General features: G+C 43.9%; 13 protein-coding genes across 21 annotated transcripts; 5 read left to right on the top strand and 8 right to left on the bottom strand.

The window, feature by feature from the left end:
• Positions 1-120,397: 120,397 nt before the first annotated feature.
• On the bottom strand, positions 120,398-124,318 carry PTS (6-pyruvoyltetrahydropterin synthase). Its single transcript, XM_031044098.2, has 6 exons — positions 124,183-124,318; positions 123,499-123,578; positions 122,425-122,447; positions 121,697-121,753; positions 121,309-121,379; positions 120,398-120,819 (listed from the first exon to the last, which is right to left on the bottom strand). The coding sequence occupies exons 1-6, from the start codon at positions 124,302-124,304 to the stop codon at positions 120,678-120,680; spliced, it is 495 nt and encodes a 164-aa protein (XP_030899958.2). The 5' UTR covers positions 124,305-124,318; the 3' UTR covers positions 120,398-120,677.
• A 1,609-nt stretch (positions 124,319-125,927) lies between these two features.
• On the bottom strand, positions 125,928-161,860 carry LOC101869866 (succinate dehydrogenase [ubiquinone] cytochrome b small subunit, mitochondrial). Of its 5 annotated transcripts, none has more exons than XM_031044062.2 (13): positions 161,741-161,860; positions 161,566-161,670; positions 137,206-137,410; positions 135,937-136,148; positions 134,384-134,499; positions 132,576-132,678; positions 131,538-131,666; positions 131,254-131,414; positions 130,541-130,708; positions 128,520-128,657; positions 127,053-127,235; positions 126,522-126,632; positions 125,928-126,211 (listed from the first exon to the last, which is right to left on the bottom strand). In XM_031044062.2, exons 1-13 carry the CDS (start codon positions 161,796-161,798, stop codon positions 126,098-126,100), a joined length of 1,803 nt encoding a protein of 600 aa, XP_030899922.2. In that variant the 5' UTR covers positions 161,799-161,860; the 3' UTR covers positions 125,928-126,097. The 5 variants fall into 5 exon arrangements, with proteins under 5 accessions (XP_030899922.2, XP_030899920.2, XP_030899921.2 ...); XM_031044060.2 differs by lacking the exons at positions 161,566-161,670; positions 161,741-161,860 and adding exons at positions 141,483-141,575; positions 142,605-142,802; XM_031044061.2 differs by lacking the exons at positions 161,566-161,670; positions 161,741-161,860 and adding exons at positions 141,510-141,575; positions 142,605-142,800.
• Positions 147,077-148,455, bottom strand: TEX12 (testis expressed 12). The gene is made up of 4 exons (XM_005143487.3): positions 148,247-148,455; positions 147,654-147,765; positions 147,495-147,546; positions 147,077-147,221 (listed from the first exon to the last, which is right to left on the bottom strand). Exons 1-4 carry the CDS (start codon positions 148,304-148,306, stop codon positions 147,077-147,079), a joined length of 369 nt encoding a protein of 122 aa, XP_005143544.1. The 5' UTR covers positions 148,307-148,455.
• IL18 (interleukin 18) lies at positions 150,881-155,951 on the top strand. Of its 2 annotated transcripts, none has more exons than XM_034069458.1 (6): positions 150,881-151,134; positions 153,070-153,137; positions 153,987-153,995; positions 154,524-154,661; positions 155,362-155,507; positions 155,635-155,951. In XM_034069458.1, the coding sequence occupies exons 2-6, from the start codon at positions 153,077-153,079 to the stop codon at positions 155,848-155,850; spliced, it is 570 nt and encodes a 189-aa protein (XP_033925349.1). In that variant the 5' UTR covers positions 150,881-151,134; positions 153,070-153,076; the 3' UTR covers positions 155,851-155,951. The 2 variants fall into 2 exon arrangements, with proteins under 2 accessions (XP_033925349.1, XP_033925348.1); XM_034069457.1 differs by lacking the exon at positions 150,881-151,134 and adding an exon at positions 151,148-151,601.
• Positions 161,861-162,453: 593 nt separating the features above from the next.
• On the bottom strand, positions 162,454-168,183 carry NKAPD1 (NKAP domain containing 1). Of its 3 annotated transcripts, none has more exons than XM_034069473.1 (5): positions 167,966-168,183; positions 166,322-166,422; positions 165,203-165,358; positions 164,619-164,672; positions 162,454-163,814 (listed from the first exon to the last, which is right to left on the bottom strand). In XM_034069473.1, exons 2-5 carry the CDS (start codon positions 166,402-166,404, stop codon positions 163,292-163,294), a joined length of 816 nt encoding a protein of 271 aa, XP_033925364.1. In that variant the 5' UTR covers positions 166,405-166,422; positions 167,966-168,183; the 3' UTR covers positions 162,454-163,291. The 3 variants fall into 3 exon arrangements, with proteins under 3 accessions (XP_033925364.1, XP_033925363.1, XP_033925362.1); XM_034069472.1 differs by lacking the exon at positions 167,966-168,183 and adding an exon at positions 167,635-167,741; XM_034069471.1 differs by lacking the exon at positions 167,966-168,183 and adding an exon at positions 167,506-167,726.
• Positions 167,822-170,140, top strand: PIH1D2 (PIH1 domain containing 2). Its single transcript, XM_034069470.1, has 4 exons — positions 167,822-168,179; positions 168,455-168,700; positions 169,227-169,492; positions 169,608-170,140. The coding sequence occupies exons 1-4, from the start codon at positions 167,822-167,824 to the stop codon at positions 169,752-169,754; spliced, it is 1,017 nt and encodes a 338-aa protein (XP_033925361.1). The 3' UTR covers positions 169,755-170,140.
• On the bottom strand, positions 169,570-180,413 carry DLAT (dihydrolipoamide S-acetyltransferase). The gene is made up of 14 exons (XM_034069469.1): positions 180,116-180,413; positions 179,495-179,596; positions 179,031-179,155; positions 178,756-178,912; positions 177,489-177,615; positions 176,925-177,115; positions 176,241-176,406; positions 175,934-176,001; positions 175,073-175,165; positions 174,874-174,981; positions 174,203-174,318; positions 173,770-173,932; positions 173,470-173,606; positions 169,570-172,755 (listed from the first exon to the last, which is right to left on the bottom strand). Exons 1-14 carry the CDS (start codon positions 180,338-180,340, stop codon positions 172,626-172,628), a joined length of 1,908 nt encoding a protein of 635 aa, XP_033925360.1. The 5' UTR covers positions 180,341-180,413; the 3' UTR covers positions 169,570-172,625.
• Positions 180,414-182,924: 2,511 nt separating this feature from the next.
• Positions 182,925-210,189, bottom strand: DIXDC1 (DIX domain containing 1). 2 transcript variants are annotated; one of them, XM_034069587.1, is made up of 20 exons: positions 210,006-210,189; positions 202,585-202,714; positions 201,835-201,960; positions 200,809-201,058; positions 199,502-199,609; positions 195,519-195,631; positions 194,149-194,297; positions 191,212-191,301; positions 191,053-191,106; positions 190,513-190,563; positions 189,408-189,512; positions 188,830-188,883; positions 188,258-188,350; positions 188,099-188,170; positions 187,314-187,400; positions 187,012-187,173; positions 186,822-186,888; positions 186,072-186,180; positions 185,431-185,539; positions 182,925-184,510 (listed from the first exon to the last, which is right to left on the bottom strand). In XM_034069587.1, the coding sequence occupies exons 1-20, from the start codon at positions 210,063-210,065 to the stop codon at positions 184,430-184,432; spliced, it is 2,070 nt and encodes a 689-aa protein (XP_033925478.1). In that variant the 5' UTR covers positions 210,066-210,189; the 3' UTR covers positions 182,925-184,429. The 2 variants fall into 2 exon arrangements, with proteins under 2 accessions (XP_033925478.1, XP_033925479.1); XM_034069588.1 differs by lacking the exons at positions 199,502-199,609; positions 200,809-201,058; positions 201,835-201,960; positions 202,585-202,714; positions 210,006-210,189 and adding an exon at positions 197,317-197,906.
• Positions 210,190-213,309: 3,120 nt separating this feature from the next.
• On the bottom strand, positions 213,310-220,829 carry C15H11orf52 (chromosome 15 C11orf52 homolog). The gene is made up of 4 exons (XM_005143480.3): positions 220,681-220,829; positions 217,214-217,254; positions 216,591-216,637; positions 213,310-216,228 (listed from the first exon to the last, which is right to left on the bottom strand). Exons 1-4 carry the CDS (start codon positions 220,710-220,712, stop codon positions 215,992-215,994), a joined length of 357 nt encoding a protein of 118 aa, XP_005143537.2. The 5' UTR covers positions 220,713-220,829; the 3' UTR covers positions 213,310-215,991.
• Positions 220,830-223,851: 3,022 nt separating this feature from the next.
• Positions 223,852-225,968, bottom strand: HSPB2 (heat shock protein family B (small) member 2). Its single transcript, XM_005143481.3, has 2 exons — positions 225,638-225,968; positions 223,852-224,789 (listed from the first exon to the last, which is right to left on the bottom strand). The coding sequence occupies exons 1-2, from the start codon at positions 225,942-225,944 to the stop codon at positions 224,338-224,340; spliced, it is 759 nt and encodes a 252-aa protein (XP_005143538.2). The 5' UTR covers positions 225,945-225,968; the 3' UTR covers positions 223,852-224,337.
• Positions 225,969-227,828: 1,860 nt separating this feature from the next.
• CRYAB (crystallin alpha B) lies at positions 227,829-230,998 on the top strand. Its single transcript, XM_034069528.1, has 3 exons — positions 227,829-228,262; positions 229,748-229,870; positions 230,663-230,998. The coding sequence occupies exons 1-3, from the start codon at positions 227,864-227,866 to the stop codon at positions 230,864-230,866; spliced, it is 726 nt and encodes a 241-aa protein (XP_033925419.1). The 5' UTR covers positions 227,829-227,863; the 3' UTR covers positions 230,867-230,998.
• A 1,928-nt stretch (positions 230,999-232,926) lies between these two features.
• On the top strand, positions 232,927-237,213 carry FDXACB1 (ferredoxin-fold anticodon binding domain containing 1). The gene is made up of 5 exons (XM_005143477.3): positions 232,927-233,113; positions 233,636-233,792; positions 233,929-234,132; positions 234,770-234,928; positions 235,664-237,213. The coding sequence occupies exons 1-5, from the start codon at positions 232,945-232,947 to the stop codon at positions 236,844-236,846; spliced, it is 1,872 nt and encodes a 623-aa protein (XP_005143534.2). The 5' UTR covers positions 232,927-232,944; the 3' UTR covers positions 236,847-237,213.
• Positions 237,214-237,430: 217 nt separating this feature from the next.
• ALG9 (ALG9 alpha-1,2-mannosyltransferase) lies at positions 237,431-266,760 on the top strand. Its single transcript, XM_034069575.1, has 15 exons — positions 237,431-237,622; positions 238,133-238,271; positions 238,458-238,592; positions 239,382-239,452; positions 240,322-240,410; positions 241,356-241,491; positions 241,855-241,942; positions 242,085-242,190; positions 247,020-247,142; positions 248,985-249,139; positions 251,255-251,384; positions 252,119-252,266; positions 252,578-252,707; positions 256,297-256,427; positions 264,942-266,760. The coding sequence occupies exons 1-15, from the start codon at positions 237,522-237,524 to the stop codon at positions 265,063-265,065; spliced, it is 1,806 nt and encodes a 601-aa protein (XP_033925466.1). The 5' UTR covers positions 237,431-237,521; the 3' UTR covers positions 265,066-266,760.
• The last annotated feature ends 17,469 nt before the right edge of the window (positions 266,761-284,229 follow it).

Here is a 284,229-nt window from a genome sequence, read left to right as displayed (position 1 = left end):
ATTATTCACCATCTGCAGACAGCAGTGGCCAGATGGCCAGGAAGCTGAGTGTGTACCACTTCCAATGGGGCCCTGTATGGAGTGATACTTCATAGAGAATTAGAACTCCCTGTGGTGACATGAAGTGTGTTACATTTAATTCTGGGTGTAGTTGCTGACCTGACTTGAACTCCATTAGGGAGCATAAACCAAATTAAGTATATAGTACAGAACTTGGAGAGCAAAGCTCTCTGAATCATGGGGAGATTCAGACAGCAGACAGACAAGCCTGAAGCCTGATGTTATTTATTTCAGAGAACACTGGGAGGGGAGGGAAGGGGACAGGAAGAAGAGCAATAAAGCCAGGACTAAAAACAAGCAAGGAACTTAAGAACTGGAGAAAAGCGTAATGAGAAGACGGTAGATCTTTCTTGACCACCATGTACAACACCCATCTTCTCTGCTTGCCTCTACCCCCAGAGAAGTGGATCCCAGCTCAGCATCCTAGTTCAGTCCAGATCACCATGGAACAAAAAAAAGAGGAGAGACCCCTTGGCTCTTCCTTAAGAGCTGCCTCTGCATGACATCTACAAAACACTGTCACAGCCTTTCCTTTCCTTGGGTCTTTTGCACTCACAGTTTTGCTCATGTCTCATACACTTACAAATTCAGATTACTTCAAAGCACCTTTCTTCTGTCAATAATGTTTGAGGTCCCTATCAACACACCTAAATAAACGACCAAGAAGTTTGCAAAGCAGTTTCTATGGAAGTATCTTTGGATATACCTATCATGTCTGTAGCTTGTTACATTTTAGTCCCTTTCCATCCTATGCTTATAGAGCTCCTCAGATTTTGCACTCTCAGGTCAGAGTTGCTGATGTGAGGTCCCACATAATATAATTATATATAAATTATATCCCCCATAAATAATTAAATTAGCAAGTAAATGCTCTGCTCAACTTTGCTGTCTACCATTCTTTCTGAACACAGGAAGATCTGAAGATTACAGAGTCTGTTATCAGACTCTTAGTAGTACGGACTTCTTTAGTCAAAGTAGAAATCCCTAAGAAAAAGTCTAATAAAAAACATTATTAAATACCTTCAATCACCTTTTCTTTTTTTTAATAATACATTTCCCTGATAGCAAATGGAATAAAGCACAATGATATTGAGGATAGAGCAGAGTTATTTCCATTTAGAAAGTGACATCAAACAACCTTAACAATGCAGCTCCAGACACATAATTAAAATTAAAATTAAAGACAAGGAGCATGCAGATCTAATTACATTTTTAAATAGAAAGGCTTTGAGAGAAAGGCAGAGAACAAATTATTTGCATTTTTTCCTGGTGATGACTCTGCAGTTAAAGCAGAGATATCCCCTGAGGAATTCCAAATCACTTAATATTCTGCCTTTTTTTTCTAGGCTGATTTCTATTATGTTTTTTTCTGTTGAGAGGTAGCATAAGAGTGAAGAGGAGAGCAGCTCCTAAACAAAACATCAAGCAAAAGAACATTAAACGATCTGTGTAATTCCCAAATCACTTCCTACAAGAAAGCATGTTATCTTCAGAAAACCAGGATAGGTATTGCCTGTATGTCTTCACACAGCCATATTTAAATGGCTGTAAAGACAAGATACACTTGTTTATCTCTGGTCTTTAGGAAGAGGACATCACCATTCTCAAATGGTCATATATTAGAGCATGAGATTTTGATACAGTAGAAATAGGAACTAGTGTTTTCCTGACAGGTCCAAAACCAGCTGATAAGAGTAATACTGAATAGAAATTGGGTTAAAACAAGAAATATTCTTATCAGGATCTGGATCTGGCTAGGTGGGATGAAATGTAATATCTGTTCCTGTTGATAATCTCTGAACCATCTGAAAGATAGACTCATTGGGGCATTGACAGTGGCAGGTTGGCAGACAGCATATCTGTGGTGGACGTGCTCGTGCATAATGAACACTGTCTTTATGTACTGCCTCTGCTGTGTAATCATCTATTAGTGCTAATTGCTAGAGCCTAGGCCTTTTGACATTAACTAATATGATAATAAATAATATAGATAAAAGATCTAAAAGGGCAGCTGTAAGAGAAAGCTTCTCCCTGGCTTAAAACATTGCTCTTCCTCCCGAGAGTACACAGACATTTGGTGTGAAGAGAAAGAGGTGGAGGTCAGGAAGGCCACCTTAAAGGCAGTGTAGCCTGACACTTCAGCATTTACTTGTCTTCCTCTCTCTGATGTCAGCTGTCTAGTCCCTCAGCTCACCAAGCCTTGCCAGTTGTACTGGTTTTGTCATTGTAGTAAGAGTGCAGAAAACACCAACATAAATTGGTGCTGCACCACTTACAAGCAGTCAGTTTTCAGTCAAATTCACGTTTCCTACCATCAGAACAGAGGTCCCATTTTGTAAGGGCCTCACAATTTTCAACCTCTTACATATATGCATTCATTTTGTTTCTGAAGATCCAGTCACTCTTTACCAGTCCTTCAATGGCACTGTTTTTAATTTCCTCCATTCAAATGCTCTGAAGCCCTTTCTCTCATGGGCTCACACTTCTGATCACCACCTTTCAGCAGAGGGATCTGTTTGCAGAGTTCTTTGGAGTGGTTTTTGATGACAGCTTCAAAAAAACCTGACCCTCCTCTCCCTTACTGGAAGTATTTGGCCTTCAGCTGCTGACTGCGTGACACCCTGCCACATGGTAAGAGGGACACACAAAAAGCAGCTCATCTGTTGCTGAGTCCAGTTCCTCTCACAAAAGTCCTTTCATGAACAGGGCAAAAGAGGATGAGCCTTGTAAGCTGGTGTTCTATGAAAGCCTTGGGGGTAGAAATGAAAGCTATGCTGAATTCTTGCCAGGCTAGGTGAAGTAAGATGCTGCTCTCAGGTTTGACCTCATACATTTCTCCTGAATACACTTAATACTTCCCTTTTTTGGGATTGGGGGGGGGGGGAGTTAGGGTTAGGGGAAGGGGAAGAAGAGGGGGTTGTGGTTTTTTTAGGGTTTGTTGGTTTGTTTTCCCCATCCCCTCAGCTTTTTGGCAAGATGAGCAGAGAAAAGGTTGCGTGGCTGACAGAGGATTACATTGCTCACGTCCAATTAAAAGCTCCAGAGCTAAAGATCTAGGAAGATGGGAAGAGAGCAGCTTTTGCAACCAAGACAGTGCAAGCCTGGCACAAACCACAGATTACTGACACCATCCTTGGACTTATTCCTGATATGGAAACAAGTGGTGATTCTAACTTAAGATACTCACAAAAGCCAACAGGAGAAGGAAAGGGAAATGCCCTGTGTATATTTATCTGGGGTGTCAGAATTAATCTCAATTCCTTCAGCAAAAATCTTCTGCCATTGCAGAGACATCTGCTCTTGTAAAGGATATTGTAGCTCTGCCAGCCCTCATGATTAAACCATGAGGTACCTGATTTATGCTTTTAATTTGACTTTTTCATTATCTCAATACTTTGTATGCAGATTGCTGGGTTTCTGCCTACCCTTCACCACCTTGTTAAAATAACTTGTCAATTGTATGGTTTTTCTGTGTGCCTGGTGGGAGCAGAGCAGGATGTTAATGGCAGCTGGTTCCCCACATCTGTTTACAGCTCTCTCTGACTCACTCACAAAACAGACTGGATGCTGCCTTGCTTCTCAGTTTTCCCTAAGACACTTCAGATAGACAGGACAACTGCAGTCATTTTATTCTGATCTCTTGACCTGCAGTAGCTCAAGCCACAGAATTTTACCCAATGAATTTTCCAGATGGAATTCAGCAACATGCGGTTAAATGGAGATATGAAGTTACTCCTCAGCAGGGACTCTTTCTAACACAGAAGTGTGCAATATCTCCCTTGCCTTCTGCTGACTTTCTCTTGCAAAGATTTGTGTTGTCAGATTCCACACACACACCCCTTCCCAAGTGCAACAGCTCAAGAAGGTATCAAGGGCATCCTGCATCATAGAATAGCCTCAAGTAGTGACAGCAAGGCTATACACAGGGCACTCTCCCTCTCTGGGTGTTCTTTAACCATTTACTACCAGAGTTTTGCCAACTCAACCCACTTTGACCAGCACAGCTTTGGGAGCACCCACACTGTTGATAGCTAGACAGAGGGACACGAGTTAAGCAACAGGTCAGTGCTTTGGAATACATTTAATTGCAGCATTTTTTTTGCAGATTACCTAGTTACCTATGTCCTGACTACAGTCATGTAAAGCATGAATGTATCCTTCCAGTTTGCATCAATTTAGCTGTGTTGCTACAAAGCCCACACACAGACTCTAGCCAGGACTTGGAGACTGAGACAGAAAAGATCCTGATTCAGTGGCAGAGCTCTAAGGCACAGCTACTATTGTAATAATTAAGAGCTACACTAATAGACATGACAAAAGTACTAGAGATATAAAAAATTACTCTGTTCTCTTTTGCTCTTGGCTGTTGTGTTTAAGAGCTACTCCTCTGCCTGTTCCTAGCTTCATATGTCATTAGAGATTAGAATAAGTCTTTAGAGCCATGTTTGTGTCTTGTCCTTCCCTGTTAAGGACTAGATGGAGAAAGGGAATTTTATTTACTAGGCTGATTTTCCTTTTTCACCATTGCATGTACATGTTTTCAGAGAAGTGGAAACCCTGTAAGTCGACCCAGAGTAAAAAGGTGTACACTGGAACTAAGAGGTCTCTTGTCCCCTGGGTCATCCAGTCTATCCACTGACAGAGGAAATTAAATGGCTTTGAAAGGGCTTTTCATTGAGACTCTGGGAAAGGCCAGTGTCTTGCTGCCCCACACTAATTCCTCTCCACATTGTTTTCTTAACCCACTGAAGCCTCTGCGTAGCTTAGCCTTAGTGTTGTCCCATATATGAGCCAGCTCCCATTCATATTATCCCCCTGTAGTATCCCAGGAACAGAAGGGGAGGTGGCACTGTAACTAATAAGAGGTGACCTAAAAAAAGGGGGAGGAAAAAGCAGGAGTGGACCAAGTAGCGGAAGTTAAGGGGATAAGAGAATTGTCCAAAAGGCAGTGGGAGAGAGATGCTGGCCATAGAGTGTGCTTTGGGCAGCTGTGACTAGATCAAGCTATATGCTAATTGTATTTTAATAAAGCCCTGTCACCAAAGGAAGCAACTCTTGTGTTTAACAACAAAGTGTAAGGACATGGGGTTAAGACAGTCTCTATTTGTCCTTGCAGAGAAACAAACCAAGTTGTTGAGCCACATAAAAATGAGGTGTTACCAATGTTTTTGTTTAATTCTAGGGAGAAGTTGAGGGAGAGAGGAGCTGGACATCTACTGAAAGTGCCTAGAAGCAAGAACAGAGATGAGGGAGGACTGGAAATGGGAAAATGAGGATGCATATTCACATCAGAGCACAAGCAACCCTTATACTCAGTATCATGTGTAACCAAAAGTGTTAAAATTCAGTTTTACTCTTCACATGACAGTGCTTCATACCTCTGCTGTCAGACTCCTGGTTTTATGGGTTCTGGCTTATAGATGTTTATCACATTTATATATATAACTTTTCCTCTAAATTTAAAGACAAGGGTATTTTTCACAGCAGCCAGACTCCCATTTCTTGAATTTTTGCAGGAATAGCAAGGAAGGAGAACCTCTAAATCACTAGGAAGCTCTGACAATTCGGACCCTACTGTGCAAAATTGCTTTTAAAAAGCACTTACTTTTTATGGTCTAATTTAGGGCGACATTGAATGTTCTCAATAATGCCTTCCAGTTCCTTCAAGTGTTCTGCCCTGTTTAAATGTCTGAAAGTCCTTTCCTGCATTAATTCCAAGCCAAATGTACTGTGTGCCTCTTGGAACTATACCAAATGGCCAAACTTTAAGTCATCATTTCTCGGATAAATTACCTATCCATCAGTCTGGGTATGAAATGGATTCTGTTGGGACATGGGGACCAGAACTGCTTTTATTTCACATACATTAATACAGCACTTATTGTTTGACCTGTAACTGCTACAGGAAGAGTTGTTGGGGTGGGGCAATGATGAGGAACTAAATGCTTAAAGATCCATAGTTCAGCCACAACAGACAGTGTCACTGGCTGACAATGTTTTCAGCAGCACATTTACACAGAAGATGCTTACACAAACAGATTATCATAGAATCATTTAGGTTGGAAAAGACCCTGAACTCCAACCATAACCCTAACACTGCCAAGTCTCCCATCATTTTCAAGCACAGATCAGCTTGTTTGTCATAGGGACATGCAGATTTGCAAGGCCCTGGAAGCAGAACTACTCCTCTGTGCTTGGGTTCTCTCCTGGAAATGTACTGATATTACTGGTACCTGCAGTGGCTTCAGTGCAGCAGCTGGGAAGTCAACTTCTATGGAATTGAAGCCAAAATCTGCCCTCCACTCAATACTATTGGTGCTCAGGGCATTGTCCTGTAAGCCTCTCAGTGGCCTTAGCAGGGGTCTGCAAAGTATATAGACTTTCTTGTAGGAAGTCTTTGGAGCAGGTTTCCTCTCTTTCCTCCCTCTCTCCCCTGTAACATATATACTCACTCTTAAAGTCTCAGCTTAGGTTGATACCTCATTCTTGTTTGTATAAGCAAGATTTCTCACCCACTAGCCTGGCAGAGCAACCTATATCTGTATCACCTATGAAGCACTGCAGCAATTGACAACGTTTAAAGAGGAGACTGTAACTAGACTTTCAGCACTGCTTGTGCACTATTCTCCTGCAATAGTTCAAGTACATTAAATCCTCCTTTTTCTTTGTCAAATAAACTCCCTTCCTCCAATTTATTTCTCTGGCAATCCACTTAGCAGTGGAGACCAATAGGGGATTTGGGAACTGACAGCCTCTATTTACCCACTGGCCAAAGTACCACATCTTTGGCATCTCTTCAGCAACACTGCAGCTCCTGCCAGCAGAGCTGCCCTTGCAGACCAGCAGCTGGGAGATCCCAAGTCCATTTGAAGGCAAGAAGCCTTACAGTCATATAACAGAATTCCTTTCCTTTTAGCAAGTCCTTTTTTGTTTTCCAGGTTCTGTCCCATTCCTCAGCAATAATCATACACCAAATAAGAAACAGAGTCCTCCTCCCTTCTTGATAGTGTGCATACATACATTTGATACTTAGAAGAAAAACATTTCCTGACAATAAGAAGTTTCCAGACTGTCATCAGTTTTAACAGGAATCAATGGAGGTTTTCAAACAAGACTTCATGTTTTAGGTGCAAAGGTATTTCTGAGTCTGTTAATTTTTATTTTTCTATATTTTTGATGATAAAATAAGGACAATGAGTATTTGAGGGTGAAAGGTCTCTTTGTTCCTAGCTTGCTCCAGCCATCATAGATGGAGCTTGAACTGGAAAGCTGAAGACCTAGATTCATTACAAAGTACAGAGGGAAGGGAAATGAGGAGTTAATCACCTTGCTACTTCTGTGCTTAATTTCACCGTTGGGAAAGAACTACTCAACCCTTTCATAGAGTGCTTTGAAATGTGTGACACATAGAACAGACAACATCATCCTTCACCAGCTTTGCAAAAAGAAGAAAAGTTGCATCTGGGGGAAAGTGAAATTGAGATGTTTTGCAGTACAGAAACACATTGGCTGAGAAAGCAAACTCCCAAATTCTTTTGTGGAAAACTCTCCTGATTTCCCTAGAACATAAAAACCAACACAGAGCAGAGCTGATAAATCAGTCTCCTTGACATCTCAGAGACAAAGTATGGTTTAACTCCATGGTCCTCATCAGAACAAGAGAAAACAGGTATTGCACAGCAACACAGCCCTTCCCAGCAGCAGCTTGCAGAGAATTCTCAGCTAACCAGAGCAAGCACTTACATGGCAAGAAGATGGCAAGCTTGTCAGTCACAGAAGATTAAATACATCAAATCTTCACCAGCAAAAAGCAGGTCCTAAAACTATTGGAGTTTGAAAATTGAGGGCAAAATGTGCTATGCTTCCCTATCCATGCTACCAAATGTCAAATCCAAGTAACAACGCACATTTCCAAGTGATCTCAAGCACCTAAGAGCAAACATTCCTTTTCCGAGGCCAAACCACTGCCACATCTGAACATCCCTAGTGATTTCCAGTCCCTTAAAAATAAAGGAAATTTCAAATATACGACAGATTTTCTCCTTACCTGATGCCTCTTGCGTTCCAGGGTCAAACTACTGCCATATCTGAGCATCAGTGGTGATTTACAGTACCTACAAAACAAAGAAGATTTCAAATGTAAGACAGATTTGTGCACCCACAAGCTGCTTATAATGATTCCAAGAACATGAGGAAACAAAAAGGAGAGCTAGCTACTGTTTCACACCTGGACTGTGATGACACCAGCATTACAGATCACTGTCTTGACTGCTGTATGAATGCAGAACAGGAAGTTTCAGAGGGAAAAGATAACAAAACAGCAGAAAGGATTACAGCAAACAACTTCTGAAACAGAGCCACTGAGGCCCCTAAGGCCTCCTCTGTGGTCATTATCTGTGGTCAGCTGGAAGGAAAACCTTCATTAGTGAAATACCTGATAATAAAACCAACTGGAGAAAGCTGGGTGGGGATATGGTTGGGAGTACTGGTAACATTGACCTTGGCTTACTCATGTGGGAACTGTAATGACAAGTAATGAAAGCAGCAACAGGCCTCAATAGTATTTCTAATCAGTAGGATTGCTGCAAGGAAATTTTGGCATAGTGGACAAAATCAGACATGGCAACAGGTAGTTTTCTGTAGGGCCTGTTCCCTCTGACTTACGTTCCTGGCAGGTAGCCGGTATCTTATATGGTTTACTTGTAGGGAGTATAGCAAAGTACTAAGATGTGTATGAACTAAATGTGAGTTGAGCTGTATGTGTGAGGTTTAAAAATGGTCTGTATTGATAACCAAGGATGCTGTTTCCATTCAAAAAGCCCCAAAGACTTTTACCCTGCTAAAGGAACAGCACAAGTGACTGCCCACAGCAGGATCTGCACTCTGACAACAGAAGGAGGGCAGCCTGCATCCCAACCTCTGTGCTGAATGCAAGGGATCCTGTTCAGACCACTTGGACATATGTATTTTGCTTTACAAGTGTAGGGTTGTGAAGATGAGTGAATCAACATGTTCAGAGATTTTGTATAAAAATTAAATCACCTTCCCCTTCCACAACATCTTGAACTGAGTTTTCTTACACTATTTTCCAACATACAGAGGCACACTGTCTGCAATGCTCACCCTCTTAGCTCTGCTTTGGGAGCAGAGACAAAGGACTCAATACTTGAACGCAACCATGAATTGAAGGCAATATATAAGGCAGGCAGGGGCACCTTCAGAGGCTCACAAACATGGTTGTGAGCCAATGCCCTCGATGAAGCCACTGACTGCTCATTTGGATGCCAGAGTTTCTAGCAGCAACTGGCAGAGGCTCTTAGTGCTCTGTGAGCTGTATCTAGCTATTTTTAGGCACCAGGCAAAGAGAAAGGGAGGTTCTTGGCATCTAAAAGACAGAGATGCATGAGGAAAAAAATCCCCTCTAGGGAAGCAGGTCAGCCTGCTGTTATCAGAGCATGTTTGTTAAACTCTCTCCAAGGGGATAAAGGTGGGAATTTAATATAAATGGAAAACTAAAGTTATTATAGAAACACACCAAAGTGGAAAGAAATGTGTTAATTATACAATCTCCCAGTGAGTTGAAGGGAAGCAAGAGGTCTTTATCCATGCTACTTATGGGGAGGTTCTCCAGCTTCAGAGAGGTGCAATTTGTTGTTATTATTCATACTCCTTTTCTACCACTAACAAAGTTTCTCAGTGCTTAGCTCTTGAGCACCATTTCTCCATCAAGAGACCTAAGTCCATGCTGGTTTCTCAGGATGGCCAGTACAGTACATGTTCATACTAAGAAGGTATCTCCACCTGAATTACCAGAAAAAGCTGTAACTATAACAAGACAAGCTGGGGTGAATCAGGAGGCTGCACCATACAATGAGGCTGACAAACGAGCTGCCTCTACTCCTTGGTTGCAGCCCTGGATGAGTACTTGGGTGGCTTGGTCTGCCTGATCCTAGTTGCGATTTCTGACCCTTACATGACATGCAAGTTATTAGACTCTATCCTGGGAGCTTCCTTACCTTGTAACAAGAATAAGAAGGTATTACCATTCCAATTTTCCTTCTCCCACAGAAATGCAATCAATCCCAGTACCTCAGACTTTGTGTGCAACCCTAAAATAGCAAACTAGCAATACCAGGACAAGCACTTGCATAGTGAAGAGCAAGAAGAAGTAAGGATAAACTAGATTTAATTCTTTTAGTTTTATAAACTATAGTTAGGAATAAATCATTTGAAGAGGCATTAAGATTCCCTAGCCTAGTGCCCCAGCAAACCTGTAGTAATGTTTTGCCTCCAAAGCACTTAGAAATGCATGAAAAGTATTTGTTATTCAAATGAATAAATAATAGCTCTCAGACTGTTTTGCTAGAAGAACTGCATGCACTTTGCATAAGCCCTTGAATTCACAGCCCAGTGTTCCAAGGCCCTCCTCGGCAAGCAAGAGACAGATGAACAGGAGGGAAAGGACTCATTAGCAATGTTTCTAGCCAGAATTCCAGATGGGATCTGAAGCTGAGCAATGTGGGAGACATAGCTTAAGGTTCAGTCTGCACGAAGGGTGCATCTGTTTTTGTCTTGAAAGTGTACCTTGACTTCACCTGCTGACTATATGCATCTCAAATTAAATGAGCATCCCCTTATTAAAGTGCAATGTATCCTAGTTTTCACAGTCCAAGTAAGGCTTCACACAGGGAAGGAAACATCTGCTGAGCATTTTCACATGTGTTAAAAAGGGAAAACAACACTTCTCTGTCCCCCAAATGGAAATTCAGTACTGTTGAAGGGTAAAGCACACACTGAAACAGGAAGGAAACAGCAACACTGGGCCATGATAAGCAGAGATATGCATGTTTGTCATTAATACTCTTGCAGCTAAGAAAGAAGCTGCATCTTTCTACCACTAATAGCAACAAAACAGCTTAAGAAGGGAGGCAGCAGAAGCTTTGTCCATTTCTGCCCTGTAAAAAAGCCTGCTTTGGGTCAACCTGATGCAGAGCTCTCCAAGGCACAAAATCCTTTTGTATTTACCCTAGGCCAGGTTGCCCTGAGACAAGGAAATCTCACTGGGATATACTATGGGGGGGAGAAAGAGCTGAGTAGTCATGTGCATCAATGTAGCACGATTCACTACAATTAGTCTAAGGAGGAACCAGGAATACCAAATGCAGACCCTAATATACAATACTTTGATGCCTTTCATCACACTTGGAAAAGTGTCTGGGATACTATGGTGGACACTAGAATTGCTGTTTTCATTTTTCCATAATTAGCTATGAAATTATGTTTGCAACCTGCTAAAATGTCCACTTAGACTGGTGGGTAGCAAACATTTGCCCATCTGCCAAGAGGTTTTCCAGCTGACATTTATCTAAATAGAGAAATCAGACTGCTATTCACATCTGATTAACAAACACAGACTCTAATTAGCCAATGTGATTAAGACCCGTTTGAGAAGTCACTTCAACACACACATCAAACCATCACTCATTTACTCAGTGATGATGATGGTGAGAAAGAAGCAAAGTGCTGTCTTATTTCAGCTCTGCAAAAGAAAAGCATAAATGTTTGAGGGCATATTCAGAGCAAAGGGTCAAGCCACTGCTAGGGCAATTCCATTGATAAGCTGTGTCCTTTTCCCATGAAGGAATCTGTTGCAGAATGGCCACAGTACAGACAGCCAGGGTTGAGTGAGAAAAGTCACCATTTCCTACCAGCCCACCAGAACTGTCTGGCTGTGAAATTCTCCATGATGTAGTAAAGAGTTTCACACTCAAAGCTGCTTGAATTTCACTTACAGCAGTACACTATGGACCACTGCAATTCTCCCAAGAGACTTGAGTGCTGGGGAAAGTTGTTGCTTCAGTGTTGCTAAACAACACATTGCCCATTGTTCATAGAGTTCAATGCAACAATCGTCAAGATCAATTTGATTTGTAATGTGTCCCTTTTCATGAATTACAGAGTTATTAACTTTGACAAAGTCAATGAGCTGCTAGTGTAATGGAGTCTTAGCAAATTAAGGTTTGTACAAATTATTATGACCTGCTTTGTACACAGGAATATATTAATACATTATTGATGGCAAGTGATAATACCTTTTCAATGTGAGAAGAATTCAGAGTGACTATAGCAAAACTTACAAACCCAGTCTGAGCAGCCTCAAATGACAGTAAGTATATGCTGGCATATTGATTACCATTTCCTTCTATTTCCCTTGTCATATTTATATAGCACTGTACAATTTTCCATGGTGATGTAGAACTCCCATTTACTGGTCTGTTTTCCTCCCAGATAACAGGCTTTGACACCCAAAATTTCTCTGTGAGGATAACATTCAGTCCCAATCTATCCCAAGGGTGTGAATGCCAGGTGCCAGGCAGGACTGAAGAGATAAAATGGGAAAACACCACATACAGCATATTATAAAGGTACAACTGCAACCTGATGCACTTTCTTTCTTTAGATAAACCACCAGGGTAGATATCGCTATTGTTTGTATGAATACTGGTACTCCATTAACATTTTTACTTTAATTAAAACCACACTGAAACTCAAAACAAAAAGTTTGAAATGGCTAAAACCCCATCAAATAAAACCCCAAAACATCTGAAAGAAGAACTGATGCCCCAAAATTATGTAACATGAGTGACTAATTTCTTAACAGTTCCTTCAAGAAACACAATTATCCAGAAGGATTTCTGAACTATTCCAGTATCAACAGGACAATCTGCTCTTGAGTTGCACATAAAATAAAAGTACTAAAAACACTATAACTTCTTTTGTCTGCAAAGAATCACCTGCAATCATCTAAGTTGTTTTCAATGGATTCAAACTGAGTTAATGGGAAAGAAAGACAGGCAAAATGTTCTGGGGAAAATGACATTATTAGAGTTTGTTATATTAGTTACTTCTGCTTAGTATTAATCTGAATTTACCATGCTGTATTGCCCTCCTCTTACATACGAGCTACCTGTCCTTCTAGGCCTGATATTTAAGGCACTGTCATACTTTTCTGATGAGAGAGATTATTTCTCTGTACAAACCTACTCCCCCTGTTTAAGGATTGTGATAGTGAAACTGGCTGTAGGAAAGTGAGAGGCTGTTTTTCACCTGCCGAATATGATCTTGCTATCTCCATTTAGAGCAGAAAATCTCCCATTACCTTGGTTGTGCATAGCATGCAAAAAGGCTCTTTTCATTTCCCAGGCAGGGCTGGATTTAGGGAGATGTGATACCAGGCAGAAGTAAAATGTTTATGCAAATATTTCTTCCCAGGGCAATCTGTATTTTTAAAGCTCTCTCTTCACCAGCTATATAATATCTGACTGTCAGCACTTAATGTACTGCCAGTCATCCTAGAGGAACCATCCTTTGCTAATGGTAAAGATTGTTAGTGTCATTTTCAGGTACTAAAGATTCTTTTATATCTGTTTGGTCTGTTGATGGTGATTATTTCTTTCCACAGGCTGGGTCCATAGGAACAATAAAAATGGCTGTATTGTCCTGGGGGTCTATGGCACAAGCAGAAAGAAAAGAGACATAAAGGGAAGGGAAAGCAAACCAGGTATCTCAGTGACAGCTGTCTTCTGATAGCATAAACATTTTCCAGCTGCTTGTTTGCTCAGGTTCTCAGCAGCCTTTACTGATCCTGATTATCATTATTGTCTCTGTGGTCTAACTGAGCAGCTAAGAACAGAGAGGAGCAAGATGCTTGCAAGGACTCCTGCACATTCATGCCTTATGGCAATCATCCCAGCTCTCCACTTTTCTCCCTTGTCCTCAAACTACTGTCCTATTGCCCTTAGCAGAACTGATTCTTTTCAAGTTAAAATTGCAGTTAAAATTCCCTGTTAAAGTTGATGGGATAATGGTGGCAAAGAAAATCCTATCACAAGGCTGCCAAACAAGCACCTTGTCCCTGGTACTGAGAAAGACCTTCCCTAGACAGGTAGAGATAGCACTTTCTCCCTTTCCAGGCTCCCTCTCATCCCACTACAACCCTTGCACAAATCCCTTCCTTCAAGCACACCTAAGGGTGACCAGCATGTCCAGTGTGCAAGTGTGGCCACAGCCAGCCCCACCATGCACACTTTGCACAGGGGATTAGGATGAGCTCTCAATTAGATTATTATATCTTCATCTGTCATGGAAACTGAGTCCTGATTTCTGGCAGAAACATTTGCAAGTGAAGTAAGTGGGCCATGTGAACCATGAGAACTGGGATAAACAGAAAATACTGAAAATGCCCCTTTCCCTCTCTTTTGACCACAGTGACATTCTTCATTGGCTCTATTAAATGCCATTGTTAAGATGCTCTGTAAGAGTATTAAAGTGATCTTGAAGATCAGTGGGCATTTGCAATGAAATTCAGCAGCAGGCACATTACCTCCCTATACAACAGGAGCTATGGAAGAGTTACCTGGATGTTCAAGCACACAGCTAAGACTGTTCACAGTCAGTTTGGATGATAGATGCTTTCTCTTTCAGAAATTATTACACATATTAACCTTCCTACAGGATCCCAAACTGCCAAAATAGACTTCTGTTCTGTGAGTAATCAGTGTTCCAACTGGCTGTGGTACTAGTCAGGTAGAATGTTAATATATTGTTATGGGAATGCTTCCTAGGCCTAACTGAGATGCGGACTTCAATGTGCTATTTGTCTCCTTCTACCCCCTCACCAAAGTTCTTCTTGTCTAGTAAAGAGATAGTTTGTGGCATCATTAGAAGTATGAGATAATGGAAGGGGGTAGTGATGTGTGCACTGGACCTGATCAACAGACAGATGGTGCACTCACAGTCACTCAAAGAGAGGAGCAGAGGCTGCAACTGAAGCTAGCTTACTGCCGCTGTGTCTCTAAAAGCAGGACTTTGGTAAAGGGCTTTGCAAGAGCCAGCAAGTATTTTTAACAGACCTAGAGAGATGTCTAGTTGAGCTTAGAGATGGTGATACTTTCTAATTAGGAAGAAAACGAATTGTTTTCTATGAGTTCCCTCTGTGATCTCATCCCTAGTGAAGCAGCCAAAAATATCAAGGCATCCTCACTTATGAAAGGAGCACATTGTTGCTTGTCTCTTGGCAAAGAAAGAGGTGAAGAACAGGTCAAGCATAAAACATACTGTAATAGCCTACATGCCCCAGCAGACTCCCCTAGGTGCAGAACGTATCTGTCCAAACATCCACCACCCAGCCGAGGGCCACCAGCTCCAGGTGAATCCCAGCCTCTCTGGTTGTTGGTTGGGACCTTCTCAGGCTCAGTCCTCTGGAGCAGTTGAGGAAACATGCTGTCCCTAATACGTGGTGACATGGCAATTTTCTCCATCATGTCAGTTGTCAAGGGGGCCAACAGATTCCCCTCACAGCCAGGGCTTCACTATGAGCCTCCATAGGACATGCTGAGGAGAAATAAATCAATTATGGAGCCCAGCATCTGTGGTCTGCTTCACAGCAGCTGCCCAAAATGGATGATGGGCTCTTATCTGTACACTGTGCTCCACGTCAGGGCTGGGAGAGCTGCAAAGGGCAAGGGAAAGGTCTTGTGGAGCAATGCTGGTGATTATAAGGCCTTACTAACACTTCTGGCTCAGTGTTGACAGCCTCCCTCGGAATAAAAAGCTCAAGTGATGCATGGCTAAGCAATGTGGTGGTGTCATTCTGCTACAAATGGCATTCAGTCCCCCCACTGCACTTCTCCCTGCTGAGGCTGGCAGCTGATGGAGGCTTTTTGGGCTGGATTGCTGAACACAGTCTGCAGTTTAGGGGTGTTTCACTGTCAAAGTTCCTAGATTTTACCCAGGCCAAGTACCTGGTTTCTAGCATAACAGCATGGACATACAGCATATGTTCCTGTTTAACTAAGGAAGAAAAGACAAAGCTGATAGGAAGTGTAAAAGAAAGAGTCTTCTGGGATGTATAATCAACTCAGGCATTGAGTGATGCTCTGTTCTGAGCACATGGACCAAGTGATCCCATTCAGAATTAATTCTCTGAGGCCTACCCATCAAAACATCTGCTCACCCCCCAAGTATTCTTCACTTCATCTGTCATTTTCAGAAGGAAAAATACTTGTACAAACATTTCACAGTTTAGAAATCCCTCCTGAAATTAACCTTCTAAAGGATCCGAATCTCTTGTTTCTGGGGACGTGTGTTTTGGCCACATGCAGGGGTGTCTGGTGCTAATGTCATGAGAATTAGTGGCTGTCACTGGAATTATGGGCTTGAATTTTCTCTGTCCCTCTTAACATTCCTTTACCGACACCACCAGCTGCTTGCTACCTTTATTAGTGCAGTTAGTGGGCAAATCTCCAAATCAATTAGTGTTATTGTTTCATTTCTTAGGGTTGTAAAAGCTCAAATTTTAAAAGAAATATGTAAGGTTATAATTGATGCCATAGAAGATGGTGAAGAGATGGAGAGTAATTAGATCAACTACAGCCACTGAAACTCTATCTGCTGAGCATGTTCTATGAAAATACCTTTCTCTTCACTTCAAGAAGTATTATTATTAGCTTAAATATCATGGGAAGAGGGGAGGAAAACACAACAGATTTTCATATTGATTCTTCTCAGATACATCTGAAGGAGAAATTTCAAACAGCTTTTCTATATAAGGATAGCTTTTCCGTGTTAGATCCTGTATCCTAAGTAGGGTTTGGTATTGAGTTGGGGAAAGCAGACCTGTGGCATGAAGTGCTCTTGACACTGGTTTGATGCTCTACTCCTTTAAAGAACAGCTAGAAGCACACTTCAGAGGGCACCAGCAAAGCAGCGTCACATGAGGTTTGACTGGGTCCATGGAAGTTGGATCTCTTACGACCTGACTGCAAAGAGAAATCTGCAGATACCTGGAGGACCTCCTGCTTGTGGAAGGATGGAGGAGTTGAGCTTGTATCTGAGACCACAAGAATGGCCTTATGCAGATATTAAAGGGAAGGCTTTCTCTGGCCTGGAGTTTTCCTAGGCTAGTGATCCCTAGGATCATAGAACAATTTTGGCTGGATGGGATCTCTGGAGGTCTTGAGTCCAAGCCCCTGCTCAAAGCAGAACCAACTATAGCTTTAGATAAGTTTTTTAAGCTAACATGATGGATAAAGAGCAGGTAAAATAAAAGGGCAGCAGCAAAATGGATTGTGCCCATTTTCACATCAGTTGGACTACCTTACACCCTGTCTTGGTACAGTCTCAAAAGCTAGAGCAGCCTTTACCTTTGTTATACAGCAGCAAGACAGTAGGGAGTGTTCGCGAGCTGTTACAGCTCCAGCACACGTTGCTGCCATTCATCTTTTATCCTCAAAGAATAAATAGCCTGAAGGGCCTATAATAATGGTTAAATTTTGCAATATAAATTAAAAGCAGAAAGAAAGAGCAAAAGCCACTGAGACAATAGAAAACATCTCTCTGTTGGGAGGACTGAAATCAGTTATCCCAGAATCCTCCAACTGAGCCTGTCACTGCATTGGCTTCTATATATTCTTTTGCATCAGAACACCTTATTTTCTCATTGGTAAATTGAGGGAATGAGGAATTCTTTCTCTGACATTTAGTCTTGCCTATCAAGATTATATCTTACAGTAAATGTCCGATAAATCACATTCCAAGTCTCATTTTGTGTGATCATTTACACATGGTACCACTCCGTCAATCCAGGTACACACTCTATGTTCATGCAGCTCTTGTATGTGTTAATTGAAGAGCCAATATGCTTTTCCTTACCAATGAATCTGATTTGCCCAGCATTTCTGTTAGATTACAGGTTGTGAAAATCTGTTCTGCTCTTCTGAAATTCTTTTTAATGGTTCCATTTGAAAAATACATTTCTGTACATGCCATGTACTTCACATCTGATATAGCTGCATGTCCTTGTACAGCATCAACACCTTGTTTCTGGTGGTTGCTTGTGCTGATGTCCTCCCTTTGCAAGTTGTATACCTGACTACTATTTTCTCAGTCCTGGATCTTTTTCCCCATGACCACAAAAAAAGTGAACCACTTGGGATTCTTTCACTTGTCATCTTTTAAAAACTAACTTTGAGCTCAGAGGCAAATAACATTCAAGGATTATCAGAAGAAACAAAAAGGAGGTGTGGTGGATTTAGTGGTTTATCTTTTGTCTTCCTTCAGTAACATTTGCTTTCCATTTCTTTCCTACATCAATTCCAACAGTGGATAATTGGACCAAACACTAAAAACTCCAGTTGCGGAGTTCATGGCATCATTAAGCTTCAGGACAGGGGGATTATTACTAGGAAGCAATTCTGATTTTCTGCAGCAGTCAGCAAAGGTAAAAATGATATCAATATATTTGCAATCTTGTGTTGCTGTCTCAGTTATTTAACGTGTGGAAAGAATAAACTGTGGAACAGACTCTTACAGTGTTAAAGGAGGAAGATTAAGCAAAAGAAATAGCTGAGACTTTTAAGTATATTTGTATCTAGATTAACATTTATATTTAACAACAAAATGATGCTTGAAGGAGTTAACGTGCCAATTTGTGACAGGAACATTAGGTTTATCTGAGCTGAAGTGTTGGAACTTAGCAGTGATTCAAAGACATCTTTGTGCTGTATTGCTAAGCAACCCCATCCTCAGCTTTGTGGCTTGTTAATATCACTTAGCCCCATCGCAGAAGTAAGCTGCAAAAATGAACCTCCTGCTTTAGGGAAGAAGAACAAGGATGCATAAATTTCACTTTCGTAGCCTGCTGCCTGCTTTTAAAGGATGGTTACAAGTGGCAGCTGGTGGGATGGATCAGAAGTAACAGCCTTTTGCAGTCAGAAAGTTTTCTTCCTCATGTTCAATGCTTGAAGCTTTTGAGATTATCAGATTCCAATGAGAAAAATAAGGATTGATTTTACTAAGCCTGCTCTTTCTGCTGGTGTTGGAACCAGAGAGGAATCTTCTCTGCAACAGCTCTGCTCAGGAGCTTCAGTTTGTGTGGGCCTCTATCCCTGCATTGCTTCTCCTATGCTTTTTTCCATACCACTTGTGAGGTCTGATGAGGAGACTGAATTTCAGACTAACTCGGAGTCAGATGGTACCTTTGGGCTTTGCACCAGAAACAGAGTTAAGGGGAAGCTTATCACAGGAGGTGAGGTTCTGGCTTTTGGAAAATTTCAGTCCACAAAGACATAAGCAAGGGGGTGAGATAGCGCAGAAGAGGGAAACCAGGGCACACAATGCAAGAGAAAGGCAAAACACAGCAAGGAAGGAGATAAGTGGAATCTGAGGGTGAAGAACACACACATGGTGTCACTGGCTACGCACAAACAGCAGTATATTGAATTTCCTTTTAAGATATCCAAGCCTACCAGTTGTCTGTTGCTGGCAGCCACCACCCACCTCAGCTACTTAGTGCTATCAGGATGAAGCAATCAGCCTATCAGGCTCCAAAGACAGTAGTACCAATGCCTCGCATACCTGAAGAGGCTTGTACCAGTTTAACTCAAATCACTTTTCAGGCTAATTCAAATAACATCAGTGACAAAGGCCAGGTGGACCCACAGGATGGAAGAGTGACTGAAAAGATAGGATACTCTTTGTTTGGTCCATAAGAGGCATGACTAAGTGTTACATTATCCAGGTCAGAAAGGGTAAGCTCCATTTACTGTGGTTATGCTTGTCTTCACAACAGAGCAACTCAGCTTAACACTTTCCTTAAACTGATTCCCAGCTGACTTGGTTTGGATTGGAGGAATTAAATCAGAGCACCTACACTCCTTTGAGCATCAATGAGGCAACACTGCTTCAAAACTTTACCTTTCAACAAATCATGTTGACTTTCCAGTATACAAAAACCAAAAACATCAATCACTTGGGTAACCTTTCTTCCCCTACACCTCCCATGATTCTTACGGAATACACAGCAGCCAAAGCATTAAGGAGAGAGGAGCAGCTCTAAATAGGGAATCTGAGGTAAATCTTTGGACTGGGTAAGTCCAAAGACATACAACACATCAGCATGTATGTGCATACCAGAAACCAAACTGCAGTTATACCAGGGGTTAATTTAGTTCTCAGGTATGTTATTTCAGAAGGAAAACAATGGGGGGGGTAGGAAGTGATGTGAACATTTTCCTCACAATATTGTCAGACAACTACAGTAACCATGGCAACAGGAGGAGCAAAATGTCAGAGATTGTATGTCTGATTAACAGGTTCTCTAAACTTCCATTTATTATGGTATTAAATAGCATGTTTGTGCTGAGTCCTAGCACAGTATATTATTACATTGTTATTATCACTGAGGGCCAAATTTAATGGTGGAGCACTCAGCAGTTAGTGGTCCTAAATGCAGAAATAATAGCTAGTGGTCCAAAAACTCCTTGTGGGAAAACAAACAGAGATTCCATGAATATTCCTGTCTCCCTGGGAGGTTGGTTTGGTGAGGTCTGTTCTCCCTCTAGTGTCCCGATGACTGGTTTAAGAGTCTACCACTGCTGTCAGCTGCCATTGCTGCTTCTCTAAGTCCAGCTAGAAAAGCCAAGGTCCCTTCAAAGGCAAGATTTAGGTTCAGTCTTTGTCCACATACAGCTGTGGTGGGTTTTGTTTAAGCTTTTCTCCAGAGGACTGAGCTATACCTGACTGCTAAGGTAAAAGACCATTTTGATCCCTGCTATTCATCTGCACACAGTCAGAAAGTTCTTGTCTGCTCCCTGCTTGCTACCCAGATGTGCTGCAAACCATTAGCAGAAAAAACCAAGAGAGTTCACACTTCTGTGAAGTATTGGCTCCAGCTGTTATAACATACTGCTTTGCATATTTTCTCAGTATAGATTCTGAAAACCACTCTCCAGCTCTCCTCACCCTGGTTTTATTGCCAAAGATAAAACCAGAACTGTGGTAAAACTGATGCCTTGTGTAGAGTGAAAAAACACTGAGCAGCTCAGGAGCAGGAGGTTGAATCCTTGTAACTGTTGTTCAGTGCTGAAAGCACTTGATTAGACGAAATCTCTTTAGTACAGCCCCACTGTGTGTGCTTTCCTAAGGAACATGTAAGTCCACCAGACTCCATCCTACCAGACTTCATGTGAATGGACAGTCTCACCAGACAGCAGAGTCAGAAAGTCTGTCAGGTTTCATGGTGGGGTCAAGGGGGGAATGAAGAAGAAATTCAAGAAGCATCTAGTCTGCCTGGAAATCCAAACTGAGCATCAAAGGTTCACATAGCAGGGAGATCTGACAGTAATTTTTGTATCCTCCTCTTCTCCCTCTTTCATTCTCCTCCCTCCCTAGAAACAAGTTTTTTTCTCCTTCCTTGGATTTTCCCCAAGTCTTTCCCATTCCCATCTGATTCTAAATTGGGACCACACCAAGATGCTTTACACGGTGAGCATTGACTCAGCATTCAATAGCAAACATGTTCTGATTTTCTCCCCTTGATTAATTTTGTTAGGGAGGTGATGAACTCCACCTCTGACCTTCCCTCCCTGCCTGTCAGTTGGCTTTCACTGATGCAGGCAGCTTTTAAGCAACTCTAGTAGCTTAATCATCCCTGCAGAGCCTTTTTGTGGCTGGGAATTGCACATCTTTTATCCACAATGGGGAAGTGAGATTAATGACTCCAAGTGGCCCCAGTGATTTCAATATTCATGTTGTGGGTAGATGTGCTAATACTGATAGAAAAGCCCACAGTATCACACTGCAACACTGCTAATTAACTTCACCTATGGTCCTTGAAGCCTATGCTGGGTAAGCTTGATCATGTGAGAAGGGTAAAATCCTTCTTTTTTTGTGCCATCCATTTCTCATAAATATTATCACTCTACTGTTCCAGCATCTGCAGCAATGCTTTGCAATACTGCTGCATTTTTGCTATCTAGACCCTGGAAGCATCACACAGAGCACAGAGCATTGCAGCTCCAAGGGTTACCACTGTAACACACTGTAATGTAATACATTGCTGAAATACTTAGCAGCAAGTTCAAGAGCAAGTGTGTATGGGGGATGCTCTGGGGTAGATGAGAGGTGGGGACAGGCAAAATGTAAATGCCCTATCAGACAAATAATGAGGGCATTGCTATCAGTGAGGAGTGTCACTCTTGCAAGAAACTGATTCAGCTGAATCCACGTTGTTGAGAGGAGGAGGGACAACAACAACAATAATAATAATAACAATAATAATAATAAGCTGTACCAGCTTTATAGACCTGTGTTCTTGTGTACTTGCACGTATGCAAATCAAGCAAGGGGTTTACTCAGGATACAAACTCCAAAGGGAGCACAGCATATCTGACCTGGACAGTGAAGAAGACAGAAGCTGAGGGCTATGTGTGGGAAATGGAGAAAGATCTGAGTCTGTGAAGAGATGCATCAAAGTAAAACTGGAGAAACTGAGAAAGAAAGATAGTTGAGTGGAAAGTAGGTTAAATTACCAAGCACAGAGAAGGATCCAGCAATCAGCAGATCTCACAGGGCAAAATCAAAGGCCCCTTGACATGACAGTCTTTTTCTGTAGAACAATCTTCCAACAATCACCTATCAAAACCCACCCAAAATCTTCACTGCTTTTCTCAATAATTAACACTCCCCCAGCTCATTTGCTGCATTAAAATTAAAACAGCAAGATTTAAATGGACAATCTCTGTCAGGAGAGGTAAAAAAGAAGTTAAAGAAAAAATAAGGGCATTACCTCCAGAACAACCTGGAGAGATGGCAGGACGATCAATAGGCAATCAGTTAACAGATGAAAGTGGCAGTTCACTACAGCAAGTAGGTGAACTGAGCTAGAGTCCACTAACTGCAGCGTATATCAGTGGTGTGCCCCTTTGGTATGGTACACAAGGGGCTACAGACATGGTCATGTAACTGGGTTGAACTACACAAATGAAAGCAGAAAACCTTCATCTTTGACTCCAAGGATTACTGCTTGGAACACAGATATAACAGGGAAGACAAATCTGATGTTTACAGTACCAAAAACCTCAGTGGGATCAGATTTTCCTCCTCTGCAGATGCAGTGGTTATTAATAGGAACAGTCAGGGTACTCTGGGAGCAGCTCTTGCAGAGATTATGCCTCTGACTTTAGCTGATTTTTAGTACATCCTTAAGGCCTCAGACTCTCTCCTGACAAGTGCTTCCCAGTTGTTTGCCTCCCTGAGCAGCACAATTGCACTTAGCACTGTGTCCTCACTGAAGCACATGGGGGGACTTGGCAAAGGACTATCCAAAAGACACCATGTAATTTCTGCAGAGAAAATTCCCCAAATATTGCAAAGTCCAATCCTTCATATGCCTGTGCCTCAGCTGTTCACTGCAGTTGTCTCATACTTACATTAAATGGATCTGGGAACAAATGCCATTCTCCTAGGAAGGTCAAGGGGCACTAGATGTCTCTGTCAGGAATCCCAGGCCTTGCATTTCCCTGCAGAGCTCTCCACTACAGCAGTGTTTCACTCTGAAATAATGGACTCAGAAAAGGATATTGGTAAGGACAATGAACTGGGAATTCCTTCCTAGTTTTACAAACTCTTGTAGTACCTGTCCCTAAAGACAATGTCCTCTATGTTAATATTTGATAATGAAGCAGTAAACCACCTTTTCCTCATTCTTTGGATGTTTCTCTCTCCCCTCCTTTAACACCTGAAGAAGTCTTGCAAATCAGACACAAGCCCTTTCAATTTATCCTCATTCTGATTTAATCAGGACAGCACTAGAGAAGCTACTGCCTGATCAAAGCAAAGGAAAGGCAGAGTGTACTGCCCTAATTTACTTGGGGTTTTTATACATATATATATGAGCAAAGAAAAACAACTTTGCAATAACAGCAGGAAAGCAAAGAAACAAGAAAAATAGCAGAGTGCCCAATGCTGACAACCTGCTAAAACACACAGTGTCTCTGTGTGTGTACACTCCTCTTTTGTACTGGAAAGGGATAACCAGAGCTGGTGTGCTACTGGAGAACACCTGCCTTCCAGGAAGCAGCAGATGCCAGCATTATGAGTTTTGCTCACCTCTGGCTCCACAGCCTATTCCTCACTCAGCTGAAATGCTTTCAATCATCACAAGGGTTTGAATATTTCCTCAAATCTATTGAGGAGGCAGAAGAAAACTGGCTTTGCATGGCTGTGGGACTTAGATGCAAATCCTTTCCAGGCAGAAATCAGGGCTTGATTCTATTTTCACAGTAGTCTCAGGTTTTAGATCTTTAGATCCATCAACAGCAATACTCTCTTCTTTACAAACCAGATCAAGCTGTTTCACAGCTGCATTAGCAGTCACTGCCTGTCTGGCACATGAGAACCAACAAAAGCAGCTAACCTCACTTTTTGGAATCCGAATTTCAGAAGGCAAAGAATAAGCATCAAGGGTTTTGCAGTAAGATTTTATGCAATAGGAGCAGCCAACAGCAATAAAGGATTTCACCCAATCTAATTACGAGACTTTTCAAAGGAAAATAATCAGTCCAGATACACCTCCTGGCTCTATGGCACCTGAATTTGCTGTCACCACAGAAATCAGGCACTTCAGAATTTAAAATAGAAGTATTCCAACCAATGAAAATAACTGAGACTTACTAAAGTCAAATATATATAATCAGGAGATAGGTGTTCCTGAGCTATAGTGCTTATACAGTGCAGGGGAAGTTTTAAACATTAACTTATTAACCTAAGAATATCTTCAAAGTTCATGTTAATTTTACATATATCATCCAAAGAACTGGCTTCATCTCCATCTGTCTTGGGGACTGATCAGGGCCACCTTTTCTCTACAAACTATTCTATCTGCTGAGACATTCCCAAAATCTTTCTCTTCTTATTCACACTCCTAGGAGTTGTAACTGAATATGGAAAGACATTTAGAGAGGCTAAAAGGGGGAAGGTATTGTTTCCATCAAGTTAATATGAAGCATTCAAAAAAATCAGTGTTTCACTTGATTTTAACTGATTATAGAATGTGACTATATTTTGTCACTATCTAGACAGTTTAGCTTAAATTTGGCTTAGATAGGAAGGCACAGAATCAGAAAAAGAATATTGGATGTAGAAATAAAGGATGGATGAGACTAGGTTTGTGAGTAAGGAACCCCCTGACTGAATAAGCATTCCCACTGCCTGGCTGCACAAACAGCTGGCACTAAATTTATCTCTGCCTGTACAAAACTCTGGCTGAAGATACCCATTGGAGATCAAACACAAGATGAGCAGTTATTTGCAAAGCAGAGGAAGACAGCTGAAGCTGAGGTTTGAGGAGGCTTGCACTGAGCACACTGTGTGTAGGAATTACATCTACTGTACCTGGGAAAAAATTACCTGCTCTCCAGCAGCTTGAATCCTAAAGTATGCATAAAACACACACATGGATGATCTCTGACTCCAGAAGCCAGTGGTGGATTTGTTCCCCTACAGCTCCTGCTGGTTATTCTGGTGGCTTCGCAATAGATGTGCACATGTTCACAGGGATGCATGGATCACCCTTGCCTCATCTAACCTGACAGATCCACTTCAGTTAAAATCTGGCTAACAACAGACAGAGAGACAATAATCTTTGGGTAGAAATAGTGGCTTTGGGCATGATCATCATCTGATATTTAAAAAAAGGTAATTCCTAGTCTCAGTATAGAAGATGTCAATACAACTGCTTTAATGTGGTCATAAAACACAAACAAGATTTGAAGGCTCATAATTCTTTCATAGAGATATTGTTTAAATATTTAATGCCCACATTAATGATATTCTAATCCTTTTGGAATATGCGAATTTGCACTCATTTGCATTAATTCTGACGTGCTGGCAGCTTTGTTAAATCTCATTATAAAGATGCCATAGACAATAGCTTGTTGTCAGTGGGAGCGTTTGCTAATTCTCACTGCAATGCCTATGCCAACAACACTACCACTTGAAAAGCAGCCTTCAGTGCAGTGAGATAGAGATAGAGTGCTCCTTCTATTTCAAGAGCAGGGGTTGAACATTTGAACTCTGTGAGCCATGCTCCAGGATGCTCGAGAGTGAGCAGAGAGGGGAGGCAGTACCAGAGGTGAACATTGTTGTTACTGTGGCAGATCAGTGGTTTTCACACAGTGGAATAATCCAGAACGAAATGACACTGAAGTCAGGATGTAGCTGAATCACTAATCTGCAGTATGAGACATCTAACACTGAACAAAGTTGGCCATAAAATATAGCTGTTCAGTGAATCTCTTACAAAGAAAAGCTGTTAGAGAATCTCTTAGTGATTCACTAATAGACTCCCAAGCACTGCATACAAGCAAAGAAATCAAGTCCAGCTTTGATACCCGACTGGCACAAGGCAGCCAAGACAAAGACTTTCCCACAGCAACGATCAAACATTTCTTGTTTCCAAACACAACAGAGTCTGTGCTACATTAGAGAGCTTTAAGTGCTTTTCTTTTAATAAATGCAATACACATAAAGGCCCCAAACTTTCTGCAAGTTCAGGAAAAAAGAATATGCACCTAAAGATGTTTCTGGTTATTAGATATCTTTTTTTCTGTGACTTTTAGCTTAAATATTAATATTTCTTTTTACACAAAGTGCTTTACATTTCCTGCTCTACTGGAAGGCACAAAACCTTTGATAGAATGTACTGGCTTCAGCACAACTATTGTCTAATCAATGTCAGACAGTGTGTCTGGGAGACAGCTTGTTTCACTACTGTAAAAATAAACCCCTTTCAGCTAAGGTCCTTTAGCTATGCACCAAAAGCTCAGTCCTAGGTTTCTGTAGCACACTTCAGCTGATAGAAGTTAATAGGCCCTGTCCCAGCTTTGCATCAAACTACTAAGTTCTATACTCACTTGGCTCTTATTTGAAAGGGTGGGACATTTTCCACTTCTGTTCAGTATCTGGAATGAGGCCATATCTGGAAGCCATAGACTTAGTTCGGGAGAACACAAAGCAATCTTTTCTCATGGGGAAAAAAAGAAGAGAGCTTTTAACTCTTTCTTGTGGGAGAGGATTTTGTTGGTTTTGGGGTTTTTTTACTACTGGTTTTCCAGAGATGGCTGTTTATATACAAGTAATATGCCAAAGTCCTAACTAAAGAGTAGGCTTGTTCAGAGATAAAATGACCTTCCTGTGACAGTGTTTCTGATACCATCAAGAATTAGAACTTTCACTGCAATTCCAGCATCAATGCCATGATTACAGATGGAAAGAAAACAAGTTTCTCAGGCAGTAGGTTTCCATGTAATAGTTTCACATAACTAAAAATCATTCTCATACTGGATGAGTTTAGAGTTTGTCAAGGATACATGACAGCCTATTCACTCCATTTTCCTTTTGCAAACATTAAAGACCTCTCTAATAACAAAAATCGCATTCCATGAATATTTATGGACCACTTCTTCACATGCCCATTACTCCCAAAAACAATCTGACCTTCAGCCATAGTCACAGTGTGTTAAGGCCTGTCCAGATGTGCAGCTGGGCTGTAAAGGTTATCTCCTTCAAAAGATCTGCTTCAGAAATCATCTCTTAAAGGAGAGGCAAATGCAGCAGAAAACAGATAATCAGTTACTGGTACAGGATCGGGATTAGTGCAATGAATGCTGAAATACGTGCAAGTTCAGAACATCACACTGGCAATGGGACACATGACAGAGAAAAAGCAGAAGCCTGAAACAGTGCAGGTAGTAATGATTGTGGAGATCCAGCTCAAACTCCAGCTTGGCAAAAGCCACACAAATGTACTTCATGTACCAGAGATTGAACAGATGCCTGGTATCAAGGTCAAAACCAAAGATGGAGAGAGGAATGACATGACAGATGTAGGCCTAGAAGGACTGCAGAGGGTGGACAAATAAAGCTCACAAAGCCAAGGGAATAACAATTTTTTATATTTTTGAGCTATCTGTGCCTTCTAATTGTTCAATCCATCATGTGCATTTGAAGGGCAAGAGAACAACTTAAAAAACAAAACAAAAACCACACACACAAAAAAAACCCAAACCAAAAAAAAGGCCAAAAAATCCCCAACCAAAACATATATAAAACTATCTAGAATCCTTCCTTTCTCCCAGTTTTTATCCTTCTTGGACTTCTACTACCACATTTTAGCTTGGTCACCTATTTATTGTGACAGTAGCTAATCCATAGAGTAACATAAGTTTTGGTCCTTTTGTCAAGACTGCAATTATACAAACAGACAACATTTATGTCATCCAGAACAGGGTCTTCAATCCAAGCATCTCATATTTCAGCGGAGAGCCCTACATATACACCACTGGATATCCCAGAGTCTCTCCTATTTCTTCCACCTCATCACCTTTTCCCTTACACCTGGGACTTTTCATATGAAAAGATTGAAAGTGCTGAAAAATTGATGGCTACACCAAATCTTAGTGATTTGTGTCTTGTCTGGTAAATATATTATGGAATAAAGCATCACCTAGAGCTACCCTTATGTTTAGCACATCTACTTGAGTTTCAAAGCCGAGTGTTACTTAGTGTCAGCAATCAGTGAGTTAATGCAAATAGGAAGAGTTCTCTGCAGACTCACTCACAAGGGCATTGGAGAAAAGCACTCCAGGAACTACAGACTGAGCTGCATGAATTATGTCTGATTACCAAAATAACTCAAGTATTCTTGGCAGGCAGAGCTGGGGTAAGGGTTCAAAATGATGCTCTAATACCATTAACTAGAAGCCAGCAGACTTCCCTTGAGGATCTTTGACTGCTGGATCTTTCTGCTTTTATCCTTTCTTTCCTGGCAATATTAACAATCCAGGCTGTGGTGGATGTCAATCAGGAAGTAAGGAGTTACACAGCCCAGGAAAACCTCTGAATTTATGCTGCAGGTCAAATGCATTTCCTCAGGACAACGAGAGAGCTGAACACATTTACACGGTTGGGTTTGTTTAATGCTTTTTAGAGGACTCATAACCAGTTAAATACCCAGAGTATTAATGCTTTAAAACTGATTGAATATAAATATAACAGAAGATAAAATCCAGTTGGTTTCCAGGACTATGAAGTTGGAGGCTATAGAAAGTCATTTGAACAGAACAGCTCTATACAGATGCTCACTTTGACAGCACATTTGGGGGAGATTAAAAAGTGTCATATAATGGAATTTCATGGACCAGATCCCTGAAGAGCTGTACAGTGACCCAGATATACTAAAGGCTGTAGTATTATATTCATTCACAGTCATTCAGACATTTGAATGTCTGATTAATTTTAAGTTCCTGGTTAGCTTCAGATCTGGTACCCTTTTTATTAGGTCTCTTCAAGAGGTTTCTTCTTTTGCTCTGAATTATTGTATCATTTAAGGACACATGATGGCAATTCACACAGCCCTCAGGTCCTCCGATTGCAAAGGCAGCATTATTCAGCTATACCCTCACAGTAGAAACACACTTGTTTAATCCACTGCTAGACCTACTTGAGGGATCAAAGGGGTTTTCTCACTTTCTAGCTACTTTGTTGAACTGTAGCATTGCATGACTCCAGCTTCAGCAAGTGCTTCAGGTCTCACTGCGACAGCAATGGGGTAAAATCCCACTCAGATTTCAATTTATTCACTTGATGTGATTCTAATTGTCTAAAAAGAAACATTCACTAGAGCTCCACTCTGCTGCTGCTCTGTGATGTACACCAAGTTTAATTCATTTTCATTGTGACGGGTACATTCTGAACATACTTATGCTTAACCAATAGATGCAGTGATTACATGACTATGATGTAAGCCTTGAAAGAGAAGTGGCCTGTTCCCATGGCATATAGTGCTTCTGAATGGAGGCTGATCCTCTGCTTACATGTCATATTTCACCACACCTTTACACATAATGGGATCTCCTTGATCCTTTGCTTACAATCACTAGATGTCCATTGTCTGCCTTCTCACTGGAAAGTAGCAGCACCAAATATCTGTGTGGGCTGTGATGGGGACCATGTGACTGACAGTTTCCAAGATAGTTAACTGAAAGATACCTGTCTGCTTAACAGTGCACATTATTGTGTTTTGTTAAAACTGAAACAAGTCACTATGACAATAGAAAATGCATCCAGTTACCATGGGAACTACAGGACATTACTAAGCCAGATTCAGATAGTGTTTTCTGTTATGACAAGTAGTATTTCAAAAGAACTGTAGATTAAAGCCTTAGTAACATGAGCCAAGGCTAGCAGAAGCCTCAAACAAATGTACATGCACATTCCAGTATGTCATGTTGCCGTGCTAGCACATCCTTTGAGGATCTCTTCCAGACATTTCCAAGTGTTTTGTCCATTTTGCCTTTGAATAAGTCCAACACACCATCACAGTGTTCAGTGGATGCAGGGAGAGCCTGCTTGTATCCAGATATGTTTATATAACTGGATGATGAGAGTGCACTGCAGACCTCACTGGAGCCAGACTAGACTTAAAACGTTAGGAACAACAACGTATAGCAAGCTAGCACATTTGCAGGTGGCCTAACATTTTCCTGAGGGGTGAGAGCACATTCTGAAAACAGAATGGAGCTGATGAGAAAAGCACCACCCTGCAGAAGCGACTCTGTGCCCTTTATAACAACATACCACTGCTTCCCACGGGGCTTTAAAATATGCATCAAAGCTAGCAGATGCTTAAATAGCAATAGGCAACTCAGCAAAACACGACAGCTCGGGCTTTGAAAGGGAGCGCAGGCATAATTTCTCCTTTTGCAAATACCTACTGATGAAGCAACACATGTTTAGGAACGTACATAAGCTTGGTTTTAGTGTATCTATGTGACCTCATTTGAACTAGCTCGGGTCTAGTATTTAGACAAAAAAGTCTGGTTTCATTTGCAGGCAAAGGATCCTACCTGCTTTTGAAATGCAGTGTCTGACTGTGATCTCCACAGAGGGCTCTCCTTGCTGTATAGGAAGGAAGCCAAGCCTTGGCATAATCACAAGTCCCACTTACACCACAGCTATCAGCATACAAAGCCTTATTTAGTGCTGCAAATCCACCTAACATGCTGAAGAAATGGTGGCATTTGGACTAATTAAATGGATTCTTAGCCCTGCTTCATTGTGGATATTAAACATTTATGTTCAGGGACTGCAGTAGAAGAAGCCACATGCTTAAATGCTGTGTATGGAGATCAGGTGACATCAGAGTTCAAATACATGTTTGTGCCCTCTGCTATAGCAATATGGTGGAATCCAGCACTGCTTAGATAAGAGAAATGCTGCTGCAGCATGTAGAGAAGTGTACAGGTAGTACAGTGCTGCAGTAGCTCTATAGTAGCTGCAGTATCTTAACTGGAGACCAAAAGGAACAGCCAACAGAAAAGGGATTTTCTTCCTTGTCCCTAATTCACCCCGGAAAAAAATTACTGAGTCAGATAAAAGACTCCCATATAGGAATATCCACACCATCTGCTCAGTCTGGGGACAGAATTCATCCCACCTGCTGCTCACAAGCAGCACAGCAAGATAGACTGCGAGAGTATGTGGGAGGGTGCTTTTGCCTAATTACCTCGGCCCCTGTACACTGCTGAAGAGGGATGACCAAATATGCTGAATAGCTGTGAACAAATCTCATCTGATCAATTTTACATCCTGTTAACTGTCACTGGAAAAGTGACAACGCATCATTTACATAGGTGGTGACTACTTGATTGAGCTTAGAGCTAAATCCTCAGCTGATCTCTCCAAATACCTTACATAGGAAAAGAAATCCCATGCCCCCCCCCCCCCCCCCCCCCCCCATTTGAGTATGGGAGGTGTTCCCATCAATCTGCTTTTGTGCCTACAAAAAGACATCCCACCATTCAGCCACGTGGCAGTCTATTTCAGAAATGCCCCAGCTCTGGAGGAGCAGCTGGTACCTGGGGTGAGGAATCAGGCCATCCACAGTGCTTAGCTCAGCAACTGCACAGCCCAGGGAGCCTGTAGCAGAACCAGCACAGACAGAGGCACAAGCAGGAGGACTGGCTCACTGATGAAATGCACTGACAAAAAGTTAAGGGCACTGCACACACAGTGTCACACGGTGTTTAGATCTAGCCAATCAGTCCTGCATGTATTCGTATCATGTTAACTCCTCTAATTTAAACATCCTGAGTATTCAAAAGTTATAAACAATATCCACCTCTCTTCTCCTCATCTCCTGCACCACACTTATATTAGAAGGAATCTGCAAAACCAGAGCACAACAATAGTAGGGTTAGGGTTAGGGTTAACAGGGTTAACAGAAAACATTGGGATTTATATTGTTTCTGGGTTAACGCACCGTTCCAAAACTCAGCTGGAAAACTGAAAGAACAGCCTGGATTGGCATGCCTAGAGCAAAGCTGAATTTAACATGCTAGGGTAAAGAATAGATATAATATGAAAAATATAATTTAGCTCCCTTTTATTTTCCTAGAAATGTCACACTAAGTGCTTGGCTGGCCCCCTGCCAAAGCTTGATGCATCAGGGGACATGGTGGCTTCAGAGTGGGCATAATTTCTTATGCTGAGCTTGCATAGTTTGATTGTTAAAGTTTGCAGAAATACATCGTGTCAGAACAAGGAATTCTAAGCTAATGACTGTCAATTTATAGGACACAATGTTTCTATATGCAGAGAGGGACTTTGAAATGCAGCCTTGGAAATACCAAAGGATTGCTTTTCCTTCTGAACCAACAGATCTTATGGATAGTGAGATACGGAGCAAAGGAATAAAGACACCTGTGTGAGATGTGACGTGTTGGGAGGGGACAGAATGAAGGACTGAGAGGTTAAGCCTCCGGGGGCTGTGCAAAGCCCCCATGTCCAGTAGCTACAGTGCAAACACAGTGTTTGCCTCAAAAAGGGAAAAAACAGTTCATCTCTGACCACCCTACTAGACTCACACCTGTCACAGCTTGTCTCTTTCCTCTGAAACAGCAGGGAGTCTCCTTCTCAGAGCCACTCTTTCATAGTCTTTGTCACACACGCTTAAAATAGCGTGTCTGCACAACCAAGCATAGGTAGCCAGAGCAGCAGAGAGCCAGAGGCACACCAGTTTCACAGGTGAAAGGTGCTGCATCATCTGTCTGTTACAAACACCACTGATGAGGTTTACAGGAGGGTGCTAGGCTCTGCTGCCCTTCTGCCCCCATTTTCCTATATGCAGACTGTTCATGCCACAAAACTAATCCTTTTCTGGTCTGAAATAGTGCAGAATTCGGAGGCCTTCAGCAGGCTGCAAGACACAGGGACTTTAAAGGACCTGAATAAGGAGCCAGAAATGTCAGCAGGAGGCCACCTGAGTACTTTCGTGTTCAAATGGGTCTTCTATAGAATCTGAATCTTTCTGATGTTCCCAGTGAGAAACAATGCTCCCATCTTGATATGGGTGTTATTTTTTTCCTATCATTTAGATCAGAAATGAGTCTTATTTACTTTCTTACGAATCCTCTTGGTAACTTTAACAAGCTGACCAAATAGGGATGTTTGTGAGTGTGCATATGGGACAGTGTGCCAGGTTATGAATGAGACCTGAGCAGGTCTGCACATACCCTAACAGACAGTCATCATTATGGCCTCTTTTCCTCCCTCCCATGTGCTGTCCCTCTTTGCTCTCCTGGTTCTGAATCTGCAAATGACCACTGCTGCTAACAACTCACATTCTGCATTCTGCTCTATCCTTATTGTGATTTAATTTCCTCAATTATTGCTCCTAACAGGTAGCTAGAAAAGTTTGTGACTTACATGACTCTTTGGTTAAAATGGAAATGATACCATTGCATGTGATAATTGACATTTGGGCACCCTTCATGAGGGCTCCACATGAATTCCGAGTTCAGATCTTCAGCATCATTAGTAAGAACATCAGCAACTCAGTGCTAGCTGCTTCCATGCTGGTTTTGTCATTTGGATGCAGGATATTTTCCTGTAGCATGTTGTGTTTAGCTATATAAATTTCTCCTTTCCACCCCCCTTTATTTAAGAGTTCCACAGTCTTAGAAGCAATTGGCATTTGCGCATATGGACTTATGAAGGGTACATGTGATTCTGACTGAATATACTTAAAATCAGATTTAGAAGCACCAGGGAGGTTGGGAAAGAGCTTGGGAAGTCAGCTAATTCCTTGCTTCTCTTTTTAACCAAATGGGCACAAAACTCTTGGGGGTAAGGGGAAGGGTCAACTCATCTCAAATGCATCTCATATGCGAGATGTACCTGTGACAAGAAGGTACAATCAAAAAGCACTCACTTTCCACTAGGCTAGGCAATGGGAATCACAGAATCCCAAGGGTTGGAAGGGACCTCAAAAAGTTATAGCAGAGTGGCAAGAGAAGAATTTATGACTATAGAAATGCCGAAGAACTGTAATAGAAAGAAACATTTAAGCTTTCCTAGTAAAGTTTCTCATATTAAAAAGTAATAGAAGTTCTAAGTTCTTTCTGGGCTTTACTTATTTCATCAGAGCAATACCAACAAGTACCAATTTGTCACAACTGGAGTGCTGAAATAATCATCCTTCATCTTCAATGAGCAACCCTCTGAAACAGTATGGAAATAAAGGTAGGGAGATCTGCATCTGCTTTATTCAGAAGGACACTGCTACCTTTTGGTAGTCTTTCTTTCTGTGATTTCCCTCTGTCTCTCAACTGGCACAAAAAGGTTGGGCTGAACTCTTCTGAGACTGCCTGAATGGGATGAATCCAGGTGGAAGTCTGTGTGCTGGCATACTATGTCCACAAATACGCTATGAGCTTTCTAGTTATTCTATACAAGTCACATTTATGCTTACAGAAGCACTTCAGAAAGGCTTCTGCAGATGTCAAATTAGGAATTACACAGCCTGGACCTGGCTATGTCAGTGGGGTTGAAACTACATGATCTTTAAAGTCCCTGTCAGCCAAAGTCATTCTATGATTGCATGACTTGGAAGGATTTCATAAATCTGGTTAAGGCAACACAAGATCTGCTTTACACAAACCCTTCCTACAGGATGTCTGTTGAACTTCTGTTAAATCTAATGCAAACCCATTTGTAAAAAGGCCAATTCATGCAAGAATTGCAGAGCTCATCAGTTAGAGACTGTGCTTCCAGACTGATGAGCTCTGGTGAAAGACTTTGTGGACTCAGTCCCTATAATATTCACCATACTCACTGAAAAATAGCTTAGAAAATTCTGCTTTTAGTGTCTGTGCAAGTAGGACAGCTCTCCAGAGAAAAAGATGCTCTTAGACAACCCCTGCAAACACCCATCAATGCCATAAAAACTGCATAACCATTCTGTCTTGTCAAATGTTAATTACTTTTGTAAAGCATTATTTTTTTTACCACACACTTATACACTAAAAGCTCTTTCACATAAAAATAAAATCTGGTTTTGCTTTTGGGTGGATTTTAATTGGGGGATGTGGACTTAATATTCTATGGTCAGCTCACCTTTCCCCACTCAGGTAAGGATAGGATGGAGTCTCCTGTGATCACACAGGAAGTACTACACAAGTACTGATGAGAACAGGCCCAGTAGTCTTAAGATTACAATCTGCAGGATAGCAAAGGGAATGACACACATACACAGAGGTCTGAAAATGTACCTCCTCTCAAACATCAACCTCTCCCATCATGTAAATATATCTCAGTCCTATTTCCTTTTGCAAATACTCAGCTTTTCCTCATGTAACCCTACCACTACATTCTAACTTGCAGCCTTCTCTTCCATCACATTGCTGTTCATAGCACTGTTGATCAGTTTATACTAGCTGAAATGGAGCTTACACCATTGTGGTAGTTGGCTCTTTGGAAGAGAGTTGTTGATAAGCTTTGCTTTACAAATACCCTGGTTAAAAGTGATAACATTCAATTTGAAAACATCTTTCTTGACTCATAGCTCTTAAACCTTAGAATATTTATGATTATTCTGGGCTGAGGGAATAATGCATTGTCGGTTTTTACAGTGAGTCAGCAACACTTTGTTAAGGCAACATACTTTAATCTTTCCTAATCAGACATATTAGATACTGCATTTATATCTGCCTTTGTTGCATTCAGGAAATTTGTTCCTTCCCATTTTACTTTGAATAAAGCCCTCTGTCTGGAACTGTTTGTTTGAAAAACCAGGGCTCAGTAATGATGCAGTAGCAGTTTGCATTCCTTTCATCAGTGCAGTTAATGACAAAGACTGTAAGAACAGTCAGAACTGGGCCCTTTTGTTTTCAAACAGATTTTTTCCCTTGTGTGCACGAGAAGATCTAAATTAATCTTTCCTCTTTAAGAACTGAAAATAGCTGTGATAGCCTTTCTCAGTTCTTGCCTCCTCCAAGTCTTCCAGTTACCCTTTTCTTACATGACCTGATTACAGCCTGCCTCCATCTGTTTCTTTGGCAGGGGACAGAAGGTGTTGGTTGCTCTGGTAGGGTAATCTTTACTCATTAGCTCTTCCCAGAGGCCAAAGAGGGTAGTTTACTTTGGGAAAACTACCCATGCAACAGTGGTCCTAACTGAAACAAGTGATGTTTGAAAAAGAGAAGAAACCAAAACAAAGTTCCTCATCAGATCTAGATTTGAAAAATAAAACTGGATTTGCTTTTGGTAGCTTACTTGAGGCAGAAGAAAATAGCTTCACAGCTTTCAAACTGCCTCTCCCTGCATCAGCCTTTTTACCAGCTCACCTTATCTCTTGGGCTCTTTGCTTTCTAGTCAGCTTATTGCCTGTGGATCCCACTACACCTGTATTAGCACAAGACAGCAAAACACTGTTAGTAGGCACAAAAAGGAAGAATAGTCCTTGTTCAGGGAAATTACTATTATCTGTTGTCTCCTAATTGTTGGTGGGCAAGGCTGGAAAGTCCAAAAAATAATGATTTCTGTTGCTATCTGAGTCAGCCCATTTCTGAACAGAAAGTTACTCTCAGCAAGAGAAGTGGGTTCATATCTTTTTGCTGCTAACCATCAGTTCCCCTCTCTTCTGAGCACAAGAGCAAGAACAGGGCCCCTCTAAGCATATCAGCTACTGATTTCTCTTACCAAGAAGTGAGAGACAGATCCTCAACATTCTGCCTCAGAGTTCAGCCAAAGCAGGAGGCTGAGAGAGGAATATACTCTTCTACATTCTCAGGGTGGTCACACTCTGTGTCTAAGTCACACCTTTCATGAGACTGAAGAGAAATGAGCACACACTCAAGCCAGTATGATACCACAGTCTTACATGCTACTGATGGTGTCAGTCCCTCTTCCTTTGCATTACAAATGTTTATATTGAACTTGAAGATTCAACTGAATTTTGAGCCTGGAAAGTTACAACATTAATAAGGCTGCAAAAATCAACAAGCAAAACGGAGAAGCAGGATGCCAAAAATGGAAAAGAGTTCCAGGGATCAGGAGAAACAAACCCCACATTTAACGTTTCACTCTAACAGCTGAGGAAGCTAATCTCTCTGCCTTTGAGGAATGTTTATATCCCTAAGTTACAGAACTGTTTGTTCTGGAAGCAGCACCACAATGTTTCGAAGTGAGGAAATGAAAAGACAATAAATAAGTCCATTTGGTTACAAAGCAAGACAAGGCTGAGATGCTACAGAAACCAAAAAGAAACTTTAAAGGCATGTGGATGGTTGCCTGTCAAGGGCTGAAGCCACCACTTAGTTAAGAGCACTGTAAGGAACAGTATTTAAACCACACAAACATGCTTTGACACATGACCACAGTGCATGGGAACATGTGAGCATGCAGTATATCCTGCCCACCTGACAAACTGCTCTCCCCAGCAAAATTGGGGGCAAAGATGGACAACTGGATCCATCTCAAATCTGCTCACATCATCCTTATCACTGGGGCAGAGGTAGCACAGGAAGCATTTGCCTCAATTACAGTGTCATCACTTGCAGAGCAAGGGAGGAAGTCTAGAGCAGACGGTGATGCTTGGAACAGCCATCCCCATGAACTGCTCCTACACTGCATGACACGCACCATCCATGAGCTTTTGATGAGGCACTACATGTCTCTAACTTCATTCAGGCTCATGAGGAAAGACAGGTCCCAGCTCAGCTTCTCTTTGGCAGCTTCTGTGCTATGTCAGAGATACACAAAAATGAAAATCATGCTTTTGGTATTGCCAAAAATATTTGTCTCTTCTAGACATGCTGCCTTTGTAATGGTAATTGCTTCCCTCTCTATGCTTTATTTTAAAGGTGAGCATTAAGTGATTTCTAACTGTAGTCACAATTATAGTGTGCTTTCCTGATTAATGGAGGGCTTGATTAACACATAAAAAGGTGTTACTGTTTACATTTTGGGAAGAAGAGATGAAATATGTTTTTATGCCATGGCTCAAGTGATAATCTCACTGGAGAATGCAGTGCTAATGCAAGGCAATTAATCAGTTATTTTGGTAATTTACAGTAATAAATTAATACTCATAGCACAAAATGCACTTCTCTAGATTAAATTTAAGGCTGTAGGACATGCTTTGCTTGGATATAGTTTAGCTTTAGTGTACTTTACACCTCACTTTGAATTTCTCGGTTGCAAAACATCTTCATGCTCCAGCAAAACAGAGCAGCAAGAAGTATTACTCATCCAAGGCAACAAGCTGGGTGAGGAATACAGAAACAGACACCTCTGTTCCCTTTCTGAAGGCCCAGATACTGTGCTAACAAAGGAGATAATTCTTAATAGAACCATATTACTTGGAGATTCCCCATTATTTTTATTTATCTGTACTGCTGCCCTTAACCAAAGCCAAGGCAGGGCCTTTGGAAGAGCTTCAGGACCACAGTCATTTTAAACCCAGCATTTTCTAAGGATACAAGTTTAGAGACAATCTTGGGAGAGTTATTTGTTTTCCTCATGGTAAATAGGACCTCAGAGAGAGAAGGCAAAGAAAAGACATCTTAAAGCCTTAATTAGAAGGCAGCTGAATATCAGAAGGCTAAAATTAGCACAGCTCTACACACCATAAAGCCACAAAACAATGCCTGCTTTCATCTGACACGTGGTTATTTTGTCACCTAAAGTAGGGGTGAGAGAGGAAATAAAGATCAGGCTTAGAGCCTGGTGTCCACTGACATTAACTAGTAAACAAGCTCCATCAATCTGCTCTAATAGTTGGCAGAGTCATGAAAGAGAGATATAGCTTTGTCTTTTAGGCTAAATGTTACAAGATAAGCATAAAACTCCCAACCTGCAGTTCCTATGGATCCTGCTGTGCTTCAGCCATAGTGGTTACCACTGGAGTGGTCCAACTTACCATGATGAGTAGATGGCAGCATTACTGAAAGCATGTTGCTTGTTCAGTACAGCTACCTGGGAGCCTGCTCTCAGCCCTGGGCACAGTTCAGGCTTTGTCCCAGCAGGCCTGAAAAGCTACCCTTACTGTCAGCAGCCACATTCCTAAGCCAACGTCAGAAAAGCCCCTTTGACAAACTGCCAGATGCAGAACAGAGCAATAATGAGGATAAATTGTATTCTCCCTGCTGCTATCATTTCATAGACAGCTTCATTAGCTCAGCTCCCCAGTGCTGCCTTAACAGAGGAACTTAATATAAACTAGTGATTTTTAGGTTTTCCACTACAATAGTATTTTGCAGTCCCATTTGTTGTCCAAGCCTGCATGGTATGTATTGCTAGGTAACTCCTTTCCCTGTAACAAGTGGTACTTCTGCCAAGTAATAGAGTTTTAGGAGGATCAAAAGTATTTGTGAATTTATCTCTATTTCATAAATAAATGAGGAAAAGAGTGACATCATTGGTTATCATGTCTGTCTTATAAATGGCAAAACTGCTTTATTGTCCCTTATTTCGCTTAGAGATTTAAACCACAGAGAGACCAGAGTAAAAACAGGTAGTGTAAATCACCACAGCATGTGAAATAAGTGAAACCATATCGGTTTTTACTACAGGAAAATACAGCCCTTAGTGTTTGAACTGGCTTTCTTATTTATACCTATCTGTGCAAAACTGTACAGAGGCCAAGAAAAGGAATGCCTTCCACACAGGATTTTAGTGATAACTAAATCATGACATTCTAAGCTAGACCAACAATTGCTGGAAAAGAGCCGATAAGGATGTGCACAATTGCCATATATAATCAGAGACTTTTTATTACTAATGCTCCACGCAGAGGAATCATATTTACGTGGAGAAGAATGGCAGCTAAGCACAACACTGGGCAGCCACAGAACACCAGAAGAGAAGATAGAATTGTTCTGGCTCCATTCTCTACCATAAGAAATGTCTAATCAATTCTTCCTAGGTGTTTGTAGCACGTCTGCTGTGCCATGCGCATGTTTGCATTGTGTGATGGGCAGTGGATATGCTTGAAAGAAAATGACAAGCACTGAATAAACAAGGGAGATCTAATTTTACAATGTGCACATCTGCTGAATAGCAGCTTTGAAGCCAGACTTCCTAATCATGCTCTTATGGATTGGTACTAGAGCAAAATAAAACCTCAGTTCTGCCTCAACAGAGGAGGTATGGATGGGGCCAAAGTAGTTTCTTTTCAGCTGTAATGCCTATTATTACATGTAATCCTGTCTTTTTTGGGCTAACATCTTTTCTCAACCACACTCTTTCCAAAAACAAAATAGGGGGTTGTTGAAATAGAAACATTTGGTCCATTGCAAATTTCGACAGAAAGATCTGGAAATCATTCAAATAAAAAGCAGGATTTGGCTTTGATACAGACCCAGTTTACAATTTACTTTCCCCCATTCCCACTTTGTTTAAAGATTTTTGGTTTTAAAAGACTTTAAAGTATATTAATATCTACTAAATAATACCTCCATGTTTGCTCCTTAAGACATAAAGCTTCCGCATTTCCATTAAGTTTGTCGGATGGGAAACAAGCTCAGTACTGCAGAACAATTTGAACCTTTTTCTTTCTCTGTGGGCTTGGAATGCATTTGTTTCTATTCTATTTCTGTTTCCCATGGGAAACATTCTTCAGTTTTGTGCATCAGTAGTACCTCAGTACCCTCGGAGAAGCTGGGAAGTCAGTGCTGCAGGGAAACGTGCAATCAGAATGCTAGAGATATTGCTTATTATCACATCAAGCTGGACACAGCAGAGAGCCTGCAGCACAGCAGCAGGGTCATGAGATTTATAAAGTGTTGCTGAAGGTCCATAATAGGGGTGGGTTTTTTACCCCTCTTTCTGAAGAGGTGAATTTGAGGATAGAGGAAAATCCCTGCACAGAAAAATACAGAAGGGCAGTGCTAAAACAGGGGGGCTGCAAAAGGAGCAATTAGGGCAGCTGAAGGTTATTATTTGTGTTTTGGAGCTACCTAGACAGACAGCTGCAGAGCACAACCACATCCTTGTACATGCTGCACAAACACCAGACTTTCCCCGAGGCTTTTACAGTCTCATCTTTGATTTCTTCACCTGTAGCTATCCAGCTCCTGAAGGCCTCGACTATGAAAACATCAAGCACCAAAACATTAGAAGAAATCCCTTGAAAATAAAGGAGATTTGACTCTATCAAGGACTTTTTAAAACACAGTGAATGGGTCTGGGTTTCTGTAGTTTCCAAATTACACTTTTGAGTCTTGCTCTTCAGCATCATAGTCTTTTTAATGAAAACTAACAATTTCAGTTATTCACAGGAGTCTGGAAGCCTGAGCTCAGGTACTGGTCACATCCCCCAGAACTAAATCAAAATTGAAACCCATCTGAAACAGAAGGCATTTTTAGTGCCCCCTTGAAATCTTCAATGGGTTGGGTAGAAACATCTGTTTGTGCCCAGTCACATTTACAGCCATTAAAAGTACATTGGGTTTTTATCTCCTCCTCCCCAGGAAATAATAATTGTTCAGCCTTTGTATCATGGCCAGCTGGGACTCTGTGGCTAGCAGACACAGCCTCCAACTTGTATTAGTATCTTGGCACTGCTTGTTTGCTTAAACTTGTGCAAACACTGAAGAACTGGCCTATATAGCACGGTAGATTTTAATCAGAGTTTGGAAAGCATTTGGAACACTGCCCAAAATTAGTAATACTGATAATGAGAGATAGCTGTTATAAGGAACAGGCATGTCACTTACTCAAGCAAGCAAAAGATACCACAACATTGACCAGTAGAACATAAGAAGTTACAGCTTTAGACTTCCAGGTTCATGGAACAATATGACTATGAATACCTCATCCTTTATCCTTTCTTATGGTTCCAAGTGAAATGGCATTTACTATGTTACTCAAAACACATCAAGAAAGCTGTGCAGATACATAAGCTGTCCAGATGAAACTCTTCCATCAGGGCTATAAATATGCCATTGGACTTTTTCTATTTGATTATTGGAACCAAAGTGATCAACAGCTCTCAGGTCCCTCATTTCTGTGCTTTCTTCTTTAGTTGCATATATTTTCCCCTGCGTTCCAATGTGAGTTATTTCTGAAAACCTACCAGGATATCCAAGAGAAGGACAAACAATTTGCCCTCTGCGTCCCCAGTTCTCTGTTGTTTTCCTCATGATAATCAAATCGGCAAGTTAGAGAAGTCAGTGGTAGTGAAAGACATCTCTCTAGTGCATTGGAAGCTGCACTGTCAATGCCTGTGTCTGATGGGCACTGGTGGCTGGAATCGTAGGAAATTATTATCAGTCAGTCTAGGGTCTACTAATTCTAGCACCCTAGAATACACAGTATTATGAATTCATTAGCAATATCACAGCATGAGCATGCTTAACTGAATCCTGATTATGCAATTGTACAGAGGAAGAGCAATTGCTCCAAAAAGTAAAGCTTCCAAGGCAATGCAAGAAGTTAACACCACACAGAAGCGCTTTCCCGTTCATTTCTTCCTTTTAAATTAGTTTGCTTTCTCTGTATCAACATGCAGCAGCTTCCCATTTCTGGCCTCTTCTCAAAGACAACTGAGATGGAGAAAGAACAATACTACAGAGCTTGCTATTCTAATTCCTCAGTCTTCCAGGAAAATGTCACTGGTTGGGTCTGCTTTTTCATTGCCAGTTTTTACACCTATGCTCGTCAGCCAGCATGAAAGCAGGCTAGCTCATGGCATGCCATCAGGCTGGGAGACAGATGTCAGTTCAGACTAATTCAGAGTGGAATCTCAGCTCTCTTTCATTGTCCTCCCAGCACTACGCAAAGCAAGAGTACACAAGAAAGTGCTATGCTGCTGAGAGTACCATCACAGCAAGAAGTGTTCTATTGGTCATCCTGGTGCCCTGAATCTATAGAGAAAAGCACCTCACCTGCCAAGTATACATCAGCTGACTTCTTGTCTCTTGATAGGTTTTGAAGTAGAAACACACCTTGTATGTTACTAGCAATTTTCTGTTTGTGAGGCTGTGGAATTGAATTTACCCTTCAACTCTGCACTTGCACAGCTAGAAATTGCAACTGCATTAAGCAGCAAACAGACTTGTGTGTCACTGTTTTAAACGTCAGTCCAATTGGTGGACCAGCATACATAGCTTGTAGCTGTACTTGTAAGCACATGCACTGGGAAGCCTGAGTTAAAATTTCACCACCTAGGAAGTGCCTTGATCAGTTTCTCTGTTATCTTGCCTTGCAATATAAATCATGAAAGTAGATCCTCAAACTGAGTTTTCTGCCACAAGACTAGTACTCCCTTCAGTGCACAGCTCTCCTCTCTCTCATGTCTGCTAAGTTACAGTAGATATGGTCACAGGCCACATAAGTTGGAAAGAAATGTGTCTTGGGAATTGCCTCTATTGTAAAGATAGCATCTTGCAGAACAGAAAGTTCTATTCAACATGCTGAATCTTTTCTTTCTCAAGGATACAAAGCTTCCATTCCCTCAGCTGGTTTTCAGAACTCAGAATCACAGAATAGTTGAGGCTGGAGGTACCTCTGGAAATCATCTTGTCCAACCCCTCATATGTACAGTGCAAATTAGAAAACCTTCAAAGATTTCTCATAGCAAAAATAATTACTGCCTGGTAGCCTTGAAGGTAACAAAGTCGTCTGTGCTACTTGAAACTAAAATATCTGCTTCTCGGAATCAGCTTGTTTAATACCTTGAATGAAACACACAGCCCCTTAAATTCAGCTCCTGTGCTCTGGATTATAAATTCTCCTTTTCTGTCTTTCATAGCACTTGAAAACGGAAAGCACTGGTGTTAATTATTTTAAGGTTATTCTTTCTTGACTGTCATTTCCTCTAATAAAATTATATTCCCTTTGGGAATTAAGTATCAATCAATTCAACTTTTCTTGTGTCTTCCATGAAATATACATTTCAGCCTGTACTCAAGCCTCCATTTCCTTCTCTTCTTTTGAAGGTCACATAACAAGCAACAATCTTTCTCCCAGACTCACTCATACAAACCTCTATGAACAATGTTCCAGAAGAAGCCCCTTGCAAATATCTCACAGAGACACTGAGAGGATGTAGTCTCACTTGTACATTATTCACAGAACTCCCACAAAGATTATTATAATTATAACCCAATATAATGTAATTCACTGGGAAAAAAAATCAGCTTCTGGGGCTGACAGTGGCACCATGGATCACATTCTTGAGCATTGTGCCAAAAGGGGTTTTCTTCTCTATTTGCTGAGGAGACTCAAGCTGCTTACCTAAACGCTTACCTCTCACTTTCTAATATGACAGAGCTGAGCTGCAACCTGGAAAATACATAACTGCTTTAAAGTGAAAGCAAGCAAATGGTGCTTGCTTGAAGAAAGTTTGGTAAACAACTTTCCAGTAATCACAAGAGCCAATACATCTCAAGTACTTCAAGAGAAGTAGGAAGCACGGCCTGGATATGTTCAAACAAAATAGCATATCCAGGGGGTCCAGGCAAATAGAGACTATCTGGTTTTCAGAAACTGAGGGCCAGAACTTTCTTGTTGTGATGAAACTCATGTAGAGCCAGAAGGAAAAAGTAACACAGCTGTTGCTAGAACATGGGATTCATACTCATGAACTAGAAACTCCCTCTTGCCACCTCCCTTCCCTTAAGGCTTCAGGCAACTTACTCCTTCCTCTCACTACAGTACAAGGTGCTAATGGCTTTGGGAATAGCCTGCTCCCAACTCTGTTCCTGCAGTGTTTTACATGACAGGTTGTAGCAGCTACTGTAATCCAGCTTCTCAGTACATTTAAAAGCAGTGCCCTGAGCTTGAACTTTTGGAGTCATCTCCCAGGCATCCTCAGAGGGTTATGGAATTTGCCAGGACTGATGCCTAGAACCACATGAGCAACCACTTTGGCAGCTGGGTCTTCGTTTGTGAATGTTAGGAGAGCTATACCAACCCTGAGCATATGCTGCAGGAAAGTCTCTCAATTGCCAGTTTGAACTAAAACACAAAATACTTGTTGCTGCACCAGTCTCATAGAAAGGCAGCAAAGGAGTTCTCATCCCAAATATTTACTTTCTTATAAATATATCCTTAATTACAGTATCAACTTCAAAGTCCAAAGGCCTCTATCTCCTCAGAATGCTCTGAAACCATCTAGCTTTAAAAACAGACACATTCCATCAGAAAAGCCAAAGCCATAAAGCATCATTCACATCTCTGGGTGGCTTTTGTTTAAAAACAAACTGTATGGAGATGCTTACATTGTTCTTCTGGAGATGGCAGAGCACAGTTTATTTACAGCATAAGGCTCTCCAGCTTTTACACAAACACTGTTCTTTTCATGGGATTGAAAGTATTTCCGGCTTCACAAAACTGTTTATATTTGGCTCAGTCTTTCCTTTACACTGTTTAAAAGGAGGTACATAAATGACCAAGCAGTCACTTGTTTGTTCTCAGTCCCAGCCACACAACTAATTTCACTTTTCACACATTCCTCAACTCTGCATCATAAGATGATATCTTACATGTAGAGTTCCACATCTTTGCATACAAAAGGCTTAGTCTAGAATCAGTGATGTTGGTGGTCTCCCTAAGCTCTGACAAGGTAATCAGTAAAGCACAAGTTGGGAAAGCAGACTCAGTTTTCATAGGTCCCGAGTTTAAATTAATAGGAACTGGATTCTCAATAGCTCAGGTTTCAGAAGGATTGGTATGCCTTAATACGGAATTAATTAGGCATTAAAATAGTCCCATCAGAATAGGAAAATATCATCCATAAATCTCTCTATTGCCTCATTAGCCTTTAGGGCAGCAGCTCCAAATAAATCAGAGGAAGATTCCAGATCATTCAGAAATATGTATTCATAGCTTTGATCACTAGAGAATGTTAGTTTATTTTTCTCTTTCTCAAAATCCCCATTCCAAAGAAACATATGTAACTAAGGGGCCAAGCATCTGTTTTGTCTTGTTCTATGAAGTCCAAGGCCTGGGCTCTGTTCTCTAAATCTGATGAGTTTCCAATATTCTTCCAGTCTGCTCACAGATAACTCACACTTTACTTTGAAAGACTTCAAGCTTCTGTCTAAACGGCTCACTATGAAGAGTGAACCATTAGAATCAGAGGAGAAAACAGAAGTGTGATGACTGAAGGCTCCTGCAGCTAAGAAAAGGTATCAAATCATAGCTTAATGGATAAAAGATGATACTCTATATAGAGGCACATAGGAAAAACTAAAGCTGCAATGTATAATTATGAAGAGCAGAAGAGAAAAACTGCTAAAGAAAAGAATCCAAGTCATAGTTTTTGAACTAACTTCTAACCAGGTTGCATCAAGCATATTGTACACCCACAGAACCTGCTTCAGCTTCCCCATACTGTCTTAGGGCAAGTCAGTGAAACTGTGCTAATCTTAATCAACTGTGAATCTTCTTCACATGCAGTGAACCTATTGGTCTTATTTACCTGGGTGTGCTGTTTTTCCTACCTTGTCTGAGTAGCCTGCTGTGTTGACATATGGCTTTCATTTGAGCATCAATAAAGTAGTGACTGGGTCAACACAGCTGCCTGAGTGCACTGACAGACAGGGAATCATACACTCCAGCTTTCTCTTAAATGTATCTCTTCTGAAAGGAAGCACAACAAACACCTCTTAGCCTTATTCACGGTGTTTCTTTCAAAGTTATGCTTGCACTTCTATTTCTGATTTCCCATTAGCTGGTCCACAAGGCCATTACAGCCATGAATATGGAAATAGAATTCTTTGACGTTAAGCCAGTGCAAAGTGATCCTCAATTAAAGTGCAGTTAAATACATTAGCAATGTCTCCTCCCTGCATTAACAACTTTTGCATGAAAAACATGGTGCTTTAAGCAAGCCCAGTGACTGTCACAGTACAAGAGCCCTTATTTACACCCTAATTACCAAGTAGGAAGTACTGCATTGCTCACATGCATATTTTGCCACTTTCAGTATTTAAAAGCAAGCTGGTAATGCTTTAAATAGTTTGAATGCTCATTCAGTCTCTCTTCAGGGGCTACTGCTGAGTCCACTGGAGACCCAGATGCTCAGTGTTTGCAAATGAGATGCAGAGAACTTGTGTACTTCAGTTTCCTGAGACACGTTATTGCCCTGGCACAGCTGACCACTATACCAGCAATAAGGGGTACTGCTTCACTTTGGAAGAATTCTACTGATGTTGATGTGAAAGGATTTTTATTCCAGAATGAAGCACCATTTCCCTAACATTTAGTTCTGGAAGTCTTGAGACTCCAGGGAATAATGATACAAGTGTGATGACTGTTAACGTGTCTGCATTGTTGAAAAGTGTGTTTCTCTCCCTCTCATGCAAACATATATCTAAGTGTCTGGTTTTCTCCTTGTTTCCTTTGAACTCTCCAACTAAAAAAGACCCAAATTAGGGACCACCTTTATTTTTTTTCCATATTTTAGACTGTCCTTTGTGCACTAGGTCAGTGAAGTAAGAATCCTGGTAAGTCTGTATACATACAGCAAGTCTTCCCTTAAACTTTAAGCTTTGGCTTAACTAGTTTGGTCCTCCAATTTATGAATGCTTATTGGCATCAGCATCCCAGACAGGACCAAGACGTCCTTGGTTCACTAAAGAACAAAGGACACTAGTTTCACTATCATAAAAGTGTTTACAGATGTAAATGGGAATTTTCCAATTCATTCCAATAAGCTCAAGTAGGGCCACAAAATTTACTCATTCTCACTTATTTCAAAGCAGAAACAGCTCTTAAAGATATCTTACATTATTCGTGTTCTGTGCTACCCTTCATCAAAATGGACCTACACCATGCATCTGGGAAGCATTTGAGGCATGGTGATATTAGAGGCTTGTTTCCTTTCCCCCTCTCCCCTCTCAAGGGTCACAGTAACATGGGGCTGTTTGGCCCAGTCATCACACAGGAGCCTGTGCAAACTCACAGCCTGATTCTCTCCCTTATCTCTGACTTGCACAAACAACTCCTGAGATGACCTTTCAGAAAGAATAAACCTATGACAAGCAAGAATGACATAACTAATGTAATCCTCTGGAAAGAGTATTTGCTTGGCTTCAGCTTCCCAGGCAGTTTTGATATGATGCAGGAGGAAGGGTGGAGATGTGGAGGGGAGGGAAGAATGCTGTCAAGCAAAGAACAGTACAATCTCCTCCTAGGGGCAGCCTTTTCATCAAGGCAGCAGAACAATGAACCCCAAGAAGAAAAACTCTTCAGCCCATTTCTGTTTCTTTTACTTCCTTTCTTAAAACCAAAATAAATAAATGGGAAGCCAAAAGCTACATTTCTGCAAAACTAAGACACACGCAGGCAGAGAGGGTGTTGCATGCTCTCATAGGATAATTCTTGACACACTTTAAGCTTAATAGCTAGGAACAACTTCGAATTAGAAGCTCCTCTAGACAGAAATACAGAGCAGGAACCTAACACTGATGCTCTCCACGTGACTCCTTAAAGAGAACCTCTTTCCCTACATCTCTTGCTTTATTTTCTCTACTAGTTATGTGCAAGAATTTGGAGAGGTGCAAAACCTACTCCAGAAAATATTTGTACTATTGAAGTCACTGAGAAATCTGGGAACTGTGGAATCAGGATATCATCCGAGGAGCAATATGGACTCTGTGCCTTGGCTTGAACAGCAATTTCTCAATCTAGTCCATAGAGAATAAACAGGCCTAGTTCTCTGAAGGAAAAGGGCAGTCACAGCTATTTCTACTTCAAGTAAAAAGCTGCAAAGGCAAGAGAGAAGAAAGAAGGGGGAAGAGGAGAGAAGAGAGCAGACAAAACAATAAAACAATCCCCGAGCCATAGAAAGAGGGACTCCAACTTCTACCCGCAGCAAATACAGGTAGATAAAAGTTGCAGCCAGACTGAATTTGTCAGCCCAGAGGCACTGCAGAAGGGCAAATTGGCTGCCAAGAATTTAACTGCAGAGAACCAGCTCCCACAAATGCTGGTTTTCCCCTGTGCTGGGCAGATGTCTTGTGTAAAATGTACGTCTTTCTGCTGTAGCTGCCGTGTTGGGAGCCATAAACTCCAGTAGGTTGAGCCTTACATGGGTTCTGAGGAGTGGCCTGCAAGCTTCTCTTGAAAAAGGGAAGAGACTATGTGCTTGAAAAGGAAAGGACTCGGCTTCTCCTCTGATGAGAACTGCCCCCTTCCCTTACCAGACTTCATTATTTCAGCAATGAGACTGTGAAAGGCAACTTACTCTGCTAAGGCACAAAGCAGGAATACTTAATACCCAAAGAAACACAACAGTTTTATCTGCAGAGATTGCCCCTAGAGGCTGACAGAGCCAGAGATGGCATCAAGCCAATCACAATAACATTTTCTAATCAAATTTAACATTTGAAAAGTCCTAAGCTGGAGCCACAGTCACTTTCCTAGCAACAAAATCTTTGTTTGGGTTTCTTGCCTGGTTAATTGCATAAATAGTGTTGAAAAGCTGCATTTTCTTCAGTAAATACTGCAGCTCAGGCTCTGATTTGTATGGCCAGCACCATATGTGTTCCATCCTTCCTTCCAGGCCCATTGGCACAAACCCATCAGCTATGCAAATGGCCTGACATACCCTAAAGCCCATGTCCACAGCAGACCACCACGCACTCTTGCAGGCAAAGCTTGCCAGGACCCCTTGCTATTTGCATACTTTATCCCCTCAATGAGCTTTGTAAGAGTCACAGGGAAAACAAGATTTACTTCCCCCCCTCTCCCATGCAGAATCTCATTTAACATCGATAAATATTTAATCAATACTAAATTCAAAGGCAAACTAAACAAAAATCCCTGGCCACTGTGTAGTGCCAGAATTAGGAAGAGTAAAGCCAAGGAGTAGCACAGAGTCAGAGACAAGGAGGACAGATGGCATTCACAGAAAAACTACTTCTTGCTTTTTATCACTCAATATAGGAAAGTTAAATACAAAAAACTTTTAAAGGACAAATAATGTTTAGGATGACTTGACCTGAGTATCTCAAAATAGCACTTAAATCATCATTTCCAGCTTCTGGCCAGAGTATAATGAGATAGGAAGATGAAATGGGAAGGGAAGATAGAGCCTCTGGTTCAGATTGCTCTTAGCTCTTCCTGCACAACCTACAGTCTTTTTGTACAAAATCATGTTCACTGACTTCTTTGCTATTCCTTTGCAGGTACATGTTGAATATGTAGCAAATGTTCTTTGTATGCGTTATCATTTTAAGTTACTAAGTACAAAGGGAATAGATTTCATAGATAAGGAAGCTTTTTAGACTGAAATAGAACCTTTCTGAAGGGTTCCATTACCATGAACTGGGACAACTTTTTATGGGACTACTGCTTACTAGCTGTTGAGCTACCTAGAAAACATCCATATAGCATATGCCTTGAAAATCCAGTATATAAATCCTTTCTCCCTTTCTGGGACCAACTCCCACATGTCCCTTTCATGTCACAGCCAGGACAATGGGAAACATTGTACAGAGTTGTCGGTTTTTTAACATGCTGGACTGGGGTGAGAATTTCTTCTTTTCTTCTTTCTTGTGAGGAATAATTAAAACTGAGTGACCTAGTTCATGAATCATTCCATTACTCCAGCTGTATGAACTCTGTCCAGCTGGCTGACCTTGATTGGTACATGATTTTTGAGGCTAAGCAAAGAAACCCTACTCTTTAATGTGCTTATGATAACAAGCATGTTAACAGTGATATGCAGACACATAAAACTTCATTCCTGGAGTTGGCTGGAGCCAACTAAAAGCACAATAGTCGACACCAACATTGTTTGGAAGGCATCTTATTTTTCCCCATCATAATGCTTAAGTCAGGGGTGTAAAGTCTGAACCTGATTGCCTCATATAGGCTGCAAAAGAGATGCAAGCTTATCAAAAGAAGCTAGCTTAAAAGTGGTTTCTTCTCTCTCTTGATTATATGCAGAGCCTAAATACTACCTCAGAAATAACCCCTGCATTATATAAAAACCCACGACATTCAAACATGCATCCAGCTAAACAAATTAGCATACCTTAAGAAAACCTCAGTACTGTGTATGTGAAGCTTGCTAGTCCATGGCAAAGGAAAGATAATTGAGCATAATGAACCTTTCTTCTTACAAGCCTAATCCAGTCAGACTTGCATATATTTATCCAGGGTTACAACCCATAAAATCACTGCATCTTGTCTGACACAGATACTCATGTAAGTGGCAATAGCCTGATCATGCACCCACAGCCTTAACTCTTACACCTTTGTTACTGTCCAACCCAGCATAAGCAACAAAACCTAACAAAGGAAAATACCTTTTGTTGATAGTAGGTATGAGAAGAGAGAATCAAGAGTTGGCAGTTTGCTAAACTGGAGAATTAAAGAGCAGGATTCCATGAACAGCTGCCTTTTTTCATCCCTCCCCTCCTTCCCCCAAGGAAAAAATCATTAATTCTGCAAGAGTCATGACTTAATTGCAGATAAATTGATAAAGTTTGCATAGGAATTGGAGTTCAAGATTAACTCAATTTGAATCATCTGGCTGAATAAACTAAAGCTGGTTTTGCATTTCTGTAGATGTAAGAGTGCAGAGCATTCCACATCCCCCTTCTACAGGAGCCCCTGAAAAGTGCCATGCTATGCACAGCAGCTGATGAATATGTGATCTGCTGAAGAGAAGCTGCCACAGTACTGTTAGTAGCCAACACCTTTTTAGAGAGAAATCTCCTGGCCCTGTGTCTTGCCTGGCCACACAGCAATCCCATCCTGAGGCATCTTCATCACCTGATCTGACTCCTCATCTCAATGGCTGTTCCATTGGAATTCAGAAGGTGCAGGGTAGGCCTGCTGTTTGGCCAAGAAAAACCTTCATTTGGGGCTATCCCAGGTTCTGTTGGTGGTTTTGTTTCACCAGCGGAGGGCAGAGGATGTTATGAGCAAGGATTATATACAAACAAACCAGTGTTTTGAGTGGATGTGTGAAATCATGCTGAGTGTTTGCTCACAGCTCCAGCCAGCTGCAGAACAGATTAGAAAGTGGTCCTGACAGGTAGACTTTATTGAAAGGAGCTGAGTGATGAGGAAAGACAACTAATGGAGAGATGGAAAAAACACCTGTGTTGGGAGATAATGGCAACAGATCAGGACATGGAGAGCCATGCCGAGCAGTCAGGGCTTCGGGCCCAAGGGAAAAGAGAAAATAAATAGATAAAAATAGGATGTGAAAATCAGGTATAGAAAAAAAAGGGAAGTTTTCCTCTCTTCAACATCAGACTCCAGCCAGCAGACAAAAGGGTTGGAAAAGGGACAGTCAGACATGCCTATCTCATTGATACATTTGTAAATATGGAATCACATTCCAGCTCAGTCTTCATTTTGCAACGATAAGCAAACCACACATTTTAGTCCCTGATTTTAAGACACAGCCTGTTCCCTCAGTCAAACTCACTTGCTTTCACTGTGCCTGCCAGGGAGTCAGAGCTGACTGGAGGGACATGCTGCTAGGGAGGCACAGCTTTTAGCCTGGTGCAATGGCTAGCAAACTGAAGCACTATGAATGCTTCCCCTCAAATTTAAAGCTTTCACATAATTTATGTAAGAGCTAAGTGCCTCTGTCAGCAATGCAGAACTGAAGTGGCTCCTTACAAACTGTATTTCTTTATTTAATTATGGAGAGAACAAACATCTTATTATAACATAATAAGTTTATAACCTTTATTTAAAAAGCCTCTTTTCCCTGGGGATAATGTAAAAGCCTGTCTGGAAGGAGGCAAGTTTCCAAGATGTTTGTGATCTCATTTGTGTATGTGTGTTTCTGCCTGTATGAAGAGTTAGTTAACATCTCTGCCAAACACACATCACCAAGCAGTGTCAACAGGCAAACATCTAGCAAGTCCACTCTGCAGTTACCCTCTCTGATCTCATCTTCCTTTCCTTCCACCTCCCTTCTGAGCAGCATACTCCAAGTAAGAGTAAATGTACACATAAATAAGGTATCACAAGACAGAGACATTATATAGGTTCAATATGGAACAACAATTTGTAAAAATGCAATACTAGAGCTGCCAAACATACTTAATATTTCCAAATGATGTTCTGAATAAAAGCTTTTAATCCTGAAAGGTTATGTTGAAAAGTAACATTCCCTACACCCCTTCACATTCCTTCTTCATCCCACCTCACACCTGCTGGAGATGTTTGCCATGCCACAGTTAAGCTGGATATAGGTGTGGAACAGGGGAGGTGGCTTGTTTTGATTTGTCTTTAAATATTTGGACAACATTTATGCATATTTTTATACATATGATAATTTGCATCTAATTAACATGCTCATTAGTTTGTTACAAAAACACGCACTCAGAGCCTATAGTAGCTTTGTTAAAATATCATATCCAAGACAATGCTGGTGTGCTGTGACAGCTTACCTCCTCTCACCTTAAAATTAGCAACGGTTCTGCTAAAAGGAGAATGTTTTTACCCAATATGCTAATAATCATCCCTGTGTTTCAGGAAGAAAGAAAAGATCCTCATAAAACCCTCAAAGGGACAAAAATGCTGCAATGAAAAGTCAAACATCTGAAGTCCACACCAAAAAAGTGCTGGATGGCATAAGCACACTGATAAGCATTGTTAACAGATACATGGATTTGAAACATTTTGCCAGTGTTGCCTATAACATTTCCATGTGTGAAACGGTCCATAACACTTTTACCCTATTATAACACTAATGTCATTGCCAGATGGAAGTCTCCAAACAGAAGAGTTCACTGATCAATGCTTCTTGTCTAGGTACCCCAGCATATGAGCACAGTTGGACAGCTAGAAGTTCTACACGGTAACAATTGTAGAACATCATGGCAAATCTGGCTTGAAAAATCCAGTTATCTTCATCCTCTTGGGACCACTGTACCTGGACAAGAATATAATCTTCCAACACATACAGAAGTAAAGGAATTCAGCATCTCTGGATTATCATTTTATGACTTACTCTTTTTTTTCCTCACTTCTGCCCCAAACACCCCTCAAACCACAGAGATGCAAATGAAGAAGGAATATATTTCAGGTGAATTTAGCATCAAATCCAGAATGGGGTGGGGAGAAGGGGGGGATTGTCAATAAGAAGTATAAATAGCATCGAAAGTGCCTTCCTGTGTTGGTAATACACTTTCTATGCCTCTGATTGCACTGTGTGAAGCCAGCACCAGTCTTTAAAGCTCCACAGAATTACTTGCTCATACTACAAGGATGGAAGAGCTGCAACTAAATTTCCTGGAACTTTCATGTGTTTTCTAGCTCATCTTTCTCTTTGGAGATCCATCATTCTCTGTCTATAGCCATAGTCACCTGTCCAGTTGACTTGAGTTGCAAACTGGGCTGGCTAGCAAAATCAGACAATCTCAATACATACATTTCAAAAAGCAAGAGACAAATGAACTTATCTTCAAAGCTATCCTTAAGGGTTAAAAAGGAATAAAACCAACATGTACAAAAGGCCTATGGACAGGAAAAAAGAACCCAAAACCAAAAATAGGTTCAAAAAGTGCCCGTTGAAGTGTGTGCAAATCGGAGAACAATCTCTTAAGCATCAGGAAGAGAGTAGAGGCCATGGTTCATCCCAGATACAAAACATTCCTTCTTCCTGACTCTCACAAAGGGCCTGAGAAGTAATAAGGCATTTTCTCAGTTTGCAGAACAGTTTCCAACACAATACACTTCTATAATAGATCGAAAACGTAAAGCTAATCAGATGGGACATATTCATAGAAATCAAACCTGCGGAAGTTGCCACCTTGACAGATATTTCTATTGATAAGTTCTTGACCTCTGTTCTTGCAGAGGATTCTGCTCACTCACATCAACTTTCAACAGACCATGCTCTTATTTCTAAGCATTTCACTTAGCTCCTGTATGGTTTCAGGGAAGTAAAAAAACCAAAAAGGAGAGGGGGATGTTTGCAGCCCAGGGAGAAGCTTTGTTATGAAGCTGAAATCATGAGTCTGGGGAACAGGAGAGGGTAAAACATCTTTTGCAAGGTTTATGTAGTGAGCTATTTTTCTGAGTTTCTGTAGAAAGCCTATTCCAATATAGTTACTCTAGCTGCTCAAACTAGAAAAGATCAGCTCCAGAGCAGTGACCGATCAAATATGGTCTCACTTTGACTTTTAGTGAGCTCTCCAGAAATCCCTCTCTGATTTGATAAGTGGCTGGAGAGGAAGTCACATCCCCTTGATGGAGGAGGAAGCAGAGGGAGCAAGTCCAGGAAGTATAGACAGAGTCACATCCCCTAAGCACAAGGACCTGCTAGGCACACAGACAATGGACGCATCAGGAGGAGGCAGAGCAGGCTGAACAACATGCTTTGTGCCATTATCTTATCACAACTCCATGTACAGCAAAACAAATCTAGGTTACTGGTGTCACACTAATGAAGACTGGATGAATTTTTCCCCTAACCACAGAGCAAAACTTCAAGGAATTAAGGTTGATGTTGAAAGCTGCTCAAACACACGTTATCCAGCATCTGGATATCTAAAAGTTGGGGGGGTTTGTGTCCTTTGAATCAGGGATGCTTTATACCAAGTGTTTGCCACAGTGCGAAGTGCAAGAAAACAGCAGATGTCTCAGCAGCTAAAGCTGCAGTGGTGTCAGTGCTGATACTGTTCCAAGAAGTTCGGAGAGAGCCAGCTCTTTGTCACATCACAAGTACCAGAGTGATAGACACTAGGAATGTGAAGTCCATACTTTGCCTTGGGCTGCCTGTCTGCAATGCCTAATTTCACTTTTTTTTGGTGCTCTTCAGTTTGGTTCAATGAGCTTAACTCACTTTTAATGGCACAGCTAATTGTCTAATTGTGAACATGACTGCATCTATCTATTAAGCAACATCCTTTATGGAAAAAAATCTGTCAGAATTGATGCCCCTGCACTTCACACAGCAGGTGTTAATTTGGTTTGTGTGAATAGGTACATACCTCCTTAAGTATCTGGGTATGCAGTAGTATCTCACACTTTAATATTACTGTTAGCTCTGGGTGTTGAAGATGACAGATGTTCATTAGTCAAGGCATATAGAGCCCTCTCCTCCCTTGGAATATTAGTTTGCCTCATGTATATTAATTTGATTCTCCTTGCAACACTTCCACAGAGTAAGGCAGAGTTTTACCCTTCTGCAGGCACTAGAAGTTGAATAATTCACATGCAATCCTAAAAGAGGCCTGTGGCAGAACACAAGACCTTTATGAACTCTGGGCACTGGTCTGACTGGCATGCCCTTCCTCTGAGAAGGAAATCAGAAGGATGCCATACTGAGAGTAGCAAATCCTGATCTCTGCAATGGTAGGAAACAATCCCCTACACCAACATCTCCATCTCTAGCTACATCCCTTGATTGCTTCTGACCCTCTGCAGTGAAGCCCCTCTTGTCTCAGCCTTGCAAACTGTAGTCCAGTGTACCATGCATGCTCAGTGTCATTGTCTCAGAGGGACTGATGCTTTGGTGTTTACTAAAGGAACTGGAGTACCACCTCATCTTCTTTCTGAAGTCTTAAGCAGGCTATTTGCCTGCAGACATATTTAAGTACTTAGCAGTGCAGCAAAAAATCAGTACAGTCTCTCCCCCTGCTCCAGCAAGCAGCCCATTCCCTCCTTCCTTAAAGAGTTTCTGCCAGAACTGCAGTAATGCCTCCCTAATTGGAAAGGAGAGAAAAGGGCTTGTCAATCCTTGCTCTAAAGCTGCTAATCCTGGAACCCATCCTAGCAGCCAAAGCTAATGTAAAGTAAATGCCCTATAAATAATCAAAGGGGAAGAATCATTAGCCAGCCATCTTGTAATAATAATTCTAAATGAATGTGTAATTTATGGAGATTATAATTATGAAACAAGGCCCTTTAACTATAATGAATGAGCTCAGATAATAACTCCTGCAGGTTCAGTCCAGCCTTGGGGAAGCCTGTGTTTTTTCTCTTGCTATGACAAGCTTCCTGGTAAAGAACACAAATGCAGTGGGACTGACTGCAAAGCCTTCAGGGCTGCATAGGTAGGAAATAGCTGCCTGTTCAGACCATGGGCTTACTATGAATAGCTAGTTCTTGCCCTCATGTACTCTGGTGTCAGTCATGACTGTCAAATGGGGAGCTGCAAGGACAAGGCCAGCCTTCTACAGAGGGAAGCTTCTGAGCTCTGAACACTGAAGCAAGGTGAGGGCCTCCATCTAACAGAGTTAACTGAGCAGAATTTGGCATTTATCCAAAACCCCAGAGGCCAACCTCCAAGATAAGTGGGAATTTCACCTTGCAGGCCACTAAGCTGAGAACTGTATATCAATCCCAGCCCCCACACTGCTGCTGCAATGCCACATGGCCCACATAGGCAATGCTGTGGAGCATATCCAGGATAAGAGAGAAGTCAAACCCCAACCACAGATGATGGTGTTTGGAGAAGAGAAAGCAGCAAGGGTCCAGAAGCCTATAGCTCACTTCAGCAGCTTTTACTAATGTACTTCAGAGGCAGAAGATTAAAAATTCCCCATGTGTAATTCCTTTACCTGTCTATGCTGTACTCCCAATAGCTTCTAGCTACAACCAGACTGATTTACCCAGGTACAGTAGCAGCTTTTCTATCAAACTCTATCCAATAGGCAGAATACCTAATGCAATCTAATTGAGCAGGTGAAATAGAAGCAGGCAACTTCTTCTTTCCATGCAGCAGCTGTTATGCTGCTGTTCATTGTGACAACCAGTCTGTAACGTTTGCCCTAATACTAGCAAGAAGGAAGTGCTAGTCTTGACTTATTCTTTCATCTTTTAAGTGAATTCTGTAAAACCAGGCTAATAACAACCTAATTCCCAGCTTTGCCAGGTTGGAGAAGGAGGCTGCTACTCTGTACCACAGCAAACCCAGGAGCAAGTGCCAGCCAGAACCAGAAAACTTGGGCAGATCTTCAGCATCTAATCTGCCAGGAAGTTGTCCCTTCCCACCCCACATCCCATCTTCAGTTGCACATTTCTTCCCTTTTTCTCCCAGTGGAGAACTAAAGACAGCAAGGCTGAGGCCAAACATAACACCAGGCTTTCCCAGATAATAAACAGGTCTGCTAAGCCTCAAAGCAGCAGGGATCAGCTCATCCCACAGATCTTTGGGAAATGAATGTGTCGGATAGAATTCAGCAGAGTTGTAATAACAACACAGAGTGCTTTCAGATCTCATACAACAGGGATGCTATGAAATAAGAACTGATTCCTGCTCGTCTTACAGCTATGGGCAACATGGAAACAAAACTTCTCCTGTCATCACTGTCCCAGCAGCCATAAGATAGGGGCTGGGAAGTTAGCTTGCCTGGAAAGAGACAGACTTTTTGAGGAAATGTAACTGTTCTTGTATTTAGGGCCACTGTGACCTGGCATTAAGTCATAGGATAGGCTCCAGCTCAATTAAGATGAACAGCCCATTGTAATGGAAATGGTTATGTGACCAACAGGACCAACCTGAGTTATAGCCTCAATTTTCTCCATGCCAATGGATTTGAAATAAGTTCAAAGAAGGTCAAGTGGTTGGCTTTCCATTTGCTGAACTCACACGAAGTTTTGCCATCCATTTCTCTCTCCTGAACTCTCCCTGGACTTGTCATCATTGTTCTGTCTTCCAGGGGCAAAGTGTCCCCCAGCTGTATATATGTTATGAAGGAAGTCTAAAACTGAATCTAAAGGAGGGTGACCTGCAAACTTCTCAAATACAGTCCAAGCAAGTGTCATTTCCCATTCTCTCTGCAGTTATCTTCTGCCTAGTGCTTCTCAGACTTTCCTCTTTCACATTAATCAGCTCAGACTTGGAAAAGGGAACAAAAAACAAAGTCCAGGCCTTGCTGATAGTCTCTGCAACTGTCTTCTGTCTACCCAGCAAAATGGACCACAAGCAGGGTCTGAAGCTATCTCAATGCATCTGAGAATGCCAAGGAGGTTTGGGAATCACCTGCCTTCTGCTCTTAAGCTTTCCTCTGTAACCTTGAGGGCTGTCTGATCACACCATTATCGGACAAAGGTGCAGAAGGCTTCGTGTGCTAATCCTTGCTGGACAATAGTTACGATTAAATGCAACCCCTTTTCTCATCAATGACAAGAACCATAACCAGAGGAACCCAGCACCAACATCACTTCCAAACCTGCCTCCGGAATCATTCATTCCCTTTTTACCTCCCCGACCAGTGCCGAGCCTCTGGTATCTGTGCAGGACAACAGCGCCACCCAGCGGCTGCCCTCCCCAGCCCGCCCCTCACCGCCGGGTCAGGTCAGTTCTACGCTCCACCTGCATAGGAATTCGGCATCACATTGGCTGTCCATTCCTGCAGGCTGTGTACGAGGTACTGGGTATTAGCACAGACAGCTCATAGTGCACTAACACTGCTTTCTCCATCAGTGCTTAATGTTGGTGCCTGAAATTGAATCTGGGGAAGCATTACAAGGCAGCAATGCAAGGGGATTTCTTGCCATACACAGTAGCATGGCAAGGGATGATTTTGCAAATGCATGTTTCAGCCATCCAGACTGCACTCACTAAGTGTCACAAGCAATTAATTTCAACTATCCAATTACAGCTTGTGACGTTTTGCTCTTTTACCTTAGGATGATGCACATGTTCCTGGTTTGTGAAACCCCGAAGCTCAAGGAAAGATTTACCTCTTATTTTGCCCTCACTACCTCCAGTCCACTCTTCTTACTTTAGTCTCTCCCCAAGCATCTTGCAATAAAGAACTAGGAGAGTCAGAGAAGCTGGCTTTCCCAGAGCTTGCAATAATCTAGCCAACTCCAAGTGCCCAGCAAACAGCAAGAAAAGGAAAGGTTTTCCAACAACTGTAATGCCTGTTCTGGTGTATAACGGTAGCAGCTAGAAGCAGAGGCAGGTGTTCTTGTCACCTCCACAGCTTCAGTTCGTAGTGATTTCAAAACACCTCCCTCCTTTCCTCTCCTCTATTTGGTCACCTCATGCAACTATCACAAATCCTTGTCTTACATCCAGCAGCAGAATCATAGGGTCTCCAGTTCTATAGTATCTCCACAGCTGATGAGGCCGGATCAGGCAGAGACTACCACAGACACAGGTGAGACCTTCCCTCACACTTACTGCTCTGCAGGGAGGCATTAAAGGAACACAGGGAAACACGTGTGGGCTTTGCCAAACACAGCATAGATGTGCTGCTGTGGGCATTTAGCTAAAAGGCAGCTGTCAACTGCTATCTCTGGCCTGGACTCACTTGTTATCCCCTAGTATGAATGCTGCATTTATTGGGGCAGAGCTGTCTCTTTGTCCTTAGCACAACAGGGTCTTTGTACACAAGTGGCAGGCTCTTGGGTGCTGCTGCTCTAAAATAGCAATAGAGCATACTGAAAACCAGTCCAGATTACCACTGAAACTCTTGATGTCTCCCTTCATCAAGGGACCCTGCTCCTCACAGGTGCTGATACTCTCCTATGGAGGTTCCTCCCTTCCCTTTGTGCAGGGAGGATGTGCACTCAATGGACTGCATGCTGCTCCTCCCACATACTCCATGCAAAGCATCAGACAACCATTTTACCTACCCTGGTTTCTTTAGTTGCAAAGCATGTTGTCCCATAAGGCTTCAAAAATAAATAGTTCAGTGTCCTACGCCTGAGAGCTCTCTGCTGAATCTGAGCAGCAGCAGCCTCCCAAAGCAGGTAAGAAGTGATTCACTCTTACTGACACACAGAGCATCTTCACTTACAGCTAGGGAGGGTTTGTGGATTGTTTTGATTTTCCTGATGCTGTTGAATCACATTATAAAATCAGGCACATTAGGCCAAAAGCCTCAGAAGTCATTAATTCTGATGAAAAGGATAACAAATATAATACAATTAATTTTTCCTGTTCCCACAAGGCCACTGTGAGTTATATACAAAGGATAGACTGCCATGGTCCTATTTCATTGTATCATGTAGTCCTGGGGATCACACAGTGAGTAGTTTGTCTCAGGGGTTACATGTGGAAAATGTTTGACCTGCTCATACAACATTTAACTAGCCTCCGAGCAAGCACTTGTAATGCTGAGGCATTCACAAAAAGCACTTCACCTCAGAGTCCCTCAGACTAAGACTCACCTTGAAATCAGAGTGAACTCAACCATTGCAGACTCTGCTTCAACCCATCTGTCTGCTCTCAAGGCATTTGGAAACTACATGGGCATGCCTGGTGCTGACAAGCAAGACTCCAGTGCTGCAACCCTGCTCAGAGATACAAGCAGTAACACTAGCACTGAGGAGCAGGCAGTAGGCAGAGATAGACTTCAGCTCTCTCCAGAGCTGTGGGGAGCTGAACCAGCATCATGTGCTTCTTGACTGCTTATTGTCTTGCCTGTCTTAGAGAAGAAAACTGAGCCAAGAGCCAAGAAGAAGGAACCTCCTGAGCCTTTTCCAGTTCCTCTCACTCTTGGCCTCAGAACAAAGTGAATTTCATTTGTCCCCACTTTCAGGGACTGCAAAGGCTTGAAAGCCTGAAAAGTGCACTGAATTCAGCAGCTGGGAGAGATGGGAGCACTGTCCAGATGTTTAATTCTTCACACATTCCTGTTTGTTTTGTCCTCAGCTCAGGCATCAAAGCTCCCTTTTGCTCTGGGGAGGAGGAGGAGGAAGAGGAGGAAAAACCCTGCCTGAGAATTTCAGTTCAAGAACTGAACTTTTAAGAGTTTCTTGCCAAAAGCCTTCTACCTGATGGGTTTGGGAATGTCACAAGCAGTGCTGCTTACTGAGCTCCCAAGGCTTTATCTGTGAACCATTAATATTTGTTTAAAAACGAAAACATTGAAGTGTCCCACTTATAAAAATCAATTCAGTGGATGTCAGCATAGGATGCTGGCTTATCTCTCCTGAAGGAGATTCCCTCCTCTGTTGGGCTTCCTCCAGTCTTTGCAGCCCTAAAGGTCCTTTCCTATTAGGGCACTTTCTTGATGGAGAGGGAGGCTTCTATCAGCTATCTGCTCATTCACTGAGATTGGTAGGGCTGGATAGGAATGACTGTGGATGACAGGAGGCAGGAAGAAGCTATTTCTGACCCCTGAGAAACAACATAAAATGAGTCATTCTAATCTTTCTGCCAGGGGAATGGCTGCTGCCAAGGTGGAATCCTATAGACTTTTACAGCCCAGACTGTGTGTTGAGCCTATGCAGACAAGGGGACAAAATGTTTCCACTTTTAAAAGCTGTGGAAATCTGAGACTTAGTTGTAATTAGTCTCCAAGACTGAGGTTCTGCTGATAATAATTTTATTAAAAAAAAAAGAAAGAAATCCTTTTTCATCCAGAAGACAGTTTTGAAAACACCTTCATAAAATGCCTTTTACCATCCCAGGGGGAGAAAGCTTCTGCATCTTCCCCACTTTGCAACGTGGCTCTTTAAACACAATCTAGTCTTAGACATTGCTCCCTATATGCTACAAACGTTCTCCTGAAGGCTCAAGAATCACAGAATCCCAAGGGTTGGAAGAGACCTCGAGAGATCATCCAGTCCAACCCCCCTGCAAGAGCAGGGTAACCTTGAGTACATCACACAGGAACTTGTCCAGGTGGGCCTTGAATATCTCCAACATAGGAGACTCCACAACCCCCCAGAGCAACCTGTTCCAGTGCTCTGTCACTCTTACAGCAATGAAGTTCTTCCTGATGTTAACGTGGAACCTCCTATGTTCCAGTTTACACCCATTGTCCCTTGTCCTATCACTGGATATCACTGAAAAAATCCTAGCTAGAAGTCGTTCTGCGGACAAATCTTACTTCAAGTAAGAGGACTGAGGTACTGGTTCCACTCCTATTTACCTCCTTACACTACATAAAGCACACACAGCAGTGCCATGTGAATGTGCAGTCTGCAAGGTGTGCCCTCATGCTCTCCAGGCTCACCCATTGCTGATATCTGCAAAGTGGCTGCCAAGGGTGCTGTTAACCCATCTGCTAAGCTGATTCACACTGCTGTCAGAGGAAAGCTGAGTCAACAAGGACTGGTGCCAGGAGATTTTCCTCTTGGTAACAATATGAGTGACTAATTAACAATCAATAATACTAATAAAAATTGACATTAAAGTCCACGTGGGCACTGTGCCAATAGCTGATCACTTGTGCTAATGAAGCAAGAAAGTCTTGCCACATGCCAACAGAAGCGTGAGCCGCTTCAGACTGAGATGATACATCTTGAACAGTGATTCAAGGCCCAGATGGAAACTAACCTCGGGCTTCCTTTACTAATGTTTCTAAATATTTGGGGTTTCACACATAGATTTGACTCTTTGCAGCCTTCACAAGTCAAAATACAGGTTGCAACCTACAACTTCAGTTCACACTTAGCATTTAGCCCAAGCTCACAGTCCCTTCTGGAGTTGAAAATAGAAGAGCAATAAGCCATATGTCCAACCATAAGAGGCTCAGATGCCCCAGAAACAATCATGCCCTGGGTTACCTCCACCATCACTGATAACACAAGCAGCTCACAGAACTGTTCCAAGCCTCAGCATGTTCACACACAGCCCACAGTGTACCACCCAAGTCCCCAGAAAGGCCCGGGTACAAAACTGAACAGATAGTGACAAAGAACTACACCATTCCCTGCTACATCTCAAAACTGATTAAGCTGTCTGTCCACTGCTAAATGAAGCTCCTAAAGCAGTTCCTTGCTCTCTATCCTGGGACAGGAACATGCAAGAGCCATGATGCAGCAAGCAGAGGGACCTGATAGAATATTGACCATAAGTTCCTGGGGACTGTTGCTGTCTCTTGGCTCAGTGTAAAGGTTTTGTGCATCAGACCCTCAGAATGCTCCTGCACTATAAATAGGAGCCATTAGGTAAGCAGATCACTGTGTCTTACCGATCCCAGAAATGCAGCAGTTGCAGCAATTACAACAATGGCTCCCTTGGCTCCATTTTAGCCTACCCACTAATCTCTTTTCATCAAAGTGATGGACAGCTCAGCTCCTCACAGCCAGAATAACCTGTTATTTCTCATAGCCTTTTTACAGAGGCCGACATCAGATATTACACAAACTCAATAGGCACCTTTCAGCACTGCCTTCTCTGCAGCTAACTCAGAGCCACACTCCTTTAGCTGAATCAGGAAAGAGTGCATTTTTTCCTGCCTGCCAACACAACACTGTGAAGTTCATCTTGAGATACCATCCATTACGGACAACCCACAGCCAGGTATAAAGCAGGTCAGTTGGGGCTCTGGGTCAGGCTATTCAAATAGGAGCAAGGCATTCATTTGAAACCCTGAACTCTTGAGTATGGTCAGCTGTGTAAAATAGACTGCTACATGTCTAGTGGAAGAAAACAGCAAAGGGAAAAACAATACTCAAGCCTCTGTAACCAAAACCTCAAATACACCCAAGATAACTTTTCCAGTTTGAAGCAACAATCAAGTTTGAAGTCTTTTTTTCTCCCCTGAGAGGTCTGTTAATACCGTACATGGCATCTATGTCAGGGAAGCCAGTAGTTATGGGATGGGAACTTGTGCCAGAACAAAACAAAGTTGATCAGAATGAGAAAACCAATGGATATGGTGAACAGCTGGCTCCAGTTAGGGCCTTATTTTTAGAACACATCTGACAAGGGATTCAAAGTGGAATGGCAAGGTCCCTTGAGCACAGATGAGCCCAACTGCACACCATAGTTTGTATTATTTAGAGATGTGAGATTTGCCATTAGGGAACTGTGAACACATGCAGGGTACAGCTTGCCCTTGCAGATGCTGCAGGCACAGAGAGCCTGTGGAACCTCTTCCTCATAGGGGAGAGGTACTGTGCTGGCAGAATCTCACATCACCAGGAGACAGGACTGGGAGGGCTTATAGAGGTCCATTAGACCACCATCATACCCCCAGACTAGAGAAAGAGCATCTGTGAATATTTTCACATCTGGTTTACCCATTTGCCCCTTTTCTCCTGCTTGAGGTGGAGGAGAAGGGCAAGAAGGACAAAAGCATCACAAAGGAAAGTGACTCAGTATGTATCAGGACTTATTTACCTCCATCAGTGTAAAAGCAGCACAGCACTAAGGACTGTATTTAACTTCACACCCCAGCTGGCCTCTATGGGACTCCTGAGGTTAATGCCTCCATTTAAATGGAAATTGAATACAAAATTATTAGCACCTGTTTGAAAAAAACACCTTCCCCCAACAAGTTATAAAGAATCTTTGCCAGTACAGTTCCCAGCAAGTGTTCCAGTTACTGTATCTCCATAGGCTAGACATGACAAGGTCACTACCAGCCAGCAGAAGGACTGCTGTCCAAGAAGCTGAACATCTCTGCATGAGGAGCATCCCCAGAAGATTTCTGCTGGGCCTAGAGGATAAACTCTGGAGAGATGAGGTCAGCCCCCAGGCCAGGTAGACAGTAAGTTAAGAGAAATGGGTTATATGCAAGTAGGGACAAGCCTAACTGAAAAGACTCAAACTGTCTCAGAGCCACTGACTATAGCCAGGCTGGATCCAACCAACACTGCTCATATTAATCCAGCTGGCAAGGTCTGACTGCAGCCTGTCAAACTCAGTGTGACTCCGGTACTTTTCCACATTGCAGCAAACAGAATAACCAGAGATAATATTGACCTAAAGCTTTTCCTCAAATTCCTTTCAAATAAGTCTGGTCAGGAAGTGGGAAGAATCATAACCCCACATAACACAAAGCTTGTACCAAAATAATGCAGAAGAAATAGGTGGGTTTGCTGGTTTAACCCAGAATTCAGTAGCTGAATATGATGAAAATTCAGAAGTCAACAATAGGATGCAAGTAATTCTCTCACAACACAGCCAATGGCAAATCCTTCATTAAAAACTCCAACAAGAAATTCATTTTGGCAATCATTCTATTTATAAAGGATTTATTTTTACAGAGAGGAAACAAATAACTCAGTATGTATATGATCATGTTTCATCTCTCATTTAAAAACTCCCCACAATCTTCAATAGGTAAACCTAGCGGGATTGTTATCCTATCTTAACCCGTAATGAAGCAAGGAAAATTTTTTAGGGAATCGTGTAGAGGGTTGTAAGAACCATGTCTATAACACTAACTCACAGGCTTTTTATAATGAATGGTATAAGAACTTGAAAGGTTGCTCTTAACATTCATCTAAAAATGAGGCTTTTAAAGCCTTCTTTAAAAGAACACCCTAAGGACACATAATTAATAGCTAATAAGTTCAAAGAAAACATTTTTCTCAAGTACAAGCCAGAAATATTAACAAAGGAGTGAGTCTAGTGTTCTTTCTTTTTGTTAGGCCCTGCTAAACACCACACTTCATCTGTTCCATCAGGCAAGAGCTTTGGCCACCAATAATCAAGTTAGTCATTGGAAGCAAATGTCATCCCAGAATTAGTCATTTCTCTTTTTAAAACTCACTCCTAACACCTGTGAGATCCTGCAAATGTGGTTCCTAATTAATTTTGTTCCTCATAATAAGACCATCTTTGCATATTGCTTTGGACTTCTGTTGTTTCTCACTGTTTTGAAGGAGCATCTGCTACTCAGAGCCACAGTGGGCACTTAAGCCTTGTGGTAGGGTTACTCTTTAGACAACCTAAACTCTTACTGACTAGAGCTGACACATGAGGCAATTACTGGCATGTTGGACCTTTCAGCAGGAGGGACAAAGCACTAAAGCAATTTTTTCTCAGCCATCTCATGTTCATTCTTGTACATCATATTTAACCACATACACAGACCCCAAATGTGCAATCAGCTGTCAGCCCTTCCTGACTTGGAGTAGAAATACAAACCAAACTTCTAAGCCCCTTAACTGGCTTACATCCATCTTGCCTTACATTAACCTTCACAGCAAATCACTAGTTTGTGGTACAAATTTATTCTCCGAGTTTAGAGTTAGAGCAGTCTGAAATAGGGACAAAAGGAAAGCTTTAAACCAGTTTATTGACAAGAAACTGAGGCACAGATCAAGTAATTTGCCTAGGCTTGATTAGGCATCCCTGGTTGTGATACTACAACAAGGTCAGGACTGGTACTCAGCCTCCTGCCATAGCATCTTCATCACCTCCTGTCCTGAGCACACCAGGGTAAGCCTGGAACCCAGGCAGCCTGAAGATATGCCACCTTCAAGGAACTGTGGCCTTGGGGCAGAACATCAGGGAACTCGATCCTCCATAACCTTAAATCCTGACTGCAGCCCAGCCAGCAGAGAACAACAGGAAAGAATGCAATAAACAGCAACACTGCTCCTTGTCCAGAATATGCTTGCAGTGACTTTTGATGTACGAGAGAATTTCAGGCTGGAATCAAACAACATGTCTCTAAAGCCATCATGCAACTCCTTTCTCAACTCTGGCCTCAAGCTTCCATCTTAACCTGTTTCTGTCCAAGTTCTGAGTGCAGGGGAAACACCCTGAATTTTGCCAACAGAGAAAACCAAAAACACGTCAATGATTGCACGGAAGAGGAATTTGGGTGGAGAAAGAGCCTTAAAAGGGAAACACTTGGAAGTGCTACTGCCCGGAAGAAAGCATAAAAGAATTAGATCATATTTGAAATATTTACACCTTCCCTGCATTGCTGCAGGAAAAGCTCATGCTGCCATGTTTAATTTATTTCAGACTTGGAAGAGTCAATCTCATTAAGGTCTAGTGCTTTCTTTTCACAAGGAGAAAGCATGTGTTCACACTTAAGATAATTGCAAACATCCGTCACTTTAAAAATAAACCCTTGCACATCAGCATGAGCTCTGAAGCCATGCCTGCAAGTGGCTCCAGTTCAAGCAACCCTACAAGGATGCTGTTAAAGGCAGCAAGAGGGGCCCAAACTGAGCACTGAGTTGGCCTGGGGGAAAGCAATCCTCTTAAAGGAAGAAATTGCTCCCTCTAAGCATGGACACTACCCTGAAATGTAATCTACAGAGGATATTGGCCCCCAGTTTGACACCAACTGATAAAAGCATTATTCATTGCCTGGTTGTCACCCTCTCACATTCAGCTCTCATTGCATTGAGCCCTTAGAGAGTATTAAAACCCCTGTATATATATATCCCCCACATCCTAGAAACACAAGCACTGCATAATCTTTTTAATGATACTGCTTTCCTGAAACTAGTGTTAATCCTCTATGGCTGGTATAAATAGAGCAGTAGATTGGGCCTGAAATTATTAGACTGTCAGCTCTAAAGAGAAAGAAATCAATACATATTCAACACCAGGGTGTCGCACACTGTGTCAGTAGCGCAAGAATAACCCGTACAGGAATCCCACTTGCAGTTTTACTGCTTACTCAAGCCTAGCCCTGTGCTATTGCATCTGCACTGCCAGTATTACCTGTGCTGGCTTTATTAAACCATATTGTTCTACAACTGTTTCTTCTGCACTAACAAATCCATAGCGATCCCATCTCTGCCCTAAATTATACTGGTAAAGTGGAGGACGATATTAAGCACAAAGCATTCTTAAATATGCTGACAACTTCAGAAGGAGAGAAAACACATTTAAATGACCACAGACTGTTGTTTTTTTGGGTTTTTTACTGCACATTCACCTCTAAGTTATATATTTTACTTTTAAAATGTGCACTTCAAGCCATAAAAATATTTTTCTGCGGCTGGAGCCAAGAAACAGTACCCATTTCATGGCTTTGTTCATGATTTTTACTGCAGAGAAAGTCCCTGTCTACTCATATAAAGGGTTCAGACCAATAGTCTAAGGCACAGATGTTGTCTTTACCAACAGAACTGAGGCGAGAGAGAATGAATGGGAAGTTTATATGCATGCACAGAAGATACCATCTGAGGAAACCTAACTCAGAAGTTGGTATCTGCCTTCCTTTCAGGAGGGCTAACACATAATATTCACTGTGGCTTACAATGCCTACAAAATTACTGTGGAAACCACATCATAATGGAGAGCCTTGCTAGGAGGAGAAATCACTCATGCAGTAATGGACTCTCTGCAACACAGTTCTGGCAGCAGGAAAGTTCATTAGGAATGCAAATCTGATGTGCTAGGAGCAGGAGGGGCATAGGTTGCTTTTAAATACCTTCACTGCAAACCATTTAAAATGGAAAACAGTAACAGGAACCAGAATGCATCCAGACACATCTGTCTTGGGCTATCTTAGCAAAATTACAAGTGTAGAAATGCTTTTTTTCCTGGTTTTATTTTGATTTTTGTGGTTGTTTCCATTTGAGAAGAGCTGAAGGGACAAGAATTTCCTGCCTTGGCAAGAGTCTGAAGAACCACTGCTTGAAACATCCTATCCCAATGTAGCATAAGAGGACACTGCACCAAGACAACACAACCCCAGACCCTTAAATGTGGTTCATTACTGCTATCACTGACAGATAAACCGAGTCACTCATGTAAATTGCTCCATGCACAGGGCTTGTAAATGTTAGATGGGACAGAAGGCAAAGAAGAAACATTTCTGTTACATGACTTGGAGCAGCCTCGTCCCCCTCTCCAAACACCCCTGACAAACTTGTGACTGGTAATACTTCTGGCCATTTCTGTTTGTTGCTGCTTTAACTGTGTTTGTATTTGAACACCAAAGACAAACCTACATTCTCTTTAATCTGACCTTGAGAGTTAAGCTGTTTTTCAGTTGCTATTCTAAACTTGATAGACACCAAGAAACACAGAAGCTTTGCTCATCCTGATTTGAAGTCTATTCCCGACTTCATGAAGACAGTTGCAAGCCAGTTTTGTCTCCTTCCTACCTGGCAGCTAGGCCATCTCTGATGAAAACACCAAAAGAGTGACTGAAAGCTATTCTCTTTCTGTGTCAAGTGCTTCTCCAGCAATTCAAGTGCTTGCAAAAGAGAGACAATTACAAGCAAAGAGTATTACAGGGAGTAAAAAGTGAAGTGTTCAGGGTTTTGCTTTGTATCCTTACCAGATCATCAAAACCAAGTAATTGCTAAGAAGTCTCCACATGAAGCCACCTCTCTGCTTCAGTGAGAGCTACTTGTATTTTGCTCCATTAAAGCAACTGAATGTATTTGGTTTTTAATGCTGCAGAACTCAGATCTCCTGGAATCACAGCTAGCCATCCTACAGACTCAATCTCCTGATCACTCCTGGTGCGTCGGTGTAGATTGGACATATTATTGCAACATCATTGGAGAGGGGAGAGCCATGAAGCCTCAGTTTAAGGGGAGCAGCAAGAAGCTCAGCTGCACACATTGGGTTAGAATTAAGCCATATACCCTGCAGTGGCAAGCTGATGCCTCATTGACCACCAAGCCAAAGGAAGGTTTTTACTTCAAGGCCACTGTTTTATCTACCTCTTGATTTCTGCATCCATGCATAAGCCATGAATAATTTCACAATAAGCAACACATTCTCACCAGTGGGAAAGCCACTTGAACCATCATTATTTTGTTCCTTGGAAGTGACAGCAGTGACTAAGTTATCTGCATTTCTCAAGGTGCAGAACAAGTTTGATGCATAGTCTGTACCACTGATCTCTGAAAAGTGCTTGTATTCAGCTATTTCCTCATTCCAACAGCTAGAAGCTCGGCTGCTTTGGCAAAGGAAGGTACCTCTACAGGCACAAATTTAAATACAAATGGAAAGCATGAGTAATTCCACATCATGGAAAAACTCTGTGTGCTCAAACAGATGGAATTTACATCTTGAATTATTGCATTTCATTGTCTTGTGCTGGCAAAGTCCAAGCTTCATTATGATACAAAAACAACCATTGGCTGCTGACAGGTTGTTATTTTGCAAGAGAAAAGCAAGTGGGCAACCACAGTGTGGGCATTTTGTTCAACCCAGAAGACAAGGTCAGCCTGGGGCCCAGACTAGTCAAAATACTACATTTTGCCCATGAAATGCTTTCAGTGGGAAAACTTAACGTTTCCCACTGGAAAAAGAAAAAAAGAGCCAGAAAAAAACAGTCAAAATTCAAATAGAAAGTGTTGGGTCACTTGCATTTCAACTTCAGGTACTAGCTCTGTCACATTTTAACACCTTGCTTCCTTTTCAGTCCTTCCATGCATGGTTTTGGAGGACTTGGAACCCATCTTTTGTATTTGACTCCCTCTCCCCATGTTAAAGCGGAAAACCAAATTCCAAACAGTTCAGAATATGCCTCCAGCCTTGTTCTTGTTTATTTACCCTTTGTCCTTCAGGGAAGAGGGTGCCTCATCTTTCTGCCACCTGCCCTGCACAGGAGAACCAAAGCGTGTGAGCCTGGATCAGTGCAATAACCATTTTCTCTGCTGGACTACCCAAGAAACAGAGAACACTTGTCAAAGTGACCTGGGGAAAGGCTGTCCAGACCAGCAGGAGGGTCTCAAAGCTCTATCAGACCCATTCTTATTGTACCATCAGGCAAAAATCAACAAAAGATCCTCGAAACAGAAAAGGGCTGAGAGGGATATAAAAGCAATTAGCTTGTAATAGCTTTGGTACAAACTCTGGATGGCCTATGTCCTGATTCTAGTTGATTTTCCCTATCATGAAACACCAAAGTATTGACAGCCAGGGTAGAGGCAACCTGCAAGCTGCTTTTTCTGCCCTCTCTTCTCTCTCCCTCACGCCTGCTCCCAAACAGACATATGAAATCACCAGTATACAACCAAGTGCCAGTACCTGGGAGCTGCTGTTTGCCCCTTCTCCTTGTCTGTTTGACCATGAGTAGGCTCCCTCCAGCAGATGCTCCCAGTCCATGAACTAACAGACATGAATATTGCTGCTCTGTGCTGAGCAGCAGAGGTACACTTTGGGACAGTGCCAGCATTTGACATACTTTTATTTATAGCTTCTGCAACAATTTGGCTTCCTAAAAACTGCCACTATATTATATCTATTATTTACTGTTTTGTCTCAATGATACTCTGTAATTCATACCAGGCCTTAATAATACATTAAAGCCTTATGCTGTTATTTTCTTTGCCATTGTGCTTTTCAAGAGCACAGGCAGAAAATTTAGCTGCAGCTTCAGAGCATCTCTGGTAAACCTAGCCTGGAGTACTCACTGTGACAGTTAAAAGCACTGGTGCTCTGCAGTGGAGGAATCCCTACTCTGTCATGACTGGAGGAAGAGAAATAGATCCATTTCTTCTCCTTATAAATGAACTTAATAACGCAAGCAGTAGGCAGGCCCTCCATGACAGTGGGGCTGGGGAAGTGAAGCTATACAGGGAACATGAACATTGCAGTCTCAGTAGCAACAGAACCTATTACTATCCTTAAGTGTAAAGTCTTTCTACATCTTCAACACTGGATACACCACCGAGTTTAGGATTTAGAAGCAGAGTTTAGAGGCATTTGAAACTTGGAATTGTTATTATTTTTCCATATTAAGAAAACATTGAGAAATAGCAGCTTTCTTCATGAATGATGCCTCTTAGAAACATTTGTTACTATTAACATAAAATAAAATGCCAGTGCTCCTCTAAAACCTGAGAGCTTGAAAGCTTTCTAACCATGCATCAAGATTACATACATACACATAACACTTTGGATATACAATACTTCACGCTTAACCCCCACACTATCACATTTTCAAGCATATCTGTGCTTCAAACAACATGCTTAAACAGCACAGGTACAAAAGACACTACAATAACAAAAACAAAAGAAGCACTTGAACTCTACCTTGTGCAGATCTTCTGTTCACGTAGCAAAGAGATCAAGGCCCCACCAAATAGCCTATTTATACACCTTGGGAGTGGCTCTTTATAAAGGTCTCAGGAGGGCTAAAGTGAATTACTATATCTCTCCCACCTGCAGCTCCACCAACCTTCAGTTCTTTTCTGAACCGGTTAAAGTGCTTGGCATAATTAGCACTTAATTGTTAGCAGCTGTACCCATTATCAGTTTAATTCCTAATTAATTGTTACAATTAATGCTACCCTGTCTTAAGAAGTGTTTGTTAGGGAAGGAATGTTATGTGTTAATTAAATTGCTACCAAATTTTAGCGTTTAATTGTTTATTCTAAATGTGCTGCTATTTCCCCCTGTAAAAAATTAATGAGCCAAGGGTCAATTAAACCTGTGTTAACCTGCATCCTACTCTGCTCACATAACAAAGCAGAGACCTTCATTGTATGAGAAGGAAATCTGGAGTCACTTCTCATCCTCAACAAGCCTATAAATATATTATCAACTAGTAGTAGCTGACCATCCTTCCCCTATAGCATGGGACTATAAAGAGGCTAGGGCAGATCTGCTGCTGAGGGCTCTCATTGTGCCAATAGAAATATAACTCACTACAGCCATGAGGGTGGCATGTAGGGCAGCATTAGAGCAACAAGAGAGAAAAGGTGGATCAGGTGGCCTGTTGGTTTTGTTTGGTTTATTAACATTCTCATGCCCCAATTTTTTCATGGAATTCTGACTATAAAACATACTATTGTTTGCTCTAAACTTTTGTAGGAAAGTAAAATGCATTTCTTAGGATATCTATCTCCCTACAGAGCTGCCTGTGCATCTCAGAGCAGGGTAAGAAATGAGCTTTCACTGCAGCAGGCAAGAATTAACACATTGTCTCACAGAATCACCTAATTACACCCACTGTAACAGGTATGTTCAAAGAAGAGAATTGCCCGAGCACATGTAAAATGTTGGGGACACTGCACCATGCACTCACAGCCCTTCCTTCTCTGGCATTCATGCTCATGTCACATGCCAGCCTTGGTGACCCACTTGTCTTCCCTCTGCTAACTCCTGCTGCTTGCTGCTGTTGCAATCAGTTCATCCCTGGAAAGGATACCTGTTCACCATACAGATGACTTGACTTTATTTCTCTGAATGTTACTGTCTTCATCAAGAAGTTGTTTCTCTGCTGCCTCTCCATCCTCCCACCAGCTCAGCCCCCAGAAGCAATGAGCTGCTGCTGTGTTTTTTCATTGTTGCCTCCAGCCAAAGCACTCTGTTCCTCCCATCTGCCCCTGGTTGGTAGTTCCCAAAAGACCATTTGCTGTGGGACAACTCAAATGCCAGAGCGGGTCACCAGCTATGTGTGGGATCTTAAGAAAGCTTAAGAAATCTGTCCTCAGATCTTGGTTTAAACTGCAAAATTAAACCAGCGGGTGCTGTGCTTGGCAGAGTCACACGGAAGCACAAGGTTTAACCCTCAAATGTGGCTGTCTTCTCATGCACAGCAGCACCTCTCACCCGCTTGCTGTGCAAAAGAAAGCCCTTCTTTTCAGGGATGCAGCCTCCACATGTGCATGCCGGCAAGTGTGTGAATGCTCTCATGTTCACACATGCCTCTTTATGGAGGCATGTGCACCCTTGTTTTCAGAACACAATGATTTCATCTCTTCAAGCCTGCCCCTATACTAGGGATGCTTTTTCTGGGCAGGGGGCTTCTCTTCCAATGCAGGAAGACATTGGTGATGAATATTAATTGCTTTAACATCTTGTTGTGATAAGGCCAAGCACATTTTGGTGCTTTGGCTCGTTGCTAGGGAACTGAGAATGGCAAGTCATGGATTTCATTTGCTTCAGGGCTCACTTGGGTTGCAAAACAACATTAAGCCACAGAGCAGGATTTGCCTGTTAATTATTTAGAGTCTAATAAAAGAAAGGGGAGAGAAAATTCAGTGTTCTTTCACTCTCCTCCCAATTTGGCTCTCATACTACATAGGGTCATTAATCCCCAGGGCCAGACAGCTTTTTTGTCACACATGCTACCTTCCCTTGGAGCAAGACAAGAACGCCCCTGCTTGTTTAACGGAGCTCTGCTGAACTGCACCTTGCAGAACACCACAGCAAATGACTATATTTAAATTTAATTGTCCGGAAATTGTAAGCATAATATTCTCTCATTTCACTTCTAATTTTAGATGTAAACAAGCTGGCAAAGTCAAGCTCTTCCTGTCGCCTCCACCTGCAAGCAGCACCAGAGCTGCTTCCCTGAGCAGGGATTGTGCCTGCTGCCATGTGCCTCCTACTGCCACCAGCCTTGCTGGAGGTCACTTCAAAGGGATCCTGCTGTGTCTGTGTTTAGTGCTTTGCCTCTGCCACTGCAAATGGGCTACCATAGCCCTGAAGCTTCAGGACTGCTGTTCCGGCAGTAGGGATGTGTCATGTGGGAATCTGAGCATATTCACAGTGAGTGCAATGCTAGGAGGAATTGCCAGGTTTAGTCTCTGTAAGAAAAGTGGTCTGCATGTGAGGAGGAACTGAAGAGGAATCAAGGTACGGGTATTTCTAGGTGTGTGTGCATGCTCCACTTTTGCAATGACACTGGAAAAGCAGAGCTTTGCACAGGACTGCTGTGTGTGCAGCATGAAGATGCTCATTCTCAGTCAAGCTGTTCCTTTCTCCTCTATCTTTGCACCAAGGGAAGATGTTTAGCAGACCACTGGTAGTTGCACTATGTCTAGCTGGGCACACACTAGTGACTAACTGACTGCCCCTCAAGGAGTGCACAAAGTAGAAACTGCCCCAGATGGCTGCCCTGCCTGGGGAGCACCAGCAAGAAGTCACAGGCAAGCAATTAAAAGAAACATCAGAGACAGGAATGATCCATTTATGAGCAGGAACCCAGGCAGCATAACTACCCATAGGGTGTGTTCCAAGGAATCGTCCTGATGTATCTGTATACCTCCCAAACATAAAAGCTCTCCCAGCATCACACCATGTTGAAATGTCTCCTTCCTGCCTTCTATTTGTCCTGCAGCATTCACAGATTTTATGTGTTTGCTTCTTACTGGAGCTGAGTGAAGTTAATTTATTCATTAAATTGTTTCTTTTAAACCTCTTGTGGAATCTATCTGATTAACTGCTCCCCAAATGCCATCCCATTGGAATCCTCATCTTCTGGGGACATCAGAGTGATCCATTTGCACCACAGCCACTCTCCTTCTTCAGACTACAAAACTCTGTTTTACATGACTGCAAATCTACAGCAACTCCCATTGTTACAACATTCTTGAAAAGCAAGATATCAGAGGTTCAACGTCCTTGCAATTGATTCTCACCTATTTGATCTTTCTTTGGCTAAGGCTAGGCAGGGTCTGAAGATCTGAAACACACCTCACCTTCAGCCAGGTTCATAGCTCGCATTAAGGTCTCTCATTTTATCAGAGAGCATTTCTGCTTATGCATTTGCATACTCCTTTTTTCTTACATCCAGACTGAAAACCTCCAACCTCTCTAGCTATGTGAGAAGTATAGTTTGAATAGGGACAATTATTTCTCAGAAGAAATGGTAACACATGGGAATGGGAGTCAAGGGAAGTGAATTCAGTTTCCTGCCTCCACTAAGGGGTTAGGGTATGGGGCTGTTTGTCTCAGCCCCTCTGTCTAGGTACTGATAAAATGGCCCCACCTCTGCAAAACATGATGATCTCTGCAGCTGGAAATGTCTATGCAAATGCTAATTACTAATATGGTTTTTGTACTATTGGGTATTCCTTTTACAGCTAAAAGCTGGTTTATGGCTATGAAGCTGTTTTAAATGTGCTTTCCAAGCTTCCACAGGTGAGGGAGAATAATAATCACAGTAATGTATGTAGTGCTCTATGAGCTGTTGCACAATGTGGGTCTAGTCTGACGAATCACAGCATATGATGGTCATCTTTATATAAGTAGCAGCTTCTTGAGATGCAGTTACATACTCAGGCATTAAGTGTTGCTGCCTTTGTGGGAGAAAAGCATGGAGAAACAGCAGACCTGATCTCTTGGGGTTTTTTGCCATATAGACATCTATGGTAACGATATCTGATTGTCACAACAAAGCCCAGACAGGTAAAGAAGAAGAGTGAACATAAATGAATTTGAAACCTACAAAGGCACTTACATAAAGCCTTTAAGGTTAACTGTCTTCCACAGTGTGCCATAAATATCAGCCAGATATCAGCAAGGGAAAACAGAGGAACCCAGGACTGCTCTACATATTTCCACAGCTTCACCAACTGGTACTTCCTCCACCACCTTTCCATTTGCATGCCAGTCATCAATCACTGTCTTAGCTGGAGCAGGAGGTAAGAGCGCTTGCCTTTGGGAAAGCCTGCTGCAACCAGCTGTGCAACAGAGGGGGAGCACAGGGCTGCCCTTGGGAACAGATGGCTGCAAGAACAGTTTAATACTCAGTTTCATCTCTGGATCCTTGAAACAGAAGATCCATCCCAACCAAAATGGCAATGCATCTAAGTACTTCTCAATGATAAAGGCATGGGGATGTTGGGCCTCACTTAAGCTTGCATCTTGGTCTGCTTCTCAGCCCTGGAAAATCCAGGTTACATCTGGGTTCCGCTCTAGGCTACACCACACCAAATCCGTTCCCAGGCTACAGCAGCACTCCAGCAATGTCTGTTGATGCCATGGTCCACACCTCAGGCTTTAAAGGAGGGCAAATGGGCAAGTGTGGGGTTCTTTCTCTCCCTCCCTCGCTCCCTCCCTCATCATGCTGAAAGGGCAAAGGAATGAGAGCAGGAATTCCTGCTAACAGCCGGTTGAATGTTGTGTCAGCAGGCACACCTGGTTAAGCACCCAGTGTCACCAATGACAGCATTTTGTCAGTGAGGAGGCTGGCTACTGCCAGCAGGAGACTCAGAAATGCCAATTGTAATTACAGCTTTCATTTTGAAATACAGTCCAGACCTCATTCCCAATGAGATGCCTCGTGCCACTAACCATGTGAGACTCCCCTGAGCCAAGCACAAACACACTCGACTTGGAGAAACACAGAGTAGCCTACACCTTCATCTCCAAGTGACCACTTGCATCCACCACCACAGTACAGATCATGCACGTGCTATGCTGCAGACTCTGAATCAAGATTGGGAAGGGCTCAGAAATCTCACTAATATTCAAAGAGCACATGAAGAAATAGGCTGTTTCCAAAGAATCGATTGCCTCTCTTCTGCTTCTATTAGTTCAGACAGGGAATGAGTCTCAGCAGAAAATCACAGCCCTAGCAAGAGTCCCAGCTGAGTGAAGAAAATGAAGTACCAGCTCACTCCCACCAATAAGTAAACTCTGAGTTTATGTATGCAGTGGATAGATGCATCTGTTCACCTATATCTTTTGTTTTTAGCTTCTGCAGGCACAAGTGCACCTGACATGAATGGTAAGTCCACACCAGTCAAGCTCACCCAGCTAGGGGAATCCAGAAATCAAAGCAAAACCAGCACAAATGGAGCCTAAGAGTGATACTTTCAGAGCCATTTAGCCCCTATTCTGGGGCTCAGGATGGAGTTTCATGAGACAGAGCCTAAGCCAGCATCACTTACCACTGGCTCACCAAGAAGCTGCTCTGCTGTTGTCAATCAGGACACTGTGGTGACTCCAAAAGAGGTGAGCTGATTTGCTCCAGCACAGACCTGTCTTCAAGTGACTTTCACGACATGCATTGTGTGAGCTATGTCCAGTCAGCATATACAAATTCATCTATGGACCTACCTAAATATTCCAAGCTTAGGGAATAGGCAAGATAAGTTGCGAACCCTAAGAAACCATTACTGACAAAAGAGAGAATCTCTTGTGTTGTTTGTCTCAGTTTATTACACACTGGAGCTGAACTCTGCTTGCAGAATATGTTGTGGTGCCAGTTCAATGCGCTGCAAGAAGCAAGTGCCGAGGCATGCCAAGAAGCTGCCTGCCACCCAGCACCAAATGGAGAATCTGTGCAAAACAGCCTGGAGGGGAAAGTTTGCTTTGAACTTTTATAGGTTTGGGGAAATTGTTTTTACAACTGAAAACCTTGTAAGAAGTATTCTCAGCCCAGAAAAGCTGTTCTCATTTCGCTTGGCTCTTGGCACCCATGCATTATCCTGTGTAGTAAGAAACACAAAGTAATAAGCAAAGAGGAGCAGCAGACAGAAATAATGACTTACATGACCCCAACCTCCTGTGCTACCTATTGCAAAACACACCACCAAACATTATTAACACAGCCAAATCTCATTGCAAGGTGATCTCATCACCCTGAAATCAAATTCTCTTGAAAATGGAATGGCTGACCCAAAATTGCCAGAACATTGGACAAGCCTGCATGATAAACAACTTTCAATGGCTCTGTTGGCACCACTAGGTCTGTTAAATATCACTGATTTTCTAAATACCTTTTGGCAGAATGACTGTATTATCTGTATACTGCATTTTCCCCTTGCTATCAGTGTCTGCAAAGCTGCCATCCTAGAAGCATTGTGTAGGGACTGCAGATTGCTTTACATTCATTTTCCTCTCTATTCACATCAGCTATTCCTCAGTATCCAAATAGAATTTTTGCTTGGGAAAATTTTAAAGCAAGCTGCCTGTTGCACTGCAGGCTGAGCTGGCACAGGCACCGCATTCCTCCTCTGGAAGGACAAGGCACATCCTCATGGAGATGCATCTGCTGATCACTGCTGAAAAGCCTGATTAACATCAACCCTAATCCAGATTTTTCTATAGTAAAATACAAGTCATCAGCACCAACAGCTTCTCTTTGCTTCCCTTTTAGGACTACCTCTCACTTTAAGTCAACAGGATATTTGCACTACCCTCATGTCTTTATCACACAGGTCTGTATTTGAGGTGGTGAAAATAACTTTCATTGTTAGTAAAAGCAACAAGAAAAATGCCAATCCCATTGCTTTGATAAACCACATGAGCAGCACTGAGCAGATAACCCAGCACAGCAGTATATTCACCATGACATAGCAAACCCTCCATGAATGTCACTAAAGTATGTAGAAACAGGTCTAAATACTATTAGAGAGCATTGAAAGTGAAATGATTGGGACACTTGAATCCAGCTATTAACCCAGGATTTGGGGATGCATGGAATGCTGGTTCGCCAGGGTCCAGAGGCTTCCTATTACTCTCATGAACCCCCACTACTCCTCATGAACACGCAGTACTCCTTGCAAGTCTTTCATGGAGCTGATCAAACACTTGCCAGTGTTAAATCCCTTCCAGCACCTGCCTTTGCAGGGATGGACCATGTGCTGAGCGGGTTTCCTGCAGCCCCATTACACATGCACTGTTCTCTCTTATCGGTAGGTATTGCAGCTTAAATTCCCTCTGCGAATCCTCTGTTGTCACTTTGATGTTACAAGTTTACATTGTGTCTTTGTCACAGATAATACGTTTTCTTCTGTTTCTTTCTCTGTCACCATCTTCCCCTGTGGCTCTTTGTTTTTTTCTTCACAGTTTTCCTTCTGCTCTCTATTGTGTGCATACAATGGCCCCTCTCAGTTCTCCACAGACTACATCATCCTGTAATTGCTCTCCTATCTCTAAGGAAGGGAAAATTCATTCTGATTTGATCACCTTATTTTTCTCTGTATAAATGATAAATACTTCCATTAATCCCCCTGTTTTCAGTGGTGTATCCTGGGGAAGCACGAATAAAACTTCTTACATAGCAACATGTCAAATTATAAAATTCCCTGTAACCCAATCTCTTGGACATTGCTGGTCACTGTTAACACACCTACTGCCTTTAGCTACTTAAAAGAATTCTGATACTAAGCCTTTAGAATGGCTTCCAAAGCGGGTCCATCAGCTGGAAATAGGAGCAGAAAACGCAGAAGCAGATGCCTAGCAGGCTGTTCTTTTCTCAGAGAAAAACTCCTTTGAAGTCAGGGGGAAAAGTGTCCTAAAGCTTTCTGGGAATGTGAGTTTTCAGTCCAAGTGAAGACAATGTGACAGCAGCAAAAGAACCCTATTCCTGAGTCCCATAGAAGCATCTGTCAGGTATTCCTGTAGCTGAACACCTGCCTCTGCAGAAAGGGTCTCAAACTAGGGCTGAAACAGAGTGAGGCTTAGCCCATGGACCAGGAGCTGACCTCCTTTAGTCCCTCCCTTTCAGGCAGTATCTTTGTGTTGGGCAGGTGAAGGGATGTTTAACGAGTCCGAAAATGATTAGACCTTGATGGGTTTTCCTCCCATTAGTTTGTCTAAGCACTCTTTACACTCACAGAAGCAGCCTTCAAGGAAGACAACAATGATGGTTTACATATCAGGAAAGCACATGCCAAGGGATGGTTTGGGATCCTGGAGAGAGACTGAACAGCAAGCAATGCAGACCTACTAGGTCATGCTGGCCCTTCAGGCTGGTGCCTGCCTCCACCAGTCCCCATATAAAGCTAAAAGGGAAGGACAATTTCAGTATCACAGATAAAACACTCTCAAGTTTTACAAGCAGAGAAAGTATTTTATTGGCACAGACTCTTTTCTTAATAACCTGGCATAAAAGCTATCAAACTGTATAAATAAACCTGGGGAATTATCTCTTCCCTCAGCCAAGACCCTCACTGTGCCCTGAATTGATTCATTTAAAATGGGTTATAAATTTCTGATAAAGGATATTTCAACTCCAAATTGTGTCTTGAATAATGCTTTCACTGCAGTGCTCCTTCACCTCGACAGAGCAAGGCTCAGCAGTTAAATCAGTTGGGCTCTGGCCTGGGCCATGCCACGTTAACCACCCTGCACCTCTGCTGTCCCTTCCTGCACTACAGTAAGGTGCTGGGGAGCCTCAGCACTCTGCTAGAGCTGGACAGGCCTTGCACCTACCCGGCACAGATGCTTGTGTCTTGGCTCTGCTGTGGAGCTGCTCTGTCAGCTTCCAGGGACCTTTTCCTTGCCCTCCTCAGCTTTTTGCATTGCTCACCTGTCTCCATCAGATGCAGAACTGATCTGCAAGGACATACACAAGCCACGGGATGGGTTCTGCTATTTTCCTCTCCCATCCTTGAGATTGCCCCAGCCTTTGTTGGAACTTGCACTTGGCCTCATTAAACTTCATAAATATGGGAATCGGAGCTTGTAGTCAAGCTTCTAATACCAATACATAAAATAACCCTAAGCAATCACTACCTATATGCTCAGATATTGCAACAGTGAGGAACAAAGACAAGTCTATAAACAAATCAATTCAGCGGCTTTCATCTCCAGAGTTCCCCAAGTGACTTGATACAAATGCTTTTACCTTCAGGATTAGCAGCATGTGGTTTTGATTCAGATCCATGCTTCTTGTACTTTATACTGATTTTTAATTAGTCCATGCACAGCAGCCTCCCTGTGAAAACCAAGTTGCCACATTTCCCTGTCATCCTCATTCAGGTTTTTGTTTGCATATAAACAGCCATGGTCCAGGATGAAGCCTGGAGTGAGTTTAGTAAATGTTGCCTTGCTGTTGACTGTGTCTTGAATAGTAAATTTCTCAGAGCTGTACCAGAGAGACTTCAAGACCCCCTAACAAAAACCATAGGGAAAGAAAAACAAAAGAAACAAACAAAAAACCCCAACCAAACCAAGCACACATGTAAACTGCTTTACCTTCAAGTTCCAGGTGAAGTCTATTGCTCAATATATCCCCCAGTTCAGACATGAAATGCCTGGGAATGTGAAGTGTTTTAATGGGCAGCATTCATTATCACACCAGTTCATTAATTCCTCAGTTGCTGGGAGCACCCACCACTTATAAAAGGGTCTTCAAATGCTGCCTTGCTCCCATTCAACAGTCCTTCCCCCAGAGGCCACAGCTAAAACCCCCCTGGGCCTCCCTAACCACCAAAGCAGCTCTGCCCTGCCTGAGAAATCAAAACCACAAGAGCTGTTGGTTTGACAGAGAACTTGCTTGAAACCAAAGCAGGTTTTGCAGCTAGGAATTAATGTTTTGGAACACAATATTATTGGACTGATTTTAAATAGATGTTTCCCTTCTCATTGGTAATAAAGTGAATGCTGCTAAGGAAGCCAGAGAAAATGATATAAACCCAGCCTGCCTATTGCTTTGAAAATGTCTTCAAATATTTCCCTCCCACTGTCACTGCTAGAGTGTGAGTAGCAAATGACAGACAGAAGAGAGCAGATTAATACCTGTTTATGCAGGAAAATGAAATGTATGCATAGTTATTTTGAGGACAAATGTATTTTGACAGGTACCTAATTTCCTGTTGATAAAATACACTTTCATTCTGGAGATGAAGGCTGGTTTGTTGGGTTTCTGGTTGGTTGGTTGGTTTGGTTTTACTTTGTAATCCTTGTGGGTAAAAAGAAAAAAGAAGAAAATTATGTGTCAAACATCACAATTTAATATTGAAACTTTTGTCATCACAGATGTTTTTAAAACAAAAACCACATCGAATTCCCAGGCACTGTTTATTCAGCACAAACCCCCACATTAACAGGGTGTTATGCTAAGGCGCAAACATATAGGGAAGAACCCAACTGTAACCTGGTAATGAACAAAAGGCCACAAATCTCTTCACAGCTTTGCATTCAAAACAAGAGAGAGAAAAAATAACCTCCAGAAAGAGCAGCTTCTGACCTCACTGACAACGAATAACAGTGGAGCAAACATGCTGCAGTCTTCTCCCCTGTGAGAACACCAGATAGGAGGACAGGAAAACTCTTCTGTTGTTCAATGCACTGCTGGTGGGCACTTGGATAAGCTGCTAACAGGTCTCAAGTAGAGCCCTAGATGTGGCAGACCCTGCTGGTCTGTATGTCACTTTGCAGCATTCACCAGACTAGGCCATAAGCACAGTCTCTGGATGCTGCTATCCTCCCCAGCTAAGTCTGGAGCACTGGTGAATAGCAGATTATTTCCTGCCACTCTCCCTGGGCTTTGAAGACACTTAGGAATGTTACGGTTAGTGCCAAACACCAAAGGAAACAAAATCCCTTCTTCTTTACTATCTTTTTCTCTGTAAGATTTAAGCTAGCAACTGTTCACCAAGTGTTGCAAATTTCTTACTCCTCCGGTATCAATAACTATCTCCATCTAAGCAGCACAAATAGCTCAGACTGAATTTCTGTCTCTGTTCAATACATCTCTTTATTGTGGTCATTTCACTGACAATGCATGGGAATTCCATAGCTTTTGAAGAGCAGGACAAGTAGCACAGATAAATTTACTGTCAGAGAACTACTGGCATTAGGAAGTTTTATTTACTGAGTGAGGCTGTGGACTGCTGGTCTGGAGCTTTGTGGAACAATGATCGCTTGGGAAACGGTTTTCCCTCAAAAGGAAAGAATAGTAAGACAGAATTTGCTTGCAGGCAGGTAAGCAGAACCACCAGGAGCAGCAATCCTCTGGCTCGGTCCTCCCACATAAGCTCACATCTGTCCTAAACTGGCTTTTGTCTTGAGAACTCTATTCTTGTGACATAAAAAGAGTTGGATATTTTGCTGAAGTCCTTCACAACTCTGGGGCATCATGGGCAGAGGATAATGCCTTTGATCATAAAATCATAGAGTAGTTACGGCTGCTTAGTGGGAACTGCATGAGTGTCCACAACAGCAACCAACTTCCTGCCCAGGAGTTGGGAAGCTTCATTCCCACAGCTGCCAATACCATGGATTTCACTGAACAGAGAAAGCAACAAAAGGAAAGTAATATGCTGCTAGCTCAGCCCTGTCAGGTGACAAAGTGAAGGATGCCATAGGAAGACAATACCTGGGTGATGCTGCAGAGCAATGCATTTGGGCATACACCGTATTCCCACCCCCCCAGTACCCAGAAGCCCCTAGAGAGAGACAGCTTCTCAGCTGGACCTGCCCTCTAATGCTTGGTGATGAACTGCAAGTGTCCTACTAACAGGTTTTATGGATTAGAAGGTATTTAAAGAACTATGAGTGCAGATCATTGAGGAAGACAAAGGGGAGTGTTTCTCAGATGCTGTCTGAATTCATTCTAGCCTTCATACAAGAAAATCAATGCATGTATTTCAGAGGCTCACCTCCACCCAGCATCTTGCACCCAAGCTCATGTTTATTGTGACTCCCCCCTGCTCCTCAGCAGCTTTTGCTTACCTCCCAGCACCACACTGGGCTTGCCTGTTTAGTTCTTTAGCACCTACAAGCTACCCAAGCCTCAGAGCAGTTTTCCTGCTTGAGGTTTCTCAGGGAGACAGAAGCTACGAGGGCTCAGCCCCCCTTACAGCAGCAACAGCTCCTGCTTCAAACCTGACCCTGCACATTTAAGCAGGTGACAACCAAGTGGATGGGGGGAACTTTGGCCAGGGAGAGAGGGAAGACAGCTCCAGCAGGTGAGAGCATGGGATGGCTGCTGCATGATAATGGCGTTGCTTAGCAACCTCTGCACCTGCAGTTCATGTAATTAGGATGTTTCTGAGCCTCTGACTTTGCTGCTGGCAGCAGGGTGTGACCATACAGTAGTCCCGCACAGGCACCAGCTCTACCCCATCAGCTTCAGGCTCCACAGTCAGAGGTGAAACAGCGCAGGAGCCAGTACAGAGCTCCACTGCCCAAATCTGAGCTCACACAGGAGCAAGGTACCATGCCCCTGCAGCCAGACAGCAGTCAAAGCTGTTCATCACTGTCTCTCATTCAGCTCCACATCTGGAGAACTGCTCCACTCTTTTTCTTTTCCCTGGAGGGCAATTACTGCTCTCACCTAGAGAGCTAACTTCCCACAATGACTTTCAAAGCAAAGCAGACTAAAATCTATGAGCTACAATAAACCTAGCCAGCAAATCTGTGTTGTTAAACAAGCCTTATCAACCACTGCTCCTAACTTTCAACAGGTTTTGGGATGTCCTTAGAGGCTAACAGCTAACAGATGCACATCCTTACTTCAGCATGCTATGAGCACATCTTCACTACTGACAGAAACATGATCACTTCACCCACATACCCATGAAACACTCCAGATGGATATTCAGTAACTCCTACTCTGCAGGAATGATCCAGATTACTATTCCCTTCTGGGTTTAATGCTTAATCCCAAACATTTATCATGTTCTACCGCAAGCCTCCTACTTCTGTGCATGATCATTCTTCCTGAAAGCTGCTTTTTCTTTAAAATCTCTTTAATTATCTCTTCTGCAGTAGCATCTCCAGCTGGTACCTTCTGCTATGTTATCCTGTGGATTGTGCGCTCCTCAAGCAAAAACATTAGGCCTCTGGAGCAAGAACTCTCCTCTTCTTGGTACAGTGATAAAGGATAATTATGACATCCTCTAAAATACAATGTGCCTCGAGCTACATTCTGGCAGGTACCACATTTCAAAAAGATGCAAAAGAGACTTCTGTATTCTGAATGTGTAAGGGATTTATCATGTGAAGAGCTGCCTTAGCAACCCACTTTCCCCCCCAGCCAAGCTTACAGACTGGAGAGAAAGAATGACCTGCTGGAACAGCCACCCCTGGCTTCACGTTTTGTGCTGGTTCAGTAAGAACTCATTTTAACTTAATTCCAATTTCTGATTTTCCACTATTTTCCTTGGGGTTTTTTTGGGGTTTTTTTGGATTTTTTCTTTGGGGCCACTTCCCCAGGAGAAGCAATAAGAATCTGACACTGATAAAGGTATTTATTTCTGACAGTTTCAATTGCTCTGGCCCTGCAGGATCAGCTACAATCTCAGGCAAGGACATGATTCTCTCTCCCTTTACAGAGAATAGAAACATGGAACAGAATTGCCTTTTTGCCTACAGGACAACATAGCTCCATGTAGCTACTGTGTGTTTGGGTTTCCAGCAGTTTTATTACTGCTCTGTCCAGGGACCCTTAATGCAGAGACTTTTGGTATCAAAAGCAGTGAAACCTCACCCTTTCATGAAGCAGCAACTGCAGAATATTACCAATCTCAGGAACACAAGCAGCAAAAGTGAGCGTGCAGGATACTGGAACAGATTTGGGCTACTGAGCCCGTTCTTGCCCTAGTGTACAGAAGCACCCAGAATTTCTATTGCATTTTCTTTCCAGCCCATATCAGAAGAAAAGGTCTGTACAAGGTGCTTCTCTGGCAGTTGCTATGGTTACAGCAGGATGTTGCATAGCAACAAGCTAAGCTGAATATCACCAAGGCACTTTTCCTTTCTAAATTCCTTCCCCTTGTGTATTCATCCAAGTGAGTTAGATTTATCTCCAGCCCCAGCATAAACACACAACAGGGAACATCTACGTATTGATTTTGTAGCAAGACTATCTCTGAGTAGCATGACAGAATGAGGTACGTGCTCCAGGCACCAGGAAAAGCATCAGCACTGCCTGGCTGCCTCTGCTTAGGTATAGCCCATGAGGATGTGTGGGAGAAGCTGGCACAGCCATGAGTGATTCCATGGGTATGGCCATGCTTACGCAAATACAGATTGGAGATCCTGCATGAAATGCCAGGCTGTAACAGAGCCAGGTCCCAGCTCAAGAGAGACCTCACATTTACACCTCCAAGCAAATATTTAGGTGTCAGTTTTTGCTGCACTTCAAGGCAAGGCTCAGGGGGTTTCTCAGCTTCAGCAGCAGGAGCCATGGAGGAGCACCCTGTGCAAAGCCAAGGAGGGAGTGCTAATAGCCCTAGCACAAAAAGGCATCTAATACCTCCAAAGCAATTTCCTTCAAACCCAGAAATGTTTTCCATATGCCTTTTAGGTTGCAGAGCTTTTCAAAATTCATTTCTGGCAAAGAAAACATCCGTTCTTTTTCTGGTCCAGGAGGTAACTGGCAAGTGTGGCTGATATTCAGGAATGCAATCCAGACTTCATTGTGCCAGGGGAGAAACCTCTTTTCTCACCAGGGCTTGTGCCCACTGTTGCTTGTTCTGACATCTGTACACATTCACACAGCCAGCAACACATGTTCAAGCCCCCGCCATCGTGTACACATCACCCAGTCCCATGTATTCTTGCTGCTTCCTATATCCTCAAACACTCCCAGTACATCCATCAGTGTAACTGTACGCACCATTGCACTTCTGCAATTGCATGCACAAGCACATACGCATTCCTGACTGTATTTATTCATCTGTGTACACACCTCCTATAGCTTTTCACTGCAAGGCTGCTGTCAACCACAGACTCCTGCCATTCCCAGGATGACATAAACACTTTGGAAGCAAGCTACAGAGATGTATCCCAGCTCTGTCACTTATTATCTTAGTTGAGAAAGTACCGTGGGAGGGCTTTTTATTCCATTCTGTTATTTCAGCTTCTATGAGGGGCTGTCTAACCAGATAGAACTCAAGACTAATGACGAGCCTAGCATTTATAGAGATTATTTCCTTTCCCATCCAAGAGTTCACCTCTGTTGACCTCCAGCCCTCTACCCTCACCCAGCATTATGCTCCAGTTTCCCTGTATTGTCTGTTTACTATATTGACTCCTTCCATCTGCATTACTTCTCCGAGGAAAAATAAAATCAAATAAAATAAAATAATTATATTTCTTCTGAAAAACTTTCTTCTGAAAGCCTGATATAGAAAATCAGTTGTTTTTCTCATGTGCTGTTGGCATGAGGGGACCATGTACAGGCTGTGGTTCCATGCCCTTGTCTTTTACATGTTTCATGCCCAGATAGAAACCAAACCCTTCCCCAAGAAGGCACATGTGGTTGCTGCAGGTGTCCTGGTTGTGCATGGTACTGAAAGACTGTCAGCACAAATCTACCTGACCTTACAAGGCTTCTGAATAAGTCAGGCATGAGGGGTGATGGGGGAACCCACAACAAAAGAACCCCACAAAGTCATACAGGAAAGTCCCCTTGCAGATTTACCTTCAGCTGTGGAGCAGAAGCTTTTTTCCTCTTTCTTTTTCTAACAAATACAGAGTTAAGGCACAAAACCACTTAGCTAGAAGTTCCTAAAGGAGCTTGTGAACTTTGGATAGCTCACACTCTGTATCTCCAAGGGAACTTCATATATTAAGACTTGAGATCCTGGGGCTTTCAGCACAGTGAGCCAAGACTCCCGGTCTTCACTAACACCATAAAGGTTGCTGCATAAGACCTTGGGTTCAGCTGACCAAAAGTGACAAAAAAAGGTTTTGAAAGAGTGAAAGCATCAAAGAGAAGTGAGATAAAATAGGCTGGAGCCGGAGGGCTGAGGGATCCCACCCAGGTGGGTGAAAGTTAGATGTTAGTTTTTCATAAGCATTCACGGAATTAGAAGTGGAAGATCTGAGGTCAGGTCTTCCACCCTGAAACAGGACACCCAGACTTCACAGCCAAAGGTAGGATAACACACCGAGAACCAACAAAGGGTCAATTGCTTTTCAGCAATGGTGAGCATTCACACAGACACCTTTCTCCATCCACTATGCAAACCCAGGCAGGCTGCTCAGAAGCCCACATACAACACTGGCAGCTGCTAGCAACAGTTCCTCTCTGTCCAGAATTATTCAAATACCCAGACAAGCTGGGTTATTTCTCAATATTACTCCACTGCTGTGCCTACAGCGTGCCTCAGAGATCAGAATCTCTGTACAAGATACTATACGCAGAGCCAAACAACAATCCCTGTGGAAGAGATAAGCAGAGTAAGGGCATCCTGGGTGACACTATAGCAATTACAAACAGCAGAATAAACTGACACTACATACCTATATATGTATTTCACCAGCATTTCTGCAACAGGGAACATGCAATTTGGAAAATCCAGACTGATTTTCTTCACAAAGCCCAAGGGGATCCATGATACAATTATTACAGTATGAGCTGTGTTAATGCAGCAGGCATGGCTGCACTGGACTCAACATTTATTGCTTCTGGTGTTATTTTTAATATATATTCACTATGCTTGCCTTTGTTGTGTGACAACTCCTGACACATCTGGTTTCTCTTGCACTGATCTAGCAGACAGGAAAGGAATCGCATCTCACTATAGGCTGGCTGGTGAAACAGCCTAATGAATACAGTTACCAGGCTTTGACCCAGTTAGGTGGTGAGCCAGCACCAGTAGCAGCATCTGCTCCCAGTCTGTTTCAGTGCACTGTCACTAGCATGTTTGAATGCTTCCCATAGAGAGAAAGAATTTGTCGGGAGGGTTTAATAACACAGGGCTGCATCAGTGTCAGCTAAATCTGTGCAGTGCACTTTCCATGTCTGCAGCTGCCACTCAAAGTGTTCCACCATCAGAGGACTGGAGATCACTTTGTCACCATCTGGGAGCTGTTTTAAGGCCAGATACTTACTAGCTCCTAGGGCTGTAGGAGTCCAATACCTTTTTCATTTGTCCCTGATGCCTGGCACAGGATTAGGCTGTTTGCCATGAGATGAGCAGAGAAGAGAGGTCGTCGCCTCCTGTGCCATACCACCCTCTTGCCTTGATTCCTGCTTCCTTTGACTTTCCCATTGCTGAAACTGAATGAAGACTCCAGGAAATCCCACTATACTAGCTTAGAAGGTGTGACCACTGAGACTAGAAGCCAGTATATTTCTAATTACTGGAGGTGAGTAATTTGCAAGAGCCTCTATTTTGTTATCACAAATCCATTCGAGCAAGGAGTGGGCTATGTGACTCCCATGTCCCCATCCCAAGCCCAGAGCTCATTTCAGAGAGCAGGCCACCTAGTACCTCAAGTATATCCCACTGCATTTTGGTACAGAAGCTGAGAACAGGCATGTCACAGAAGAGCACCTGTTCTTACCCCAAGGTAGGATGCCCCATTACAAGTGATCACAAAATCTCAGACTAACCCATCTCTGCCAGGAGTAGACAGGGTCCTCCTCGGGGATAACTAGGACATATACCCAGACAAAGCATGCTCATCTGCATCATCTCCAAGAGCTGATCTCAACTCTACTCCTGGTGATGCACAAACCAGAGAAACAAGGCTCAGAAGTTCACAAAGAAGGCCTTGTTTTGGCAGTGAGCCCTCAGCTGTCATGTCTCCTCTCCTGGCAGTGGAGATGTTATCTGGTTTTGATTGATGCTGTTCATTTTAAAGCAGTGAAAGGACATAGGGACTATCCAAGGGTGGAAGGAAAATACCTGAACTTTAGTGAGTTTTTATCTTGCTTGGAGTTTCAATTAAATGATAGCAAAGACCAGTGATAACAATTCTGATATGTTCAAAACAATATGAAGCTGACCCTCCCCTTAGCAGGTGAGTCTTTGATACCCTAAATTCCCTTCTCAGTGACGGAATTCAGTTGCTTCTGGCAGCCCTGGTGCTCTGTGCAAGGATCACCCAAAGCACCAGCCTCTTAGCTATGCCAATGGCACCTCCATTGCTGGACAAATAGAACCATCCTGAACCTCAGGCCACAATTTAGCACCCGAGACAAGAGTGTTTGCATTGTGCTTTCTCTGACAGATCATTTTCCACATTTAAAAAAACCCAAAAAGGACAAATTGTCACAATCCAACAAACAGGTGGCAAGGGAACAGCTTTCATTAAATACTTCTTTGTAAGAAAGTAAATGCCTTGGGATTAGGGCTATCCTTACCAGTAAGAGAAATTTGTCTGTAATTTTCCATTCTTACATGGAATGAGCTGCATTAAGATGAAACTACAGCTATTCTTTAGACCTTCCAGTCACCCATCTTCACATTAAATCCCAGCCTACAGAAATCAATAGTGCCTGTATCTCATGATGACACAGATTAGTTGAGATTTTGAGTAAACACAAAGATCTGTGATTATATTAGAGCCCTTGGATGGCTTAGATTCAGTGGGCTATCACAAAGCTCCAGCCAAGCAGAGCAACTTGAGCAAAGCAAACAAACCACCCTGCAATTCAGTTATAGTAGATTGCACAAACAGCAGCAAAGGGCAAGCAAAAGAAGAGCAAAACCTAAGATGCCTTTTTCTGAAGGCTGTGGTAAAACTCCAGTCTGATTAGCCCAGTATAATCATTGCTTAAGTCACAATTAGGGGAACTTTGGGGAAATGCTCAGAGAGTTCATTTTTAAGGGACTGCCTTGGATGCTTACAGCAGGGGAGCAGCAGCTCAAAGAGTAAGATACTGCCACCAGCAGAGTAAGCCTTCCCTAGGGAAGTGGTGGAAATGAGTCTTGGTTTGGAAGCTGTCACATCACCCTCCTGAAAACAAAGGGCTAGGGAAGAAGGGAAAGAGAGGAGGAAGCAAGAATTATCCTTATCTGCTGACCTATTCCCAGTGAGTCCTGTTCAGAGTCAACCACTTTTCCTCCAGTGCTGGCTACCTTCTCTTTTGATAAGATCTGTGGTCCAAACCAAAGGTGATCTCTTCACATCAGGTCTGCCAAACACATTCCCTCCCTGAGCCCCACATAGTGGTGTGGACGTTTCAAATGACAATGTAATGGCAGAGGCATCCAGAAGCTCATTTCCTTGAGCAGAGCAGCTCTCTACATGGATCTCTAACAATAAGCTTGCGTCCTTCAGTGTTTTTCTCCAAAAAGGACTAATTTGGGAAAAGTAAATATGTCAACTGAGTTGCTAAACATGTTAAATATCCATTGTCTTTTTAAGTTCAGGTTCCACAACTGGAGATAAAACACAATGCATAATCCCCAGAGCCGAGGGGGATTTGTGAGACTACAGAATGCCTCATTAAACTCAAAGCTCCTGGGCCAGTGATTGCAAGTCCATTTTGCGATAATGAATTGTTTGTTATAGAACACGTCATACAGCAGATGTCTCATCAGTCACTGCACCAGAGACTACAGCACTCCGAGAGGCTCAAAAATCATTCCTGGATTATGGTACAAGATTGTGAGATGAGAGATATGCAAGTGTTCAATCTCAACAAGATCAACGTTTCTGTTCTGTTCCACGTTAACAGATAATGCTTATCCAGAAAGAACTCATCCCAGTTTCACAGCCTTGTGTATTACAGTATAAACACCTCAGACAAAAGCTTGGCTAAGTTAGACCTCTGAGAACCACCCCCAAGGCTCAGAAAGAGAAGAGAGGTGTTTGTCTGCAGCAAACAGGGTGTTTGCTGGAGACCGTGCCCCCAATTACAAGCTGTCACAGAATGCTGCCTAACATTGCCAAAAACATGTTAGTTCTTACAGCTTTTTACTTTATCACATTAATAGGATATTATGCAAGTATCCAGTCGGTCAGTTTTCATTGTTGATTACTGACGGTGAACAGCAAAGCAATGAAGTATATCCAGTGACACGTTCCAATACCAGGCAACATTACAGTTCAAGAAAACCAGGTTGTTTTAAGTATCTAAAGTCAGGTCTGTGGCAGAATCACTGACATCATGGTAGATTTCTTATTTCTTTTTGCTACTACCAGTTCCTGCTGTAGACGCTTGCCTGCATCCTCTTCTTCCAGAGTACTTGAATGAGAGCTCAGTACCTTTGCTATTCTTCTGTCACCTGTTAGAAAAGATCTCACCTCTTCAACGCTTCCAAGCAGATGGAACAAAGTCTGACTCAGATATCTGGCACAACTCATAACAATACCCCAGGAAATGTTACTGTAAAACAGAAGGACCAAGGTGCAAAATGCTATTGAAAATGTTTTGTAAGAGAAAAAACCTATCCTGCTGTCCCAAACCTGGACAGATGAGCCTTTAAAGGGTTCTTGTCAGAAGGGGTTAACCAAGACATTTGCAATTATACAATATCTGCTTGCTTTTTAATTAGAAATGGTTGATCTACAGCCCAGACATTCTCTGGAAAACATTTTTAATGTAATGAGACAATAAATGTTTCAATATGTTAGTGTAAAATTCATGAGGTTTTCTGAGGCAAAAATAAAATATTCTGAATGGCTTTTAAATAGGTTTGAAAATATATTGCTTTCTATAGCAAAAGGGAGCTCTTGGCATGGAAGCTGCAGTGAAGCCTCACTCTTTGTGATGGAGGCCATTTTAAACAGGATCATAGAAACCCAGATAAGCCAGAACTGAAAATATTAATATTCTAATTCATCTCTCTGCTGAAGCTAAGGAAACACAAACCATTGGACCCAATTAGCTTTTTATGCCTTGTTCCCATCTGTAAAAATGCTGCTTAAAAAACAAACTGCAGTTAGTGCTGTTTCCCTTGCACCTGAAGGGGACCCTCCAGCGGTCCCAAACTCCTGCTGAGCACATGGGCACACACAGGATGTACATAGCTGGGCTCCTGAGCTCAGCTGTGTATCAGCAGATTTGGAGTGGCTGCCACTGCTTCAGGTAAGATCTTCAGAGATGCAATAATTGCAAGGCTTAGGACTTTGTACCTCTGGCAGCAAATGTCATCATGGGAAAATGCATGTGCATGATGGTCACTGGGAAAATTCATGCTCAGCTGCAGAGTTCATCAAAAGCCACTGAAGCAACTGCTCCTTGATTTGTTGTCCTATGTTTTCCTTTAGCTTTCCCAACAATGGCAGCACTGAATATCAAAGTCACTGGCCCGTGAAGAAATACCAAATAGTAAGGAAGAGAAGCAGAATATATTGCCCCAGCTAGTGGAGCTACTGAACTGAGAAACCCATGCTGTGGGAGGTAAATGAGGGACAGTGTTTGTATGGTCTAATCATTACAGTCACTGTGCAGCTCCATCCTTGCATTTTCGTGTCCTACCTAAAATGCCACTTCAAAAGCATTTCTGCTTTTGGCCACGTTGCTGTTCGTACGGAAACCACAGCAGGAGCCCACGCAACACCCCTTAACCTCGAAGCGGGCAGGGGCTGTGCCTCTGCCCTGCAGTCAGGAAACAGATGCAGGTAAAGGCACTGCTTGATCAAGGATTGCCATCTGCTGGCACTGAGGGGAAAGCCCATGGCTCTGCCACCGCCCTCTGCTTGAGCCGCAGGAGGTACCCTGCTCTGGAAGCAGAGCTGTGGAACAGATCATAGAGTCACCAAATGGTTTGTGTTGGAAGTGACCTGCACACATCATCTAGTCTAACCTCCAGAGATGAAGGCCTCAGCAAAGTACTGGGATGGCAGTGACCTCTGTCGCTAGGCACCCGTCGGGTGCCTGTGCCCAAGCCCATGGCCAGCCTCCTGTTATAACACAGCACCTGGCTTGTTACTACTATTTTATTTACTCATTGCTAGTCTTGGCCCGACGATTGGTACAGGCAGTCACTAATAGTGCACACTCCAAAGAAGAAAGATCAAAGTACTGACCAAGTACAGTTGTAACTGAAGTGGAAACACAGAAAATTACAAGTAGGGAGAAAACGGGCACTCCAAAGCCTTTCAGCCACAGTCCAGGTTTAGGTTTTTAGCCATTTCTTTGCCTAAGAATTATAAATGCTGCAGCTGTTCTTCCCTTTCCCCCAGGCCAGGTGGGATGCTTTCTCTTCAGCTGAAGTCTGTGCTGCTCCTTCCCTTCCAGCAGGTCTGTCCCCAGCCTGCACATAGCAGCTCATCACAGAGCTAGGTTCATCTCTATCTTACAAAAGGGGAAACTGGGGTCCCAAGTGAGGCATTGCTCAGCTGGCCAGTCAGGGTGGACCTTGGTGTTGGTCCCTGCTTGTATTGTAACACCAAGAATCCCTCATACCCTCCTGCTCTGAGCTCCTTACCCTGCAAACTATCAGCCAGGGAACAGCCTGTGCTGTCTCCAGGCCCAGAGCTGTTTGTGAACCGTCAGGCCCAAGGAAACACTGAATGTGCATGTTCACCCTGGTGAGCAAGTTGCCATGGTGATCCCTTGGCAATGCAGCATCAGTACAGGGGGCAGTGAAAATGACTGTAATTAATTTAAGGCATTAAGAACAATTAGCATTTATTAGATGAAGTTTATTGAAAGAAGCATAAAGCAAACAAATCAGATTCTTAGCCCATGAAATAATGAAATCTGTTCTTTCTAATGCAGATAACGCTCAGTGGAGAAAATAGTCCAAAGGAAAGATAAACTGTATTCCCAACCATATACAAGCAGCAAATCTCATTCCTCAGCATAACATTTTATCACCTGTTCATCTGAGATGAAAACTGTGGCCTGTTAATCCATTTCATACAGAACAAGTTTTTCTGAAGATTAAGAGGTTGAGAGGAGTAAGTTAGTTGCAGATAAAATATCTTGGTTCCTGGCCATAAGCAAAGATCACTGCGGTCAGGATTGATAAAGCATTACCAAAGAGCAGGAAATCCATCTCTATCAGTCATCTATAACTATTAAAGGCAATGGTCTCGATGTGCCCTCCAGCATAGGAAGTCCTTAAGACACTTAACAGTCTGACAGCAGCACTACACATACTCTGTGCTTTTGCACTGATCTCTAAATATGTGCTACTGCTATTGTCCAAAACAGGGTGTCAGACCCAGCACAATAACTCCAAGCATTGCCTATCCATCCTCCTGTCTTTATGCAGGGTTTACCAGCATCAATTCTTTGCAGAAGTTGTGACAATGATGTGTGTGTCATGCTCACTTTTAGCAGGTCACCTCGAAGAGATTAACAACCTCCTCATGCTCCCATCACTTGGAATGGCTCCTGCTTAAACACGCTATTGATCTGTGCAAAGAAGGTCCAGCAATGAGCCCTCCTCTGCAGATATTGCATGACCATCAAATCTAACAGTTATTCAAACCAAAACCAGAGATGGAATGGCTTATCTTCATTGGACTACATTAATGTGATGGCTATAAAATCCACAGCCCCTGATGAGCAGAGGGGTAGACATTTTGCAGGAATGTCTACAGTATAAGGATATGCTCAGCTCTTCACTGGAGCAGTTTCTAGTGGACATGTTTTTGCAGCAGTTTAGAAAGCAAAGGGCCTTGAATGTACAGAGCACAGCAAACCACCTCTGCAACACTTATTTGTCCTGCTTTATTCCCCACATCCTCTTCTTGGAGCCTCCCTGTGCTTCACAAAGGTCACTGACGAACATGGGGATATTTCCCCACTGTAATGCTGCAAAAGCAGAACTCCAAGTGTCCATTCCCATCATAGGATGGCATAAACTGAAATTTAATTAGGTCACTCCCTGGATACATTAAACACAGATGTCCAGGTTCAGGAGATTACAGATTTATTGGGCATTGATTAAATGAAAAATCAGATAAGAGCTAGGAGAGTCACAGATGACTGCTGCAGCCACTGCCAGCTCTCCCTGAGGGCATGTGATGCAGGCCATAATTAATATTACACAGTTCTGGCCAGGCCAGGATGTAATTTAGCATCTTTTGTTCTCCAGCATAATTTATTAACCTGAACAAACACAGTGCAGGCAGATCTGTAGCTAACATGTTATGAATTCACTGTAAAGCATGTCAAGCACACTACACACACTGTCATTCTCTCTGCCCAGACATGGCAGAAGCTTCACTGCAAACAAACAGAGCCTCCAGCTGAAAACCCAGATCCAAAGAGAACTTCACCAATAGTACTGCCAATTGCCCTTCTGTGGACAGGGAACACTGTCTCATGCCACTGTCATCCCATTAATCCCTGGGAAGTTACACCAGCACCAAGTGCCCTCCTGCAGCAGCAAAGCTAGGCCATGCAGCTAAAATGAAAGCTTTAGCAAACCTCTGCATTCATGCCCTTGGACTAGTGCCTGCTTTTAACACTGTTAGTGACAGGAAATCCTGGCTCAAATTAAATCAATGGCAAAAGTCCCATTGGCTGTAGCAAGCTAGGATTTCAGCCTGGTTCCCATAACCTTGTGCTGCAGCATATATAGCTCTGTCCAAAACCAGTTCTGTTGATCCCAGTACAGCCTTTGTGAAGCACTGTCTATAATGAGTATGGGCTTCAGAGACTGGCCTTTCAGGGAGCTGATATAAATAACTAGAAATACCTAGGCATAGCTGTGCAGGAAGAAGGCAGCAATTTCCAGTGAGCTTTCAGGCTCCAGCATTCAGTTTTCCTGCATGTGTTGGACAGATACTATTTTTGCTGTGATACTTGATCAGCCTGTAAATTTACAGAAGAATGAACTAGGCTGGATCCTGCACCGACTGTCAAGTGCTTTTAAAGAAATGGGAAGTTAGTAAAGCACATGCCTTGGGATTCATAGCTGCATGCTTCCATTTAGACAGTATTTTCTCCTCAAGGAAGACAGGTGTACCTTTACCCAACAGGATGGAGCTTTTGGCATTTAAAGCAGGAGTAACATCTTTTCCTCACTCTGAAGACTTTACCAAAAATGGAGATAGCTGCGGAGGAGATTAATTTAATGAAAAACATGAAAAAATGAAGCCTGGCATTGTCCATGCCCATGGTGATCCCATGCTCCATCTCCAACAGCCAAAAATATGTCAGTAGCAGTATCCACTGTAAAGCAGGGCTGTACTAATGTGGTTAATGGAGATGAAACACCTTGAGACTAGCTAGAGGCCAAAGAGCTTTGTTTCTGATGGATTGGTGTCATATGAGTAAGACATAAGTCACAGGGCACTGAAAGCCTGTGTTGGCAGCAGCTGTCTTGTCCCATATGAAGCAGATTGAAGCATCGTAAATTAATTCCAGCAAAAAAAGGGAGGGCAGTTTCTTGGGGGAAAATCATCCACTATGAAACAGAAAACAGCAACCTGAGAGTCAGGTGTCATTTCTGAAAGAAAGACTCTCTTTACTACAAAAGGTAAGGCACAAAAACCAGATCCTTCTGGCAAGGGACATGGGGAGGGGGGAAGGACACACAATCAAAAATAGATAAATAAACACCCATACCACAACCCCCCCAAAAAGCCAAAGTCTGCTTTGCTTTTGTTCCTCCACCTCTGCAAAAAGACCCCTTCCTTTCCTGTCGTGAGTCTTGACTGAATCCCAGATTGCAGGTACCCCCTGCCCTAGGTTTATCAGGTGGCTTGTTCCCATTGCCATTGACAAGACTGTTTATAATCCTATTAATCAGGCTGCAGGCCATGCCAGGAGACACAGCAATTCTATTTGTTACTGCATCTGTGAAAAGGTACCAGCTACACACAGAATACTGATTCTGAGCAGCTTCTAATCTCAGTGTTGAAATGATTGCTCAAAGTTAAGCCTGTCTATTGGGTATAGTGAAGCCAGACTTCAGAGCACGGGGCACAGCTAAAGCAATAGTCTGACAATTTAGCTTCCAAAATGTCTGGATCGGTTATTAAACCTAGAGCCTGAAACTTAATGTGTTTTGTGTGAGAGATAAACAGCAAGAGAAGGAGAAAATACATGTGGCCATGTCCGTCCCTCACCTATCTCTGAAATCAGATACTCTGAAGAGCTGGGAGTCAGGACATGGAAGGTTTTGTCACATTGGGTTTATGCAAGGCTATCTGTCTCTTTCAGGTTGCAGGCAGGAACAGACACAGAGTTAGAAACCATCTTTCTTTTCCAAGATGAAACCTTGACTCCTGTAGTTCAGGGCTGTCTTCAAAATGTACATGAGACTGGAGCTGGAAACCCAGGTCCTGTCTCCAGGAATGAATACCAATATAACCATCAGGTGTTTACCACACAGCTCTGGCAAAGCTTTTTGTCAGAAGCAAAAGCTCTCTCTGCGTTGCATAATTTCCCTCAGAAAACAGCTTGAACCAAGAAGAAGGAGCATTAGCACCAGTGCTGTCAGGAAAAGGAACTGATCATCAAAAATAATTGCCTGCCACCAAGCCACAAACAGGACAGTTCCAGCTGTCTCTTGCACAGATAAGGCTTGAAAGGCAAGTTCATGTGGTGCTCCCCCATCAGTCATTTCTGAAGGACATGCTTTTCTGTACTGAAGGTACATGGAAGCCAGTGCAGATACATCTTCCTTTATGTAGTCTTCTCTTTATCTTTCCCTTTCCCTGTCTCTGGACCAAACACACTTTCCATGAGGTGGACATGAATTTGCCCTTAAAGAAACACTGTCCGGTATCTTAAAATCTAATTTCATCACAGCTGGTACAGGCCAAGACCTATGTCTCAGTTTCAGTCTCTCAGGTCAGTCAGCTTCAGGTGAAGACCCCTCCAGCATCTTGGGCCCTACAGCACAATACAACCTCATAAAAGGCTTTGGGTTTACTATTAGATGCAGAGCTGTATATCACAGTTTGACAATTACTGGCTTTGCACTTTCTGCTGTTGCTGCTGTTTATCCAGTTTATTAACCATTTCCCTGAAAATACAATCCCCTGTCAGTAAAGAACAGCATCTCATGAGATGTAATCACTCACACAACTATTGGTCCAGGGTAGAAGACACTGCAATGCATTTAACTCCAAAGTATGTCACTGGTCCAATATGAATGCAGCAAGACGCAGCCCGCCCTCGGCCCTTCTAGAACATCAAATTGATAGTTATCAACAGAAAAGCCAATTAGAGCTGAAAAATCCCCACGTTTCTGGCTTGTCTCTGGTCTTTTTAAGTATAGGTCTTCCTGTCTCCCTTATCTCATGATGAATAGTTACCATATACAGTTACCACAGAGAAAACTTGGTTGAAGTTTTGTCTTTGGAACAAAAATGGTATGTTTGACAGGTGTGATGAAAACATTTATCATCAACCTACTTACCTGAGAGCACAGTAAATTTGTCTTCACATCACAGTAATATGTGAACATGCAGGCCGTGCTTTAGGTTTGGCAGCATTACAAGGCACACAATTAGTCAGCCCAGCCAAAGATTGTCCCCTGTGCCATTAAGTCCTTTGTGAGCTGATAAGAAATGCATGCCAAGGAGCAACACAAAAGCTTGTTGAGACAGGACTAAATTTGAGGTCTCTAATGAAATGGGCTTTTGCCAACATCCACTCCCTCGAGTTCTCAGTCAGACATACACTGCATATAGCTGCATCTGGGCAGATGAATGAGGCTGCATGGCTTGATAGGAACAGTGGTTACCAGCAATGTGCTCATTTTTAAATGATGGAGTTTATTTCAATGACAAATGCCTGATAATTTGCAGCAGCTGAAGCTCATTCTACCATCCCCTACAACAGAAGCAGCCAAGCATCTCTGCACTGAGGCACTGGCAGTCAACTGGCATGAAGGGAAACTCATCACAGCAGCCCAGAAAGAAAGGCAGATAGGCTCACTGATAAACACATGGGCATCTGACTCAAGATGAGGCTTTTTGATAGTCCAAAAGTGTCCACTGGACTCACAGAGGATGTTTGCTCCTCAGTTTGTCTCTAGGAGGCCATGTTCAGGCTGCTCTTCATTACTGCATCTGAGTCCTCATCTACTCATCTTTTCCACTGCTACGTCCACAGGGCATAATATCCCTCCTATGAAGAGTTTATGCAAGAATTAAACCAAAACAAACCCAACTTGATGCCTTTCTTGACCTGGTAGATAAAAAGAGGTATCTTAACTAATAACAGGAAAGCTCATGTTCTTTAATAAAGATGATGCCACTCAAGAGCATGAGGACTGGCCCAACATACCAAAGGGACCTAACAGAGCATCAATGGTTTGACATCCCCATGTTTCAACCTTTCCACTGTTCCAACAATCTGAGCTGCACTGATCCCGATTATAGAACTTAATGGTAGCAGCAGTGTTGTGCCTTTGGATTAGTCTGTGTCTAGGGAGCTTAACCACCAATTATATGTGCTTCACTGCTGTAGATGTGATAATAACAATAATAATTATCATTTACTGGGGTCTTTGCATTTTCAGAGTTCTTTGCAACCATTAACTAATTAACACCATTAAAACCTTTGTTTAATTTAGAGCATCTTTAGATGGAAGTCATTCCTCCCACACACAACTGCTAACATGAGATGTCTCAAAGCAGCTCTTTCATTTGATTTATGTGCATGTGTTCTCAGCTCATTTTGGAAGAGAAAGAAGAAAGGTGACAAACAGATTCAAACACAGCTGAGATGAGACATTAAACTGTCTTTTAATGATTTTCCGTGGGCTCCTCTAGTGCTCCATGCTCACTGACTAATTATTGAGGTTCTTTTAGAGGAAATCAATGCCTTGCAATTCATTTAGCTGAAAAACCTCCCAAACAATTCCTCTTGAAGCTGCTCCAAGAAACAGGAGCTAAGTCAGGCTGTTTTATGGGAATGTGGGTTGATTCTCATTGCAGTACAAGTGGAGGAACGTGCCAATTTCAGCCCTTTCCTTCACTAGGATTGATTTGAGCCAGTCAATAAATTATCTACATTCAAGCAACATCTTCCTCTGAGCACAGGCACTCCATGCACAAGCTCTTCTCATACTCCTCTTGTATACTTACCACAAAGAGGCTATCAACAGTATCATGCTGTCTTCATAGCCTTCTGCACACAAGAAAAACCCCACTTCTCTGGTAGCTCCTGAGAATCCTCAGGCTGCCATTGAATCTGCAGTGGCATCTCATAGCCAGAGCATGTGGCAGGAGCCCACCTCTGCTTTCAGCCTATCTGGATGTGCAAGAAGCATGAAGGAAAGAATCACTGGATTTTCAAAGGACTTGAGAGGATGAAGCTTGCCTTAGTCATCTTGGACATAATACAAGTAAATTTAGCATCTGTTCTTGCCAAACACCATTAGGACAGTCTTCCAACCATCGCAAATAACAGGAGCTGTGTGACAGTTAGTCCAGGACAGTACGTAGCTATACGAAATCACCGGCAGAGTAGAGAAAGCTATATGGACACACACTGAGGGAGCATGGCAGAGAAATGGGATGGATGAGCAGATTGAATGGCTTGAAAATTACAAAATTTGTTCAAGAAAGAGAAAGATCCACAAATACAACACACAGACTATACTGAAAACCCCTACAAAAGGAGGAGCAAGAGGCCTGGAGTTGGGTTACATATAATGTATCATCTCCATTTCGGCCCAGATGGCCAATTGACAAGCATTTGAGAGGGAAGGAAGGATGGAGGAGAAGGGGAAGCTAAGATTGAATAGTGATCTTTTAAGTGGGCTTTTGATGTATATTCTCATGTGAAGCATCACGGTAAGCCTGGGAGCCCAGGAACCCTGGCATGCTGCAGAGATCTGTGTGCTTTTACTCCATTCATTGTATAAAACATTTGATTTGTGATGCCAGCTTGCTTTCATGGCTGTGCTGCCTTCTCTGGGCCTGAGGTCCTTGTCACTTTGAAGATCCCAGCTATTTGACTGCTTTGAATTAATTTGTTTAATGAACCTCAGGGGGCCACTGCACTAAAGCATTCCCAAGCGTGTTCAGAGCTTTGCAGTTTCTTCACTAATTAGGGACTCCTCTGAGGCTAAACACAAGAGGTTCTGCTGCTGTGTTTGAAGATGGCAGGAAGCCAACACTGCTGAATCTCCAGCTTAGGTGAAGCATCTCTAATATTTTTCCTCCTCTATGTTTGATTCCCCCCAGTCAGGGCAAGGTTGCCAACCACAAACACCAATTACTCAAGGTGCTAAGAGAGGGAAGCATTTATCAAAGCACAAATAAAACAGCACAGTTCTGCAGGGTGCTTTGTTTGCACATGTGCACACTACACAGCTCTCTTCCACAAGCCCTTTCCTCAGTGCCTGTTAACCTACTTACTATTAAAGGCTCCTAGTAGCTAAAACTGCAGCTCAGGTTGCTCCTTAGTCACTATCCAGGAGCACACCCACCTCAGTACCTGCATAGCCCAGCTGGTCAGCCTCATGGAGCCCGGCACAGGCCAAACAGTGCATTGCTTACAGGGGCTTAGGGTAGGAAAACAGGGGGACTATCTCCTTAAGTGCCTCAAGGACATGGGAGCATCATGGCTGAGAGATGAGAGGCAAAATCCATTCATAGCAACTTTTCTTAATGCAAGAGCTTTCTCTTTGCCTTCCCTTGCAGCACTTGGCCCTTTATAGCTTCCCTACCAAAAAGTGAAACACCCATGTCACCTTCCTGTTGACAAGTTCAGAAGGACAAATGTATGATAGGAGGCAAGCAGCAGTAAATAAACATAGCATCACCATAAAGCCAGAAACTACCTTCCTGGAATGAAGCTGCAGATACGGTGCTAGAAATAGTGAATTTCCACAGGCTGAAACCCGTTGTCCAGCCTGGCAAAGCCTGTGGTGCTAGCAGTCAAGGAGCACCAGCCACTGGAAGAAGGATCTCCATCCAGCCACCATCTCCTTGGCTGGAGACAGCAGCCCAAGCTACCAGGACTGGTTGCAATCCTCACAGCTCCCACACGGGGGCACTGCTGTCTTGTTAACACCACCAGTGAGCCCGCACTGCTAAATCCGAGGCTCAAAGCACCCTCCTGGCAGACGCTGCATGCCCTTGGGCCAATCTTCAGTCCTGCCAGCTCCTGAGACCTAGAACATCTCCACTGCTGGCCACTGTAGCCTGAGCCATGTCCAGCACATGATGACACTTCCTTACCACCTCCACAAATAGCCCCTTTCAACATAAAAAGTGCCAGGTGAAGACAGCTTCTCCCCCATCCCGTTTCCCTGTGCATACCTTCTTTGCTCCCTCCACATGAAGTACAAACATCAGAGAAGTTAATAAATTTGTGGATACACCCCTGGGAGTTATAGAGACCACAGGGACTAGCAAAGACACTCTCCTGCCCAGCCTTGAAGGCAAAGCTGGTTATGGCAGTAGTGGGGGAACTAAGCCAAGCAGACTGTAGCCCATTACAACATTCCCCAGACCACCATAATCACATCCTCCCATTTAAAGCCCCTCTTGCTTCTTCCCACTTCCTTCAGACCAGATTTCATCCATACCTTTACCATGATAACATAAGAAAGAGTATCTCCAGCACTCCCACTGTCACAGCCGTAGGAACAGGATAGGTCTGCTCCAGCCTCACTTATACTCTCAGCAGCACTCACACCTATGAAGCTCAGCCTCAGCCCTCTTAACCCTTTCAGCCCCCCCATCCCAACACAGCACCCTTCAGAGTCTGCAGTGAATATGAAATAGAAATCCCCTTTCCCAACTAAACCCTGTGACCCACTCAGCACCCAAGGCATTTGACCTGCATTGCTGGAAATGTGGATATGGATGGTGTGAGCACTGTGGATGCCCACATTAGGGGCACAGAAGCAGTAACTCTGGCTGAAGAGACATCGTCTCTTTCTCCTTTGCTCCTTCCTGAGGGTTGTTTGTGTGCAGTCATGGCTCAGCTCATCAGAGTCCCTGCCTCCTCCCACCTGATGCTGCCTGCTCCTGCCTCTGCAGGACAGGGTGTATGTATAATGTGAATCAGGTGGAAATGACTTTCAAGGAGGCTGGAGGCAGTGAGCCTGGATCTGAGCCATGGTGCAACCTGGCACCAGGTTCCCTGCACCTTGCCCTGCTCCCTGCCAGCGAACAGAGAGGAAGCAGACAACATGTGTGGGGAAACGTGGGGGCTAATAGGGTTTCCCACACCTCCTCTCACTGAGCTGCACTGAAGACTCACTGTTGGGGTTAGCATTTAACTGAACAAATGGTGTGGGTTCCACACAGACACCAAGGAGAGGAAGATACTTTCTAGGGACAGCTGTTACCTGATTCCCCACAGACAGTGGCACACATTCCCAGGCACACTAGACCTGTGTGGGGCGGGTGCTGAGCCCCTCTACAGTGGGACAGCAGAGAGAGATTTTTACCTTCTTGTCCCCGTGCTGGCACACACCAGAACCAGGACAGCAAGCCCAGGTACAGCCGGTGGAAAGCTGTCTCTATCCAACACCTATCCCATCAGCTGCTCTCACTCAGGGCTATTGCTCTCTCCTGCCTGAAACCCTGACTCCCGGAGCTGCCTGCCTTGCCCTGCAGCACCTGCCTGTCCCTGTGGCACCAGGGCAGGAGCCATCATCCATGCAAACAGGGGTGTACCCCCTGCATTGCATGATAATGCTTCTGTACAAACAGGCCCCCTTACAAGGTCAAATACACTGTGTGACACAGTGACAGGATGCCCGCTGAGTTCCTGCTGTGCTGTTTGGGTCTGCAGCGCTTGGATCCTATCAAGGCGAACTCCATTCCTCAAGAAGATGCCACAAGTACTTGCAGCCCAGTGCTGATGTCTGCCCTCACAGCCAGACTTGCTTAGAGATGGCACCAAAACACCTGCACTGCTCTGGACAGATTCTTTTCCCATGGATGGGTTTAGAAACAGAAGGGACTGTAATGGAAATAAAATGGAACCTAGGAAAGAGGGCAGCAGCAGCACAGCCAACAGGGCTTTCTTGCCAGAAAGGCTCGGCAGACATAGAAAGAGGACAATAATAATTATGGTCCAAGGAGGATGATTGTAGGTCATAGCAGAGACCTCATCTCCACTTTGGGAAAGAGGAAGTAGGGAAAGCAAGTAAACCCAGACCCTATCCTGTACACCTCCAAGTTGCAGAGAGAGCAAGCTCCTGGCTGCTGTTTCTCCTACCTCTTGTAATGAAGGATCATTTGGGGACCAAACTTACCGGGTTTTTCACAGTGCAAAATGAGATTTGCAGTGACCTGTGTGTATCTGGCAGGACAGCTCCTGCACCTGGGCTGTCACCTTTCTGGCTTTGGCAGGTTTGCATGAGCAAACAGCACTCATTTGCATAAGGATATGTCAAGCCTACTGCTCAGGATGACCAGCTCCATTTACCCAGGTGCTACACATACCCTTCAACAACAGGTCCTGCCTTCCAGCATGATGTGGTGTAACTTTATGTGTGTTCTGTCCCATAGGTCAAGATGTAGTTAAGGTTTGCCTGCCTTTCCCTGCCTCCCCAGGTAATCCCACCCTGCATCACACCCCAAGGAAGCACCCTGTGGGTTCAGGGCACAAGCAAGGGGAAGTGGCCAGGCTGGCAGAAGGTCAACATGATGGGAAACTGTACCTGTAAAACCCACTGGAAGAAGAGGAAAATTACTAGGATTTTCACAATAAAGTACAAAGTAGCAATGGAGGCAAACAGGAAAATTCCCTTGTTAAACTGCTCACTTTAGGGAAGTACCCTTTAGCAAAATATTTGTCTTTCAAGCCAGATTCCTCCCCTTGCAAACTGCAGAGCAAGCCTGTCCTCATTCTCCCTGCAGCCAACAGTCCTTCTGATGTACATAACAAGGAGACTTTTTGTCACTCAGAGGCAAATGCAGAGTATAATACACCTTTTCTTATCCCAGTCTGGATGAAGCCCTTTCAGGCCTAACAGACCAGGATAAACAGCCTGAAAACTGAAGATTCCTTCTGCTGGTGCCTGTGGGAAATCCCATGGCAGGGACATGCTGAGAGCTGAGCTGGCAGAGGACCAGGACCGAGGTGTTTCCCTGCAGCAAACCAGTGACACGTGGGGGATTGGCAGCATCCCAGATCCCTCCAGGTACAAATGAATTCCTCCTCCAATCTGCAGCTCCAGCGAGCCACAGCATCCTGCCTGCCCTACTCCACCCTCTCTGCTTCTTGTCTCCTCTCCTGAATGGAGGCAGGAGATGGTGTGTGGCAGGGTTCTCCATCTGCCTTCTAGAAGCTGCAGTGAACAGCTGTGACACTGGTAGCTCCAAAGCCCCTGGACAAGAGGTGCAAAGTCCATCCCAGCAGTAGTAATGCACCCCATACCAATACCAAGAGAAGGCATCTTTTAAAGCCAGCTCAGCAGTGCAAGCAGTGAAAAACATCCTACGTTTACAAAACACACTGTTTGCAAAACAGGACAGTAAATCTCAACTGCCACAAGTTCTTTACCCAGAGCAAATATCCAATAAATCCATGTAGAGAGCAAATATACTTCTTGCCTGAGCTGGGCATAGTCCCCTTCTGCCATGTAGGACCAGCAGCCTGGTGAAGAGGATGCCTGGAGTCATGGCCCAGAGTATTGTGCTGGGCCCAAGGTTGTACTGTCCTTGTACAGTGTAATTGCAGCACAGACCAGGCTCTCCCATCCAGCACTAGAACAGGGAATATATAGAATTCCCTTCCTGTGTTTTTAGGTGCTGTCCCTTTCTTTCTCCATCACCCTGCCCTGGCCCTGGCTTGGCCTCTGCTTGACCCAAATGGTTTTGCTTGTTGCAACCACAGTGACAGAGAAACAGCCTGATCCAGTTTAGCTGTGACTCACATTTCCATGCTGTGAAGCAGGTGGTTACATGCAATTGTTGCCAAATTGCTGCATTTTTTTGCCAAAAGACTCCCCCTTACTTGCCATCTCCTCCTACTGGGTTGTAGGAGGTTTCACTTTGCTGGCTTCTGATTGACTCTCAGCTAATATGCTCCATTCCTGATGCAGAGCTCTGAACTCAAAGCGCTGCTTTATGCCTGGGGATTCCAGTCCTCTACCCACAAAAAGGAAGATTCATTTAACTTTGGGGAAGACAAAAAGGAGAGGATTTACTGGAGGAAAAAGAAGCAGGGACCAGACAGCCTCTGCATCAGTGAGTACAGAAGGCTCTTTGATGACCTACACTGCAATGCCTTCATTGCCATGCCCAGTGATGCTCAGTGAGGCCCCACTGGGAGCTCCTGATCTGCAGACGTGGAGCCTGTTGAGAAGCACAGAGAGCTGTGCAGATATCCCCCACTGACCAGCAGTCCCAGGAGCTGGTTGTACACAGCAAGGGAACTGCTGAGACATCCCCATTCAAACTCCTACAAGCAGAGAGCCTTCAGGAAGCTCCTGGAAAATGTGAGCCATGGGGACTGCAGCTTCCCAGTTAGTCCCAAGGTCACTTCCTTGGGGAACAGAGAGCAAAGCAGCATCTGAGTCATCTGTGCTCATACTTGCTCCCTCAGCACAGGGGTGATGGTGCAGAGGACTGTAGCCTGAGGTCTCCTTGCTGCTCCTGTCCACTTCCCTGTGTGGTATCAAGCACACACAGGGCAGAGTGGAACCTCCCCACAAAAACAAGGCTCTAAATTAGCTGTCCCTGCCAGTTCTGGGTGGCAGAAACCACCTATTGCAAGGAAGCAGAGAATGACCTAAGTTTTCTCGGAAATGGCTGTGACTTGACCTTGAAAGTTGTTTGTGGAAATCAGCTTTAAGTTTTCCCAAAAGTACATGAAAAGACAGGATAAGAAAGGAACCAAACCACTTGTGCTAGCAAGGAGAAATACAGCCAAGAGGCTAACTTCTGTCTGCTTGCCAAGGAGGAATAAACCCCAAGTCATTCCAAATTGTGTTAGACCTCTCGTATGGGTGGGAAATAGGGAAATATGCCTAAATAATTTCCAAACCATCCCTGAATTTACTGAGGAACTTCCTGCTCTTCCTCCACTGGACTTCACACCCATTTGATTTGCTTTAGTCCATGGGCTTATTCCTGGCTAAATTAATGTCTATGAAGTCACCTTTGGGGCTAAGAATATATATTTTATTGCTTCCTGGAGCTCTCTTCTTGACAGAGCTTTCTGGCTATATCCCCTCCTACAGACAAGCCTCAGCTCCCACTGTCCCCACCAAATTCAACCTTTTCAAGAGCCAATGAGGAACAAAACCGAAGAGCCCCACTGAGTGTGCATTATGTAATAAACATTGTCACTTCCATCATCAGTTACAAAGATCTCGTTTGCCCTGGATAAGCTTCTGTAGCAGCACGTTCCTGGTTATGTATGTGACATGATCCCATCCTGCCTTTGCTTTCAACACTAATTATCTCAGAGAGGCAAACATATCTATTATTATCAACTGTTTGCTCCAGTGACATGATACTGAGTCATCCTCACAGACTGAAAGATGGCACAGAGATTTTGCAAGGAGACATCAGATGAAACTGCCGAGGGCAAAGAGCGTCACAAGTGAAGTTGTGCTTGCAAAATCCCCTACTTCCATTTATATTTGCTTTTTCCCCCATTTGATTTTGCTGGCTTACTTACCATGGTCCTTAAGGTACTTGCAGAAAGGTTGGACAAGTGGGAGAGAACAGTTCCTATTTCCAGAGGACTTGCAGCCACTTGGTGCACTTGTGCTTCTCTGCATTGAGGGGAACATTCAGAGCCTTTCCGAACTCAGCACTGCCCTGCCCACTGATGCTGGGTATCAATGGAGCTGCAGACACTGCTCAGAGAAGCTCCAGGTATGGCAGAATGCAAGGAGAAAACCACAAGGAAATGGGGCCCTGTGGGGGAATTTGATTCTGGGAACTTAAGCCAGAAAAGCTCAGTTTATGGTTTCCTCCACACTCTGCATTAAGGCCAAGTTTACCTCTGACCAATGCTAGCACCACTGAGCATGGACCAACTCTCCCAACACACCCTCTCTTTCTAGGGCCTCTTTCTTGCTGCTCTCCTTTTGCTCCACTTCTTGTGGACTCACCTATTGTTTTTTGTACTTCCCATTTTTCTTCCACTTCTGCCCAACTTTTATGTGAAACCTTTAACCCAACAGGCTCCTTCTCAAGCTGCTGCCACTGGCAGGGTGGTGACATCTGCCTGGGTGAGGCAATTTGGGGCTGGGAAAAGGGAAGATGAGCACAGGGAGGGAAATGCAGACTTCCCACTCTCCCAGCCTCTTGGGTGATTCAGCAGAGGCTGGGACGAAGTGGAGGAGGTAGATCTGCCAAAACTACAGCATAAACACTCTCCAGGAGCTTCCTGTGGGCTGCCCATTATATGTCTGCAAGTGTAAGGCAGAGAAGGGGAAAGAAAGAGCATAGCCTTTTCCTTTTTGAGGATCCAGCCCATCTGGACTACATATGCATCCAGTATATTGCTTATTTTGACAGGTGGAAATAAGTGCCCTCAGTGGAATTAGCATTGGAAACAGGTTCTGGAGTGATCTCTGTTTCAGTGGAACCAATTCAGGATCATCACCAGCTCTAATTACTGGGTGTCACACACTCTGGTTTCAGTTGGGACTGTACCTGCTGCTCCTCCCGCTCACAGAAATGAGGATGTGCTCCTGTTCTCACCAACACTTTCTTACTGCACATCAACACCACCCCAGTAGCTCAAAGAGCACTTACAAAATCAGCTTCTGAAACCCCAGGGAATGGTCTGCAGGGGACAATGGAGAAATCCAGGCAAGAGGAAAGAAAAGAGAAACTTACCCAGTATTATTTGAAGGGTACAGCCAAAATGATTTGTCAAGGTAACCACACAAGTGATCAGCCCCCTAACAAGAACATGGTGTGTTCACCAGTGAAGTGCTGTGAAAGGGGGTGATGGTCCAAAGTCAGAGAGACCATCCCTTCAATAGGATCTTGGCCCTTTACTACGCAGGTTTCTCCAAGGAGAAGTAGAGGCTGTATTAGACCATCCCTACAAGGATGTACCCCGATGCGTTTCCTACAGTTTCTGGAACAGCTTGGCCTTTATGAAAAGCCTGGACCCAAGCTAAAACAGGACTGCAGATATTCCTCCACATTTCCAGAATCTGGGTTTCTGCAAGAGGTTACAAGGACTGTGAGCATGTAAGCACAAAACACAATGTACACCATGCAAAGGCAGCTCAAGGGATATACACATACAGAGACTTAATTTTCAGCCCATGGGTTCCTCAGTGATGTGCACACTGTCCATTTTGATCACTCTCAGCTGGTCACCCCTTTATTTTAATCAGTTCACTCAGAGGCTAAGCAGGTAGAATGAAGTCATCTCACAAAGCAAGAGTGAAACCTCCCATTGGGGGTGTGTACATGTGAGCTGCATAGGAAGGAGGAAATATTTGCATTTACCTCATCAAAACCAGAGTGTATATAAGCTGGACAGTGTGAGGCTTTCTCAGTTCCTAGGTGCGGGTGCGTGAAGCAGAGATAACAAAGTGGATCATGGCAACTTTCCTCTTCTTGGTGCAACTCCTCTGCATTGGGACACTAATTGTCCCAGCATATACACAAAGATGTGATGTGCTCCAGAATGCAACTGCAATCAATTTCACCCTCACCGTGATACCTGAGGCATTCCACGCAAACACAAGCTACTTAGGTAAGCTACCTCTGTCTGGATCTCAGAGATCCCACATTGTCTTTCCTTCCTTAGGGTGCTTTAATTCTCCCTTAATCTTTTTGCCTAAACTTGCATAGAAGGACGTGAAGGATCTTGAAAATGCAGAACTGGTGGGGAAGGTGTTCTGTGGTTTTGTTCCCTTTCCTTCTTCCTAAGAATTTGCCCTTCTCTATGGCAATGGCTGTAAAGACAGAGGTGAAGGGGATACTTTGATGCTGACAGACACAGTCAATCCTAGAAAATGGCTTTTAATACTACAGAGAATGTATCTGCAGAGTAAATAGCAGCCTGACCTCTGATTCTGGCTACTGTCCCACATCAGCTCCTGAAGCTTCTGACAATATGGGCAGATTTACTTTGACCAGAAGGGTGCTAAAGGCCAAGAGGGCCACAGAAGTACAGCACATACAACAACCTGGGCTGAAAGGCACAGCTATGGAGTCACTCGTTCCTGGCAAGCAGGTCCCCTTTGCTTCATTTGCTTATTGTCCAACTTGTGCTTGCAACAAAAGCATGATCCACAGCAATCAGAGCCGTGAAACAGCAACCCAGAGCAGAGATGTGGCAAAGAAAGGGTGAGGTCTGGCACACTCATACCTGTGTGCTGAAGGGAGGAACTGACAGCCCAACATCTTGTCCTCTTTAGCTTTTCCATCCCTGCCATTTGTATGGGATCCAGAAGAGATTTACTCACAAGGAGCACTGGTTTCATTTACAGATACAGTACCCACAATAGCGGGCTGAATCTGGTGACTGAGGAGTTCCATCTAGTCTATTCCCTAACTGGGGAGGGAGCAGATAAGTGGCTCCTGTCATTCAGAGAGCACTATAGTACATCACCTATATCAGTGTTACATAGTGAGCACTGTGCAAGCAAATACTTCCTTGGCTGAAAACCCTGAAGCCATGAAGTCTGGAGATGGCTGTCTTTAAGAGCAGACAACTTACTCTGCCTAACTTGCTTTGTTTCCAGTTACAATTAGTGACAACACAAACCTCACTGACAGCAAGAATGTGACCAAGTATTTACTGCAAGCCTTCTCCCCACAAAATCACTCTGTGGGAGTATGGAATGTGGCAGAGACGGTCAACTGCAGTTCCATTGACACGGTGGTATTAAATGCCACTCAGAAAACAGCAAACTGGACATCTCCAGACAGTAACATTTCTTCTGTGGACATAAGGTAAGACTATACTCCACCTTTAAGTATTCGGTTAGGACAGTATTTGTCTGTATAAGCTCTTGAACCTTCTCCAGATTTTCCCTTGAAAATACCAAGGAAACACTTCCTGAAAAGCCATATCTATAGAGGTCACCCCACAGATGGTCTCACAGTTTAAGACTTGCTCATATTAGTAGGGATGTAAATTAGTCCTATGGATACGAGTTGATTGAACACCCCTCTTGCTTCCATTAACACTAATGGAGTTGCATCAGTGGGAAATATTTGTCAAAGGAAACCATAGCCATTAGTGTGATTGGCCTTATCTGCAGGAAGGAAGAATGCAACAGTTCACAACAGTGGTTCTAATTAGGAGCAGATGGTCACAGTAAATTGCCCCCCTTTTACAAGGCATTCCTATCCCATCCACAGAAGGGCAGTAAAGCAGCCGAAGTGTAATGAGGAAACTGTTTCAGATGTTAAATAAAATGTGCAGTACAGGTGGAGGGAAACATAAATGACTCAGGATGACTTCATAGTTCCTGTCTCTTCATCTGCTTTTAATGTCTACATTAATGAGGCTACACAAGACAGTCAGCTGCTCTTCTTTGAATGTATTTTCTTCTCCCTTCCTTTCTTCCACAGGGCATATATCATCTTCGCTGATAACTCTGTCAAATTCAACACTGTGACACTGAACAGAGGTAAATAAACTTCAGCTGGACAATTCAAACAGCAGGGTGAATGACACACCCAGCAAGGGCTTCACTTGTACTCTGGTGTTTTGGGAAAGGGGAAAGTTGGACTCCCCCAGCTGAAGAATAGCTCATGTTTCCAATAGTCAGGAGAAGGCAAAGATACTAGAGTGCTAGAGCTACCTACAGGTTTTCAGGCTATAATGTTGGACTGAAAACCTTTTAAAGTTTCTTTTTTGCTTTAAGGGACATTAAACAGCTATAAATGACAGGACAAGCATATTATTTCTGCAGGTATTGGCAGAGGCTTCATCCCCCTATTCACTCTGTCATATAAAGTGGAAATTGGGACTTTGCCATCACAGATAATGTTTCTGATAATCCAGAGAATCCTTACCACACAGGAGCACTGAGCTTATGCTGATGATGGTCACTTGACGTCAGTGCATATAGTCTGACACCCCACTCCCCACCATTGACTCCTCATTTCTAAGAAATCAGTTGATGTCAAATCAGTTAGGTGCAGCCTCTTGGAGCAGATCTGTAGCTCAGCTGGTTCTCTGTACTTCTAATCAGCCCTGGGGCTTTCCTTCCCTTTCAGAATCAGAAACAACCACAGCACAGCCAATCACCAACTCCACCATCAACTCTGTCTCCATGACTCAGAGCAGCTCCTTCTTCATAACTGTCATCCAGTTGCCACTGCTCCTTGTCACAAGCAAACTGCTGTCCTAGGAGTCAGGAAGAGAAGATGACCCAACTGTGGTACACCTTTCCTCCTTGCTTGTGGTATGCATGGGAGGGCAGGCAGCTTATCTACTCAGGAAAATATTCACTTCTGTGTATTAGGATGATAACTGCACTTCTACATTCAATTATAAAGGTCTATTTGATCACAGAGCTGATAGTCCCCTTAATCCCCTCACCCAGGGCCAGCAATCTCAACAACATGAAATGTTTCATACCAAGTCAGACATCACTCTGTTCTCAGCTAGAGAAACATAGCATGGTCAAGAGCAGACCCTGTCTAACAATGGAACTGTATCGGAATGAATTCCTTCCTCATCACCTGGGGTTCTGTGAAGCATACAAAAGGTGCAAAAATGCCTGAAGAGGGTAAAGGCCCTATCAAGGTACCAGAGTCTGCTGAGAAGCTCAAGGAGAGGTCTTCTTTTGGCTGTGCAGTGTGGGACCTGCTCTCACAGCATGTGTGTGTGTATGGGCCTCAGTGACACAGTCCCCCCCCCCAATATATTCACCAAAACTGCTGGAAGCAGAATTGATCCTGGGAAGGGAAATTAAGGAATTAGGATTCACAACTCAGCCAGTTCAAAACCTCCAGTGCAAGCACAGAGAAAAGAAGTGTGCCCTCCACCTGGACAAGCTTGGCAGCAACAAACTGGAGATCCTGCTGGCAGGGTATCCTTCACAAAGGATTGATTCAGCATCCCCTAGATTTTGTTGTTTCAGTGGATGCCTTATAAGGTTTCTTTGGTTATCCTCTGGCTTTTCAGAATGGCAGAGTGGGTATTTTTTATCCTCATTTTTTAATCAACAACTGATTTTGCTATAGGGCAAGATTGTACCGGCCACTGAATGTCTTGCTTTTACTGTTATTACTATTGTTTGTACTTTTATATGGATGGTGTTTACTTAGAAAATGTCAAACTTCTGGAAAGTAATTTTTTCTTAAATTCATCTAAATAAATTAAGGAATGAAAGTTGGCTCTTGTATGTAACATTACATCCTGGCTTCATTGTGATGTGGTGGTGGGGATGAAATGATCCTGAATAGTGTGAAATATTTGGCTTTGACCCACAGATGAGCACATAAAGACACAAATAGAGGTGAGCCCTGTAACTGCAAGCCTTTATGGGGTGAGCCAGAAGGATTTTTTGGAAGGCAAGCCCTGCCCCGCTAATCCTCTTGCTGTTTCCTCTTCAGAAGACTGAGCCCCAGACCATAACAGTCCTTCAATGGTCATGGATCAGAGAACTGGCTTTAATCTGGCCTTACTAGTCCAGCATTTGTGGTGTCCTTACAATTAGCCCTTATGGGTGGTGGCTCTGTCAAGACCTCTCCTGGTTTCAGTTCCAGGCCAATAAATCGTCTGTCTTTTAAAGCTTATGGGAATAACAAGAAGCTTTAAAATGAAAGCTCCTGCTTTATGACCACGTGCTGATGCTCTGGGCACAGATTAAGCATATGTACCCAGCAGGGATGACAAAGACCAACTCAGCATACAAACAAGCCTATGGGGTTTGCATTCAGAATCCTCCCCCAAAGACAATTTGTCCATGCACTTCTTCATACTAGGAGACACATCCCCTTCCCACACACACAGTTCAAAGGAAGAAGGAGAAAGGACTCAAAGCTGTGTTATCTTTCATGCTTATCAGAAATTACTTGGAAATACTAAATACAACCACTGCAAGACCTACTTTGTCCTACCTTGGCTGGGAATCTGATCCTTTCTTCAGCACTGCCCCAAATTCTCGGCACTTCACAGATGCCAGGGCAGCTGCCAGGACAAGGACTGTACTCAGACCTGCATGGAGGCAACGGGTGCCTGGTCTGATGCCTGTATCTGAAATGATGTGCTAATGGAATGCTTCTGCAGAATTTAGTAGGAATACACTTTTAGGGTCCAGCTATTCTAATTGACATCTGTTCCACAGGCAGGGTAATGAGCAGAGATCTGAATGTGTTTTATCTTCTGCTACTGCAGGGCACAACACACAACAAAATTCTAACTAGTGCTAGAAACTACTGTTCAATTTTAATCTCACTGTTGATATCCCCATCTCATAAGATTACAGCTCTAGCCTACGATAACAGATACGAAATTCCTTTTAAATATCCTTGTGGCAACTCCCATTTACTGTGTTATCTGCAGGTACAGGGCATTCAGAGCAATGCAGTTTACCTCCAGAGGTGAACTCCTGATGGCTTTGTTTCACTGATACGCCTCATCAGTGCCATTCCCATTAACTTTTACACTATTCTGTAGCAAATACTAGCACTTCCTTTTATATACTTGTCTAATTTCCGTGGTACAAAAGTCATGACATGGCATCTGACAGGGATGTCACTGTCTATAGAGCCAGAGAAGTAGCTCTGAGGGTGTATCAGATGAGCCCTGAAGCCCAATCTGCTACAGGAAGTACTAAGCTTTAAAACATTGATTAATAATTAACAGAGTGATTACAGCAAATGGATTACCGCAAATGGATAAAGCTCCATTAAATTTTTTCCCACATTTCCACTGACTTCCTGTAGTTCCTGAACTTTTAACAGCTTTAAAAGACATTAAACCTGGGTGCTAACCTATGTGATGCACCCTGCCTCAAAACAATCAGTAGAACAAACTCAACTTTGTGGATCGCAGATTTCACTTTTCATTAATATATGTTACCCTACACATCAAAGGAGGAAGGGCATCACTCATTCTGGAGTAACACAACAATCAGGATCAAACATGACTTTGTTCATTTACATCATTCCAAAATCCCACTGCTGCAGAACAAGGTGTAGGTTTAACCCTGGATCTCTTGTGGGCTGCACCCATTCCTTTCTGGTGGAAATATGGCAATGTTCACTCTCTCAGCAGCCCACTGGGGAAGGATAGGGATAACAGGAGATAGTCAGGCAACACCTACCACCTGAAGCAGAAACGTTTGGCTCAGAGGTGCCTTGTCTTGCTTAGTCCTTTGCCACATTCACAGATATTTCTACATAACTTTTAGAGCAACCATTGATTTTCCCAAACCAGTACTTCCACAATGTCTGAATTAACAAATCCTACCCCTGGTACAGCAAAAGCTTGCTTTCCCTCCCATCTTAATGACTCTATCGTACTTTTACTTATGGACACCCACACCCACACCAATAAAAAAACACTGGTGTGGGCCAAGCACACAAGGATCTGAGAATGCCCAAACCATGGCTTTGCCATAAAACAGCTCCCCTTGTATCTATGCAGTTATGATGACACCTGCTTTTCCTCAGGCTCTGGCCTCATTGAGTTGACTCTGGGGCAGAGACAGGGATGGGCTGTGTCTCTTGGCAAGTCAGCTCTGTTCACAGTGACCTTCCCAACGTTTTTGCAGAGCTGAGATGTTGCTTCTTTGAACCTCTCCCTCTCTGCCAAGGCACTGCCAGTCTTGGGCACCAACGCAGGCAGAAGTCCTATGTATGCACCTGTTGCCTTCATTGCCTTCCAGGCACTGCGCACATACAAAGAAACCATATTACAGGGGAAACTTCAATTCAGGAAGTGTACAATACTCCCAAGTTGTCTGAACTAGGAGGACCAGCTCCTGGTACAGACTCCGTGTCCCACACGTAATCCCTTCTCAGAAGTGATGCCTGGATTAATTATTAACTTGTCATTGTTGGGATGACAATGAACTATAAATAACAGCCCAAGGAGTGGCACTTCAAACTGAGTGACAGGACTCAACTCAGTCCTAGCTGCTATTTGTTGCTTTGCTGATGCTTTCATAACGGTGCCCCTTTTGCTCTGTGCTGTTTCATCATTCCAGACATCACGGGAGAATGATCAATTTCCTCTCCCTGCACTGCACAGGCCTTGGCTGAAGCCACAGTCCTCCTGTGGTCACTGTCTCTCAATTACAGAAAAGAGAGTAAGACTTTTCACCCTTGCAGTAAGGCAGAACAAATAACTGTTCCCTGGAAGCAATGAATGAAAAAGAGCTGTGGCTGAACAGCTTTCCTTTAACACTAGGCAGCCTCAAACTTTCCCTCTAGTGGGCAATTCCCCATTCACTCAGTTTCTGCCATGGCACTATTCCTCTTCTATGTAACCTGCTGATTCATCTTTCCTTGTGGCATGAAGGCAGAGGGTCTTCCTCTTCTGTCCCTACCTCAGCTCAGCATATTTCTGATCATGCTGTTGTTATACTGCTATTTACATTTACATGCATGAAAGCTGGGAGTCTTGGTCCTACAGTAGCTCTCCTGGGATCAGCTTTGACATTTGAATTGCTGTCTCAGACGCTACCATCACCCAAACAGTTCTCTTTCAAACAATTTAATCACTCAGTAACTAAGTTATAGCAGAGAGTGCTTAATGTTTGATTATGTTAATTCTCCCCTTATATAAACCTCCTTCCCTAACCTGTGAATGTGGAGGCTGATTCCTACAGAGACATGGAGCTCACACAGAGCTGCAAAGATCAAGGCCCTCTAAGCAGGATAAAAGACAGAATTCACTGTAATGTCTTGTGACCTAGGCAATTACAATTCCAGCTCTGATACTGCTGACCCCCCCCCCCCCCTTCACACAAGGCACTAACAAATCAACCAGTTTATTTCCACCTCTCCAGATCTGCTGCCATTTAAATTGGAAAGAACAGAATAAATGTGAGTAGATCTCTGTCATGCAATACTGCAATAAATATAAAAACTCGAACTATTGCAGGACTTTATCAAGGCTATGTTGCACTGCAGTAAAAGAACAGGAATTGGGCTAGTTTTTCTTGGCCTAGCACCTGACTTCTAGCCAACAACAGTAATGGTCTGTGCTATATACATATAACCATTTGTTTGCTTGTGGGTTTACTTTTGTTAACAATGTCAACAGCTAAATTACTCTTCTGATAAATAGATCAAATGATACATCTTAGTCTCCATGACTCACTGAGGACACCAAATGCTTTGTGAACCATTATCAGAGGCAGCTATCATCAAGCATGACTTAAATGGTTTTAGCAAACCACAATGATAATAGCACACTGGTGAACTACAGACCAGCAGGGGCGTTCAGGAAAGCTGCAAAACCTTCCTGGCTGGAGCCCACACTGAAAACACCTGACTGGTTCCTGTATGTGGAAAAGGAACAAGGTCCAACAGTCTGCCAAGTGTTCCCTTCTTCCGATGCACGGAGCACTCTCTACTTGAGAGACACCGAATGAACCTTCAGCCAACAATTCACCCAAGCAATGCCGCTAAGAGAAGAGAATAAAACCAACCCAAAACCACCAAAACCACAACAATGCTGGGGCTCCCAGGACAAAGATACTGCTCTGCAAAGCAGGGAGGATGGAATATCCCTCTTCTTCTCCCTTTTCTTACCGTTGCACTTTAGAAGCTCATCCAGGAAGTTTAAGCAAAGATGGATTAAGGAAGGAGACAGCACAGAACTGTCCTCACATAAACTGTCACAGCTTAGAAGCAAGCAGTTGAATGTATTTTTTTGGAACTGTAAAAACTACTTTCTGGCACAACTGGTAACTACAGAAAGCTACTTTACCCTCATCCTCCAGAAGAGTGCAGCCAAGGTTTACTGCCAGGCAAGCTTCATTAAGCCTTTCTAAGTGGTGCTGTTTGCTATCATTATTAGGATGAGTAATTTCCTTGTAAAGCAAGGGAATTATTGTAAAGCAAGAGAATTAATACTCTGGAAATCACTTTTTAAGCTATATGCATGAAGTTAATCTTCAAGGCTGTACCTAATTACTCTTCAGGATGCTGCTCATGTGATAAACAGAGCCACACACTCCACTATTACTACTCCACAGAGTGGGAGCACTATTATTTCCACCTCTAGAGAGACACATTGATCCTATGGCTTTTATCCATAGGAATTCTACAATAACTGTTCCCTAACTGGTCTTAACATGCACTCCCCTTCCAGCACTCAAAGTATATCTACAAATTCAGTAATCTTCAGAATAATCTGGCTAATGTTCATTTAAACTCATTGCACAGCCTTGTCCTTCTGTAACAACCTCTGCTGAACAGTGTTGTATCTTCTTATTAGAAATGACAGCAGAAACCTGCAGCCCTGATGACCAAGTGCTCCTTCTGTTCAGAAGACCTTCCCAACATGGGATTCTGATAATGAAAATACCAAGTAACTGTAGATCACTGCAGGAGGAATATGAGATTAGTGCTTTCTTCAGAAAGATAAAAGGAGAATGTTTGATCCTGCTCCTACAGAACTTATAAAAACCTCCCTAAGAAATACATGCTTGATCTGGCTGCTTGTGCCAACAAGCTTTCAGGGGTCTTCAGTGGATATGGCCTCAAGGTATCCCATACTATTTCAGCTGTCCATGATCAGATGCAGAATGAAAAGTGTCCTGTAGCACGGATGACTTACCAGCTTTATTTAACATGGCACAACTGCAAATTTTCTACTAGCTTGGTCATTTGGATTTGCAAAACAGTAATGTCTTGAGATAAAACAGACATATCAATACTGAGAACCCAAATTGTTAGGGTTGCTGCAAGAATTCTTGTGAAACATCTGTATTTGTCCTTAGGTAATATGCAATCTTTGTCTAGGTGTAGGAAATACAGTGAGCAGGGATGAAGTAATCCATTGTGCAGCAGAGTTTATGATCAGTTGAACTTCAGATCACTTCTCAGACATTTTTTCTTCTCCTTTATAAACAACAATGTTCTGGTCTGTTTCATATACTTTGACTTTATAGAGAGTTCCCATGGGCAGGAGCTTCTTGAGGTTTTCCCAGATGAATACAGCAAGGTTCTCTGTGGTGCTAAGAATGAAATATGAGCAGACTCAGAACTGACAGCAAAGGTATTTGAGGAGGCTGTACCCAGAATGGAACAGGGAGGATGCTAATGGCCACAGGGAGCCACATAGGCACCTTTCACATGATGACACCTTGAACTTAAGTGGGGCTAGAACTATTGACAGCAAACATGGATGAAAGGAGGTCTAATTAACAGGTCATATCTGTTTTCCAAGCTGTCCACAGACAGTCTCATGTGACTAGTGATAGGTTGTAAAAGGCTCCCTAGATATAAGCAAGTGGTGCCTATCTTGGTATGTATGCAGGCCTCCACCCAGCCCAGCACAGTAAGGGCATAGCAGCAGGGCTTGAAGGCAGGCAGGGCACCCAGCACCTGAGATGCACAGGCCTATGTAACAAGTGTGCAACACACACAGGTATCAAGGCTGCTCTTTCAGATGTAGGACTAAGCCTTGAAGACTGTTCCTTGTAAGCAAAGTCCCCATCACCCACCTCACAACCTCAGCAAAGTATGGCACATCCTTATCCAGGTTTTTGTGGTCAAGGGGTTCCATGATCGCTTCCTACAGAAAGAAAACAGTGACAATCTTGTCCCAGTTTATCAGTGGACTTGCGGTTTAAATTACCTTGCACATGGAACTACAGCAAGGCAACAGTATGCAAAACAAGGGTAAGAGCCCCACACCTACCTGTTAACTTCCTTGCTGGAGACATTGTACCATCTCATATCACAGACATAAAGTACTTTAGTCTTAAAACATTCCTTGATTTCTTCTTTATTTCCCATCATCATCAACTCACCATGTCTCCATCCTGGTACACAAATTTCTAAGCTCTAACCAATTCTCCCAAGGGCTGTGTAGGAAAACAGTGCCATTACCTGCATATATCTTTTCAGGTCTGTGAGGTTTATAACCATTCCTGAGACTGGGTCAATCTGCAGGGAAAACAAAAGGAAGATTAACAGCCTAGCTACACTAGTGTCCTTATTACCAAGGCTGCCATGAGTCTGTACAAATCAGAGTATCTCTGTGTACCTCTTTCCACCTTCAAACACTGAGTGCCAATTCTACTCCTGTGATATTCCCAAAGTACATACAGCCTGCAAAAAACCTCCAGTGGTTCCACTCTCTTAAAAGCTGACACCAGGGAGGAAAAACTCACTGAAATAATCTTCAAGCAATGCTCCAGCATGAGCATAAGCAGAAAATCTGGCATTAAACTTCTGTGTTGAACATCCAGGGACAAAAGAGCTTGAGTTCAAGACATCCTCCCATCTGGAGACAGCACAGCTCCAGGGCCAAAATCAGCTGTGCAGTTTACAGCATATGTGGGGAATGTAGAAGGAAGAGGTTTTAAAACTTTAGTTTAGGTTCAGTTTAGTTTCCATTCCTAGGAACTGGAAATCCTCATAAAGTTGTTTGGAAAACATACACCAAAGTAATATCTAAACAACACTGCAGAATACATAGAACAATTTGGGATGAGGGGTGAGAAACTACCTAGGAACTCTACTAATTGAGCTAGAACTTCAGTACTGTGGAAGACGGGGACCCATCTGTCCTGCCACCCTAAGGACTGGGAAAAAGAAACACTCATCACACTTACCTCTCCATGCACAGTAACTATAACTGGAAAAGAAGGAAAAAGAAAGTATCGGGTCATGGTGACACCATGAGACCATGGAATTAACAATAAATACACTACTGATAGGGACAGAAAACCCATTCATCACTTATTCACAAGGACTGGTGCATTGCTTCCCAGCATTTAAAAGTGGGACTGTTTTTATAACATTCCATAAAGAATAATGACCCAGAGTCACCCAGCTCACCAAAAAAGTCATTCACCAGGTCTAATGCCCAGAGACACATCACTATCCCCAGTGTGCTCATTGCAGGAAGTCTATAAGAGTATGTGACTTCCAAAGTACCTACTACCTGTGACAGCCTGTGCTCGGCACACTCCAGATCAGAGCCTTCTGATCAGCAAAGTCTTCTGGACAATGCAGATATAGAACCCATACAATCACCAGCTTTAAGAGGGACAAATCTGCAGTCCAGCCATTTGTCAACTTGTCCCCCCTGGCAAAGCTAGAATGTGTAGCAGAGGTTTCAGGGTACTTACACTACATAGTGCTAACAGGGACCCAGCCTAATAACTGGAGAGATGTGGTTCTATGTGCACAGGCTGCACATAGATCATAAAAGAACTTGTGAAAACAACGTTCAAATAAAGTTCATGGGCTGTGTAAATTGCATGTCTTTTGCTTAGAAAAATCTTCATTTAAAACTCGGCGACTTTACAAATTATAAATAAGCAGATTTCACTAATGAAGTGAGTTTCAAGGCCAGGTTGGGTAGGGCTTTGAGTAACCTGGTCTAGAGGAAGGTGTGGTGGAACTAAGTGATCTTTAAGGTCCCTTCCAACCCAAACTATTCTGTGATTCTATGATTTCGAGATATTTGTTATCTATTTAACAGCTTACAAATCCATGCCATGGTTCAACCTCCTGCTGCTGAAGATTCCTTCTAATCATAAAAAAATAACCCCCAAATCAGCTACTAAAAGCCATACCAGACTGTTGAGACACATCACTGGCCCAGTTCTTCCATGGGTTATTCCGCATTCAACCGAGCCTGCCTGAAAGCTGCCTCTGTCCATGGCTACGCGTGTAATTACCTTTATAGTTGTGTCCATGGCCATTTGGATTGTTGCATTTCCCAAACAGCTTCTGGTTTTCTTCATTACTCAGTGATTTACTGTGAGAAATACAGACATGGCTTTTCAAGATGCATCACAAATGATCCTGACCTCACTTCAGCTTTGACTGCTTTCTAGCTCTTCTATCTATTCATTCCCTCAAATTTAACACACCACCTTTTTCTACTTAGGAGGCACAAACAGAACCTGAGAAGCATTTGGCTGGCAAAAACATGATGCTGAGAATGGAGCTTCTTTTGATGTAGTTTTGTATTTATATATGCAATTTTCATAACACTTCACACTGCTGCTGTACGGCAAAATCACTTGGGCTCCTGGGAGGAAGCACCTGGAGCAAACAACTCTTACTATTAATTTACAAACATGAGGAAGTTCTCCAAGATGCCCTGAAGATGACTTCCCCCTCCAAGTCCTTCCTTTGCAGCAATTCAAGTACCGAGTGTATCAGTACCGATGTTCGCAGCCCGGACTGACCGCCGGAGGCTGCAGGAGGCGGCCTGCACGGAGGAGCACGGGGCAGAACGGGGCCGCAGGCGCGCACACACACGCGCTGCCCCCGAGAAGCCGCGCAGTGCGCGCACGCAAACTCCGCGCAGCTCTGCGAGGCCTTTGCCCCGGGGGCTCCGCGGGGGCTCCGCTCACCTGTGCAGCCGGTGGCAAGCGCTGAAGGTGACGGTGCGGGAGATGCGCGCCAGGCGCGCTGCGGACGGTGCCATGGCTGCACCGCGGGTGCGCTCCGGCCGCGCTGGCGCAGGCGGCTCCATCCGGCCGCGGCAGCACCGCCCCCGGCAGGCGGCCGCCGGCAGCGCTGGAGCCTCGGCACAGAGAGCGGTCTGTGCGCTTGCCCATCCCCGCCTGCTGTGGTCATGGCAGCCGCTCGGCTGCTGTGCCTGTCCCCAGCTGATGGCTCCCGGACACATCCTGCGGTTGTGTGTGAGCCGGTGGTACCAAAGAACCCCTGTGTCAACCTTACCAACAGCGCCAACGGAAGGACCATCGGCATGATTTGCTGCAGCAAACGCTTTCCTGCACCAGCTGTTTACTAGCTCACTTTTTCACTAGATCACTGAGTGATGCAGAAAACTGGAAGCTCTCTGCGAACAGCAGTCGAAATTATGGGAATCACTAAGACGACAAGAAGGGGCTGTTAAAAACATTTCTAAGTGGGCTTCCAGGGGAGGGAATGATCAGCTCTGCAGGCAGGAACGTGAAACTGAAGAACATGTATTGCATCTTCCAGTCCGTGTTTCAGAGTAGTAAAACTTCAGGCCTCAGGGCAGGATTTGTGTATAACAAGAACAGGAGGAAAATCAGTTCTTAAGGTAGCGGAGTACAACCTATGCACCGCGTAGGCAGAGGCCAGGATTACATGCTGTTGCAGGAAGCAGTCGGCTGGCAGGGCTGGAGAACCAGCAACGGGAGGCGTTTGCCATCTAGCGGCTTTGACGGGAGTCCGCCGCCTCCCAGTGCCGCAGCCTGGTGTACTTGTTTCTCTCCCTTATTTTTTTCCCAAAGCCTGTAAAGAAGGTGGAGAAAGGCCAGAGGGGAGATAAAGCTGTGTTGTTTGGATGATTCTGTTGTCTGGGGTGGCCTCCAGAATATCAGGAGTGAGCTGCTATAGAGGGCTTCCTTCAACAGACCTTTCCACCCACACCTCAGAGTTCAACAACTATAGGAGCCTGGATGAGGAGGCAAGCTTATGAGAGGGTGTTTGAGCTTGATCTGCTCAACTTAAGAGCAAAGGGATATCAAAGCCACAATGGAGTTCTACATGTTGCATACTGGTTGAATTGGGAGGAGGGCAGGTAATCTTAGCCATCAGACCTCTATCCAGGTATATGCTATTTAAGCAGGAGCATTGTGAAGATGTGTTGTGCATGTCTACAAGACCATATACCATAATAAGATCTGTGTCACGGTTGCAGCTGTTGCCTCTTGTGGCACAGCACAAAGTTGGCCATAGGTCTGTTGAGGGCAGGGAAAGAAAGGAAGAAACCTCACAAGGTTTTATTCAAGGGCACCATCAGTGTACAGAGAAAAGCACTACAAGTACAGCTTCTGTGAGGGTTTGCACCTGCCTTCCAGAGTTCATGAAAGGCAATCTTTATGCAACAGGGTGAAATTACATGCCTTCATTGGGCCTACCTGTTACTAGTTGGTTTTACTCCTCTCTTCTGCTTTAACTGGCTTTTGGCCAAAGTCACAGCCCTAAGCACCAATATTCTCTTCCCTTCAGAGCACATCACTGCTAAGGGAAGGTATGGTCATCTTAGTGTCCATTTTCTCCATTGCAAGCCTTAGGCATGGCAACTTTTGCAAACTGCTGCTAACTGGTCTATCAAGAAAAAGCAGTGGGCTGTTTGAATGAAGAGGCTTCTGCCTTCCTCTGACCCTTTGATGTTTATTGTTAGGAACGCAGCAGTAAACAGAGGTTATGATAAAGAAAAAGCAGTTACTTCAACCAGTGTATAATGCAAAGGTGGGAGATAAAAGCAAGCAGAGGTTTCTTTCTGAGCCTGATGTGGTCCTGAGTCACAGGAGATGACAAGATCTTCAGTCAGTGAGAAGTAAAGACACCATGGAATCCATAAGGCATTGGCACTGCAACTTCTGCTCGCCCCAATTCTCTGAAGGTTTCTGCATCCAAGACAAGCAGGAAAGCACTACGGTTCTGCAGGGTGAAAAGAAAGCCAGAATGAATACCCAGGTCCAACCCACTACATCTGTCGCACACAAAGGAGCCCAAATGACCAACCAGGCCATACAGATACTTGGCCAGGAGTACTGATAGTCACAGATGCCACTCAAGAAACACTGACATTCCAAGGTACACTCCTACTTGAAGTTTATTGGGCAGTTGCAGAGGCACACACCTTGGGCAGCATGGAACTAACTGCCAGAGAGATTCAAATTCAGTTTTGTGGTATAGAAAGAAAACCTAATACTATGTGACTTTGACAAACTAGTAGCAGTAGAATTACCTCAGCTGGGGAGACCACAACAGACAAGATGACTCCACTGTCTTCTCCCGTGGCATTAGGCACTGGCACAAACACAGGCTCTGATGGGTAGGATCCATCCTCCTGCCAAATCTAGCAAGCACAGTAACATATGGATTTGTTTCATATCATTAATACTTGTCTACTCCAGTTAGCAGAGTTGCAAGTCAGAGTGCTCCCCACAAAGATGCCCAGGCACACTCTGTGCTCCAAGAAACCTGCAGTTTGACCTTCTAATTAATTCTTTTGATTCTCCAGTGTGATGATGCCATTGTTGTGACAGCATGCCTGTTGTGCCAGGCATCATGCAAACAGGCAGTGCAAAGGGTTTCTATAACTTGTTTCATCCAACAGCCTGCACTGGCACAGATACAAGCTACAAGCTCAGAAAGTACCACCATCCTAGCTGGCACAGCCACCTTCACACCATTCTAGTGCAGATCATGTTGTTCCCAGGTCAGTTCAGTGGAATGAATCCCATTGCTGAAAAAAGATAATATCACTTCACCTCACCTTGAAATCCTTGGTCTCCACATCAACCTTGATCAAGGAATCTCCAACCAAATGCCCAAAACCACATCCGTAGAAGTAACGGTATTTCCTACCATTGTACTTAGAGTAGTTGATCTGGGGGAACTCCAAGCCCCCAACCTTTTCAAAGCCCTCAGGGTGGAGATTTTCATGTGTGCACCAGACCTAGAAGTATGAATTACACAACTGTCAGTTTAGCTTTGACTGGGCAGAAGACCTGACTGATCCCACCTACCCACTGCACAACCACTGTGGAGAAGAAGAGTTTAAAGATGAGCCTGACACTGAACTTGGGCAGGTAGATGCACCAATTCCATCTCTCTTATCTGTTTCACCCAGAGAACCAACTCATCATCACAGATGTTGGAAACTTCAAGAATCAGTCTGATGTGAAAAACAGAAGCAAGTCCACATACTCCTGCACAGCTAGCTGTACTTGTTTTGGCTAGGGTAGAGTTAGTTTTCTTCATCATAGCTAGCATGGGGCTATGTTTTGAATTTGTGCTGAAAACACTGTTGATAATTCATGGATGTTTTCATTACTGCTAAGCAGTGCTTATACAGTGACAACACCTTTTCTGCTTCTCACACCATCCCAGCATTGAGTAGGCTGGAGGTGCACCAGAAACTGGGAGGGAACACAGCTGGGACAAGTAATCCCAACTGGCCAAAATACCGTATGACATCATGCTCAGTGTATAAAGCTGGAGAAAGAAGACAGAAGAAGGACTATTCCGAGAGATGTAATTTTGCCTTCCCAAGTAACTATTACACGAGCCCTGCTTTTCTGGAGATGGCTCAACAACTGCCTAACTATAGGAAGTAATTAGTTAATTCCTTGGTTTGCCTTGCTTGCATGCATGGCTTTTGCTTTATCTATTAAACTGTATTTATCTTAACACACAAGTTTTTTCTGGTTCTCTTTCCCATCCCACTGGGGCAGGAGCGATCAAGCAGCTGACTAGTGCTTAGTTGCTAGCTGAGGTTAAACCACAGCACTTAACTCAAAAAATCTCACATCCAGCATTCAACAGTCTGATGTAAAAGTACACACAGAGATTACTCCGCTCATAGGGGACATGTGTTCTACACTACCGAATGCTACTCTGTAGGGCTGTTCAGAGCTGGAAGCAAAGAGTAGTTCTGTACCTAGGGGAAAGCAGAGACTATTTCATCAATGAAGTTTGGCTAATTATCATAAAGGCTCATGATACCCTTGGGCATTTTTGGAAAGTCACAATCTGTCTTTGCTCTCTTATTTAAAGCAATTTGGTAGTCTTGGTACTAAAACACTAAGTCTGGTACTAAACACTAAGTCCCATCTTAGTAATGACCAAACCTTGCTTGCTTGGTGGACAAGATCTGGGAAGATAACAGTACACATTGGTAACTGTTGCATCCAACCTCACCACTGCCATAAATGCAGTTATGTAAGTCTTTAATACATACCTTGCCATCTGCATCTTTCACAGCTCTTGCTAATGTGTAAGACAGTGGGTTCAGATTCTTCCCCACAGGTGTGTCTGAATTCACATTCAGTGGCAGAACAAAACGACGAGGGAAAGCTCGGGATATTGAATCATAAATCTATTACAGAGACAGAAACAGTGATGGAAACAGGAGTGTGGCATTGCAGGCTAAGTGCCTTCTTTTGAGAACATTTCTGAAGTTTTAGACATTCCTCCCACCCTGAAAACTTCTTCTTTCTATTATGTGTTTTACCAAGTTCTGATTAGGGCTTTTTTATTTTGTTCTGGTACTTTACAGTAGAAAACAAAAAGAAAACTCAATTAAATGGTTCAGCGTTGCTTTCACAGTAATTAATGCTGAGTTGTGTATGCAAATCACTCAGCCTCCAAATCCAGCATAGGAACATGTGCTGCACTGTATTTTATTCAGTTGGAGCAGACTTGCATTGATCCTTTTTACAGCTTGTCCACATATGCCCCACTGACTGCGTGACTTTAATCCTTCTTGACCAACCAACATCATGAGCTAATCCTGGGAGCAAACTAGCAGCCCTGGTGTGGGAGACATCCTGTGGGTTGCATGAGAGGAATAATTCCACTCTTCAAGCCAAGTTTAGAATCCATAATACTTTCAAATATTAAGCCTTCCAAATAAACAGGTGGCAAGGAGCCTGTTCTGGTGGTTTTAAGTTACTTCAATCTTTAACTTCAGTTCAGCTTCATTTTAATCATATGTGTTAATCCTGAAACCCTATTTTCAACCCTTTTAGGTTTTGTGTAACCACAGTATACTGGTTGAGGAACTCTGCCAAACAACATATGGTTAGTCAGCAAGCAAAAGTACTGAGCATGAGTCAGGGAAACCACACAAATCATGTTCAGGCATGCCCTGAGTCTGTCAGTGCAGTGTCAGTTTAAGATCCCATTCTGAAATGACTTGCACTGATATGTATGTGTCCTGGGTGCAGTTTAATGGCCATGCTGTTTGTCAGTTAAAGAATATGGGTGTTGGAAACACATGCCTCATAAGGACATAAGGACACTTTCAGACAGATCAAATTATAGCTTTTGTGCTCAGAGAAGGCTGAAGAAGAGCTGGAATCAGTTTGTAAAACAAATATTAAACTATACTTGAATTAATGTTCACCCCAGCAAAGGAAAGCAGAACAAAATGACCCTATGGGGACACAACTGTACTTTTCAGATGAGAACTGACTTGCTTTTAAACAGGTCAGAACATAGACAAAGGAAGTTCAGATTTGTCTGAACATGTTGCACAAATGCCTGCCCTTCACTCACAATATGATGTGCTTCCAATAAACACACCTGCAGTACAAGAAACTGAAAGCACCCCCAGTTTTCCATTGTCTGACCTATGCAGAATAATGCCTCTTACATGGCATTAAATGGTGCTTTTGACAGAGTTGGACAAAACAAGGAATTTATGATTACATGCTCTTGTGAGGTGAATGTGACAAATGGAGTTAGGGTTCCTGTGATGACTGCGTTTCTGTGAGCAACATAATAAAGGCAGGTTTTCTGAAGCAATGCCTTTAAACAGGGTTTGTCTTTCTTTTGCGTGAAAGGTCATACAAAAGCTTACTTAAAAGTCATTCATAAACTTATTTTGAATACTTTCTTGGGGGAAACATTTTACTACACATGGGTATGGAAAATGAGTATGATTAAAAATGAGATTTTAAAACAGAAGTGCATTCTGCCAGGCTGATAGAGTTCTGTCATACACCAGTTTTAAACATGTCAAGAAAATGCTCCATGGAGATTATCTCCTAGGAGACTTAAAAGGAAAGAAAAATACCAACAGATCAATATATTTTAGTTTTTCCTTGTAGTTTCCTTTCCCAGTTCACATCCTTTATCCTGTGGTCTCCCAGACATAGTGTTCTCCATTCTACTAACTTGTCCCTTGCTTCAGAAAAGTAACTCAACCAGGATGTGGCACCATCAGATCTCATACAACACAAATGCAGATTATCTTACCTGATCTAGACCTTCCCCACTCCTCCGCAGATTCTGAAGTTTGTAAGTACTCAGAGTTGTCCCATCATCCTGGCAGCACAGATCAAGGACCACACAGCCATGATCTTCAAAGGCATTGATTTGATGAAAAGAAGCAAAGGGCTTACTGTACCACTGCCCTGGCAGCACCTACAATGACCATAAGTGAGGTAAAATTTCCTCTTGAAAGATCCTAGCACCTCAAACAGTTTCCTTTCTTCTCTCCCACTTCATTCCCCACTCATTCCTTGGTATTGGGTCTGTGTTATTACAGAATAGCTACTTTAAGCCAGTAAATAAGCAAAACCAGATGAAGAAAAGCAAAAATGTAAAGTAGCCCAGGTTAGGCCCCTTGCTTTCATGACTCCATCCCTATAGCACCATTCCCACAACTGGCTTTTTCATACTCCGTGTAATACTTGTGAACTGCATTTCAGTCCCAGAGCTGGAATCCTCAAATTGCTTATTTCTGCCTGTTCTTTTAGGGCTGGCAAAGAAGTGAATCAATAGAGGAAAATGCATCAGGTAATCCCACTTCTAATAAAACTACATATACTCATATAAAGCCTGTATTACAGTCATTTCTGGATTGATTCATGCAACTATCTGTGATTGCTACCCAGCACTACTCTGTTGGGGTCTAACAATCCAGCTACAGCTGCATAGCCTGCTAGAGAGGACAAAGATCCATGTACCTCCCCAGTGTACTTATTCACCACATGGAAGCAAGTATTGTACTGAGGCTCCCAGCTTATCCCTTCAGAAATGGCTTTCCCATGGAGCTTGGAAGTGATAATCTTCAACAGATTCAGCTTGATGGGTTGCTCAATGAAAATGATGTAGTTTTCACTCATTCCTGAAAAGAGAAGGAAGGAGGTATCATCTGAGCATTAGGCAATGTAGAGGCAGAGGGCAGAACAGCCCTATCTGCCTCACTGTAGGCTAAATCTGGAAAGTTTGAGATAGAAAGTATTCTTACCAAAGCTGTGATAGTAGGAGGGTTTCATCCTATCCATTGGAGCAATGGAGCACAGTACTTTTGCTCCTTCTAACGTGTCACTGCAGTTTGACTTCTGTGGAGGGACCTGAATGATGTTATACCTAGACCCTGGAGAGGAAAAAGGGTCTTCAATACCATGAGATGAGAGACTGCCCACATTCATGAAACCAAAGTCAGACTCTGTTCCTTTCTTTTCCTAGGATACTAGGAACCACGGTCATAGTTAAACTGAGCAGAAAACAAAAAGCCAGTTGTTAAGTCAATAAAACAATCTATGGAGGATTACCTAGCAAATAAAAAAAGCAACATGAAAGGAAGTAGCAGGATCTTCTCAGTTTGATAGACTGCCACTTAACTTTATTGTCTGCAATGCATTCCTTATGTTAATTTAGATGATCCTGTAAGAACAGGATCAGAAGAAAACCAAGTTCATAGCTTGTGCATCAAAGGAAATGAATACTTGAGCCTTGGTAATTGCTTATACTCATTTAATAAATCTGACCACATGGGCAGGAAAGAATGGCATGTTTGGAATATTAATCTATAGTCTGGTCTCTCCAGCTGAAAGCAGCATGTGCTGCAAAGATGGATATGGCTAAAGCCAAAAGGAAATGAAAACGGCACAAACTGGGCAACTCTTCAGTGACCTGGAACCAGCCTGAGGTGCCACAACAAAGAGCAGTGGCTGCTTGCACTGGCCTCAGGCATGTGAAAAAAGAAAAGGCTTTCATGTAACTAATAGGGAATGCTAGCTCTGGGCAGTTGGAAATCTGTTGAATATACACAGGCCAAAGTTAGAAGCAAACTAGTTGCTGACAGAAGCCATTTTTATGGGACTACCTGACATTCTGAAATAAGAGCTAATATGGTTTGCCATCATTTTGGCACAAAGAGAAACAGCATCTTCAAGGTCTCTTTAGACACTGGAGTTTCTTTAAGAACTGCTTTTTGAAGCAGCAGCAAGAAGCAGCCTGTACACCCTGTCCATAAGCCAGGCCTGTTCATGCCCAGTCTTACCATGTTTCCCATACGAATTTCCCATGTTGTATGTTGTGCCATCAGACTCATAATGAGGATGAGCAGTGGCCCCATTCACTGCAACAAATTTGCTCCAGTCTACCTGCAAGTGCCAAAGAAGGTCAGTCAGTATTGAAGCATTCTGTTGCTGTGTAGCAAGCCACAGCCTTTCTAAATGTCTGTTTCATTAACATCTGAGGAAAAACAGCTTAATGATTATGGCTGTAGTGTGGGATCTGGACTTAAGCCTTCATTTTACCTGGAATCTTCCTAAAATCCTTGAAAATTAACAATGCTTCTTTCTGTGTTAGTCCTACCAGTAAAACGTGACTAATAGCACTAGCTATTTCTCTGGGAGACATGAAGGTTGCTAGTGGCAGGAAGAGTTGACACAGTGGGAGTGTTGCCCTTATGAGCATTGCAGCTAGGACCCCGTGGGATAACCACAGAGATATGCATGAAAAGACAGTCACTGCCCCAAAAAATCACCAAGTTTTTGAAAGTACCTATAGCTAATTGAGAGAGTTTACTCTCCTCACAGAAAAATCAGTTTAGCTCCAATGTGTACAGCTAGAAGGGAAAGTTAGGACAAAGGTACAGGTGTGAGTATGATTAACATGTATTCCTAGTTCCTGGGTTAGGGTATCGTTTTGGCTCAGACAATGCAGGGGCTGTGTTGGGAAGAAAGACTGAAGGAAAAGGTTGGAGGAAGATCAATCAATGCATCTAAGAAGCAGCTTAAAATGCATTTTATGTTAATGAGAAGATGGCTCTGAGCTGAACATTCAAACTAAAAGTACCTACACATCTTTTCATCACTGCATTATGGTTTACAAAACAGATAAAATGGCAAATTGTCAAACTCGAGTATAGAGCATGCTATACTTTTTATAGAGTTTCTTCATGACTCATAACTGATCCTGTATGAACGGAAAGACTCTTGGAATGCCTCCCTCGATATCTGAAGGTGTGCCAAGCCTATATTTTGTGGTATGAAACAGCCTGTTGTAACACACAGGCACAGTAGTTAAAATTGATTTAGGAATGACAGAATCCTTCCTCAGATCTTCTCACATTCCTCTAGCCCACCTAATACCCAAATTCACTCTAAGGGTGCAGGCAGGGGGACATATAGCTTATGACTGCATTTCACAAGTCATTCTTCCCTCAAATACAGCCACCCTCTTGTGAGATGATGCACAGAACCTATGAGAAGACTTCTGCTCTGACTTTTCAATTCACTTGCTAACATGGGAGAAAATAAAGTGGTAAAAATGAACTCTGACTTGACTTTACATTGACTTCACCACCTGTTCACAACAGAGGGTTTAGTCGAGACTCTGAAGGGCAGTTTTGGAGTATTTAAAACTGGGAGTGTAGGAAGGAGATTAAAGGGAATAGATAGGAAGAATGAAGAGAAAGGGCAAGAATACCAATCTGAGATCAGTGATGTGAACTTCTTCCTGTATGCACTTTTATCCTTCACACATTGGTAGATACAGGCAAGTCCAGACAAGTAACGATTGCACTGTAAGAATGCCAGCTGTATTCAAACGGAAATTAGTCTATATCTGTCTCCCCCTTGCTTGCTACAGTGGGCAGTGACTGAATCTTCACTCATGAAAGCTGCCTTATTGCTAAGAGATTTTTCAGGGGCTCAATCACATCATGAAGAGGTGCTTATTGCTATGGCCCAGAGCTGTACTGGTTATTTCTTTCTGAACCTGGCTTCCACCTTGCTTCTCCTAGAAACAGCAAAGAATACCTCCTGTATCATAAGATAATCCCCTTATCCCACCTGCCCACACCTTTTCCTTTGTTTCAAGTGTTTCTGGATCCACTTTGTACATGAAGATGTTCTCACTGGTGGCATAATAGTCTCCTTTATACACAACGTAGTTCACACTGGCATTGTCACTTGGCTCTGAAACAAAATCCTGTATCTGTACACAGCTCTGTTTAAGCATAGATCATATTATAGCAAGTTAGACATATTTAAACAAATAAACCCATTCGCAATGAACTAATCCCTGTGACTGATACCTCACTAATCTACAAAAGCACTCAGGAAACTCTCTGCACAACTGAGTTCAGAAGAAAAGGACAAGGACTGGTTCTGGAGGAAGTCACTGCAGAAAAGCCAAGATAATCTTCATACTGCCACATACTCTTTGTTTCTGACCTCTCCCTTTCCTCCTTAGCCAAAGCCCTCTCTTCTGACAGCCATATGAAGAGTGCCTTGTTTGATTTACAGCATTGGAAACAAAAGAGGCAAGACTTCGAGCTACAACCTGGGGTGAGGAGAAGGCAGGGACGCTATTTCTGTGACACGGCTTGGACAGGGAATGCTTCTTCTTCCCTCTTCTCTTTCTCTATAATACTGAGTCAGGTAGGTGCCTGTTGAGAGCTATACACACACAACAACCAGAGGTGTTCTTGCTACACCTAGGGGAGCTGAGACTCACTAGAGAGGCAGCTGAGAAGAGCTGAGGAAAAAGCAAATCCCGCAGTTGAACACAGGGGAGGAACACAGAACCTGGAGCTGCTACACAGAAAGCCTAGAGGACAGACAGAGCCTACAAGTGTGTAAAGGGACAAATAGGCACAGGTGTGCAGTAACAGCCTGTTGGAATTTGGAAAAGAAGATGGGAGATGTAGATAGCTTGGAGAGATGTATTACTGGGGTGGGGAGCTGGGAAACTAGGCAGACTAGTGAGTGAAGGTATGAGTACCTCTGAAGAGAACAGAAGCATGACAGGACAGGATTCACCTCCTCAGGGAAAAAAGAAGCAAAAGATAGGCACACGTGTGAGCAACAAGTTGGAAACTTCAGGTCTGTTCTGCTTTAGTGGGAAGTACTTAGCTTGCATTTAAGCCTATTTCTTTCCTGACATACATAGAATCCTATAGGTAATTCTTCCATTCCTGTGCAATATTGTCTCTTACCCTACTAATATAATCTCCCTCACCTTAGTACAGGAAGGGATTAGCCCACTTACCCTACAAGCTTAGCAAGGCAAGGTGTTTAAAGGGCAAAGCTGTATCTCAGGTAGAACAGCACATTGTAATGCTCATAATCAGGACTGCACAGGGTGTCCTTTGTGGAATGATTTCTGTTGGAAATTTGCAACAAATTCTGGAATCGTGGTGAGCCAAAGTGGTACTAAAACATAAACTGAATGTGCCTCTTGCAGCTAAGCCTGGCACCAACTTGCAGTTTTGCTGGTTTTGTTCTAAGGGGTAATCTTCAAAGAACATGGGCTCAGAATAGGTCTACTAGACTTCCTTACATCTCCCTTTAAGCCTAACTACAAGTTCCCCAAATCTCAGAATAGCTTTTATTTCTTAGAATCCCTCTTACGTGGCATCTCAAAGCGTGACATGAAGCGCCCAAAGACACTCTTGCATGGGTCTGGCATTGCCAGCGTCCCAAATTCTGAGACCATGATGCGGTTATGCTGGCTGTTAGTCAGGTAGGAACTGCTCTGCAGAAACTTGCTCCGATATGTCACTGTGCCATTTTCCAACTGGAATTGATGCAACAGGGCCATGCCATCAAACCAATGGTTAAATCTTCAAGAAGAGATAAATAAGAGAACAAGAGTTGGGCACAATATGTTGTTCTGCCATACTGTTCCCTCCTGCATTTAGGTTTAGTATTGTTTGTAACAAGCTAATGCCCAGATCCCATGAACACATGAACATGCATAGCCTCATCTGGGAGAACACTTGAATTGAGTGAAACAATGTGTAATTGCAGCTGTGGGACCTGAAGTTAGATTCTGACTTTCAGTGATATTTAGACTCCCTATATTACTTTTGAAAGTGGACCTCAGGTACTTCTGAAAATGCTATGTATAAGCTTTTGGGGAAAATAATCTCTACTGGTAAACTCTGAATAGAAATTGTACTTTACAACAGGAATAGAAATTATTAGTGGAAGTCCAAGTGCACAAGAAGGAGCCTGTAGCTCTCAGCTGGTTTCAGGATTGTATTCCCTCTGAAATGAGATATCTCTGAGACTGAGAAAACCTTATGGTTTATCTCTACAACTATGATAAGATCACCTTTTGGCCAGTTGCTGCCATCAGATGTCTTCAGTGGAGGAAGAGCTATGTTTGTCAGTTAGCTAGAATGGCAGATTCCAAGTCAAAGACAGTAGTTGCCTTCTTGGAATATTTCAAGACATTATTTTCACAATGAGAGGCATTTATTTCTAAAGCAAGTCACACAACTTAGCACAATCAATTTTACAAATTCTGTCCCGGATTTCAGAGTGTTCATAGGATGGACTTTGTTAATGGCAAAGGATTTAGAGTCTGAATGTTTAATCCCCAGATCTGTTCCCTCATTATACCAGTATGAGCAGGTCACAGCCTCTCTGTGACTCAGCTTCTCTAACCTTAGTAGGTTAACCATGCTCCTATTTTCAGAGAGCTCACTGGGACATTCCAGATGAGGGAGCAACTGTTCTTAAAAACATGGTAACACAAGCGTTTCTTCCTTGTCTTACTCAAAAAGAAACTACAATGTGCTCCTAGCAGTGGTGAGACATTTGAGCGGGTCCCCTTTAGTTTTAGGCAGAGCTGAGGCCAGAATCATTTGACAAATTCACCAAACCTGGACTTACTTTTCCTTGCCAAACTCAAACTTTCCAGGACCATTCCTCAGAAGATTGCCATTTATCCATTTGGGAATATGTCCTTTAATCTTTGCTGGGATGGGCTGAGGGGTCTCCTCTACCGTCTGCATTAAGGGTGAGATGCATTGCAAACCCTTGGGGCTGTGGAAGGTGATTTCCTCTTTTGATGGGTTGGAAAGGAAATTCTTTAAACCTGCAAAGCAAGGAGTGAGAACAAACCACAGGTGACTTAAGATTTTCACTTGAATAAATAGTCAACTGCTAGAGCTTAAGTTTGGATGTCTAGAAGAATAGCATTCAGCTATTCTTGGCTGCAAGTAGCCAAGCTGTAGCTGATATTCAAACTAAAGCTGTGTTACCATAATACCCCACAAGGAGCTGAAAATCCAGTGGATTTATCTTTACTGTAATTAATCCATTAGAAACACCTGTTCTGTAGTCCAGAGGAGGTAATAAAACACAGGACAACAATAGGAAAGAGAACTTTTAATTAAAGAAGTTTCTATTCTGAGATTATTTCAATAAGTAACTGAGAGGAAGTAACAAATGGAAGATTTATTATAAGAATCTGTGAGGTTTCAAAAAGAAATCTGTTCCAAGGTAGGATAATACATAGAGTAACATTGAGGGGGAGCCCTAAAAATAACATCCCAATGATCTGTGACAAGCAGTCTGCTCAAAGAAGTGACAGAAAGGAGCTAGTCTTACCCTTTCAGACCAAAGCCACAAGAGGACTGGTGTAATGGGCCATGTTGATAATGCTGCCAAAAGCATTCTAAAACACCTTCTAACTTCACCTTGGTATTACAAAGGAAGTCAGGAAGAACACAAATGAAACTGAGCTGTAACACATTTATAGGACAGGAGAAACAGATTAAGCAGTTTTCCTTGGTAAGTGAAAGCTAGCATGAGAAAAGGGTAACTTCTGATGGAGCCTTTTGTTTGAATGCAATATCCCCCTTATTAGGCATAGTTACAGGACAAAAGCATCAAGAAAGCATGAACTGATTGGAATGCTGTGTGCTAACAGCACACAGTTAGTTATTGGCTCCAGTAGCCTGGCTTGCAAAAGCCTCATCAACACAAGGATTGTTTTAGCAATCCATTTAGCTGCAGAGGTGGATTTACCTAGAAAATACGCAGGTTGTTGACTTCCCTCCCAGTGCTACCACCTCCTCACCTAACACAGGCTTCATGTCCACAGGTTGGTGGTGTGGCTTTGCTACACTCCTCCATCCTCACTGTAAGATTGCTCAGCCCTGAACTAACCTAGAACTTAGGAAGATGTGGGTGTATGTGAAACACTGATAAAGAACAGACAGCATGGCATAAAGAAATCATTCCTGAACCAGGTCTAGTACAGACAACACCACACACTAAACAGAGTCCAGACTGATACTAAACTTCATTCTGACTTTTTGATGTAGCAATTTCTTCTGGTTACTCTAGTCACTTTCACCACTACTTCTTCTAGCCTACATTCTTTAATCCACGTGATTAAGTGAAGCTGCTGTACAATTTACCTGCAAGCCTCTGAAATTATACTTGCACATGTACAGAAGGAAATGGTTATTTCAGACAGGAGAATATCTGCAAAAGAACTGAGCTGGCAGACAGCATTTTTCTAAGTGTGCTTCTTTAGAACAGCCACAGAATAGGTGTTAGCATGCAGGAGGGTAAATTGCAAGATCCCTTCAATGTAGTTCTCTGGCTTGCCAATCCTCAAATCCTTCTTTAGGTCTCTAATATTGTAAGTCAGCTAGATAAGGAATTCAGGCTGCAGAGCTTAACGCAATTAACCTCAAACCACCAACATCCTCTCCCTCTTAAAATTCAATTAAGTTCTGATTCAATCCTGTATGAAGCACTCAATCTGATCCCACCATTAGTACTTCAGAGTTTTCCCTTAGGCATAAGGAAGCTTTTCACAGCAACAAACACCTGGCAGGTTTAGTAACCACCATCAGTATTTGCAGAAACGCAGCTTTACCATTGCAAGCTCCAGTTTGTAAGGATGTACAATATTCAGGGGGAAAAAAGAGAACAATGTGTCCCTAAGGAGGTATTTATGCATCCAAGCAGAAACAAAGGTGGCATGAGCAAGGACAACACTACACTGAAACTTCTGGAGAGCAGTGTGATTATACGTGAGAATTTAGAAAGATACACTTCAGAGAAGAGCTTGAAGAGGAACAGATCATCTCATCCCAGTTGCTGTCCCAGAAAGCCATATACATGAATTCTATCTTAAAAGTTACTGTTTCCTCACACTTAACCCCTCTTGGGAAGGCTGTTTATTGCCCAGATTACTAGAAAAATCCTTTGACTTTACACATGGACTTCATTTGTAAGACAATTTGTCCCCCTTGTTCTTCTGTCAGCGCTGCTATGTGGCTGTGGTAGTAGTTCTCCCTCTCGGGGTGTTTACCACATGTACTTAGAGTAAGGTATCATATCACTTCCTAAGCTAAGCAAGCTAAGTTCTTTTCATTTTCTTCTCCTGTGATCACCTTGCCATTCACATGATCAACTTAGTAATCCTTCCTGAAATCTGATCTAGTTAGAATTTATCTACTTAGAATTCCTTTCAAGACATAGTCAAGAAAATGTCTGAGAACAGGGTATATACAACAAGAATGTGTAAGTTAATACACTGTCCTATCGGGCCAGAGAGAGAGAAACAAGCGTATCTTGCTAGCTTTCCTTCTGGGAACCACTCAAATGAGCTGAAGATCCTGACAGTAACACGTACAAAATGTAATCAAATGAGTCAAACCAAGTTTTCTAAGACAATGTTGAAAAGCCAGGAGGTGAGGGATGCACGGGGAACAAAACCCCATGTTTGCTCTGGTGAGTTTGTTCTGAAGAGATTCAGGACAAGAAACAGAAGGCAAAAATAAGCAATGACCTCCTCTAAACCTGACATGACATACAAAATGTGTCTTTTACTTGCATTACATAAAATATGCCTCAGTATTGTAAATAACTTTATCTGATCTGGAAACAACGTGTTGTCAGGAAGCTCCTTAGTGACCATCACCTACAGATAGTGACTACAAGGGCGGTTGGGCAGATGTGGTCAGATAAGTCCTTTGCAGGGACTTTATGCAACCTGGCCTTTTTTTCATTGAGGAATCATCTCTGCAACATACTGAGACTTGATCAGTAGCAGCAGCAAACAACTCGGGCTAATTGGCACATGGAGTCACGAGCAGAAGGGCTGGGCAATACATACTCCCCTGACAGCACAGGAGAGTCTTACATTCATTTCAAAAAATCAAGCTGCTGCAATATATATGCAGGATTATACAATACAGAATAGGCACATCAAAGGAAAGAATTTTGGTTCTAGTCTGTGACTCATCATAGCTGTGTTTACAATAAAAGGAAAGAAACCCACCCAAACATCACAGCTGCACATCCTACACTTCTTCCCTATCAAAAAAACCCCCAAACATGAACAAAGTCTACACTCGAAATTCAATCGTATTTTAATACTAAAACCTGCTACATTTAACTGCGTCTACTTCAAAATGCACTGAGCAGATGGAATACAAACACTTCCTACTGGAATGCACTGTTCACGAGCAATTGTAATAAATGTGTATCACCTTCAGATAAGAGCTCGGCCATAAAACTTAGCTTATTTTAACATCTAGCTATCAAAAATCATAGGATCGTGCAACGGTTTATGTTGGAAGGGACCTTAAAGTTCTTCCAGTTCCAACCCACCTGCCATGGGCAGGGACACCTTCCACTAGAGCAGCTTGCTCCAAGCCCCCTCCAACCTGGCCTTGAACACTGCCAGGAATGGGGCAGCCACAGCTTCTCGGGGCACCCTGTGCCAGCGCCTCAGCACCCTCATAGGGAAGAGTTTCTTCCTAATGTCTAATCTAAACCTACCCTCTTCAAAGCCATTACCCCTTGTCTGATCAGTAGAAGAAACAAGTCTCTGCAAAAGACAGAGGACAGGCTGTTTTTTTCATCCCGAGATGCATTTAAATTAACATTTAATTAGACAAAATAAAATACTGACTCTGTTCTGGCTGCACTTCAAAAGAGAAGTAAGCAAGCAATAAATCAAAGGTACTACCGTCCCAATGGGGCTTACTGTATCTGCTTGAACATAATACCTGAAAATCGGCACGATATTACAACCTGCCATCTCAGACTCTAGCCTTCACCCTTTGCCTTCACCAGACTTGAACCCCTCAACTTATCCGAGTGTCCCACACTGATTTCTGAGCTGAAGTTATTGCACTTGCCTTGCGTCTGCTGGGAAGTCTCCATACCTGAATTCTTGCTCCACGTAGCTTGTTGATTTCCCATTGTCAGGGACTCAGCCACCCAGTTTCTTGCTAACAGGCAAAGCAGCACATGAAAGAAGTGACAAAAAACACAGGGAAAAGAAATGGAGACAAGGAATGGAGAAAGACTTGTCAAAGGGAGCGAAGGGAGAAAAGCAACTGTGAACTGTGCATACTCTTGCATATGAAATATCTGCTGATTTCACAGAGACATCTGTAGAAATAGGTTCCACACTTCCAGCGTGGGGTTTTGGTTTGTTTTTTTCTGACATGAAAAAGTGGAGTTTCTTTGTTAAATATTGATTTACACCATTAAGTCATTGGGACAATTGCCCTAGAAAGGTACTGTGAACCTTTTTTTGGGGTTGTTTGGTTTTGGGTTTTTTTTGTATCTATGGATGTATTCTAATGGCAGAACAAGGCAGATTTGAGACCCTTTCAGCTCTCTGGATATCCCACAGCAATCCTTTTGATTCTCTAGGGGTGGAAAACAATATAACTACCATCAAAACGCAGAGATCCTGGTGAATTAAGTCACGATCTTTATTGATTTCTATTTTATGATAGTAGGTCTCACTATTAGACAAACAAAAAGAGACAGAAAAAGGAAAAATGACTGCTCGATTTGTGCAATGATACAATGATGGCGGAAATTGCAGAGTATAAAGACGACACAAAATCCCTTGTAGAAGTTTCCCACTTGTATGTTCAGATCAAAGCTTCAGTAATGCTGCTGCTCTAAACAATCCTCTCCCTTTCACAGTCCGCCTACATGTCTCACAGCAGGTTCCCTTGCAGAGAGAATCTGCTGCTTACTGGTTTTCCAGCTCTAAACCATCAATATCTGCTAGTAATCCGAGAAAATCTGCGCAATAGACGTGTTCGTCCTCTCCTGCTTATCTTCTCAACAGATAACAGAGAAATCCTAGTTCCTACATAACACTTCAAATTGCTTCCATTTCTGATCAATAGAAATTAAATTGCTCTAAACAACCTGTGTCAGCAGCAGCCCTCAACAGCATCAGAAACCCCCTTCCCAAGATGATGGAATAGAACGATTTGTTTGTTAATGCATTTTACCTGGGATGAATTGCATCAAAGAGCAGAGGAAATGCCGCAATATAGCAAGCAGGAGGCTGGTGGCAGATAAAAGGATTTTGGAAAACATATTCCGCTCAGAAGAAAGCATCAATCGGAGATGGTCATGCAAAGGTACCGTGCCAGGATGATGGTGCGCAGCCAGCACTGATGAAGCGGTTGAAGAGCTTCCTGCATCATCATTTCAGAATAAAAGCCAGGAATAGCTTCCCTAGCAGAGCAGGATGAACAAGCCTGATCACACTGCGCTCCTACAGCTGGGTGAGGCAGCCGCAGGGCATGGGGGGAGCGGCCGCCAGTCGAAGCAGCTCAGTAACGTTAGACGCACTCAGCAGCTGGGCCAGGTGTGTTGATTAAGTGCAAAGGCATCGCTAGAAAAATAATGCTATTTGTCTAAGTGTAACTTGGAAAATAGGAAGAAAGGTAAGATGAGGCACTGGAATGGGTTGCCCAGGGAGGCAGTGAATGCTCCATCCCTGGCAGTGTTCAAGACCAGGTTGGATGAAGCCTTGGGTGATATGGTTTAGTGTGAGGTGTCCCTGCCCATGGCAGGGGGGTTGGAACTAGATGATTTTGACGTCCTTTCTAATCCTAACTATTCTATGATTCTATGATGTATTCTTGTACTGAGGTAACAAGGCTTCAAAGGCAGGTGAACATAAAGTCGTCGTTAAGAAATTTACTCCATGTGAGACAGGCTGATTGACCCATGAATCTTTGCCCTCCTTTTTTCCTGGTTATTCACCATCATGGTGTAAAACACCCACTCTGCCCTTTTCAAATGCTCCCTTCACCATCAGGTTTTCAAATGCCATTGAAAGAGAAAACAAAGATGCTATAAGTAGCAAAATTGAACTTAGTTCTGAGTTCTAGACAGAAGGTCATGAGCCTTAAACACATCTATTACCTACTCAATTTGGTCTTTTTCTACTATGACCCACATTCCTACATCTATGCTAAAAGGCAGTTTCAGCTTAAATTAAAAAGTCATGATTATCATTTTCTCATGGAAGAATTCTCTTTGCTGCATACCTAAGCAGTCTCTGCATTATCTGTTATTTTCAATTTCTAGCTTTTAAATAATAGAGGAGCAATGAGAGGAACTGAATATTGGGTTTGCATCATTTACACTTTCCACACTGGAAGTGTTGACAGCAAGGTCAGACATGCAGAAGACTCACTGCCAAAAATTCCCTTGACTTCAAGAGGGTCAGAACTTTGTTTAAGATGTTTCCACATTTTTAATAAAAATCCGTTTATATTCTGCTACTGATCTGTCATCTTAGACGTTCTTGTTAACTTCCTAAGGCACTGCAGCTTAAAGACCAGGAGGAAAGGCTTAAAGAAAACATAGTGACCAGCTGAGCTTTGCTGATCAGATTTGGCAGCTTTAAAGCCAATTAATTTTCGGTCCAAACCTCCTTCAGTAAAACTGGAAAGCGGATCCTGATGGCATTGGTGATAGTTTGATCTCATGTGTACTCATTCCTCAAACAAACTTCTGGTTTCACATCAGGAGAGAGTACAAAATTTGGTTTGTTTCTCCCAAGACATATCAAAATACGCAAGAGAAACAACCAGTGCAGAAACATCATTAGCAGGGTAGACAAATTGTCAACAAATAGGAAAACAGTAACATTTTATTTCCTAATTGTTTAGAAGAAAAACACTGTATAAAGGCTATTCCCATATATATTGATGTTAAGCAGAACACTGAAAGGCTGTCAACAGAAAAGAAACCATAAACCAACCCCACACTGCATTTTTTACAGCAAAGTAATCATGGAAGGTTCCCTTTTAAAAAGGAAGGGGCTTATGTATGAAAGCAGCTGGTAAGGGGATATTTCCATATCTGAAGTATTTTTTAACTTCAAAAGAGAAGAGACTGGTTTGTTTTAAATTGATGTTTTAAACTTTCTGAACTTACATGTCAAGCTGGTTCTTTATAAAACTACATATTTTATTCATTTTAGTTGGTCAGTGTTTATTTATATAAATATATATCCTCACATAGCTTTGTGCAGCAAAAGCAGGAGCTTTGGTGTTCTTAGCAATTTAAAAGCAATTTCTTAATACACCTATTTCAGAATCTTGCAAAGCTCTTAATTACTTCCCTTTAATAAGCATAACCACACTGTTCATAAACTCAGCCAGGTTACTGTGGCCATGCTTACTGACTTGACTTTCAGTGCCTCTTCAAAATCTAAAATCTTGCTACCACAGAGATCCTGTTCTAAATTATAACATCTCATGACAACCAACTGAATAAGAAATCCCTGTAAAAAAACAAGAGTCATCATTTAGAGAGGTATGTCTTGAATTTAACTGCACTTGAATGCCAGACTAAGCAGTTCTTCATTCTTCTAGGAAGAATAGTTTTATTAAGTTTTATTGGATTTTATGAAGGTTTTAAAGGGAGCAAACTGCTGCAAGAGTAAGCCTGTATGTCTGTACCCTCTTGATGCCCTAAGGGAAGAAACTTAGCTTATGTAATCCACCAGTTTTCTAAGTTCTGCTTCTTAATAATATTTCATACTAGAACCAAAGGTTTTCAACTGGGATATATTAGCTAATAAACTAAATCTAAGCTATCTAAATACCAGTGATACAAAAAGATTGCATAATTTTCACAAGCACAAGCAGATAAAATGTAGCCAGCTTCTGTTCACCAGTTCACCAGCAGCCAGCCAGTTCACCAGACTCTGACAACAGGCAGACATTTAACATGAAATTTATGTATTTTTTCTTTAAAGACTTACATAAATAATTGTCGGTAAATTTCTAAATTGAGACACTTCATAGATGACAATTTAAAATGGCTTTTTGTCAATCATTATAGATGATCACAGATTTTAGAAAAACCTAGCAAAATATTCCAGAAAATTTAACTTCCAAAATAGTTTTCTCCCACTTTCTTCTTTTAAACAGCATTACCAAGACTGATTGATTACAAGATGAGATGTGATTACTAGGAAAAAGGAAGAGACTGGAAAATATGGTGTAGATTAGTGAGGTGATTTTTCTGAAAGTCTTTAGATGCTAAAGATGCAGATAGGCACCTTACAGGATTTTCAAAAATTCCTAAGCATCTAAGGCGCTTACATGCTTAGGCACTTTGAAAATCCTACTAAGTACATATCTGCATCTTTAGGCATCTAAATACCTAGGAAAATCTCACCCTAGATGTCAGTTTCTCCCGTTAATTGCTTTAAATACTATCAGTTTGTCAGGTAGCACATTTGTTTGTGGCTTTTATCTAATAAAAGGGGGAAAGAAGGATTAAGTCTGAAAGAAATAAATACACACTACTGGGGTAAAGATATAAATATATCTTATGCTAGTAACAGGACTATCTAGCACTTTTCTTTATTACATTAGCCTCACAATTTGTACTAATTATGCTTTGTACATTTTATGTTTCATCTTTATTAACAGAGTCAAATGACAAGAAAGAAAAAGTGCTCACAAAAACTCCAGGAGCTTCCTTAAATAAACTGGATATACTGCAAACACTACTGATGTATCTAAATAACAAAAGGGCAGTGTAATTCAAGATTATTTTAAGATTATCTAGTTATTTATTGACATTACCAGCAAAGTTTTGATGATGTGCTTTGATGTTTCTATCAAAAAGGCTTTGGTTTAACTTGAAATCTCTAGAAGTATTAAAGTATATTTTCAAGTTAAGACTTTATACTTCCTTATACATTTCCCAGAGTAGTATTCTTAATAGTTTCCCTATTTCTAAGATGATTTTTTGAATTTATTTATATATTGAGACAAAATGGATATAAGGTTGCAAGTATACTCTACTAAGATTTTAGCACCAAAACAGTTTCTAAAGTAGAAAGGAAAAGAAACCATCAAAAAAGCAAACAAAGAAACCCACTGAAAATTGCTAATATAAAATAATCTGAAGTCCTGTTCTGCTTACATCACAAAATTCTATGTTTCATAGAAGTGTTTCTACACTATATTCTAGAGCAAAAGAGTGGTTGTGACAATCAAAGGAAAAACCATTCTTAGTAGTGACATCAGAAATACCATGGCTGCTCCCAAATTCAAGTGTATTGAAATTCCACAGCCTTAAAGCCAGGCCATGCAAAAATTAATTCTGCTTTTTCAAATGCTTCCACTATTGTCTAGTAACAGAATCAGAGGGACAGCCTATGCAAAGGATCAACAAGTAAGGAAGGATGGTTTAATGTGTAGAATCCCTTGGAGCCATAGGATTTAAACTGGATATTTAGTATTGTCTTATTACCATTACCCTATGTGTTGAATTTACTTATTTAAATTGCTGCTCAAATTGTTGAGAGTTTCCTGAACTGCTGGAAATATTTACATAGGACATTTATGAAACACACATCATAGCACTCATCATAGTTTATATTTTAATACATAAAATATACTACAAATTTTGCTCTGCATTTCTGCAGTCTGACAAACTCCATTTAGCTTTGCAGAGTATTTGCGATCACAGTGAATCTCTGTTTCAGACTCTCCCTTTTCTGTTTTAAGTGGTTTTCTATGGTCCTCGCTTCTTTTAAGATTCCATCAAGTTCTTGGACATAAGACGCATCCATCGCTGCTCTCTCACTTAATTGAAAAAATCTGTAGTTAAAATCAGTTAATGCCATTAACATTCTCAATTCCTAGAACTGCTTTTATGCTTTTCTTAAGAATGCGTTACCTATCAATACTCCGTTTCTGACCAAATTAGTTCTCTGTTGTAACAGAAACCAGCATTTTTCTGTCAAAATCTGTGTTTGATGGTTTTCAGAGCTAATTTCCCTAAACTGCAGCCACAGGAATCAATCTCATCTAGAGAAGTTAGAAAAGTGCTGTACAAATATGACAAAGTCAACTTGCCTTAAAATGTGAGCATATTTTGATAACAAGTTTGTAATCTCCTTGTTCATCTCTGTTAAAAGAAAAAAAAGTAATTTTATTTAAACCTTTGCATGAATCTTCATCTCAACATTAAATAAGGTAACCACACGGTTACTTTCAGTATATTTTATACGTCACCATTTAAAACTTTCTCCAGTTGTTCAGGCTTGCAAAGGGACTGTGAGCTCTCCAAAAGAGCCAAATCTGTTTTGTCAAGGGAGGACAAGTCAGGATTTTCTGAAGCTTCATTCTAATAATAGAGGACAAAAAAAACCACCAAAAAATACAAGTTCTAGGATTTAAAACAAGACCAGCACAGGTAGAGTTTAACTGAGGGGGGAAAAAAAGGATCTTGAAAGGCTGTTTTCAGACACCATCCATGGTGAAGAGGAACAGTGTCTATGGGAGTGGGTGGGAAGTGCCAGCTTGGTCAGTAAAAGCTGGTGTACTTCAGCAGCTTGTTCTCCAGAAGTCCTGTATAACAGTGTTGCAGTGCATACCCAGTTTCATTGCTCTTCAAACACTAAGAGAAACTGCACAGCTTCCATACACAATAAAGTCGTATGTGTTTCTGCTAACCTACATAAACCGACATGGAGCTCTTTGCCTTCTCTCAGGGTGAGAGGAACCCATTGTAATGCCACTGAAGGACATGGGACTGGGGGTGTTGTACTGCTGCCCGGGGCCAGAAGGTGGTCCAGGTCCTCCCTCCCTCACACAGCACAGCTCACCTCCATCTCTTTTTTACGTTTACTTCTATTCTCATCAGGCTTTTGAGTGTTGCTTGTCATCGTTGCCTGGTCAGAAGTACAACGTTGTATTTGGTAAGTGGTTATCTTGTGCGTCTGGAAATCATATCTACATAAAAACGCATAAAACCTGTAACCAGCACCTCTTTAAGCTTCTCTGCAAGCTCTCCTCCTCACTGGAGGCAGGCAGAGCATCCAAGCATGGCGAGAGAACCGATCAGAGCTGAAGATAAATGGGTCCGAGTGCCAGGCTGGCCCGGGCCGAGGCGCTCCCAAGGGTGCCTAAGATCGGCCTCACGCTGCTGAGGCCGATCCTGCCCGTCCCAAAGCAGGTATCCCTGCCTGCCTGTCCTCCCTGTGCTGCCCCAGTCCCACCACGGGGACACCCCCTCCGCCCCGGAAGCCTCCCTGCCCTCCGGCCCTCTCTCCTCACGGTTAACGGTCCTCGCGGCCGTTACAGGCCGGCGCGCGGCAGGGGCTTCCCCGGCCGCTGAGGCGACTGCAGCCCGGTGATGGCGTGGGCCCCGGGAGGGTGGGTGCAGGCCGAGGGAGGGTGGGTGCAGGCCGGCCGGGACCAGCTGCGGAGGGAAGGCCAGCAGAGGAGAACAAGGCTCCTCTCTAAAACGTTTCCTGATGCGGAGGTCCCAGGAAGAAGCTTCCCATCCCAACCAGAGTTAAAGCATGAGGAGACTACCTGTCGCTAACGTGTTGCCCTGTGCACTCAATCCCGGTCATGTATCATCTGCTAACATCTGTGACTGGTTCACAACGTGAATCACTGGAACGTTTCGGGATGACGGTAAATGGATCTGTTTCAAAAGGCAGGCCATCAATTAGCAAAACATGAAAGACTACTGTCACTAAAATAAGGTCACTAAAATCAGACAACTGCCAAGATCAACTTCTTCTTTTTTCCCTGAACAATGGAAAATAAGACTTCATTTTCCTTATGCTGTCCTTCACTTCTGTGAGTAAACTATATTTGGTTTCCCCAAGAAATGACTGAGTCAGATTACATGATGAGGTGGCTTCCTTACAGCAGGAAGAAACTAAACACACTGATTCTTGGTGAGCTCTTCCAGTATGACACTTAATGTTGTCAGCCAAAAATAGTAAATGTTATATCAAGTTATTACTTTCCAAAATCCTCTCGTTTGTTTTTGGTTTTAAACTTCAATTTCTTGTTTTAAGAGCAGAAAGGGTCTTAACGTTACATATGCTACCCAAATAGGCTCTGAAAGTCAATACTCAGGACAAGAAATTAAACCACTAAAAGAACAAGAACTAAATACTTCCCCAAAGTAGGAACAGTATGCTGCCATAGCCAAGTTCATTTCATTCTCAACAATTGCATAGATATTTATGTTACTACTATATATTAGGTCTGAGGCTGCTTATTTTAGTTCAAAAAGACCAAGAGGTGATTTGATTGTACTTCACAGGAAGGAACTATTTGTTATGAAACAGCTATCAAGAAACAGGAGACCAGAGCCAGAGGCCAGTTAGGCAGATTTCCCCCCAACACTTCCCCATAAGAACTAACCATTCCAATAAAGACCCCAAAGGAATGGTAGGATTACAGTTGTTGCGTACTGAAATCAGCTAGATCTAGGTGTTGAAATTAAATGTTTATATCTCTCTGGTATACAGGTTTAGGTAAACACAACTCCAAACGTGTACTGAATGCCATGTAACTAAACAGGAAGTTGAAAGGGGATGATGTAATATTGCTGACTGGCTGGAGTTCAATCAGTGTAAGTGGGTGTCTGTAAATAGCAATATAGATTTCTTATCTGAAAGCAATAGCTGCCATAAATGTATTTTCTTTGCTTATCTCTCATAAACAGGAAATTTTATTCTGTTGCTGGATTTCTCTGGGGTATTTTGTTTTGCTTCTTTTGTTTCTCATTCTTTGAATAATTTTCATTAGTTTCTTTCAGAAGCTTTAAAGAAAGAAGATAAATTTCTGTAGTACACAGTTTTTATCTTAACATGTCAGTGAAATACAATGCTCATTGTGGGTAAAGCAGGCTAAGTCACAGTTATTAGTACAATGGACAGTATTTTTATCTTTAAGATTATTACTTCAGGTAAGCTTGAAAGATGTATCTTAGACCTCAAAATTACCTCCCTGCATTTATCATACTGCCAGTAATACACTCCCTACAGATATGTATTACACCTCCCCTCTATCCCCAGCAACAGTAATAGGTGTTGGATGCACCGAGCCTCTAGTTAACACTGCCAAGTTTTACATACGATAAAAACATTGATCCATTATTTATTCCCGACTTGATCTACCTGGTACTTCATGGCCCTAGTTGTCCCATCACTACACAGTTTGCCATTACAGCAATATTTACTGCATTAAGCACTCCACAAACACCAATGGCATCACAGACCTGCAGCAACTGAGAGCAACACCTATTGCCGTTTTATTTATTTGCAATTAATACCTGCCCGGGAAACAACTTACCGCTGGTGAAACAGGACCTATCAACGGTGTTTTGACTACGTGGCACAGATTTTGGTTGTCTGTTTCCCTGAGAGGAATCTAAATTCCTCCCTTGAAGCTACTTACATATAAAGGGATGGCAAACATTTGAAGGGCTTCCAGCAGATGCCAATGGTATATTCTTTGGTGGTGTTCTTATGGAGAACTAGATATACGCAATGTGTTTTCAATGCTAAACGGGATTCCCCCAGCGGGACCCAATGTTTACGAACAGTTTGCAAGTGTGGGGAAAACAGGAAGTCTATGTCCTGAGGGCTAGTACCCGGTTCTCCGGCTCCCAGAGGCTTTATGGACCGAGCGATCCGGCTGCAATCCTCTGATGTAGAAACGTGTCCTCTGTCGACATCTGTGTGAGGTAAGGGAGTCGCAAAAAGCTTCCTTTGTAACCTCAAGATGTGCATGATTTGCTTTCTCCACCCAGGAGGGGAAGTGCTGCAGAATAACTGCAGACGTAGACAGATATCTGGGGAAAGAGCCCAAATTTTCCCTGCAGTTTCTTCGGTCGGCTTGTTTTGTCGCACCGCGTTGCAAGCCGCTACAAAATCCCCCTCGCTGGACCGCTCTAACAGAGCGGAGGTTTCTTTCCTCCCCGTTCGCATGAACGCATGAAGGTGACACGGCAGTGACGCTTGCCTGGCCAAAGCCTTCATATCCCGACCGGGAGGGACACGCAGCCGCTGCCAGAGGGAACGAGAGCGTGGAACGGGCCGGGGTCCCCGAACGGGTGGGCTCCGGCTGCGGACACCGGCGCTCCCCGCCCCTCCTCCGGCAGCGCTCGCCCTTCCGTCCCGCATCGTTCAGGCGCAGCCCGCCGAGGAGCAGGTAAGGTGAGGATCAGTGCAGCCCCGGTGCAGCAGAGGGGGTAGGAAGGGGAAGAACTCTGTCCGGGAGCCGGCTCCGAGCCCTCAGCTCGGAACTCTGCGAGCATCCCTAGATTCAGTGCATCGGGAGGAGGGCTGTGCACCCCTGCCTGCCTCTGCAGGCTGCGCCGCTCCGCGAGGGAGGAGGTCATCCTAAATCCTTTGCTCCTGATGAACAACACTACTGGGTGGGATCGGCAGCTGCTCCTTTCTTGTGGCTGCACCGAGCGGCAGAGCCTTGCCCTCCCTGATGGGCTCCGCTCCAACACAGGCGCCGAGCGGAGGACGACTCCCCGGGACGCGGCCCGGCTTCTGTTCTTCCCTGCGGGGCAAGTGATTACACAGTACCTCCAACAGTCAACTAAAAGCTCCTTTTGAGCTTCCACCGTTCCTTACAAACGTGCTTGGTAAAAGATGTAACCGTCTTTTACTACACATCGGGGGAAGAAGTTTGGTCGGTTTATGTTTCCTGCACTAAACCAAGGGCCACCTTCTCCTTTAATCATGTATTGGTAGGTCCTGCCTATGTCTTTTCGGCAATCCAGGACAAGGTAATCCTATACTTCTTGGTTTATTTCACTAGATATGAGGCATGCACTGTTATGATAATGCCATATTTAATTTCAAAGGCTTCAGTATGCATGTTTGAAAACAAAGACGCAGTCCTCTGCTGTGAACCTGTTTGCACAGATCATCTAGAACTATAGACCATACGAAAATAGGATGAGAAAAAAGCACTCTCAATACGTTCTTCAAAGTGCTCCACTAGAGGGACAAGGAAACAAATCACTGTGATTCCCCTACCCCAATCCCTACGGTTGAAGAGTGCTTTTTTACTTGTCATTGTTCCTTGTTCTGTACAGTAAGTCTTTTCCAAATGGTGAAAAAGAGCCTTGGAAGTAAGCTTTGCACAATAATATCCCAGTGCTAGACACAGGTCTTCCTATTGTTTAGATAGTTTTAACAGTTATTACATTTATTATTTCTGTGGCTAGTGCAAGGGGAAAGAATGCCTTGACAGTTGGTAGGATTGAGTGAAGCACTTCCTAGCCTAGATTACTTACAAAAACATAAATAAACTAGGGAAGAACACCCATGCACAGAAAACATTTTAGGAAAACAAACAAAAAACTTACTAAGATACAGACCTAAAAACAGGAAGTACAACCTGCATTTATTTACTCCTGTGTAACATTGTGTAAGAATGAAGTGGTGTAAAATAACAGAACCTGAAGGATGCTGTAGGTTATTCTGAATAATGATAAAGGCAACAAGAGACCAATTATTTGAAAAAGCAATTTAACAGGTAGTGAAATATGCCAGCTCTATTATAGTATTGTGCACTAGAAGAGAACTAGCTCAAGAAGTTCCTTGCTTTATAGATTAAGAAGCATTGCTCTTAACCAAATCCTCTCCATATGTTTTTGTAGAGTGAAAATGAACGAAGTGACTGTGTGTGCAGTACAACTTGGAGAAAATTTCTGCCTCTATTTTGCAGGTAATTCCTACCCACTGCTGGGACAGACACTGTGTCTTCTTTCTGCATGGAAGATTAAAACCTGATACACAATTCAGTCCTTTCCTTGGGCTGGCATCCCTGTTTCTGTGGGATCCTGTTTTTTCCCACCTGTTACCCAAGCAATCCTCAAAGCACTTTCAATGCCCACCCACTTAGAAGAACAATTCTTAGATCATGGAGCCAGGTTGTTCACTTCAAAAAGAGTTTGAGACAGTTGTCCCAGTGTGTTAACAGGTCAGTCTGAAATATTGCTAGCCAAGTACCTGAGTCAGTGGAATACTTGGTGCTTCACATAGTATGTTCCTGTAAAGGACACTCAGAAGGGCTGGAATACTGTGGGATGGACTTGGAAGAAGTGGTGACTTCCTATCTCATACGATAAAGTTAGTCAGAAAGGTCTCTTCTTTAAAAGCCATTTGCAATGATTGTTCCTTGTCCTTTTGCTCACTTAGAATAAAGGAGCTGACAAAACCAAAAATTTATATGCCATTTATTCCTTGGTTATAGGCTTAAACTGACCTGAGCTGCTCACCCTTAAGTAACCCTAAAACATTTTGCATAACTCTTGGTTTGGTGGTAACTCCAGTTCTCAAATGACTGTCGGTTTCATCATCCTATTGAGTTTGTTACGCTCACAAATATAATGCACTCTGTAGTTAGAACAGCTCAGCTTGGTGAGTTAGTTATACTGGGGAGTATAAGTGGAAATGTGTAGGTGGCTGGCTGCCAGTCTTGCAGAACAAAACTGGGCAGAGTGGTTTCTTTTGTGTGGGCAGAAGTTAATGGTTTTTTTTCCTTCCTTTTTTTCATTGCTCACTTGGAACCAAGATGATGATGGTAAGATGAAAGCTCGTAACTTACTAACTTCATTATCAATGTTATGTGAACTAACTTGCTTACACTTAACTAACCCATAAATGTTTACTGTGCCTGAGAGAGCAAGTTTTCAAACTGATAATGGCTACTGTAAAAGTCAGCACTACAGCTCACAGTCTCCTTTTGAAGCCAAAGTTCCTTTATTTGTTCCTAAGGTATAGAAGGACCTTTTAATGCAATTCTAATTGTGGGGGGAGAGAACTGTTGCTTCTGAACTCTCATTAACAGATATGGTAGCTTCTCTTGCTCACATATATATATGTATACACATAGATATACATATATATACAGTCTGCTGTATTCTGGGAAATCCTTCTGAAAAGCCAGAGGTGGGAAGAATGACAATGGCCTCCTTTTTTAGATTGCCATTCTAAGGACTTGGTTCACCTCATATTTTAATGACAAGGTTAAGCCTGTAGCAGCCTGTTAAGAACTGAGGTAGCCTCCTGAGACAAAATATTTGATCCCCTTTGCTTCACATTTCTATAGGGCTAGAGTGCGATGCTCTCTGTAAGGAAAAAACTCTCCACCGAGTCCTTCGAAATGTAAATAGCCAGTTGCTTGTGGTTCGACCAGATTTAAACATGGCAGCTTTTGAAGACGTGACAGATCAGGAGATGAAATCTGGTAGACCATTTTCAAATATTTACTATAACCATTGCACTGCAGCTTTATTCTAGATGTGCTTTTGTTCTTAGTGATCACTAACTCAATGGTGAGAGAGTAAAGACTTAAAACTCATTTCAAAGAATAAAGCTAAGAGAGCTGATTTTTTTGGTTAAATGTGATCACAAACTAAGCTTTTAATGTCTTTTTTTTGGGGGGAGGGGGGCATGTATCTTGGATTACAAAAAAAGAAATCCAGAAACATTTTTAGGTTTAAACAGACTAAACAGAGCACTGAAAGCTCTTACTTTGTTCTAACAGTAGGAAACACAATACCTGTGGTTTTGACTTTGGGGGGGGGAAGCTCAACAACTCAGAACTGTATTTGCTGAACATACATATACAGATACAATCTGATTTACAGATGACTATCTACAAATCTAATTGTCACTTTATGCATGCACGTAAAAGGGTTTGAACATCCTAGCCGTGCTAACTGGGAAGTTCACATGCCTTCTTACAAATCCCAAATCTCAGTTATTGAATGACTGCAGAAACTCAAATATATGCTACCAGCAGTGTAAAAAATTCAGTCTTGGCTCTCCTGACAGAAAAGTATCCTGAGAAGACACCAGTTGACAGTAATGGTAAGACATAACACAGTTAAGTTGTTGCCACTCTCTCCTGAGCAAACTGTTAATAATAAACAATTTCTATTTAGGCAAGGGAATGCACTTCAAAATTCACTATTACAAAACTACTACACCTTCAGCAGGGATGCCTGTTGCATTCAGCATCCAGGTAGAAGATAAAAGTTATTACATGTGTTGTGAGAAGGAATGTGGAAAAATGACAGTTCGATTTAGAGTAAGTATCACCTTTCCATACATTCTGTATGTGTTAAGTAGGGAAAATGAACTTAAACATCAGTGAGCTGAAACAAAACTGCTCAGGTCTTGTGCTGGGACTAACCCATTCTCTTTTTCTTCCTCAGGAGGGAGAAGTTCCCAGAGAAATTCCTGGTGAAAGTAACATAATCTTTTTCAAAAAGACATTTACATCTTGTTGCTCCAGAGCATTTAAGTTTGAATACTCACTAGAACAAGGAATGTTCTTGGCTTTTGAGAAAGAAGGCTACTTAAGAAAATTAATACTGAAGAAGCTGTCAAGAGAAGATGAAGTGGACGAAACCATGAAGATAAGTTTCTAACTTCAGTCAGAATGAAAGTCACAACCCATGACATACTCCAACAGCCTTAAAATATATTCTGTCTTTTTATTAAAGAAATCTTATTATTTCCCTATCTGAGGCAAGCCAGTTTTATGTTTTCCCTACCATAAGTCAGTACAAAACCAAGTATCTTGCAAAGGAAAACAGATTCAAATCCTTGGCAAAAAGCAGGAGAATGTTTTCCAGCCAGAAGAGTATTACACGTGGAGGAAATGTGCATGCCTGTATAGGCCTGTATGGTTTGATCCCTCAACCCTTGATCACTTGTTGATCAAACAACTTTTTAATTAGGTGACTCAGATGAGGTAAACCTATTTTGGGGAGGGAGAGAAAAGCACTTAAAATAACAGATTTCATAAGCAGACCATGCCCCTGGCCAATGAACGCCCTCTTATATCCAGATTATTTCCTGAGCATCTTCACCAGTTACACAGCGGTGACATTCTCACCTTCAGCTGAAGCAGAAACAACTTTTAACTTTCTGGAAGTCTTTGCTTAAAAAAAAACTTACCTGAACAATTAAAGTTCTAATAAAGATGTTTGTCCTCAGAGGGGCCAAGGAAAAAATGTGTTTATGTAAGGGGGCTTACATAAAAGTTAACAATAAATTACAGGTTAGTGATGAAATGACATGAAACAGACATTTGTCCACAATACCACATACAGATGCATCTTGTGTTTGGTCTCAAAAGAGTAAATGTCTAACCCTTTCTACGATACATGCTCAGACTGTACAGAGCTACTTACCCATGACTCATACATATGCATCTTCCTCACTATGACAAAAGAGTGTTACTATTGCTATCTAAATCAGACCACATCAAACACAAGCAACCACCTCAGTTCTGATCACAAGATTAGCAAAAGTGGCCAGCTGCATGCTGTTTCCTGTGGTTACCTAAGAAAACACATAAATAACAATTCCAAACCAAATTAAACAAAAACAAACAAAAAACCTCAAATCAGAAAGTCTTGTATAATCCAAACAGGAATTCATTCTGCTTTTTGCATAATCAGACCGACAGTAACACCACATTTCCTCTTACTATTCATAGAACAACAGAAGTCCCATGAGAATGTGGACAGTTAACCTCTTCTTACTACTACGAAAGTCAAAAAAGATAGAGAAGTTAAAACCCAGAATACCATTTCCCCCCTTTAAATTCTCTAAAACATAGAAGACATAGAAAAGAACACTTTGTCATTTCACGTCAAGCAGAAAGGATAAGTTTGGTGTCTTGCAGAAAAATGTGTACCAGTGTTTATTTAGAAAATAGTAATTCCTGGGGAACTATGAAAACCCCATAAACCCCATGCTGTTTATGGCTCATAAAATTAATCTGCAGAAGTATTTTTTCTAAGTCAACTTTGTATTTTCTAAAGGACATTAACTCTGTACTAAGTCACCTGTATTTTGTTTTATAATATTGAAATGAAGTAATGCAGAGTGGCAGTATAAACAGTAATGTAAATTAGTATGAATTCAGTATGTAATTCAGAATTAGTATGAAAATATGAACTAGTGTTTGAAATTGATTTTAGGAAAAAGAAAAGCAATAACTATCTGCAGAAAAACATTTTAAGTAACCCAAAAGTAGTAAAAAATGTTCAGAAGCATGCACAGTTTCTGTAAATGGTTTATTGCATGGATTAAGATAAAAATATTCCCTTTTCTGTATGAACTCTCAGGGTCCAAAGAGTTACAGTGTGCCTTACATACAGTTCAGTTGTTGTGACATCAGAAATAACAGTTTAATTTTCCACAAGCCAAGTTAATTTTACAAAGTAGGAAACCAAACTAGAGTTGTTTTAGAAAAACACTCATTAAAGCTGCCATTACAAGGAAAGTTACCTTCAGCTATGTAAGTCTGCCACTGATGTAACTAATCCCTCCCAATCTACAGTGCAGCTTAAATCAACTCACTCTCACCTGGAGTTCATCCACTTTAAATTTACTTTTTCTTTTCTAACATTTTTACTGCTGTTGGATATTTATTTCTAAAAGTCTAGTTCTGAACTTGCTGCAGTACATACAGACCATGGATCCCTGGTTATCGATTTGTTCTGCATTAAACACATGATGAAGCAGAGGCAGCAGTGAACAATCATGTTTATCAGGGATGTCATCACTTCTTAGAGGCTCCACAGCATAGCAACAGCCTTGCAGATACCAACATCATGGTAGTTAAAGTAGCAGAGGCCAGCAAAGGTAATGGCCGACAGTACATACAGACCCATATTGGCCAGTTTAATAGGTGTATCTCCATGGACGTAGTCAGTTATAACCTGTCCAAGACCCCTACAGAACAATAAGAAGAAAAAAGATGAGATCAGGAAAGCACATTCCTTAATGAAATTCACCCTATTATTCTATTTTAAAAAATACACATGTTGGCTCAGAGGTTTCTTAATGACACTGAGGAAACTTCTTTCAGATAATAGAATCTGTAGAATTTGCCTCCAAGAAACACTGGGAAGCTTATCAGACTTCCAAGGACTGAAGAAAAGAAACCGAAGGAAATATCCCTCTTGCTTCATCAGCGAGGTGTTGTTCTGGGACCAGCCACTGTCACAAGTACACAGAAGACTCCAGGATGTGTATTTAGATTAAAAAGTAGTTGCAACCAGCAACTTACCCACACTTCAAGCCTTCAAGTGTGGATAAATACATCATGGTCACTTAGGATTCACAAGCTGCCCTTCAACTGTACTGTTGATAAGGGATTTTCACAAGATTTTTATAAGGCAGAATAAGACTGAGCCATGCTAAGACTTCAGAAAAAGTGGTGTGTGACTTTACAACACACTCATTAATTCACAAAAGCCCTCATGGGAAAAGACAAGTGTTCCCAAGAACAAGGAAGAGAATTAGTGAGAAACAGCTGATGTGTAGTAGACACACAACAGCAAGGCTTTACAAAAAATGGTACAAGATAAACATGGCTTGGGTATCTTGAGTAAGTCTACTCATAGGTTAGTGTTTGGACTGACAACCACCTAAATACCTAAAGCACTATTTCCAACCCAGGACAATACTTTAGGACAAGATTTCCTAAGCAAAAAAGTAGCAACAGGTAACAGAAGACACCTCAGAAATATACACAATACTCCTCTGCAGTTTCTGATCAGCTATAAGGATTATATGATCTGTAAGGCAATAAAATTAACATTTATGGCAAGCATTACCTTTTAAAGATACTCTAGCCCTATGAAAGTACAAGAGAATTTTCCTATCTAATAACACCTTTAGGTGTAACTTCTACAAGATAAAAACGTCAAGATTCTACATAGCCAGTGGTAAGGAAGCCCTCTGAAGTAAGATAGTGTGTAGAGTACTAAAGAATGTTTATGGATTTCTTTCTAATAATATCTATCCTGCCTTCTGACTGAGAGTAAGAGTGGCAAAGGAAGACCAAGGTATGACTAGTCTTGTCAAAGACCATGACTGTCATAGAACTTGGGAGAGTAAGGTATTTAACACTAGATCAGGAAATGAGCCAACAGATGTACTGTCATATACGTCATAGATTTAAGACTTAAGGAGTCATCCTGACTATCAGACTTTACTCTTAATTCTGAAGAACCTATTGTGCTTACCAGTGGCCATGGAGAGTAAGGGCTGCAGCCAGTGAATAGTCCATGGCTGGTCCAGGATACAGGTAGGCTGCAGGAAGGAGACCCAGCAAGAGGACACTGACAGCTCGCTCACCTGTCCAGTGCAAAGACGCAGCCCTGGAACTGCCTGCAAGAAGAGGTATTTTTCAGTGCAGAGGTCCTGTTCAAAGTGCTGTACCCTTAAAACCAGATTCCTCATCCTGATCAGCACCACACAACTAGGCATCTTCTCTCATCGGATTACTAAGCTTTCATCCAAGCAACACCTAGGTGACTGAATTACTGCTATAGGATATGTATCTATTTTACCATGCCAAAAAGGTCATACACTCCTTTCTTGGCTGCTCTTTAAAAACAGAAGCTTCTTTTAGTACAAAAGAATAGAAGCTCAACACGGAAAGTCAAAACAAGCACCAGTCCTACTTTCACAACCTGCAGTTCAGGACTAAGGTCCAAGTCTACCATCACAGGAAAGAAGCACCTCTGAAGGCAAAGCCTTTTTGTCTAGTGAATTTCCTTACTGTTACACACTATTTACTGCCCCCACCCTTTGAGAAATAGCTTCCAGAACCAGACAGACATAAGTGCAAATTCCAGTGAAAGGTACATCATGATAGCTCTGTGCACAGGTCCACCCAGGAAACAACAGTGCTATTTTAAACTGTAAACAGCAGATTAAACTTCTGGGACCACCACAGTGATATATGGCCTAGAAGAAGCACAAAGGATTTCAGTTCTCCACTGACACTAGCTACAATTCAAACCATGCAATAGATGACTCCAGAAACAGAAATGCCAGTTAGGGAGCCCTGTGATCAACTCTTTATTTTTCAGATACTACTGTAAATACTATGGGGGGGGGGATAAAAATCAAACATCTACAAGTTTCTCAGGCAAACCAAAATCCCAGCATCATAAGTGATACTTTGAAGCAGATTGAACCATCAGCCCAGGCTAAAAACATCAAGAGCTGGGTCTGTGAAATTACCCTTATAATACAATACCCCCCGAAGTGCTTACCTAACACACAGGTATTACCCATCCATCTAAACCAAAATGCAAATGCCTTTGATTTTGCAAAGACAGAGAATTTAGAAAAGCGACAAGAGAAGGAAAGCAAAGGACCTGAAGCAAAGCATGGAAGGGACCTAGGCAGACTGCAAGCTTTCGGCTGAGAACACTTCACAGCACATGCAGGAAGTCTGTGGTTAATATGAAGTCCAGAATAGAAATAAAGGAAATGGCTTAGTTCTGTTTAAGACAATTACAAGCGTTTCTTCATCTTTTCCACTTCCAAGTTGCATTATAAAGGCTACAAAACATCCTTAACCTCTGCTCACAACATTTCTCATGCTTAACTGCACAACTGACAGACCAGAAGCTAGTCCTGGCAGTTATCTTTCACCATCTCTGTGTTGTTTTAACACATGGAGAGAGAAGAAAACAATGTAAGAACTACTCTCTCCCTGCAAATGATACTTCTCAGAATTAACCTCAGTGGATCAGAAGTTCTGCTGTTCAAAAGACAAGTCACAACTGCAGTATTTACATATTATCGCTGCTACTGAACAGTACGAAGTGTTAAAACCTTCTGTTTTCTTTTAAAATCAATCTTTTTTTCCACACTCAAAAAAACACCCATCACCTTTGTTATAAGCAGAGATTTACTTTTAACATTCAGTTAGTGTCTCCTGCTTAAGGACTTGCAGCATTCACATGCTTCACACTGACACTGCATAGGTCAGTTTCAAATCCAAGCAGTATAGCCTCACATATACCCTTGTTCTAAATCAGACCCGGGCAAAGAGCAAATCCACAGCCGCACCATCAGACTGAAAACTGTACTGTCGAAGGCGATGGCAACAGACTCTGGTAACACCAGTAACCCTGCCTCACCCGAGGAAAACTGCACCATGGGCCGGGTTTTTCTGCCTTTGGTTACTCACACTTGCCATTTAAAACCTCCGACCTGGCTCAAGGAATAGCAAGCCCAGACATGTAACGGGCACACGATAACCGTGTGGCTAAACGGGAGGAACGGTGAACAACAGCCGCGGATAAACCCGCACACGGACGTACCTTGGCCCTGCTGGGGGGCACTGTGGCTCTGCCGGGCCGGAGCGCTGCGATCGGCGGCGGCCGCCAGGACAGCGGGGCGGCGGGCGAGGCTTCTCCCGAGGAGAGCTGCGGAGACAACGGGGAGGGTCAGGCGGGGCTCAGGGCCGCAGGTGCGGACCCACGGGCCGGCACTCACCCATCGGAGCCCCGCGGGGCCGCAGCAGCCCCGTCCGCAGCAGCACCAGCGCCGCCATCGTCCGCAGCCAGCCCAAGGGCACCGCTCTGCGCAGGCGGAAGGAGCTCTGCGGCCGCGACACTTCCGCTTCCGGGATGGCGGATGGGGGCACCGGTGACACCGAGCGCCCGCTCCGGGGGTGCTTGGTTGTACCCAACCCCACGGCGAACTGAGGCTCCTCACCTGCAGGCGGATGGAAACCGCGACACAAAATAAACCCCTTCTGGGACAGTGCCCATGATGCACAGAAAGCTCCTGCGTTGTTATCGCCTGACTGAGCAGGAAGTGGCTGCGATGAAAGAGCTGAAAGAAAACTGACTCTGCAGTACTGCTTTGTCCAAGTCCTCGGTGTTAACTAGTGGTCGATAGCACTTGTAAGTGAAAGAGGGGGACAGCAAGCAGGCCCTATGGGCACTGACACTGTTTTGTTCTTTAGATATAGACTAAAGCTGGAGCTGTGCTTGGTCACTGACACAAAAACACATCAGCACAGTACATGTTCCCCGATAGCTAATTCCCATTCCAGCCTTCCTTACTTCACCTCCTCTAAGTCTTCCACAGCCACTTGGTCTGGTGAAGCAGAAAGAGGCACAGGGAAGACACAAGGACCACCCACACTTCTCAGGCCTGTGCTTGGTCCCCAGGCTTTACTCCAAAACAATGACAAAAGCATCAAACGTGTCTAGATTTCTTTATTTTTGTGTCAAAAGGCTTGGCTGTTCAGCTGCAGGGAGAACGGCCCAGTACCGATTTCTCCAGTAATACATTAGGCAGACCAGAAACAGAACACAACACTCACCAAGGCTCCTCTGTCAGCACAAATAGTTTCAGCATCCCCCCAGAGAGAATGAAGGGAAGGTGGAATGCAACGGCCAGCCCATGCCAGGATTTGGAGAGTAGTCTAACACACACAAATGCACTGGTGTATTCTTTATCATTATGGAAGGAGTCACTGCACCTTCAGTTGGGATGTCACTTCTGTACCCACCCGACCATGTACATGCCAACATAAAGGTCTGCTTTTGTTAGAGGATGGGAAAACAAAGCTACTGTAGGGTTAAACCCAGTGACATTTCCTCTGTTACCAGACTTTTTGTCTCTCCCCTTCTCCTATGGCAAGTCTTGGTCATTGATTTGGTAACCCAAAAAAACAACCTGTTAAAACTTAGGAGAAAAACAAAACACAAAAAGACCTTGGTGCAAACGTGCCAGTTTCCCCTGCAGACAGCCTGTAACATTTTCTTGCATCAGAGGTCACACAAAATAAATCCAAAGTTATCAGGACTAGCCAGTATGTGAGGCACACAACTGCTCCCCTGGGTTTCTGAATGTCAAGTCAATGAAAAGCAAGGGGGCACCTACTGCAGGCTGCCAAGGCTCATTTCTCCCCCGTGGGCTGGCAGGATGTATATAAACCACAGTGTTGTAACGACTTGTACCATGGGGCAGTGCTGAAAGACAAATACCTGCCTCTGTCCTCTACCTTACTGGTTGATCTGCAGCCTAGACTCATCAGTCCTCATCCGAGCTATCCTCTGATTTTTCATCAGCAGCCACTTTCCAGTTCTTCCTCTTGCTCCTCTTCTCCGGTACTTCACTGTGCCTCTCTGACACAGAATTGTGACGTTTCTTTCTCTTTTTTTGGGGCCGTTTCTCTTTTTTCTCCTCAGATTCACTGTCCTCAGAGCTGCTGGTGGTTGAGCTGCTTGCATGAGAAAAGTCACTTTCCTGCCCAGAAGAGGAGGTAGGTTCCCTGGCAGGCACTTTCCTGGTCTTTTTCTTGCGCTTGTGTTTCCCTTTTCGAGTGCTTGAAGTCTCCTCTTCTGAGCACTCACTCTCCTGGGAAGAATCTGATGATGTTCTCCCCTGCTCCTTTTTCTTTTTCTTTCGCTTTTTGTGCAATCGCTTTTTTTGCTTCTTCTTGTGTGATTTCTTTGTTTTCTTCCGTTTGTGCGATTCCCGAGCAGTTTGCTTTTCTAGATGAGATTTCTTCTTCCCATTGACAGCACTTTGGGCATCTCCTTCTCGCTGGTCACTGTAGGAAGAGCACGGGATCGTCAAAAGGAAGCAGACAGGCAGCCACATAGCAGTGGCTTCTGTCTCAAAGCAAGCCCATCATTTAGCTAGAGCAGGAAAGCAGATGCTTTGACAGAGAAGGTAGCTGCACTTTTGTTTCAAGTACTTAGTAACAGCTTGGGTGCACACCTTATTAATACCTCTGCTTAAGGTATTTGAGCCAGAACCTCAGAGAATATGTACTGAAAGCCACTGAGTGATAAAAACTTATTTACAGCAGGTTACTTCAAATCTGTAAACCTGACAAATATTGTATGTGATCATAGAATCATAGAATAGTTAGGGTTGGAAAGGACCTTAAGATCATCCAGTTCCAACCCCCTGCCATGGGCAGGGACACCTCACACTAAACCATATCACCCAAGGCTTCATCCAACCTGGTCTTGAACATTGCCAGGGATGGAGCATTCACCACCTCCCTGGGCAACCCATTCCAGTGCTTCAGCACCCTAAGAGTAAAGGATTTCTTCCTTATATCCAATCTAAACCTCTGCTGTTTAAGTTGCAACCCATTACCCCTTGTCCTATCACTAGAGTGATGCAAGTCTAATTACTATAAAAGATGCAATCCCCTCCTATGACTCAGACAAGGGGGAACCACATTAATGAACCAGATTTTTTTCAGCAGGTATCTGTAACTAAACAATGTTGCTTTACAGTCAAGGCTGATCCATACTCAGAACTTAAAGTTCAGTTTAACAAATTCCCTGCATAACCTGACAGATCAAGATTTCAGACACATTACTCCACCTAGTTGCCTTACCTATCTGTATCAAATTCTTCAGGATATAACTCTTTATAGCCACTGTGACCCCATCTGTAAGAAAGCAGAACCAGATATAGAAACTGACAAGGTATTTAAGGAAAAAATATAACTCTGAAAAGACAGAACCACAGAATGAACATGAGTTTTGATAGCAAAGAAGGGCTATCAGAACCTTCCCAACCAAAAGAAAAAGGAAGGAAATATAACTGATTTGTTTTGTACCATTTAAATATACCTGATGTTCTCAGCCTCCTTTCCATTTCTAATCAGGACTAACTTCAATTCAAGTTTCCTTAAAACAACCCTGGAGAGCAGTAACTTTTTAAGTTCCTTGGGCAAAGTAATAAGCTTAAGGCTGAGCTTTTGCTCATAACTGTGACTTAGGGACTCTATAGTTGAACTCGTATCACTTATCCTGTGACACTACATAAGTTCATACATGTTACTTATTCTCAAAATAAAACCAAGCATTACTTTATAGGAATAAGGACTGGAAAGACAAATGTACTAACTTCTTGGTACATGACCCCCAGAAGGTGTTTGAATTAATTATAATCACAGAACATGATTCCCCCACAGACCTGTCTGGCATGTTGGCTTCACATTCATACAGCTTTTTATTCCAGGATCGGGCCCTAAGGAGATCATCTTCAACTAGGTCCAGAAATTGTGAGTTCTTTCCTTTCCAGTCAGGCCTGTGGCCCTCCTCATCAAAGCCATCACTGCGCATCCGGCTGCTGCGGGAAGAGAACAGTTGTTCTTCAGCTGTCAGCTCTGATGCAGAGAATTTCTGAACAAGGGGTTAGTCCAGTGAGAGGAACAAAAACGCAGCAAGGCTTCAATGTCCATCTATGCAAGAAGACCAGCTATCATTTTAACAGAGTCACCACTAACAGCTCTCACAAAACCTTACTGTCCTGGTTTAAGCCCAGCTATTAACTCAGAACCAAGCAGCTGCTTGCTTACTCCCCCTTTTTTTCTCCCCTTCCCAGCTCTCAAAGGGATGGGGAGGAGAATTGAAAGGATGTAAATCCCATGGGTTCAGATAAGAACAGTCCAGTAACTAAGGTATAACACAAATCACTACTGCTACCACCTATAATAATAATGATAAGGGAAATAACAAGGGGAGAAAATATAAAACTAAAAGGGGAAAGGAAAATAAGACAACAAACACAAGTGATGTACAATACAATTTGTCAGCTACCGCTGACAGATACCCAGCTCGACCCCAGCAGCAATCTGGGCCTTCTGGGTAACTCACCCCAGTTTCTATACTGGGCATGATGTGCTGTGCTATGGAATACCCCTTGGCTAGCTTGGGTCAGGTGTCCTGCCTCTGCTTTCTCCCGGCTTCCCATGCCCCATCTCACTTGGCAGACCATGAGACTCAATATGTCCTTGGTCAGATTAAGCATTACTTAGCAACAACTAAAAACATCAGTGTGTTATCAGCATTGTTCTCAGGCTAAAGCTGAAAACACAGCACTGCACCAGCTACTAAGGAGGAGAAAAATGACTGCTGCTGAACCCAGGACACTTACTCATTAAGGAGAAAATAAATGTATCTGTAGTCTGACTTCATATACTGTAAACACACATTCATCACAGAATGCTCCTAAAGTGTTGTAACAAACAAGAGTTCATCAATTTAGCAATTAAGACAAGACAATTAACTCCTCTAAACAACCAAACCCCACCTGGAGGTGTCTGACAGCATTCTGCTCTGCCTTTTCCAGTAGGTCTCTTCGGTTTGCTTTTCCCACTCCCTTATTTTCCACATTTCTGTCTCTTCCTGAATCTGAAATTCACAGAAGGAAAACAAGAGTAACATTAGGGAAACTTTACAGACAAGCAGCATGTAATATTAGCTCAACACTCCTGCTAACAAAATTCACAACAAGCTTTCCTACCATATTCAAACAGATTATTTTCTAGTAGCTGTAACCAAAAGGAGAACCTCCTGATGGTAATATCATAACAAAGCACATGAGAATAACTGCATCAGAAATGGTGGGTTTGCCTGATTTCACTATCTCATCTGTTCTGGCTACCCTGCCTTGTTATTCATTACCACCCTAAATACACATACTATTAGAGAACGCAGTGTATAAATATCATCTGGAAGGAGCAAGATGAAATGAGAAGTTACATGACAAGCTAATAAAACACAACATGCAGATGCTGCGTGGTTTAATACATACTTATGCTTATGGACACTGACAGTAAATAAGTAATTTTATAAACATATGAAACAAACAAGTTAGACCTGCTGAATTATGTCCGGAATTCATTCAAGAGTTTGCTAAAGTTAATGGAGTTTCTTGCTAAAGTTAATGGAGTTTCTTAATCTCGCACTAAAATACTGCCTGTGCACATTAACAAAAAGTTGAAATTCTTTGATGCAATTAACAATACATACACAGTACAAGACAAAATACAAAGATTTACTACTTCTAAAAAAGCAAACCACATTTATCATAAAATCTTGAAAGAATATGTTCCATAGCACAAATTTTATAGGTGTAGACATATACATACACGCACACATCTATTTATCTATCTATGCACGTTCCTTCGCCAGGATAAGAACTCAAAACCAGGTTGAACTGAAACGAGACTAACGGTGTTTACACGGCTGATTTCAACGAGCTCCTTTCCTCCCTGCGCTCCCCATCCCCGGTCACAACCCGGCCGTTCCGCCTGCCCCACACTACCGAGGCAGCACCAGCAGTCCCGAACCGCGGAGCAGCCCCCGGTGATGCCCAGGGCGCCTGCACTCGCACCCGCGGACAGCACCGGCCGCAGAAGCGGGCACGGGGCAGAGCCAGGCGGAGGAGTCACCGCAGAGAGGGGGAACAGCCCCCACCGGCCCCGGCCGTACCTTGTTGTGCGCGCCCGTGTGCCGGATGACGTTCCTCAACAGCACCTTCCCCACCGGCACCCGGGACATCCTCCGGCCCTACACGGCCCTGCAGACGCCGGCCCCACCGGCACCCCCGGGCCCGCTCACCGGGGCACCCCCGCAGCCGGACGTGGTCCCCGCACGGTGCCTCCTCCTCCGCACCCCGCGGCGGCTCCGGGCCGCTCCCAGCTCCGCCACAGGCCGCGGGGCCGGAAGCAGCGGGAGGACGGGAACACCGACGGACCCGCCGGGCCCCGCCCTTCCGGCGGCCGTTGCTAGGCGACCGGGGGCAGCCATGGCGGACGCGGCGCTGGCGAGGGCCGCGCAGCTCTGGTCGCTGCTGGACGAGCTGGCCGAGAACGACCCCCGGGGCTACCGGAGGCTCCTGCAGCAGCAGCGGGCAGAGGCCGAGCTGCTCTGCGCTGCCCCGGAGCCTCACCTGTGCCTGCGGGCGAGCCCCGCGGTGGGTGCGCAGGGTCGGGGCCGCGGCCTCCGGTGCGGGTGCTGCGGAGCGGTGCGCTCAGCCGCGGGTCGGTCTCTTGCAGGGTGGTGCTCGGAGGCCGCTGTTCATCAATGTGTGCAGCTGGAAGAGGGTCCCGGCCCCCAAAGGCCCCACCGACCCCACGCCTGTCAGTGCGGGGCCGCTGGAACATGTATGTGGTGAGGGAGGTACGTCCCGAAAGGGTTGCGCCTCGCCCCGGATGCGTTTCTTCCTGCACTGCTGCAGTGCGTGGCGATCACACGCAGACTGTCGCTGTAACGGAGGGTGGTGCTGAGCCGGCGCCAGCTCTCGGCTCCGGGTGTTTGTCTAGGTGAGGTTGATAAGAGTCATCTCTGCCCAGAAGTCACGAATTAGTTTCCTTTGCTCTTAAAAGTGACTATAAAGAACACTGGCACAATAATTCTGACACATAACTTACTTTTATAGACCTTTACAGCATTATAGATGTTGCATATAACCCAGAGGTTCTTCAGAGGGGACAAGAAAACCCAGAGAAAATGGAGCACTTGATCCATTTGACACTTAAATTTGTTGAGGAACGATGCAACCTTACTCTTTCTCATTTGTACACCATCGAATCATTCAAATGCAAGGGAAGCCTGGAAACGATGCAACAGCGTCTGAGAGGAAGGCAGAGGCCAGCTCCACATCTCAGTCAGAACACAAAGAAGGGTATGTAGAGACATGCACTCATTTTCCTTTGACCTATTAGATTCTCCAACAAATTCACTCCAGCCTCATCTGTAACCCAGTTCTTGCCTTAAGCATAATCCAAATGCTTCCAAGTCAGAGGTATTCATACCAGACAGTAGTTTAACCCTGCTGGCCTATTTGCATTTATCTCTGGTGTTTTACAACTGAGAAAACATAGTGACACTGGAACAGCATATTCCCTTTTCTTTAATATCCACTAAACATGGGAACTCTCTTAACATTTAATCCTTTGAGGTGCTTAAGTTTCTTTTACCTGAATCCGAGTAAAAGGGATTGCTGCTGTAACTAGCAGTCTGAAAACAATAATTTTTAACCCACTCGCAATATAACTGTGGGCGAAGGAAAACTGCCAGTAACAGCCTTCAACTCACAAAGCTGTTAATGCCAATTAGTTACAGTTAAAACTTTCACGATGTATTTGTCAAGTGTCATAACATTACACTTCTGTAACTGATATGTGTGAAAAATTTCCTTTTCTTGAAAGAACTAACACTTGAGGAGCTGCTACGCACTATGGAAGCTGAGGACTGCAGCAATGCTTCAGTCCTGCTGAAGGAAGAACATGTGATGCAGTCAAAAGGGCATCTGATAGAGGAAATTGCTAGCACTGAAATGCCAGAGAAGCTCAATACCCCTGTCTATGAAATGATCACTGTAAAGGATGCAAACAAGAAACCACTCAAAATTGAACTCAGAATTGAATTGCCTAAGGTTAGCTCTGTTTCTGAGTGTGATCTGAGAATTTCAAAGGTAAGCTAACAGAAATAACAATCCTATGTTTTCTGTCTAGTATCCATTTCCTAGAAACACTCACTGCTAATTCATTGTCAAATAGTTAACCAAGTATTTAATTTTCTTGGTTCAGGATGACATAGTCATTGAAGTCCCTGGAAAATACAAATTACAACTAGAGCTGCCAGAACTGGTGGATGAAGAAACAACTACAGCTGTATTTAACAAAGGAAAACGGATATTGTTTATCACAGTGCTGGTTGCCAAGCCAGATCCTTGAAGACTGCATTCTGTCCAGTTCATGTTTACAGATGCCAGAACAAGAAAAAGCTCAGAATGAGAATCCTAACTTTTAGATGGTGATGAGCTGTGTTTCTTTAAACTTCAGGGGTGAATACCTCGAGTGCATGTAGAAAAGGAAGTCTGAAGGAACATTAACACCACAAAAGTTAGGACAAAAGTAAGTTTAAAAATTGCAAATACTCAAGGAGTGACTTGAATATGTTAACAGCTGTAGTAAAAGACCATAAATGCATACATGCTTTACCGCATCATTCATTTTGCCTTAAGGTACAGCAGTTAACAGTTGTGAAGTGTTTTTGCAGAATAAATTGATTACTGGATAAACACGGTTATTCAGGTCTCACGTGTTTAATACTGGAACAACCAGCAGAGGCGTGTCATACACAGTTCTACAAGTTGCCCTGCATGGTGTTCTCAAATCCCTTTAGGACAATCCCTGCTGATTTTAACAGGAATAGGCTGTGTAGTCACTTTATATGCTTGACCTCAGTTCTTACTGGTTTTGTAATCTCTGAATGAGACCCCAAAAAACAGACCTGTTCTGTACCATTCAAAACAACATCTACAGATTCAAAGCTCAGGAATGATTGGAGTGAAGCTAGCAACCAAACACAATCTTGCAGTACTTCAACTAGGAAAAAACACCTGCATTATTTTACAGTAATACACAAAATACAAAGTAATACAAAGCAACAAACAGCAACACAAAACAGCTTCAAGGATTACTAAGCGTGACTAGAATTGGCACAGGGACAAACAAAAGTTCAAGTGATCTTATTTTTATGATTGATTTGGTAGTATGTCATTCTTACGGCTTACAACATGTGCATTACAACCATGCTTCTGTACCGATACTCATCGAATCAGAAATGGAAACAGACAAATTGGTTTTGTGCCGCAACTTTAAAATACAGACTGATGAAAGTGCAGTTAACTCCTAGCTTTCTCCATTCTCTGTTTCAAAGAGACTTCTGGCTGCACTGAGACACTTTTCAGTGGTAATAGTTGTAAGTTCAAGGTGAAATTCCACCATTGCATGAGCTGACCTGGCCTGCTGCAGGACGCAAGCAGGACCAGAAGTCACTATCAGCACTCAGTGCACAAGCACTGGGCAGGATTTTTTCAGTTGCAAGTGTTCCAGAGTGAAAGGTCTCTGTAACCAGAATTTGAGGTGCGCTGCAGCAAGGAAGCCAGGAAGATTCAAGTTCACTGCTACATGATACTAATAAAGCATGTATTGTTTTGGAACATCTGTAATTAGAATTTCAGGTTAATAGGGTGAGTTTCATGATCAGACTGATCAGCTAAACACCCCTGATTGTGCTATAGCAGTACAGTAAGCCACACATAACTGAATACAAAAGCACTGGAAGATGTTTTAGTAGCTGTCAATTCCAAGCATTTAATAGAACATAGGTTCACTAGAGCAAGTCTGGAACCAAGATATTTTCGAACATTAAACAAAAGCTAAACCTTGAATGCACCTTTTTGCTTAAGCCAGGCATGAAAACCAGGTATCACAGCAACCAGACATTAAACAGTTCCCACAAAAATATTTAATTTCCATAATATTTTCTTCCAGTATCTTTAGTGAACGTTGTAGAACTTTACAGGAAACAGTACTTACTGCAATATACAGAACAGCTTTAACTTTTCCTTTCCTTTTCTTAGAATTCTACCCCCTTGTCGTTCTCCTGGGCACTTTGTAATTGCTACACAGCCATCCTTTGCACATTAAGATTTCCATGTGGAAAATGGAGCTTAAGAATGTTCAGCACTGCACCCCTTTCAGAATACAATGACTGGGATAAGTGGACACAAGTCCAACAAACTATCGAAGCATTTTACATACAATATATGTATGGTAGCATATTTTGCTGCCTACTGAGGCTGGAACAACATAGACAATTCATTGCAGAACCACAGTACCAGTGACTAACTCACAGATTCCCATGTCAGAATGCCTGGAAAAAAATTCCAAGCATTTGAGTCATCACAGGATTAATATCCACTGATGGGATTATTAGTGTGTGTGATTTGCCTATAGTCAGTGCCAGCACACAGATTTTCTTAAACATTCTGCAAAACGGTTACTTTCCACGTCATCCTAGTCTGATATTAACAAGAGGAACAGCAATTAGAGTTTTCATACAGAAAGCACATGTAAGTATAAGTCCACAAGGAGATAAGCACTCCCTGTGGTATCTGACAGCTGTGACCCCACAGATATCAGTGCTCTTTCACCTTAAAGTGCTCAAAAGGGATCACACAGCTGAGAAGGTCCAGACCAGTGCCAAATTCCAAAGAGAGATTTGGAATGCTAGCACTTGGCCTTTGAGAAACTATTCCCGGGCGCTTCAGTCCCTTAGTGCATGTCATACTACCCATCCCAGCAGAAAACGTGAGTAAGGGAATCCACCTTTAACTAACTTGTACGTTTCAGTTACCATCTCACCTGAACTCCTGCGAAGAGATGTTCATAATTCAAATTAATAAGAACAGAGGTGATGAAATTGCTTGGTGTGCACTCCCCACCTCCCCGTTCACCCTAGTTTAGAAGCGGATGGCAGTATGCATACTGCCTGGATAACTTAAATCTGGGATGCTTAACTCTGTTTTGGAAGAGTTTGCAAGTTAACTGTATAAAAATACAGTATAGCTGTAATATTGCTCTGAAAAGCACTTTTGCAAACTTTTTCTGTACAGACTGGTAATAACATTACCAGATAATATAATACATATTTAAAATAAAAAAGGAACTCTTTTAATAAGTCTGAACACTCACGTCTAAATAGCTTGTTTAAAACATAACAGTGGGATCCAGAAAAACTTTGCTTGCATGGTTAAATTATAGCAGCATGGTTACTGGCTTTTCAAGGAAATTCTTGAATTCAGCAAGCCACTGTGCTCCAACTGCTCCGTCTACAACACGATGGTCACAGCTAAGTGTAACAGACATCATACTGGCCACATCAAATCTGAAAGAGTAAAGAAAGGAAAGGTTAATACAGACCTCTGGAAGTCAGTGCCAGTAACAAAGCAAAAATAGCTTCTATCAGGGAAGCAGCAATAACAGTGCTTGGCAGCAGATATTTCTCCCTTTGGACTTCTGAAAAAGATTACATCATACAGCAAAATCATATCAATTCCTTTTCTACAATTAAGAAACACATTTGCATGCTCCCTTTAGGACAGGAAGCTCATCTATCCTTGAATCACAAGAGCAGCCTCACACAATCAAAGACAAACAGCCATTTTACCAAAAAGCTTCGAGCTTCCCTACATGTCAGACTGTTAACACATTTAAATAATCCAAAACATTCTCCTGGATCTACACAAGTTCAATCTTCAACCAAGGCAACGTTATATACAATGTATATATATACATTATGTATAATCCCTCCCTTAGGTTTTCCTTAAATGCAAATTTTATCAAACTGTTAAACAAGAACAGTTGCCTAGACTGTTGTGGATGCCAGACTAGGCCTCAATGAAAGAAACAGCTTCTCCTTAACTTGCAAAGAAGTTGCAAGAAAAATGTATGGCAGGTCATTCATCAGTCCCTGCATTTCTCTTTAACCTGTGTGACCCCTTCATAGAAGATCTCACTGTACTTCAGAAGGTCATGAAAGCAGTATATCAACTTCTTGAAATCAGAAGCTCACTATATGCAGAATCAGATGCACACCTACCCTTTCTCATTATCAGCTGGCACTAGCCTTTTCTCTGAGGAGCCAACTGCAAGGATGCAGGCTTGAGGTGGATTGATTATAGCAGAGAAATTCTTAATCCCATACATTCCTAAATTGGAAATCGTGAAAGTACCACCCTACAAGAAAAAGACATTCATAGTCAAACTCACAAAAGCTATTTCATGTGGAATATTAACAAACATGGCTAAAACATCACAGAATAGGTTTTGCTCATTCTAAACAGGACTTCTGAACAGAAATCAAGGGCAGTAACGTTTAATAGCAATTTGAGTTTCTCACCTGGAATTCATGAGGTTGCAGTTTACCTTCTCGGGCTTTAGCTGCCAAAGAAACCACATCCTTACTAATGGAAGCCAGGCCCTTTATATGTGCATTAAACACAATAGGCGTTATAAGCCCTGCAGGTGTATTAACTGCAACGCTGACATCCACCACATGATTTCTGCAAGACACAAAGGAGATGCTAGTTACTCTAGCATGGTAACAAGGACAGTAACTTTCAGAACTGTTTGGACAACTCTAAATTATTAATTTTGCAACAGTTATTTCACCTTGCACACTGGCCTTGGATGCAAAGTTCTTAGCACATCAACAAAAGCTTCTCAACCTTTGCATTATATCTGTTCCCCTCCCTATAAATCTCAGCAGGTCTGCTGGTTTGCCATGAGCCTACCAAACAAAGCTTCTGGCTTTGACTGTACCCTTAACTTACTGCCTGATAACTGTGTCCATCCATGAAGAGTTTGCCTCAGGCACCTTCAAGCAAGCCAGAGCAGAAGCTTTAATTATGAAGTCATTGACAGAAAGCTTAGTGTTACCTGAGACCACCTGTAAATAAAGAGATATGGAAGTGTCAGTTTGTCTCTTACACATTACCTCAGTTAACTTGGACAGTCACTGCCATGCAGGCTTGTTTAAATGAACTGTTAGAAAACAAACACGCTACTCGTAAACATGAATATTTGAAGTGCCAAGACAGTTTAGGAGGTACCTCTTATAATTTAAGAAGGTACAACCTTTATTAATGTCTGTTTTTTTCCCCCCAAACTTGACTTAGAATTATTATTTCACATAAATTTTCTACCCTTTTTATTCTTAAAACCTTTCTACCCTTTTGTCCAACTTCCCAGCTGGAAGAACTGAACACCAAGCAGAGCAAAGTGGCCCTGTTGGGGAAGACAGAAATCAGTGCACAGTGCCTGGATAAAAAGTCTCATTCTATCACAGACAGTCCAGAACTGAGGCACAACAGGTAGAAAAGGCACTGAAAAGAATAATTTTTCCAAGACAAAATGGCATATCACCAGAAAGCCAGGTGGGTAAACCTGTGAAAGAATTCAGCTTTCTCCACGCACACAATCTCACCATGCCTAAATGCTTTACCTGATTGAGTTCTTTCCTTAGCACCAGTACTTCTCCCATATTTATATCAATAGAAAGGTAATAGTGAGGTATTGTTTGTTTAGACTGCATCAACCGCTGAGCAATGACCTGAGGGTATACAATAGAAGAAATCAAAATAAATTAATCTGGAAAATTCTATCCTGCAAAGCATTCTCAGAAAGGAATAAAATCTTCTTACCTTCCGAATGTTGCTGATAGGGATATCTGTGAAGGTCCCCACTGGTGCTGCTGCAACTGCAGCAGCTGCAGGAACTGCCCCTACTGCTGGAGCCTGCAAGCAGAGAAAGTCAGCATAATTCATAGTCCTATCCAAATATCAATCCTGCAGAGCAATTCACTATGTGGGACAAGTGCTGAGGCTAAGCTGCCTCTTGCTTTAGGGCACCAGATATTTCTACTCTCTAGCCTCACCTCTCCAGTATCCACTAGGTTCTTTCCAAGTCCTATATTTGATTATTAAATACAGAACTTCAATCATTTAAAAATGCAACACTGATATACACTGCTATGAAGCTCCCAGAATACTAAATCCTGCTAGATGGTTGTTCTGGGTACAGCAGATGTACCTTAGAAGGCACTCACAAACTGCATTCAGCCACATCCCCTCCGGCAGCATACAAAGCAACACTTCTATCATCTCATATAAAAGACAAGCAATTGAGTAACAACAGATTTGTGGCAATAATGACAGCAGGTTCTTCGTTCATAAGTATGGCTTTCATTCTAATTGCCACCTTCAGCAATCTATTGGGACTGGGTTTACCTCAATCCATAACAACGTATCAATGATATGAAGGGTTGGGAGTACACACGTTTTTTTTTCTCGCCTCAGTGAAATACCAGAGGACAAACAAATGAAGAGAACTTCATCCATGTATCTGACAGACTAAACTTTACAACCTAACAGTCACCATAGCCCACACAGCATCATAGTCCAACCAATCCAGGGATAACATCTTCAGATAGTAATTGCATTTCTATAGAGCATTTCCATCACTATAATCAAGTATCTACTCTTACAGATCTCATGCCTACTCACCGGAGCAACCTTTGATGGCACAAATGACTCCACGTCTTTCTTTGTTATTCTACCATCTGGTCCAGTACCTAGAAGAGTCAAAGAAAAATGTAAGAGGGTTTCAAGCATTTTTGACAGGGCATTGTTTCTAAAGGTACCAGTTTTACTCAACAGAGAGAAGTCGCTTAACACAACCTCTGGTGAGGATAGCTGCACAGTCAGGATGTTCCTGACTATGCAGGCACTAGACAGACACCAGACAGTGTGAAAAGACAGAAAAAAGACAAACACTAGACAGTGAAAGTAAGGAAGCAGAAAGACAACCTACCTTTCACTTGGGCAAGGTCAATTCCTTTTTCTGCTGCAATTTTCTTTGCCAAGGGACTAGCCAGGATCCTTCCTTTCTCGGCAGGCAGCCCAGCTGTAGGGACTGCTGGAGCAGAAGGAACAGAAGGCTGAGGAGGAGGAGGAGCAGCAGCAGGAGTTGTCACTACCTTAACAGAAGAATTAAAGCCATTAGCTTCAGGATCATTCAGCAAAGGCTTTGGAGGTACAGTAAGAGAACAGGACCATCTAATTACCAGTCTAGAGAATAACAAAAATAGTCACTAATCTGAAAGAATTTTCAGGTTCAGAGAAGTTTCTCAGGGGCAGAAATTAAATCAGAAGCTTCCTGGGAAGGAGGCCAACTAAGCTGCTTAAGTATACACCCAAAAGAAGAGTCAAGCAAGTAACTTATGCTGCTGGATTTCAAGGATAAAGCATTAGAAGTGGCACAAGCAACAGGCTAGAGAAGACTGTAATGAGTAACTACCTGATCCAGTTTCTGGAAGGCCAATTAGCAATTACTTCTTAGGTCACCTATCATCAACATAAATTGGCCTTGCATTCATACAATCATAAATACTACTGCTGGAGACAATGCCTCACACTATCAAACTAGCAGAACAGGTCAGATCAGACAACTTCATGGTCCCCATAACTTCTCTCACATTCTAGGAATTGTCCTTACTGGAGGAGGAGGAAGGGGAGGAGGAGCTTGTGCCTTGATGTCCGTTACTGCAGTGGGTTGGTAGTCAGCAAAGGCTGGAATATCAGACTCTTTCTCCACAATTATGCAGAGAGCTGCTCCTAATGGCACATCTCTTGTTCCTTCAGGCACTAAGATTTTTGCCAAGTAGCCTTCCTCCTGCACTTCAAAGCCTTAAGGGAAAGAAACAAAACTGGTTAAGTTCCTGATGCAGCTGAGAAGTTCCTCTAAATGCTGCTTCTAAAGACTTCAGTAACTAAAACCATGTCCTATATTTAGTAGGCAAGAGAATCCTTTTCAGTGCAACTACTAGGAAAAATCTCCATACACTGCACATTACTAAGAAGGATTGATGAAGAAATAGGAAGTGGTTTTAGGAGCTCTGATAGTTAGCTCTCCAGTGGAATGAGAAGTTAGCAAAACTTGTTTTGGTTGCCCCACAGCTTCACGTCCTGAGCAGCTAGGAGAACAGTTAGCACAGATTGTATTCTAGATTCTCCTCTTTAAGGGGCACCTCATCCATTCTTGGCTTTGGAGTTGACTCACCTATTGTGGCTTTATCTGTCTCAATTTCTGCCAGTAAGTCTCCCTCACTCAGTTTCTCCCCAACCTTCTTCTCCCATCTCTGCACTGTGCCCATTGTCATGGTAGGTGACAGGGCAGGGAGAGTGATCTGTGAAGTCAGAGAATACAAGAGGATCAGATTCTGGTCACACAGAAGGAACAGGAACACAGCTTTAACTCCTGACTAAATGATGCCCACCTAAAGAAGTAGCCAGCCTTTAATGCATCTGGCTCCATTACAGCAAAGAAAAGTGCTATCTCTTATTGCTAGTTGGCTCCTTTCATCAAAGCCTAAGCAAGAAAGTAAGCAAAAGCAAAGAGCAAGTAACCTATATATCGAAATAACTATTACCACCATCACATTGGGAATGTTTTGCAGCTACTATTTGCAAAGCAAAATGAAAGACTGAAGCAAGTCACTTTGTGACAAACAGGTTTGGCCCTTTAAAAGCTATACAGACTGATCTTCCAATAAGCACTCAAAGATGTTGTATGTTTGCACATACATATTGCTGTGCAACAAATACAGCACGGGTGAGTATAGCTTCAGAGCAAAACTGTACAGACAAGACAAGCAGTGTGAAATAAGCCCATCTAATAGATAAAACACAAGTCAGATTAAGAAGGCCTTAATTAATTCTTTGTTCAATTACTGATCTTGCGTAACATCTCAAACAAATCAGTTCCCACATGCATCATCTGTGGAATGAGGTTTACTATTTCAAATGTTCTTTTTCAAATTAATGTCACAGAAACACCCCGCTACAAAGTGCTCAAATACAACTATGGTAGGTATACATTTCAATATCTAAGTAAATAGATTATCCACAAATACAACTCATTATTAGTCACCCACAAACCCATCTGGTGTGTGCTCATCAGAGTATTAGACTTGAGTTCTGCCCCGAGATGTGAACAGCATCTTCTGAGCTTATTCACACTTAGCACAAGGTCTTTTTATACCAGCACTATCCAAATAATGCAGATACAGCAGGTATTGTTTCTAGACTGCAAAACAATCCTGTAGGGACAGGAACCTCCTCTACTAGCAGCTGGGATGCTGAAAAAGCTTACTGGGACCTCCCCTAACACCTGCTTTAAGCATGCAACAATTCAAGTGGCACAGACTCCTGCAACCATAGCTAATAACTTCCCAAAGAGCAGTTCTGATAAAATGCCCTGGAGCCAGCAATGCCAAACACAGAAAATGAGTGCGACAAGACTTAAATCACAAGCTATGCTCTCTTACCTGCATATGAGGAGGGTAGGAGCTGCCAGGAGCCTGAGGAGAAGGCGGAGGTGGTGGTGAGGGAGCTGCAGGCTGAGGGGGAGGCACTGCGGCTGCAGGGGGGGCAGATGCTGCAGAATCTAGAGTATAATTTTTAAAGGCATCAATATGTTCAGGCCTAGATGAAAACACAGAACCACAAAAGAAGTCAGATGACTTTCTCTTAAGCCTTTCACACAGACACCCAAGAAGCCCCGAGAGAGAAAATTCAACTCAAAGGTTAGTGAAATACATACTTTTCTACGGTGATACATATTATGGCCCCAATGGGAACATCTCTTGTGCCTTCTGGCACCAGGATCTTGGCCAAGTAGCATTCATCTAAGCTCTCAAAGCCAACTGTTGCTTTGTCTGTCTCCACCTTTGAGAGATAACAGGATATCATTATGGCAGCAGAAAAGGTGAGTGTTCTCAAAGCTTTCCAGTCTGATAGTATATGGCCACAACACACACAGTTCTGGAAAGAAATCACCCTGTGGCACCAATCCCAGGCAAGTATGCTCTCAAACAGGTGAAGTGCTGCTCCTGCTCAGAAAGAAGAAAAGCAGCAACCAGTTTTGAAAGGCTATCACACTTGTTCCCAACAGCATCTGTGATCTTGGACCCAAGAGATCTGTTCAAATGAGTGCAACCAGGGACAGAACCCAGGATGCACACATAGCTCATTAGAAATGCAGCGCAGCCTATGTCCCCAGAATACCTCTGCTATGAGGTCTCCTTCATTGATCTTGTCACCCTCCTTCTTTTCCCAGCGTGCAATGGTGCCCATCTGCATCGTGGGGGACAGAGCTGGCAAGGCCACCTGTGGGGAATAGGGCAGTGTTACAACCCAGACAGTCCTGATAACAGGAACCCCAAGCACAGAGTACAGATAGATCCTCAGCACAGGCTGCAACAGGGGGCACAAAGGAGACTCTGCAAATTCCCAGCAGGTCATGACTGTCTCCAGTTTCCTGGTAAGACCCCAGAGCAAACCAATACTGGGGTGCTGAGATGGGGCTGACCAAGGAAAGGAGAAGCTATAAGAAGGGACAAAGAAAGGTACAGGGAAAAAGAACTAGTGGCAATGGAGGTGGTACCCACTGATGGCAGAAGGACTCAAGGTAGTGGCAAGGGTATGAGAACCACAGGATTGAGGAAGAAAAGTGCAGATTCCCCGGGGCAAACTGAGCTGCCCAATGACAGGAAAAAAAGGTATAGAAAATGAAAGGGCTGCCCCCGAAGCAGGAAGGCATAGGAGCCTGTGAGGAACTGGTGGGAGGGTGGGAGGGAGGAGAGGGGCCTGCAGCCTGCCTGGGACGGGGGAAAAGGAACCTCTTACCTTCTGGTGAGCCGGGAGGCTGCAGCAGCGGCACGGGATGAGCCGAGGCCACGCCAGGGGCAGCAGGAACCCTCCGGGCCGCAGGCCGGGGCCGCGGCTCAGCGGCCCAGCCCCCGCCGCCGGCCCGCGGCTTCCTCCGGCTCCGGCACCGCTGAGCGCTCGGCAGCGGCCCCGAGCAGCCCCCGCCGCTCCCCGGGCCACCCTTCGAGCCAACACCCGCCACATGCTGCAGCCGGAGCCGGAACCGGGCCCTGAGCCGCTGCTCGGTGACCTCCGTGCGGGCACGGCGCCGTGCGGCACAGCGCGACGCTGCCGTAAAGCGCGGCCGGGAGAGTTAACTGTGTAATGGCCGGGATGGGGATGGGGGCGGTGACACCGGGGCTGCAGCGGCCGGGGGGGAACGGACAGCCCTATGGCTCAGGCCGGTGGTGACACCGGGGCTGCAGCGGCCGGGGTGAACGGACAGCCCTATGGCTCAGACCGGTGGTGGCACCGGGGCTGCAGCGGCCGGGGGGGAACGTACAGCCCTATGGCTCAGGTCGGTGACAGGAGCCTGTCCGGCGGTGACAAAGCGGAGCTGTAAGCGGACCTGTACCCGTGTCTTTGCGCAACGCACACCCACAATTGCAACAGCCCCTCCTGGACTGTCCTGGTCGCTATCCCATGGGCTCCAGCTCAGCCAGAGCCCAGGTGTGGCTGGAGCCACGGGAAGCCAGGACGTGTTCTGTGCCCGGGATCCAGCAGCACAGGTCCCCCAACCACAGACTGCCCCTTTGGAAGCAGTGTTATGATGGGGTTGGAACGCGCAAGAGCAAAGGGCTTAGCTGGCTAACACCGTACACAGTAAAATCCCATCATGTGCATTACTGCTGCTTTAACACGTTAAATGACTGGGAGTGGTTGCTCCTAAGTGTATAGGTCTTGTCTTAGCTGAGCTCAGCCTGCTGCAGCACTTTACACAACCTTGGGTGCAGAAGCAGTGACATTTGTTACCACCAAGGCAGACGAGCAAAGCTTGTGCATTCTGTGCTGGTCATGACAGTTTAGAAGTAATGCAAATGCAGTTTTAAGTCTGTTCGTCTCCCGTGTCTCAGAAAACAAATAAATGCTTTCCTAAGACATTGTGGAAAAGTGATTAAAAAGGTTTTCTCCGTGACTAAGGGGGTGCTAACCTTAAACACACTGATTTATGCACTGATTTTATTCCCTACCTGCGCCTTCTCATTTCAAAGCCGTCCTCCCCTTCAAGCACTGAACAGCCTCAGTTTGCAAACCCTGTTTTATTGAGATAACTGGTTCGTTAATCCAAGGATTCCCCAGGCAGGTACGTCTGGTTCAGATGTACAGATAAAACTTCACTTCCCTAGAGAACAGGCTTTAGAATAGCTGCCGTAAGTGATGAATGCAAATACCCGAGTTTCAATGAAAACATAATCTTACACAGAGCATGTATGTTACACAAACAAGGAAAGTAAATTTGAAGAAAGTCTGGACAAAAAGATTTAAACCAGTAAAAAAGTGAGTCCTGGGTATAATATTAAGAACGCAACCCCAGAATAAACCCATTGAAGTCAATGTTATAGTGAACTGATTTAGTGCCAGACTGACTTAAAACACATAGTATCTTTTGCCTTTATCAGAGAGAAATATATAGCCAACAGCTTTCCCACCTGATACTTCTTATCCCTATGCCTAACATTTCTTACCTCTTCCAGACCCCTTTCTCTCAACCAATGCAAAGATAAAATGTACGAAGGAGGCTGCAGCATCAATACAAAAAGAAGGGTGAACCCAGACTGTTTATGGGATATAGTGCTTTAGAGCAGCAGCCTTTCAGCTTCAGTGACAGCAATTCCATCTTCACTACCACAGAGGGGAGCTGCATGTAGGAACCCAAGAACAGAGCATTGCTATCAGTTGTTTCTCAGCAGATGCTGATAGCATCTTCTTGTCTTCTTTTGTCCTAGCTTACATGTGGTGTTAGCATGGATGAAAGGCACATCACTGCCACACCTAAAAAGCAAGCCCTTTCTCAAATAGAGCCCATTGTTGCTCTGGAGAACATGTGTTTCCAGATAAGATTCAGGCCTTGGCTCTCTAGTGGCAGTGAGCGTATTAAATGTGACCATGGTTAGTTATCTGAGCTGATCTAAGAACAAGAACAGGTTGGCTACTGTATCAGATAACAACTTTTTTCTTCATGGTAAAACTGAATAGGTAGGGACAAGGATTGAAGACTTATCCATTAGAAGCTCTGATCATATTAACAGCCTCCTGTGTCTTCAGTGCTCCAAACTGCTCATCTTTGAGTAGCAGAGAGATATGGAACTGGCAACTACAAGCCTTGAAAATCGTCTTAATTTTCTCCATAAGAATGAAGCCTGGGTGCATGGCTCTTGCCAAAATAAGACTGGTGTGAAAAACCTGAAGCAAGAAACACTTGAGAAAAATCTGCTGTTCAAATACAATTGATTTCAGTATAGCAACCCCATGCTCTCTTTATGAACACACCAGAGATCATGCAACAAAGAAACTATACCCAGGGAGGAAGAAACTCTTTGTTTCTTTTCCAAACAGTGTATTCCCCCCTGCAGACCATTAATGAACTTGTCAATTGATGAACTTTCCTACTGCTGTCTGTAAGGAGAATGTCACCAGAACAAATTGTCCAGAACAGGAGGCATGTTGTGTTGTGCCAATGTGGCACAGAGCCACATAACAGCCTCAAACTACTTCCTGAACAGTGAAGTAGGGAGAAAATAAATAGTATTGTTGATGCCTATTAAAGCTGTCAAAAATATAAAACCCATCAGGAACTGGCTGGATTTCAATAGTAAAACTGAAAGTTATGAGCCCAGTGTTGTGTTAACAGAAGACAATACAAAACATCTCAGCAACCATGAGAAAATGAGCAAAACACAGTATAATGCGTGCAGAAATATACAGAACGCACTTGCACTAGTATAAAAATATCCACAGTCCTCAGACAAATGTAAACTGGTACAAAATAATTCCAAGAACAGGAACATGTTTACAAAAGGACATGTTAATATAAAACCAGGATCAGCTTCTCCCAGACTCATGCGCAGCACAGACACACACGTAGTCCACGGAAGGGCCACATGTACCGAGGATGAGCAGGAACTTGACTTGCCGTAAGTCAACAGTGTCTGTGGTACATCGCAGCCAGCACTGCCAGCAGAGGGTCAGAGACAGGCAATGCAAGAGCAAACAAAACCAACCCCCACAAAACCATTCCATCCTCGGGAATTTTAGGGCTTGTCCTTTCCCATGTCGTTGTTTATTTCCTGATCATTCAGGCACCCAAGCAGCAGGCATAGCAGGGAACTGGTGGTGTAAGCAATGGGGTTTATCCTGCTGGTGTGGGTAAGTATTTGGTGGCTCTGGCAACAAGTGGACAGCAGCACACAGTGATGCCTGTGCACAGGTGGTGACAAACTGCCTTGCTGAGAGAGGGCAGGAAGACAGGGAAGGAGGCTCAACAAGGTGAGGGGCTGGAGTACCTCGGGGAAGCAGCCACTTCCAGCTCCCCCACAAATTAAATCCTTCAGCATATAAGCAAGCATCAAGATCCCACAGTCCCCATGGCAACAAAACAAACCCAGAACACCTCAGAGGTGAGTACAGCTTTGGAGAGCAAGTGGGAAAAGCAGGGCTAGGAAATGGAAGCCTGAGTTTGGGAGAAAAGGAGCTTTGCCAAGCTGGTGATCTTTGCTTTAGACCTTGTGTAAAACCTCCTGAAGACTTTCTTCCCTCCTCAGATCACTTTCCTATACTGTTAGTCCAGAATGTCCCGAAGCTCAATCTGCTCCTGCAGCACATGCAAGTCTAGAACCAAAGCTGGGAAAACCTTCAGCTCACATCATCTCAAGGCTGCTTCTGACTCTTGAAGGCAAAGGTTCACATTTTTGCCATCGGTGAAGATCTGTGTAATCGCATGTACAAGAAACAGACTTGCAATGCTCCGATCACAGTCTGCAGCATATACTGCAGGAATGGAGAAGCAGAGGAAGGGAGTAATGCATCATTAAGGCCTTCGGGGTTTAGCTGACAAGACAAAGCAAGGTGTTTCTTTCCCATGGACCTGGCATGTCAGTCTCAGAACGCTGCATTTGGGCACTGAAAGTCAGATGCCAAGTGTCCATGCACACAGCATGCATTGCCTGTTGCTTGCACAGAAGCCCTCTTTCTGGCAGCTTGATTTGGACTCTTTCCAGCACACAGGCTGTTGGCCATTCTTTGAGTTCAACAGCCAGTTACAGGTTTCCATAGTGACAAGACTTAAAAGCTTGATTAATTCTCTCCATGGTCTTCTTCCACCCAGGCCACAATTTTCCCCTCCCAACCAGGAATGATGTCATCATCATGGAATACCTACAGAAGATAAAAAAGGGAGTTCAGCCATGTCTGGAGTCTGGACACCACTCTTGTATGGTGTGCATGGATGCATTAAGACAGAAATCCTAGCTCAGGTTTGACTGCACATCCCAAAGAACATGTACCTCATCCACCATTCACAAGGCTGAGTAATCTTTTTGAGGTTTAGGTAAAGTCCAGCCAAACCAAACCAACGGATTAAGCCCCTTCTTTACCCAGCAACCCTTGAGATTATTATTGGCCTGTATTTGACAAGAAAGGTGAAATGAAGACAGGAAACATGCCTTTTCTGATCCAGACTGCAATCTTGCAGATGGCTGCCTAGTCAGCTGACTGCTTCCAGAGAGGATAACCCTGTGCACTTGTCTTAATCAATCTGTGAAACAGGAACTATCGCAATAACCTTTAATGAATCCAATCTGCACTGACACCAGTCTGAGCAAAAGGGGGCTGTAATGCAGTACATGAAGGAAAAGATGTCACAAATGGAGTTACTGCTGGAAAACCTTTAAAAGGATGTGTGAGGATGTTGTTGGTTTTGGGTTTTTTTTAATAAACCACATTTACCTAAAGTGTCTCTCACTGCAACAGGTTTTATAAAGCCACTTAAAGGGCTAGAAGTGTAGCCTGGGTTTTTGCCCAGTGTTCCCTGAGCAATGGTGTGCCACAGACTGTCTTTGCCAATAGCCAGCTCTGCCCAAGAGGCTCTGCAATCCCCAGGCAGCTGCAGCTGCATTCATGTAATTGCTCTGTCTGGGGATGAAAACATCTACTTTAGCACCTTAATCTGCAGAAATACACAGTTTGTTTGGGGGCAAAATCAAAGATTTCATTAATTTAGAAGTGAGGTGACCACAGACCCCAGGGTTGTGCAGTAACACTGAACACAAAGTGGGTGGTAGCTGAATTCCACTTACCTCCTCCTTGACTGTGCCAAACTCTGGATCCAGGGCTTTGAAATGGTACCGGTGAGTTCCTTCACGATCAATAGCTACCTTAAAATCCTTCAGAGTCACTTCCCCTAACCTGCAAGGGAAGAGTTTGGCACTATCCTATGGTACACTGTTACCAGATTTAGCTCAAGTGTAGTAACATGGCAGCATGCAGAGCCACAGCACAAGTCTAGCTGGGCATGTGGGTCCCTGGCCACAGGGATGTGAAAAGTCTGTCCCCTCCAGGAACACAACTGTCAGTCCCAAGGTTGTCTGCAGAGGAACAACTGCCTCCTGATTCACAAAGAACAACCTTTTTCACTTTCTCTTTTCCATAGACACCCATACTTATGTTGTACTACATGCCACAGTAGAACTGCTTGGCTGCTTTCTCCTGCTCTTGGAAGTTACTGAAAAGAGGTGGATATCTTACGACAAAACAATTGCATCATCTAGAGGACTGCTTTAGGCAGTTTTCCTCACACAACGGTATGAAATCCAATGCCTAAGTTAACACAGAGCAAATTTGGGCTAGCTGTGACTGTACCCAGAAGAGATCAGACTAATGCATTAAGGGGAACCAGCACCTCCCACATCAGGGTCAGCAAGGCGAAGCCAGACCTCACCTCTTTGGTATGTTGACCATGAAAGGTGTGAGGGAGCGGTCAGTGAAGTATAACACTTTGGTGCAGGCACTGGTGCTCATCACGGGTGTGCTGTGAGAATGAGGCAGTTCTGCAAAGAAAAGAGCACAGTCGTGGGGGAACAACTTGTCTCCTACAACAGGAAACAAAAGGGTGGCTCTGTCTTTTCCCAGTACCTATAGTCTCCTACAGCCTCATAGACTTTCTAGGTAACGTTTGCAACCCATATTGGAAAATACAGCATTCATAATGAAAAGCAAATGTGAAACGGGGTGTCAGAAAGGGCTGTGCTGTTATGCTTGTGTGAAATAAGAATGTGTCAGTGCTAGACACTGATAGCACAAGAGGGGAAGAGGCAACTGTAGTTATCTGTGTCCACTAGATGGTGCAAACCAGCAGGGAAGCTGAAATAGCATTGCATTTCCCACTCATCCCAAGGAAAATTGTTTGTCATAGTTATTTATACTGCAGTACTACCGAAGTGGCCCAAACAGACTCCCACTGTGATGATGCTTTACAAACAAGCAGCCATAGATTGCCTCTGCCCCGCTTCCGTTGTAGCAAAGTCTGATCTGTGCAGCAAATGACTTAAAGGAGGAAAGCCAGCTCTGGTAAAGGGAACAAGAAGCTGAAGGTGGCAGATTCCCAAGGAGATATTAAACCTTGGACTTTGGCCAGCAAACCTAAGCAGTGAATTTGGCAGTCAGAAGGCTGGAGGTCAAAGACACTTACTGGATTTGGGAGGCCAGGAGTCTCTACACTCATTTGTTGCTCGGCTTGCTGGTGATTTCCCCCGGGTCTAGGGTGCAAAGCCAAAAGAGTGAGAACAAGATGTCACCAGTTGGAGCTCCCATTGCTGCTTAGCTCTGGGTTGTGTGTGAGGGGAGGAAGTTAAGAGCCAAGTGCCCTAGGAAGGCTTTACCCTTCTCTCTTGCCTCTTCTGTGATTCCACATGGTACAGGCGTTCCATTAGGCTGGAGATGCCTTGCTCCAGGCTATCAATCGTGTGATGCTGTGGATCGTGGCCACTGAAACTGTTCCTGAGGCTGCGAAGAGCATCACGAACCAGCTGCAAGTCATTTGTCTGCCCAAGAGACCACAAGTCAGTCAGGCTAACCCCAGGCTGCTCTCTTCCCATCTAAAGCCACAGATCTTAGAAAGGGGAAATATCTCTGGAGCCTTCATCTGCATCTGGCCAGGAACACTGCCCCTAGGTACACTTACCCCTCGGTGTGCTGTGGGAGCAGCTCCTTTCCCTGCTGTCTGAAGGAAGCCATTGCTCTGAGCACTGTGACCGCTGCAAGCCATCACCTGTTCAGGGGAAGATGTGTGTGCCACTAGGAATGCAAGTGTTAGGACCTCCCCAAAGGTTCCAGTTTGTGAACATCAGTATGATGAGAGAGCATCAAAACCTCCCACGTTAGTGATATCCCATCTTCTAGCAGGTAAATACACTCATTAAGGAGAGTGCAGCCTGTCCTATAGGTCATGATTCCTCTCATACAGGTGGAGAAGAAGAGGCAGAGTCAGGAAGGAGCTTGCTGCTACATCAGAGGGCTCTACAAGTTCTAGTGAGTGTTCAAGTGGCACTGCACAGGGACCAATACTGGGGCTGACACTCTTTCCACCAACACAGTTCCAAGTGCTCAACAGAAGGGTCAGTAGAAAAAGGAAGAGATAAGAAGCTTAACCATTAGCTACTGTTTGAGCTGAAGCTAGAAACGAAGAACCTCTGGTTTCCACTCCTATGCTCCCCTCCCCATTTCATCTCTTAGGATTTTGACACAAGACACTAAGCCAGAGTGCTCATGCTGAGAGCTTTGCTAAGATGGATGCTTTACATAGTCTGGCTGCCTTGGTTATGGCACTGACAATGAGATCGCAGAGCCAGGCCATTCTGGGATGAAGTGGATGATTTCTGGAGATAGGCAGTTAAAGGGTGCTGGACAGCACTGTTAGAAAGAAACATCATTCCAACAGTCTGATGTGTAGACCAAGTCTTCCCATACCTCTTCAGCCTCTCTCTTCATGCAGTGAACTAGCAGTGCCTCTTTGTGCTCCAACTCCCTCTCCAAATCCACCTGGGGGGAGTAGAAGAGTCAGCACAAACTGAGCCACCAAAGTGCCAGCTCTCAGGGCATCACCTCAGGGCACCACCTGCTCCATACCTGTTGGTAGTTGGCCTCAGAAAGCTGCCTAAGCATTTCATCCAGTTTGGTCTGATGCTGCTGTAAGTGCCGGTCCTTCTGGCACAGTTCTTTCTGCAAAACATTAATCAAGAGAAACATCAGAGAAGCTGTGGATGGCCCATCCTTGGCAGTCTTCAAGACCAGGTTGGATGGGGCTTTGAGAAACCTGGTCTAGTGGAAGGTGTCCCTACCCATGGTAGGGGTTTTGGAACTAGATGAGCTTTATGGTTGCTTCCAACCAAAACCACTCTATGAAACCATTCCATGAGTCTATAATCAGGACAGCAAGTAGGGCTCAGAATCATCTTACCATGGCAGGGAAGGTTATGCCACCTGCCAGGATCAGGTTCCTCTACATGCTGACTTACATAATGTGTGTACTTCCACCTACATGTACTAAGCATCAAAGCTTGCTTTGAAAAGGTCAGTCAGGTAGTAGTAGCCTGGAGTCCCCTTGCCCAGCAAAGATCCACAACTGAGGCCGGACAACTGTCCCAGAGAAAACAGATGCTGCCCCCAGCAAAGCCTCCAGTGATGAGAGGTTCCATTACCTTGTATTCTGCCAGTAGCCGGTTTCTCTCATCAACCTTCCTCTGAAGGTCAACCTGCAGAAATAACACAGAGGTGTAAGGTAGGTACTCCTAGAGAGTTAGTGACAACCTCTTTGCCCCTTGCTCTAAAGGGTGACCTGGGACAAAGTATCTGCAGAGTTTAAGGGAGCTGGTGTCTCAGGATGTAGCCTTTTGGACACGACACTTCCTTCCTTGCCCTTCTCTCTCCAGAGGGAGACTACATGGTGGCTCCACCTGCCAAAGTGCCACTTGCTAATCCAGGGAGCACAGTGAGGAAGGAAGACTGCAGCTGTACTGAAAACATCATGGAAAGCACCATCCTGTTCCAGCTGAAGGTCTTGGAGGACAGGAAATGCAAGGGAAGAATAAGCAACTCCAGTGAGTCCCACAGCTGGCCAATAGACTGTGTGCAGTTTTCACTCTGCAGAGACCTTTGACTGGTCGTTCACTATCCCACGACCTATGCTGCAACCACCAACTCCACACCCTGTGACTGCTGGAGCCCTCAGGGCCACCAGCCTCCTAAAATAATCCAACCCTCATCAGCAATGACTCACGTTCTGGTTGTGCAATTCCTCCTTGTCCATGTTTGCTCTCAGCAGTTCCTGCTTTAGCTGAAGAACTGACGCATCCTGTTGAATCAGCCTTTGCTGTAAAGCATCCTAGGAAAATATGTTATCTGTAGGAAGGTGCAAGACAGAAACAGAAACCCTTCCCTGGGAAGCAAGTGACCTAGATGAGTGGCTGTAACACAGTGGGGCTACTCACAGGGCTCCAGAGAGCTTCTGCCTTTGTTTTAGGTAAAAGTAATTTCCCTGCCAACATTCAAGCCATAGGAGACAGAGGGATTTCTGTGCTTCTACCTGGATTTTCAGCTCCAGAAGTAGCCTGATAATTTACTCTTATGAAAGAAAATAGCAGTGTCCTTAGAGGGTCCTTTCAGTGGCCTACAGCTAGTGTCTGCAGCCATACATCTGCAACATCCAGGTGGCAAAAGAAGGCCAATGTCAGCTAAGGACACAAGGAAACTCAGCGTGACCTAGTCTCTCTTAAGGGGAGGAGAGGACTACTGTCAGGACTAATTCTGCACCTTTCACTCATTGTTATCCAGAAGCCAAGAGCTCTACCTTGGATAGCTACTGCTGTTTGCTTCCTTCACAGGAGCCTGACAGGCAGCTCTAAAAATACCTCTGCTCAGGAATACGCTATTAGTGTGCAGAATTCCAGGGGGAAGAACTGAGCAAACAGGAGCCAGAACTGTGAACAATGCTGCAGCTGAGGAGGACAAAGATTCCCCTGTGCTCTTTTTCCTCTACTGTCAAGAATAAGTTCACTGGGACAATTCTACTGTGCATACCATGATATGGGGGGGAAGGGGAAAGCTGTGAGAACCACACAAACATCCTACACCTCATGTGTTCTTTAGGGGAAACAGAAAAAAGAGAGGATATTTGACCACAATCCTACAGATACAAACACAACTCAGGAGACCTAACTCCTTGGGCCTGCATTAACTGTAGTCTCTTCCTGGAGCTTGAAACAGACCATAAGATCCCGCACCTCAAAGTGCCCTAAATACACCTTCCTCAGAAGTGTATGGGTGCTTCTGGCTCTACTTGTGCACTGCAGACCCTAGCATTTAGGAAGGGCCCTTTTCCTCACCTTTATTCCCTGTAGGTTTCGAGCTTCTTGTTTGTATTTCAGTAGCTCCTTCTGTAAATGCAATACAATTTGATTAAATGGCAGCTTGTCACCCCTTCAGAATCAAACGAAGTCACTGTTCTCTGTCCCCAGGCACCTGCTCCAGAAGAAAGCACATCCCACCTTTTCCCACAGATCAAAAAGTGTGTCAGGCCCGGAGTCATTTTAATGAGTAATACTCAATACATTTTAATAAGTAATACATTTAATGGGTGCTATCCCACAAACTTATTAACTGCTAATATTAATACAATAAACACTTCACAGCCATCTACTGTGAGAGCTCTCTGGGTCAATGAATTATGATCTCAGGGAAGCAGGTGCTTGCACTCCTGGAGGGATGAAGTTCCCATGCAGGAGAATATGGGAACAGAATTAGAGCCCGAACACAATACATCCCCTATATCATCCATTCTGTTGTCCACCAACCCCCTGCTTCAAATCAAGCAGGGTAGAGTCTGCAAAGATCTCTTGACCCAAAACCTCTCTTTCACCTCTAACCTTTAAGTCTTGGTTTTCTTCCACACTCTGGTCCAGGCGACTTCGGATTATGATCTGAATGTAAAATACCAGGTTGTTATTGTGCATGACACTTGCCTGGGGCAGAAAAGTGCAAAGGGCAGCTTCATCAGAGAAATGTAGATACAGCAATGTGCTTACCAGCTGCTCCTCAGGGCAGGCTCCACGCTCGCAAAGTTCAAAGGACCCTTCCTGCTCATCCTCAGGTAAAGACCCATTGAGCAGCAAAGCCTGGGAAGATGAAGGAAAAAATCTCCTTCTCAGGGGTTTCAAAGGAAAATAGGCTACCTGCAGCTCTGGCAACAGTCACGGACAGCAACAGTTTCATTTCCTATTTCTGCTGACTTATTCCCCTCAAAAACCAGTCCCTTGTTCAGGAATGAACAAGAAGATTTATCCCCTGAGAAAGCTCTCTCAGAGATCTCTGTAATCTTGCCCACGGAAAGACACCAAACATGGACAACTACTCAGATTTTTGGAGAGTGACATCTGTCTCAGGGTAGCATTCACTACAGCAACAGATTTGAAGTTTAAAGCACACTGAGCCATCTTTACATTGTAAGGCTCCTCTTCTGGAATGAGGCTGAAGTATCATACCCCTGCTGAAAGAAGCCATTCTCCTCACCACATGTCTGTACAGGACCTTAGAAGCAGGCTGTTCGGGAAGCCTAATTCTGTTCTACACTAGACAAGGCTGAGATGCATTCAGAACTGTTGTCCAAAGGAGGGAAGAGCCCTTAGCCACACAGTGAAAATCAAGCTATGCCCTGTGCTTCAGGAAGGCTCCTAGAAGCACAACATTAACTCCTTCAGCAGCTCCAAATTAGCCTAGGTATCTGCAAAGAGATGCCAGAATTCTTACAGTAGACTGAACCAGCCTGAAGGAGGAAAAAGTGCACTCCAGGAAGTGTGACAAGCAGGACCAGGCCAGATCTCCAGCAGGATATACCCTAGTGGTTTTCCCTAGCTGATGGCCTTCACATTGACCCTTCCGTTTTTAACTTCCAGGACTCAGAGCACCTGGCATGTGCCCAGATGTTACACACAACTGCACACACTGGGAAGTCATGCCTCTTTCTTTCAGTTAGATTTCTAGTTTATTTCTACTTTAATTAATTTCATGGCTAAAACCAAAATGTCCCATTTGCAGCAATACTCCAGTTCAGCCCCAGATGACTTCAAGGCTGATAGCTCAGGTTCTGCCTGCTGATAGAATCTTCCACTAAAGAGCTACAACTGCTGCCAAACAGCAAATAGCAATCTGCAATCAGTTAAGGCAGAAGTTGTTTGGAAAAGTGTTTCCTCCGTGCCTCCCAAACTCTTCCCAGTGAGACACTAAAGCAGGAATCACACAGGAACATAAAGAGTTACACAGTTTTAGTGCCCTGTGGGGTATACATACATCAGATCCTTGATATTTCAATCAAACTCTCATGAACTGGAGGCTCTTAAGTATTGAGTAAGAGCAGGAAAATCAATTAATCAAATCCAATTTCTTGGCTAGCAGCATCAGCTGCCTCTTCTTACTCGCAGGGGATGAGGGGGCAGCAAATGCCAGCTGCTCACCCTCATCCTGAAACACAGGGTTAGGGCTGGAGGAACAAAACATGCCAGTCCCTCCAGTGCTGCCTCTCCCTGCTCCCAGTGGGCACATAATGCAACTGGATTGTACTGGTGAACCAAGTCAGGGTGGGTTTTTTGGGGGGGGTGAGTCTTTTGTTTCCTTCCCATTGTCCAAAGGGAAACCGGCCTCTGATCTGCACCCCACCCTCTGTCCCGGCTGTGCTTTCACACAATCTCTGCTTTGTTTACTGGCACATAAATATTTACAACTCAAAGCCAGTATGGTTCCCAGCACAAACAGAAAGGAATAGCCCTGAGAGAGTTCAGGGTCTTTACCATATGGATCAGGGGCTCTACTCTGCATGCGGTCACACACACTGGGCTGAGGGTCATTGGTTGGGGGGGACCAGAACAGGGCAGCTAGGAAAAGGTCCCACAAATAGTTCTGTAGAGAATGTGCCTAGCTCACTGAAAGACTGATGCAAACCTGTGCAATCATCAGTTCTGTGAATCCTGATTGATTTCCTGACATTTCTTGTCTCTCTGCATTACTTCCGATCACAAATCACAGAGAGGCTGCTCTATTCTCTCAAGCTGCTAACAGAACCTGCAGGCTGGTAAGTGCCCTAGTGGAGAAGCAGAGTCCCTGCCCCAGCACATGGGAAAACACTGCTGCATCTTTATATTTGCATAGTAACAAATGTGCTTTGCATAGTGCCAGCACATACAGGAATTAGCCTATCATCACAGGACAGGGCACCAAGCCAATGAACCCACCTTAGGATCTGGACTCCAACCAAGAGACAACACAGACATAATCACCTTAACACAAGCTTTGTTTTAGATTCTCTACAGTGGTTCCATTCTTACCTGCATTCAGTGTGCCCTTTGCCCTCTCACAGTCCACTTAAATTACTACCAGTGAATATCACTGATCGTCTGTCCTTATAGCAATGTATTCTTCCTCTCTCCACACTCTTCTCTCTCCCTACCAAATAAGAGCCTCAAATCATGTCAAGTTCAAGTTTCGGAGAAGTCTGAGCCAAGAAAAAGAAAAGGTTGTGTCTGACTGGTGTTAAACATCCTTTCTTTGAAACCCTGGTACATATACTGGTGCTGGGGAAGTTGCAGCTGTCTTTCTTCCTTCCCTGGGCTCTTTTGGTTAAGCATACTACACAGTGACGGGGGAAAGCATACCCTGCCTCAAGCAAGACTGTGGCTGGATCTACCTGTCTTCTAAAACACATCCGGGACATTGGAAAGGGCACTTTTTGGCATTTTCCAGTCAGGAAAATGTGACCAAATCACAATTGCAGGAGCCAAGAGGGTCTAAACAGTGCAAGAAAGAAGTGAAAGTGCTAAGTCAGTATCATTCTGTTGCTGCATAAGCTTTCTACTAGCTGCAGCCAATATACCCCAATGCACACTATCCACACTATCAGAAATACCTCCTCATTCTGATGGGAAAAGAAGTGTGTTTGGGAGGGAATGCTGCCTGAGAAGAAAATCCATTACCTGCAAGCCTGAAATCATCTTCTTTGCTTCCTCCATTTCCTTTTCCAAATGGTCCTGTTGTTCCAAAAGCTGCTCCTCCCATGAATTCTCCAAATATGACCCAGGGTTCCCGGTGTGCCACTCAGGCTGGAAATGAGATTCTGTCTCTTCTGGAGGAGAGAACAGCAGAATGTGGTCACAGCAGACAGAGGAGTCCAGAAAAGACTTGCATCACACAACAATTGCCAGCTGTCTGCACTATCAGTAACAAACCGCATGTCTTCTAGCCTGTACCAAGGAAGTTGCTACAGGTGTGACATCTTGTCTAATCTAAAGGATTTACGTCTCATTGTACATGCAAAGGATGCTTTCCTGAATACACATGTATCAAAGATGAGCATCCTTCGCCTTTGTTAACTTTGCAGCATCCGATTCCCCAGTACTGGAGATTTCAAAGCACGTCCCAGGGGTCAATACCCTGCACCATGTGGGGCAGAAATTACCTAAGGAGAGAAAAGCAACTGTGGGATTTGAAGAGCATATCCTGGTTTTAGAGGGTGCATCAAGAACCCACTGAAGGCAACACAAGCAATATTTCTACTTGTCAAATAACATGTCTTTCCCAAGGTGGACAACACACCTAACTCTAAGCCAGACTTTCCTCTTAATAGCAAACTTTAATAGCCCTGCATGGCTTTCCTGATCCCTACAGCATAAGCTGGATCACTGGTTAACTATCATCCACTGGCTAGCCCAAGCATTTCCTAGGAGAGCTTCTCTGTCACTTTCTGCTAACCAGAAAGAGTTATTATTAGGCTGCATTTCTGAGGAGGAAAAGAAAGAAACAAACAACAAAAATGGATTTGAAAACTTCTTTGAAAACCTCTTCAATCTGCCTGACAATTTTAAGTGCAAACTGACCATATCACAGGGCATTTGTGGCGATTCAGCAATGGACTTCTCAATGCAAACATCATGACAATACTAAACAGTCTTTGCAAAGAGCCACTTGACCTATGTACAGATGTGCTCTAAACACAGACACACAAGGACAAGTTACATATCATGGGCTTGACAAGCTCACATGGACTCTTTAAGGGAATTTTGAAGGCTTTTTCAACACGGCCTAATGAGGCTGTGCTGAAAACATTCACCCTACAGTCACAGTTACATATAACCCTGTCTCCAGAGCTTCTTATTTCCCAAACACTATTTGCAAACCTCACAGACGCTGCCATATTATGGCATGATTGGAGGATTAAAAGTTTTGGGATTCAGTTTTACGTGAACAGATTCTCTACATTCACTTCAGTCACCAGGGAACTTTTCAGCAAGTTTACAACACAAATGCTCATGAAAAGGTGAGCTGTAAAGCATTATCTGCAAGGTACCTGTTTTAGTTTCTGTTTCTTCAGTGTGGATGATCACAAGTCTTTCCTTCTCCTCTGATGGGGCTACAGTGGACTCGCTCTTCCCACTGTGGGTAGGACTAGGTGATGTAAGACTGCAGAGGAATGGAGAAACAGTTACTTTAGTGCTGATCAGCATCGTCCTCATCTAAAAGTGAACATGCAGGTAGGCTTTGTGAAACTTAGAGTTATCTGCATGCTAGGGAAGCTGTTAACAAACCAAACTGGGCATGTAACTTTTCCATGACTCCACATCAGTGTTATAGGACTCTAACTGATAAGTAGCACAATGTGCCTCTTCATTTTCCTTAACCGAATGCACGTGTGAGACTGTCACCAGAGAACTCACATACACTCATACAGGGGTGAGACCACACCAAATTTCAGCTCAGAAATCACTTAGTGTGAGCCTTATATTCATACTGCAAGCTGAACAAAAAGCCACCCTGGCTTGCTTCACCTCTTGCTGCAGCTTTCAGAAGCACCACTTAACTAACTTGAAAACCCAAGGGCAAAGCATTTTTAGAAGTCAGATACCAGCCACTCATGGTTTTGGGTTAAAACTTCTTGAAAGTACCCACATCTTGTCACTGAAGCCATCTCAGCTGACTGAGATTCAAGCAATCTTTTCCAGGCATTCTTCCTAAATGCATCACCCAGACAACATCAAAAGGTAGCTGAAGCTCACTGACCCATTCAGTGTACCTCTAAAGTCGCAGGAACTAATCCTTGCAAGTGTGAGCAGGAGTTAATTTTTCATTCTCCCCAACACAGAAACAAAGGACAAAGAACAAAAAGAAAACAGTGTGGAAATAATGGAATCGGTTTAGAAAAATAAGAGGCTTCAACAGCTCATCTTCTGCATCTTCCCAGCACTGCTGCTACATATTCTGTAGCTCTCTCACAGAATCAGAAAAGGCCTGCAATAGAGATGGAAATGACTTGCTAGCAGATCCCATCTGGTCTACTCCCACAGCCAGTGCTGGCCTACTTCTCATTTATATTACAGCCCTTCAAGCAGCCTAGTGTTAATGGTCCAGACTAAATGGACTTTCATCATGTTAAAGGAAGAGATGAATGCAACTTACTAAGTGAAAGAGTAACCATCTTCTAATGGGGATTTCTAACAGCTACAGTACCTGCTCTGTCCTACTCAAACAGGGTGCACATGATTGCTAAAAGGGTCCAGGAGGGTGGGGTTAAGTGGTCCTTACAGGTCTCCACAACATAGAGTTTTACAGATAATTGCTTAGGGATTCCTTTGTCCACAGTCTCCTTTTCAGGCAGGTTCCCTATTTTTAAAGGCCAGTGGGTTCACATCAGAGACAACCTCTCAAACCATGCCAAGCAGTCCAAGAGCTACTGAGATGCATGCAGATGAAGCAGTAGCACCGATCAGGTTGCCTCTTACAGAGGCCTTCAAGTTAATGCTGGAAACATTTCTACAGTTTCTTTATTGATCACCAAATCAACAGATTATGACATATCCACTGATGTACTTTGTTCTTTCAAGTACATACAATCCATGATTAAAGCATGCAGAAAAAAGTGCTGGGAATTAAAGCTATTCAAGACATTTATGAATGCAAACTGTTCCACTTTATTCCTTTTACCAATTGGTTCCCTAACCCGTATCTTTTCTCTGCTGATCCCCAGAGCTGCCAGTGCCTGCACAGTCAAGGCTTTAGGGCAACATCCCCAGTGATAAACCTGAATCTTCATCATTTTAATAAACACCCCATCCCTGCCGTTTCAAATGACAATGGCAACAATCGCTCACCATTTGACCTGCTTCCCTCCCATGATCCCACTTTAACCTTTCGCCTCACAGAATCCGTTTCCAGGGAAGCCTCGGGATTCTGGCTACAGACATGCCTTGTCCCTTCACATGCTCGGAATTCAGTGCAGAAGATGCCAGGTCCTCTCAAACTACTGCAGAAATATCTTCCATCCGCTCCACGTTAGCCGGAAAATCCACAGCAGAAAGGAAACAACAACCAAACCCCTCTGGGTCCTTGCAAAAAGGCGTTAGATGGCAGATCACCAGCCCACACACATGGATGTAATTCCAGAGTCAGGGATTCTGAAGCCCAGGGTTTGCTTTTGCTGGTCTTTCCTCTCAGGTTATTTGTCTCTTGCTGCTGCATTTTGGCCACCTGGACACCCAGTTGTTTTCATCACAAGGACGGCGATGTTTCTCATCCCATTCTGCCCTCTTTAGACTCCAAACACCTGCTGCAGATGCCAACGAGCAGCCGAGAGAAGGTGCTCCTGCAAGCAATGGGTTCCCTCTCCTCCAGGCTTGGATGCGGTGTCGAAGACGGCAGCAGTACTTCCCAACCCTGTGCACGGCTTCCTCTTCCTCGCTATCTCCAGCTCCCTCTCCCTCCTGCTGTCACACAGGCTGTGCAAGGCAGAGCCTTTTCTCTGCGATGCCTGGCTCAGAGTGGGGGAGGGAAGGCTGGTGGAAGGGGAGGGGAAAGGGAGATGGGTGGGTGAGGGGCTCGGTGGCCTGGGAATCCATCTGATTTTGGCTATTTTGCCATGAATCATTTCAACTGCCTTTGCTTATTAGAGCTTTTGTCTCTGGGAATTCTCTTATTCGGGCTGTGAGCTCTCTTACTGAAGAGTTAATGCAGAAATGAGCTGATGCTAGGCAGGGGATGCTGCCCTGGGACAGACACAGCAGCAGCACAATTAGATGGAGGGGGATGGCTGCTGTTAACAACCATATCACTCACATTAAAAATAACAATAATAAAAGAAGTGGCTTGTTTCTCCCAGCCAGTTCTCATAACTAAACCGGTACATTTCCCTCTGGAAGGAAAGAGGAGCAAGCATCTTGTTCTCATCATGAAGCTGCTATCAGCAGAAGACACCTCCAGGAGCTGGAGATCAGATTGCTCCAAATTTATTTGGATAGATCACTGATTCCTTATGTGAAGATTCTCACCATACTTTGTCCTGTCAGAAATATCACCATTAAATACGGTAAAAGAATTCATGATATTATGTGGAAAACCAGAAAACACAACAGAATGATAAGGAGGTGCAGAGAAATTTTCACTCACCCCCAAAATACAGCCACATAAGATCAAACAGCAGCTGATAATCCATTATAGGGTAGAACAGGACACATAACATATGAGAGACCTTAAACGGAAGCATGAGTGGAGGGAGCAGCACGTTTCACTCTCTGTCCTACTGAGATTACGTGTGAACACTGAACACCAAAGTCCTGTGATATTAGCCATGAAATCTGGTTGCAAAGACCAGAATATTTACATCTCCCCTGCAGTGACAGCTTCGAAAGTACACTCTCTACTGCCATCGTGTGGACACAGTGGTCCTGGCACACATGGAGCTCCCACACTCCTCAAATGTGTATGTCTGCATTTATAAATACAAGATCACAATGATAGCCGGTAAATTTAGGGGAATAAATAAAAAGCGTATTCTTTTCTTCTCTTCTCTATTGGGCCAAGCAACCTCACTTCTCAGGTACGCAGATGCCTTTCGTACTATGGAACATCAAAAGTGGCCTGAGAAATCATACGGAGACATCCTGTCTGTTGAGAAATCATCTGTGGCAATCTGTCCTCACCTCCTTCCAAAGGCTCCACCTGTACATTCTGGTTGCCAGCAAAACCTTCAGCTGCATCCTTCCTAATCCTATTCCTCTGGTCTCCTTGAGGAAAGCTCCAGAGCTTTAGAAAATAGGAACTCAGAAGTTCTTAGCACTTAGCTATGCAATCATGTAATGAATGAGATAAATTTTATCCGTGGGAGAAACAGCAGTAAGCCACTGCTTCACGTTGTTTCCTGAGGCTTCATTCTCCAGATCAGGCAGCAGACTACATGCTGGGATCCTCTTTTCTACCAGAGCTAACTAGATCACAGTGACGAGAAAGGCACTTTAGGCAACATCAGAGAAAGGTCCAGATCATGGCAACAGAGGTCCTTACCTGGAAGAGTGGGACTCCAATGGCATGTTCTGCTGCCCTTCATACTGCTGCACCAGTGCCCGGACACTCCAGTAAGGGTTTTCAATCTCCTCATCCATGTTGCTATTTCTGGAGATAATAATCATAGAATGAGGGAAGCCTCACCTGATGGGAGCAGAAATTCTTGTCTCCAAGGAGGGTAGGAAAGCTAATGAAAGGAAGGCAAGGAGGGGACAGACAGCTAGAAAACTGCTGATCAAGAAAATTCTCCTATCAGGGAGTTCCATTCCATCTTCTTGGTGAGAGGGAAACAGAGGCAAACAGGCCCTCCCCTTTTAAACTCATCCCTAATTCTGTGACTAGAAAACTACGAAAGCTCTGGGAAAACAAAGAAAAGAACAGAATTTGCCAAGGACTTGCTTTTCTGACAAACTCTCTTGGCTCAAGGCGTTTGCAATAGGAACCTTTAACATTTAATTTTTCAACGAGATATAGCATTTCAACCTGATTTCCAAACTGCTTCCCTTGGGCCAAGATAATATGGGCAAATGACCTTCAGCTGTGTAAATTAAACCCTCAGTAGACCACCATCTGGCTGCCATTTAAATGTCATTACTATTATTATTATTATAATCCACATGGCACCTTTTGCAAGTGTTAAATGTCCTTTTCAGAATTACTTCCATTATATACAGAAGCATTCCTTCTGTATATGGATCATCTCCTTTCATTATCACCAGAACTCCCATGCTTATATGGTAGGCTGCATCAGCTGATTAACAGTACAGCAAGCTTAACACTGGGATGAACAGCAATATAGAAGACAGAATGGACTTGTACAACAGGCTCAGAACCTCAATTCTGAAAGTAGCTGCTCCCAGATCTGTAACCAGTACTTATAGTTAAACCTTACTGTTTCACTTCAAATGAGAATGTCTCCAAGTACACAGCACCAAGAAGGGCAGTGTGCTCAGCATGAAATGAGGAAAATGAGGCAGCAGAGTTCCCTCTGCCTTGGCCATAACAAACTGTTCTCGTTTCCAGTGAGATAACAGAGATGTAGCAGTTATTTTGCTGGAAAACCTGAAATGAACCTGGGATACCTGCAGTCTTCATCAAGAGGCACCCAGGCTAGGTCAATATTCCCCTTTGTTAGGCCACTATCTATTTAGGTTTCAGTGAGCCTGCAGTGGTTTGCCTCTATCTGTTTGCTCAATAGCAGAGCTACCTTACACCAAGAACTGTCGGGATAAAGATGGATCTATTTCATATGAAGTTGTGTCCATCTGCTGACATGATCCAACCTCACAACCAGGAAAACTCATTACCTCTGTCTGCGCCGGAAAACATCCCGGCCGGATTGCAAGACATCCTGACGCACATCTGCCAGAGCAGCCACCGCTCCCTGGGCCACTGCAGCAGCTGAACGAGGCCTGTGACCCACAGATGATGCTGACAAGGTTTTCCCCACAGTGCCAGCAGGGCTGTGATTCATTGCTCTACCAGAGCCTGGTTTGAAATGAGCAGCTAAGGCCAGGATCAGCCTCATGATAGATTTCAAGTTCCCATCAACAATATCTGCGAAACACAAAGCCAAGGACAATGTCATTAACATGAAGTCCCATCAGAGCTGCATCTGACCAACAAGCACGAAAATAATTAAACCCAATGGGACTATGCCAGTAAATGAGGACTGTGCAAAAAAGACTGCATTACAGCATTGATGCTTAGCTCTGACTCCTTTGTACAGAGCAGCAAACTGACTGCCACCTATAGATTCCATGTTCATATACTCAGAACACATCTGAATCTTACCTCTATGGCCATTTCCAGCTCACAATCCAGTGGGTTATGCAACAGCATGTGATAATTACTGAATGCTCACTGGCAAAGTGCAGCAGTTACTGAAGACTACCATTGTGCTAGCAGTCTCTTCAATCTGCACATGGGATTTGCATTTGTTTAATACTACAGACCAGAGAATAGCAACATTTTCTTCAGCAATAGTGCTTTGTACCATAATCTGCAGCATGCTGCAAATGTTAAATAATCAGTTTTAATGATATCACACTAGGCATTTTCCCCAGCATACAAACCAGCTCAAAAATATTGATCTCAAGTTCACTGCAAGAATCTCTACTAAAAACAAGGGTCACACACTCCATGTGGTCTGTCACAGAATTCTTCCCCTCTTCCTCATCTGGAGGACCACAGTCAGAACTGTTACTAAACCACAGGAGGAAAGCAAATGCAAAGCCTCCCCCCCAAACCAATACATTATCTGTTTGATATGAAACAACAGAAACAGATCTTCACAAGACAGAATCATCTGTGTTGACCACCAGGGTACATACCTTTTGCTGATGTCTGATGCATGCGGATTTTTTTTGATGCCACAAACTGTAATACTTTCTCCACATTTTCCCTCATCTGCTGCTGGCTGGTGGGGCTGGCCTGAATGCCATTCAGCTTCTCACCAGCTAAAGGAGTGAAAGAATCTTATTAGAGAAGAACCGAACCACTTGGTGTTGTCACAGGAATTGCTATAGGTGTAGGGCCTGGTGAAAAACTGCATTGGAGAGTGTCCATGCTCCAGCACAGGACCCCCACTTCAGCAGGGGAAGAGTGTGAAGAGGAAGAGGCAGCAGAGATAATGTGCAATGAACTGACTACAGCCTCCATTCCCCATTCCCCTGCACTGCTTAGGGGGAGGAGGTAGAGAATTAAGGAGCAAAGTTGAACCCAGGAAGAAGGGAGGATGCCAGCTAGCAGGTCACTCTTCCAAACATGCCACGCACTAACACCATTCCTCTACAAGGTAAATCCTTCCATAACTCCATTCCAGCCTTGTAGGAGTTAATATGGTCCCTGACAGATTTAGCACTTCGTCTGTAACTGCTAAAAATAAGGACTTTGACAGAACTGTATTTATGATTTGCTTTATGACTCTTTTCTTCCAAAGTCACTCCTTCCCCCTCTGCAAGCTCTGACACTGTCATTAACATCTGCCAGTATGCCTGACAGATGCCAGAGCCAAGGCCAGCCCCTTCTACACAAGCTCTAAAACTGCGAGATGAAAAATAGTGACATATGGTGTTACTGACCTACAATCTCAATGAGCAAAGCAAGAATGACTCCATCTCGGAGATCCTGTCTGAGGTCTTGGACTGGCTTTATTGCTGGCTTCTTCTTCAGCTGGGAATTCACCCAGGCCACATATGCCTGTAGTTGTTGCTGGAAATAGAAAACAACATGTTTGCACAGCATTGTCATTTCAGGGGGAAGCTGCACAGCTCTTTCTTTTTCATGTTGTCTTTTGCCCTTGAAAGCAAACACCAGTGGTATCATTACAAAGCCTGCTGAGCACTAACTGACATCACTGCATACTCACTCCATGTCAAGCCAGGAAGAGCAAGTAGGCAGGAGGAAAGGACTCATGGTCTAAGCACAGCTGAGAAGATTTATATTATATCTAGGTAGGTGCCAAACAAATGCGATCATCCCTTCAGTTTCGTTGCCAGAATTGGTTCACTCACAGTATTGTGTGGAAGAAAAGAGTGTGGATGCGACACTAATCAAGAAAGTAGAAAACCCACAATGCAGAAGCAAGAAACCAGTTCTATTTCCCATTAAAATCTGCCATCTACCAAAAGAAACAACCAGGACAGATTTCCTGGAAGAGACAACAGCCTCTCTCCTTAACACTCCCAGCATGGTTCATTTGTACTGTTGTAGAGTCCCCTTCCTCCATTTCCTTGGAGCTGCACTAACATTTCTGATGGAAGTATTTCTATTTCTGTACGTATGGAAAGTGGCTTGTCACAGCACTGCAAGCCACACCTGCAAGACCTGAGAGCAAGGAGCACTGTCCTTCCTGCAGGTCATGCTGGGTACTGTCATCACACAGCTGTGCATGTTGCCACAAGAGGAAGACCGAGAAAACCTCAGGTCAGTGTTAGGATCCTTCTAGCATAAGGCAAAGAGCAGATTCGCATGACCTTTTCCTTTCCATCCCCCTCTCAGTACCACTTCCATGGCTAGTAGAAGCACTGGTAACACTGAAATCCATTTGGGCTGGGCTGGTGTGGTACATGGAGGGTAAACAAATGGATCCATTTATGGGATTACCTCCCTTTTCACTAATCTTCCCCTTATTCTGCTGATGCAGAACGTTTTAAGGCTCCATTCTGTATTATCTCAGCAACGTCAGTCAGAGTTTATGCTTTTACAGCCCATCAAAGTCACAATCTGATCACAGCTTCGCTCTTAATTATCCTGACACAGGAAATCCAACTGTAATCACACCATGGTTCGGTCTGCTGGTTCAGAAAGGCGACTGGACCTGCATTCAATCAGTTCTGCTCACTCAGCAGAGCACTGGAGAGCAGAACAGAGGAGATGAGCTTGGGGGACTGCCCAATGGCTTCTGGAAAATAAAGGAAGCAGAAGTGGCAGATCTGATGCGTGCTTGCTGGAGCAGACTTGGCCTGTCACATGAACTGGGTCTGCATGCTCTTCTTTGCAGTAATAGCAATGATGTGTGTCAGTTTTGCCTATCCAAAATTAATCTATTCAAGCAAGTACCAGAGAAAAGAGGTAAGTTTGTCTATAGTAATACAGCATCATTATAGGAATATATAGATTAAAGATGTATCAAATAGGGTTGCAGCGTGAAAACTGCATCTGAAGTCTGTGTGATTCAGGGAAATAACCTTATCAAATTGTGTTTACCACCTTGCTGTCATTTTCCAAATAACCTCACAAAGTTCTAAACTGTTGTATTCTACTAACCCCACAAGGGCACAGCCCCTTCCAGCCTGCAGAACATTTGCAATTCTTAAAGCAATCCATATGGTTCTTCCTTTCAGACACTTCTTTTTTCACTCGAGGGAAAATCAGACCCTTCACTAAGCAGCTTGTTTTGTGCTTCTTTTCTCTGAACATTCTTCATGGATTCATGCTAATAGCTGCTGTGATGCCGCAGACTTATATTTCATTAGAAGGTTCACTTTGTTGTTTGGTTGGTTTGGTTCCTTCCCCCCCCCCCCCCCCCCCCAGTAAAGCATAAGATTTTCCTGCAGAAGTTCAGACAGTTTGGACTGCTCAATATTTCCTGATTTGGTGTCCAAAAGCTGGAAGATCTAATGACTTTAGCAAGAAACAGCTGCAAAGTCCAGGGAATAAGCTGTCACTCCTGGCAGAGGTGAGTGGGTGACTGAACTTGCCAGGAAAGTAAGATAGAAAAGTTTAGTGACCTAAAAATGGCAAAGTGCTGTTAAACGTATGAAGGGACAAAGCTCACTGACCACTCAGGACTTTCTGCTTCTCTCTGCATTTTAGTATGAGCTTCTGATCAGACAAATCTTAGACCTGACAGGGTTCACACTCCTGCCCCACTATTTCTTTCAAAACAAGGATTTTTCAGAAGAAAAACATACCAGCCTAGTCTAAGATCTACTATGCAGAGCACATGTTATTAGGATTATGGTGGAGTTAAGCTTAATCCTGTTTATGTTAACACAGCTTTGCATTCCAAAAAAAGGCCAGGTTTACCTGTGCCTTGCAATAGCAAAAGGAGCTCCCTTACCTGAAGGAAGCTGGAGCCCTGACTGTTCAGCTCCTAGGCACATCACTGTAGGGGTTTATATCCAAGTCATTCTGGAAGACTTAAAAGACCTTAGAGGGCAGAAGAACATCTTTAAAGCAAGATACTAGGGGCTAACCACAGATGTAAGGAGTTTCCCCAACTTGCAGGCACTTCTGCTGGGAAACCACAGGTTAGCACAACACATCTCAGAGTAGGATTTTACTTTGGATCACATATTCAGCACATACCTTGAAGAAGTGCCTCAGACCTATTGCCTATAGGAAGACAACAATGGAGACCAGCAGCATGTATCTTTGTGCTTCCAGTTAACAGCCAATGATATGAAGGAGGAAAATGCCCTTCCAGGGTCAGCACATTTTTCTCAGTATTCCCTTATTGTTAATTACAATTAAGTGTCATTATCTAGTATTTTCTACAGGTGGAAGAAAAGCAGCAGCCCTACTGCAAATCTACTGGCAGTTGTAGGTGTCCTTGCTATTCTCATTTAACCAATGCAATTCATCACCTGCTGCTTAGGGCTCATGTTTCTCCCTCTCAACCATCTACGAGTCCAGTCTGCCTGACAGTAAATATATGTAGATCACAATGCCTTGATATGCTACTCCATCCTTTATTATCAGTGTTACCTGCATTACACCGTATAAGGTTAATTTTCACCTCCTCTGAGATTAGGGTATTGCACATTTTGAAGATGGAGACGCTTTCAGAGGGCCTGACCTCCTTCCTATCATGTTACAGTAGACTCCGTATCAGTCTCTGCTAGGAAGAGATTACTTTTCTGCGTTCATTTGACAAATGTTTTCTGTAACTTCAAAGACTCAAGCAGCAAAAACCTTTGGGAGTTCTGTGGACTCTTTCTACGTTCAGAAGTCTGAAGATGGTGTCCATTCCTTAAACAAATTCCCTATCACTGCAGGCAGCAACTACTCCAGGAGTCTACTAGATGGAAAGTCATGTAAAATTAATCTTGTTAGGATGTACTCCTTTGAATCAACAGTCAGGTATCCACGCTCCAAAATGTTGCTGCCATTCAAAGCTAGGTTGCTTTTGGGATAATCTCTGGCACGTTCACAAGATGTTTTAGTGCCTCTGCCTTTTCCCCAATCTGGTATTTTGAAGCCATTTTCTATGCAAGCATACAGGCAAAAAGCTGAGCCACAAGAGATCTCTTACTGTAAACTGCAAGTATTTTGGAGCACATGATTCACCCTAAATTGTCAAATGGTTCCACTACACCCAAACAAAGTCCAAGGTCTGTCAAAACAAGTTGTACTGACACATTCCCTGATGCTTCAGGAAAGAAAAGGAGCATTGTTCCTTATTTAGCAGAAGGCAGTCACTCAGTCACTACCCCTGGACAGGGGAAAAAAAGCTTTGTGAAGAGATTGAGCACACTGTATGACTGAGCAGTGCTTTCTGCAGGCAAGAACCTTTCATAGGAAGAAAAGGAAAGGGACACTCAGTGAGGTTGGCTGGTCCAGGATGAACAGCATTGAAGGCACACTTAGGACACAGGCTCTGTTCCTCACTATGACAATGACTTGCTGTAAATTTGGCAGCTCACTTTACCTCTATGTGCCTCAATTTCTACCTATAAGCAGCTGTACTAATTTTAATGTTCCCTGTAAAATGCTTTGATAACAATAAATCTTTTACTGTTACTGTGCAAACGCACTGTAATATACCCTGCCAAAGGGCAGTCACTGCTATGCAACCAAGTAATAGCCTGGGTTAGACATACAGTGAACCTCACACAGGGATTGAATCCTAACTGCTCAACCCCTAATCCTATATAACAACAAATACATCCTTCCCTTGCTGATAGTCCTATTGCTGGCCAGGGACAAAAGCTTTGGGAAAAAATGATAAGAATTCCCACTAGAGCAAGCAATTGTCTGCTGAAGTACACTGCCATGTAAATCCAGGTATGGGAAGGCCAAGCTGTGGTTTTTGGTGGCTGTACTTGAGGTTTAACAGAATAGCAACACAGCAGTTGCCCATCTCTTGTAGAACAGACAGGCAACCTGGCAAAGTTCACATGGTTCTTCAGATCCCAGCCTTTCCCATTTTGGCCAAGCTTTAAACAAGTGTGCCTGACCATCCTCTGGCTATAACAGTGTAGTGTGCATGTAAAATACTACACCAAAGACTCACAGCAAAACAAATCTGATGTGAAATGACACTTGGCCCTACTATGTGGAAAACAGCAGCATCTCTAAAGAGATGCTGTATTTAGTATGTATTCAGATGCTGTATTTAGTATGTATTCATGTATTTAGTGAAACACTGTCTCTGAGGGATTCACCACTACAGAGAGCTTTTAGTTATGGGCTGGTCCTAATGGACTGAACTGGACAAGGAGTCAGAAGAGCTCTCTTCAGAGTGAATCCTATTAGCTATAAATAGGACTCATTGCAAGCAGAGGGTGAGTGCAAGTTTCTTCTGCTAAGACTGCAGTTGCAGAGACATTTTAATCATAGATCATGCATGTTACACCAAGGGAAACAGAAGGGCTACCAGAACAAGACAATAGCAAGTCTATACTGCCAGAAAATTGCTTCAACCAGAAAACCAAACCAAAATGAAACCCAGGTCATTTCCCACAGCAAGGATTTCAGATCCCACAGATCAGATGCCATCTAATCACATCAAGTCCACTAACAGACAGAGCAAACCTTGAAGATTGAGAGAGAGAGACTGTATGGGTGGGAAATCCAGGAAATACCTACTTCATGTGCCATTCAGCTAAGCACCCACTACTTGGGGGAGAATATTACATGAAGCACTTGGTGAGGGGGCAGGCAATGAGCAGCCTACTAGGGAGAGAACACAGAATAAACCTGCACTGTGCTACTTGCATGCCTACTTCTGGGAATAGCAGTTCTCACATAGAAGGATGTGTGGGTATTTCCCCACGCAGACAGAGCCTTGTGTGGTAACTCTGCATTTCACTTTGCTGCTGTTGGGACACGCTGGTTTCAAAACAACCTGTGCCTGGGCTTTTAAAGAAATCACTGCCACTTCACTCTCTGGAGAGGTGCCAGTCCCAGGCCTGTTATTCTACCTGATCTCAGAGGGAAAACATAACTATTTCAAATTACTCATTTTACAAAGGATAGCGGCAGGAAAGAATGCAAAGGAACAAAAGAAACTTGCCTGTGGCTGTGTTAGGTAACTTTTCAGGGATGGATTATTGACCAAGATGCTGAATTAGTGAGGCCATTCCTGCAGAACCCCAGTTCATTGCTTGTGTTAAGTCCGATTTTTAATCTTGACATTAACCTGCTAATATCACTAGAGACTACTAAACTTAAACATTAGTTTGGGAGCCACTCACTTCCAGCTTTCTAACATCAGAGTGGCGTGTTGAGATCAGATACCTTGGGACACTCTCACATTCAGGAACTTGTATAAATAAGCACCTAAGTTACAAGGGGGGGAAGTACAGTTGGTGGATCTAAGCAGAAAGCACAGAACTTCACATTTCCAACTGTATCTGTGATGTGTTGCATGTCCTTGCCAAGTCACCTAACCTCTCTGTACCATGGGTTCTGCACTTGCAAAGTTGATTTCAGTTTTACTTCAGTTATAATGTGAAGCATGTGATGTGGCAGAGAGATCCCAAGTGGGAGAGGTGCGTGAATCTGCTCTTATGGTGAGAGAGGAACTCTTTGTCCACAACTGAGAAGTGTGTGGGTCAACCCTGACAGGGTGGGGCTAGCACTGAATGTAAATAGTAATGCTCCCATTATTAATTATATCATTAATATACAGGTTACTATTAGCTTATGCCAGAGAGGGATCCCCTGCCCTATAGCACAGGTAGTGTAAGCTTGAGCTAAAGCAATATCTTTAATAGCTAAAAATGAGAGTGAGATAGTCTGTGCAGGCGGGGATGGAGTATTTACATAGTTACACAGAGCAATCAAAGGAGGCCTGTGGCTGGCGTGAAGCTGTGAGGCTCAAGTTTCATACCCAGTTTATTTTCCCTCTGATGGCTTAAGCTCAGAAGGGATGTTCACGTATGGAATATGGGGCAGAGCAGTCGGGTGAGGGGCTGAGCTTGGCAAAGATGAGGAATGACCAATCGCAAACAAAAACAAGGAAGAATAAAACACATCATAAGACTATCTGTGCCACTAGGTGAGAAAGCAAATAGGAACTGCTTGGGTTTAGCACAAGCCCCCACAATTTTCCTTCCTTTTCAGCAGACAGGAAATCATACCCAGCATGGTCTGCACAATGCACAGCCAGGCAGTGTCCATAGAGAGACCAACAAAACTGATTTTCTGTGCTCCCTAAAGAGGGAAACTGACAAAATCTGCATTCCCCATGCAGCTACAGGATCCCCATCTCTGGGATTGCCTGGTGCTTCTCACTCCTTATCTTATGATTTATTAGTCTCAGTAAGAGCAGAATAAGCAAATAAAAACCCCTTTAAATTACCCTTTCCTGACTGAGATGAATTTCAGTCCCTTAAAGATTAAACCTAGAGAACAAGATGGGCAAAAACCAGCCAGCCTTTTCTTTGTCAGCCTCTCCCAAGAAACAAAGCAGATTTACAGGCTTCCAACTGCCTTCAGACACGGAGATTTCATACACTCATGAGAAGAGTTAATTCTATATAACAAACTGTACTCCATAACCTAGCCGCTGTATGATTTACAGGAACAGCAGTAAAGCAGTGAGAATAAAAACACCAGCTGCAAACCAGCCACAAACTCTTCAGCAAACTGCTTACTTACAGAGCCCTGGCTGAGCTGCTCACTATGTCCTCCTGTTAGTAACCCTCCCACCTTGAAACCTTCTTTTTCTCCGTCTCGGATCCTCAGAGCACTGAAGACACAACAATCCCTGCTCAAACGCATGCTGCCTTCCCCTAGCAAGGTCTGTGCGAGACCTGGGGCGTGCATTTACCTCCGTGAAGCCCTCCTGAAGGATATCCAGTAAATTCCCCCTGGCCAAACAAGCGAGCATTCTCCAAGAGCCCACTGACAGGCGAGGGGCTCAGAGTACACAGGGCAGCTCTTCCAGCTCTGGTCACGACCTCTTCTTCCTCCTCCCAGAGACAAAGAGTTGGAGCTCATCAGGGACCGCATTCATAGTCCCATATGTGCAGCCCGTTACTGCACGCAGATAGTTGAGCCGAAGTCAAGGCTCGCACTGGGCATGCTCGAGAGGGAGCTGCTGGGGGAGTAGCAGGAGAGATGTCACACGGTTCCTATAGAAACGCTTCATCTTACAAGATGCAGGCCCAGGACTGAGCTGGGGAAACATCTGAAACCCATTTCCAGCAGTGGGGCTCACGCAAAACCTTCTGTGCAAAAGAGACTTTCAAACCCACCAAACACAGAGAGCCCTGTGCGGCACGGGGGCAGGGAGAAGAGCAAATAGCAGATGCCTTGCTTAGCTAGAAAAGCTAAAGGAAAGGGTGTGAGAGCTGCAAGTTTTAACTCTCAGCAACCGTTCTACAGCACCAGAGAAACAGCAGCGGTGTCAGCAACCTGGTAGAGCCAGAAAGCTGCAAACCAGGTCACAACACAGCTGGGAACATTTGCACAGTACCCAGCCCTGCGTTAGCTGCCCTGGCAATGAAGTCAGAAGAAAAAAGGCAGAAAACCATCAAACTGGAATTTATTACAATCCCAGCAAATTTCTAAACCATAACTGCATTCATTCCAGAAACAAGCATCAACTATCTCCAGGCAACCTAGGAAATGGAGAACGTATTGTACCCATAGTACAGTAGTGGCATCACTAAGAAATACAGAATTACTATCTCAGCTGAACGTATTGGGGGAACTGTGATGAAGTTGGCTTGGATTGGAGAGGCTATTCAAGCCAGAAGCCCTATCCTGCACACCCTTTTGGATCAACCAAGAAAAGCTGTGACTGAAGTCTGAAATTCAGGTGAACAATTTCAGTCCCATATCCCTGTTTCAAAGCTTCTACATACTAGAACACCAACAAGAAAAAGCCAAAGTGTTCATATTGTATGTGCCAGGCTCAGTACACATTTGCTCACAGTATGTTTTCCACCACAGATTTTGCCATCAAAGATTTCCTTCTACATGGGGCTTCTTATCTTTGAAACAGAACTGCCTTGCTTGAACAATATGAATGTCAGAGAATAGAAACAAGGCTATTTCTGATGGTTAGACTGAGAGACAGAGCATGCTGAGCCATTCTTCTGTTTATTGTGGTAACACAAATGTATACGTGTGGTGAAAATACCTTTTAAAAACTAAATTCTAGCTGTCCCATTTGTGTGTTTCACTCTAACTTTTCAAGCTTCTTGTAGCAGGAATCATCTTTTTCTTTCTTTTTATAACATCATAATAGATGCCTTTGAATGTTATCTTTGCAGGAAGCAAACAAGTATGTAGAATGGCGATTTGGTTGGTGTCATTGCCCTCTCCTGGCCAGTTTCAGCATAACCCTTGTTCTTGCCCCTGTTTAATTCGAGGCAAGGAGCATTACAAAGCACTGTTGCTGCTCCATTTCCTGTTGCTGTGATGAGACTGTGGTCGTGTCACAGCAGCGCCATCAGTATCAACACATAAGCCTTCTTTCAAGGATTTTAAGACACTTTATCAACATAAGCTGATTGTTTCTCTTATCAGCTCTTGAGAAAGAAAGATCAATGCCCACAGTTCAGCTTCTGAGAATAAAATCTGATCTGGAGAAATAAAAGCAAGTGAAGATGATTCAGAAGCAAAGGCTGTAAGGCTTGTGAGGCCAGGACTCCAGCAATAGCAAAGAGCTGCCTAATGCAGCTAATGCCTATGTGTCACCAAGTGTCCCCTCCCAATGTCTCCATCAAGCATCCAAAACAGAAGTCAAACAAGGACTCCTGTAAACTCACAGAGGATGCAGCAGGCTGTGGTGTGTGCTGAGGCACCATGTCCATCAGGGTTCCCATGCTGGATGCTACAGCTCAGCTCAGTGCAAATGTATCAGCACTCCTTCCCCCTTGAAGCCTGAGGGTGAAAAGTAGACATATTAAATACAACAATTGTACATATTGAAATTTATATTCAGGAATTTTCTGGTAATTTGAGGGTTTTTTTCACTTAGTTTTCGTTTAGAAGTCCGTAGTGAGGCCTGGTGAAGGGAAAAGGGTGGGAGTTTGGAAGAGCTAACACAATGGCTTAAGGATTCCTTGAGAAAGACTGAATCACAGTAGGAGCAGCTTTTTAATAACAATTAAAAGGTGAACAGGAGTATAACCCTTAGGCAGATGATCACTTTCACCTTGGTTGTCATCCTCATACATCTCTAGAGACCAAAGGTCAGGGGTAGGAGAGGATGGGAAACACAGGTGGGGGTGCTGAATCTGTTCAGGGTGGAGGTATTTCGGGGCCCATTCTGCAAAGCAGGGCTCATAGTGAGGGAGCAGGGAGGCTATAGAATCAGACTAGGTTGGAAAAGACCTTTAAGATCATCAATTCCTACCTTTACCACAGGACTGTCAAGCCCACACTAAACCCTGTCACTAAGGGCCTCGTCTACATGGTTTTTGAACATTTCCATGGGAGGGATTCCACCATTTCCCTGGAATGCCTGCTCCAAGAAGAAACTTTTCCTAATATCCAATCTAAACCTCCCCTGGTGCAGCTTGAGGCTGTTACCTCTTGTCCTATCATTTGTTACTTGTGAAAAGACACCAACTCCACCTCCTTTCATCAGGTTTGAGGCAAGGACCTGAGGCCTCAGAGGGGCTGTGTGGCTGCCAGTGCCTCTGGAAACAAAGTCAACCCAGAGGGATAGGAGCATAGGGTACCCAGGGGCAGGGCTGGCTGGCAGAGACCAGGGTATGGGGAGCGGTAGGACGAGGATGGGAGCCTGGGGTCCGGGAGGTGGGGAGCCCCCGGGGGCAGGGTGGCAAAAGGAACACCAGGGTCCCCTTGATGTGTGGTGGGGGTGCTGGGAGATGCTGAACCCCCCACCAGAGCCCCGCATCCTGCCCCCTTACCTTCACCCGGGCCAGCTGCGGAGCGTCGCCGCTTGCCATGGGAACGGAGGCGGGACGGGGCGGACCCACGCAGGGCCCGCCTGCAGCGGGGTGGGACGGGACGGGACGGGGCCGGTATGCCCTATAGCGTCCGTCGGCAGCAGCGGCAGGTCCCATCGCATCGAGCGGGGCAAGAGCCAGGAAGCCTCCGGCCGGGGCCGCCTGCAAGCTCCGGAGTCCCAGCGCATCAAGTGAGCAACAGCCTCCCCCCAGAAAGTGCTCATTTATTAGGTAAAACTAAACATTACATCTTTAATGTCCAAGGAACATTTGATACATTAACACTCATTTAACACCAAACATAACAACCTGGAAACACAGGAAATACTCTGTTGGAAGCTTTTAATATTCAGTGCTAAACCAAGTCCTTTAGAAAACAAACCTTACTGAAGAACATGTGACTTTCACATTTTATCTATTCAAGGCCTGGTAGACAGGCAAAATTAGTGCTCCTGTTCCCGTGTAGAGCATCTGATTATCTCTAAGATATGCTGTACTTCCAGAAACAATAAGTGCTAGCTACATGTGGAACCTGGAGCTCCTTAAGGAATAGATGAACAACCATTCCAGGCTCTGAGGCATTCATTAAAAGATACTTCTGTAGCTCCCAGTTAATTCAGAATACAAAAGGGTTGATCCAGATCAACATAACTAAGTGACATGACTAAGTAAAAGCAAGTTCCTCTGAGCCAAACAGTCCTACTTAGGTCTAGCACAAAACTGGTTTAACCTGATGGATGTGCAAATTTGCATCACTCTGGGCTTAGGAACTTGACCTGTGTCTGTGCAGCTTGCTTTCCCGGCCCCAGCTCTTCTGTTGGGTGAGGAAATACTTCAGTACCACATGCTGTGCGTGCCACTGCAACAGCAGTCTGTTTCACTTAAACCGTGTTTAAAAAGAACCCATTGGAGTCTGTACCTTCTACAAAACCTCCCATTTCCTGAAAACTATAGTCCACACTTAATAATGTGTCTAAAAAATCCAATTTCTTCCTATGATGCAGAAGGCTTGAAAGGAATTGAAGACAGTGTCCCTTTCCAGCTCTTGTACCAGCAATTCAGGGCAAGGAGGTATACAATTGCTGCCCAGCATGAACCAGGGCTAGCAAAACTGAGTGCTAAAGTGTCTCATGTCTCCCTGACATACTCTTGTAAACTCCTGTGCCCATTCAACCCTCCTTAGTCCAAAGGCCAAGTTTTCATGCTGGGCATGGAGTACAGAAAGGAACATGGAGAAGAAAGAGGAATCCTTGGCACTCAAAAGAACCAGCCCTTACAAGAATATAATCTTGTACCTATTGTAAATGAAGGGGTTTCTACTGCAGACTTCACAGTAGCCCCCCTGAGGTCAGCTGGATAGCATGGGCAAAATAACCCTTTTCAGGTAGAAAAATATACTGGATCATGTATAAAAAAGGGGCCTTCTCCTTCAAATGTTACTCTGGCCTTACAGTGACCCTGCTGAGATGGGTAAAATGTAGAAAGATTGGTCCTCTAAACACTTCCATCTAAGCAAACACTGCCCTTACCAGCTTTATTTTTGTGACGGGCAGGAATTCCTTCATGCCTTTTGCATTTAGCTGAGCCATAACATGCAAAATTATGTCTGTTTAGACATTGTACCAGGGTGTCCATTTTTAAACACTGGCAATAAACAGGTTGTCCCATGATCTGCATTTAGCTATGTAAACCATTATTTGGGAACAGAATGTGGCAAGCAGTGATTTAGTGCCTGAAGATACCGCTTGGGAGGTGTGATCAACTGACAGTGCTGTGACTGCCAAATGCAGTCCAGTGGCAGAAGCCTTTCTGATTGCTATACTGTATTACTAACACTATTTTAAACCCATAAACAACTTCTCAAAGGTGTATCTGGGAGGATCAGCACAAAACATCACATGCTGTGTGCTCTGTGTTACTGGGGTTACCTAAGGTAGACAGTACAACATAAGGAAAATGGAAGAAAAGTCCAAAGCCCTCTTTAAAGTTGACCAGCATCAATCCCCAGTATCTCAGGCATGCAGACAGCTGCTGTTCTCTAAGGACTGCAGAACTGCCCTAAATACAGACAGTGGCTTTTAAACGCCTGCCTTGCAGTTAAGCTGTGAATTTCTCTTGTTTCATTTCCAGTCAGAGCCAAGAGCTCACTACTCACTTCTGGGCATGTTGGGATAAGGATGCGTATCAGTACAGCCCTTCAGTGAAAGAAATTGCTCTGTACCCCTCAGTTAATTCTGCATTTCTGGCCTTGGTTTTAGTGTGCTCTGCATGGTTTTAGAACACTGCTCTTTCTTTCAGAAAAGGATTTACACAGGACATGTCTTCAGTTACAGTGGCAGGTGTTGGGAGAAGACATTGCAGTAGATACTGTTAGAGGTATCATGCCATTTCTTCACAATATCATCTACATGTCATTCTGCACACTGCAGAATTTTCTTAACGTTGACATAAAATCCTATGACATCTCCCTTGTCCCAGTATTGAATCCTATATGCCATGTTCCCAAATCCATCTGCAGAGCAGCACTCAGCTCGTCCTGTGCCACAGCAGGAACTTTCTCACTGCAGCTCTGAGCTGTGAGTTTTAGCCTTCATCAGCCAAGAACAGCTCTGTCTTCTCACAGTGCTGAGAGGAGATGGGCTGCCAGTTCCAGAGGCAACTCTTCCAAGGAGAAGAGGTGATTTTTGCCAGCAGAATCAGATAGGAAGCTACTCATCATATGAGAATAAATGTGTCTGTATCCTCCAAAGAGAAATGCAGATGGAAGACACAGCCTCTCTACACTTTCTCAAGGAGAGCTGACATGTCTGTGAGGTTAGCTTGTGTCTACAGCACCCTTAAGTCTGTGAAATTCTTTTGCTGCTGAAGAAGTAGAGGAACATCAAGCCATTATACCAGGGTCCCATTCTTACTATCATATTTCAGCCTGGGCCGGGGGAAGTTGAGGGTGGCATACTCTGTGGCATTCCGCATTTGTAAGTTCTTCACCTCTGCTGCAGACCGCTCCCGGACCTTGGTGAACACTTGGATGTCTGCGTAATGAATGCTGTCATCCTGGTTCATGCTCTTGGGCTTACTCACAGTGGCGTAGACAGGAAACTCAGTAACATCTTCATATGTTGGAGCCTTTGAGGAGAAAGAGCTCTGGAAGGTCAGCTGCCTGGGCTACTGTTAGACACACCATCCCCAGACCAAGTAAAGACACCCTTCACACCTTCCCCAGCATCATCCAGGCCTTTGACACCTCAGGAGCAGAAAGAGATTTCATCTTACTGCTTCCACTGCACTTTAGGGGGAAAAAATGGGCCCACATCACTGTGCAGCAGGGCACACTACTCCCACAGCCATCAAAGTCTATACAGAATGAGACAATTCATGGCTCTGAATAAGCTGCCCCATGTCTTCCCAACCCATGTTGCCTAGGAAGTGGTGGTCAGCTCTGCCTCTTCTCAATATAGTTAGGAAAACAACTCTGGGAAGCTGTTTACCTTCCTGTCAGGCTGATGCTGTTGGCTCTCATGTCTCACATTAGCTCCTGAAAAAGAAATACCAGAGGTTCAGATTAACAAAGCTGTTTATTGTTCCACCTTTGAATGCAGAAATGCAGTGTCTGTCCCATGGACTCTCCTCACTGGACAAAGATCAAGTTTCCATCTCATCTGACACCCTCACTCCTGATGCTGTCTCTGGGATACACCTCCCAGAAGAAAGCCTGGGCTTATTTCTTTGGAAAAAATAAGGTTTCCTGGGATGACAACATGCTGTGGACCGCAATGTTCTTGGCAGAACCCAGGAGGACAGACACAGCACAGAGAGCTTCCTTGTTAGGCCCTTGGAGATGACAGATCCAGTTTTAACTTTATTTCCTTTGCTGCCTGGCAAACATATTTTTCCCAGCATGGTCCAAAGGCCACTGAATACAACTAGGGTTATTAAGGGAATGCACTTTATTCTGGGGGACTGATGTCAGATGGATGTTTACAGCCCTTACAGTATGGGAGGGGACCTCAGCCTCACAGATCCAATTCATGGCACTGACTAATGTTACCTAACCAGGGGCTCAGTGACTACACCCTTTCTTGGCCTCTAAAGCATTTCCATAAATCCTTACCTTGCTTTTCTTTCTTTCTTTTAAAGGGAGAAGGACAATTCCTGAAATCAGAGAAAGATGTCAGCAATGAGAAACCCCAGCCTCTGCTGTCATAACATGCAAACCCAAATGCACCACCCCAGGGTACCATATCTGTGGGTAATGAGAAAAGCCCAAGAAGTGTCTCATAGAAGAGCCAAACCAGAACATGAGTGACTCTTGCAAGGAAAAGGTCCAAAGGGGAGTTGTGAGGATGTGTTTCCTTCTCCTTTGACACAGCTACCATGCCCCACAGACACCCCCCAAATCTCCTTTCCTTTCAGCCCTGCCTGGCTGTCTGATGACAAACAGATGATGAGAACAGATTTCACTGTGGGTTTGCAACTAATTTCCACAGCTGTATGATCAAATATGCAGTATATATGCATGGATATGGAGCATGCTGTCAATTGGAACAAACCCCTTTTCTTAGGGCTGGATGCTCTGATAGCCCCACACACTCCACTTTGCCCCCCTTGCTGAAGGAGCAGCTATGTGCAGACCTTGTGCTAATTCAGTGTTTTAGACAGTTTCTGTTGTCAGTTTTCCACTTAAAACACAACCAAACCAACCAAGCACTTAGTACAATCCAAGCCAAACCCAAATCTTGGCTGTACCTGCGTGATCAGAAAGAGACTAGCCAAATACAGCTATGTTCCGGCCAGAGAATGAACAGGAGGTGAATTCATTTCAGCTGTAACAACAGAGCTGAGCCCACTGGTGCTGGCAGGAGCACAGGCTGCCTGGCAGAGCAGAGACATGTCCCATTCTGGGTCAGATGCATGAAGGCAATGTTATCATTGCATCGCACTCAGAGGGCTGGCTGGAGCAGAGCAGGAGCCAGCCCTTGTGTGGCTCCTCCTGCATATCCATATCCATCTGGTGCTGGCCGTGGACCAACACAGCATGCAGCCGAGGGTCTCACACAGGTCTGTGTCTCTGCTGCAGCGCTTATAACGGAGCTACAGACCTACCAGATGGTTCCTAAGAAACCCTTTATGTCCCACATTGTATGCATTTGCCAGACAGTCCTGCTACAGGCAGGAACAATGCCATGCCTGAGGCAGAGCTCTGCCTTTCCCAGCCTTTAGAGGCAGCTCCTGTGGGTGGGCAAGCAGGACAGTGTGTGCTGTAATGTCTTGGGCACTAATGGCTAAACAAAAATAACCATGAATGCAGGCAAAGAACTTTGAGACCTTCAAACTGGTCAGTAATGATTAACCAGGCTTGCTAGATTAGGGAAGTCAAAGGCAGCGTTGGGGAAAGCAGGGTGGCCATGCATCGATGCAAAAGGATCCAATGCTCCTTCTCATGCCTTAGCTGTGTGCAGCCCCTCCAGTCCTCGACAGGCACAATCTGGGGGGCTGTCCTCACCAGTCAGGGCCCCAGCTCAAGGCAGCACTGCTTTTTCTTGCGGTATTTCTCACTTGGCCCTTGCAGCTTCCTTCTCCACTGTCTCTGTGAGCTTGCAGAGACTCCAGGGCCCTCCTTGCCAAGGCTTGTGTGCTAAAGCACTTTGCTTCTCTACAGCATTCAGCCACTCAGTATTCAAGCTGCTTTTGCTTGTTTTGGTTGCTTTCCTTTGTAGAGAGCGTATTAGCAGCCAGTGTGTAGGCTGGAACTATTCTGAGGCTGTCTGCAGGCTAATCACAGCCAGGCAGGAGACAGCATCTCCCAGCCTCAGATCTGTGGTATTTAGAACGGATATGGCAAGGGAAACTAGAGCAGGGCAAACCTCTCACCTCTTCTCGAAACCAGGTCAAACATGTTGCAACTAACTCACAGCCAGCTAAAAGCACATTGTACCTTCTACATGACAACACATATGTCCCTGCTCCTGTATTACTTCTTCGCCTTTCCCCATGTCAGTGACAGCCTGATTTCTGTCCTACACAAGTGATTTCTGTCCTACACAAGTGATTTCTGTCCTACACAAGTGATTTCTGTCCTACACAAGTGATTTCTGTCCTACACAAGTCTGCTTTCCAGCTGGTCCTGAACTTTGGCATCTTTTACTCTCCACGCACACCAGAGGCCCTGAGTACTAAACAAAGCTGTGAGAATACCCGGGGCCTGCCCTCCACAGGGCCATGCTTGCAGAGGTACCCGGACCCGAGGGCACGCTTTCCTTCACTGGTATCTTTCTTGTGTGAATAAACTTGCTGTAATGACTTTTCTTTAAAGGCAACTCAGTCTGTCACTCCTTGCTCTGCCTCCCTTAGGGCCTGTGCTTTGGTAGTAATCAAGACAAGGATTTCCATACAAGAGAAGGTGATTACCTATCTCCCCTTAATCCTTTTTTAAGTCTCACCTTCATTTAGGAAGCTCAGCTCTTTGATGACACAGCTGTGGTGCTGAGAAAATACACAGAAATAAAAGTAGTACAGGAGTCTGGAAACACCTGAACTAACATTAAGTACCATTTTTCCTCTCTGTCACCAAGGTAAAGCTATGAATCAAGCAGACTTCTGCAGTGGGGCTTCAAAGCACCAGTCTTCTCTTAACTGTAGTCTTCTGCAGGTGTCTTCCAAGCCCATGCTATATCAACAGCACATTTCTATTTACCTTGGAAGGACCTTGGTGCCCTGAATCTCCTCATTTACTTCAGCCACTAGGTGATGCTGTGCCTCTTGTAATTATTAAAAAGCCCTGATGGATTTCTAATACTTTTAACAGATGCGGTGTTGGAGAGAATGCCCTCGGAGCTTCATCTGATATTCATGGCTCTCCCCTTGTACCATGCTCACAGCTTAAAATATTTCCACTTGGCACCGAATGATGCTCCACTGTGCCCTTTTTCTCTAAGCAGGAGGTCCAGGGCACAACATGAGCCAGGAGGGATTAAACTGTCATCCTGCTCCCAGGGAGAAAGAGCAACATCATCTGAAAAACGTGGCCCGGATTTCCCAATGGCAAATAAAGCTCAGACAGAGGCAAGCAGAGAGAAGGGCTGGAGGAGCTGAGAGCAGGATGGCACAGCTGACCCTATGAGCCTTTAACACCAGCACTGCCCCAAGGGCCCCTCCCTGCACTATGCCAAAGGGACACGTATGGTGTCTACCTGCCCGGAGACCACTGGGACGAGGACAGGGAATTTAACCAGATCCTTCCTAGAACTGAGCTATTCTCAGCTGCTGGCATGGCTCTAGGGACCCAAGCCACCAGTCCCAGGAGGTGCCACAGCCCATGACAGCTGAGGGATGTGAGCAACAAAGCCCCTTCTCCTGCCCCAGCCTGCCGTCCCTCCCCGGCACCTACAGCGACCCAGTGTCCGTGCTGCCTTGCTCTCGGTTTCGGTGTGAGCTGGCCCGGTGCAGTGCCGAGAGCCGGGCAGGAGCCTTGTCAAACCCAGCACCAAGAAGCAAAGCTTGCAAAGTCCACCCAAACTTCAGCTCAGGCTGCCCGGAGCTTGCGCTGCCATCCCCGGGTCTGGCGGACGCCGGACTCACCATGGTCGCCCGCAGCTGCAGCGATTGCCCATGTCGCTCCCTCCTCCATGAAACACAAGTGTTTTCTGGACAGGGAGAGCTTGTATTTCCTGGTTCCTGCTCGGCCCCTGGCTATTCCAAGGGAGTGTCTGGCAGTGTCGGGTTTCTCTCCATGCTGTACTGACGCTTTGCTATAGGCCCGTGCGTGCCATCTACCGGAGCGCTTGCCCTGGGCTCTCCGTGCCCCAGGGAGAGCGCTCACCTCTTGCTACCCAGGGAGGAGAGGGCAAGGTAGAAGCATTCCTCTGCCCTGGGGCTAAAACGCTGCTTTCTGATTTGTACAGTGGTTGTCCCTCCGCTATCACACTCTCCCACCAGCGCACCCGCTGATACCAGCAGTGATGCAACAGAGAATGAAGGAGGGACTTCAAATGCTCCTTATCGAAAGGACAAACACCAGGGTGGGAGCTCTCAGTGTGTTCCTCCTCTTCATCATTGCAGCTCCAGCAGGGTGTCAGAAAAGTGTGTGGCACAGGCTGGCATCATCTTTTACCTACCTAGATGTAAGTGTATAGATTTTTGCTTTTGACAAAGACAGAATCCCGTGAGGGATCTCGCATCATTAAGGACCTGCAACACAGCTGTTAAGCTTACCCCTTAGTGCCTTAAACAAGAGTATTAATGTGTATTTTACGTTTTTATGCCTGTTGAGAGCCCTTCAGACTGTAGTGAGTCATTCCTGGACTGAATGACAGGTAGCTGATCTCTGGCATCTCTAAGAGAGCTGATGCCCAATACTGAAAAATACCTTGTCAATGTAGTCCTTGAGCAGAAACTGTGCTCCACAGCTTAGATTGGCATACAGCACCAGTTCTGTGCAGGTCTGAATGCCTCATGGGATGTGCTGACAAGTGGGTAAGTTTTAATTCACACTTCTGGCAGGCTATCTCAGGAACCAATGCTAGTCCCCTATTCCAGCTGTAGCCATGTTCTCAGCCAGGCTCACAAGCATAATTTATCATCTGCCTAAGTGCAGAGCAGAGCCTGTAACTGTCCAGAAGTGGCAGGAGAGGAGTTCTGAACAGCAGGGCACAGCTGTTTTCTTAGCAGAACCCTGGATGAGCTGCACTGTGACCTTCAGAGCCTGAGTCTTGTTCAGAAACTGCTTGTTGGCCTGCAACTGAAGAAACTGTTTGGTTCAGTCTGCACCACAGCAGTCCAAGGAGAATTTAGGGTCAGATTTATGTGGGTAAATGGGATTTAGTCCTGGTCCCAACAGGACCATGTTCTCAGGGTTCTGCAAAGATCTGGTTATCTCAGGAGTCTATCCCTGCTTGGGAAGTTGCAGCTGTCTCTGGGTTTGCCACAGACACTGTTGATTTAGAAAGTCAGCATCTGTTTTGATTTCTGGGATAACTTGGGCTTTGCTGCTCCATGGACAAGAAAGAAGAAAAGGCTGTGAGACTGTTCCCATCAGCCCCTTTCACAAATAGCGGAGCTGCTGGTTTGAGCTCCACCAGAGAAACAGAAAGGCATCAAAAACATTGGCAGAGCTGAAGATCACTTGGCTGCCACTCTGCATTCCCTCCTCAGTCTGTGTCTGCAGTGATGAAAGAGAGCATGGCTTCCAGCGCTCCTGCTCAGCAAACCCATCAGGGTATTTTGTGCAAGGCCTTGCAGGGTGCAGAGGAACAGCCCAGTGGCTGACACCAGGCAGTGCCAGCCCCTCTCACTGCATCACTGCTGGGGCATCTGTCTTCATGCTCTCAGGGACATTGTCTGGGTAACAAGCTGTGCAACTGGCACAGCACGAGCCTGCAAGTGCCCAGCAGTAGAGAATGAACTCATTGGAGAGCAAAGGGAGGGCTAATGAAAGTCAGAGGGGAAATAGAACTGTGTAATGGCTACTAATGCTGGGAGGCATTTCTATTGACATAAAGTCAAGGTACCTCAGCCATGGAGGAACTGGAGCCACACTGATAGGTGTCTTTCAAGCACAGAACAAGCTGGCATTGTCTATAAAAAAACAAAGGGCATCCCTCAGCAGTACAGACTGAGTGTGGGGTACCTGATCTGCACTGCAGGGAAGGCTCTCATAAAGCCTGCAGGCAGGGCTGCACTTAAGTTGGCTCTGATCCTCACTAATGGTAGGGGCCCTGGGAAGTTGAAAATAGCTGCACAGTGGTTTGCTCTGGTCTGGATCTCACTTTGCCTGGCAAGTGTGAAAGAGCAGCCTTGTATCACTGTTTCAGCAACTGAGGAGGTATTGGGACAGACTGCATGGGACAGACTCCTGAGCAGAACATTTCTGGCCCAATTTATTCATGGAGGAAGAGTGCAGAAGTCTGCAAGTTGCATCCCAGCAGGAAGAGGGAGAAGCTCTGTCCATGGGGACCTTGGTACCTCCTCTCTCTGTGAGAGGGCTGCACTGAGGCATGCCAGGGACCCCATATTTGGCCAGTGACACAGCATTTTGGCTGCTTTAATTGGCTCTGACAAAACAAGGATTGCAACTGGCACCTGCTGAGCCCTTGGGGCCATCCCAAGGCAGCAGCTGCCACTGACAACAGCACACACGATCCCTGGCCCAGAATCACAAGACTACTGAGACATTTCTCATGTAGCTGGAAGCATCACACTGTCTGCAAAAGGGACCAAATTCATCCCCCCTGTGACTCTATAGAGTGCTAGCATGCAAGCAAGGCACTTGAGATCTGAGCAGAGCCTTTCCTTTCAGCAGTTTGGAGTTCATTTCCCTCATAAAGGCTGAAAAGGTGCATGTGTGAACAAGCATTATGTCCCATAAACTAGAGGGCTGAAACAACCAGAGGCCATGGGCTGGCATTTGTTTAATTGGGCTAACTTCAGCTGCAGGTCTGGAAACGCACAGTGAGCATCCAAGAGCTCATCATTCTACATCTTTTCTCCTTGAGGATGTTGCCTATTGTGGGCTCCCTACAACAGCAAGAAGCTCCAGCTGCACCTGAGCCACGAGAGTCAATCACAGAGGTTCCCCTGGTGTCCCATGGCCAGAGGTCCTCCAGGTCCCCACTGATGCCATTTCCACAGAGGAGCTCAGTGTGAATCATCTACTGCTCTGCTCCCCACATCTGGAGCAGCTAAGGCTCTGTCCATCCTTCCTGCTGCAGAGTACCTTAGCCAGAAGGAACAGGAATCCAATGGAAACAAGCGAAGATCAGAGGCAGATTTATTCCTCTTTCCTCCTGAGAGCTGCAGGCACTTTTACAGACCAACAAGCACCTTTCATCTCCATAAAGGTCAGAAGCAAGACACTGGGATCATCTCTTCCCTCTTCCCAGTACCCTTCCAGGCTAGAGCAAAGCAGCTGTTTAACAGTCCACTGTGACACAGCCTCACAGTTTAGGCCAAGAGTGACCCATATGGGATGAGAGGAGAGCACCCTGCATGATGCTCAATGAGCACCTGACCTAGGAGAAAATTCACATTACAGTCCCTCACACCAACACTTTAGATCCCCTCTTTTTTTGGTTCCAAGTCCCTTTTCCCAGCCATCAGCCTTAAGAAGCAAAAATCTGGCATATATATGGCTGCTCACAGCCCTGCTAAACACTGATGATGGGAAATAGGGGTCTGGCACCATGGATTCCCCATCCCTGTCCCGCCCACCTTCCCTATGAAAGCCCAGATTAGGGGCCTTTAGGACTCTTTCTTCTCTTTTCCTTCCCCAGACTGTTCTTCTTTCCCCACTGGCTCCTTTTGTTGAGTTATCTTCACCTCATTGACTCTGGCCTTTATCTCCTTCCCTGTCCGGGGAGCCACAATGCTTAAAATGCCATCATGGGACAACGTGGCTCTCACCAGCAAGGGGTCAACATCCAGAGGAAGGATATAGGTCCTGGTGAACTCTCGAGAGATGAAGCCATGGCGGTCAGCCTTCTGTGGGTGCTGCCCCACCACCTCCAGCAGGTTGTCCACAGTGCGGACAGTGAGCTCATCCGGCAGGAAGTGACAGACATCCAGGAATACTTCGAATTTGTGCTCATTGAGGCTGATCTCGGAGGTGCCTCGATCCAGCTGCTTATTGATCCGAGGCCTGATGTAGTAGCCATGGTACAGAGCAGGTGCTAAGATCTCACATGGGGACACACCTGAAAATGAGATGCAATGAGGAATGTGGGATTTTCAGGGGAAGGAGCTGCTGAAGGATGGTTGGCAGACAGGGGAGGCTGACAGGAGGAAGCTAGGGCCTGGCAAACACCTTGGTTTTGCCACCATGTCAGCACAATATAGATGAAGTCTCTTTCAGTTCCTACCTTTGTGTCCCTAAACCACATACACAGCCAGATGCCTGCCAGACATGGTCTCCCACCACAAAGCCAGCAGCTGCCAGCAAGACAAGGGCTGGTTCCAGCTTTTGCATGTCTGCTGGATGAACAGAGAGGGATTGGTAGGTGCACCGGGTGCCCTGCAGTGCAAAGCACACAGCCAGGGATGGGCATGGAAAATGCTGATGGTGAAGAAACTGCCCTGAAGAACTAAAGGCCTTTTGTGTGCCATTGTCCAAAAGGCTTTCCTTGGAGCTTTTTGCATTTTCACGCTGTTGTGCTGGTGCTGAATGGTTCTGCTGCTGCCCACATTCCTTCCCCTCTGCCAGCCACTGCCCAGCTTTGTGCTGAACACCACAGCTCAGCTTTTCTCAACAGCCCCCGGCTGCAAAACCTCCCCCCCTCTGCCCCCAGAGCAGTTTGCTCCATGTTTGCACAGCGTATGCATGAATGCCAGACCACTGGGGGCATGAGGGAGGACAGGAGAGACAGCAGTAAGCATGAATGGAGGAAGTGGACCTGAAGAGAGAGACCCTGGATATCCCCCACCTCCATTTGGGTTCATGCACTTAAAATTCCTTGGCTCCACCTTATCTAGCCTGCTCTGGAGCTCAGTATCCCCAGGGAGACTCCACCAGCACTCTTGCACCAGAGGAGAGAAAGGTGCTTACCTTCTCCAAAGTTCTGGTCATAGATCTTGCTAGGGTTGGCAAACTCATACTCCGAACTCATGGGGTAGGCATGGGGGACAGTCCTTGCAGCCATGGTGTGTCTTTCCAAGCACTCACTGCCTCTGAGAGTGAAGGCTGCAGACTGCAAGGTTTTAATTGGGTGAATTCCACAGGGAGGAGTGTGTGATAAAAAGATGGACCAAAATAGCCACAAGCACAGGCCCCAGGATGCCTTGCCAGGGTGACGACGGAAGCTTCTCACTGCATTCCAGCAGGGAGTGCAGGCACTGTCTGCAGTCATGGACATCTCAAATGCGGTACCTCCTCCCACCCTGTGGGATCCCCTCCTCGAGCAAGAGGTGCAAGAGGCAAATGGGCAGCCAAGTACAGCAGGGAGGTACAGAGGTGAGCTAAGGGAGGTTAAAGCAGAACAGACCCCAGCCTCTGCTGCCTGTGGTGCTCCCAAAGGCAAAGGCAAGCAGGAAAGCTCATTGTCAGCAGGCTCAAGTAGTCCCTAACACTGGTCCTGCTGGCCTTGCAGCACCCCATGGGGACAGGGCAGTAGCTAATGATGGCTGGTGCCTGATCAGGTCATGCACAATCGCATGAAGTCACTATCATACCCATTTCCCCACTGTGACCTTAGGACTCAAATCAGCCCTTCCCTACACATGCCCTGCACAAAGGAGATTCATTTTCCCAGCAGCTGAGCATATGGCTCAAGCCTTTTGTTCCTATGAGTGGTGAAGTGGTGCAGGTAGTTAACAGGATTCAGATACTGACGCCTCTGCATCCTGACTGGTGCTGCTGCAAGCTGCCTGTCCAGACTGTTCCCTGTCCAATGTAATGAGACCCAAAGAAAAGTTTGTGCCAGAGATCAGGAGTTAACAGGGATCTGAAGCTGGCATAGATCCAGTTTTATTGAGCTGGGGGTGGTCAGGGGAGGGAGGAATGGGACATGGATGGGGGGAAGTAGTGTACCCTGAAACCAGAGATTTCCTTGGTCTACGTGCCTGCAGTTTGAGAGCAGGTGCACTACTGCTGATGTAATGGGGAATTGGAGAAGGTATTTATGGCCTGAGCTGCTGCACAGAGCAAACCCTGCTCCCTGTTCTTGCAGCCACGCTGAGAAGAAGAGGGTCAGAGCCTTTTGCAAAAGACTGGTGGTGCTAGCAGTAAGAATGATGTGCCTCTGGGCCAGTAATTCTGTTTAAGTTGCAAGCAAATACAGGCAGAGACTAACTCTTGCCCTTTAAGGACAGTTGCTGGGCGGATGCTATTGCCATGATTTAGGTTCACAGATGAGGCAGGAATTAAAATAAATGTGTGAATGAAGACATATTAGAAGCATAATTATTGGGAATCAGCTTACTGGGAGGGCAGAGGCAGATAGAAGTAGCTTGCATCCCTGAGAAGGCACATCGCAGTGTAGCATCATGGAGGCTGTTAGCACAGGATCACAGAGTGATTTAGTTTGGAAACAACCTTAAAACTCATCCAGTTCCAATCTCCTCCTGCCACACGCAGGGACACCTTCCACTAGACCGAGTTGCTCCAAGCCCCATCCAACCTGGCCTTGAACAATAACAGGGATGGGGCATGAGATGGACTAAGCAGCTATGATAGTCAATGAAGACATGCCCATGGAAACTCCCCATCATGCCTGGTTTATCTCTGCTGACAGCCCTCTGGAGTACTCTGAGGTCACAGTGTTGGACTTTTCTGCTCACTCCAGCCAAGTGGTTTCTGTAGTGGACAAAAGATCAGAGGTGTTGGGCTGAAGCACTGTGAGGAAAGCCATCTTTCATTCACACACACACCAGTGGGTATCCACTAAGGCTTACTGGGCTGCAGAGAACTGCATTGCCAAGGGTATCTCAGCAAAGACTTTCTGGAGTCTTTCCTGCCCTCCAACTAAAGCAGACTTGTGCCTTCCTTTACCTTAAGAAGGGGCAGATCTCTCCCTAGGATGGTGGGTGATGTATGACTGAAGTCTCAGTGCTGGCAGTGGGAACAATGGCCCCTTGTCATTTTCCCTGTAAGCCAAAGATAGGAGTTGCATTGATCCTGCTGGCATCCAAAGCAGCTGGGAACATCCGCCAAGCCCGCCTGGGTCTCTGCAAATAAACAGCACGTGGGGAGCGGGGCGGGTGGCTGGGCAGTTTGGCTTCTTGCTGCCCCATTAGGCTCCTTTTCTTCTTCTCCCCTTCCCCCTCCTCCTCAGCAATGTGTTCAAATCCCTCAGACAGCTACTGGGCACCACTGAAGGGACCAGCCCAGGAGTGGGACAATAAAATCCCTGACACCACTGTTCAAGAGGCATTGGGGGGGGGAAGATCAGGCCAGCTGCACGGGTATAAAGCTGTCCTGCGCTCCCAGCACAGCACTGCAGCACAGTTGTTTGCCAGGCACTTCCAGCGCACTCCAATGGATATCACCATTCACAACCCCCTGATCCGCAGACCATTCTTTTCTTGGTTGGCACCGAGCCGTATCTTTGACCAGATATTCGGAGAGCACCTGCAGGAGTCAGAGCTACTCCCTGCTTCCCCCAGCATCAGTCCCTTCTTGATGAGATCCCCCATTCTTCGGCTGCCCAGTTGGCTAGAGACAGGACTCTCTGAGGTAATCTTCCCTTCTTAATGCTCTTTGTTATTGCTGTGTATACATCCTGATGGGTCTGGAGCTGGAGACCCATGGAAGCTGAGATCTTGGAAGCTTCTTATAGGTGGTTATTAGGAAAAGGCTGAGGAAAAGGGTGCTGTGTTTGTGCCTCTGTTCTTCTGCATTAAGCAAAAACCTCTGCATGCTTGTCTAATTGTAACTGAGTGCAAGTATTGCCATATTGTTCGGGATAGAAGCAAACTGTGGCAAAAAAGAGCTGATGCAATAAAGGAGGAACCTTTATCTCTCTGTCTGCTGTGCAAAACTTTCAATCCCACTCCCTCCTTAGAAGCAAACAGCACAGGGATAGTTGGCAGGGGTAATGAGATACTGATGTACATTTTAAGATACAGGACCCAAAGGATCATGAAGCATTGCTGCTTACTTCAGGGGCTCGGCCAAGAGGCACATAGCTCACACAACCTTGCCTGTTCTGTGGGTCAACTGTCTTATTTTCAAGTAACTTTTAGAGCTATTCTAAGACAAAGGATTGATAGTTTTGTTTTAACCTTTGCATAATGTTTCCCTTGATTTAGTGACCTGAGTCTGGCTGTCCCCTGAAGCAGCCATAAAAAGCACCACAGATAACAACATCTCACTCAGTGGAGAAATCTTCTGGAAGGAGGAGGAAGCACTTAGCCTCCCAGGTCAAACTGCAGAAACCACTAAGCATAGAGCTGGCACAGAGGTTGCCTCCACATCCCAGAGCAGAGCTCCAGGAGGCTTGCATGTTCCTGACCATGAATGCAGCAGGAAGGCTGAGACAGCCAGCTCATATAGCAAAGTTCCACAGACGTGTCCAAGACAGGCAGAACGTGCAAATTCAACTTCAGAAGGCAGCAAAAAGCAGTGTTTAATAGAGGTGATAAAGTGCAAAATGAAAGGGAAAGAGGTGAGATTAGCAACAGGTGACTCAGAGTTGCTGCAAAAGTCATGCTGCTCAGACTATGCAGGTGAGCAGTGAGGCTGTGCTCACCAGTGACACATTATTTGGGTTATTAAGGAGCAGTGATACAGGGAAAAGCCTGCAAGCCTTCAGATGAGCTTCAGTCAGCTGTACAGGCAGGGTTTCTGTTGCTTTTAAGACTTGGCAAAATCCAGGCACAGAAACTGGAAGCCTCCAGACATTCTGTAAAAAAGAATTGGATGCAAAACCCATATGCCAACGGAAGAGTCAGTTTTAACAAATTCAGATTAAGAATCTCTTCCTTGCTTCCAAGGAAAACATCTATCAAGATAAAGCATTCACATTTTAGACACCGCAGTGATGGGCATTAATGTAACAGGCAGCAAAGGGCAAAGACACCCAGATCAGAATGTCAAGCCAGACACTGCATGTGTATGTATGTAGATACCACCTCGAGTCTTGAGCTGCTGTATTCTGAGTGTCTTTTTAAGCTGAAACCCTCATCTGCTCTTTTCTGAAGCCACCTATTTGTTTTGCAGATGCGACTGGAGAAGGACAAGTTTTCTGTAAATCTTGACGTGAAACATTTCTCCCCTGAAGAGCTAAAAGTGAAGGTGCAAGGGGACATGATAGAAATTCATGGGAAGCACGAGGAGCGCCAGGTACTTCTGCTTTAATTGTATGACTTATAGAGTCAGTGTGAACTTCCTCATCTATAGTTAAACAAGGAGACTGCAAAATAATCCTCTGTGCTCATCTCAAATAGTTCTGGGGTTTTTATTAACCAATCTTAATGGAAGATTCTCTGTGCAACACCCCACCCTGCCCAGATGATCCCAGACTGGGCAGCAACAGGGTGAAGATTTATTGCTGATGTTACATGAACTGTGAACTGAACTGGAAAATCACATTTGAAATGGGCATTTTTGGGCCTCCCTCCTTCTGTGAAGAGGCCAGGAATGCAGGGAGGCATTCCATAAGCTAACAACTGTAACAACTAAACCACATAATGAATCAGTGCATTACCCTGTTCTGTTACCATGAGGCTACCTCTTCCTGAAAAAGGCCCATCTACCAGTCTGTAATCTTTAAAGACTGTGTTCTGCTGTCAGCATTGCTTGCTGGCTTGGGATATCTGTGTGGCAACTGGACAGACAGAAGTCAAAGCCATGTCCAAAGCTGTATGCAGCAGGGTTTGCCAGTCTCCACCTCCCTCTCACCACTGCCTCCTTGCCAGAAGGAAACGAATACATGTAATAAAATAGCTATGTGACTGGAATTGTCAGTTTTAAGAGCTTCTGGGATCACACAGGTCTGTCAGTCAGGAAATACAGCATTACTTGTAGCTGGTGGAAGCCTATAATCCTGACATAGCTTCTGCAAACCACCACGGTTTAGGTGGAACTGAGTGAACATTTCTAACCAGGGCTGTTCCTTCTCCTTTCCTTTTGAAGGATGAGCATGGCTTTATTGCCAGGGAGTTCAGCAGGAAATACAGGATTCCAGATGATGTGGACCCTCTGACCATAACTTCATCACTCTCTCTGGATGGTGTCCTGACTGTGAGCGCACCAAGGAAACAAAGTGATGCCCCAGAGCGCACTATCCCCATCACCCGTGAAGAGAAGCCTGCCATTGCAGGAGCCCAAAGGAAGTAGGCTGCTCTTCCAAGTCACCCTGAGGGGACCATTTGAGAGCACTTTTCACCCGATACCAGCTATGCTGAATGGCTACTCTTATTATTTATGCTGAGAAAGTTTACTAACAAATAAAACATGAATAAGCAGCTTGTACTTTGTTGTTTTAGCACTGAGCACAAGGGAAATCATGGGTCAAAAAAGGCTGTGTGAGGTTGCTGTGCAGGGAAACATACCTGGCATCATTCTTGCTTACAGCTTGAGTGGTGTGTCAAGAAGAGTTTGTCTTCTGTTCACAAACACTTTGGTGTACTCTGATGTTTTGCAAACATCTAATTGCATGAACATTTTCCTTCAGTGTTGCCAGAGGATTTCAGAGTGTTTCACAAGCAACAGAAAAGTTTTTCCAGTGGAGACTAGACTGGTAAAACAACTTCATGACAGTGAACCCCTTTGAAGTGTGGGTATTTGATAACAACTGACTGGAAGACAACTGTATCTTAAATCTCTAGAATGACTCATGTTACGGACAAGCACCCAAATGCTGCCACCAATTCAGAGCAGTTGTAGATTAAAACTGTATAGCTGCAGTAAACACAGATATATCTAGAGAGGAGAAGAACATCCTGCTCTTGTGATGCAAATTACATCACTTTGAAACCATGTTGTCAGTGCCCTTCAAGCAGCAAACAGGATCTGATGTCTACAGTATTAATCTGATTTATGCAAACATTGTTGAGCGGTACAAAACACAAATCTTTTCTATAGAGTAGGCTTTTGTTAGCCTCAAATTCGGGAGCAAGAAATAGGGATTTCGAGCGAAAGCTCATTGGGGATAAACGTGATGAGGTTAGCTAGACAAGAATACTTGAAATGCAAGTACCACTCCCTGAATGACTTGAAATACCTGTTCTGTGGTGGCACAGGAGTGCAACTCATCAATGAGAAAACAACCCTGTCGTCTCCAAGCACAGATGTCATTCAGAAGCTCTTTAGCTACACTCCAGATCCAACAGACTGTGTTTCAGTTCTGGGCATGTACTTTTTCTTCTCCAGTGAGAGAAGAAAAAAGATTGACTTGTGGTAATGTGAAGAGAATGTTGTCTGAAAACCTCACCCCACAGGGGTTTTGTTGGTAAATCATTCCATTGGTGGTGCATCTACAGCCAGACTGGAAAAGTTTAGAGGTGCTGCCAAAGTCCATCCACAGCTCCCCAAGGCCAGTAGCATACATTAAGGACCATGGAGGGAGTTGTACATAGAGATCTTGGCCATGATCTGGGAAGAGAAATCAACAAGTCCATAGGACCATCTTAGATCTCAACAGCAGTTAACATGACATGGAATATTGTCCCTCTACTCCCACAGTCACTGGAGAAGGGCTTCCTATACTTGTGTGACAGAGGGCACCACCAGAGGAAAGCTGTGCTCCTCCTTGAGGACAAAAAGCTTTTCTGGTTGGTTGATTTTTGTTTGGGTGGCTTTGGGTTTTTTTGTTGGTTTGTTTGGTTTGTTTGTGGTTTTTAGGGGGGTAGAGGATGTTATGGTGTCTATTTCCCTAAGCTTTGATCTTGCATTTCTCAGTACGAAATACATCTCAGAGTAACTTACCTATCTTTTGAAACAAAGTGATTTAGCCAAGGTCACAGGGACCTAACGGGCAAACGGGACTCAGACCTCATTGCAGGCGGCAGCTCTCTGTTGGAGCTTGCTTTTTGACCAGTTTTAAGCCTTCCACTGTCAGTGACTCCTGAAACACAGTCCTTGGCCTCTGCAGCAGCTGCGGGTGCACAAATAGAACAGGCGCCAGTAAAGCACTGCTATTCTCTCTCAAGCCATAACTTGCAGTCCTGAGGCTAAACCGGCTCGTCAGTTATAGCTGCTGGCCTCCCCTGGGGCGCAGGCAGCTCTTTGGGCTCCGTGCGGAGGGTCCGTGTCGGGGAGCGGCTGCCGACAAAGCAACCGGAGATGCCCGCAGGGCTCCCGCAGCGTGTGCTCCGGGGCCCAGCCGGGGCCAGCGGCGGTGCGGCCGGATGCCGGCAGCAGCCTACCGGCGGAAACGTCATGAGGCAGCGCCGGGCTCCGGGAGGAGTGCGGGGATGGAGCCGGTGCGCCGCGTCCTGCTCGTCGGGGAGGGCAACTTCTCCTTCGCGGCCTCGCTGTGCGGGGCCGAGGGAACCTGCGTCGTGGCCACTTGCTACGAGAGCGAAGAGGAGGTGTCCGGGTGTGTGGGAGCAGCGGAGAACATCCAGCGTCTGCGGGAGGAAGGTGGGTTCTCAGTCCCGTTGTTGGGAGGGAGGATGATGGCGGTGGTCCTTGCTCACAGCGTTCCAGGAGGTCGGACGGGGAGAGGAACGGTGTAGGTAGTGCTCAGCGCTTAGCTCTAACCGCTGTTGTCATGAGAAGGCTCTGGAGCGGCGGCATGCCTTCGTTAGAGCGGGGATTCGGCGCTCCCGTTGCCTCCGCAGGAGCTGTGCTGTCACTATAGCTCTTCCCCGCTCCACGCACCTAAGATGACTGCTTTTGCCGCGAGGAATTTGAATTGTCCAAAGCAATTTGCCCTAAGATCTAATCAGGCTGAAGGAGAACTGAAACAAGGAGCCAGCAGAAGACTCCTCAAGCGAGCAAAGGGAACCTAGGCCTTGTGGTTTTCCTAATGCATGGATGGGAAGATGCCCGCTAGCTGCTGCTCTGATGTGCTTAAAAGTGGACTAGAGGGCTAACTGCTACCTTCCTTTAACATGTTCCATAATGATTAACATCAGTCTTGTTTTTCGATTACTGTTGAAGGAGCTGAAGTTGTGTTCTCAGTGGACTGCACCAAGCTGAAGGACTGTTTTTTACCAGGAAAAAGAGAATTTGACTGTATTTATTTCAACTTCCCTCACTGTGGGAGAAAGGCTGGAGTAGTGAAGAACAGAGAACTTCTTGCACACTTCTTCCATAGGTAAGCCAGAAATAGTTCTATGCTAACCGAGTGCTGTGATACAGATTTCTAGCTGTGTTACGTGTGTTTTTCTGACACCATAAGATTTCTGTGTGTGGTAGCAGGATTTCTTCTTGTTTCCTGGCTTTTCTTCCAGCTCTGCAGAAGTGCTGTCAGAGGAAGGAGAGATCCATGTGGCTCTTTGTAATGGACAGGGTGGGACACCTGCTGATCAACCAAGGAGAGAATGGCACAACAGCTGGCAAATAGTGGCTGTGGCAGCAGGAGCTGGATTTATCTTGAGTAGTGTTCATCCTTTTAAAGCAGAGATTATCCGTGGATATAAGTGTACAGGCTACAGGTAACCATCATGTGGCAAAACTAAAAAGTTGATATTTGTGTTCTTGTAATACCTAGCACTAGTATGGTCTTTTAGTATCTTGTTTGTTGGAGAGAGGAACTTCCTTTAATTTGCTTTAAAATAGCTACAGTTCTTTTTTGCCTCTGAACAGAATAGCCAAGATAAAGTGCAAGCTGCTTGCCAAAGTACCCTTTAAAAAGGAAGATTATTTTAGGATTTTAAAGGTCAAAATGGCCCATTTGAGAACAAATGTCAATCTCACCCTAAAGATTGGAGGACTGTGGAATGTGTATCTGCTTAGCAGACAACCACAGAATCACAGCATGCTTGATGTTGGCAGGGACCTCCAGCAATCATCTAGTCCTACCCAACAGCTGAAAGCAGAGCCAGCTACAGCAAATCACTGAGAGCCACATTCAATCTCCAGGGATGGTGACTGGACAACCTTTCTGTGCAGCTTGTTCCAGTGTTGGACCACTCTCCCAGGCAATGTTGCATTTTAGCACCTTTTAACAAGACCTAGGATTCAACAAGAAGCATGTTAGTGTTGCACAGAGTTAGCTGTGTGATGCTTACTTATGACACATTAAGCATGGGAAGTGATCAATGACTGTGCTCTGCTTTTGTGTATTGTCAGGAGTCAAGATAAATCTTTCTGTGTAGAGGGTGCTTTAAACCACGTTTTCACACGAAGCATGCAGCTTTCATATTGCAAACCTATGAGCTGTGAAATAGAACTGGAGAACAGAAAAGTTTCTTTTCAAGTACCACAGGTACTCGTGGATAAAATCAATAGGTAAGTTTTACAATTAGTTTCTGTTTGGCAGTAACACACACTCCTGCTCTCAGTGGGAATGACATGGATAGGTGTCAGATCAAATGGAGTTGTGTCACTTTCCCTCCTTTCCTTTTAACATAATTTCCTGTTCCATTTCTTCTTTAAGTCTGCTTCCTCTTGGCTTGTGGTTATGACTACTTAAAATAAGCCTACAGAACAAATAACAACTTTGTGAATGAGACCAAGCTGCTGCATACTTGAATGCACAAATAAAGATGAAAACATTAATCTTTTTTACTATATTACGAAAGACATTCAGGAGCTGACTTGGTGTTGGCTAATACCACAATACTGAGTCTAACAGCATTAAAAAATACCAACCTCTTAGGTGAACCACTGTGTACTTCAGAGACTATCCAGTCTAACAAAATTGGATTCACTGCTGTAGTTCGGTAATGCCTGTGCTGAGTGGCAGTGGTGATCCTGACTGTGAAGTCTCATTCCTTTTTTACCAGTGAAAGTGCAATTAATTCTTGATTGTAACATGGAGAGACAAACAGCACTGTCCTGAAAACGTGTTAGCCATTTCAGCACTTTTGAGGAAAGACTTGGCTTGTTTGGGTAATTATTAGAAACCTTAACATCTGAGACTGTTCTGGGTAACTTGCTGGGCTCCAATTATGATCACAGGAAGGTGTCTCAGGGAAATCTGTTTAGTGGTGTGTGTGTAATTCACCCTTTTATTTTTCACAGGGGTTTCCTAGAACCAAATTCAAACCATCCAGTACGGACACTAAAGGAGAAGCTCACTGCAGAGCTTCGCCAGGCCTTTCTGTTACAAGACATTGACTCCTGCCTTCCTCTGCTCCACCAAGGTCAACTCAATGGTGTCTGTCACTCGAATATCTTTTGGATCATTCTGAACCCAGAGGAGACTCCAAGCACTGAAGAAATGTCTGATGGGCTGGCACATGCAGTTTCATTTCACCATGTTGATTTTTGCAAGGATAAGAGTGGCTGGGTGGGTGTCCAAGAGGGATGGCACATTTCAAAGCAGTATTATCTTAGACCTTCCATTCTACCTTATGCTCAGGCAATAATACAAAGAGAAGCTTTTCTCCCAGAGACACTTTATGTTATTTCTGGACTGGTTTTCAGGAAGTGTTTTATCACTCCTTACTCCATGCCTGTTTTTCATGAGATGGTTTTTGTAAGTGCCATTAACAGAGGTACAGAGAAAACCTATATTCAGATGCTGGTGAATAACATTAAAACCAGCATACATTCGCTTTGCAAAACTGTTTCCAGCATTAAACTGAGTATCAACCTGCAGGAAGCAATGAGCTTTGAAACAACTGAGCTAAATGAGTTTGCTGCTTTTGAATCTCAGCTTAGTAAAGTTCAGTACTTAATCTGTGTAGAGACAGATACTTCAGACTCCCATGACAAGGGCTCCTGTGTAGGAGTTATAAGGACAGCTCATGATGAACTAGGAAGCAGTGAACTGGTTGTTGTCTTTGCTTCATTGAATCTTGACCTCCTAGCCATGCTGATCTGTGGAATAAGTGATTGGCGAATGCTCTGGACATCAGACAATCGGTTCCTCCATCAGTTTCCTAGAGGAGAATTAAGGCTATTCCAGAGTTTTTCTCTCTATCCACCTTCCTACGTTCATGATGTCAGCTTTTGGGTTCCTGATGGGGAACAGTTTGATGAAGTTGCTTTTCACACCATTGCCAGGCAGGTGTCGTGTGAAACGGTCACATCCATCCGGCTAATCGACAGTTTCCAGCAGCCAGAGACAGGCCGGAGGAGCTTCTGCTACAGGCTGACCTTTCAGTGCTGTGACAAGGCGCTGAGCCGCCCGGTGGTGGCAGAGATGCAGCTGCTCTTCCGGAAAGCGATAAACCAGCACTTGCGTGTTGCTGTTCGCTAGAGCGGTGCGTGCTGCCTGCGGGTGCTCGGGCAGTGCCTGTGCTCTCCGCTGCTCTCCCTTGCCTGTGGGCAGTGTGATGGGCAGTGTGATGGGCAGTGTGTGCTGCGGCGCCGGACCAGCGGCTCTCTGTCCAGCCGGCGAAGCAGTGGGGTCTGCTTGGCCCTGACCGTGTCCTGCGGCCCCTGCAGCGGCTGCCGGCGGAGGAGTCCGTCGAGTGTGGAAGGAGCAGCGGGGAAAGAGCGAGCGAGGATGGGAGCGGAAGAACGGGCGAGAGAACGCGGTCGTGAGCAGGAACCGTCCTGCACCAGCTGCTGCCGCTGCCCTTTCCCCAGCTCTTCACTGCGGCGGGTACCCAATAAAGAGCTTTCTCCACCCGTCTCTTGTCCCTTTGGCTCCTTTCCTGCCCCAGTCTGCACGGGCAGGGAAGCGGACGTAGGCCCTCGGGAGCATCCGGCGCCGCGGGGCTGCTGCCGGTGGGACGGGGCGAGCGGCGGCTCCGGCAGCCGTGTTCCGGCTCCGCTTCCTCTGCCGCGGAGCGAGCTGACTGTGCCCGCGCAGGCGGCCTGGAGGCGCGCTCCCGTGCCCGCACCCGGCATGGCGGCCGGTGGCTTCGGCACCGCTGCCGTTCCGTTGGCTCGCGGCAGGTAGCGGCGTTCTCGGCTTCCCGTTCTCGCCATGGCCGCCAAGGGGGCTCGGCAGCGGCTGCGAGCCGGAGGCGGTGGGGAGGCGGCGCGGCCGCGGCCGGAGGCGGCGGTCCCGGAGGAAGCCCGGTTGGAGTAGGTGGTGGGGCCGGCGTCGGGAGGGGGAGATCGAGGCGGGGCTGGGATGGGATGCGGTGCGCGCGGCCGCCTGTCGGGGGCGGGTGTGCGGCGGCATCCCCAGGGCCGGGGCTGCAGAGAGCTCCGGGGCAGGTGTGTTCTGTGCTCAGAGCCCGGAGCGAGCTCTGTGCAGGGGCTGGGGGTGCTCAGCCGGCTCCGTGTGTGCGCTGGGAATGGGGTGTACCCGGCCTGGGGTGGCTCTGCGTGGGCCTTGGTGCTGTGAGCAGGACATAGCCTGGGGGCTGTCCTGCTGCGGTCCTTGTTCTATTATGGTGTGGGGTGGGAGGCGGTGGTTCCTTGGGAGGGGACCGGTATCCCCCAAAGAAAGTAGTGAATGAAAGACTCATTCATATTTAGGTACAGAGGTGCACATACGCTTCTCTGTTCTTTGCCTAGTATTGCATTTTTAGCCTCGAGCTGGTTACCGAGTGTTCTGGATGTCTAGCTGTGCTTTTCTCTTTCGACTAGATCATCTGGGAGCAAAGCAGGACAAGTTTGGGCTCCTGAAGGATCAACGGCTTTTAAGTGTCTCATTTCAGCCAGGTTCTGTGCAGCTCTCTTAAGCAACATCTCTGACTGCGATGAGACCTTTAACTATTGGGAACCGGTAAGTGGCTTTCTGTCCTCTGAGATACTTGGGAATTTGTAGCTGGCTGTGCAAATGCAGGTTTATCTTGAATCTTGTGCTCATCTCTGTGTTTCAAAGAGAAATTGTCTTACTCAGGGATCCAGAGATGAGAAATGTAAACCTGTCTGCTCTATGTAATGCATACTTATGTCATTTGACTTGTAGACACACTACCTCGTTTATGGAAAGGGGTTTCAGACATGGGAATACTCTCCAGCCTATGCCATCCGCTCCTATGCTTACCTGTGGCTTCATGCCTTACCAGCCTTGTTCTATGCTAGAGTTCTACAAACTAATAAGGTAAATCAGCCAGCTGTGTGAAAGTTTATTTTCTGATGAATAAACGTGGCTTTAGTTTGTGTTAAACAGGAGTTTTGTTTGTTGTTGGAGCGAAAAGGACATTTACAAAACACTCCTTTGTTTACCAACATCTCTCTTCCTTTAATAATTTGCAAGCTTTTGTGAGCTGACCCAATGGGATCCAAGGAAAAGTGATTGGGAAGTTGCAGGAAAATCACTTAAGGCTAGAATTTGATTGAGAAGCTGTCTCAGAGGGGCTGGTTGCTCCTCAGCCTTTTGGGTGTGTGCAGCTCTGGGAACAGTTAGCTGGCAGCCACTTGCTCTCATCCATTCTTGCAAGTTTCACCCTGATGCTTTAGAAGCCTGGATTGTTTTTTATGCCAGTTATCAATGACTGTTTGTTTGCTTGTTTTTCCAATAAGCTATAATAATAATTTACTCTTTTGCAAGGAATATTGCAAACCAAACTCATTGAAATGTAAAAAAGGCACCAAATGCCTTTTGTTTGGGTATCCATTGCCATACTTGACATATTTTTGCACAACAGGAAACAAAAGGGGGTAGTTCTGTACATTCAGTGGACTGTGTGCACCTTCTGTGTTGTAAAGGACTTCAGTGTTAGACAGCTAGGCCTGGAGCTGGCATGACCTTCAGCATCCCTTGGGGTTGGGATTTAGGTCTCCCAAGAACAAGCTCTTTGACAACTACCACACTTGCTAAAAGCTTGTTAAAATCAGGTGCGTGAGCTTTATTGCAAACCTTGTTCAGACTCTGAAGTATGTATCCTAGGTTCTTGTCTTCTACTTTCTCCGATGCTTCCTGGCCCTCCTGAGCTGTGTTTGTGAACTCTACTTCTACAAGTGAGTGTTAAAAGCTGTCTATGGGGAATGCTTTGGAGTCATGTAATGTGTTCAGTTGTTGCAACAGGAAATATACTGTGAAGCTCATGTGTCTGGTAAATTGGGTTACTTCACAGTGAACCTTTGAAACGTGTTCTCATGATAACTCAGTGAAATATTGATCTGAATTCCACTGTTAGGACAAAATGATATTCTTAGATCTGTCACCTACATCTCCGTTCCAGTATTTTGTTGACTACACCCCTTTTCTCAGTGATACCAGCAAGCAGGGTGGGTGTGTTGTAAACCAAGCTGTGCTGGAGGAGACACTGCTGCTGTGTTTGCTTATCATAGTGAATTTTAGTTGTGATTGTTGCTGTCTGTAACATATTCGCTAATGGTATTTACATCCACTAAAAGCAGTAGCCTGAACATATAATTATCTTGTCTAAGCTGGGTTTTTAGTTTTACCTGCTGCTTCTTCATTTGGGGCTTTCAGACTATCAGCTTTTACATGATTTTTGTTTGCAATAGCCTGGTTTTTAGAATGTGAGCTGTGGCTTTTTGCCCATTGGGGTTTTGTGAGGTGTGAGAATCTTAGACTGATGCTGTTACAGCAGTGCGGGCTCCCTAAATTCCTGAGATCTGTACAAACACAACTGACACTGGTATAAGCCAAGTGTTTTGCACTAGTGTAATTGATGAGGATCTGAAATCCCAGGCCAGATGCAGCTGTACAGCTCTTCAGGTTGCCTTCAGTGGCTGACTAATGAGACTGGCCCACCATAAAGGTGTCAGGATACTCCATGGATTGTTCGTGGGTTTGCATGCACTGGATGCTGTTTATGTACTGAGGGTATTTGTGGCCTAATTCTCTCTTGCTTCCTTAGGGCTGTGTGCAAGAAGTTTGGGCTACATGTGAGCCGGCTGATGTTGGCCTTCTTAGTACTCAGCACTGGGATGTTCTGCTCATCTGCAGGTAAGATTGCTTAGCAATAACACTACTTTATCCATAGAGACCAAAGCCAGGTCCAGAGAGAAGATCCACAGCATTAAAATATCTCTTTAGCAATTGTGTGCTGTATTCTGCTGCGTATATTTCTTTGGCAGGTGTGATGACAGAATAGGTGTTGATTCAAATTGTGTTCCCTGCATCATGCTCTTGTACCTTTCAGTTTCCAGGGCATGTTTGTTTTATTGCTGCCTCCAGTTTCTCTGGGATGGAGCTTGCCTTTTAAAGAGGTTCTTGGAGGGTCATGTTTTAGCATTGTTGTTCGCTTATGTGTCCTGTCCCCCCGGGGCTGGTTGTACACATTTGCCTAGCCAACCACTATAAAACACCTGCCAAAGGTATTGAGGAAGGTGCAGAGCAAGACTTTGAGCAGTTTTTTTGTGTTGTGTGCACACAGAAACTTAAAGGGAAGTACCACAGGTTATGAATGCTGAGATTTCCTATTTCACCCTTTTTCTGTTTATGGTGAGTGGAGAAAGGACTTCCCCTTTGTTTTTGCAGTGTCATGGGTCTCATTTTTTACTTCTCAACAGTGTCTGCTCAGTTGTTTCAGAGACTGGATCCAGTCAGCTCACATCTTCTGCCACTTGAGCAGGTTCACTTCATTCTTTCTTTTAACCTAGCAGAATATGGAGGGTACAGCAAGTGTTACAGGTGGTAACTGGATGCTATCAGTGACTCCTGCTGAGTGCAACCAAGGAAAGAGGCCTTCATACTTACAGGAAGTGTTTCTTGTCTTGGCAGAACAAGAAAAAGAATCCTCTTTTATTTTTGCTTTCACTTAGATGAACATGTCCAATACAGCATCCCTATTCCAATGGAATGAATTAGAGATTATTAGGCTTATTGGCCTTGTGTAGTTCTCCCACTGCGGGAAAGCTGTGCTAACCCTATTTTTTCCTTGTGTTGCAGCTTTTCTCCCCAGCAGTTTCTGCATGTACACCACAGTGATTGCCATGACTGGCTGGTATATGGACAAGACCTCTGTAGCTGTGCTGGGGGTGGCTGCTGGAGCCCTTCTGGGCTGGCCCTTCAGTGCAGCTCTTGGGTAAGGAGAGGAGTGTGCAGAAGTTTTGTGCTTTGCAAATGTTTCCTGCCTGGTTGAGGAGAAGGTAGGAGCTGGAGGAAGAAACTAGCAAGGACCAAGCTGCCAGCCTAGTCCAGGGTCATTGCTACAGGCTTCCATAGCCTCATTTCTTTGCTTTTGAAGGACCTAGGTTGGGATGATTTCCTTACTCTGATATACTGAGAGTGAAACCTGAGTTGGGTGATGACTGGAATATGGAGTAGAAGCAGATCCCAGTGAAGTTATGGTTATTTTCCAGCTACTGTCCCACTTGCTTTGATGGGGTAGAAAAATCTGCAGTGGGGGAAGACAACGTCTCCAGTTGATAGCTGATCTCTCTTTCAGGCTTCCCATTGCCTTTGACTTCTTGATCCTGAAGCAGAGGTGGAAAAGTTTCCTCAACTGGTGTGTGGTGTCATTGATCCTGTTTTTGGTAAGTGCCTGCAACAGTGCAGAGAGGGAGTGGATTTGGCTTGCAATAGAAAGGGTGGGTTCTACTAGGAAAATCACATGGAGTTTTTGGACAGTCTGGCCAAAAGCTTTTGGAACTTGAAGTAATAGATGCTTTCTTTCAGGTGCCCTTGGTAGTTGTGGACAGCTATTACTATGGGAAACTGGTAGTTGCACCTCTCAACATTGTTTTATACAATGTCTTCACCTCTCACGGACCTGATCTCTATGGTGAGTTTAAGATAAGAAGACAGAAAGGGAGTCGGCGTTTATCTTGCTACTGTCTTGCTACCGTGACCCATCAGGTCTTGATTGCCAATCCTTTTTGTGGTGTCCTCTAAAGCAAAAGCAGCCACCAAACTCCATGGGGATGCAGTTCCAGCTTTCTGCCACGGGATGTCTCTCTCGAGCTGGGAATCCGCAGGTCGTTGTCGGATTTCTCCACGCTAAGATGCTTTTGTTTGCTTTCAAGTTCTGTAACCCGTCGTGAGATGTCTTAGGGTCACAGCAGAGAACTGTAGTAGCAAACGTGTCTGGATGCTATGTCAGTGCTGTGGGTGCAAGCAGTGTGTGTGTGTGCTTGTCAGCTTCGAGTTCTTGTCTGTTCCTCACAGTCGTGATGCAGAACCTTGGGAAAGGGGATGACAGTGCAGAGTCTGTAACTCTTTAGGTGCCAGTATCCTAAATGGCCAGTAAACCTTGATGCCAATGCTGTGTTGTTTGGGAGCTGCCACTGCACTAAGTTGTTCATATCATATTTCTGAAGCTGAAAAGCAGAAAAGCGTCACATTTCTAGCAGGGCTTCAGAGAGACTGGCAGAGACCTCAGGGAGCTCAGGGTGTAGGGTCCTTGCGTCATCTGTCATCTGCTTCAGCCTTGTTGAGATCTCCTAGGAGGGATTCAACAGTGGTTAGCAGCAAGGCTGCAGTGCCCTCCAGGCCATATTTGCTGGTTCATTTGTAGGGCTGCTTTGGGTGGTGCTGAGTGGTGATTTCTTACTTGTGCTGTGACACAGCAGGGCAGCAGCTGCTTTGCTGTGTTTCTTCATCTCTGCAGGAAGGCTCTGAAGTCAGTTGCTGTGAATTTTCTATAAGTAAACTCCAGGCTTTGTCTCTGATAGGTTTTGGCATGGGCTTCTGCTTGACCTTTTCCACAGTGGTTCATGAGTTGTTTCCAGAAGCCTCCAGGGACCAATCTATTCTGAAGTGTTTTATTCATAGTGACATTCATATAACATCCTCAGGCTAGTAAAAGAGCTTGCTTGAAATTGCTCTTTAATGCAATGCGGCCAGGACAACGCTGTGTGTTTAGAGAGCTTCAAGACACTTGGGAGGAATAACACTACCGGGGAGATGAGAGTCTGGCCAATCCCTTTTGGCTCTGGAGCTAGGATTTCCCAGCTTTCACATGATGAGAACAGGAGCTGCTGGAGGTTGTAGAGTCATCAACCCATATCATGTTCAGTGTAAGCACCACAGTATTTTTCCTTTTGCCTGCATTCTGGAGTTAAGATTTGTTTGTTTTTCCTTTAGCAACACACTTCTGGATAAATACAGTCTATGGAATAAATATTTCCCTGGGGGCATTAGATTTCTCCAGCTAAGGGAAAGCAGCTTCTAAGCCTATATCCCTAGGCCTGATTCTGAGGCTTTGGGGTGTTTCTGTGTACGTTTCTTCTAAGTATGCATAATTTATGACAAAAGTTTGGTCCCACTTCCTGTAATCAGCCTTGGCTGTGACTTGCAGTGTGATGGAACTTTGGAAAGCTTTGTTCAGCTCAGGTGGGAAGGTGCTGGAGCTTATTTATATGACATCTTGCTCTGTTGAGTCCTGGTTCTTAAACAGAGTGAAAATAAGTGAAATGCAGAAAGTAGACTATTTATTAGACTTGCATTGAATCAGGCTTGCTTAGAATGATCATAAATTATTGTGGCTTAGTTCCTGCTTAACAGCTGAGCTACAGTTCCTGCATGCATGCAGGTTTTTAGCCTGTGACAAACACAGGGTGGAGCACCATAGTTTAAACCTATTCTACTAAACCTATTCTAAACTCCTCTGCTTTGTCCTGAGTGCCCTCACTATTGCTGTGGTCAGGCTGCAGCATGGTGGTTTGTTAAGTTCTGTGAGCTTGGGTGTCAGTTTGATTTCTAGAAGTGTTCCCAGAGCCTGTCACAGAGCACAGAGTTCAAACTGGTTTCTGGCTCAATCTGACAATTGGTTATCCCTGTGGAACTGTAGTGCCATGAACTGACTGGGCAACAGTGTTCTTCCTTCCCACTGCTTTCATCTGTGTTGCCTACAGCCCAGATCTGCTCAGCTCTAGCATGTGGCAAGAAGTTAAATCTTGTGTCATGGTCTGAAGGTGATGCTGTGGAACCATGTTCCCAACAGTACTGTGCATGGAAAATACTTTAGTGTCCCTCCCTGCTAGAAGGACATTGTTCTAGGCCAGGACTTCTTGCCATGGGGTTGCTCTTTGTTTCACATTGCACATTCACTCTGGGTTGTTGTGGATAACAAGAATAAAAGCATTTTGCCCTGGGAGGCATTGAGACTGCATGCCTCTGAATGGGTGAGTCATCACAGTGACCAAGCCTATTGCTTTCTGCCTGGTGTCTGAATTATTTAATTTGCCTGTGTGCACTGTTCTTCTCTTTGTTTGTTTGTTTTCCTGGGCCAGAGAAGAAAATCCCTCATTGGAGAAGGAGGTTCCAGAGCTTAATTCTTAAGGGCAGTTCAGTCCCACTGAAAAAACAACCCTGAGAAAGTGGGAAAGTCGCCTTTTTGTTAAAGCTGTGCTTCAGACCAGCTGACCCCTTTATTAGCAGAGCCCCTCAGGACACCTCAGGGCCTTTAAGGCTGTATCTGGATTGTGTAGGAGGTGTGCTTCGTGAAGTGCCTGTCATTGCAGGGACCCAGGCTACCAAATCATGGAACAGGCTAGAGAAAGCCATAGTTAATTTCCTTTATTTGCCATAGCAGCCAGGGCAGGTGGAAGGGTGACAGAATTGTCCTTGATACTGTCCTGTAAAGACCTGGGGCTTGGCTGTGCAGCTTAACTGTAGCCAGAAAACACCAGAGGGGTCACAATTTGTATCAGGTTAAGAAGCTTTCTATCTCATTCTGGCATCTTCTGTGATGAAGTGGCTGTGGTTCATAGCAGTGGCAGTGGGGAAGCAGGCTACAGAATCCGAGTCCAGTCCTTTTTTCCATATAGGGACTGGCCTTAGCGTTCCACTGACATAGTTACTAGCGTGGCCGAACTGTGTTAACCTGCTGTAAGTCTTTGAAAACCTGCACTATTGTCTCAGAAGAGAATCTGTGGAGGCAGCAGGGCTGGGAAGAAAGCAAAGCCTCCTTTGCACACACGTTTTCTAAATGTCTACTGAGAGATTTGCAGTGTGATAGCCCAGACTGCCTTGGGTTTTCCCTCACAGGCATGTCACAGTTAGCAGCCCTCATCTCTAGGAAGGATAGGATGCTTTAGTCCTAAAATGATATGCTTTCTGTATGTGTTCAATCTATCACAGTGATTATTTAGAATTGCAGTCCTCAAATATGGAAAGTGCCCAACAAAGTCTAGTAGTAACAATGACCCTTCCCCCTTCTCTAGAATGTTGCCATACAGGTAACTGTCATGTCCATCGTTTGGCATGATCTTTCTATCTACAGTACCCCATATTCAGCCTTTCACAGGCTGAGGATTTTGTTCTTGTAGGACTTGAAAGAATTAAGAGGCATTTGGAGGAAATGCCCCTAATCCTCAAAATCCAAATCTGTAATTGCTGTTTGCTTCAGTGCTTATAGTTAAAGGTTTCCTAAATGAACCTCTGTTGCTTGGACTTGGCCTTAGTAACTCCACTGACATGTTTCTGACATTACTAGTGCAGCTTCTAATAATACTTAGCTGTAGGAGCTACAGAGGTTTCAGGTTTTCCTTGCTGCTTTTCAGTTGTCTGATTAATTTCAACATGGACCCTATTTAAGTGGCTCTGATTGCAGGAAATTGCTGTGGCATGTGACGCATGTCACAACAGTGCAGTGATTAAAGCCCCCGCGTGTCATTTACTGACTGATTGAGCTAATCACACTGAGAGAGTGGAAAATGTGTGAGAGGAACTGGCATTCCTCATTGTTCAGGGTTTTAAGCATCCTGAATTAAGAGTCCAAATAAATGACAGTTGGACTGTGGAATTTCTTTCAATTAATATCATTTGAAGCTTGCAACAAATACTCAAGAGTGTCATGTTAGTTGGTTTGCTCCTGTTTGCAGCTACAGTGTAAGAACTAATTGAAGCAGGGATATTTTAAATAGCATTGATTCTAAGGAGGCACCAAAACTGGCATCTGAATGAACTTTAGTGGCAGAGTCTTTGCTGGGGTGAAGTGTGAATGTAAACTCTTTTCCTGTTCTGCCAACATGGAGCATACGTCATCACTGCAGAATTACAACCATCCCTTATTAACATTGTGGGTTTTTGTGTTATTCCTCTGTTAGCTCTCTGCAGTTAGAAAGAATTAATTGGGAGTAGAATTTCCTAGTTCTACAGATTTCTGCCTCCAATTGCTTGCTGTGTAGTTTTGTGTCACAGAACTCTGCTGGGCAAGGCTGACTGTTAGAGTGGCCTGTGATTCATGAGCAGCAGGTGTAATAATGACTATGACCCAGTGAAAAAGAAAGGAAAAGAATGGTAATCTCTGAAAGGGAAGAGAATGAAGTTTCGTGAGCAGCCATGATTTTGAGATACTCTGGTGCCTTTGTATTGACTAACTCTCACGCTACTGTTATGGTAGTTCTATGGGTGAAGGGTAGAACAATAAGACTGCTTTGAGATGGCTCAGGCTTATTCCATGTGGCTGCATCCTCTGTCCAGCTGCAAGATGTTCTGTCCACACCCTTTCTATCCTTTGGTTTCACTATGCTTGCAATGGGGAGAATTGATGTCTGCTGCTGATTATCTCGGCTTGTGTGAGGCAGAGAAGGAATGAAGCTGCTGTTACACATAGATCTCATGCATGCTTGTATCTAAAAACTCTTGTTTCCTTTTCTCATCCTTTAGGAACAGAACCCTGGTCCTTCTATTTCATCAATGGCTTTCTGAATTTCAACGTGGCATTTATTTTGGCTCTGCTTGTGCTGCCATTGACTTGTCTCATGGAGTGTCTGCTTCAGAAATTTCATGGTGAGTGCAAGACAGCTGTGAGAGCCAAGCACAGACAGATCTCAGCCTTGTTGCTAAAGGGAGAGCTTTCCTGCCAAAGAGCAGCTTTGCTTTATTGGAAGTGAAACTAGGTTCACAGAAAGTCTTTGGAGTAATAGGAAAGTTCCTAGTGCTTATTATTCAGTCCAATATTGACTCCAGTTGGAGTTGCTCTGTAGAAAGAGTGCACAGTGAGATGCATCTACTTACATGTTGTCTGCAAACAGGCAGAAACATTTTTCTTCTTAAGGATGATTCCTGTGTTCTCTGCTTCCAACTCAGGAGGATCAGTGTGTTATCAAGGCTGAACTACCCATACCCAGAGTAAGCTTAGCAAGTTGTATGGTACATAACTATCAGCCAGCCATGCAAACATATTAGAAATAACCCCATCAGAAATCTTAAGGGAGAAGGAAACTAAGTACCCATTGTTGTTTCCATCTTATCTGCCACTGAAAATGGTAATCTTTAGAGTTATTTGGGGAACCTTTTACTGCCTCTTCCATTGCTCCTTTATACCACTGCCATAATGATGTTTTTGCAGCAGTTTGAGAGAACAGAGTTGTCATTTCCTTTTTGATTGTTGGGGCAGAGCCTACAAATAGGCATCCTCTGTCCTCTGCTGCTCCTGCCCCTGTTGGGAGCAGCACTCTTCAGCTTGCAGAACTTAAGCTCTGGCAGTACAATCTTGATATCACGTGCTTTGGGAAGTCTTCCCATAGGTGTGGGTACATTGAGAGTAGAGAAAAGAGGAGACAGAATATTCCCTAATCCACATTGAGCTTTCTCTTAAATAAAATGCCATCAGTTTAAATACATGACATCTGGCAATTGACTCTAGAGAAGAAAAAGGTGTTGAGGAAGTGTAAGTTCTTCACTGTTTTCCTAGGGAAGCTTCATTAAGTGTCATCAGCAGCCTCCAGATTCATCGGTCCAATTAGTGCTTTACTCTCATTATTTTACTGAATGCAAGAAACAAAAGCATCATAATCCTTGCTGAAAATTACATTAACAGGTTTATTGCTTATATCCGTTCCTTGGATATAAGGGACATACTGTCAGAAACCAGTGAAAACTCAATAGGAGATCCTGTAAATGCAAGATTTCCTGCTGTTCACTTGGTGTTCTTGTACTTAACAGCAGGAACAATTCTCCCAAGTGCTTTGTTCTTATTGTCTGTGAAATGCCGTTAGCTTAATTGTTTAACTCTTCTGTTGGGAGTACCAAGGGGGTAGAAAAGGGACTGAAAATTGTCAGGGCTGTAGAACCCTCCTCAGTGTGACTAAAATTCAGGGTAATTGTTGTTATTTTTGAATCAGTTATTTCCTCTGTTGAGCAGAAGGTGCCTCTGAGACCCCTCATGCTGTTATTTTTGTAAAGAAGCAATGAAGGAAGTGGAAATTTCAGTCACTAAACAACCATTTGTAAGTGGGAGGGTAGGTTCAGAGGAGATCCTATCTGGTCTTTTCATGTGCACCATAATATACAGCAGGAAATCTAGTATTTCTGGCTGCCTGTTTAGACATGCAAATTCTTGATGGGTTGTGTCTTTTGCTTGAATTCAGTAACACAGTCCCTTATTTTCTGCTTTTCGTCTTCTAAAGTCTGTTGAAATTGTTAGCATTGTACAAAAATCCTTAGATCGAATTCTGTACTGACTCTTTGGACATGTTACCTGGGCTTTAGCACACAGCTGCTCAGAATGTGGTGTGTTTGTGTCTGAAGGCAATGGTTTGGGTTTGAGAAAGGGAATTTTGATTGTGAGAATGAGGATCAACCCCTTATTCTTACATGACTGCTTTGCTGAGTGTTTGTTTCTTTCAGTTCAGAATCTGGGTCGTCCCTACTGGCTGACACTAGCTCCTATGTACATTTGGATCATGATTTTCTTCAGTCAGCCCCACAAAGAAGAGAGGTTTCTCTTTCCCATCTATCCCCTTATCTGCCTCTGTGGTGCTGTCGCTCTCTCTGCTCTTCAGGTAAGTTTAAGTGGAACATGTTCTTTTTAATGAGCCTTTAGGAAGCATAACTGTTAGCTGATGCCCCAAAGTAAGGGGGCATCTGCAGAATATTTGTGTCTGTGACACAGTCTGTAGTGATTACATAGTTCAGGACTGTCCTATGCATAACTTCTGATCATTGTGTTTAGTATGTTAGCTGGTACAGTTTTATCTTTGAACCATGTGTTACGGATAGATGTTCAAACTCTGGAAGCAAAAGGAACAGCTGTTCTAACACTGTGTATGTCTTGCTGATTTTACAAGCTGAACCATAATCTGCCTCTGCAGGTTGATTGAGAGTATGTGGAAAACTATTAGCCCTCTGTAAGATGTGATGTAAAAGCAAAAATGTTTGGGATTTCCCTCCCAAGTGTCATGCAGAATGAGCTCATCTGATAATCTTGGATTTCAGTGCAGACTGCTTAACAGCCCAGCAAAAAAAGATCAGATTTCATGGCTTTATAAGGTGATCAGAAGTGAAATGATAAATGGTTGAGAAGATTTCCTTGCCACTCATTATTTCATGATGACTTCATCCCAAGTGGGAATTTCTGGTGAGGAAAAGTTGTGGTGCTGTAGTGTCAATAAAAAACAACATACAAGAGATGTCATGAGGATTAGTAACTTACTGTAGCATTGTGCCTTCTTTGTCTGCTGTTAAACAAGCTTTAAGGGATAGGAATGTGTATATGTAGGAAATACATTCTGTTGTATTCTAGTAAGGATCCTTTGTTGATTTTCAAAAGGAAAAGTGATTTTGTTTAGGCATCGGGAAAATGTGTTGGACATTTGGAAGAGCCAAAAATTGGATGTTTAGTAAATATCACTTGAAACACTTCACAGAGTAAAGAAAATTATTCATCTTTCCTCTGTTAGAGATGTGCAGGAATGCAGTTACTACTCTGAGCTTCTTCCAGCTGTTTGGCCTCATTCTGCTATTACTCCTCTGTCCTGCTATGCACCACCACTGATGGCTGTTTTGTCCTGGGCCCCCCACCATCATTTCCTGTATCCCTCAAATCACTCTAACTCTTTCCCTGTTCAGTTGCTATTCTGACGTTGGTCTTCTGTCACTGCTGATGCTTTGCAGTGCTAAGCTGGAGCACCTCAGATGAGTTTCAGTCTTTACATTCATACAGGGTCAAGCTCTGTAATGTCAGCAGTTTCATGGCTCTGAGAATTGCTATGTGCTGTCAAAACATTCATCGAGGGCAGTGATTTGGGACCTTTGCCAAGTATGGCTTTAGGAAGATCTGTGGTATATTTCTGTCCTGCATATTTTAACAGTTTGATAACGTGTTGTCCAGTATTTAGTATCCAGCTGAGATTTTAGAACTGATTGCTTACCAGTACAAGCTTATCAGAGTCTACTCCTCTAAACCATGTGGATCTGGCTGTTATGAGAAAATGCAAACAAGACGAGGAACAGAAACAAGATTAGGATAGGAAGTGAATAATCACTCCTGCAGAAAGGCAGAGGAGGAGGGATGGACTAAGCCAAGTATGGATGTAGTTCTGGATATTCCAAGAAAGGCTTTTAAAATAGTAAAACCTAAAGGGCTTTCCTTTTAATAATAATTTCAGTGGCTCATGTTTAAAGGTGGATGCAGAATGTGCTGTGTATTTTTATCCACTTCAAAGCTGTAGTTTGTGCAGACAGGGCAAACAATCATAGGTCACTCAGTAAATCTGGGTCATGGAACCTTCTGTTAGAGAGGAAGTCAGTCCAGCATTGAAAAAGAGGCCTGTCTATGTAGGCAAGTACTACAGAAGTGTCTGAAAGGGACAGTTGCTGCTGGTTCGCCTGGGAGCAGCCAAGCTGGAGCCCTGGTAGAGAACAGTTCAGTTTGACTAGAGGCTTTCCTAGGCAAAAGAGCTGAAAATGTCTTTAAAGACCCTAGATTATCAGTTAAGAAAAATGGTTGAACCATGTGAAGTTCTGTGCATTTTTCATTGGTCTGAGGGAAAAAATGAAGATCAAAGACCTGGTGGGAGGTGCAGCACTGCTGAAAAGTGCTATGGAAAACAGAAATTTGCTGAAGATACCACAGTTGAAGTAATTTGATGCTCTCTCTGTGTTTAATCCTTCCTCAGAAATGTTACCACTTCATATTCCAGCGCTACCGCCTGGAACACTACACAGTCTCCTCCAACTGGTTGGCTCTGGGGACTGTCTTTCTCTTTGGCCTTTTGTCATTGTCACGCTCTGTTGCCTTATTCAGAGGTTGGTATATTAGATTTGTTCTGTGCTTTCTTGGGTATTGGTCTTGGCAAATCTTAAGGCCTGCCAAAGTTGTGTTGCTTTGACTGTAGCAGCACAGTAGAGATAAGGGACCTTGTAACCTTGGATGTTATTGAGGGAAAGGTGTAAGTTTTAATGGTCACATTAATGAATGATTGCATGTGTGTCTGTGTATAGGCATACTTGTATGTGTATATTTGTAAGTATGTATGAATGTATGTATGTATTATGTGCATATGAATGAATTACGAGAATCTTATTAGTGAAAAATCTGCTGCTTTTCACCCTCAGCCAGTGCAACTATACTGGTATAAAACCTGTATCCAGATGGTATCAGAGTAGATACTGTAAAAAAGCAGTTTCCCATTTAAAACTTGTAATTAGGTGCATGTGTCCTAATGTAGATGGATTAGATAGGGTCCTTAAGTACTTTCTTGAATCAAAGCCATGCAGTGAACCTTCTCATCAATATTTTTTTGTTTGATGGTAGTCATTGACAGTCAAGACAGGAGAACATGAATAAGGGTGGTAGGGTACAAGCCCTGTGAAATTCAGGGGGAGCTTTGGAATTCAGCCACTTTTTAGCATAGAGCAGTTAATTTATTCAAGACATTATCAGTTAAAAAGTTACATATGAGCAATTTATTGTAGTCTTTCAAAAACATGTAAATATCACCTATTTCTTTACCTTTAAGTAAGCTTTCTGCCTTCTGTAGGCTACCATGGGCCTCTGGATCTCTACCCAGAATTTCACAGGATTGCTTCTGACCCAACCATTCACACTGTGCCAGAGGGGAGACCAGTTAACGTCTGTGTGGGAAAGGAGTGGTACAGATTTCCAAGCAGCTTTCTCCTGCCAGATAAGTAAGTCATTTAATGTAATTTGGTGAGATTCATAAGAAGAGGTGTTTCTCATAAGAATTATTTATGGGAGTAACCTTCAAGACCTTGTGTATCCGGTGACACCAGTCTATCCAAAACAAAGGGTTCTGAAGTTTGTTGTCATCAGACTATGTTGGCCACAAGCTGCTGAGAATGTGTAGTGTGACTGCTCCTCTAGCATCTGCCTACCTTCAGGAATGAAATGTCCTTCATTATGCTTTTGGGTTTCTCAACACAAAATGTTACTAGCTCCTGCATTTTCCTGCTGGGCTTTCTGACACTGTTCTCTGCAGTTGGCAGCTCCAGTTTATCCTCTCGGAATTCAGAGGCCAGTTACCAAAACCATTTGCCAAGGGACCAATGGCCACACGGATCATTCCCACTGATATGAATGACCAAAACAAGGAAGAACCATCTCGATATGTAAGGATTATATTCCTGCTTTCTTTAACTTACTGTATAATTTGTATTAATATAATGCGTATGACTGGGTCTCCCCATTTTGTTTCTGTGGGACTGTATAAGTTACAGAAAAAGATGAGCTCTTTGCAGCACTTGGAACTTTCCCCATTTGTGTGAGGGGTTTCTATTTGCATTTCATCTGCTTATTTTTCATTTAAAGACATAATAAAAAAGGAGAAGTGGAAGTAATAATTCTTACTTATTGCAGTTTTGGGTTTAGGATAGTGTGTTACTGTGATCACAGCAAAGTGAACTGAATGAGTAATCTGAAATCCCCTCAGAAAGTGTTTGTCACTAAGCTGGGATTTAATTTTTCCTTTCTTTCCAAATAGAAATATTTACACCATAATTGCAACTGAGAAGGAGGATTTAATTTGGAACTTCACTGAAACAATTCCATCAGTGATTTCACTGGCAATCTGTAAATATATACTGGTGTTATGAATTTGTTACTTTGCTAGCTTGTATTGCATTACCTAAACAAAACCAGTGCACACATGTGAATGGTAAAGTTATTGTCAACTGACTTCTCTAAAATTATTGAGCAGGTTACATCTTAGCAGTGCACTCAATATTCTTTGCAGTGCAGTAGGGATTTAGTCATCCTTTCTTTTTTGTCCAGAGGGCTGAATGAGAGGAACTGACAAGAAATGCATAATGTTTCCTTCATTCTCCCTTAGCCCCTTGGAGGGTACCTATATACCTGTCAGTATATAGGAAGCATCCACATGCAGCGGACCAGGTCTCTGGTTTACATGAATGATCTGGCTGAAGATGGTAAACATACTTCATTAAGTGGCTCCTAAGTGTTAAGATACTGTGCAAGCACGTTGTGATCTGCTCATAAAAGTGGATACTGTACTGTCACACAGGAGCAAATCTTGTGGGTGAAAGCAGGGATGAGTCTTCTGGGTTAAAATGCTCTTATTTTGAGCCTCATTATGTAGTTACTGGAAATGGGAAGGAGGCGTGTTCCCACCTGAGAGAAGCTGTCTGCTGCAGTGTATTTAATTTACCAAATCTTTAACTGTGGCATATTTTTAGCACAGACAGCTGGCTGGTGCGCAGCCTGTGACTAATGGAGCAAAACACACTTTTGTTTCGTGGTTGTTTCTTAATGTCACCCTACAATTTTATTATTTCTTATGCAAGCAAAAGGGCTGAGGACATTAGAAGTTAGCTACAACATGTGAATTTTAAATGGAGTCCTAAAACTCTTCCTTCTGACCTGCTGATAACACCAAGGGAACAAGATCTCTTTTCTTTTTCAAGCTGAGAGAGCTTATAAGTGCAAACATACCCAGGTTGCTTTAGAAGCTAAAAAGTGAACAACCACTGGAAAGGACCATCTAAATCTAAACAGCATGAGTCTGTTGGTCATTTAAAGGGGAGAAAACAAATCGTTTAAATGGATTATTTGAGCCATGGAGCTGAAAACCAATTAATGGCTGCAGAAATAGGACTGATCTCTCAGTTTCAGGTGTATCTATTACTGCTCTGCTTGAAAATTGAAGAGTAAATCTCGGTGTTTCTGTTGCTATGAGACACTGGGCAAAAGAGTGATTTGATCTTCTTGCTTTGCAATTCTTCCTTCCTTAATCATGTTGAACAGCACTTTACTTGTACTTGTCCTACTTGGGAGATGCATTTGTCTCTGAAACTGCTAAGAAAGAGATAAGGAGTATTGTTTCTTACAAGGATGTATCCAAGCAGGAATAGTAGGTAAGGCCAAAAAGCCTTCAGAGTTGTTGTTTGTTGAGCCACTATTTTCACTTCTTTTCCAATTGCCTTTATCACTGTTTTGAATGGTAGAAGCCACCTGAAGCTTGGTCCTATTTTTGAAATATGTGTTTGATCAGTAAAACATCTCCGGTTTTGCTCAAAACAGTTGAACTTTAGCTGTGGTCAACCAGACAAGCTCCAGTTGTACTCAGACTGGCGAGGGTAGCATCCATCCAGACACCACTGAGACACATTCAGCTACAGCAGTAGAGCAACAGGCTGTGCTCTTAGCTTCATCTCTGCTATACTGTGCCCACTCCTGTTATTAAGGATGTGATCAAATTCAGTTCTCCACCACTTAGCATAGCAGTTGCATTAAATAAAGGAAGAATGAGAGGAGGAAAAGGAAGGGAGATCAGAAGAGGACAGGATGTAATTCCTTGCAATTCTGTTCACTAAGACTGACTTCTTTCTACAAAGGAACACTTCAAGGTCTGTGTACCTCTGAAGTCTTGCGTAAATCCCCAAACAAATGCATAGGTGCTCTGTTTGCTCTCTGACCAGGATGAATGTTATCCTTAGCTTCAACATAACTTGAAATAATGCACTCTGCTCTACTGGCAGTGGTAGAAGGGAAATCTTTCTTTCACCTGGCAGATAATCCCTATGCATTGGAAGTACCAACCCTTTAGGGAGCATTTAGAATGACAGAAGAGAGATCAGCCTTAGAGCTTGAGGCAGTAACTTGTCTTTCTCCGAATGATTCTACATCACTTAGTGAAAAACTTGGTTAATGGGTTGGAAGTCTTTTTGCTAATGAGCCAGAACCTCTCTCAGAGCCTGGAAAGTTCTCTCATACAGTGCAAGTGGATGCAACATTCTCCTCAGCTGAGTTTCCCATGGTGTGATCTCATTTGCCACTCAGTTTTGATGCCACAGAGCCATATGGTATCTACCTGATAGAACTTGCTTTGCTCCTGTGGCTGAATATCATTATGCCAGCAAAAGCTCAGCCTTGCTGCTGTCTGCTGCATCCACGAGGGGCTCGTTTTGCTGCATTGTAATAATATAGCTACCTTGGTGGACTTTAAACGTGTTAGGCTTGGAATTAGTTTGCTTCTGAAAATGTGACACAGATCACTTAAAGACAATTAGATCTTCAACAGGAGGACTTCAGCCTGTATTTGCAACCTGTTCTCTCCTCTAGATGTCTTACACTCAGTGCAGAGGTTTCTACACAATGTAGCTTCTTGTTGGACTACCTTGTATGAAGCTTACCTCTAATGGATACTAATACAGTTTGTCCTGGTAGGAGCTCAGGTTGTCTTTGTAGCTGAAAGTTTGTATTGTCTTGGCAGAGTTATTCCTTAGCAGCTATGGGGTACCTGTGGGGAGGGGGCTGTTAGCCAGAGAGGATACAGGGTATTTGTGTAAATGAACAGTACATCCTGTTCATACCCAAGAGCACTCTCCACAGCAGGAAAGAGAAGGTTGCATAATGTGAGTCTTCTGAGGACATTGCCCACAGCTCATTTAGCTGGGCAGTCACACACATCATTCGTGTGATGCTGCTCCCTTGAAGTGGTGCTTCCTCAGAGAGGGACCCTAGAGCTCTTCTCCTGTAACCAGACCAGCAATGTCTGTGTTCCCCCAGAAAGGTTTTACTTGAAAACATTCAAAATATTTTACCATGTGTCCTGCATGAAGCATTTCACCCATTGCTACAAATTTAACCCCTTCTCATTGATAAGTAACAGCCTGTATGAATGAACATACACAACCAGGAGCCTACAGGGAATAAAACACACAAATATCTGTCTTCCTGCAGATTGACATTTCCAAATGCCACTATCTGGTGGACTTGGATACAGCAGCTGAAACCCCAAGGGAGCCAAGGTACTCTGCCAACAAAGAAGATTGGGTAACCATTGCCTACAAGCCATTCCTAGATGCTTCCAGGTATGCTTTACGTATTTGAGAGGGAGGGAGAAAGACTGGCAAGTCTATGAACTAATTCTGTTCAGTTATCCGCTTGGAAAAGTAGCTCTATATAGGGGGGAAAGATATATTGGCAAATGCTAGCTTGTAATCTAGTTTCCAGTAAAGTTAGCTTGCTGGCTACAGTGGAACCTTTGTCAGACTTCTGCTTGCAAAATCGATGCCTTAGGTTGCTGTGAAGGGTGAAGCTTGCTGAGAAGGGTGGTGAGAAGGATTGGTTTTGAAAAGAACCCTCTATGTGCATTTCTTGCTGAAGTAATGTTTTTAGTTTTGCTTTCTAGGGGGATGAGGTGTAGTTTCCTCCAACAGCCTTTTGAATCTGCTGATTTGCTTCAGCTAAATTCAAGACAGGTGTGAGTCAGTCTCAAAGAGTGTGAGATCTTAAAGTTTTATGAAAGGTGGCAGACAGAGAGAGGAGGCAGTCTCATCAAGTCAGCAGGGTCACATCTTTATTAGGCTTCAGAGAATCCATGGGAGAGACCTGTGTTAGAATATGTTTTTTGTTAGTTCTGCTGCTCACTGAACAACATGAACTTCTGTGAGAAGCAGAGATTGTAATTGCTGTTCTTCAGGCTAATAGGGGGTGGAATCAGGGTTGTCAGACTGATAATGTTGTTAATATATTCCTGCAAATATGGAAACTCTTAGCTGTAAGGAGATGGTTATTTCATATAAAGTCATTTAAAGCTCTGGTCACGTGTCTGTCACAACAGGACAGCTCTGTAAAAAACACTAACAGAGTTCAGTGCCCTCCTATTTTCTATGTGAGACCTTATTACTTCCTAGTAATAGGACCCTCCAGGGAGAGGGGCTGGTAAAAGCAGCTGAACAGTGAGAAAGAGTGATAAGGTTAGAGCAGCTCCCAGGAGTGTTCTAGTGTTCCCAGCTTGCTGACACAAACAAGTTTTTTTTGGCAAAGTCTTCTATGAACTATGTTTTCCAGGAGACCTGATGTTACATTTGGGCAGGACTTTAGGGAAGGAGAATGAAATGCCCAATGAGTCTTGTTAATGAGGCAAAAGAAGCATCTGCGTAAGAGTTTTGCAAAGGACTCTTTGTGCAAAGCTTGTAGCCCTGCGTGTGCATTTCTGCTTTTAAGACACATTCATGTGTTTTTAAAGCTGGTTTATCTTGCTATTGTCTGCTAAACAGCCAAGCTTTGATTGTTTGGACTGCATCTAAAGTCCTTTGAAGTCAATCAGAGGTACTGAGTCATGTCCAAGTGACCCTTTAAGCTACCTTGGCTTAACCATGGGGCTGTAATGCTGACTGGAATCAGTGCAAGGAGTTAAGCTGGAGTTAAACACAGAGCTCAGTAATGACCTGAGTCCTTGTCACTCTCTGCACTGCTTTAATACTGTTTCTGCAAGTCACTCATGACATTTTTCTTTCTTCTTTTCCACCTTCCTTCTTATTAGGGCAAATTGATAGGCCTAAGGAATTTCCCTATTTACAGCTAAACCCCTGCATCCTGCCGTGCACAATTATCTGGCTTGCTTCTTACAAATTTGGCTGAATACATAGGTAGATATGGTGGTGCAGCTCTGTACTTCTAGGGGAAATGCTGTCCAAGTACTTCCTGCCAGACTGAGGCTGGTAATATATTCCTGAACTTGGCACTGCAAACCTGTACAATCATTTTGATTTGATATATGATACTGTGTGCTGCATTTAGATCTAAACTCCAGCTAGATTCCTAAGCTGTATGCTTCTTGTTGGCTATCTCTGCAAGCTCACAGCCAAAATCTGGTAACCCACTCAATACAGAGATGTTGATTTCTGTGCGTGGTCCTTCATGTCTGGCTTGTGAAGGGAGAGTGTATGTGACTGTTACCACTGAAGCTTGGCTTGCTGTAAAGGTAGCATCTCACCGTGGAGCAGCAGGGAGTCATAGTGAGATTCTGAAACTTCAGAGTGTTCTGACCCTGTAATGATGAGATGTAAAGGGAGAATACTGAGGGTGGGGAAAGCAGAACATACTCACTGGCTATGCAGTTGACTAGACCTTAGAACAGATCATCTAAAGGTGATGGGGAGGAAAGTGGATCTTTCTAGCTGCTGTGTCCTCCTTAACAAAAGATGCTGTTGCACTAGTGGGAGACTGGAATAAAAGAGGGTTTGCAGAACGTGTCCCAGGAGGAGATCAGGCAGGAAGAACTTTAGCCCTGCTGGTGTCGCCTGTCAGCCTTCTCTGCTCCTGTTCTTGTTCTGCATGGAAATTCTACATGCTGTTCCTTATCAACGGCTCACAGCTGGATGAGAGGGGAGGTGTGCCTTCACCAGTGGAGGAGGCCAGGTTGCCATAGCAGCAGGTCTGATTTCCATTCCTGCTGTTAGTACCTTCAGAGCTCCTGCAGTTTGGAGCGCTGGGCTCTGTCCCTTCAGCAGTCGGCAGGTGGGGCAGCTTGAGTGCACAGTGCTAGTGAAAGACTAGAAGGGCATGTACATACCTGGGGGGGGTACCACTGGTGCTGAGAGAACCAGCAGTGTCTCCTCATCTTGTCACCCTGCTTGTCTGACAGATTCTCTTCTGCCTGAAGAAGAACAACAAGCCAGAAACCATGACCTGCCTGACTTGGTCATGTATTTTATATTCCTTTCTGTAGTTTGGCCCTTGGAGAGAAGGTGGGTGGCTGAGTGATGCAGGTGTTCAGCTGCACCTTGGTGCTCCCTTGACTCTGTCCAGGTCTCTTAAATCTTCCCTATGTTGCAGTTTCCCACTTGAACTAAAAGTTTATTAGCTTCCCACTAATCTCTGGGAGTTTGTTGGCAGTGAATGAAAGAGTGAGGAGCTTCAGCTCTATAATAGCAGTTGCAGGTAAATACCTATCCATTGTTTTGCATCTGAGTATTGGCATTTTGCTGCAACATCCATACAGAGGGTTTGCATCCCTGAGCATGTACCACCCCTCTCCCCAGCTCAGGAGAATGACACATCTCAAATCTGGCACCTGCTTCACACAACTGTGAAATGTCCCCTGCTATTTATGAAATGAATTACAAAACACGATGAAAATGCAGCCTGTTTAACAAAAGGGAAGGTGGAACAGAAGTGTCACTTCAGAACTGGGCCGTGAGGGGAGCTGCCAGTGTAGTTTTCAGGTCTGTAGCTCAGTGGCTGCAGAGAAAGGAGCAACTGGGGGGGAAATTCCCATCACACACCTCCCCCCAACCCCAAACTCCAGCTCTTGTTCTTTGAAAATAAATGACCCCAGCAGCTCAATTCACTCCTGCTGAACTGGAGGCTTCTGGGACCCACTGCAAGTCTCACATTGACGTCAGCAAGTGCAAATGTAAATCTCAGCTGGCTCTGATAAATGGTGCTGCTAATTGAATTAGAGAGCACTCCAAGCCACCAGCTAATTATGCTCCTCAGGAAGCTGCTTTGCCAAGGTCCATTTAATTCTATATTGGCTGAGTACTCTGAATCTGGCACAGAAAAGGGGAAATATATTACAGCTCCCCACTGAGGGGCACATATTTTCCAGCTCTTTAGGCTGAGCCGTCTGCTTACTCCAAACGCTTGGGTTTTCACTGCAAAAAAATCATATTCTTAGTGCAAAATTAATGATTCGGTCACGTTGTTCTAACATATCATTACCCTTGTTTGATAAAAGGCTTTGTTTCATTCCCTTTAATGGTGCTTTGTTCCATGTTACATGACATGTTTTCCCTACTTTTGTTTTACGAGTGGCTAAATTACTTCTTAGGTACATTGTTGGTACAAAATTTAACGCATAGAGGAAATACAGACATTAATGGGGTTTCAGAGAGCTTTGAGCATGAGTTTCCTGTGTATGCCTATAGTTAAAGGTACTAGGTCCTGCCCATGTGACAGACATTCAGCTTCCTCCTGCCTCTTCTTTTTGCCATTCCATTCTGTTCTTTCTTCTCATGCTTCTTTCTGATTTCTGTTGTTTCTGGGGTAAGAAGTTCAGGCTAAAAGATGCGGTTTAGAAATATCTCCCACCACTATATTTATCTGACTGCTTCCGTTCTATGTCAGTCTGACATACTCACTTAGCACTCCTTGCTTCCATTCCAGAAGAGCCTACACTGACATTAGTAGAACAGGACTTTGAGTTTCCTTCTCCTGAAGTCTGATAGGTAACTGACAGAAATACTCTGAGTACCAAATGGCACTGTGGTTCTAGCTCTTCTCAGCCTACTGGTGTATGAGCACCAGTATACTAACTGGGAGCTGCTCTGAGTGCTGCAGCAGTCACTCCCTTAGAAACAAAAAAGCTGGAAAAGAATTCAGACCTCCCCTGGAATGTGGGATACCTCCTGTGTCTGGAGCACAGCAAGAGCTGGGCAGAATTTGCCTGTTGATTAGCTCCAGCCTAACACCCACCACTGAAGGAGCCTTGCTGCATCTGTGTTCCAGCAGCGTGGCACTATACACTTGGCTACTCAGCTTGGAGTGATTGTGGCCTTGATCTTGGTACCAACATGCTGCTTCAGAGCTCTATGCTGATTAAGGCTACACACACTCCCAGTCTCTGGGCGACAAATTTAGAAGCAAATGCAAATAGAATATTATATATATTCACTGTCATCCACCATCCCAACCCCTTCCATGTGCCATCTGTTGTCTGAGGTTGCTGAGCCTGACAAAGCAAGGTGATGGGAGGTAGAAGTTCCCTGTCTGTATCTGAAGCTCAGTCGTGACTTTGTGAGCTGTAGGTGCATCAGCAGCTATGGTTCTGATATGGCTGCTGCTGAAAGCAGGCATCCAGGGCTTTGCTACTGTATAGTTACCAACAGCAGAGAGAGCAGCCTTGTGCTTGTGTCCAGTCTGAATCTCCTTTCAGTGAGAAAGTTGCTGCTGAACAAATGCAAAGGCTGACCTTACAGCTTTGGAGCACATATGTTGGTGCTACCCATTTACCATGCCATATTCAGGGTTTCATATTTTTCTGTCTGAGATTTGATTCTCTGAGCATGTGAACATTATTATTTTTCAGATGCCTCTTTTTTACATTGCCTCTTTTCATCTTATATCCTTAGTCTGGGTAATTGGAACCAATGTAACCTGTTCCCTTTTCACTTTATCAAGTCTTGTTAGTGAAGAGTCATTTTTCTATGGCACCAGCAGCCTGACTAACACCTGATGGAAACCAAGAACTCCTTGACAGTTTGAGTAATACATCATTTCACTTTTGGGGTCTCTTCTGGCTAAATGAATTTTACAGCTCTTTGTTCCAGGAGCACGTACTTGTTTTGGGGGAGGAGTACAGGATTGTAGATCAGCTGTGGCCTTTATATACTAATTCACCGGATTATTATTTGTCATGAGTACCTTGGCATTACGTATGACATCCACTGGTGGGAAGAGCAGCTATCTTTCTGCTCTATGTTTCTCATCATTTTCCACCCTCAGTATTTTTTCCCATCAGTCATTCCTGCCTCTCCTTTTTACAAACGGTGTTCTCCTATTTTACTGCTGATGTAAACTGTGAAGCAGTGAACACTGACATTTAAACTGCTGCTAGTAAGGGCTGAGTTACCAGCAAAGTTAAGAGCATGTAGAGAGCTTTTGTTGCTTAGAGCTGTTGTTTCAGGCTGTCTGCAAACTCAGGGTAGTTACACAAAGCTCGCTTATATGGGAGGATAGTTTTGCTACTATCAGCCCTTGGAATATCCTTTTGTTCTAAAAAGCAAAAGCTGAATCCTGCACATTCTGAATATATGCCATAAAGACCACATGAGCACAATCATGTGAGCTGCATTGGGCCTGTATTTCAGAACGCTAAAGAAGTAAAAGGTATAAGGAGTGCTTCTCACAAATAGTATAAAGAGGAGGAAGTACAGCCAGGATAGTGGTGTTTCTGCAGAGCTGTGAGGGACACCAGCACTGAGGGTAAATACAGGTGTAGTTTTATTTCATCCAGCAATTAGACCCACCATTACTGGGTGCCCACTGCTTCTACACTGCTGGCCTGGGCAAGCAGCCAGTATGTAGATGCATCCAGGTCAAGGGGAGGATGTGAAGTGGATGCTGTTGTCTGAGTGCTGTCAGCTCTGTGTCTTGACTGAGCAACTGAAAGCATTTTCAGTGCTACAGACTGTATACTTGGGACCTCAGCAATGAGCTGAACGTGCTGCCTTCCTCTCTGTCCCTGAGCTGAACCACACAAGACTATTTCAACAGATTACTTCATTCTAACCCAAACACACATCCTGAGCTCTGGGGGTTTTGGGCTAGTTTCTGTACCTTAGGAGGTAGCAGCAAGCTGGTATTCCATGTTATTTTTCATTTTCCGTGTTGTAAACAGCATCCCAAGCAGCTTGAACACAATTGCTTTTTCTTGTTTTACTTTTCTTCTGCTTTGCTAAAGGGAATTGAAGTGAAACCACACCAGTCACAGAGAACAGCCAAGGTAGCAAAGCCGGGTTGTCAAGCTCAGAGGAGGGGATGTCAGAATAAGTTCAGCAGTGACATGATGTTCATTAGCCACAAGAGATGGAGGAGGCAAATCAAGCATTTGTTTTCAAAGGGATGCCTTTGCTTCTAGTGACTGGCAGGAGGGCTGACCTCCAATTTCCAGGCACAAGGAAATGACAGCTGCAAAAACTGTTCCTTGTTCAGAATTCACCAAAATTACCATCTTCTGCATAGTTATTTGCTACTAAGAGATTCTGCTTTGAACATGTTCTGATTCCAGCACCTCAGGAATTCACAAAGAGCAGCCATTTCCAGTGATCCTTTTATTTAGAAACTTCACTGGGTGCTTTACAATTTGTAAAGAGCCTAAGTATTATCACTGAGCTTTTTGTTCTTCCAAGTGAAGCAATCAGCATTTTCATATCCTAAAGCACCAGCCCAGTGTTTGGCAAAAAGCAGGCTTTCAAGATGCTGGATGTTGAAAGGAGGCAATCTCACAGTTAGGAATTCAGACTTGTTCAGCCTCTCTGAGGATAGATAATACTTTCTGCCTCAGTTTCCCCTCTCCAGTATGGGAAGAATACTGTTTAATCCGCCTCTTTGTTTAAAGAGGGAAGGTTTCATCTGACAAAAATGCCTTGCATTGTGCTTGTATGGCATCTGATGTAACTGGGCCCTGCTGCTGAGTGGTGCTATGCCAGTGCAAGTAGGTACCACCAGTCTTTTCCTGGACTGTCTTTTACTCCAAGTTGCAGGAGATTAATTACAGCAAGGCTGTCTAAGAACCCTAGAAGCCTCCAGGGAGATGTAGTTCACAGTGGCAGTTCCTGCCATTGTTTTTTTAGGCTTCATTCTTGAAAGATATGAAGTGCTGTCTTATAATAAGCAAACCAAACGTATTTCAGCTTTCTTCTGAAAAAGTGACTAGAATTGAGCATCCAGAACGTTGGCTGTGTTACCATCAAAGCCATGTGAATTGCAGTGACCAGCAAATACCTGCTGGATCTGTACCATCCCTGATCATTTAGCAAACTTGAGTGCTGCTGCTGCTTTTCCAAGCTTTATGTGGATGGAGTTAGAGTTATGTCTGTGAAGGGTGGATAGTTTACCAACAAGTTGCTCTTGAAGACAGAACCTTCAATGCAGAGTAAGCAACACTCTGCTCCAGCCGTGTTTTCAATCAGTTGCTCAATTTTTGCAAGCCTCTAGCAAGGTTCAGTGTTGCTGCTGAAGGACATTTTATTTGTCTGCTTCCCATTTAAACCTGGATTGTACTATTAGTTTGCTCAGTAAGAGAATACATGCATTTAAAATGTACTCAGCACAGCTCCAGCAATTAGCAGCCAAACAAAAAGTACTAATTTGATGGAGCCATTAAACCCTCCATGCTTGAGTACTCCAGTGGTCCAATTGTTGCAAAGTGCTGTGAAATGCCAGCTCCCAGCACCAGCAGGGCAGGGAGTGAATGCTGGCAGCCTGCAGCAAACTCCCTCGTAGGCTTTAGAGCAGTCCACCCTCTTTAATTCAATACCTTCAACACAAGAGCAAAACTTCAAAATGCCAGTGCCCATCAAAGCTTCTGTCTGCCCTCCAGACATGTGGAGGAATAGGCAGCCAGAAGGATGGGATAGAGAAGAGGAGATGCTAGGAGCTAAATGCAGCCTTGCTACTTTCACCTTCATAGTGTGCCTTGAGGAACAGGAGGCCTGTCTCTCTGTGTGATACCAAAGGCCCACAGGGCTGTATTGCCTGCTTTTTGGATGGTGATATCTGGGATCTAAGTTTCTTTCAATAATTATAACACCTTCCTGCTCTCTCTCCCTCCTAACCCTACTGGAATGGACAATCAGCATGCTGGAAAACTGGGCTGGCTGCTTCTCTTAAACTGGTGGTGCTGGAACAAACCAGCTTCGGTCCCATTGACAAAGAGAAAATGGAACTGGGCTTTATATGCCTGAATCATTAGCATTCCTCATGTCACTGATTCACCAGCCCAGATCTTTTGCAAAGCCTCATTTGTACCATTTTGACCATACAAGCAAATGAACACTTTAAGGATGGTTTGTTTTTGTCCTTTCTGGTTGCAGGTCCTCAAAGCTGCTGCGTGCATTCTACGTCCCTCTCCTCTCAGAGCAGTACACATGGTATGCAAACTATACTATTCTGAAAGCCCGGAGGTTGAAGCAAAGCAGGAAAAAAATGGGAGGCTAACACCACACCTGGGCATCAAAATCAAGGGCATCTGCTGACACTCTTGGACAGCTGCCTAACCCATCGTCAGTCCCCTTTTTGAAAGACTGTGCTTATAAGATTCATGAACACAGATTCCCCATGAAGTGATTTCACTCTGCAAGCTTCCAGCTGTAAAAAGGGTGCATCATCTGCTTTCAGTTCTCGGTGTCAGGTCTCTGCTCTGCCTACACGGAACATATTGGTAAGAAACCATTTGAAAATCCAGCAGCCACCTACGAACGTATTATCCCTGCTGCTCCCTGTGTTATTATATATTACACCAGTGGAGAGAAAGATGGAAAAGGAAAAGGAATGACTGTGAGGTTCTACTCCAGGTTACAGTCGGGCACTGGGAAAATCCAGCTCAGCCTCCCTCTTCCAATGCCCCACATCCACTGTCCTCATCTGCTTAAGTAGTGTTCACCTTCTCCTGTGGAATTGTTTTCAGGTAACAACGTTTAGGATTTTTTTCTTTTAACAAAAACAAGGGGAAGAGGAAAACACCTGAGAGACAATTACCTGCCATGCACTGAGCCTCAAGGAAGGAAGTAGCATGCATGACAGAAACAGCCTGAAGTTGCTCTGTCCAGGAAACACTTTCAAGGATGTGCTTTTGGGAGAAAACCCCTCAAACTTAGGAGATGAATCAGTATCTGCTTTAATGGAGTCAAGAGTGAGGGTTTTACGTGTGAAACCAAGGGTTTGTTTGCTATTTGTAATAATTTTGTAAAGATATCTGTAATATCCTCTGGATTCTAGACTACAGCATCTTAACATTTCTGGAAACATCCAGAGAGGAGAAGAAGGATTAAACCTTTTTTTTTCAGTTCTATTTCCCAGAATAGACAGTATGTGTTAAATTAGTACAATATGCTTCAGAGCAATGCTGTATTTATTATATCTCCATTTTTAAAACGTGCAGTATCAGAAACTAGATGGAGTTGTTTTCACTCACATCCTTGGAACTCTGTGGGGATGAGATGGCAGGAGATGGAGCAGAAAGGAAGTTCCTTTTCCCAAAAGGCTGCACAAGCTCAGTGCCCCATTGTGACTGTGATTAGATTGATGTATGTGTGCGGTGACAGAGCAGGTGGATCAAGAAGCAGATCTGTATGTTTGGAAGCTGTCAGGGTACAAACAGTAAAGCATGTGCCTCTGAAGATACATGTGTTGGTCCAGGTGCAGAATGCTGTGCTAGGGTTGTTTCTTGGCTAGTCTGCAGGTTAACAGCTGAGCAGGATGTGAAGGGCAGGCTCTACCAATGAGGTGGTGATCTAACATCCTACTACTGGGACAAAGCAGGAGGAACTGGATGAGGAGCAAGGCATGGGCTGAAAATATCAAATGAAACAAAATATTGCCCTTCATAAGAGTCATATGTGGAGCGTCAAGGTTTCTGTCCAAGCAACTGGTGTCTTGGCTGAGTTGGTCTGGAAGCTCAGAGTCACATTGCAGATCAGTGGTGCAGTGTCTGTCTTTGTATTATTCCCCCACATACCTCCAGCTGGCTCTACCCCTCATAAAAGTTTACATGTGTTGAACAGGGCTTTATGGTGCCTGTAAATCAAAACCAAAACTCTTGCCCTGCTTGTTGCCTCTCCCTTTGCTAATCCCGACCTTAAATCAAATAAAGAAACAAATGCACCTCTCGCTGGTGCTGTTTGTGTGACTGTTCCGTGTTGTCATAGCCTGTAACCTCATGTTTAATGTGAAAAGACAGTACAGTAAACAACCATTTCAAATGACTCTGGCAGCTCCACCTTCTTCTCCAGGTTGTGGTGGTGGTGGGAGACTGAGAACTTGTCAGTAATTCGGAGTTATCAATGTTTTCCAGAGGAGTGCAGCCAATGGTATTAAACACAGGTGCAGCTACAGGTAGTGGACAGCTGGAGAGCTTTGCATACCAGACTTTCAAGGCAGGGACTCTGTTTTGCTGCTTACCATGCAGACAGGTGGAGTCCATCCTGCCACCTGGAGAATTTGCAGGCTAAAGAGATGAGGCAGTGAAAGAGAAGGTTGTTGCTGTTGTTTGATGACAAGAGTAGGTCATGTTTTAATGCTGATTCCATGGGGAAGTCTCAGTTCTGCAAAGAACTTGTCCCAACAACTCATTTAAGGTCACACGTGAAGTCTGCCTACAAGTTCTTTCTCATCTAGTGAGTCTTTGGCACAGAACCAGCTTTCCTGGCAGCAGGTGAAAGAACCAGGGCCTCTCTTCCTTTAATCCCTACTAAAGCATAATTGTCAGGGGTAGTGCTACCAGGCAGCCAGGATGTAGCATGTAAGTAATCTGTCAGTCCCATCTGAGACCACTGGGAATTGCTGCTAATTTTTGTTTCTATCATAACAATTGAACCATAGGTGAGACTTCTGAAATATTAATGCTCCCTTATGTTTTCATAAGTCAGGACTGTGCAGGGCTAAGATTAAGCAAATAAAGATATCAGTAGCAAGGAGATTGCTAGGAAATAACCACACTTGATGGACTGAGCAGTACAAGCCCAAGGAGCATGTGCATTGGAAGCTGAGGAAGAGACTAAGAACTGCCTACCTGACTCAAGTTTAGCTGAATGAAAGATCTTGCTTTTTGAATATGGATGTGGATGCAAAGAAGTTTGTGCCAAAAGGTGGAGCTGCATCCAAACCAAAACATGTTAAAAGGTATTTTGTAGTTTGCTTGTCTGCTTTTGTTAGCAAGATTGAGGCAGGGCCTTCTTTCTTGTTTTATTGTTTTTCTCCTATTTTTGCTTTGACCCTAATGAAAGCTAACGTATGATCTCATGGTGAGGAAGCAGGTTTGGGACAGCTAGTTTATGATCTTTGTTAGAAAATAAATCAAGTCTTGTGGTTTGTGAGCTTGTGGGTAAAGGGTCAAACCACAAATTGCTGATCTGTCTCAGCTGGATTCCCTGCTTCGACTTGCCTCAGGCAGAGAGGGGTGTTGTAACCAAACCTGTTTGGTAACACATCGGGACTGTGTAGGCAACCTACCTTTGTCTCCTTTCTGACTTCTGGAAAAGAAGGTATCTAGATGGCTTTCTACAGTGCTGCTGGTGTCGGATCTGACACACTGACAGAAGCAGGTTTCTTGATAGATCAACAGATGGGTACAACCTCTTGGTGGTGACTGCCTAGATCAGGTGTCTGAAGCAGAGGATGTACAGTGGTTACAGTCTTTCTGGATTCCTCTTTGCTGGCAGTATCTCTCTAAACCGAAGCAAAGAGCACTGCAAGTTGGACAAGTGCTGCGGTGAAATACTGGTACCCAGTGAATTTCATCTTGTCTGAGCTCATCCAGTCTTTGTAACAAGGAGCACCAGGGTAGAGAGTCCCTGAGGAAGCACCAGCAATGAGACAGATTGACACTGTCAGAAATAGGCTGAGGGAAGTCACGATTTCCACAAGACTATTTTTTCCCTGCTTGTCTGCTGCAGCAGCTTTAAGGTCCCTTTCGGTTTTGCTCCTGCTTTCTCTGCCTGTTTTGGGGTTCATCTGTAACCGGCTCCAAAGGCAGGTGCATGTGTAAGCTAGTCATCTTCACCTACAGGTTTGTCTGGGCTCAGGGCAGCATTAGAAGAGGGCACTCCTGGACTCAGCCATGTTTCCAAGGGTGTTCAATGTGAATTTACTCTTGTTTTAAATGGAGAATAAAAAGGACACTGCATCTCCACAGGGATGATACTTACGCTTTTCTTGACTCAAGGTTTTTTCCTGTTTGAAGTTTTTTGTCTTTTTTTCTGTAGGAAAATAACTTGAAATAACAAACTCTCTTAGAAGCCAGGAGCTGAGAATGTATGTGAAGAAGCGGGGTTAAGGACTTGAGGCATGTGGGGCAGATACCTTGGACATGAGTAGCTGTTAATGAAATGTTGAAGCCTGTGCATAGGCTGGGAAGGCATCAGGCTGACTTAGCTGAGGATGCCCCAGGCCAGCTATCAGGTGTGACTGGCAGATCTTCATGGGAGCTGGTTGTTCTAGGATAGGTAACATGGCATATTGACAGCTGGTCTGTCATGTCAAGGGTGCAGCTGCTGTTTGGCAGCTCTTTTCTCCATAGGAATGGGGAAGCACTTCCATGTTGCATTGCCAACATAAAGGAGATTTCTGTAAAGCATGATGGGGGAACATGATTTCTAAAGCAGATTGTGTATCCTCCAAGTGATAGTGAATGGACCGGACTTGGGGTTTGGTACCTGGGACAGTGATGGTTAGTGGTCAGATATGGTCAAATAGAACTGCTGTTCTTCTCCCCTAATCCCCTACCTTGTTTCTAGGAAGCCTAATGCTTAGACAGTTCTTAGTTGTGGCTTTGCTGGTAAGTACTTGTACTAACCTCAGAAGCAGGAACTATCTTAGCATTTGACTTCACCTTTCATCCAACAAAAGGTATCAAGTTAGTAGGGTATATGTTTGTTCTGTTGCTGTAAGAGGGCTTAAGGTAGCAGTGGAGAGAAGCCCTGGTAATGAAATTCTGTGGTTTGAGTGCCTAGATCTCCAGGCACTGCTGGAGCAAAGAGCTGTGAATTTCTTGCTCCTCCAGCAACTGCTGTACAAGACTGTGGAACTGCAACCAGGACAGGACAGAGTTTTGTTGTAGGATCAGTGAAGAGGCAGGGGTGGAGATTCCCTTGTTTCCTCCAAACAAATGCATGTGGCTGGATGCCTCACTAGAGACTAGACTAGAGAATGAGGCAACTGGGTCTGTGCAATACTGTCACTCACTTGTCCTGTAACTCCATGAATCGTGCTTGGGAGGTGAGTTACTGGGTACGTGTTTAAATATGATTGACAAAACATCATGCTTCAAACAATGGTTTCTAGAAAAAGGCAAGATTCTCTGTGTTCCACCTACAACTGAGAAGGCTGCTCCGGCCTTCTCTAGGTTCTAATAATCCACATGACAGTGCTGTAAGTACTCCTGCCTGGAGTGAGCCAAGAGATGTTCTCTGAAGTTTCCTCTGTCTTGTGTTGAAATGGCCTGGTTGGAAAGACCGTCTGGCTAGTGACCAGCAGGGTGGAGAGCTCATCACCACAATTACTCTGCCTCAGAACATGCTGTCCAGGTGCTGCCCTGTGCTGCAGAGCCCAGCCCTGTTTTCTTCCTCATACAAAGGGGAGGCTGTTTTGACCTTTCCCATTTTTAATTTTCCCCTCCTCCTTGGCTGGGGAAGCTGCAATTTCAACACGTTGTATCTGAGTCAGCAAGAAACAAAAACAGGGCCACTGGATGTGGGTTTTGTGGTGAATTCGTAAGCAGTGTCCCTACTACCAGGTCTGGTTTGAGACCAGCTCAGTGGTCAAGGTATAGTAGCAGCAATATGCAGACTTGGCTTGTCACCTTGACTTTAGGGACAGGTAGATTTCCACATCCCTCACATTCTTTCCACTGCTGCAGAATCCTTGAGGCAGGTGCATTCCTTGCCTACATTTCACAGTGCATTGCGCTGTGGATTCCTGGGCTCTGCTCAGTGCTTCTGCACATGTGAGAAACCCATGGTTCAAAGGAAGAAGTGCAGTTATTTTAGGGTACTTGGCTTCTTAGCTTGCTCTTTCAGGACAAGGAATGGGTGCTTGGCTTTTCATGGGCAGAGGGTTTTATACTTCTGCTCCAGCATCTCTGCTGGCTCTCACTGCATCTCTGAAGAGACAGAACCTGCTGGTACCCTGCTGGCTTGAGCCCACTGCAGCTGGACTTGGATCCTCCTCTAACTCACAGCTTCTCAGGAATGTGCTCTGGGGACAAGCAGGAGCTTTCCAGCAGTTTTATGCAATGCTGTCTGAATCACACAATAAAAAAAGTCCAAACCCTATTATTAGACTTTGGAAACTGCTGCCTTAGAGACAGGTTTGCTTATAAATATCCATTATTTTCTCTCAGGCTCTTCACTAGGGAAGCTGGCAAGAAAACTAGATCTCTTTGTCTCTAGGATTTGTCTGCCTGTGCTGTTGTTGCTTCTTTCCACCTGAGTTCTTCTAGCCTCCCAAGTTCTAGCTGTGCTAGTAAGACATTCACTTCAATATCAGCAGGGTAGCAAATGCAAACTGTTTTGGAGTGGGACAGGAAAACAGTAAGCAACTGGGCAGAGTGCTTGCCGTGTAGATATGCAAACCAGTTGCTATGGTGGCTAAAGCAGAAGTGCAGGGTCTAGTTCCCTACTCAGCTCCAACACTCCCCTGTGAGAAAGCCCCAAAGCTTCTTGAAACAGGGATGACAGCATTTCATTACCCTGTTTGAGGAGGGACAGATTTAAAGACCTCCAGAAATCAGTGAAAATTCTGACTTTAAAAAGCTTTGCAGCATGCCTCTGGACTGCACTGGCTATCTTGTAACATGTGAATATGTCTGTCCTAACAAGGAGTGCTGTCTCATTCAAGTTTGTTAGCTTTCCCATCCTTATTAAATGGATCCATCCTTTTTCCCCATGCCGGTTCTACCCAGCAGATTGCCCTGACTCTCTCAGCACCTGCCTGTGCTGCTGCTCTCTCTGCCTCTTTCAGTTGCTTGGCATGAGTACAAACAGGTATGCAAGTCTCCTAGTCTATCACAGGAATGCATCTCTGGCATTGGTCAAGGTAAGTAAGCACTGTGCTACCTGTTGTGTGGGGCAGTCTGAACCACGTCTGCTCCTGGCATGCATGAGACTAGAGGGCTGCAGATGTCTCACCTTCCTGGGTACCAGTCTCTGAGAGCAGTATGCCCTGCCTGAAATCCTGCTCTCAGTAGGAAAGTTTTGACTGTATGTGTGTGCATGTTGAATTCCTGTGCAGGTTGGGCTGCTGCCTGGCTGTGGGAGAGTCCTCTGTGTGCTTTCCAGACTCCTGCAGACATTTAAAGCTACACAATATTGATAGTACACCAGGCAGGGTGGGAAGATGTAAATGCTGAACAGGTAGGGAGTGAGGGAAATTGATGCCACCCTACTATGCTGAGTTTCCATTCTCCCTTTCTCAGGGATTGCAAATAGTCCCTTTGCTACTGTGCACAAGGATTGAGAAGCTGAACCAGGGCCTTCTGGCAAAGCAAGGCCCTTTCATAAAGCAACCCAGAAGACTCCTGCCTAATTGGTATTATTTTTGGATCTCATTTTCTGTAGAGTTGACACCTATGGACAGATAATCCATGTCTGTAAGGAAAGCTAACAATTAATTGCTTCCTTTCAATTAGGAAATTATTTAAGTTATTTCCTCTACCTTATAGAATTTGTAATAAATATATTATCTTTCTGGCTGTCCAAGATATATAGTCGTGCTCGTGTGGAGCTGGTGCAGAATCCAAAGCTGTGCTTGTCTTCCCCAGCAATAGCAGGCCTGAAGATTGAGTTGCTGTGAAGGAATAGATGCAGTCCTCATTCACTTTTTGACCACAGGTGAGAGGGAATAATAGTAACTTAGAGAAGAAATGGGTGATACGATTTCTACTCTTTGTGACAATGTGGAGAACAAGGCAGAGCTGCTAACTGTAGGACTTCTTTTATGTTTTCTTCCATCATAAAAACCCTATGGAATCTTGGCCACAGCATATATTCCATGGTATTCAGGCAGGGAGGTATTTTCTCCCAAACACAGGGAAAGAAAAGATTACAAGTGCTTGCCAACAGACTCAGGGTTAATGGAACTACCTCTTAAATGTCAGTTATGGTCTAACATGCCTGCTGCATTAATGATTTACAAGAATAGCAGTGTGTGTATCTGAGCTTTCATTATGAGAATGGCTGTGATGTCTGTGAGAGTCAGATGATTCTAGAGCTGTGTTACAACCTCCAAAAGCTGCCTTTTAACTTTGGCTGTCGGGCAGCCACCACACAGGGCACTCAGATTGCACTAATAAAGGACTGTGCATGAGAAAGACCATGGATTTTAGTGCTTTTTACTCATGAGTTCACAGATGCATTTCTGTGAACTTTTATCTAACAGTGGGGTGATGAAAATTGTTGATGTGCTTTTGTGCTTGGTCTTCCTGCCCAAAATAGCCCCTGTGAGTTCTTGATCAGCTGACTCAAATGCTGATGGTATTTGGACAGCAAATTCTGCTAAGGAAAGCTGGTGCAGGCAAAAACTGAGGTGTTCAACCTCTAGAAAGGCCTCTGACAAAAGAGGGCACACCAGTGTCTCCCCAGCAGCAGCTGGGTTTAGTTTCCTCTTCTGGAGCACTGAAGTTTCTGGCAGTCTGTTCTAAGTCTGTTGCCATCCTCCTCCACTGGGACAAGGTGTGCACACTCCCGAAGCCTGTTTACCATTAGTGGTGGTATGTGAATTCCTTGGACATTCTTAGGTTACTCTCTAGAGGCTGCAGACAGGCTCTGGGATTTCTTTGTACATGAACAGAGCCATTGTGTAGATCAGTTGTTCAGTACCACCTTCCAGAAGTATTTGCTAAGAAGCTCCCTTGCAGTTTGTTGTCAGCCCAGTGTGCTTGCTAACTTGGGAGGGCTCCTCTTGTGTGCCAGAAATGCCCTCACTAAGAAGGAGAATGAGCTGGCTTTTTCCAGTTAACCAGTCAATATTTATTCTTCCAGGCAAGCTGTTAAAATGCTGTTGCTCTCTTGTTTTGGTATTTGTTTCTCCTGTCTTGCTGGAATATTGCCCCAAAGTCTCCCACACTGGCAGCTCTTGTTTGTGTAGCAATGACATGTGGGCGTTCATAAAAGACAAGGTTGTGGGAGCCTTCCAGTGATTGCCAGGTCATGTTTTCATTTTCTCTTCTGAATGTGGAGTATGTTTCAGCCCATCTGCTTCAAGCAAGGCTGGAGTTTGGGAAGAGAAAGCCACAGGATCATTTGTTCAAGCCCAAGGTGAAATCTTGCTTCCGCTGACATCCATGGGAAAACTCCTGTTGACTTCAGTGGAGTTTATTTATGTTCTGTGTTACCAGCACAAAGACATTCCAGGTCTGGTTTTGGCAATTCCCACCTCCCCAGTTTGTTGTCTGCCTTTTTGTCCTCCATCACTGCATGCTGGGGCTGCAACCCTAGTGTTCCTCAGCAGCCCCCCGAAACCATGATAGAACACGTAATAGAAAGTGGGATACTGTTTACCCTGGTGAGAATGTCAGAGGCATCAGGAAAGCCCTGTCTCATCTGTCCTTCAGTACAGTGATGCTGCAGTGTGGGTAGCCTGTCCCTCAGGTCTTTTTGCTGAGTTCAAGATTAGTTCCACCTTAGACTGATAGAAATTAAGCTGGCACTCCTCTTCCATCTCCCCTTCACCCTTGGAGTTTAGCATGGTTTTGATCATAGTCTTGACATGATTTTGTGTTTGTTACATGTAAGGATACATGGCATTGAAAGGATGTACCACAATAAATCTCAACCTAAAGCTCTGTTCACAGATCTGTTCACAGATCAAGATGTGATCTTGACAGGATACTGGAACATTCCTCTTCAAAACCCTAGGGTACACATGTTTTTAAATGACATTTATTAAAGCTGCTCGTGTGTTAAAGTTCCCTTACGGAAAGGGAACGAGTATTTGGACTTTCAGATAACCATGATTCTTCCTAGTGTGGAGAGGGAACAGAGATGCCCTAAATTAAGAAAACCTCATTTGAACCTGTCTGACTAGATCAGTGCAGAGGGATTTCCACTCTGATACTGTGTTTCTGAAGCTGGGATGTAAGCCACCTCCCACATAGGAAACATATATCAAGTTAGTGAAGTGTTACACCTGTAGTTTGCTGAGACAGAGTGGTTAGGATAGTTCTGTAATAGCCAGCCCAGTGCATGAATTGGAGGAGGCATTTCTAGTTGCATTTTCCTATGCCATCAAACCATTTGCATGTGTACTGTAAACCATGCTAAGTTGGGCTCTGGTGATAACAGTCCACACTTGCATTGCCTGCTGTGTAAAGGTAACAAGGATGCTCCTTTGCAATAGCTTTTTGGGGAGTCCTGTTAGACAATCTTGGCCAAAACTTGTCTGAATGGATTTGTGTGTGTGTGTGTGTGTGTACCACTTCAGTATAGCTTGTGTGTAGCACTGGTTGGAGCTTTTTCACTGCAAGTCCTGGGTCTTGCAGTCTGCTCTTCTTTATTTTCAATTATTGTGACAATTTCCTTATTACTGCAATTTCCTATAATTACATATAACATTTTTGAGAGAGGAATTACATTTGCTGCCCTGCCTTTCAGAGCAGTTGCTGCTGCCTTTCTGGTTCACTAACAAGAAGCTTGAAGATCTTCACTATTTAGTTTGTCTACATTATTTGGCTCCAGGAAGAAACTTTCCCTCTCCACTAGCAGAGGAAGGCAGCATGGTCCTTCATTGCATTCTGCAGCTTAGCCAAGTGAAATCTTATCTTTATGCCCTTGGAACTGAAGCCAAACAAAATACCCCCCACTGGTCCCTCATACTTTGCAACTCCTCACCGAGTGAGTCTGCTTCCAAGGGCTTGTCTCTCTTGAGATTTAAAATCACTGGGGTAGTTATCTGGTTTATCTCTGTTTAGAAGTCCAGGTAGAAAAGACTGGAAAGAGTTTTAGTGAGAGAGGAAGAGCCTGGACAGTTCTGGAAAACATCTCACTTGTGTTCATTATGTTCATGTTGATGGCTAGATACAAGCCCCTAGCTTGTGATTAAAGGCACTAAACTCACTTAGGTCTCGAGTTTAAAATACAACTTTCCTTCTGTGGTACTGCTTATGAGTGTAAACCACTCCATGACCTACCATCTGTCTGGATGTACTGTGTAACAATGGCATTCTTCCTTGTGACAGAGTACAAAAGCTTGACCTGAGATGTTTCTGCCTCCCTGGTCAAAAAACCTGCCCAGTGTTGTGCTAACCAGTAGAGCTGCTTGTCCTTTGGCCAGCTGCAATCCCTGGCCTCAGAGAGTGAGCTTAGGACAACCTTGCCTTAGTTCTGTGTCTGTGTGGGGTAACTGCTCTGTGCTGGCCCTGCCTCAGAGCTGTGAAATCAGAAATAATCTGTCAAAAAGGCATTGACTTGCTGGTACCTAGAAACTGTGTGGGAAATCATGGAACCTGTTCAGGTACTGGTTATACCCTTGCAGAGAAGGGGATTAAAACTCATCCAGCCCCAAAGACAGGTTGTTGTTGTCTTTCAGTAGCACAACTGGGAACATGTTTCTCTAAACCTATCAGAGTATTAAAGCCCCAGTTAGGCTGAATTCTAAGAACATGATGAGGACCATTTGCAGCAGCTGTGGGGCAAAGTGGAATAGGCATTGTTTGTGCAGCTGTGGAGTACACAGTCCTCTTGCACAACTTGTGTTGTTTTGACTGCTTTATTCCAGAGAGCTTGTACACCACAGCACTGGGAACAGTTTCACAAGCTAGAAGATGAAGTCTCCAATGCCTGGCTTCCCTGGCAATATGGTGCAGATTAGCTTGGTTGGATGGAAATGGCTTCTTCAGCTCTTGTGGGTGTATAGTGTTAGGTAATAGCTGAAGAAATGCCATGGCATGTCTTTCTTGAAGGCAGACTTTTGGATAGTTACATCCTTTTGACCAATGGTAATTTACAAAGCTTAAGTAGAATTTTTCAGGTGATCCTAGGTTGACTTGGTGTGTGATTAATGAACAATTATGAACAGATATAAATAATAGTGGATTTAAGTATGTATAGATGCTATAATTAAAAACTCTATTATAATATTAATATTTAATTATAGATGATGAAGTTTCTATATAATTCTGTAGAACTTGACTGATATTCCTGGGGAGGGGACAGCTCCTCTATTTAATTACAGCAGTGTCTAGGGAATAAAACCCTGTCCAGACCACTATTGGTCTCAATGTATGATCTCAGTGGCTGGAGCCTAGTTAGCTTGCAGGTAAGTGCCTGGCTTTCATGATGGTTTCTTTCTGTGAGTACATTAAGTGTCTTCCCAAACAGAAAGGCAGGATGACCTCATAACAGGTGCTGCAGACACAAAAGGTTGTCTTGGAGTCTCCTTGCTCATAGCGTCTAGGACATACTCTTGAAAGTAGGTGCTGTGTGTAATGGCAGACTGGTCTGTAATGTGAAACAAGACAGTAATGGTGAAGTGGGTAGAGGACATCAGTCAATAATCTGGTTAGTAAGTGCAGAAAATCTTTAATATGGTGAGTGCTAAGTTGCTTGTTCTCTTACCTCTAGATGGAGGGAAGAGCTCAAGATCTTCCCACCCTGTTACATTGCTCATTTCACATGATGGGTAGGATGGATTTTGCAATTAAATGTAAAAATAACTTTATCTATGGATTTTATCACGGATCTTCCAGGATTTCTACCTGCTTTGCAAGACAAGCCCCCATGCAAGCAGCATTGCCTAAGCAGAAAAGGCAGCAATAGAGAAGGAAGCAGACTAATAGTGAGGGCAAGGAGAAACTATGTCTGAGGTCCCTCCAAATGAGAGTGGTGGCAAGATCTGAAAATTGCTTTGATTTTGGTGGAATTTCACATTTTTCAAGGAAGTCCTTTGGTTTTATATGACAGGCACCTCAGAAAACTGCCCTTGCATCCCACAACCCATGGTATGTGAGAAGGAAAAGATTTACCCCAACCCCTCTTGTGTGACTCTGCCTGTGTCTGAGACATCTGCCTTACACAGTGAAAGCTGCAAACACCCCTGTGCTCATTTGCTTCAGTTCTCTTGTTCTTGTCTTTGGTTTACTGAGCCACAGTAAAGACACAGTAAAGACTGTACAGTCTCCAAAATCCCCTGTGACAGAACAGATCCCTCCCAGCAAACCTTTTAGCTTAGCCTGCCTTATGACTGAGACCTGCTTCAAAAACAGGGAGAAGGGCTGAAATCAGAATGCAGCAGCTGATCCTTGCTCCAAATACCCTGAGTGCTTAAGCTACCTATTGCTTCAGGCGGTCAGATGCTACTGGCTGGCACTGCCTTTCCTCTTAGGCAATTTTTTGGCCATTTTTGTGTCTGTTTAGATACAGCCCATAACCCCTCACATGCTGCCTTCAGTCCAGAGAAAATGCTGTGTTTCTAGAGAGCTAGAGGAGTGTGTTCTGTGCAAACCTGGTGGGGGGGTCCTTGTGGGTTATGGGAAGGCCATTGCCTGTAAGAGCAACATGCTGACTGTTCTGTTTTATGAATCAAACCCTAGATGCCAGCAGCACACTCTGAGGATGCTTTCCACAGACCAAGGCATTTGGTAGTAAAAAAGAGCTTTTTATGTGTTGCATTGTCTCTTCCTGGAGCTCTCCTTTGTGCTTGCTAAAATTGATGTTTGGATCACATCATCCTCACCCCAGTGGCTTTTGCACCAAGAACACCACTAGGACATGTAGACTGGTGCAGGTGTGCAGCCACCAGGCCATGCACAGCCTGCAAAGTGCACCAGGTGGATGGACAGCACAGTCATCAACCTTAATTCTGTGCATCTGGAGCATTTGTGCCTGCCTGGCTGCTGCTAACAAGCCCTGATTGCCTTTAGCTGAGAGCATTCCAGAACTTTCTGCCTGGTGGAGTGGGATGTAGGTAGAGTGTGAGTGTGTGGTGACTGCTGCATGGGCTTGCTGATAGCTGGAGGCACGGAGGTAAGATTGGAGGAGTAAAGGGGGTTTGATTGTGGGGTGGAGGTGTACTGGGAGGGGGCAGCTTGCTGGCTTGGCTGGGGAGGGCAGCTGAAGGGTGGCTGAGAGCTGCAAAGAGAAGGGTGTTTTGGTGATAGAAGCAAGTCACAGCCTGATAGGATTGAAGGCTGGTGCCCTGAGAGGACAGTGAGAGCTGCATCTCTGGCTGTAGGTAGCAGTGTTTGTTCTCAGTCTGTGTAGGGCACGTGCTGTGTGAGATGTGGCTATGCTTGGCAAAAAGGATAGTGGTTCCAAAGCACCAGTAGCTCCCTATAACCACAACCTGGTGCTGTGTTTCTGTATCCTGTGTGTAGCATGTCTGCATTAGGTCCTGTACAGACTGTCGAATCCCTGCCCCGAGTGGCTTCTAGTCTTTCCTAGGAAGTGGTTCCTGAAAAACCTATGCTTATGTACCAATAGCCACTGCTCTCTGTTAAGGCAAAGTAGGATGCCTTTGTTTATGTAGTTGACTTGATCTCAGACATGAAGGTTGCTGTGGAAAACCAACTGCTAAGTACAGATAATCTTTGTTACCAGGTGAAACATGCAGCTGTTTCCTTAGTTGCTTTATAACTGAACATCTCTGAGCTGCTCAGTGACTACAGGAGGTCTCTTGGCCTGAGAAGTATGTTTTCCCCACTACCCAGCTAGAAGCAATGGAGGGCACACTGTACAAAGAGTGCTGTAATAAAGCTGCCAGAAGCTGACGTTGCTTTCCCCTCTTGAGGTTTTCCAGGCTTATTTTTAGGCAGTTTACAATTAATTGTTTTGGAGAAGGGAAAAAAAAGCCATTGTGGCTTCTAAGAACTGTTGATATAAAAATCAGCCCTTGGAAAGACTCATATTCTGGGAGGAATACCCCAGGGAATGACAGAAATCTGGGAATGTCGTGCCAGGCCTCTAGGCAACATGTTTAAAATAAAGCAAAAATGCATGGGTATTGCTTGCACTTTGTACTTCTCACTCAGCCCCTAGTTCTGAGTCAAGGGTAATACACATGTGAGCTGCTTATGAACCCTTGTTTTCTTGCTATGTTTATGTGTGGATTTATCTTGATCAAATCATGTCATCTGAGCAGGTCTGAAGGGAGTTATCAGGGCTTCATGGCTCTCAAGAAGTGCTTGCTCAGGGAGCTAGGCTGTCTTTGTGGTTCCTTTGAAGGAGGTTGTGTGAGCTTTTCTGATGGTGATTGTGTTGATGTGTTTTGTGTTTGTTGGTTGGTTGGTTTTGGGGTTTGCTTGGTTGGGTTTTTTATCCCTTGGCCAGTGAAATTTGGCTATTTCTGTTATTTCTATTTCCATCATCAGCTCTGCAAATAATCTCTGGCTTGCCACCATCCCAGCTGTCTCCCTGGGGAAGAGCTTGCTCAGAGCATGAAAAGGGTTAAAGCCCTTCAGAACCTTCCTTGGCTTTCTGTGCTAAATTACCTTAAACTTTTGACAAGTAGGATGGCCTAGACAGATGTGTTGACATGGCAACAGCTCCGAGGAAAGGCTTATCAAGAAAGGAGACCAGCTGGCCTCCAGTCATGACAAGGTACTGCAAGCAGGAGGCTGCAGCTAGTGCCCTGGCTGTGCCCCCACATCTTGCTGTCAGGGCCCTGATTAGTGTGAATAATTTATGCCTCTCTAACAGCCTTTAATGCAGCTGCAGTGACGTGAGCAGTGCTAACAAGACTCAATTGCTGATTTGCTGCATTAATAATAATAATGTCCTCCTGCTTTTGCTCATTGCAAGTATATCTAGGGGAGGGGGTTATAGCTGGGTTTTCTGCAGGAGTGGTTCCAGTTGTTCCCCTCTTCACTCCAGACAGCCTCAGAGCTTATGGGCTGCAAGGCTCTAAACCTGGGGTGGGAATGCATGCCTGAACTCTAACAGGCAGGACCACTGGGTTTAGCTCCCCTTCTGTCTGCTCTGAAGGCAGCAGACCCAGCTTGCTGGAGAAACAGTGTGGCCTAGTGGCTGGGGTGCTGGGCTGGGGTTTGAGCACTCAGTTTGCCAGCTTTGCCAGTGTTTGGGGTTTTTTTGGGGGAGTGGTGGAGGTGCAGGACTCTGCACTACTTACAGAGTTACTTGCCTACAGCACTGCTGTGCCTGTACCTACCATTTTCTGGGGGCTGTGCTCTGACACCCGGACAGTATTTGCTGGCCAATGCTACTGTGCAGTTCCCTTTGGTTGCTGTGAATCCCTTAGGCAGACCGGACTCTGTGTACTGGCTTGTTGAAGGAGAGGACCCCAGGTCTTGCAGAGCTATAAGGAGCTCTAATGGCTTTGTAGATGTTTAAGCTCCTGATTCCTGAAACCAGCAGTGAAGTGGCCTCTCCAAGCGACTAAGCTGTAAGCTGTTAATTGTAAACAGAACAGGCTGTCCTGGGACAGGGAAAGGTTGCCTTTCTGAGAGGTGTTGCTTTTTGCCATCCATTTATTACTGTACCTGTCTCCTGGTACATTAACTTAGCCATGGTGCTGTAATGCTCTGCTTTCCAAGAAACAGATAGCCCTGAGAAGCAAAATGGATTTATTTCTTGCTGGGGATGGTGGTCCTGGAGAATACTTGATCTGATGTAACATCTTCCATGCAAGCGGATACCTGGGCTTCCCAGACTTCTTTGCAGCACAGTGTGCTCAGCAGGCTCTGTGGAAAAGGGTAATGCATACCCAGGTGACTTCAGTACATGGTATTATTTACCCTATTGACGTCAGCAGCTGCATGCTCTCGACTTCTCTCACTGTAGCAGCCTGCAGGAGACAAGCTGCAGAGAGCTTATGAACTCCCTAAATGTGCCTAACCTTTCCAGAACTCAGCATATAATTCTCGGCTAAGAAAATGGCCTATTAGCTTTCCATGTGCAGCTCATTTTGCTCCTATTCTGCAAACCAACACCGCATGGATTCTTATTAAAACACTGTAGCCTTTATTTGCTGATAAGTCAGTTCAGCAGGGACTTACATAAAAGCATATTGTGGCATTTTCCTTGCAGAAAATTACCACATTTAAGTACCTTTTTGAGCAAAGAGAGCTCTTCTGAAACCACCATATTTAAACTCTTTCCTAGCACTGAGTGACAGCTCTATGGGAAATGGAGCCTTCCCACTAGGAATATTGTATGGAATCCTTGCTGGAGAGCCCTGGAAAAAGGGACAGCTAGAACTTCTGAAATAAAGTGGAAAGATAAGATCTGATGTATGAGTCTCCTTTCCCTGAGTAGCCCTTTACTGATATCACTGCTTGGAGAGGGGCAAAGAGAAATTGATATGTCTCATCATCATTTCATTTCCATTGTAGCAGCAGGTTGTGCTTGGTCGGAGTATTTTGGCCATCCTGGTATTATTGTATGGTGCTGCTATCGGGTGCTTCAGTCTCAGCTTTGATTACAAAGTACAGCTTCAGCAGTTTGGGTTAGAAAAAGCTGCTTTGATGTGAGCTGAGTGTAACTGGAGCAGAGCTGTCTGCCTGGGTCTGCAGGCAGTTTCTGAACAAAGTCACTATGAGCCATGTACTGAACTGCCCCTTGTATGTCTGTAGCCTTGTGAGGCCAGGTGGGAGGTAACAAAGGTTCCTATTGCATGCTCCTGCAGTCTGGCTGGTGGGAGAGGGAAGATCCCACACTTGGTCTTGGTTGTTTAGGAATGGTTGTGGTTAATAATGTAGCAATATAGCAAACCACAGTGTGGATTCTTATAGGAGGGGAAGAATATTGTATTTTAAAACAAACCTGGCTTGAGTTGCTTACACCCTTGTACCCACATGTTGATGAGCATATTGCTGTGATGTGTATATACCCATGTGGTCTGTTTGGGATTCCTTACCATGATGCTAAGGACAGGGATGGTGCCCTAGGATATCCTGCTTGTGTCTCTGGTTATTCTTATGTTGGTGGTGGTCAGGTTTTGGATATGCCTTTTGACCCATTTAGGAGCTGAAAAGGTTCAGTTTCTTAATATTTACTCCCTTCTGGCCCCCACTGCTTACTCTGTGAGGCCCTAGGATTAACTTCTCATCCTTTGTAGCATTGGGTGGTTTTCTACTATAATACACAGTTTTCCTGTTTGATGTCAGCTTGTGGATAGTAAATTATTGGCACTAAATGGTTTTCTCTGTTGCTGAAACTGTGACTTTTCATTAGGAGCCTTTTAAATTAGAACATACTGTGAGCTACACATGTCTTTCCTGGTTTCAGTTTCCACTCTCTGTTGGGATTTTGCACTCAGATTAACCTAAAATCTCTTAGTCTGCCTGGATCTCCATGCTCTGTTATAATTACTCTTTGTTCTACTAATTTTCAGCCACTGAGAATCAGAATAACCTGTCCATATCTGGTTAATATAATGTTTGTTCCACACGGAGCATATTCGTTTAGACTCTGAAACCTTAGTGTCACTGTGTTATTCTCTGCATCTTGAGGTGTAAGCAATAGTACAGGTACTTTGCAATCACCACCTTAAAGCAGTGGAAGCAGAAACATTCCTTGCTTTGCAGTTGCCATTAAGAGTCATATTAATCCCCACTGAGAGAGAGTGCTTCCCTTGACTGGTGAAGCTTTCAAATTGGATCTCATTGTTCTCTTTTTTGTCTTTCCCTTCCTTCCTCCCTACATGTTTTTTACCTCCCTGCTGATTGTCCTGCTCCAGTTTCTTTCTTATGTCTTCCTTGACTCTGGTGCAAGGTGAACAGGCTCGTACAGATGCTATGCACCAAATCCAGACACAGTTTTAAAGCTGTGCTCGGATTGTAAAAGCCTAATCAGCAGAAGAGATGTGTATGCATTCTGCTTTCACCCCATGCATAAACTGTGGTGATGGTTGGATGCTACCTCATGTGTATTGTGCTCTGTGACAGCTTTGCTGCTGACCAATCTGCCAGGGACTTAAATGAGCATGGTCAGCCAGATAACAGTGAAAAGGAAAGCTCTGCTGGCCTGAGGCCCAGCAGGGAATTGCTGTGTTCTGCAACCCTGCAAGGGATTTAAAGGCTCTGACCTAGTCTGTAAGTCAGAATTCATCTCAGTGAGGGGGAGGGCTTTATCCCGTCTCCACTGGAATAAGGAGGATTTAGCCTTTGCATTTTGGGGATGGGGGATGGGAGGTGAGTCTCTTCCAGGCAGCTTTTAAGGTTAGTTGAGGCAACCCCTCAAAGTGTGACCTGTGGTTCTGCTCTGCTAGCAGTGAACGGCTACATCTGTATGGGAAAGTTCTGTTTTTCCTGTCCCTATGTAGCCTGTTTGTGGTGCTGTTGGGGAAGGAGTGACTAACAGTCCCTGTCTCTGCAGCTTGAGTCATGCTGTGATCTCTGCTGACGTCTCTGCTGATCGGGGCATGCAGGCACACACTGCACTTCACCCCTCGCTTGGATCAGTGCCCAACATGGGAGTTTTAGGAGTCAGCAGAGGAGCAGGGGATGTGGGAAAGCAACCGTAAGGGGTAGGTTGAATGTGTCAAGCTTGGTGTAGAGTTAAGGCACAGTGTTACTGGTGTCCTGTCCGGGTGCATAGTCTAAAGGCTTCTTGGTACTTCTGATTCATGTGGAAGATGATCAGTCAGTTGGTCAGTACTGTTATAAACCAAGCTGCTAATTCTGTTGCAAAGTGTTTTGTGTCTCAGTGTGTCACA

This window comes from Melopsittacus undulatus, chromosome 15 (genome assembly GCF_012275295.1).
Source record: "Melopsittacus undulatus isolate bMelUnd1 chromosome 15, bMelUnd1.mat.Z, whole genome shotgun sequence".
NCBI classification, from domain to species: Eukaryota; Metazoa; Chordata; class Aves; order Psittaciformes; family Psittaculidae; genus Melopsittacus; species Melopsittacus undulatus.
The sequence above is the reverse complement of the archived record's forward strand: the minus strand, read 5'-3'. Positions and strand labels throughout refer to the sequence as shown.

Bases quoted from the DNA above. Each gene is read 5' to 3' on its own strand.
- DIXDC1 (XM_034069587.1), bottom strand. From the start codon at position 210,065: ATGCTCGCTTGTTTGGCCAGGGGGAATTTACTGGATATCCTTCAGGAG. The intron at 195,632-199,501 runs GTAAGGACCTCT...ATTCCTCTGCAG, and splicing joins TTGGAGTCCCACTCTTCCAG to TCTTACATCACCTAGTCCTA. The intron at 191,302-194,148 runs GTAATGGATTTT...TCATCTTCCCAG, and splicing joins AGATGATTTCAGGCTTGCAG to GCTTTGCTGCTCAATGGGTC.
- HSPB2 (XM_005143481.3), bottom strand. From the start codon at position 225,944: ATGTCCATGACTGCAGACAGTGCCTGCACTCCCTGCTGGAATGCAGTG. The intron at 224,790-225,637 runs GTAAGCACCTTT...TCTCATTTTCAG, and splicing joins TGACCAGAACTTTGGAGAAG to GTGTGTCCCCATGTGAGATC.
- CRYAB (XM_034069528.1), top strand. From the start codon at position 227,864: ATGTGTTCAAATCCCTCAGACAGCTACTGGGCACCACTGAAGGGACCA. The intron at 228,263-229,747 runs GTAATCTTCCCT...TTTGTTTTGCAG, and splicing joins TAGAGACAGGACTCTCTGAG to ATGCGACTGGAGAAGGACAA. The intron at 229,871-230,662 runs GTACTTCTGCTT...TTCCTTTTGAAG, and splicing joins GGAAGCACGAGGAGCGCCAG to GATGAGCATGGCTTTATTGC.
- LOC101869866 (XM_031044060.2), bottom strand. From the start codon at position 142,713: ATGCTTTCTTCTGAGCGGAATATGTTTTCCAAAATCCTTTTATCTGCC. The intron at 141,576-142,604 runs GTAAAATGCATT...TTTGCCTGTTAG, and splicing joins TTTGATGCAATTCATCCCAG to CAAGAAACTGGGTGGCTGAG. The intron at 128,658-130,540 runs GTAAGATAATCT...TCTCTGTAATAG, and splicing joins GTGGGGAAGGTCTAGATCAG to ATTTATGATTCAATATCCCG.
- DLAT (XM_034069469.1), bottom strand. From the start codon at position 180,340: ATGTGGCGGGTGTTGGCTCGAAGGGTGGCCCGGGGAGCGGCGGGGGCT. The intron at 178,913-179,030 runs GTATGTATTTCA...GTTTTCATCTAG, and splicing joins ATATGTATCACCGTAGAAAA to GCCTGAACATATTGATGCCT. The intron at 174,319-174,873 runs GTAAAGCATTTA...CTTTATTTACAG, and splicing joins TAAGGAAAGAACTCAATCAG to GTGGTCTCAGGTAACACTAA.
- C15H11orf52 (XM_005143480.3), bottom strand. From the start codon at position 220,712: ATGGGCAATCGCTGCAGCTGCGGGCGACCATG. The intron at 216,638-217,213 runs GTAAGGATTTAT...TTTCTTTTTCAG, and splicing joins AAGAAAGAAAGAAAAGCAAG to GAGCTAATGTGAGACATGAG. The intron at 216,229-216,590 runs GTAAACAGCTTC...TTCTCCTCAAAG, and splicing joins AGCATCAGCCTGACAGGAAG to GCTCCAACATATGAAGATGT.
- PIH1D2 (XM_034069470.1), top strand. From the start codon at position 167,822: ATGGCGGACGCGGCGCTGGCGAGGGCCGCGCAGCTCTGGTCGCTGCTG. The intron at 168,180-168,454 runs GTATGTGGTGAG...TTACTTTTATAG, and splicing joins GTGCGGGGCCGCTGGAACAT to ACCTTTACAGCATTATAGAT. The intron at 169,493-169,607 runs GTAAGCTAACAG...TTCTTGGTTCAG, and splicing joins GTGATCTGAGAATTTCAAAG to GATGACATAGTCATTGAAGT.
- ALG9 (XM_034069575.1), top strand. From the start codon at position 237,522: ATGGCCGCCAAGGGGGCTCGGCAGCGGCTGCGAGCCGGAGGCGGTGGG. The intron at 240,411-241,355 runs GTAAGATTGCTT...CTTGTGTTGCAG, and splicing joins GATGTTCTGCTCATCTGCAG to CTTTTCTCCCCAGCAGTTTC. The intron at 242,191-247,019 runs GTGAGTTTAAGA...CTCATCCTTTAG, and splicing joins TCACGGACCTGATCTCTATG to GAACAGAACCCTGGTCCTTC.
- PTS (XM_031044098.2), bottom strand. From the start codon at position 124,304: ATGGAGCCGCCTGCGCCAGCGCGGCCGGAGCGCACCCGCGGTGCAGCC. The intron at 121,380-121,696 runs GTAATGGCACTG...TTCTTTCTGTAG, and splicing joins ACCTGAAAAGATATATGCAG to GAAGCGATCATGGAACCCCT. The intron at 120,820-121,308 runs GTGGGTGATGGG...TTTCATTCTTAG, and splicing joins TACTTTGCTGAGGTTGTGAG to CACCACAGAGAACCTTGCTG.
- FDXACB1 (XM_005143477.3), top strand. From the start codon at position 232,945: ATGGAGCCGGTGCGCCGCGTCCTGCTCGTCGGGGAGGGCAACTTCTCC. The intron at 233,114-233,635 runs GTGGGTTCTCAG...TTACTGTTGAAG, and splicing joins CCAGCGTCTGCGGGAGGAAG to GAGCTGAAGTTGTGTTCTCA. The intron at 234,929-235,663 runs GTAAGTTTTACA...TATTTTTCACAG, and splicing joins CTCGTGGATAAAATCAATAG to GGGTTTCCTAGAACCAAATT.
- TEX12 (XM_005143487.3), bottom strand. From the start codon at position 148,306: ATGACAAGCAACACTCAAAAGCCTGATGAGAATAGAAGTAAACGTAAA. The intron at 147,547-147,653 runs GTGACGTATAAA...TTCTTTTAACAG, and splicing joins ACTGGAGAAAGTTTTAAATG to AGATGAACAAGGAGATTACA. The intron at 147,222-147,494 runs GCAAGTTGACTT...TTTTCAATTAAG, and splicing joins AAATATGCTCACATTTTAAG to TGAGAGAGCAGCGATGGATG.
- NKAPD1 (XM_034069471.1), bottom strand. From the start codon at position 167,574: ATGTCCCGGGTGCCGGTGGGGAAGGTGCTGTTGAGGAACGTCATCCGG. The intron at 165,359-166,321 runs GTGGGGTTTGGT...CTCTTCCCGCAG, and splicing joins ATGCTGTCAGACACCTCCAG to CAGCCGGATGCGCAGTGATG. The intron at 164,673-165,202 runs GTCTGTGGGGGA...GCTTTCTTACAG, and splicing joins GAAGCCAACATGCCAGACAG to ATGGGGTCACAGTGGCTATA.
- IL18 (XM_034069458.1), top strand. From the start codon at position 153,077: ATGAACGAAGTGACTGTGTGTGCAGTACAACTTGGAGAAAATTTCTGC. The intron at 154,662-155,361 runs GTAGACCATTTT...ATTTCTATTTAG, and splicing joins AGATCAGGAGATGAAATCTG to GCAAGGGAATGCACTTCAAA. The intron at 155,508-155,634 runs GTAAGTATCACC...TTTCTTCCTCAG, and splicing joins AAATGACAGTTCGATTTAGA to GAGGGAGAAGTTCCCAGAGA.